Genomic DNA, 278,666 nt, shown 5'->3' with positions numbered 1-278,666 from the left:
TGACTGACATCATGAGCCTCTTGCTATCTAGGAAAATATAACTTTGGGTTTTCTCAACTCCCTCACCCCTGACAGTTACTCCTTCTCCACCTCTTCCCAGCTCCTCGGTGTGTCTGACCCACTGAGTCTGCCTTATGCAGCCCCCTGTGGAGACCATGTCTTCCTTAGAATCCATGGACCCATATCCTTGTCCCCATCAGGGTTCACTCCATGATCTCTATGTGCATGGCCTCCAAGGGTGCCTAATCAGCCAGTGAGTCCCATCTTGAGTCTTCTGGTCTCTAAGCTCAGACACCCCAATCCCTGGTGCTGCTGCATTGGCATCAGAGGATGCTAGGCCCTTTACTCAGCCTAGGACTTTTATCAAAACAAGTGTCCTGAGGTTAGCAATAGTTGATGGAGCAGAGAGGCCAAGTTCCAGGCAGTCACAATTGGTCACACAGGACCAGGGAATGCAGGAGGTGGGAGGGAGTCAGAAGGGTCATCAAGCACGCTGCATCCAGCTGTCCCACAATGGGTGGCCCCTGGGAGGATTTGCTTACAGTGGAGGTCCTGGATTGACTCCCTTGAGAACAGATGGGGTGGAGAACAGGCTTGTGTCATGGTACTGCCCTGGAAAAGTCACTGCTATTCAGACAGGTAGAATGGGAAGAATCCACTCTTGCAGATGCTGCCCAGTGTTTCTGTCAGTTTACATGCCTGCCTATCACAGGCCTTCAGTGTGCAAAGATGCTGTGGTTGGCTGTAAATCAGATCTGGAAAGGATTCACTATTTCCCTAACCCTCGCCTCAGTGTCACTTTGGATTTGGAGATAAAAAGGTGCACAGGACATTCTAGGACCACAGCTTCTGTTTTCCTTCACATCTATCTAGGCTGCCTGCATATGGTCCCAACATATAGCAACATCCACATGCACACAATCAGCCAAGGTACCTGAACATAGATTCTAGGCTATCTCTTGATCCACCACTGCCCAAACCAAATGTTAGGAGAGTCATTGGCCGCTCCACTCCATGGCTGACACCTGTTCCAAGCAAAGGGTCATTGTGTGGTCCTGCCCTCATTTCAGATGGTGCTAATTTCAAACTGGATGATGATGGGTGGCCCCTGTCCAGATGGCCTGGTAGCTGGCTGGATGATGGTGATGTGACCACTAGAGGGCAGCAGAGCCCACAAAAGCACTGACCCACTAGGAGCCAGTGCTGGGGGCCCTGGGAGAGGACCTGGGGGTGTGTGCCTTTCTTGCTTCTTGCTGGGTGACCTGGAGTTCACCTGACCCTCACCTGGTACCTGGGTGGGTTGTCTAAGCCCAGGGAGAAGGATCCAGAGAGGGAGTCAGGGCCAGTTAGTGGCTTTGAGACTGTGGAAATAACCCAACCCCTCTGTGGATGTCTCTGTACTTTAAAAATAGCAATAATGACCCTCCCCTCTGTTCTAGTAATGATATTGGTTAATATGACCAGTGAACATTTACTCTAGGCTAGACATCAGCAGCTTCCAGAACCTTCTTTCCTTTAGTTTTTCTCAGTTGTCCTCCTGAGGAGTCTAAGGTAAGGATGGGGATAGCCAGCACCTAGCAGATGCTCTGCTTCTTGCTCAGTGCACCTAGCTCTTGGCACATCCTGCTCCAAGCCTCCTTGACTGTTTGAGCTAGGCAGAGGAAGGAGCAAACTGCAGAGGCCTCCAGTTCATCCCACACAGTATGGCCACAGAGCTCCTGTGAAGTCACGGAGCAGCACTGGCCAGCCATTATGATAGCCTGAGGCTTGCATACATGTGCTATAGTTCTCAGAACTAGAGAGCTCCTGGTGGGCTCCCTACAGCTCCCTCCACCTCTGTGGTGTGAGGGGAGGAAGACAGAGGCTTCTCAATAGTAGCTTCTTAATAGAGGTCTCAGAAGAATGGAGAGTGGAAAGGGTTCGAGAGGACGGGGGAATCGATGGGTGCTTAGCGCCCCCCCATTCCTGCTGAGTGGGCTTCTCAGACTCTTCAATTTTATTCTTAAAGGGGAAAAAACCCAAAACATTCTGATGCTAAAATTATCATCATCAACAACAAAAAACTCTAAACCACCAGACTAGATAATTCCTAAGGCCCCTCCTCTTCCTAAATATTTTATGAAGACCTTTCTGGAGCTGTTTATATTTTTAGATGTTGCATTCATTTTTTTTCCCTAGTAGGCAAAGTTTTTTTTTTCAACCCTAAACAATTGTATCCAGTTTCAAGTGTTCCCCATACCACCCATTATTTTTAGTTTTGATTTTTTTCTCTCTTCAGATTTTCTATTAAGTTTTAATTCTGCCATGCTTTGGGCTCTGTTTCCAGCTTCACCAGCTGCAAGTGTGTCCCTCAGTTTCCTCTTTCTAATCAGCGTGGAACCTTCTCTCTGGGGTTTTGCTGCACAGCTACCACCATCATCTCCCCAGGCCATGTGTGCACCCAATCTGTGATGTTTCTCAAAGGAATCAGCGTTGGGAAGATCATGGGCATCCCAGGGACAGGTCACTGTAGCTTGGTAGAAGTGACTTTGTTACTAACAAGAGAAAAGAGCTGTTCCTGAGGCAATAAAAGAAATAGAGGGCTTTGTAAATGCACACCTTTTCATCCACCGTGGGTCTACTTGTCCAGCATCTCTTTTGAATGCAGAGATAAAGCCATTTTATTTGAATAAATTCCACATTTTGAGCGTTTTCAAGGTGTGTTGGAAAGGGTGGATTTTGACTCCTGTGTATCGCAAGCATATTAAGCAGCATCTATTCTGCTGGGGTTAAAGCATCATGAGGAGAAACATCACTTTGCTGGGAAATGCACCCCCTTCTGTCCAGCCTGCAGTGGGGCTCCGAAGGCAAGCTCAGAGCTTTCTATAGACATTGCTCCAACCTGTCCCCCTTTCTCTGCTGACTCTGTGCCCACCAGAAGGAAGCCACATGTTTCACTGGATGGGATTGTTAATCAGCCAGCATCAGGGAAGCAAGTAGTCATTAGTCAATCAATAAACAATCCAAGAGCACTGTTATCTCTTAAGTGTTAAGTGTTTGTGCGGGTGAGCATGAGAAAACCAAGTACCGCTCCCACAAACTCTTAATGTAAAAGAAACTCCAGATTATAAGCCTGTTGTGAATGTTGCACACACCTGTGATAGCCCTCCCACAGTGGAGGTAAGAGCATCAGGAGTTCAAGGTCAACCTCCAACACACAGTAGATTTGAGGCTAGACTACTTGAGGTCCTGTCTTTAAAAACTCAAGACAAGGAACTAGGGAGATGGCTCAGCTGCTGATGTTTCTGCTGCATAGGCACAAAGACTGAGTTTGGATCTCTAGCATGCCTATGTAAAATGCATATGTGGTGGTGAATGTATGCATGGTGAATGTATGCGTGGTATGTATGGTGGTGAGTGATCTCAGCACTTGGGAGGCAGAGACAGGTGGACCTTGGGGCTCTCTGGCCAGCCAGCCTTAATGAGCTGGCAGACACCATATTCACCGAGAGACCCCATCTAGGCAAATAAAATGGAGAGCGATTGGGAAAGATGCAGGAAATCTATCTCTGGGTTCCCACACACACTCATACACTAACTCTCACACACACTCACACACTCTCATTCACACACTCACTCTTACACACACTCTCACACAATGTACTCACACACACATACTCACATTCACACACTCTTGCACACACATTCATGCACTCACACACACACTCTTACACACTCACATTTACTCTTACACACATACTCACACACATTCATACTCTTACACACACACACTCTCTCACACACTCATACACATGCACTCACACAGACACACATGCACACGCACATCATGATCGCACATCTACATGAACACAGGCATTTAGATACAACACACATGCATATAGACTCACACCAAAGACCAGTCTCAGCTTTGGGTGTTACACGAATCCCAGCATGAACAGCCAGAAAGAGTTTATTTTTATTTTTACCTTTTTTTATTTTTTTGGTTTTTCAAGACAGGGTTTCTCTATGTAACTTTGGAACCTGTCCTGGAACTCCCTCTGTAGACCAAACCGGCCTTGAATTCACAGAGATCTGCCTGTCTCTGCCTCCTGAGTGCTGGGATTAAAGGTGTGAGCCACCAATGCCTGGCTTATTTTTATTTTTTTTAAAGATGTATTTATTTATTTTATGTATATGAGTGCTCCATCTGCCTGCATGCCCGCACTCAAGAAGAGGACATCAAATGTCATTATAGGTGGTTGTGAGCCACCATGTGGTTGGAGGGAATTGAACTTAGAACCTCTGGAAGAACAGCCAGTGCTCTTAATCGCTGAGCCATGTCTCCAGTCCTTATTTTATTTTTTTGATACAGGGTTTCTCTTCATAGCCCTGGATGTCCTGGAATTCACTATGTAGACTAAGCTGGCCTTGAACTCCCAGAGGTCTACCTGCCTCTATCTTCATTGTGCCTGGCTTAAAAAAGAGTTTAGAATGCTGATCTTGGCCCCAAGGTGTGCCTGTGTTCCATGTCCTCCCCTGGTAACATAACTCTTCTTCAGCCCCTGCACTAGACTCTGGATTCCTTTCAGCCCCCAACCACACCTCTTTTCTATCCCGAGCTCTTAGGTCCTCCTCAGCCCTTGTCTTTGTGGCCCCATCTCTTCACATTACCCCCCCCAAAGCAAGTGTCGACACCACTCAGTCCCTCTTCCATGACCTCTGCCGGCCTAGCAGTTGTTTAGGTATCCCTGGTTAGGTTTTGACCTGCCTAAGTGGTGTCTGCTGGTGGTGGTGGTGGTAGTGGTGTGTGTCCCTGGGGATGGAACCCCAAGTTTGGTACATGCTAATCAAGTGTACTACCACTGGGCCACACCAAGAAACCCTCTCTGAGTCTCTGAATGGCTGCAATCTTAGTACTCAGAGGTAGAGGCAGGAGAACTGGGAGTTCAAGGTCATCCTTGACAACACAGCAAGTTCAAGGCCAGCCTGGGCTTCAAGAGACCCTGTCTAAAACAAAGCAAACAAACAAAACAAACAAAAAAGTAAATAAACCCTCACATACAAGAAGACTTTTACAGGGAGATAGCCCAGTGGATAAAGTTGAAAACCCGAGTCTAGGTCCCCAGAACCCACATAACCCTGGACACAGTAGCACGTACCACTGTAATTCCAGCACTTCTGCATGGAGAAGAACCCCAGGCTCTCAGCCTGTCGTACGCAGCAGACTTCAGGAAAGGCTGCTTCAAATAAGGTGGGAGCTAGGACTGACTCCTTAGGCTGTCCTCTGTCTGCACGTGTGCTCCGTGTGCTCCATGGTGCATGTGCTTCACACCCTCCCCCACTTCATAGTCAGGAAGTCCATGAGGAGTGGGCAGAAGTGGAGGCTTCTCCGGGCACTCCGGGATTTAAGTGAGCTTCAGACCTCACTAACTCACTGTGTTCTTACAGTTCTGCTCTATAGGACAAGAAGGAACACTCCCTTAGCACTCATTTGCATGTTATATTGGAAGGCTAAGCAGAGAAACTCAGAGAAGAATGCTTATCAGATAGAGGCTTCTTGGGAGTCAGTGTAGACAAAGTCAGTGTAGACATTAACTGAGTGCTTACCATGGTGACCAGCCTCATTCTGGGCTGTAAGCACAGTGGATAGAGCCACTGGCTTCCTGATTGGTGGGCTGGATTGAGCCTGAATGTTTGGGGGTATGTGGCTGTGGGGAGTGGGGTGGGTCTGGACGAAGAAGACTGAGGCTCTTTAGTGATGATGGACATCACAAAGGGGTGCTGCATGGTCTGTGAGGTCACCCAAGTGATTGCTTCCAATCCTTTTCCTCCTGGGTCCTGGCTGTGGGGGTGTGATATGGCATTTCTTCTCCCTCCCCAGCCACAGTGGGAGTTATAAAGCAGGATGCTCCCCGTGGGGGGCTTTGGAGGCCTCAATGTCCTCCTGTGAAGGCAATTCTGCAGATTTGGTCGTTCTAGACTTAAATATTAATCTTGTTGATTGTGTTCTTTAGATCAAAACTGGGAGATGTCCATCTCAAGGGAAAAAACTCAATAAATTATAAATTGAAAATATTATTATGAAGGTAATGTCATGGGGAAGGAATTATGAACTACGGCTCAGAGGGGATTGCTTTAAAAAGTCAGAGAGATGTAAAACATGTTTTAGATTTAGAATAGCTTTTTTAAAATTAACATTTGTTGATCTTAAAATATTGATCACCTGGCCTGGGCTTAGGACGGGAGCATCCTTGTTAATTTTTTCCCCAAGTCATGTGATATATATTTTAATCATAGGGGAGCCAGTCAGGGAAGAGGAAGTGGTTGCATTGGGATTCGAATCCTCTTTTAAAAGACCACATTTCCCAGGGAGCACCCTCTCTCGCCTGGAAACCCAGAGCAAGCCAGTCTCATTGCCTATGTCTGGCAAGAGAACCCACATCTCATAGTTTTGACACCTGTCAACCCCTACTTGGTGACGATAATCCTAATGTCCGGAGCCCTCATTTTGTCAAGTGTACTCATGTGCAGTGCAATTCATCCATTCATTCGGACAGTGGATGCTGGAGACACTGAGATGGGCGGGAACCCACCCCCGGGAGCTCGTGTTACAGGAGAGAAAGGAGCACTGGAGCCCAGGGAAGGAGACCTGAGGTTCACGAAGCACAGCCTGGTGCAGGGCTTCCTGGAGGAGGCGACCCTGAGATGCAGGCCTAGAGGCTGGGCAAAGAGGAGGTAAGGGAGAATATGCCAGAGCATGAACACAAGCCTGGAAGACTGAGGATGCACAGAAGCTTCCAGAAGCAGAGGGAAGTGGAATCTTACTAGAGTGCAGAATGCAAGAGTCAGACTGGGGGAGTGGGGATATAGTTTGGCGTTGGAGTGCTTGCCTAGCAGAAGGTCCAGGGCTTAGTACTCAACACCACAAACAACAGGTTGGAGTGTTACCTTAACAGAAGCAGTCCTTGGGCTTTCTCAATGAGTAGGATACATTTATCATCTCATCCCTTCTTCCTGCGGCCCGTTTCTTAGATGGGTAGCTGAGGTGACCAAGAGGGGATATGTGGTCCATAGCTAGAGTGACATGCCCAAGGATTTAACCCAAGTCAACCTGACTCCAGAACACACCATCCCTTTCAGGTGACAGCTTAATGGAGCAGGTGGGGCTTTGCTGGAAGGGCTCTGGACAGTGGCATCTACGATGCTCTGTGATTAGGCTCCCACCCAGACTGTTCCAATCCTCCTCCACAGTTTCAGTGGCCTTTTTGAGATGTACCCAGGTTGTGGTTCTGCTCTCTCAAAGTGGCATTTCCCCGTGTGCCGTCCAATACTTCCTCGCTGCTCACAAGGACACAGCTGTGAAAAGGCAGCTGGGGTCCTCCCCACCTCTGCCTGGCTGGGCACTTTGCTGTTGTGCTGAAAGGAAGGCCCCCAGCAATCGGGGTCCCTCCAGGGTTTTGCCTTTCTTCCCTCCTTACTCTCTGGTCAGGAGACCCCTCTAGCGGGGGGCGGAGGGGGGATGCTGGATGCTGAGTTTACCCCAGGCTCTCTCTGAGAGGACTTATCTAAATAAAAGCTTGAGCAATGAATACACGTGCCTGCAAAGAGAACCGTCTCCCAAAGTCCAGACACAAAGGCTGCTCAGAGATCCACGGAGGCCAGGCTCCCTCTGCTCAGCTGCTGGGGCTTGGGCTGTTCCAGCTCAGGGGATGCTGTTTTCCCGCTTTTAGCGGATGGAGCTAATGTGGGTCGGCAGAACCAGAATTCTGTCCTCTGGTACATGGAGCACCAATTAGTTAGGGAGCCTGGGGGCATGTCTTTACCTCTCTGGACATCAGAAGAGGGGAAAACTGAAGAGATCTGTTAAAAAAAAAAAAAAAAAAACTTTCTGAAATTCTGCATCATTTGCCTCAAGCCTGCCAGTTTGACAGTAGAGGTGCCCAGCTCCTGAGTCCAAGAAGTGTTCCATTGGACAGGCCATGCAAATTCTTTTCCTTAAGCCCTGCCCAGCACTGGCCTGGGGTCCACATACCCAGCCTCTCAGTGGGGAAGAGGAGGCTGGGACTGGAAGCTGTCTGTCTGTCTGTGTGTGTGTACATAGGTATGCACATGTGTGCATGTGTGTGGAGGCATGTTGTTCCTCAGTAGCTCTCCATCTTGTCTTTTTGAGACAGGGTCTCACTATATAGCCTTGAGCTCACAGAGACCTGCTTACCTTTGCCTCCCAAGTGCTGAGGTTAAAGGCTGTGATGCCATGTCAGCCCATCTTGGGTTTTTATTATTGTCATTATTTTTATTTTTTTATTTTTTTAGACAGAGTCCGTCACTGGCCTCAGACTTACAAACAGAGCTAGGCTGTCTAGCTATGAGCTCTAGGGATCTCCCCTGCATTGGGATTACAAATACATGATATGCCAGGTTTTTGTGTGGGTTCTGGGGATTGAACTCGGGCCCTCACACTGGTGTGGCAGGCACTTCGCCCACAGAGTCACCCCTCCAGCTCCTTTTTCCTTCCTTACTCTCTGAGATATTACTGACTGCCCTTAAGCCTTTCAAGACCAGGTACCAGGCAGCTTTTGACAAGGAGCCAAAGGGCAAATGAAATATCCTCATCCAGCCCCCAGAGTCAAGCCCAGTGCCAGGCAGTCTGTCAGAGAAAACTAGCCTCACCTGCTCTTACTGGACTTAAGGTCACTAATTCTGGTATCCACACAGTAGGGCCTTAGTTCTTAGTCCCTATCAGCTCACTGCAGTAGCATGTCCAATGTGTGGGTTATGGGAACAGCTGCCTAAGTTACTTTGAAGAAATACAAAGCCCGCTTTTGAAAACAAAACAAAAAAACACTGACTCTTTATTTGGACCAGATGGTGCTGGAATTGGCCTTGGCATCTCTGCCTCCAGGTTGTATCTGTCTGCCTTTCTGTCTTAACCCTTGGGTCAGAATAGGTCTAGCTCTGCATATACATGATGATCATTTAAAAAATGGTTTGAGGAGGGGCTGGCTCAACAGTTAGGGATGCTCACTGCTCTTGCAAAGGACCTGAGTTTGGTTTCCCATTCCTGCACAGTGGTTCACAACTGCTCATAACTCCAGCTCCAGGGGTTCTGATGCCCTTTTCCAGCTTCTGCATACTCCTGCCCTGACACGGTGCATGTAAACTGATGGAGGTACACACATGTACATACAGATAAAATTAATACTTTAAAATGTTTGGGAAGATGGCTCAGCAGGTGAGAACACTTGCTATACAAGTATGAGGACCTGAATTTGAATATCCAACACTCACATAAAAGAACAAGTTATATTGGTGTGAACCTGTTATCTCAGCACTATGTGGGGTAGAGATAGGAGGATCACTGGGGCTTGCAGGCTGCCAGCCTGGCTCCAGGTTCAGGGAGAGACCCTGTATCAAGAGAATAAATCGGAAAGAGATGGATCAGGACTCCTGAAACTCTTTAGCCTTTGTGTGCACCCATGCATCTCCTTACCTATGCAAACCACATACACATATATATGCACACATTCATACACATATGCACACATACACTTGCATACAAACATATCCAAGACAAAATAATAGATGAAACATTTTGACCAAGACTGTAATGAAGGATGAATTTGGCCTATTGTCCCCTGGAGCTGTGGTGTATTTCTCCTGATCTACCCTATGCCTCTCAGGAGCTCAGCACTTCAGCCTTGTCATGAGGCCCAGAGGAAATGATAAGGCCAGGACATTTAGACAAGCAGATGATGACGGCAGCGACAGGAGGGACTCGGCAGTCTCTGGATTAAGTCACTGCCCATTAGCCTGCCACCCCCAAGGCTAAGATGTTTATGCACAAGAAAGAAAATATCTTTGGCGTCTGTGCCTATAACTAGCAAAAGTGACCAGATTGCCTACCTAGCAGATCAATAAAAGCTTGCTTAGAGGGCAGCCTGGTGACCTCTTTGGTCAGCGCTAGCTCCTTTGCTCTCTGAATGAAGTCTCAATACAGCCTTGCCTGTCTTGTTTTCAGAGTTTGGCTCCATCTCATATCCATTGTTCCTGTGTGGGACTACCCCATCTAAATCACAGAGATCACTGAAGTCATCTGAGCAGGCATGTCCTGCTTCACCTGCCCCTTCCCAGGTGGAACAAAAGGAAGGCTCGCTCATACCTTTTACTGTGGCCCTCTGTGGCCTGCCCTGCCCTGGTTGTTCCCTTAATGGCCCTGCATGAAGAAAGCCCTTCCTCTTAGCATTTCTTCCCCTCCTTCTTGTGCTTCCTCTTCTGCTTCCTCTTCCCTTCTCCCTCCTTCTCTTCTTCCCTCTTCCTCTGTACCTCCTGATTTTTGGTGGGAAGGCTGGAGCCCAGGGCCTCGGGCATGCTAGGCAAGCTCTTCCACTGAGCCTCACATGCAGGGCAACAAGCCATCGTCTCCACACTGACATCTCTGCTGGCCCCACCACCCCAGAACAGTAACGGCTTTCATTTAAATCAGGAGCACCTGGGCCAGCCCCTACCTGGACAGACAGTCTGAGAGAAAGGCCCACTTTTGCTGGGAAGGAGTGGAGTGAGGCAAACTCAGCAAGGGCTGGTGACTCACACACCTCACTGTGAGGAAGACAGGGCAGCAGGGTTGTCAGTATCACCCACTTTGAGTGTTCTGTCCAAGGTACTAACTGGGGCTGGACCACCATTCCTCAACATGCCATGTCCTCGGCTCCTTCATGGCCACGGGCTTTTTGGTTGGGACTCCAGGGCAAGTAGGAGGAGCCTGGGAACCCTCTGCCCTCACTCTTGTAGCTGAGGTCTCTGCCCTCTTGCTGCGGTCCTAGTTGATCGGACAAGATGGACACATGTCCTACCAATCCAATTCTCTCATCCTGGTACTTGAAGGCAGGACCAGGAAGTAGTGATGTTTCTGCATGGGGATGGTGGGGATCTGCTGGAGTTCAGGAGCCTCGGGGCAACTGGGTGCTGTGGAGGAAGAGGCACCAAGGGAGCAGTCAGGGGGACTGAGAGTTAGTGTCTGCTCCTCAGGAGCAGACACAGATTTGCTGAGGCAGCATTCAGGTGGCCGAGTGGCAGAAAGCTGGGGCCATTGGAGAAGTCTCAGGAGATTTCCTGAGGGATAGAGCTGTCTACCCCGGAAGCTCCTTGCCTGGGGCCTAGCCAGTGCTGTCACTCCAGCCACAGCTGCTTCTCCTGGGGAGAGGACACTGACAGAGTGGTAGCCAGGACATTTTTTAGGAAGCAGAAGATCCCCAGTGGCAGCGCTGGGTCACCCCAGCCACAGACTCCCGAGGAGCCAGGCGTCTATATACATCGTGTCACGTGGCAGCCTGCTTGTGACTGCCTTGTGTCTCGCTATTGCAGCTGCATCTTCTTCCACCTTGTTTCTCTTGCCTTTCATGACCTCCCCAACCTTCCCCTGACGCCTCATCAGAGCAAACACCTTTCAAAGCAGGATCAATACAGGGAGAGGAAAAGTTTTTAAAAATAACAGGCTTCTCTAATTAAACTCTCCATAAGCTCTTAAGTCCATGAGCTTTCCTGGCTAATCTGAAAGCAGGGCTCCATCCATCTCTGACTTTGAGAAGGAATGACCTCTGACCTGGGGTGGGGGGGAGATAAAGACCATTGTTTTTGTTTTTCTTTCTTTAGGTCACTTCACTATATTACAAGCCTTCCACAGTGGGTGGCTTCCAGCCCCGCATTGGGTTCTGCTGGCCATGCTTCACAGGGTCAGGGAGGTGCCGGCCTTGCAGAAGGCCACGCTCTACCAAGTGCTAGAAGGAGTGACAGAAAGGTGACAGCTCATGTCAGTATGGAAGGAACTGGAGAGGCCACTATGACTACTTCCCTCAATTCTCTGTGGAAGGGGACTTCTCAAGGTCACTGAGAGAGTGGGTGGCAGTCCAAAGACCAGTGGACACACAAGTCACTTTAATCATTTAGTGCCACAATAACTGTGTGTGTGCCTTCTTTGTGCAAAGGCACTCAGAGGTAACTTACCTACTTGATTAAGGTCACTGGCTAGTGTGAGAGAGAGAGAGCATAATAGAGAAGGAGAGAGAGAGAAGGGGAGGGGGAGGGAGGGAGGGAGAGAGAGAGAGAGAGAGAGAGAGAGAGAGAGAGAGAGAGAGAGAAGTGGCTTGCATGACAAGCTGTTAGAATCTCCAGTGCTCAGTTTCTCTCCTGAGAGAATGGGCCTCTGGCCTCAAGTACTTTGGGAATTGGTGGTGTCAGGCCAAGAAGTCCTGAGGCAGCATCAGCTCCCTCCCTGCCACAGACAAGGACGGAAAGCCTGCAGTCTCCCATGGAGTGGCAGGATGGTGCATCCCTGTGAGGTGCCTGCAGCCTTGGGCCTCAGCCATGGGGTAAGTGCCAGCCCTACCACAGGCACGGTTTGAAAGCATCACATCAGCAAGGCTCTGGATCCTTGCAGCACATCCATAGCTGCTCCAACCAGCCTTCTTGTGGGGTAGCCACTCGGTGCCCAGGCCTACACTTGGTGATGACCCTGTCCCTAAAATGCCCACAGTCCAGTCCAGGAAAAGAGCCCCAGACACACAGGAGCCTTTCCAGAATACCAGGATGCTAACACAGCAGAGTGGCTGAGATTTGGAGACTGTCTGTGCCCACTGGAATTGCCCAGCACCACAGTCCAACATGGCGTCTTGCAGTTCAGCACATTGGAAAGCACCTGGATCTCTTTGGCTCTGAGAGCTTAGCTAAAGGTCCCACTTATCTATTGAGGCCAGTGACAGGGTTGCATCAGTAGAATAATGGAGGCCATATCCCATGTCCAGGTCTTCTTCTCTGGAGAAGTGGTACTCATGACAGACTGAGGGAAGAGAAGGAGGTCTAAGAAATGGAGAGCTCAGAAGGGAACAGGCCAGTCCCTGTCTCAGCAATGCTGAATGGGAGGTTAAGGCTGGACCATAGAGCTGACCCCTTAGAAGAGATGGTCAGTGGTATACTTCAGAGAGATTGCCATGCCTCCTTCTCCATTCACTGTCTCTGCCATCCCCTCTTTTTCTGCCCCTTCAGTATCTTCATTTTATACCTTTAAGAATGTATCTTCTGGAGCTGGGCATTGGTGGTGCATGCCTTTAATCCTGGCACTTGGGTGGCAGAGGCAGAGGCAGACGGATCTCTGTGAGTTCGAGACTAGCCTGGTCTACAGAGCTAGTTCCAGGACAGGCTCCAAAGCTACACAGAGAAACCCTGTCTAGAGAAACAAAAAACAAAAACAAACAAACAAACAAACTATATATATATATATATATATATATATATAATCTTCCATTCCAAAAAAAAAAAAAAAAAAAAAAAAAAAGCACTGTGTGATGTCTCTCATTCCTCAACGTGCCATGTCCTCAGAACACTCTCCATACCGATAGTTAAATGACTGTATATTCAATTCCTGTGTCTTGTGCCAAGCTGAAGGTTCTCCAAGGGCGCAGGCCCCATCTGCCTACCTTCCAGCTGCAGCTGAGTGCCTGTGCTGGGGCTGGGACCAGAGGAGGGTTGTGATCACATCCAGAATGAAGGAGTGGATAGGGAAAAAATGTGGTGTCCTGCTGATGGGCTCTTCCTGCCCTGCCTCCATAGATCTTAGAGCCCTCCAGGACCATGAAACCAGGCAGATAAGGACACCAGCCAGGAGGTGTTGAGTACAATACTCAGGAGGAGGTTTTTATCAGGGTCACCCTGACTCTGGGATGGGACTAGCATGGTTTGGCATCATCATCTCTTTTTCCAGTTTTCCTTGCTGCTCCTGGGGTCACTCAGACTTGCTACTTGCCTGGGCTTCTGGTAGCCTTCTGTCCTCTGTCTCTTTGCCACTTCTTGGCACTCAGTGATGACAAGCATGGTATTTTCGGGGAGTGCTTTGGGAGGAAGAATGTGCCCTAGTTTCTCGAGTGTGTTGCCTAACACAGAAGAAGGCACTCTGCAGAAATGTTAAATCAAGGATGTCAAGTTGTGGGGTGTGGTTTGAAGGTGAAATTTCCCCACAATATTTGTCCCCCCCCCACAATATTGGAGGGTATGAAACTTTGGGGCTTGGACCAAGCTAGTAGACATAGGTCTCTAGGGGAGAGCTTTGAAGGAAGGTTTCTGCTCTTGGTCAGCTACCGGGATGTGACCAGCGGCTGGTGATAGGGACTGAGCCCTTTCTGCCACCTGACTTCTCCTGAAACCCTGAGCCAGTGTGTCTTCGTCCTTCTCAAGTTGCTAATCTCTGGCATTTTGCGGCAGCAACAAGACAGTAGGCAAACACAGAAGAGTTTCCTGGGCTCTTAATTGAGCCCAGTGGAAGACAGAGATCCCTATAAGAGAGTAGCAAAGCAGGGCGCGATGGCCAGTGTCTATGATCCTACTATTTAGGAGGTATAAGCAGGAGGATCAGCTACATAGCAAGTTCCAGGCCAGCCTGGGCTATGTGAAACTCTCTCAAAGTGGGGATGGGGTGGGGTGGCAGGGAGTCAAATTAAAGAAAGAAGCTGGGATGGTAGTGTATGCTTATAACCCTAATACATGGGAAGCTGAGGCAGGAGGATCACAAGTTCCAGGTCACCCTGAGTTTCATGGCAAGACAAATGAACAATGAGAAGAGAGGGAACAGTGGAAACAGAGGTCAGAGGCAGAGGGAAACTGGAGGATACCTTGCTGGTTTTGAGGATAGAAGGAGCAAGGAACGAGGAAGGGTATGGGCAGCTTCCCTGGCCTGCAGCATGGGTGCTGATATTGTGATTTAGGGCCTTCTGATCTCTAGAGCTGTCACACATTGGCTGTTGTCTGAGAAGCAATGTAGGAAGTCAGTTTGGTGATTAGTCCACTCCCTAGCCTCTCTGCCCATTTCCATTCTGTAGCAAGCATTGGGAGTCCAGCTGGGGCTGCCCCACCTTCACACGAGGCTCCTTAGTCCAGCTCTGACTCTAGCTGCTGAGTGACCTAGAAAGATGCTTGACCTCACTGAACCACTGTCGCCTGCTTAACTGAAGGGCAGCACCCTGCTCATAGTGCTCCTGCAGAGTAAGTTAAGGAAAGGTATTCTGTGTGTACATGCATGCATTTGTGTGTGTGTGCATATATGTGTATGTGTGTGTGTTTGTGAATGAGTGTGTGGAGAGAATGTGTGAAAGTATATGTTTGTGAATGAGTGTGTGTGTGTGTGTGTGTGTGTGTGTGTGAGAGAGAGAGAGAGAGAGAGAGAGAGAGAGGGACTAGGTCAGAAGACAATCTCCCGTGTTCACTAGGTGCTGTCCTCTTTGTTTTTGAGGCAGTCTCTCTGAACCTAGAACTCACTCAGGCTAAACTTGCTTGTCCCCTTCGTAGCCCTTGATGTACAAGTGGGTACATGGCTTTAAAAAAGTATTATCATTAAATTAATTAATTTATTTTTGAGGCAGAGTCTTATTCTGTAGACCATGCTGACCTTGAATTCACAGAGATCTACCTGACTCTGCCTGCCTCTGCATCTGAGTGTTGGGATTATAGGTGTGCACTAGCACACTTGTCTTGACCTTTTTCTTTTCCTTCTTCCTTCCTCTCTCTCTCTCTCTCTCTCTCTCTCTCTCTCTCTCTCTCTCTCTCTCTCTCTCTCTCTTCCTTTTTCGGTTTTCTGAGACAGAGTTTCTCTGTGTAGCCTTGGCTGTCCCAGAACTCACTCTGTAGACCAGGCTGGCCTCGAACTCACCATCACATGGCTTCTTTTTCTTTTTTTCTAAAAAAAATAATTTTATGTTCATTGGTGTTTGGCCTGACTGTCTGTATGAGGGAACAGATCCACTGGAATCTGACTTACAGACAGTTGTGAGCTGCCATGTAGGTGCTGGGAATTGAACCCAGGTCCTCTAGAAGAGCAGCCAGTGCTCTTAACCTCTAAGCCATCCTGCAGCCGCCCCCCCCCCCCCGCCTCCCTCGATCCCTCTCCTTCTCTCTCTCTCTGTTATATGAGTTCTGGGTAGCAAACTCAAGCCCTTCTCTCACAAGGCAAACAGTTTCCCAGCTGAATCTTTCTCACATGGAGTTCTGATGATGTGCTCAAGTCCTGACTCTTCTAGATCTGCAAAAGTGCCAATGTGTTTAAGGAAGATGGGGCCAGTCAGTAGGGTCAAGGGCACCATCAAAGCCCCACCCCTCCTCTATGAAGGCCAAGTTGCTTATTATAGCTGTTGGGCAAGGATCAGCCTGCCAACAGGTTTGGCTTGGCCCGATATTGTTTTGTAAAATAAGAATTTACTGGCAATGCATTAAATTTGAGTAATCTTAGGTTAAAATTCGATTTGTGTTTCTCCTTAAAGACTGGAAAGAACCTGAGGCCAAGGGCCCCAATTCCTCCAGTGTGGACTAGTTGTTAGTAGTATTCAGGCATCTGTCCTGGCCTGTCCTTGGGGTTCTGACAGGATACACCCTTACCTGCAACCACTAAGAGCACACCTGTGCATATTCACTATGTTCCCTTTTAAAAGAGCCCTGCTATAGTGGCATCTTGCCTTGCCAGTGAACTTGTAGTAGGGGCCACACCCTTTGGGTGTTGTTTCAATGACCCTTTTAAGGTAGAGGAGCTGCTACAAGTTCACTGGCAAGGCAAGATGCCGCTACACTCTGTCTACCCCCATCCTTCTCTTTCTCTTTCTTTCTCTCCCTCTCTGTCTGTTCCCCTCTCTCTCCTTCTATTTCCTCTCTCTCCCCTTTTCCTTTGTCCTCTCTCCTGCTGCTCCTGTCTCCAGAGGCTGGTCTCCCTCCTTCCCCCTTTTATGATCCCTTTCCCTAATTAAAAAAAAACAAAAACAAAACAAAAACAAAAATGAAAAACCCCTCTGCTTGAACCCTGTGACATGCATCTTTCTTTCTCAAGTGCTGCTTTTCTTAAATTACAACACTGGTGGGGGATCAGGAGCAGCTGCTATTCAGAACTCGCTTTATTATAGTCCTTGCTGCTCCCCAGAGCCTTCCTGTGCCTTTTCCTTAGACGATCTGCATCCCCATCAAGGCCTCCTGCTTTGTGACCCCTACCTTCTGTGCAGGCAGCGAATCTGGAGTCCCCCACTTCCCAAAGACTCTGTTTCCCTTGGGAGCTTTAAACTTGAATATCCAGACTTGCTCCAGTCACCAAACCAGTAGTCCCACAGTGTCATGGCCTGGACACTGCTCCCCAGGTGCCTGCAGCCTCAATTCTTGCAGCTCCCAGCATTTGCCATCTGCCCTCCTGCCCCATTACTACCCATCAGCTGTGCTGGTCACAGACTCCCATTTGTTCCCTATCCTTCTTCCCTTCCAAAATGTCACCAGGGAGCCCTTCTGTGGAAGAGCTCACAATTTAATAAATTAATCATGTCCTTATTTGGCAACACAGACTTGCCTGGAAGCCGCCATGTAGTCCAGGTTGGCCCTGAACCAGAAGCAATCCTTCTGCCTCAGCCTTCAGAGTACTGAAATTATAGGAATACGCTAGTGCACCTTACCTATGAAGATTGTATTTACTTTCTATAAGGTATTAAGGATAAGCTCAATGCTGGGAAAACAATCCACTAAGTGACATTCCTTGCCCTGAGTTCAAAAACTTCATTGTGTCCATTAAAAATAATAATAACAATAATACAAGATTGTACTCTTTAGCCCAGGCTATCCAGAACTGTCTATGTTGCCCAGAATGGCCTTGAACTTTCCACTGTCCTGCCTATCAATCTCCAGACTACCGTGGCTACAGTGACAACATCACACTCAGTTGAAGAGTAAGGGCTTTTAAATAGACTTCCTTTTTATAGAAGTTTTAGGTTGACAGCAGATGGAGAGGAAGGCATAGAGGCTTCCTATGGTCTTTTGAATTCCCAGCTTCCCCTGTGGTCAGTCTCCCCTAGTAAGGCAGTACCTGGTACAGTGTAAACTCACAGGACACATCCCTATCACCCAAGGCCTAGAGGTGGCATTAGGGATCACTCATGGTGTGGAATGTTTTGTGTATCACCCTTGCCCTAAAATCCCCTCTGGATAAACTGAGGCAGGCTCTTTGGTTTTCTTTGAGACTCCTGCCTGACCCCTACTCATCCTGAAATGGCTAGCTTTGAACAGTGTCCCCAAAAGGTAAACTGGGGCAATCTAGGGAAAGCTGGTGAGAGTCAGAAGACCTACCCCTACTCCTGTTCTGTGGTGGCCCTGGGCTCTGAGGACTCACTGGCGGGCAGTAAGGGCTGCAGCTGGTGTCAATGCAGTGTCCTGGGGAGGAGAATGGGAGGCTGTGCCTTTAAACACAGATTAGCAGCCCTCTCCCTCTCCCTCTCTGTGCATCTCCCTTAAAGAGAGAGCTTGTCAAGGTCTGCATCAATAATAGATAATGGGGCTTCACCATGGCAGGTTCCAGCCAGAGGCTGTTTTGATATTTTCTAGAGAATTTGTCAGCAATCGGACAGTGGGGAGAGGATAGAGGTGGGAGAGGAGTGGGAACAGGGGGGAGGCAGGGGGGAGCAGGGGAAGGGAGTGCCTTAATTAATTTGTTCTCATTTGCATTCTTGCTGTTAAATAATGTATCGATTGGTCTCTGAGTCTCAGCCCTGGCCCCTCCTCTGGGTCCTGGAGTGCATGAGAGATGAGATTACACAGGCTTTGGATAGAGCAGCGGCAGGGTGGGGACACCTCAACAAGTCTAGGGAGCCCCACAGAGCCTGTTCTCAGGACAGCCATAGAGGGATGCTTCCTATCATCTCGGCTGTCCTTGACAGAGCTAGTCCTGAACCAAGTGGTGTGCAAGAAAGCTGGTGCAAAGTCTGGAGGGAATCTTTGGATGCCCACATTAAATCTATTTTGTAGCTGGGAAAACAGTTTTAGAGAGGCCAGTACATTTCACAGTCCACACAGCCAGGGAGTGATGGAGCCAGGATTTGCTGTGTAGACTCAGTATCAGGTCAGCCTCAAAATCTGCAAAGCTCCCATCACCTGTAGCCTGGAGAAGCTGTCTCTGATGCTCTGTTTTCTGGTCCAGGCACTGAGAAAGTGGTTGCAGATAGACTTTGGGGTGGAGATGAGGTGGCTGGGGCCAAGGAGCTGATAGTGCACTCTCCTGATGTGGGGAAGTTTAGGAAACACAGGTCAGTCTTGACCTTGGTAAGGATGTCCTAGAGCCTTATGAAAATGGGATGTGACTGCTTGGTGAGCAGTCAGCACCTGTCACCAGGACATTTCATGAAAGCTGTAGTCCACTGCCAAGGTCATCTGCAGCCAGGTGACAGCTCTCTGCTCTAGCTGTGAGTCTGACCAATCAGCGTCCACCCATATGATGGACTATAACACAGCCAGTAAAAGGATGTTGTTCATACGTTTTTAATATAAAAATACTGGGCTAAAATCTAAAGTGGAGCATGAGCCTGTGCACAAAGGCATACCGATCAGCCCAGAAGGAGAGCACTATGCTGTACAACATCTCTCTAGCTTGAGATGTTGGCTTGAGATGGTAGAACTTGGACTAATCGTTCTTTAATCTCTGTTTTTGAATTTTGATTACATTTTATTTATTTTGGTGGTAGGATGTGTGTGCTATGGCATGCACATGGAAGTCAGAGTTCAGCTTTTGGAAGTCAGTTCTGTCTTTTACCACATGGGTCCTGGGGATTGAACTCAGTTTGTAATGCTTTGTAGCAAACCTCTTTATCCACTTAACCATCTTGTCTACTATGAGTGGTCCAGTTTCTTCCATCTCTTGTGTGTCAGCCTCTGGCAGGAAGTCATTGCTGCCAGGTAATGAAGGCTTTAGAGTCAAGGGGAGTAGAAACCCTGAGCCCCTGGTGAGAAACCAACATTGTGTTTTATGAGTGTGTGTTAGTGTATTAGTCACAGTTCCCTAGAGAGACAGAACAGGGTTCTCCAGAGTTTTTCTTCTCTCTCTCTCTTTCTCTCTCTTTATTTCTCTCTCTCTCTCTCTCTCTCTCTCTCTCTCTCTCTCTCTCTCTCTCTCTCTCTGTGTGTGTGTGTGTGTGATTTATTAGAATTGTTTACAGGCTGTGGTCCAGCTAATTCAAGAATCTCTGTCTACCAACAGAAATTCAGAGAATCCAGTAGCTGTTCAGTCCACAAGGCTGGATGCCTCAGTACTCACTGGGGTCCTGAAGTAAGCTCTCATGGCAGTGAAGGAACGGACTTGCTGCCAGGGAAAGGGAGAGCAACCAAGCAAAGGTGAGCTTCCTTCTTCCATGTCTTTATATAGGCTGCCAGCAGAAGGTGTGGCCCAGATGAAAGGTGTACCTTCCCATCTCAAAAGATGCAGATTAAAGGTGGGTCTGCCCACTTCATATGATTTAATTAGGAAGATTCCCTCACAGATGTACCCAACTACTTGGATTTTAGTTAATTCCATATATAATCAAATTAACATCTAAGAATAGCCATCACTGTATGACTGTGTATGCAGGTGTGGGCCATGCCTGTGTACATATATGTAGAGATCGGAGATCAACTTTAAGTGTTGTTATTAGGAACTATTACTGAACACCCCCCCCCGTTTTATATTTTCTTTGAGACAGGGGTCTCTCTATGTAGCTCTGGCTGTCCTGGAACTCACTTTGTAGACTAAGCTGGTTTTGAACTCACTGAGATCCTCTTGCCTCTGCCTCTTGAATGCTGGGATTAGAGGCAAGTGTCACTATGACTGCCACCCCACCCCCTTGTCTTTTGAGACAGGGTCTCTCCCTGGGACCTGCCTCTACCTCCCTGTCTCTACCTCCCTGGCACAGGGGTTACATTTATGCTGTCATGCCTGATATTTTTGCATGTGTTCCAGAATTGAGACTCAGGTCCTCAGGCTGAGACTTCTTCCCAATCTCCCAGTGTTAACTTTGTGCACTGCCTTGGCTGAAGCCACACTAGGTTATCCCTTCATGACTTTCTTTCCCTACCCTCCTTACCAGTACAGAACACGCTGACTGGAATAGTCCTTCCTTCTTTGCCAAGTTTACATCGAAATCCTGAGGGGTGGGGAGGAGGGACTTGTACCTCCCTTTTCCCAGGAAGATGTTCTGTTGGCCACGCCCTCAAGATCACATATTCAGTAAGGGGCCCCTGGAGAGCAACTGCCTGCCCTGGCTTTGTGGGCTGATGTCACCAGCTCTCTTCCTAGCTTTAGCAAGGATGTGCCAGGAGCCCAGTCACGGTGCTATGTGATCTGGTAGAGCTAGGCTTTTGGAGGTGTGGCCTCTGTCCGGCTCAGGGCCATTCTTCTCCCCATGGAGCTGACCAATCTTCTTCCCTGCTCTGAACCCTCCTTTTCAATTCTGGTCCTTCATTCCTACCTCCCTTCCTGTTGCGGCAGCATGGGGGGAGGGGCACTTCTGCAAGCTAATCCGTAGTCCAAGTTCAATGTGTTCCAGTCTGACGTCCATCCGTGGCCCCACATAAACCTCCTTCTCAAGGGGGCCTAGCGCTCTACCCTCCGCAGAGGGTTTTGGGGACTGACCTGCATGGTGGAGCTGGACTCACATAGCCATCGGATCTCCTCTCTGCTTGTAAAACCTCTGACTGGCTGGTCAGTTCGCCTAAAGACACCAAGGTGCTTTATGCATGAGTGAAGCTGGCACAGCACCATCCCATTTCACAGATAAATAAACTGAGGCCTGGAGAGGATAAGTGACCCAACAGAGTTCAGCTGCCTGGGTTTGGAGGGCAGGGGAAGCAGGAAATGAGCCACTCTGTTGGAGACACAAGGTGGAGTTTGCTGTGAGTCACCCTACAAGGACCTGAGCACCTATGAGCTGACTGGGGCTTACATCTTCACAGGCATCCCCAGAGCTCAGGGGATTGGCAGAACCATAGACACTCGTTAGAAATAGAGTTTACAGATCTATACAGATTTAATAGAGGAGGACACCGTGGGAGGCAGAAATGGACTTTATAGATACAGACATGTAGTTACAGCTGTTAAGATGATGACAGAGCAATCATCTCCTCATTTGTCTGTTAGCAACGTCTATGAGCCCCGTGGAGACAACAGGTTGGGCTCTGGGGAAATGCGGATGAAAGAGGTGCAGTTCCCATTTGTGACCACAAGGGAAGCCCTAGGCCCGAAGGCAAAGCAGGTGGCTGCTTCAGTGGCAGGAGATGCCCTGACCACGGTCCAGGTAGGGAGGAGAAGGAAAGGGAGAGGCCTGAGGGGCTCTGGTACACACACACACACACACACACACACACACACACACACACACACGCACGCACACGCACACGCACACGCACACACACGCACACGCACATGTGCATATAATATGGAGGTATAATTAAAGCAATGAAATTTTGTAAACTCCATAGCTCCCTTCCAGCTTCAGTAGAGTCTCTCCAACTGTTTCACACCACAGGCACATTTGTAATCTAAAGTTTACCGTCCTCTTGAGAACTATGTGATTGAGTTACCTAAACAAAGAAACAAACTCTTAACAGAGAGGTACAACTGCTCCTGTGTCAAAAAGGAAGATGGACATCCAAGACCACTTTATGGAGTTTACTTCCAATATGGCAAGACACTAGCCAGTGTTCTTGTATGCATTGTTTGACTTTATGCTGTATGAACTGGACAAGCAGGGCCCACAGGAAAGTGATTGCTGACACAAGATGGACATTGCTACAGAGTTCCTGCTTCATGGAAGAGTCTGCCAGACAGTCTGCAGGACACAGAGAAAAGGACTGACAAACTGCCACTGCAGATGGACAGTTTAAAGTTTCCTGCTTTGCTGAGGAGTGTGCTAGACACACTATGGCCTATGGGCTGAAGATTAAACATTACAGAAGATCTTTGGGTGACTGACCAGGAGAGTTGTCTCTGTCATTTCTAGAGTTTATATATTATCCTTCTGTAGTTTTTGATGGAGTTGAAGACAGTTATGGTTATAGTTTTCCTTAGTTAGGATTAAAGATAAGTTACATATATGACTTTAGACTCACAAAGATAGATGATGGAATATTTTCTTTAAATCTTGCTAAATGTTAATGGACTAAATATTGTTAACAATAGTTCTTATTTGATAACTGTTTTGTTATATATTTTACTATGTTAAAGTTAAAACCCTTTCTTTTATTTTAGACAGAAAAGAGGAGATGATGGGAGATGTCATTCTGTAAATATGTTTCTCTTATTGGTTAATGAATAAAGCACCATTGGCAAATAGGAAAGCAAGATAGGTGGGACTAGGAGACAAGGAAGATTCTGGGAGATGTAGTAGAAGAGTTAAGATGTAGGGACTTGAGAGGAAGAGGTCTGGACCCCCTTTCCGGTAAGACCATGTGTAGACACTTAGATGAATAGACATGGGTTAATATTTAAGACAGAGCTAGTCAATAAGAAATGCTAGTAATAGGCCAACAGCTTTATATCTAATACAGCATCTCTGTGTCTTATTTGGGGCTGACATGGCTCTAAGACCAGGCTGGCAGGAAAACTGCTCCTAACAGCAAAAACATAAAAGTCAGTCTGGAGAGGTGGCTCAGTGCACTTAAGAGCACTGGCTTCTCTTCCAGAAGATGTGGCTTCAATTCCCAGCACCCACATGGCATGTCAGAACTATCCAGCTCCAGGGGATCTGTCTCCTCTTCTGGCCTCCAAGGGCACTTTCACACATGTGATATACACACAGAGACAGATACACATGCACATAAAAAGTTTACAAAAAATCTGATGTTTTAAGTAAGTTTACAGTTTTGTGTTGGGCTGCATACATCGCTATTGTAGGATGTATATGGCCCATGGGCTGCAGGAGGCATACACCTAGGATGTGCCATCCTAGGCAACGTCCCCCTTCATCTTCTGATACCACCATGGACTACTTTGCCTGTTCTGGGGTGCCACTGAGATAAGCCATATCTTTTTCCTCAAGGGTCATTTGTGGTATTGTGTGAATCAGTTACTTTTAATAGTTGGGCCACATCCCATAATAATAGGCTATTGGTTTCTTTGCTGCTTTACTGATGGACAGGGGATTGTTTCTAGGTTCTGGCCATTCTGAACAAAGATCCCATGAACTCCCTGAGAACCCTCCCCAGGAAGGAATATGTGTTCCATATTTCCTGAAGATGTGTTGGGCTGTAGTGTGGGCCAAAGCACCTGGCTTTCATGAAGTTCTTTGTTCACTTCTCATCACCACACAAGACCAGTGGTGGTGGCACACACTCATAAATCCCATACTGAAGATATGGAGGCAGAAAGATCAGAAGTTCAAAGTCATCCTCAGCTAGGGGAGAGTTCAAGGCCAGCTTGGGCTGTGTGAGAGTTTGTCTCAAAAGCAAAACAAAACAAAAGCCCATGCTAAACCATTCTGTGCAGTGGTTGCATCGTTCACACCCCTGGCAGAGTGTGTGCAGTTGAGGATGCTCCACCACCTCATCAACATCTGATGTTGTCAGTCTTGTATTTTAACCAGTACAGAGATTGCTGAGTGGAGTCAGGGAACGCAGGCCCAGAAAGACTCTCTACACATGGAGGTGAGAAGTGTCAGGGCAGGTGTGGGGGCAGCCAGGTCTGTGTGAGCCACCTGTGAGCACCCTAGTGCTTCCCATGGGACTAGGATCCACGGAGGTCACCATGCAGTCCAGGGTTTGGACTCATTTGACAGTTTAGGAGTTTCCTTGATCCTTAGTGTGTCCCCTCTTTAGCCTTCCTGTTCCATCTGATAAAAATCTATGCTCTATATCATACCAAGCTCTCTGGGAAGACAGAAGAGGTCAAGATATGTGTCCTGTCCTCAAGTGGCTTGCATTCAAGCCATCTGGATGAAATCATTACAGAAAGTCAGTGTTACTGGGATCTGGGTGGTGTTGGGTGTTGGCACTCTGCACTGCGTGTAGAGCCAAATTTCAAGAACTAAGAAGAATGAAATCTGGTAATGGTGATGATGGTGGTGATGGTGGTAATGATAATAATGGTTTTGGTGATGATGGTGGAGGTGGTGGTAATGTTAGTGATGATGGTGGTGATGGTTTTGGTGATGATGATAGCAGACCATGATAGTCAGGACCTGGGTTGATATGTAAGCTCTCATGAGGCAGTGGGACTGGGGTTTCATCCAGGAGACACTGGTTCTGTCCCTCTGGAGAAGCAGAGATGGGGAGTTCTGTGATGCAGGACTATTGTGCACACTGAGTCCAGACAGTGGGAGCTTAGCTTGGAGCCCTTCTCACCTGCATCAACCTCATGCTCCCATCAGCAGGGATCCAGGATGCTCAGCTAGCCAGGTCAGACTGAAATCACATCCAGGAAAAACATGATGCTTTTCATTGAACTGTGACCCCAGTAGATATGCCAAAGTTCTATCATATTATCATTCAGAAGTATGATAGCACACACCTTTATTTCTAGCACTCAGGAGGCAGAGGCAGGCAGATCTCTGAGTTCAAGACCAGCCTGGTCTTCAGAGTATGTTCTAGGACGGACAGTCAAGGCTGCACAAAGAGACTCTGTCTAGAAAGACCAAAAGTCCAAACCAAACCAAAATCCCCCAAACAAACAAAACACAACACAAAACAAAAAACAGAAATAGAATCTTTGTAGATGCAGTTAGTTTAACTCAGATGAGGTCATGGTAGGGACTTCGGAGGTGGCACAGACAGGAAAAGGCTGTGCAGGCATGAGGACCTGAGTTCTCAGAACCCAAGTAAGTAAGAGATGTGCATGGCAGCATGTTTATCACCATAGTGCCGGGGTTGGGAGCAAAGATCCCTAGATTGGCCTGCTGGCTTAGTTTAATTGGTGAGTTCTAGAATCAGTGAGAGAACCTGTTTCAAAAATCAGATGGAGAGCAGCTGGAGGGATGGTTCAGTGGTTAAGAGCATTTGCTGCTCTTCCAGAGGACCTGGGTTTGATTCCTAGCCCCCACACGAGTCACAACTGTCTGTAACTCCACATTCAGAGGCTCTGATGCCCTCTTCTGGCATCTTCAGGCACTGCCCACATGTGGTGCACATAATGCATCTGCAGGCAAAAAATTTGAAATGTGAAAAAATAAGATGGAGAGTTGATCAAAGAAGATACCTGATGTCAACCTCTGACCTCTGCCTCCACATACGTGTGTACAGCCGTGAATTCATATATCCATAGAACCGGCCTGCCAGTGCCTTGACTTTGAGCCTCTGGCTTCCTGAGTGGGAAATACGGTTCCTTTGTGTTAAGCGTCTGGTTTATGGAAATTCATCGCCTCACATGGCCTCTGGCCTCACTCCTGACTCACCCTCATCTTTTCAGGTATTTGCTGGAACTAGCGATGCCCTTTTTCTTTAGCCTCTTCAACACTGTAGTATTCCATGCCTCTGGCCTTCTGGCTTAGCATTCCTTCAGTGCCACTAAGGGTTTCTATTGCTGTGAAGAGGCACCATGACCGTGGCAATGCTTATAAAGGAAACATTTAATTGCGGTGGCTTACAGTTTCAGATGTTCGGTCCATTATCATCATGGTGGGAGGCATGGCAGCATGGTGCTGAGAGTCCTACATCTTGCAGGCAACAGGAACTCGACTGAGACACTGGCTGGTATCCTGAGCATAGGAAACCTCAAAGTCCACCCCCACAGTGACACACTTCCTCCAAGAAGGCCATACCACTCCAACAAAGCCACACCTCCTAATAGTGCCACTTCCTATGAACTTTTGGAGGTCAATCCCAATTAAACTACCACAGGCACCAACTCTATTTCAGCATTCTATATGATCTATGCTAGAACAGGACCCTGTGCAGCACTGGGTCTATGTTCCTGCACCTGGTGGAGAAGATAACCCATATCCCCAGTGTTGGATGGATGATTAATTGATGCTGGATGGATGCTTACACACTAACAACTTGGTAGCAGCTGCCCAATCCTTGCACAGTAAACTTTCCTCAGAAGGCATTAGCATGTGAGCAAGGCTTGGGACAGAACTCTCTTCCTGACAATGGAGTTCAGAGATCATTTTGCTTCAGACAGCCTGGCTTTGCTGTCTTCAGGGTCAATGATTAACATGAGGCTTAATTGACCTCATAAAGCCATAATCTAGGTGACCTCTCTTATTACTTCCCTGGCTCACTGAGACCTTTGAGCCCAAGTGCAGCAAGAGTTGTCATCTCTTCAGGGAGAGGACAGAAGCTCCCAGGACATCCAACCCCTGAGAAATAAGGACACTGGCTGGGAAGCCCCAGGGACAGGGCTGTAGGCTTCCTGGACATGAGACTTCTAAGCTTCCTCTGTGGATGTCTGAACTGCATGGTACTTTGCTGTCCTGGGGCCTAGGGACATGTATAGGTCATACAGCCCTTTCCTGGGCTTTTGTGTGAGTGGACCCTCTCTGGCTTGTGTGCCACAATAGCTTTAATACTTGATCCTGCCAACCACTCACCCCCAGCCCTCTATGTAGTCAAGGACAACATTGAACTTCTGGTCCTCTTGCCTTTACCTCCCAAGTGTTAGGATAACAGGCTTGCCAGGTTCTACCTGGTTTATGCAGTCTTGGGGTAAAACCCAGGGCTTCCTGCATGCTAGGCAAGCACTCTACCAATGGAGCCACACCTTCAGCTCCCAGTCCCCTGCTGGGACCTCAGTCAATGTGCTATGCAACAAGGATACCAGCTCAGCCAGCTCTTCCCCCAGTTTCACCATCCTCTCCAGAGCCACTACTAGAGCCTGTGTTTCTGGTGCTTGCTCATGGGGAATGTCCAGGCACTCTAAAGGCAGCCTCGGTGGCAGCTCTGTCATCAAGTCCTGCCAGAACCAGTTCTGTCTCCTTCCTGCCCACTTGTAGACTTTCCCCACCCCACTCCCCACACATTTGTCTTTGTCCTGGTGACAGCTCCAAGACCCTTGGCCCACCTTTGGTTCAGAACTGCCCTCAGCTTGGTTTCAGCCTCAAACACAGTGGGGTGAACTCTGTTGGCTCAGCCTACAGATGACAAAGCTGCAGTCCTGGGAAGTGAAAGTTTGTCTCAAGTCACGCAGTCTGAAAGTAGCAGAGGAAGGGCCCTCTTCCTCTCCATGTAGACTTCTTCCCAGAGCTGCCCTTCTCTTGGGCTGAGCACCATAAAGGATGAGGACTAGATGGACCCCAAGGGTGACTGCAGGCTCTACGTATTGGCCTGGAGCTCCCTGAGAGGGAGCTGGCTGTGTTCTTTGGGCCTGGAGCACAGGGGTCAGGAAGCACTCATCCCCTCAGAATTTGGGGATTGTCTTAGCATTTCTATTACTGTGAAGGGACACCATGACCATGAAACTCTTATAAAGGAAAACATTTAATTGGGTCTGGCTTACAGTTTCAGGGGCTTATTTCTCATCTTCATAGTGGCATGCAGGCAGACATGGTGCTGGAGAAGGAGCTGAGAGTTCTACATCTTAATTTATCTGCTGGCAGCAGAAGTAACTGTGTGCTGGGCATAGCTTGAGCATATGTGACACCTCAAAGCCCACCTTCATAGTGGCACAATTCCTCCAAGGCCACACTACTCCAATAAGGCCACACTTCCTAATAGTGCCACTCCCTATAGACCATACCTGTTCAAACCAGCACAGGGATGAAGCTCCATCTCTGTTCCCATAGTGCTACTTCTCACCTACAGCTCCAAAGACCTTCAGTTCACCACACCTAGCACAGGACCTGGCATGGGGGAGGGCGCGGGACTTCACAAACACTGGCTCAATTCAATCCCATTGGCACCAGCTCAGAAGTGAGAGCAAAGAACGTTCCAGAGGCTAAAAGCACACCTGGCAGCCTCCAGCTTTGGCCTCTCTCTGTAAATCTCAGAATCCTTTGTAGGGTACTCAGAATCTAGCTTCCATCCCTGCTTCTGTAACCACCTTTTCCTACTTTCTGAGGCTGAGCCCACCTGTGTACATGGCTGCCTTTGTTTTACTATGGGGAAAGTAGAGCCCAGAATAAGGTGAAGGTATGGGGGAGAGGCTCTAGGGAGAATTCTGTGCTTCAAAGGAGAAGGGAGAAGGAAGCAGAGGCAGCTGATGGTCTTTGGAGCCCCCCACCAGTCACATTCCTGGTCTATGGGTAGTACCTGAAAGTTCCTAGGGTTGAGGGAGTATCTGTGAAGAGCAGGTGTTCTAGAAACCCCTGCAGTGCCCCCTGGGAGTTTGTGCAGGGTTGGAGATTATGGGCAAGAACTAGGGTGCAGAGGGACACAAAGCAAGAGCCCATATGGTGCCACGGAGAGTGTGGGACCGGGATCCCGGATCCATGCCCCTCTCCTGCCTCCTGCTCCAAGCCAAGCAGCGTCGTACATTCACTGAAGAAGTGGTCCTGGTTCAAGAAGTCCATGTCCTCTGATTGTGAAGGGAAGGGGCTGAGAGAAGGAGGGAGGAATGGCGAGGTGAGTGGCCCTTCAGCTAATGAGTGGAGAGACGGCGATCACAGGAAAGGGCAGTGCAGAAAGAAAGGCTGAGATAAAATGTGTTGAAAGTGTGGAGTTAATGGAACTACTAAGTGGTTCATATTTCCCAGCTAATGAGACCCCTCCATGGGGGGGGTGCAGGACAAAAAGCACTGGGGCTGAATGACTGAAGGCACTGGAGTTAATGAAGTCACCGGAGACTCGGAATTCCTTGGGCAAGTCTGACACGCTCTGTGGCAGTGCTATTTTAATTCAGTCTGAGGTTGACCAAAAGAGAGAAAGCTGCTTGTCTATGAATGTGGAGCTTGGGGGAGGAATGCCGAAGAACTCAGGTTTGGGGGGGATGTCACTTCACACAGACCTAGGACAAATGCAGGGACAGAGAAAAATGAGATTCAGTTATCCAGGGAGGCAGTGAGCACATTCCAGAAGATACTTAGAGCCAGATGCCCTCCGCAGACAGGTGCACATCTGAACCCATCAACTAATATTTATATAGCATGGCGTGTGTGAAGGGCAAAGACCAGTAGGACTCTGGTTCCATGGAGCCGAGGCTTAAGCGTTCCCTGCTGAAGCTGCATCTTAGTCTCTGTGCACAAAGTCCCCCACTGCCCACCTTTTGAGGCCCCTCTGGCACCTCCTCCTCCCCCCACTCCTGCTGTGCCAGCCTTCTGGGCCCTTTCTTCAGGTTCTCCTTGCTTCAGGTGTAGCCTCTCTGAGAATGCTCTCAGATGCCAACCTTTAGGCTTCAGGTCTTTGATCAAATGTCACTTCCTCCCGGGGGCTCTTCCTGATTCCTTAGGCCACAGCAAAACTTTTCACAGTACTCCATTTTCTAGGCTTACTGTTCCAATGACCACTCATGCTGGGTGACTCAAAACAATAGCTTTTTTTTTTTTTTTTTTTTTTTTTTTTTTTTTTTTTGAGACAGGGTTTCTTTGTGCAACAATCCTGGCTGTCCTAGAACTCGCTTTATAGGTCAGGCTGGCCTTGAACTGACAGAGATCCACCTGCCTCTTGAGTGCTAGGATTAAAGGCAAGCACAGCCACCATCTGGCAATAGCAATTTTGAAAAGATTTTCCTTTTTGTGTATGTGAGTGTTTTGTCTGCATGTACATATGTACATTGAGAACCAAACCCAGGTCCTCTGCAAGAGCACCTGGTGCTCTTAACTGCTGAGCCTTCTCTCCAGCCCCAGACAATAGCAATTTATTCGCTTAGTTATAAAGGGAGAAATAAAAATCTAACCAAGATGTTGACAGGGTGATTCAGAGAACCTTCTATGCCTCCTTGCTATCCTCAGGCTCTGCAGCCCCTGGCTTTTGACAGTATCATGCTGCGCTACCCCCCCACTATGTAGCTGTTTCTCTCTCTCTCTCTCTCTCTCTCTCTCTCTCTCTCTCTCTCTGTGTGTGTGTGTGTGTATACAAAACATACAATATTGGTCATGAGTGAGAAAGGTCAGGAGACATAGAAAGAACCCAAGAAGTAGTTTAAGAGGTTCCGACTCTTTGAACTTCAGTTTCTTTGCAGTTCAGTCCTATCCTGTCACTACTGACCACAGCAAGCACCCAGCTTATAAGAGGTTCTCCATAGGCAATGGGCCAGATGGATGAATGGGTGGGTGGGTGGGTGGGTGGATGGATGGATGGATGAATGAATGAATGCAGTAGTTTTTCTTGTCTGCGGCCACAGAGGCTGCTGTGTTGTTAGACCTTGCATTTCCCACTTCACCTTGCATTTCCCAGCCTCCATGTGCAGTTAAATCATTGACATTCACAGGACTCTTTCCAGCATTGATTACTGAGACAGAGCACCCCACCCCCCCAGGCCCCATCACCTTTCCTGCCCCTCCCCACCACCGAGACTCCATCGAGCCTCCTGATTAATTCCCTTCCATGAACGTTCTGATGAAAACTGTGTGTTCATGCCGAGCAGCCTCTGTGTCCTGGATCATTTCAAAGCCATTTTTGCTCTTTGTGGCTTGTATTCATTAGCTGTGGCAGAGGTCATGAGGTCTGGGCTGGCTCGGTGGGGCCACCTTGGAGCAGGCAGTTTCCCTGGAAGGGAAGTTCTCCCAGCCTGCTGAGGATGGTAGGTCACTGCTGGCCAGACCTGGTGTCGTGGGGTCCATGAGAGGGAGCAGATGCCTGGCAGGAGAAAGGGTTGCTCTCAAAGGAGCTGTATGAGATTTCTGAAATACAGGCTTTTGTGAGCCCATGAGAGCCGGAGGCCAGCGGAATAGGGTTTTTTGAAGTAGATTGTGCAGGGAGGGAGAGAAGGAGTGGGTTCTAGAATGCAGGTTGCCACAGGAGTGGTCATTGGCTCCTGGAGGGTGGTTTGGGGGTGCTTCTATAGGGGTGGGGGAAATTGCCAGCATCTGAAGCCCCGGACCCAGAGGCCTGAGCTCTGGAAGCTGTCTGTGGTGCTGGACTGCAACTGTTGGTGGGACCCAGCCTGGAGCTTAGGCGGGCCGCCTTCTCAGAAGGCCAGGCTATGGTGCTGTCCACGGTGCTGAATCTCTGTTGGTGGGGCTCAGATGCGTGGCTCGCTCTTGAGTGCTGTGGAAGAATATCCACCTTCTCTCAGGAGTCCTGACCCAAAGAAGAAAGTGGCAGAGGTCAGGGGTCAGGGTGAGAGTCACTTGCCCCACAGAGGCTGCTGATCAGACGCAGCTGCTATCTGACTCTTGGGGGAAGGGGAATCTTAGTTCTCATTCTATTGCCATTGCTAAACAATTATTGCCTCTGGGACACACACTCTCTTTCCTACTATGTCTCTGATGCTATCCTAAAATCAAAGGTCAAATAAGCCTGGGTCTCCACACTGTCTAGACTGACCCTCCTTTCTCTTGCCTGTAAGCTCTTTGCAGACCCCTTGATTCGTGCTATTGTACTCCTGTGCCCTGCCACCTTATCACCTGAGCCCTGGAGTCCCCTCCTCACCACATCCTTACAGGAAGCCTCTCTTGACTACTTTAGCCCAGCCTGGCCTCTCATTCCTCCGACCTCCTTCTGACCTCAGAGCTAAGTTTAGCAAGCAATTCTTTTCAAGGCATTCTTTCTCAGCTTTCTCTTTCTCCCTACCAGCTGCATGCTCTCAGGGGACCTGGCTCTTGCATTCTCTGTCTTTGCAGCAGAGCCAGGGCTGCTGTGTGCATGAATATCAGCACCAGCCACCATGAGTGAGGGCCACTGCTGCCAGGGAAACTTTTTTGTGCTATATCTCACTGGAGACTCACAGGAAACCTGCAAAGTCGATCCTATTGTGTCATCATCATAATAGGAGGCTCAGGGGGATCCAGTAGCCTGCTCAAGCCACAGAGGCATGAGAACCAGGGTTCAACTAAAGGTCTGTCTGGCCCCAGAGACCAGCTCTGAGTCACCAGCTAGTCTATCTGAGTCATGGCAATGACCCACAACTGAAACTCATTCTGCTGCTTACTTAGGGTGAATTGTGCCACCAAGGGACCTGTGTGTGTGTGTGATGAATTTTTATCAGGAGGGAGCCAAGAGGGCTGAATCACTTTCCTGCCCTGAACAATATTCTCATTTCTCCAGAATGGCATTAAGTCTACAAACACTTATTGAGCACCACTGTATACCCTGCATTATGAACTATGATGAGGACTGCATCAGATAGTCACAAATACAATACAGACTGGCAAGTCAGTCTATGACAGAAACTTAAAGAGAGAGAATTAGAAAATAATGTCACAGCTCAGCTCCAGACCAGGGTCCCCACCAACAGATGGCACTAGCTTCTATGCTTTCCTTTGGAAAGACCCTGGAGCATTCTAAAAGCTGTATGGACTCCCTAGAGACAAAGGGACGTCCAGAGCTATGACTCTGGAATTTTCAGGAGACAGCGAGTCTTAGACCATTTACCTAGGGGTTGCTTGGCATTATGAAGGTGTCAGCTGACATGTTACCAAGAGAACAAGCTAAGCCACACATGATTATATATGTCTGTAAGCATGTATGCATGTGTGTACCAGTGTATGTGCATGCTGGCATGTATATGCATGTGCAAATGTGTGTGCATGTATATATGTATGCATATGTCTGAATGCATGTGTGCATGTACATGTTTGTATGGTGACAGGCACACACACACACACACATTTTTATGTGCCTGCATTTCTTTTCAATTAGAAATATATTGGTGCTGACAGGGAACAGGAACAGCAACATGGTGCAATCATAAGGCTACTGAGGCGTGGATGCCTGATGGGGAAATAAGATAAGCGGAAATCAATTTTTCCCTGGATCTGTGTGTGCAAAACTCCAGCTAGGGAGAAAGCACTGCTTCCTCTGAGTGGCTCTGGAGCAGACTGGGTGGAACACAGGCTCCCTGGACCGATCAACTCCCAGAGTTACAGGACGGGTGGACAGGGTAAGGAGGATGCTCAGCAAAGCTTGCCCTCCCCGCCTCTCTCTCTCTCTCTCTCTCATACACGTGCGCGCACGCGCGCGCGCACACACACACACACACACACACACACACACACACACACACACCACAGCATATTCCCTGAGATGTACCCCCAGGCAGTTTCTTGGGCCAATCAGGCTTCATCTTAGCCCATACTAAGCAGGCAGGCTTCATGTTCTGACACCATGGCCCCAGTTTCCCAAGCCCACCCTGCATCTTTCCCATGGGGGCTGTCACCACATCAGAAGACCTGGTAGTTTCTAAAGAACCATTCTCTACATCCTTTGATGTTGCCCTTGTCTCCCCCAGGTCTTCCAGAGAACAAAGGGATGATTGAGCGGTAACGGGTCCCTGGTGCTTGCCCCAAGTCCAAGCTCCTGTTGCTGGGGAGAAATTTGATTGCTGATTTACTGGCTTCCTTCTCCTCCCTCTCTGGGAAAGTCCATGACTGCGGGCTTCCTGAGAGTGAGAAGGGCCTCTTAGTTGCTGCCATTCAAAAGCAGGGTCCTTCCACCCACTCAACAAATACTGGTGACTACTGCATGTGGATACCATTATAGTTCTGAGATCAAGCAGCTGTCAGATCTTTGATCAAAAGCTTGGCCTGAGCAGAGGCTGGGATCTGATAGACTGCACTAAATAAAGAGGCTTCAGGGCAAATCCAGGTGCTATCATTTACAAGTTATAATACCCTGAGCAAAGCACTTAGCATCTCTTAGCTTAACTTTTTCTATCTCTAAAATGGAGACAACCAGAGTGTAATGGTGACTTATTGCTACACAATAGTGCTACATAACAAACCATTCCCAAATCTTGATGGCCTGTAATAGTGAACATTATTTCTCACACATCTGGAGTCAGCTAAAAATAAGGGTCAGGGTTTGTGCAGCCTTGATGGACCCACTTCCTTGTCTGGGGACAGTAAGGCTGTTGGCAGGGGTAGCTTGAGTGACCTGAATCTGCTTAACACATCTTTCATCCTCCATTAGTCTAGCTCGGTGTGTTCTCAGAGTGAGAGGCCCAAATCCTTCAAATGACTTTCATGTTGGCATTGAGTCAGCCACAGGGAGCTTCTTGGAGGATTCCAGAGTGGGACTGGATGGGACTGCACAGTTGCACAGTAACGGGCTCAGGGTACAGGGCTATGTGAAATGCCAGCTTTCTAATCATTTACTGGGCCTTTCAGTTCTAGGCTGTTAAGGGGTGAGAGGAGAAGGCTCTGAAGTTCTTAGCCACAAAACAGCTCCTAGTAATACTGAACAATGGATACCAAACAAAAAGGATGAAGATTTGGACAAGGACAAGGTCCAGATAGGTTTGCTGTTAAATGAGCTGGGTGACTCTAAGGTGAGCTGTGCTAGGGATACAGCCTCCTGTTTCTAGAAGTCATCATATTTCACCTTCTGGGGCCTTGGCTAGAGTCAAACTGTGTCCACTTTGGTGATCTTCAACTCTTTAGAACCATTGAGTCTAGTAACAGCTCCAGGCATGAGCTGTAAAAGCATTCTTGCTGCCCAAATATCACCGTGCTATCATCCAAGAAGCCAGCTCACCCAGGAATGAGGCTTGTCTCCAGGTTGGGGTCCGGGAAGGAGCCAGACTGAACTGCTTGGTCACTAAGACCTGTGTCCTTGCAGTGTCATCTCAGAGACGCCTCTTGTACAGAGTGGAAAGGCCTTTCTCTCCTCAGAGATGCAAAGCAAGGAGGGTAGAGGGAAGGGACACCCAGGGCAGCCAGCTCTGGTGCCAGCCTGCTGGCATCACAGTCTCCAGGCCCATCAAGCTTGGCAACTTGAGCTCTACTGGGGCTTGTCGATTAGCAGCTGGCGCCATCTAGATAAATCAGGTAGCCATCTCTCCTCAGCTTTAGGTTACTACCTATGAAATGTGATCAGGATTGCCCATGTCTTACAGTTGCTGAAATAGCAGGGCTTTCAACCCTGAGATACACCACTGCCCTCTAGTGCCACCTGTGGACACATAGTCCCCATGCCTGTTCCCAAGAAGTCCTCCAAAGCCTAACCTTGATGGCCTGCTACAGCTGCCTGTGCCTGGGGGCAACCTGCTCATTGCAGATAGGAATAAACTATCTTTCTCTGCCCTTCTGGAAGTTACGGCCTAAACAGGACTGGGGTGGTGGGAGAGCCCAGAAGGGGTGGGGAACCGGCGGCCATAGTAGGCCAATTGCCAGAGCAATATAAAGGAGGACATGGGGGGGGCTGTATTCTCAAGGAGACTCCTGTTTTGGGGAGCCATTGGTCTGATGGAACTTTCTGAATGCTGTGACCCAGAAGCCCGGAGAGTGCAGTAGAGGAGCCTCACCTTCAGCCCACTGTCAGCTGCTCTTCCGCTACTCCGCACTTCATGCCGCTGCTTCTCACCTTGGGTCTTTCTGTCTAGCCCTTCCTTGATGGTCCCACTTCCTTCTCCGTTCTCCGTCAGGACCTCCTTCCCTGCAAAACAGGGCTGCCTCCCTTCCCAACCGCTGCCTCCTTCCTGTCACTCGAGCTGCCCTGAATGGGATTTCCTAGGAAATCTGGACTGTTAGTGCTGAGGTTAGACCAGAGGCTGCCAAAGCTGTGTTTGTGTGCCTGTATGGTCCCTGGTTTTCTGGGTGACCTCAGATAAGTTAGTTAACGTTTCTGGGTTTTAGTTGAGTTACCTGAAGAGGCGGTAGTAAATGAAGTATAGAAAGACCTCAGAAGGCATTGGTACCCTGTGTGTTATCCCATATGCCACTTGAGGAGCTTGAGATAGCAAGCAATTTGCTTTTAATTACATTACCAGTCAAGACAAACATGAATAAAGCTTAACTATCAAAACTGGCTGCTGGGCATTCTTTTAAAATGGAAGAAACTACCAGAGAAAATGTGAAGTCAAAGTTTCAAAGTGGAGCTGTGAGGAGGGAGAGCTGGAGGGGGACAGGGTACCTCAGAATTCCTGGAGAAACCGGCCTCACCAGGACCTTGTAGCTAGAGTTACTACGAAGATTCACATCTCCCTGAGGTACAACCAATTCCTGTGAATTGAAACATTCCATCTAGAAGGGAAACTCCAGAAGTAAACAACAGGTAGATCTCAGGAAATCCCTGAAACTTAGCAGATGGCAAGTTCTCTCACTGTCCAAGGTTGCATAATCAGTAACTCCAGGGAAGGAGAGGACACTGCTCTGTTGAGTAGTGTCTACCAGTCATGCAGAGACTCCAGGGTCCCAGTTCAGTTTTCCATGCTGGGGTGGGCCTTTGAGTGATTTCTGCTTGGTGAGTAACCTCAATAATCTCATTGGTTTATCAAGTTGGGCTTTAGTATATTTAGTGATCACTGGGGTAAGTTTGTTCATATTTCCCAAGGAATAGTGTCACACAACACTTCTACCCTGAGTTGTTGGCAGATTTGTGTCCCTGTTCTCATCTCCATTTTGTCATCTATAACACAGTAACTAGCTAACAGAGGCTGTATGGGAGCATTCTCCACACAGTTAAAGTTTGCATACAGTCAGTGCTAAATAAATAACCTGAACTGTTGTAAAGTTGGGCTCATCAGAAAAAAGGACCTTCAAGGTGTCTGTTTAGTTCTCTTTTACAGTATTCTCTGAGCTGAGAGGAATCAAAGCCCTGGCATCGCCGGAGTGATGACCTTGGGGGAACCTTTTCCTTGGGGGAGTGGTGGGTGCTTTGCTGAGAGTCAGGGGTGAGACCATAGACCTCCAGTCTTCGAGTTCCCAGGAACCACTGAGATCCCACATCCTGCTTGGCTGCTCTGTTCTCCCTGAGCTCTGCAGAGCTGTGAAGTAGAGGAGCTGGACAGAGAGAGAGAGGGGGGGAGGGGGGGAGAAAGAGAGAGGGAGGGAGAGAGAGAGAGAGAGGGAGGGAGGGAGGGAGGGAGGAGGTCTGGCTTCTCACAGATGTGCCCTGGGGTTCCCAAAGACCCATGAATTCATTAGCTGTTGCAGCTTTGAAAGTTGATTAAAAAGATGATCCCCCCCCCCCCAACACGTTTTTTTTCCTTTCTCTTTTCCCTTGGTTCTTTCAATTTTCAGCCAGTTGCCTCTGGGGACACAGCCAGTCTAGGTGAGCAAGGCTGTGCCTAAGGGATAGAGGTGGGGACCAGGGGGCTCCTGTGCTCCCTCCCACTCCCCCCCTCCTTCCCTCCTGGTTCTCCTCTTCCCTTTTGCGCCTCTCCCTCCCTTTCCTTCTCTCTGCTCACCCTCCCCTGTGCTCCCCTCTTTTGCTCATTCCCTAGGCCAGCATTGGACTCACCTGCCAAGCACAGTGGTTGCCTGATTAAGGGCAGATTGATTGGCCTCGACTCTCATTAGCATATGGTTAGCAGTGACCCTCTGCCTGGCCCGCTGCCTGGACTGACCCGAATGGATCCACTGCTGGTGGGAACTCAGCTTGGGGACAGAGGGGGCCTCTTGTGAGGGTGGGGTGTGGGTTGGAGAACGAGCCTGCAGGAAGTTAAACACACCTTTCCCTCCTCTAGAAGGGGGGCTGGGATGCAATGCCTCCTGGGAGCTTGGTCAGTGAGGGAGTAGAGGGGCCCCCCACCCACCCTGGTCAGTGAGGGAGTAGAGGGGGCCCCCACCCACCCAGGGATGGGAGGCTCAGACCTGGAAGCCCCTTTCGACCCTTCAGGTTTTTACTCTGCAACAGAAACAGTTTAGGGCTTGGGACTTTTTTGATGTCTGGACCCTGCTTGGTCTGTCTACAGCCTCGCATGAACAGAGATGGGGCTATATTGGTCCCTCAGCCTCTGGAGGAATACAACCTGAGGCTTCTGTCTGCGACAGGCAAAGTCCTTCTGTTTTCATATAATAAAGGGTACAGTGTCATCATACAAAGCAAAATCCAGATACACCAGTGGGCACCCCCAGAGCCTTGAGTCAGGGAAGGCATCCAGCCTGGCTACTGAGGACAATGGAGTCCTAAGTGTGGGGTAAGAGCCTCTGGGTGGCTCGTAACCTTTCTCCTGTCCCCTGAGTAGACTGAGTGTATGGCCAGGCTGACCTTCACCAGTGGTGATGGTATGTGTGGTCTCTTTGTAGTTAGCTTTCAAAGACCTGCTTCTAAATTATGTGCACATGACTCCAGGTACCCTGGAAGGCCAGACACACCCTATCCTCTGCAGCCGGAGTCACAGGCACTGGGAGGCACTGGCAACTGAACCTGGGTCTTCTGCAAGACGAGTATGCATGCGCTTGCCTGCTGAGTCAACCCCCCTAGTACATAGGCACAGTCTTTGCAAACATGTAACGTTTGTTGGGACCTCATCTGCTGACCCATCCCAGCATCACCACAGTGCCTGGGGTGTGGGTGCTGTGCAGGTGTTGGCTGCATTAATACAGTTTAGACTCCAGTCTGTTTAGGAATCCTGGCTCTTTTCTGGGACTTTGAGCTTTTAGAAGATGATAAGGTGAGCCCAGATAACCATCTGGCAGGGAGATATGAGTGGGGAAGAGGAAAAGCCTGAGAAGCAGTCCTTGGTTAACAGAACAGACTGCCCCACTGGGCTGGCCAGATATCCACATCCCAGGCCATGGTCTGGAGTCCCTGGGATGTGGGACCTCCTGGATCATACCACTTCAAGCTCAGGCCCAGGTAGGACTGTAAAGATGGCCTTGGGAAAGCTGTTGGCTTGAAAAGCCCAGCCTGAGGGTAAGCAAGCAGGAACCCCTCTGCCCCTGCAAGCCCAGACCTTGGAACAAGGTAGGCCTGTGGGCACTCAGCTTCAATACCTGTGCTTGTGGATTCTCTGGCAAAGCCAGACAGTGCCAGTCAAGGAGGTGAGGCAGTCCCAGCTGGCTGGACCGGAGAGGCCTCCTGTGAAGTCCCAGCCCTTTGAGACACTGACTAATAAGATCTCCTTCTCTTTCTAAGCCGAATGAGTCAGTCACTTCATATAGGATCCCATCTGTCTGTTCCATCCCTGCCAGTCGGTTTCTAGGCCTCTGGCCAATTTAAAAAAAAAAAAATCCAACTAGCTTTGTATGAGTCTATTGAACAGCTAGTCCTGGTGAACGGTGTTTTGCCTCCGTGGAAGGAGGCCTCTTGGCTGCCCTTGTAGATCCTGCCTTAGAGAGAATCTCAAGTTGTACGGACAGAAAGCTCCAGTGGTGTCCAACTTCGGACCAGGGGGCAGCAAACTGGAAGGGGATGGACCCCAGATAAATAGGCTAAATAGGCCTCATCGTCAGGGGGCTGAATGGGGCAGAAAGTAGAGACCTTACTGTCCTTGAGTCTATTTGAGTTCTGGTACTTGGCACCCCAGAGGTACTGTGGCCTTCTTTCCTGACATAACTGGATGGGGGGGGGGGGTAGAGCATGTACAGACAGCCTAGCTCATCACCAGGCCTGGGCTGGTCACACACAGGGTTTTCAGTCTCCTCTGTGCCTCTCAGACAGTTGGCCTTGATAATGTCTCTGGGTTGCCTGAGGCTGAAAAGCTGCTGAAGCCAAGGGCATGGGCTGGGGCACCTGAGTGCTGCTGGTGACAGTTGACCTGAGGGTAGCCACCTGAGGTAGATTTGAATGGAGTTAGCAAACCCCTTTAAAGCTGGGAGAACTGTCTATGTGGGTGGCTAGGGCAGAGCAGCTCAGGGGTGAGGATTGGGTAGTGCTTTTGATAGCAAAAGCCGCAGCCCCAGAGGCTCCAGCAGGCTAAGCTCGGCCATTGCCGTAGTACTTCCAGTATGCCAACTAAAGAGGCTAGTGAGGCAAAGACAGAGAGAAACTGTTTCACCATGTCCACACTGTGAAGTGCAGACAAAGGGTCCCAGGTCCACCTTCAAGGCACTAATACGCACTTTAGATTCAAATGGAATTGGGAGAAGACCCGGGCCTGCCTCAGCAGCTTAGTTAATGCTGCTCTTGCAGAGGATGAAAGTTTAGTTCCCAGCACCCAAAATGGGTGGCTTACAACTGTCTGTAACTCCAGCTCCAGAGGATACAATGTTTTCTTTTCATTGCCTCAGATTTCACCCATGCAGCATCCACTCAGTCACATACTTTTTGTTTTGCAAGACAAGTTTCTCCGTGTAACAGCTCTGCCTGTCTTGGAACACTCGCTGTAGACCAGGTTGGCCTCAAACTCAGAGATCTGTCTGTCTCTGCCTGCCAAGTGCTGGGATTAAAGGCATGCACCATCACCGCTTGGCTAGACACATACTCTTGCACATAAATGAAAATAATAAAAATAAATCTTTCATTAAAAGTGTGCCAGGGGCTGGAGAGATGGCTCAGAGGTTAAGAGCACTGGCTGTACTTCCAGAGGACCTGGCTTCAATTCCTAGCACCCACATGGCAGCTCATAACTGTAATTGCAACTCCAAGAGTTTTGACACCTTTATAGAAACACATACACACAGGCAAAAATACCAGTGCACATAAAATAAAAAAATAAAGTGTGCCTGCTTAATCAGTCCTGGACAGGTGTGGTCTTGCTTTTCACTCAGGCCTGCAGGGTGCCCTAAGGAAATCCTTATTGCCTGAGGGGCAAGATGGTTCTCAGGAGGTGGACACTCAGTTCCACAGTGCATCCTCACCCTCGTGGACAATCACCATCATCTGGCAGTGGTCTGTTCTATCAGGCTCTGCTGTTTCTGGTAGCCAAGGTAACTGAATGTTGAGGACAATGGCTGTGGACTATTAGGTACTTTTACAGTGTCTGGGACAGAAAGCTAATAGTAAGATGCCCTGATGTTGGCCTTAAAGGAGAATGAGAAGCTAGTCATCTCCTGGTTCTAGATAGGTGTTCTGTGAGTGACTAACAAGCCTGCAGGCACGTGACCCATGTAAATCGACAGACATGGGGCAAAGGCACAGACAAAGGCTCATCTGGCCTTTGTCTATAATAATTCTTTTGTTTTGTTTTGGTTTGGTTTTTTTGCTTGGTTTTCTGAGACAGGGTTTCTCTGTGTAGCTTTGAAGCCTGTCCTGGAACTAGCTCTTGTAGATCAGAATGGCCTCGAACTCACAGAGATCCACCTGCCTCCGCCTCCTGAGTGCTGGGATTAAAGGTGTGCGCCACCACTGCCTGGTTGAGGAATCAGTCTTTGTAGTGAAAGCTTCTTCTAAGCGCTTTACAAGGAGTGTGAGAGCACTGTGCCCAGCCCACCATGAGCAAAAATCTGCTGGGAATGCTAGTTAGAGGTGACCCTGGGCAGCACACATGAAAGTTGTCCCCAAAGGGAGTGGCGACTGGACCATGCCTCTGGGAACCACTTAGTGCAGGGGAACCCTAGCGGGATGTCAATCAACCTGTTTATCCTGCTGCCCGCTTCTTTCCAAACTTTTTCCATCATTGATGTGTGTGAATGCGCAGGTGAGAGCTGGGGTGTGAGTGTGGAGGGCAAGGATAACTTGTGGTAGCCACGTCCTCCACCATGTGGGCGGTTATTGTCTTTACCAGCTAAGACATCTCAGTGCCCACCTACTCCTCTTTGGGTCCCTGGTGCACACCATTGATTCCTCGGTCTGGCTGGCTTCACTACGAACACAAGAGCCTGGCCTGCTTACCCTTCCATCCTCCAGCCACTCTGGTTGTGTTCCCAGAATCCCCCATGACTCTTACATATCACACCAGGGCCTTTGTACAGGAAGTGCCTTCCGTGCTACTTCCAGTTGCTGGCCATCAGCTAAAGTCTCTGGGGCCGCTCAGGCCTTTTGCTCTGGTTAGAAAAACTCTGTGGATTTCTGCCCTGCTGTGTTGTCAGATGTATCTCAGACAAAGTGACAGGAGGAGGGAAAAGGGGACGCTGGCCCCAGAGTCTGGTTGCGGACCCCACCTGGTACAGGTGCAGTTTGAATGCCACTCAGCTCTGGCTAGGGGTCAGCTGGAGACAGAGTGAAGGGTTTTCTTCGGCTTCCCTAGAACTGTCCAACGCAGCAGCTGCCTCAAGCTGGCAGGGTGGTGAGGTCCTGTGGGGACCTGGACGGCATTCAGGCCACAGGCTTGCAAGGCTCGGCTGGTGGCAGGCTCTGCTCCAGCCGAGTGACCTCTGCCTGTGACCCCCCTTTGGCCATGCTGTGTCCTTAGCCAGCAGATACTGGGGAACACCAAAGGGGATTGCAGTCTCCTCAGGACCTGAAACCTTCCCTGTGTTTCCAGGGCTCAGGGCTTCCCCATATCATCCCCCTTCATCAGATATTGATAAGGTCTTTGCCTGGCACTAATCATTAGCAGGGGCTGAGCATCAGACTTGAGACGGGACACTCAGTTCCCCTATCCGTGCACTGTGCACAGCAGCCCCTGACAGATCCTCAGTTCCCCTATCCGTGCACTGTGCACAGCAGCCCCTGACAGATCCTCAGTTCCCCTATCCGTGCACTGTGCACAGCAGCCCCTGATGGGTGCAATGAGGGTACACCTGGTTCACAGGGCTGCAGTGGCCCAGAGGTTAGTTAAGACATTTACTGCCCAGTTTAGGCACATCAGAGAGCTTACAACCAGCTGTAATTCCTGCTCCGGGTGACCTCACACCCTCTTCTGGCCTCCACCGACACCAACACTCATGTGAGTAAACACACTTACACACAGAAACACACACTTTGCACAATAAGTATTTTTTTTAAAGTGTCTGGCACTGAGCAGGCCAGACATTGTCTCTCCTCTTCTTTGTCCCTGTACTGTGCTGCTTTTCCAAAGCATTGTCCCCATCATTTCCACTCTGCAAGCACACACCTCACTTTCCCCTCATCTTAGAAGTGGGTTCCCGGGCCCTTCTGACAAACTGATGATTTAAGGTACCAGCCAGACACACTCCCCATTAAGAGGTATCTTTGACAAAGGAAGTGGGCAATGATGGTCATCTGGAGCATGGGCATTTGTGGGGAGAACTTTTGAGTCTGAAGATGCTCTGACTGAGAGGAAAAAGCATTGGACAGAGAACAGGATGGTAGGAGGAGGCAGAAACTGGAGGAACTGGGGTCCCCAAAACATGCCACAAGAAGTTCCAGCTTCTGTCGGCCAGGCTGTGTGACATTGTTCACGTCTCTTGACTTCTCTGAGCTTCATGGTCCCTGAAGTGCTGGTAATAATTGGGTAATTCTTGTCTCTGGGTCCTTCAGTAGAGCCCATCTTATCAGAGCGACTCGGCACACTGTGGGCATAAGAACATTGCATTTGTTCTTATGAGAAGGGGGTTGGTGGTCAACAAATTCATCCTGAGATGACTTAGCCAAGGTCTGCGGACATGCACATGTGTCCAGATACCCAGTTTCTCTGAGACTTGCCGAGTTCTCTGCCCTTGCTCAGGCTAACCAAATTTGTAGCTGAATGAGTTTCCAGAGGGAGGTAGGTCCAGTCAGGCCAGTAGACTTGGCCAAGGTCACAAAGACTCATGACCTCCTTTTCTTCCTACGCCAAACCTCCTCCTCCCAAAGCTTCCCCAAATTTCCCAGGGTCTAGCCAGTGGGAACACTACGAGCCCAAGTGAAAGGGACAGGCCAGGGAGGTGGAGAACAGCAAGCAAGGAGTCCTCCGGATGTCCAGAAACTCAGAGCATGAGGCAGCTGGAATTTTCCAGGCCCTGACTGCAGGAGCATTGACCCTGGCCAACCTGCCATTCCACACAGAACACCTGGCAGTCATCCTCAGACAGCTTCCAAAGGCTCTCAGGAGGAGAGAGGATACCTAGAAGCAGGGGCCTCCTTAGCCTGGGCTCTGCAGCCTCCTAGCATCCCAGTCTGAGGCTGTGGGTCACTGGAAAGTGGGGGTTACTAAGCTCAAACTCTACAGCTGCTCAACTTTAGCCTTCTAGTACCCAGCAGGAAGAGCCTGCCATGGGGTTGGGAGGGTAACACAAATAACAGAATACTTCCGTCCCCAGGTCTCATAGCCATAGTGGTGGGGAAGTATGGGGAAGGCTGGAAAACTAAGTGAAGTCATAGTGATGGTGGGGGTGAGGAGTGAAGAGATACTTCATCTCTAGAGAAAAGTTAAATCACACATTTGCAGAAAAATGAGTGAACTTATAATGTATAACATGAAGCGAGGTCATCATATTGGAAAGGAAAAAAACACACTTACGTGCATGTATGTGTGGGTATGGCATAATACACAGAAAGAGAATGAGAGAAACTTAATGTTATGGGATGGAGAGGGACTAAATGCAGATGATGGATGTGAGTTAGAGAGCGTAGAAAGCTAATGTCTTCCTAGAACTAACTCTTCATGGATTTTTTTTTTGTTTTGGATGGCAGATAAGTATATAAAAATATATTCCATAGTCAAAGTGTAAAATTCATCACGAAGCCCCACAGCTACTCTAACTGCAGAGACATTCATTGAGTTGTATAGTCTTTAAGTGTGATTTTTAAATTTGCAACTTTTTTCTATAATAAAGTTTTTGTTGTTGTTGTTGTTGTTTTAAACTGGATGGTGTATATGTGTGCGGTCTTCTCAATTCCTCCAATTTCAGGTCTCAGAGCTCTGGTGCTGAGTCAGGGTTGGGTCCCTGCTAGAGTTAATGTTCTCACTAGACATCAATAATCAATCTGGGTGTTCTTTTCCTTGAAACCACCCTCCTGTGCTTCCAGAACCATTGTTAGAAATCAGGACACATTTGTATGTGGAACTATTGATGGCATGATAGCTGGGATGTGGCTTGTGTGCAGACTATTGTCTGTATCCAATACATTCCACAAGAGGTCTCAGGGCTGAAGTGAAGGGATCCTGGAGTTGCCTAAGTAAGAGAGGTTATAATGTGAGCAAGGACAAAGGCCGACATGGTAAGCTGGACTCATGCCCATCTTCCTGCCAAAATGTTTATACACAGTGCTATCTAAAGGCAACATATGCATTTAGATTTTAGGGGGCCTCAGTCCCTGTTCCTGACATTTGGAGACCCTGGTAGTCTCTGGCCTGGGCAACTGCCTTTGAGGATGCCTCATAGTTTGGCTGGTAGATGACACCCTAATGGCTTCAGAACGGGGCTAGTACTCAAGGAACCATTGTGTGATGAGGGTTGGACCATTTTTTATGATGGGGAACCAGGACTGTTTTACTTGTGGTATGGATGACAGTCAATGAAGCAAGAGTTGGGAAAAAACAAAAAGAGTTGAGAGAGGCACAATGTGGTCAAGACTGTGTCAGCCTCCACAGGGAGGCCCAAGGGATATTTCTGGGAGGTGAGGAGGCAATTGGAGGTTAAAAAAGGTGACATCATCAGTGCTCTGCACATGCAGGGTCCAACAGGCTCTTCTGGACCCAGGTTCAGAATGGTGTCAGCATGTTCTTAAGGTAGAGTGTGGGCCCTCAGGTAAAAATTAATTTCTCTTCAAATCCTTGCTCAGATCCAAGGAAAACATTGGTAGCTTTACCCCAATTGAGTGTTCCTAAAAGCCAGCTGGGGGGTGGGTCAAGAATGTGGCTCAGTTGTCTGTGAGTGTGCACAAGTGTGTGAACAAATGCCTGTGAGTGAATGGATTCTCATAGACTGAACACCAGGGTCCCTGCATACAACACCTTAGAAGCCACCTGGAGCCTGTCTGTCCAACACATGGGTACAGTTGCACAGGGCGAACCCTTCATATGCCTGGCTTCTGTCTCATCCATCTTTCCTTCATGGTCGATGATCTGTTTTCACTGCTGAGTGGTACAATGGGTGAGAAGACCACGCTTCATCTCGTGTACTGTTCCTGGGTTTCTGAGTGATTGTAAACAGAGTTGCTAGGATGTTCTGGCAAAGGAAGGTCCCTTCCTGACACATGTGCTACTAGTTGGAGCAGAGTCCCTGGGGCACTGATGTGTGTTCTACTCTATCAGATATTGTCAAAGCTTTCTAAAGGGCTGTTCCACATCCCTCCAGCTAGTGGAGGCAGCAGGCTGTGATTGGCCTACACCCTTGCCCTCCGTGGGTCCTTTCCATGTCAGGAATCCTGGCAGCTGTGTTTGGTGTCACGCTGTGACTTGTGCCGGTGTCTCCCTGATGACTAGTAGGTCTTGAGCCTGTCTATCCCGGTTATGTCTAACCCTGATCAACGACTTTCTCTGACTTGTCTGTAGGCTTGTTTTACACAAAACTCCTTACTCTGCCCAGTGTCCTCACTACAGGCCTCCTTTTCACTCTGGTGGACAGACCTCACCACAGCCCAATACGCTCATTTTCCCTCCAGTGGCTGGTGCTGTGTGTTCCCACTGCTGACAATGTCACTAAACTTCTCTAAGTTCTTTCCTCCTCATCTTGCACAGACGGCTCTCCAGTCCTTCTAGGCTGGACTTTTTCTTGCCTGTGAGGAATGCTTTGGGATAATGCTGGCCCTATGACAGTGGAGTTGCCCAGCTGCATTCTGAGCAAGGAATACCTGTGTCTGGATTTGTTCTCCGTTTTATGGCTCAGTTTATCTTTCCTTGTGTGGGTCCCTTACCAACCCTGAGTGGGGTCTCTTATAGCCCAGAATATCCTTGGACTCTCTATGTAGTTGAGGTTGACCCTGAACTCCTGATCTATTGCTTCTACCACCCACACACTGGGCTAACTAGCATGTGCCACCAGGCATGGCTTGGTCAAAGGAAGCTTTGACGAAGTGGCCCAGACTCCTGTACACAAGGTGACTTTCCTTCACAAATACAGTGCTGGCATCAATTATTCAGTCTGAGAATTCCTGGACGCACTCAGAAACATGGGCCAGGCTTTTTTTGTTGCCTCTCAGTCCATCAAACCTGCATATGGCGGAGAAACAGAGAGATGGGCATCTGGGAGGGGTGGAGACTGGAGCACCACAGGCTCTGGTGACTCTTACAAAGGGTTCTAGGCTCCACAGAAAGAGCTGCCATTCACACAGGGCCTTTGATTTCTCCCTGACAGCTGCTGATGAATTGATCTGTACTGTGCATAATTCATGAGCCCCCAGTAGCCGTGAATTCTGAGCAGATCTTTGCCACAGTATGGTCGAAACTAGGATGGAGAGAGGGATGTGGTATATGAGGCCTTCAGCTATCCATACCCTGTCCTGTTGCTGCAGTCACAGGAGATGCTTTCAAGAAGGTGTGGGGAAGCTAAGGAGGCTCCAGGGCTTGGAGAATGTGGCCCATGAGAAGGCATGACTACTTGTCTGGGTTCTCAGATGGGTGGAGACACTATCCCATCCTCTCCCTTAAGCCAGAGCACACCCTCCAGAGGACCACCAAGGGGTCCCTCAGGCTGCCTAGCACATACAGGGAGCTGGAATCCCTGGGGCAGGTGGTTGGCTCTGCAGCCTGGGCCCTACTCTCCCCCAATAAGAACAAGATTATAGGTGGGCGAAAAGGTACAGCAAGTAAAGTGCTTGCTGTGCAACATGAAGACATGAGCTTGGATTCCCAGCACTCACAAATGAGCCAGGCTTGGGGGTAAAAATCTGTAGCTCTAGTGCTGGGGGGGAGCAGGATGGGTGGGTGCAGGAGACAGATAGATCCTGAGGCTCAGTGGCCAGCTAGTGAGGGTTAATGAAAGACTTTGTCTCAAAAAACAAGGGCTGGCAAGACAGCTCAGCAGGTGAGAACAGTTGTTACCATGCTTGATGACCCAAGTCCATCCCATGAACCATATGGTGAAAAGAAAGAGCCAGCTCCCACAGTTGTCCCCGACCTCTACAATGCACTGTGGCAACCTCCCCATGTATAAAGTCTGAAGTAAGTTAGAGAATAAATTAGGGAAGGTTCTCAGTGTTAGCCTCTGGCCTTTTCATACTACCTATACAGGTACATGTACATGCATTCATACATGCATGAAACATGCACACACACTCACTCACATGTATGCACATACGCAACACATGCATACACATACACAGTACAAGGTTGAGACCCTCAGCAAAGGTATTTCACTGCATCCACAACTGAGCCCTGGTTTGCCTACCAGAGGTGATAGTCACTTGGATTGAGTGTCCCCATCCTGCTTGGCTTCCTGGGGCTGGGGGTTGTCTGTCTTGGGATGCAACCTTAGGTAGGGCCTTGGAACCAACTGCATACTCCAGCAGAAGCATGGAGCAGGATCCAAACTAAACCAAGAAGCACAAAACACATTTGCCAGCTGGTTGAGATGCTGTTCGCACGCGGTAACTCAGTACCCCAACGTCAGGCTCCCAAGCCCAGCAAATGGCAGAACTGCCACCAACACTATGTGCTCCCCTCCCCCACCCCTTCCACTGGTTTTGTTCTTTTTAATTCTGGAGTCTTGCTATGTTGTCCAGGCTGGCCTTGGACTCTTGGGCTCAAATGATCCCCTTGCCTCAGCCCCAAGTAACTGAAACTGTAGGATGTGGGACAGTATACCCACCCTACAGACTTAAAAGGGAAGATCTACCCCTGAAGGACACAGGTTTGGGGTGGAGATGGACCACAGAATAGCCAGGTGGCCCCTGCCTGCCTAGAGACGGGTGCTGGGGAGACCTGACGCTGCTCCTGGCTTTCTCACTGGAGCCTAGCCAGAGGTGTTTTTCAAATAATTAGGTTGTACCTTTCCCCAATTTCTGTTTTGGTTGACAACATTGATTTTTTTTTCTCTCATAGTGTATAGATTTTTTTTCAAACTGCAAAAGTAATACATATATCAATGTTTTATTGTTTTCCATGCTTTTCTGTGTGTGTGTGTGTGTGTGTGTGTTTCAAGCCCTCTAAAGTGGAAAACAGAGAAGCTGGGAGAGAGACTGCAGGGATGACCCAGGTCAAGAGGGCTTACTGCTCTTGCAGAGGAGTGGAGTTCAGAGTTCTCTCAAGTCAGGTCGCTCACAACTGTCTGCAAACTTAGTTCAAGGGGATCTGATACTCTCTTCTGGCTTCCATGGAGGACTGTATGCATATACCCTCTCTCATCCCACACAAATGAAAATAAAGAAAAAAAAAAAAAGAAGAAGAAGAAGGAAAAGGAGAGAGAAAAGGGTAAAATGTTGTGCATAGTTGTGTACACCCTTAACCCCAGAGCCCAGGAGGTGGGAACAGTGATGTAGAAAGCGAGTCTCTATGTGGCTTTTTGTTTGTTTATTTTGTTCTGGTTTTCGAAACAGGATTTCTCTGTATTGCTTTGGAGCCTGTCCTGAAACTAGCTCTGTAGACCACCAGGCTGGTCTTGAACTCACAGAGATCTGCCTACCTCTGCCTCCTGACTGCTGAGATTAAAGACATGCACCACCAATGCCCAGCTTGGGTCTCTGTGTGTTAAGTCCAGCCTGGTCTACATTGTAAATTTTAGGTCAGCCAAGGCTATATAGTGATTCCCTGTTTCAAACAAACAAACAAACAAACAACACAGAGACAAACAGCCAAAACAAATAAAAAAGCTGCCTCCCCCCAATCCCAGCATTCAGAGATGAACCCACAAGGCCTGTCTCCTAGGATTATGGCAGTATGAGCAGGGACATCCTACCAGAGCTAGATGGTTTTTATATTGTGGTAAAAGCATATAACATAAAATTTGTTTGCTTTTTTGAGATGTGATCTCATATAGCCCAAGCTGGCCTCGAACTCCTGTTTCTCCTGCCTCGATTTCCTAAGTGCTGGCATTATAGGTGTACATCAGCATGCTAGCTTAAAATTAACATGTTAACCTTATTTTAGTGCACATTTCCATGGCCTTAAGTATATACACACTGTTGTCACCGCCATCTATCTTCCTCACCAAGAACATCCTCACCTTCCTGTGGCTCACACCTCCATGTTCCCACCCCTTAGCCCCTAGAGAACATCTGTGTTTCTGGAGCAGTGAGTGGGGTTGGAGACCCCTCATTGTTTCACTCTTGTGGATTAACTGTAGGTAACAACATGGCAGGAGTTAAAAGTAATGTAGATAGGTGAGCATTCTACACACAAGCTACTCAATGTCACTGGGAGAAATGAATGGAGATTAAATCAGAAGTGTCCCGGGCTCATGGACAGGAAGATTGCAGTCCTACAAAGGCGATGCCTCTCCCTAATTACTATTTAAATTCAGCAAATCACAATTGATAGCTTTTTTCTTTTTAACAGAATTTGACAAACTGATGCAGAAAGAAAAGGTCAACCTGTGGGTCATGACTCCTTAAGGAGTCAAATGACCCTTTCCCTGAGTCACCTAAGACCATCAGAAAACACAGATATTTACATTATGACTTATAACTGTAGCAAAATTAGTTATGAAGTAGCAACGAACATAGTTTTATGGTTGGGGGTCACCATGACATTAGGACCTGTATTGAAAGGTTGAAGCGTTGGAAAGGTTGAGACCCACTGGGAGGAAATAGCTCAGGGAAGGTGAAGATGTCTGTAGTGAGACAGACATCACTAATCATGTTAGAGAAAATGGACACATGTGGCTGCAGTAGGAGATGTTTGCGTCAGAGTCTGCTGAGTGATTCCAGGAGAGGTACCAGGGAGATGCTCTTGAGTGTTGGCCTGGAGAAAGGGACCAGGGTGAAGGCACATAGCAATAGAGGGATCACAGCAAGAACCAGGGAATAACCCAGAGAGACAGTCAGAGAACAATACAGGTCATGGGCACAAGGAGGGCTAGGGCTCAGCCATCCTTAGAACCATCCTTAGGGTCTGAAATGTATCTCCCAAGACTGTCACATTGCAAGCAACAGAAAGCAACTGACAGGGATTCTCGGAAGAATGGAGGGCTGGTGGAGCTGGCTGTGATGGTGCCTGCCTGGAGTCTCCTCAGTACTGGAGACATAGGAAGCCTCTGCTTGTCAAGCAATAATTCAAAATGTATGAAATTCTTAACTGATGCAACAAAACGTTGTTTTTTAAAAGTTAGTAAAAAAAAAAAAAAGTTGTGGACAGGAAGGATAGGATCACATTTCACAACCCTTTGGGTGGTCATTATATTAAGAACAAGAGAAAACAATTGTTACAGTTACTGTTGTTACCTTGGCAGCATCTGGATTCACCTCAGAGACAAGCCTCAGGGCATGCCTGTGAGGGATTGTTTAGCCTCTGGGCATGCCTGTGAGGGATATGTTTATTTGGTTAATTGAAGTAGGGAGATGCACCCTAAAAGTGGGTGGTGACATTCCACAACAGGGCCCTAGATAGCACACACAAAAAAAAGGGAAGCCAAGGCCCCTAGGATGGCTCAGTAGGTAAAATTTCTTGCTGCCAAGCCTGGTGACCTGAGTTCCTTTCCCAGAACCAACATCTTGGAAGGAGGCAGGCAACTCCCACAAGTTGTCTTCTGAATCTCTACCCATGTGCTATGGAAGGCATGGTGTGTGTATGTGCGCTTGTGTTCACAATCACTTGCACATGTGTATACACACACACACACACACACACACACACGCACGCACACGCACACTAAACCAACTGGGCAGTGGTGGCACATACCTTTAGTTCCAGCACCCAGAGTCAGATGGATCTCTGTGAGTTCAAGGCCAGCCTGGTCTACAAAATGAGTTTCAGGGCAGCCAAGGCTATTACACAGAGGAACCTTGTCTGAAAAACCAATAAACAAACAATATTTTAAAAAGAAGCTAGTTTAGCACAGCAGTCATTGTCTGTTTCTGATTTTTAGATACATGTTACTCTGACTCCCCCATGGTGATAGGCTGTACACGTAGACTGTAAGCTAGTACAAGCTCTTTCTCCCTTAGTTGTCTTTTTTTTTTTGGTGTTTTATCACAGCAACAGAAAAAAGAAACTAAAACACTGGCAAATGTTGACAGGAATGTGGAGAGAAACTGGAGTTCCTGTGCTCTGTTTGGTGGAGTGAAAATGGAGTGGCTGTTGTAGGACATGGTGTAGTGAGTCCTCAACAGAATAGCCAAGGGCCAGTGAGATGGCTCAGCAGGTAAGGAAGGTTGCCACCCAACCTGGCAGCCTGAGTTTAAGTAGAAGGAGAGAAACAACTCCCAAATGTTGTCTTCTGATCTCCACACACATGCCATAGCATATGGACCCCCCTCCACATATATGTCCACAAATAGGCAAATAGAAAAGAAAACTGAATGCATCCCGGAACTAGATAGGATGAGCAGCTTCTTGGCAGAAAAGCAGGGACTGGAGAAGGATGCAGGGACTTGGATAGCCATTGCCACAGCAGCATCAGTGTAGCCCAGGAGGGAGTGGTCCACACATACCTCAGATCGATGGCTGGGAGAAAAGTGGGTATCTACATGATAGAATGTCATTCACTCTGGAGAAGGAAAGACCTGGTGACATATGCTCCAACACGGATGAGCCTTGTGGACATTCTGCTAAATGAGAAATAGGCAAGCAGTAAAGGTCAAACGTGGATAGGTCCATCCAGGCAAGGGACCTGAGAGAATCAAGTTCAAACACTGAGAGCAGAGCTGAGGTTGGGGCTGGGAGGAGGGGCTGGTGTTTGTGGGGACCATTGGGGAGGATGGAGTGCTTGGAGATGGATGGCAGTGGATACTGCACAGTGATGGCGCCCTGCTTCATGCCACCCAAAGCACACTCTGAAGATGATAAATTTCATGTTATGTATATGTTAACATAACAAAAAAATCAAAGAGGCAATGGAGAAGACTGGTGAAGAGGTTTGGGCAACAGGAATGCCTGGCTCTGCTCTGCTCCTTAAAGAGCACTGTTCTGCAAGAAGGAGCCCAGGAAGCAAGGAGGCTGAGCCCCAGTGGTGGAGCCCCAGGTGGTGTCCTTCATAGGAAGACAGGAAGGCCAAAGGAGTGAGGGACTCAAGCTAAGCGCTTGGAAAAGTGATACAAGAGTAACTTCCTAGGGGGCCCATCTTCATGAGAACAACAGAGGGTGCCTCCAGAAACTAAAGTGGCTACAATGTTGCTAGTCAGTGTTGCCTTTCTAAACTACGACATATAGCCCATGACAGAATAGAGACAGCCTGGGCCTGTCTGTGACCATGTCTACTGCCTAGAGGGCTTTGGAATACAGCTTCAAGCACATTCTGTGACTCAGTTTCCACATCTCCCTAAGTTAAAGAACTTCAGTCTGGGGTTTGAGGCACATGTGTTTTAGGAATCACAGATAGCTTGATGACTGTGGTGGTCTGGAGTACAGAGAAAAATTGTAGGACTGGGGTGTTGTGATGCCCTGGCTGGAAGGATGATTGACAGAAGGCTGATATTGCAGAGAGCCTGGAGGGTGGACTTGGGAGGACTTACTGTGATCGTGGTCTCACGTCTGAAGACTTTGTGATGCTCATGGAAAACTCATGAGACAAGCGATATCCCCTTGTTTGATACCCACTCTGAGGATGTGGGTTGGATAACTCATCCTCTTAAGGAGAACTAAGCAACCCTTGGCTTCTAGACGTGGTGCTGCCTCCTGAACACAGGCTCACACCTCAGCCTGACCTCCTAAAGGCCACATAACGAGAAGAAGATGCCAATAAAATATTTACATTTCTCCCAAGCATCTGCTGAATTGGATTTTTCTCTTATAACCCCCTCCACCCCTCCAGATCCCCTATCACTCTTCATCAACTGTTGGAAGGAGCCTTTTGGGTTTAACTGGGGAAGGATGTTTTTTTCCTTCTTTTAATTTTCTGTATTGGGTTTAATTAAACCAAGGTATGCGTGACCCTGTCGGATCACATCAAAATGGGCCACTTTGCTGCATGAGGAAAAACACCAGCATAAATTATTGATTCATCTTCATTGGAATTAATCTGCCAATGACTTTCCTTGGTTGGGGTTGGGGCAGGGACCTGGAGCACCCTGTGATGTGCTAGTACAAACAGCTTTTGAAAGTTCCATCTCAGAGTGACATGAGATTGAGTCAAAGGCAGCAAGAGGTGTCAAAGACGGGTACATACTAAGATGCCACTTGTGATGGCTCAGATGCAGTTTATGAAGTGGCCCTCCTTCAGTCCCTGAGTCCAGTGCCACCCACAGAGTGCTGAGGTTTTACGATATGGGAGGAGAAAGCAGGCACTTCATGCCCAGCTATTTGAAATTAATTGGGAAAGACAAAGTAACACAAACTCCAAATTTGTCACCCAAAGTAGTATCAAAGAAATGAAATCCCAAACTACAGACTGTGGGACAAAGGTAATTCCAGGCTCAAAGTTCTTTGCTGGAACAATCGAGTCTCTACAAATCTAAGATGACAGACAAAAGTAGACAAAAGGGACGATCTCCAAGGCATTTTGTGAGGCTGGTGTGGCCTTAATGTCCTGACATGAACCTTATAGTCAAGGAAGCAAAGAACATTGTGGGTCCCTGTCCTCCTGAAGATAGATGTGAAAGTCTGTAGGCTCCCCTGCAGGTGAGTGGACTCGATTCAGGAAGGCAAGGCTGGTTTGACATTCAAAAGCCAATTAACACAGTAGAGGAGGGAAGTCGCATGATTATTGCTATAGATGCTAAAGAATTATCCAATACTATTCATGAAGAAAAGCTCTTAGAAAACCAGAGAAAGGGGACTTCTTGCCTTGAGAAATAGTTTTGTGGGAATGTTCTCAACTTCCTGTAGCTCCAGCTGTAGGGGTGTAGTACCCTCTTCTGACCTCTCCAGGAACCTGCACTCATGTACACACCCCAATGCCTCACGTCACATACACATAATTAAGAAATAAAATTCTTTTTTTTTCTAGACAGGGTTTCCCTGTATTGCTTTGGAGCCTGTCCTGGAATTCACTCTGTAGACCAGTCTGGCCTCGAACTCACAGAGATTCACCTGCCTCTACCTCCTGAGTGCTGGGATTAAAGGCATGAGCCAACAATGCCCGGCAAGAAATACATTTTTAAAAATTTAAATTAAGCATTCTAGAGGCAAAAGAATCTCTGTGAGCTTGAGGTCAGCCTGGTTTATATAGAATGTTCAAGGCCAGCCAGAATAGAGTAGTGAGACCCTGACTCAAAAATTAATCAACAAACAAATAAATACCCCTTCTCTCCGCCTAAGTCTGGAAGCACAAGATTTGCTCTCTTCAGCGCTTTTAACAACACACTATCCTCCTTGATGCATTAGAATTAGAAGAGAAAAATAAAATTGTCAACTTTTGAAGGTGATAAAACTGTACATATTCAAAACCTAATAGAATCTGCAGAGTACCAGAATAATAAGCAATTTTAGCAAACTTGTTGCATAGACAATATCCTTATTCCGGAACAAAAGGAGAAATGAAACAAAATAACACTTGCAGCAGCATCAAAGAAAACGAAAACCTTCAAGAAAACAAAATACTAGCCAGGTATGGTGGTACAAACTGATAATCTCAGCCCTTGTGAAGCTGAGGCAGGAGGATCATGAATTCAAAGTCAGCCTGGGCTACATAGTAAGACTCTGTTTCAAAACATTAAATGAAAAGATAAAGAGTAATAAAGCTGAGTGTAGTGGGACACATGCCTGCAACCCCAGCTTTTTAAAGGCAAAGGCAAAGGTTCAGGGTTAGCCACAGCTACATAATGAGTTCAAGGGCAGCCTGTGCTAAATAAGATCTTGTCTTAAAAACCAAAACAGAGTAATAATCGATTAAAAAAAAATTAATTAATTAAAAAAAAAACAAACCTATCCTGGGTCCTCAGCAGCCAGAACTCCTTTGTGGCGCCATCTCTCCAGCCTCAATAATCAGGCTTTGTTTCCTCACTACCTTGTTTGTTTATTTTATTTTATTTTATTTTCACTCATGTGTGCATGCTTGTGCCTCTGTGTATGTTTGTGTGTGTGTGTGAGGGAGGAGGGAGAGAGAGAGAGAGAGAGAGAGGCTGAGGACAGAAGATTGTACTGGTTCTCCTGTATCTGGAGTTACAGGTGGCTGTGAGCTGCCTGGTAAATGCTGGGAACTGAACAGGTCCCTGCAGCAGGGGTACATACTCTTAACCACCGAACCATTTCTTCAGCCCCTCCAATTTTTTTTTTTTTAACAGAATCATAGCCCAGGCTGGCCTTGAACTTCAATATAGCTAAGGGTGACCTTGAATTTTGAATCCTCCTACCTCTCCTCCCTCCCCTCCAGTGCTGGGATTCCAGGCCTGTGCCAACCTGCCTCAGTGTTTATGTGGTGTTGGTATGAAACTCAGGGCTTTGTGTATGTTAGGTAAGCATGCACCTCAACCAACTCCCAGCCTTTTAAATAAAAGGCTCCCCCACATCTGTGCTGAAAGCGTCTGCTGCAAAGCTCTAATCTCTGGGTGTTGTGATTATGAGATATTTTTATTTCTTCTTTGTGTTATTCTTTATCTCTTGCTTTTGAAAATAGTGAACATGTATTATTTATGTGATGATTTTTCAAAAGAACTTATTAAAAGAACTTTGCAGCACATTTTATTGCTTGGGCGTTCCCTAGGGATCACCAGCATTGATGCCAGCAACTGACAGGCTCTTATTTGTAAGCAAAGCAAATTGCTTCCTGTCGGCTTAAGCAGAAAATGAAGTCGCCAGCCAGGTGTTGGGGCTTCTGAGATCTCCAGAGGCCAGAGGACCCAGCTGTGAGTGTGGAGCCTGTGAAGGCAGGAGGAAAGGGCTGTAACAGCAAAGCTGGGTCAGTAAGGATGCTGAGCCATTGTCGAGGCTCGTTCCCATGGCACCGGTCGGTTCTGCCACTCAGGGCATCGTCACTGCTGCCCTTGATCATGCCCCCATGACCAGGCCTACTTCCACTGCCCTTGCTCCTGTCCACTAGCCTCTGGTGAAGGTCTGGACCATGCTGCTGGGGCACCAGCAGGCCAGGAATGTATGTCTGTTCAGACAGTTGTGACAGGGAAGGAGGCTGTGTCTGCAAAGTAAGATCCTAGGTCTAGAATAAAAAACAAAATAGAATCAGAGATGGAGCATGGAGGTGGAGACAAATCTGGACACAGCCCAGTTAGACTAGCCTTTGTCTTCTGGTTCAGTTCTCCCACTGGTGGCCTGGCCATGCCCCCACCCGGCCACCCCCTCCTCTGCCTTCACGTTTTTATCCTCTGCTGCCTTGTCTTTAGGCCAGGATGTAAATGGACCATTCCAGCTGTTTCATTGGCATCTGATTGCTCACAAGGGCTCCAGCATAGCACCACAAAATGTCTACACCCTTCTCTTGTCAGTCTGTGATAGTTTCGATCAAGCATGCAGGAGGTAGAGGGGTGGGGTTGGGCCTCCCTGGTGGATAGGGAGTCCAGACCAGGATGTTCTAGCTCAGAAGCTGTGCCACCACAGCGGTACCTGCTTGCTGCATCTCCTGGGCCTCCTGTTGTTGCAACTTTGTTGTCTCTTCTCTAGAGGACCCTGCCGGTTTCCAGCTTCTTTTCCCAGAAGCTTGCTCAGAGCTGCAAGCCCATCGCCATGCCCCTTTGTGCTTCATCTTCCTCTACTTGGTCTAGACTATAACTGTTCTCAGCAAGGCTTCACACCCAGAGCCTGGAGAGACGACGTGGAGGGGAAGAGCACTGGCTGTTCTTCCAGAGGATCCGAGATTGATTCCCAGTGCCCACATGGGTGCTCACAACCACCTACAACTCCCGTTCCAAGGGATCCAACACCCTCCTCTGTCCTCTGCAGTCAACACGTACATGGTGCGCAAACATCCATGTAGAAAAGCACTCACGCACATAAAAATAAAACAAAGCACACTAAACTTCTGTCTTACAAAGGAAAGCAACATTAATTGGGGATGACTCATGGGTTCAAAGATTTAGTCCATTACCATCATGACGGGAAGCATGGCAGGATGCAGGCAGACATGTTGCTGGAGAAAGCCATGTCTGGATTGACAGACAGCAAGAAGAGAGAGAGCCACTGAGCCTGGCTTGGACATTTGAAATCTCAAAGCCCATCCCCAGTGACACATTTCCTCCAACAAGGCCACTTACTCTAACAAGGCCATAGGTCCTAATCCTTTCAAATAATGCCGCTCCCTATGAGCCTTTGGGAGCCATTTTCATTCAAACCACCTCACCATCATTGTGGCCCTTGAGCATCGTGTTCCTGGGCATCCTTGTCCCCATGAGCATGACCAGTTCAAGTTTGCTGGACACAGAAGTTGGAGCACAGCCCTCAGGTGTTACCCATTCCTAGGTTACCCAAAGTAACTCTCATGTGCCTGAAGCAAGGGAGGGTGCACAGGGCTGCAGGTGGGACTAAGAGGTCTGTCCTTGGTGGACAGAGGGGAGCTGATGGGCTGGGCAAGCTTATCCCTTGTTCCTTTGTTTTAGCACGCAGCTTGGTGTAGCCCTATGCTGGTCTGGCTATGGAAAGACTAGGGGAGCAATGGGTCACTTCTAGCCTGGTCCATAGGAATCTTTGTAACCTCTTTGCTGTCCTACTAATGTGCCCATGGCAGAGCAACTTTGATCCTGAACTTTGAGCACTGTGGGCAGCCCCCTGGTTAGCCTCCAGAAGATGACCCTGAACATGTGATCCTCCATTCTTCATCTCCTAAGGGATGGGATGGCAGGCAGGCATGGGCCACCTCAACAGGCACCAGCTGTGAAATAGCCATGGTCACAGGTTCTAACTTCTGCCTTGGAAAAGAGGGGTCTACATTCCCTCTTTTTCAATCTGAGTGTGCTTGGTTCTGCTTCCTCCAATAGGACCTTGCAGATGCAACCTTCTTCCATGTTTGGCTTCTCAATGTCCTGTCTTAGACTGTGCTGGATGAAGTTTGGCCGTCCTCCCTCTGGCTGGCATGGAACAAGTCTCTTTCTTCTTCCTCACAGCACCCTAGACCCTCTGAGAGGCTCAACAACAAGGGAAGGATGGAGAGGAGGTGTCGCGTCTACCTTGACCAGCAAGGAAAATGCAACACTCAGACTCTTCTTTAAGCAGTTTATTCAGGAACCTTGTACAATCTTCTGACCCTGGGACAGCCCAGCCCACAGCTTAAAAGCCCTTGGGCAGTCAACCCCAGACAGGTCCACATACACGGAAGCAAGCCAGATTCTCAGCCTTAGCTAAATATGGAATTGTTTAATACAGAGAGCACTCACCATCGGGAAGGTGGAAGGCGGAAGCCAGTGCCATCTTTAAGGCGTGGCACTTGGCAGCTCTCCACAAGGAGGCAGCTACCTCAGGGAAGGGAGAAGGATCTGGAGCCCTGATTGCTCCTGCTTTTACCTATATTTCAACTTGTGCATCCTGGCCATGTCTCCAGCTTAGATGTTTTGTTACTGGTCCTTTGACTTGGTAGCTTTGTTATCCTCAGGGGCTACGTGTGAGGGGTAGTCCTCTGCCAGCACCCAAGGCCAGCTACTCAGAGCTGGTTGTTGCCTTCTGAAGCAAAGGCGGGGCTCCTCCCTGGCTGAGTTGGTGGCAATCCACTGTCCCCCAGCTCAGCCCTGTTTCAAAACACCTACTGACTTTCACACCATTGGATGCAACAGGCTAGTGGCCTGATACAGGAATTTCCACCAGAAATCTCCATGCAGGACTCACAGGGGAAGAGAGAGCTTCACCAAGGAGGCCGAGACTTGGGGGGAGGGCAGGTATTTTTAACTGGAAACTTTTACCAGAAGAAAGGCCCAAGAGGGATGGACGTCATCTGGCTGTCATCTCTCGTGCTCCAGGTTCCTCTAAAAGAGGGAGAAAGCCTGGATGGCTTGAAAAGCCACCCTCTGCTCCCGCCCACCTGCTGCAGCTGCACCCAAGCTGTTGGGAGCGTGAGAAAGTCATGGACAGTGGGGGATCTTCAGTTGCCTTAGGTTTGCCCCAGGGTAAAGGGAGTTCTCAACTGGGCTCTCCTGCAGCTGCAAACACCTGAGGTCCAGTGCCGCCTCCATCCTTACTCCAGTCCCCCAGCTTTGGGACTTCCAAAAGGGTGTGGTACCTGTTGGGTCCAGGGCCTCCCATGGGTATTTTCTTCTTCTCTGGTTTTGACAGGCTCTCACTGTGTAGCCCAACCTGGCCTTGGATTTGTTGTGTTGCTCACACTGAACTCTGATCCTTCAGCCCTTTGCCCTGCTGGTTCCCCTGGGCCAGCTGCACCCAGCTCCTCTTGCTTGAGTCCCATCTGGCCTTCCACTCCCATTCCAGAATCACCACCCGGGGAAGTCCTGTTTGATGACTACAGAGCCACGTGTCACTCTTCCACACTCTTTGTGACCCTATAGACTGCTTGTCCCTAGGGTCCTTACTCCCAAAGGGCTGAAGGAAGGACCTTTCAGGATGTGTGCAGCCCTGAAGCAGGTCCCTGTCCTCTACACTAAGGGAAGTCCCTTATCCTCTGTAAAACCTTGACTTCTCTGTGAGCTAAAGGAGAGAAGACAGTCTCATACTCAGTATTTTGTGATGTTTGTTGAGGTAATGGTGGTCCACTGTGAATAGCCCTAACTAGCTAGAGAGCCAGAGTGAGGCCATGGGCAGGGACCTGGGCCTGGGTCACTCTAGACCATGAGAACACCCAACTTCTCTTGGATTCAGGCTTTATTTTCAAACCCTATGTAACTGCACAGCTGGCCTGTACCTGCTTCCCACTGCTTAGAGACAAAGTGGCAAGCCTGGGGAGTTATGGGGTGCTGGTGCTGTCCCAAGCCTGGGGAGTTATGGGGTGCTGATGCTGTCCCAAGCCTGGGGAGTTATGGGGTGCTGATGCTGTCCCGGGGCACCTCCCTGTGCTGGCCCTGCTCTTACGTTCCTGGCTCAGATGTTTTGTTCTTTTTCTCTTCTTTGATTTGGTGGGATCTTGTTACCTAGGGGCCATTCTGAGGACCCAGCACACAGCCCATGCCAGGCTGGCACCTCTCAGATGGCCTGTTGATGGGGTTTTCTGTCCCACGGTTCCACAGCCATTCAGTCCCAAGTAAACATGCACAGGCTTATATTAATTTTAAACTGTTTGGCCGATGGCTCAGGCTCCTTATTGGCTATCTCTCTCTTAACTATTAACCCATTTCTATTAAACTATGCATTGCCATGAGGCTGTGGCTTACCCACAATGCTCTAGCATGGTACTCCTTAGGTGCTACATGATGTCTCTCTCGAAACTCCTTCTCTGCCTTTCCCCTTCCCAGAATTCTTCCAGTCTGGTATCCCTGCCTGTACTGCCTGCCTGGCTACTGGACAATCAGCATGTATTCATCAACCAATAAGAGAAACATATATTCACAGCATAGAGAAGGACATCCCCCATCAATGGCCTTCTTTCACTTTATACCCCCTTGTAGCAGGACTAACACGGTTTTAACTGAGATACTTGACATGGGTTATGCCATTTGCTGGCATTGTGTAGGGAGGCTGGGCCTGTGATGAGCTCGTTCTAGTGTAGCTCATTTCTCAGGAGGGCCATGTTCTGAAATTGAGTGCCGATGAGCTGGGGACACGAGGTTCTGATGGCCAAGGGTGATGTATGCAGCCATGAGCACCACCTGTTCCTTGGGCTAGGGTCAGAGACAGAGACCAGGAGGTGGTAAGGAGCATGGAAGCTCCGCGGTGGCTTTGGGAAAGCTATAGTGACCATGGCCACAGGAAGCAGAGCAGGGAATATGGAGGTGGCCACATGGACCTCCCTAGGGAAGAGGCAGACAGGCCAAGAAAGGCCTGCATTTTGTTCCTCTCCTGGTCCTGTGCCTTTCTTGCCCAGCTGGGGTGCTTAGTCTTCAGCTGGGGCAGAGTACTACCCTGGGCAAGAACTTGCACATCCCAGCCATCGGTTGTTTCCCTGAACCACAGCTGTTATCAGAGTCCCAAGGGATCCCTGGGCACCCTTAGATGCACAGCTCTCTGCTCTATTCTCCAGCTCAGCTGTGTCCTGCTGGAAGCAGCCCTCAGCACCGGCCACCAGCGATGAGCTGGGCTAGGGCATCATATGGGGTAGCACTTGCTTGGCCACCATGTGCACAAAGGGCTGGAGGAGCCCTCAAGATTTCAGAGCAGCTCCTGGAAGTGAAACTGTGATGCTAATGACATCACTGAACAAGCTGCCCTGGGAAGGGGAGAGGAGAGCTTGCAGGACAGTCCCATTGGCCAGACAGACCCAGGGTTGGAGACAGCTGAGCTCATACCAGTCCTAGCCCAGTGAGGCCTCCCTGTGGCATAGGCCCTGCCTGATTCCTCTTATATCCCAAGAGATAAAGCCTGGCCAAGAGGGAGGTGTAACTTCTCCCTGTTCAGAGCAGCTTTGGGTTGGAGGCTTGGCTCCACCTTGAAATGGGAAGCAAACTCCCAACAGCTTCAGGAGCAAAGCCAGCTCTTACAACAGCCAATCATCCATGGCTTCTCTCCTCAGAATCAAATAGCCCCCATATTTCAGAAGTGGCTCCTCTGTAGGTGGCTCTGACCCAGTTCATTTGAACTTACCAGGAGGCATGGCCCCATCATCCCAAAAAACAATAGCTGATTGGACCAAGATTGAGGGCTTCCTTATCATTTTCCTAAAGAGCATCCTAGCTTCCACCCAGACAACACTTGAGGGGCTGAGCTAAGGATGCCTGAGGTTCCTTTTAACCAGGAGAGACTTTTTCCCCTGGGGATGACTCCACCCTTTCATCCCAGCTTCCCAGCCTCCAGAACCACGAGCCAAGTAAACTCCCACCCAGTAAATCTCCTGATTGTGGCCTGTGGCACTACTATAGGTATGAACAAGACAAAAACACCTGCTTTGGGGGAGCCCAGCCAGCAACAGGGCTTCAGTACCCAGGTGCTTGGTACTACCCGGCAGTGCTTATCACCTCCCCATTATTTATTCAGCCCGCCCTACCTAAAGGTCAGGCTGAAAGACCAGAAGATGAATCTGCAATTGGGGGAGGGGATGAGAAACCATAGCAGTGTGAGATAGCCCAAGTCAGACATCTACTCCCATGGCTTAGTGCCAGCAGCCTTGAGACCCATCCATCCACATCCTGAGGCAAGTCAGACAAGGAGACTGAGGCTTAAAGGGGAGGTGACGTCATGGTCGCACGTGTGGTTCCCCATGGTCTATCTCACTTGGGAGATATTTCCGGAGCCAGTCGCTGTGAGCTGAAATGCCAGCTTCTTGCCTGGTGCTCATGTTGATGTCACCACCCATCCAAGTTCATTTGTGGCAGGGTGATGGATGCCTCACACTCCCCATATGCACACCCACATGAACTGAGGCTCGGGGAGTTAGGATGAAAATCAGAATATCTTTGTTATTTGGTGGCAGGAAGTGAGAACGGGAACGGGAAAGGGAAAGGCTTGCACTGAATGCCTAGTGTCAAGGGTGGAGAAGGGCAGAGTGACAGACCGTGAGATGACACTGGAGGGATGGAAGGATGATCAGTGTGTCTCATTTCACCTGTCCTCCCTCCTATTCACTTACTTGGGAGGCACAGAAGGCGTCCTGACACGCCAGGCAAGGGGACAGTGGGTACTTGCTGCCTTTGTCCCGTGCCTGACCTGTGCTGTGAGCTGGTTCTGTGAAGGCTCCAGCACTTGTCCTCAGATGAAAAGGAACTCCCCTCTCCCGGTAGGCCAGAGCATTGACTTCATTGATACTATCACGATGTATATTTTAGGGAGCTGTTGGCAGGAAGGGTGAGTACATTTTGCATGGAGAAGTGCAAAACTTCTGTGGAAGAAAGGGCCCTCTGTGAGGACATGAAATATGTCCGTTAATTGGCATGCGTGTTGGGGCCTCTGCCCTCCCAGGAGGAGGGATTCATGTCTACTGAAGAGGGCAGGAGGACATCGGGGAGGGGCAAGGTCATAGAAGGCCCTAGCTTCCTGCCTGCTCCTTCTCAGTCCTCTGCCTCTGCAGGGAGGTGAAACTAAGCTCTGAGGACAGACACTCCAGGAGCGTGGGGATAGACAGATACTCCAGGAGACAGACAACTCTTTGGTAAAGAGCCCGGGCTTCCTGCCAAGTATGCACGGAGGTGTGTCATCTTGAAAGGGACAGGTCCAAGGTAGCCTGAGTGACTGCTCTGACAAGGGGTAGTGACTTCCTGAGAGACTCTGAGGCAGAACCATCAGCTAAGATGTTCCTGCCTCCAGTGGCATAAGATGTGGTAAGCCATTTTTTGGGTGTCTAGTAATACTCTGACAGAGAATTAATGGCTGAGCCTGGGTTCATGTTGGCTCTTCCAAGAACAAAAATGTTAGTGGTTTGATTAAAAAGCAACGTGGGCCTGGGGAGATGGTTCAGACTTGTTGAGGGAGCCTGATGACCTGAGTTCAACTCCATATAAGAAATCCTGATGAAGCAGCCCTACCTGTAATCCATGCTTCCACAGTGAGGTGGGGTGCTGTGGGGGATGGAGACAGGATCTGCTAAAAGCTTGGTTATGCAGCACAGTGGCAGAAACAAGAGAGACCCTGTGTTAGTATTCAGGCATCTGTCCTGGCCTGTCCTTGGGGTTCTGACAGGATACACCCTCAGCTGTGGCCACTAAGAGCACCACCTGTGCACATTCACTATGTTCCCCTTTAAAGGGCCCTGCTCACCTCTCTCTTTCCTGTATCTGTTCCTCTCTCTTTTTCTCTCCTTTCCTCCCTCCCTCCCTCCCCCCTTCCCCTCTTTCCTTTCTCCTACTGCTCCTGTCTTCTGAGGCTGGTCTACCCCCTTCCCTTTCTCCTTTTTATGAACCCTCCCCCCCAAAAAAAAACAAAAACAAAAAAAAAACAAAAACAAAAACAAACAAACAAAAAAAAAAAAAAACAAAAAACCCTCTGCTTGAACCCTGTCATATGGTGTCTATATGGTGTGCGCCGGGAAAGGCTTTCCTGGATTCTCCTGCCCACAGGCAGTTTGAGGCACGCCAGGGCCCTGGAACCCAGTTCACATATGATACTCGTTTCTCCTGATTGCTGGGTCCTTCCATCTGAAATCATCATGACTGATGAGCAACCCCACCTTCCCCACCTTAGGTATTCCCACGAGTGAGGACTCGTCTGTCTCTCAAGCATTGTTTCTCTCCTTTTGGCCCTGTTAAGTCCTGTGCAGGTAACCCCAGCTCTCTTGGGCTCTGAGCCCTTGGCCCCCACCCTTTGCATGGGTGGACTGTGCCAGTCTTGGACCCTTTGGCCCTTCAGCCTCCCTCCCCTTGATTGACGAATCACCGAGGCCGCTTGTGCTGTTCACACTTGATTCTTGCTTGATAAAAGCCACTGGATCTTACTCTGCTTCATTCATGTGGAATGACCCTACCGAAAATCTGCTTCCCAGCACTTTGTAATGACTTCATGCTGGGACCCTACCCACCTGCTTCACACTCACTAGATCTGCTCTATTCCACCTGCAGCATCTGTTTTCTCGTTCACTGATGGTTTTGTCTTCCATTCAGTACCAACCATTGGGTCTCTGGTAGGGTTACCCACCTCTGACCATTCCCCTAGATGTGAGGATTTCTTTCTCAACACAGTCCTTTCCTTGCTTTCTGGCTTTTCTTAAAGTCCCGGTACCAGATGACTGTGTCTCTCTTGGGCTCAGAACCTTTAAGTGACAACTCACTGCGCAGCCTGGGCCTGTCTCGAAGTCTTCCCTCTCTGAATTTCTGGGATTCTGGGAATTACTTCTCTGCCTCAATCATGGAAGCTGTGTCATCATCTATACCTTCTTGCTCCCTTTGGGATGCTTTTTTTGAGACCCACTGACCCTTACTAATCAGCCACTGTTGCAAGACTACCAGCTGTAGGCCATAGAGCTGGAGAGGAAAGGCTAATAAACATGTCTGAGTGCTGTGGTGCTGGGAAAGGATCAGGTGCTTTAAGTCCTAGGGAACTGATTTGAATCCACCAGGATGGCATTTTGCCAGGTCCAGGAGGCACCTGGTGGTCCAGAAGAGCCTTGGACAGGGAAGTGAAACAGCCAGCTACTCCAGATGTGACTAGCACCCCAGCTTTCCCTGGTCCCCCAAAGATGAACAATGCCCCCAGGTCAACAGGAAGTAGTCTCGAGAACATGGCATCCGCATCCCCCTTGCCTGTTACCCCTTTCTAACTCCTCACCTTTCTATAATAAATATAAAGGGAGGAATCTTAGTATTCAGGCACCTGTACTGGCCTGACCTTGGGGTCTTTTTTTCCAGAGGCTGGTCTCTCCCCTTCTCTTTCCCTGTTTTATGAACCCTTTTCCTAATTAAAGAACAAACAAACAAACAAACAAACAAACAAAAACCCTCTGCTTGAACCCTTTTTGCATGGTGTCTTTCTCTCGTGCACTGCTTTTCTTAAATTATAATACCCTGTCTCAAAACAAGGTAGGAGAGACCAAACTCTTGAACCTCCTGAACTCCTGTAACCTCCAAATGAGCCCATGGCACACACATCCAAAGACAGACACATACACACAAACACACATCCAAAGACAGACACATACACACAAACACACACATCCAAAGACAGACACATACACACACACATACAAAGACAGACACACACAAACACACACATACAAAGACAGACACATACACACACACATACAAAGACAGACACACACAAACACACATACAAAGACAGACACATACACACACATATACAAAGACAGACACATACATACACACATACAAAGACAGACACAAACACTACACATGTATTCATGTACACACAGGCACAATTACATACACCCATTATGCAAAGACACACACACAGACACATGCACACACATACACAAACAGCCATAGCCACACATATATATACACTGAAAGACCTGCAGAGTGTGGACCTTCATGCTCCCACTCAGGAAAGGCGACACCCCAAATCACTCACGAGAAGCAGTCTTGATGTAAAAGCATGAGGTCTTTTATATTCCAAGTGCACTGGGGTCCACAGTCATGTGCCACACAGGGGTAGAGGATTGAGGACCCTGAGTACAGAATTGAGATAGCTTTTATAGGGTTACAACAAAGCCCGCGCATCGTAAACCAATCATCTCATAGAATCCAGAGCCCACGCTGTGTGGACCAATCAATCTAAACCATCCAAGCCCAAGCTTTATAGACCAATCAGTTTCCTATAGCCCTGGAGGTCAGCATTTGTGTGGGCTCCTAGGTGGGGTGACAAATGGCAGTTAGGTTAGGTCATTGGGGTGGTAGTTTCACAAGCAGTTTATTAAGTCAGGTAAGAGGCAAGGAGTGTGACCTTTCGCCTATTTACTGGCTGAGGACAGGGTCTGGAATTTAAGGTATTTAGTATATTTAAGCTTCTAGCTTCCTGGGGTCAGTGGAAAGTTAGGCTGTATTTTTCCATCCTTACAACACATGTATATACACATAACCACACACACATATACGTACACACACATCACACATATACACACACTCACATATACAAACACAAAGATGCACACACAATCACATGCACAGACATGAACACACACAGACAAAGACACACACATACACACAGATTAAAAAAAAAAACAAACCAGGCAATCTTCAAACATGGGTTAAAATGTTCTTTAGGTACAGTGGAGTGGCCTTGTGAACAAGACTTAGCTTCTCAGGTTCTCATTTCCCTATTTTCTAGGCACACTTTGCACACAAGGGTTAGGTGTGGGAAGGATGCTCTGCGCAAGGACAGAACCCTCAAATGCTAGAGAAGAGAGCCTGTGGCCTGGGGCTAAAAAAATTAAAGTTGTTGCCCATGGCTTAATCAGTGATCGATAGTTGTCATGGGCGGGAGTAACAGGCATGGTGAGTCAAGATGAAAAATGGCACAGAGGGACAGGGAGGAGAGAGAGAAAGCCACCCTCTGCTATCCGGCACCAACCCTGGCACAGACAGGAAGCCATGGGCAGACTGCTGCTTAGAGCTTGAGATCACGAAGCTGCTTTCACTCCACAAGGCAGAACTATGCTAATTAATTGCCTTTCTTGACTAAAGATGGATGCAGTAACCTTTAGCTTTGTGAAACAGCAGCAGCAACCAAACTAATGTGGTCTGGACACAGGCTGGCAGAATGGGGGTGTTAGTGAGTGTGGGGGAACCCTGACACAAATCCTGTATCCAAAAACAAAAGGCTGAGTGAGCAAACAGGCAGGTTCAGGATGGCTGCCTGAGCACCAGCCATCACATCCACATTAGCAAAAATGGGAGGAGGGGGCAGAAAAGGCCTCCCTCCAGTAACTGCCCCACTAAGGAGATGTCACAAATTACACTTCAGTCATTCACTCGTGCTATGAAGGAGCAGGGATGAAAAGTCTTCATCCCAGGGTTCTGTGAGAAAGGAAGTGTGGATCCTGGGAAAGGATCCTTTAAGAACCTTCTGCCGGAAGCTGCTACTTCAAAACCTGCCCCTGGTGGGTGACCCTGCCCCGAGGCTGAAGCCTGAGAGGAAATGTAATGACATCGAATGGCAAAAGGACTTTGGGAGCACATTCCCCCTACTCCCTTAGCCTAGAGGCAGGTGGGAGGGAGGGCCTAGTCCCTACTCCAAATAACTTGACAGATTTTGATGATCCCTCCTGGGAGGCATCACTCTCCCTGTAGAGGGGTGGGGGATGGGAAGGGGGTGGGGTGGGGGGCTTGGGAGAGAGGAAGGGAGGGAGGGAGCTGGGATCGATATGTAAAATAAGAACATATATATATTTAAAAAACAAAAAAGAGTAGGAATTAGTCATGTAAATTTCAGCATTTAAGTCATAAGGCTGTGCTACATAAAGCCAGAAAACATGCTCTCCAGACAGAACACAAACTTAACAATGGCTCCATTGGCACCATTGTCTGACTCTCTGGGCTTCCAGTTTGTGTACATCTTACCTGGAGCCTGGGGTCCTAGGAAGGACCATCCACCTCTAGGCAGACACAGCAACCATGGGGACATGCTAAGCTTAGCCAGGCTGTAAGGACAGAAGGCACCCAGCAAGGGTGACTTGATCATGGCTTCTTAGGTTCATGGGTCATGACCTGGGGTTGGAGCTTTGTGAGGAAATGGGATAAACTTGGCATCAGTCAAAGAAAAGGACCAAAAAGTAATAAAAGACCAAACATGTTGTGAGTCTGAGGTTTTGCTGGCAGCATCCACCGTGTTTCGTCTCCCAGTGTACTGTATTGCCACCACAGCCTTGGTGCTGAACACATGAAACATGAGTGTCCTATCACACCACACAGCCCCAACGGCCACTGGCCCAGTCACCTCAGCTCAGATGCCAATCTCTTGTATTTACAAGTTGTATGTTTTATTACACATGCAAAGGCTTTTTCTCTCAGAGAAACATAATAATTTGATTACAAAAAACACAGACTTGTAGTATTTTCCTACTATCATGCCTCAGCATGTGAATTCCAGATTACTATAGATTTGAATTGCATTGTGCTCAGTTTTTTAAATTGCTGTTTGAGTTGCTGACTTCAGCTTCATTAAAAATGACGAAACAGGGGACTGGGAGGGGCAGCTTAGTTGTTCTCAGCACTCATGTCAGGCAGCTTGCAACTGCGTACAACTCCAGCTCCAGGGGATTCAACCCCTAGCCTCACTGGGCACCTATGCTTGCCACTGTGAACTGCGCGTTTGTGTGAAGCAGCATTCTCAGCGCTGACTGTCAGGTAAGCCCCAGATTCTGCTTGAGTGTCCCTCCCTTCACTGATGCGCACACATTCGAGGCATAGCTGATGCTAGGCTGCTCTCCACCTTATTCTTTGAGACAGAGTCTCTCACTAAACCTGTAGCTCACACACACCAGCAATCTCTCCTTCCCCAGTGCTGGGAATACAGGTGCACATGGCTGCACCCTGCTTTTTTACGTGTATGTAGAGGATTGGACCTCATATTCTCATGCTCGTGGGGTGAGCTCTTTATCAACTGAGCCATCCCTCTGGTCCCTCCTCCGTCTTTTCTACAAATGTCTGTTTGAAAATTACAGTCGGGTCTCCGAGCTGCATCCGACTGTGTCCTTACCTTTGTCTCCTTCCTGCCCCACCCCTCCAGCTGAAGAGCACTGCTCAGGAGCTCTGCGGAAGGAGCCCCAGTAAATGGGGTTTCATTCCCATTTGCCTGTGGTTACAGATTTGGAGGCCAAGAGACCTACTAAGCAAGAGGCCTCTTCACCCTCAGCAGCAGGGCCATAGCACCACTGGAATGACCTGGGCCTCTGGGTGAGGAGGCATTTGCCAGGTGTCTGTGTGGTGATGTTATTTCTTCCTTGCATGTCATCATTTATAGGTCACCAAGCTGGCTCCACACTCAGAGGGTGAGGAATTGCTACCAAGCCCTGGGGTAGTAACCTTGTCCTTTGATAACTGAAGCAGATTGAAGTACTCGAAAGCAGGTGTCCCCACATGGACCCTGGGGACAGATTCAGGGACTTGAGGGTCTTTCAGGGACCACTGGGGAAGGCTGAGAGGAAAGGGGGTTTGCTTGTGTGGTGGGAAGTCTGTCCACATGTCACCTAAGGTGGTAAAGGAGATTCACCCCGAGAGGTCCACGTTATCCTTAGACTCCCAGCAAAATGTGAGAAGTCTTTAGCTATCCACCATGCAGCTGTGGGAGGAGATATGCTACAAAGACAAATCTATGCTTAAAGCCAAGCTGAAGGAACTGTTAGTACAAAGAATACATAACTTGATGGGTTTGAAAACAAACCATTCCTTCCTCCATTCCCAGCCTTTCCAGACTGGTGTGTGTGTGTGTGTGTGTGTGGTGTGTGTGTGTGTGTGTGGTGTGTGTGGTGTGTGTGTGTGTGTGGTGTGTGTGTGTGTGGTGTGTGTGGTGTGTGTGTGTGTGTGGTGTGTGTGTGTATGTGTGTGTGGTGTGTGTGTGTATGTGTGTGTGGTGTGTGTGTATGTGTGTATGTATGTGTGTGTGTGGTGTGTGTGTGTATATGTGTGTGTGTATGTGTGTGTGTGGTGTGTGTGTGTGTATGTGTGTGTGTGTGGTGTGTGTGTGTGTATGAGTGTGGTGTGTGGTGTGTGGGTGTGTGTGTGTGTATGTGTGTGTGTGTGTGTGTGTGTGGTATGTGTGTGTGTATGAGTGTGGTGTGTGTGGTGTGTGTGTGTGTGGTGTGTGTGTATGAGTGTGGTGTGTGTGTGTGTGTATTGCCTCCAGGACAGGAGGCATAAGACCAGTGGTGAGATATCAGATTCCCAAAGCTGTTTGTGCTTGAGATCAAGTCAATTTGCTTTTAGCTCCAGACTCACAGTCCGTTGTCTGATCTCTGGAATGGGTCTGGGCCCCTTCACTTCTTCCTTTGCCTGCTGACAGGATACCAAGTTTTATCGTAAGACATTACAGGCAAAGGTTTTTCTCACCCATGCTCCAGCCACACTACACACAGCAGAAATAGGTGGCTGTTTTTCTTGTAGCACCAAGCTAAGTAATGTCTCTGGCTGTGTTATCACAACACCCATTCCTAAATTCATCGCAAGGAGCATGTGTGTGATTGTGTTGGTGTGAGTGTGTATGTGTGTGTGATTTTGTGTATGTGCTTGTGTGTGTGATTTGGTGAGTGTGTGTGTATGAGAGAGAGAGTATGTATGAGAGAAAGAGACAGGGGAGGGGGAGAGAGAGAGAGTACATGTGAGTGTATGGTCTGGCCAGGAGTTCCTTATTCTAGGGTAGAAGAGAAGGCGGATTTTAACCTACCAGATTGAAGCTCGTGATAGATAGAGGCATGGGCAGGTGCTCCCCAAAGACAAAATGAGGTTCCTCATCATGTGGCTCTGCCGTGGCATCTCCATTCTTCTGATCACACACTCCCTCACAAACAGGGCTCAAGGCAGGCAGAACTCCTGAGTGCTCAGCAGACTGTCATGTTCCCCAGAGGTGTCCATGTCCCACTGCAGAGCAGTGACTGAGTGAGGGTGTGTGGTGATGAGTGACGGGTGTGAGGTCACAGACAGGGTCACGACTTCTTGGTTACCTGGCTGAGGACTGTGTCCTGGGGTCATCAGTGGTATGAGAAGGGTGCCAAGGGTGTGGCTCACTTGGAGTCAGAGCCAGAAGGTAGAGGGTTTGGCTCACTGAGGGCGTGGCTCACTGCCCCTGGTTTTGAGAGGGTCAGGAAGCCCTGTGGGCACAAAGCTGAGGATGGCCCTCAAAGCTGATACATCAGGGAAATGGTCTGTCTCTGGAGCGCATAGAAGGGCTGACAGCCCTGATGGTGGCTTACACCAAAACTGAGTTTGCACTCCTGACCTCTGGAACTCTGTACTGTTGTCCATTGATGCCATTCAGACTTTAATTTGTGGGAAAAGGGCTTAGAGAAATCTTTATGCCAACTTAAATCCTCACCACCTGCAGGGGACCCCAATCCCCTTTCCACACCTTGCTGAGCTACATCCAGCCCCTTCAGGGGCATCTGTGTGATTTCTGTCTGCTCTGTTCATTTTGTGGGTCACACCCTAACCCTAACCCTAACCAGTCCTTCCTTTAGCTGAGAGCAAGCATCCTTTTAGATGAACCCACTTCTGCGGAGAGCTGACTGCTCAGAGCACCACACTCAGGCCCACTCAATGATTCTCCCAGCACCTTGTCGGGCTCCTTGCTCGGCCCTGTGATTGACAGAAGCATGCAGGGAACGTGGGATTGCCCCGTGCCTAGCTCCCGGTACTCAGGACCAGTGGCACAGCCACAGACATATCAGCAGGGCGTGGTGTGCAAACAGAGGGAGTATGGGAAGTTTGAGGTCAGCCTGGTCTATGGAGAAAGGGCTACAGATTGAAACCTCGTCTTAGAAAACGAAAACAACAACCAACCAACCAAACAAACAAATCAAAATCCAAAACAATGAAAAGGATGGGGGTCTCATGGATCCCAGGCTGGCCTGGAACTAGAAAAATAGTTGAGGTTGGCCTTGAACTCCTGATCCTCCTGCTTCCAGTTCCAAGTGTTGGTATTAGAGGCATATGCTACCACACCCAGTTCTATGTGGTGCTGGGGATCAAACCCAGGAACCCAGAGGCTTTGTGTGTGTTAGGCTGCACTCTGCCAACTGAACTCCTGATCCTTGGACCTCCACTTCCTTCCTTTCTTTCTTTCTTTCTTTCTTTCTTTCTTCCTTCCTTCCTTCCTTCCTTCCTTTCTCTCTCTCTCTCTCTCCCTTCCTTCCTCCCTCCCTCCCTCATTTTCTTTCTTTCTATTATTATTATTATTATTATTATTATTATTATTATTATTATTGGTTTTGCTTTTTCAAGACAGGATTTCTCTGTGTAGTTCTGGAACTCCCTCTGTAGACCAGGCTGTCCTTGAACTCAGAGATCTGTCTGCCTCTGCCTCTGCCTCTGCCTCTGCCTCTGCCTCTGCCTCCTGAGTGCTGGGGTTAAAGGTGTGCACCATCACTGCCCCGCTCTGCCTCCACCTCTTAAGTGCTGAGATTACAGGCACATGGCACTTTGTTGGGCTTAAGAGAGGGACTTCTCTGTAGTAAACGATAGGCTTATGAAAGCACAGCAATTTTTAACATACAATCCTTCTGGAAGGCACCCAGAATAGAGAAAAGGCGTGCATGGCTGCTCGCTGATGGGGCACAAGATGGTAGCTTCTAAAGTCTCTACTGTGAAAAGTTTGTGCCTAGTTTTCCTGTTGGCCAGGACTAAAAGAGTCCTAATTTGTGCCTCTTTCTAGAATGGTCCTCTCCCCAAACTCTCCATTTGTTTGGTTTAGGACACAAACCTTGTCTAATGAATATTCTGGGCTTGAGACTATCCCCCTTTCCAACTGTGGGCTCAGTCACGTGACACATTGCCCGCACTGAATTCTGAGACTGCCAGCTAGGGGGGAGAGGGGCCTGGTGCCTCCTGCTTCTGTGTCTCTGACACACTCTAGGAACACCTCACTCTGAAAGTGGACCCTAACGATCTATTATTAACATTGTTGATGACATCAGGTGATGTTCAGGTATTAGCAAGCCTCTCTTGGGTGTTAGCAGCAAGTGCTGTTTCTCTGCTAGGAGAGGCTGAGCTACAGTGGTCTAGGCCAATGCTCTAACTCTGCCTGAGATGGACGTGAGGTGGGGGAACTACTATTAGAGAACTGAGGACTGTGTCACACACACACACACACACACTCACACACACTCACACACACACATACACACACACAGGGGCTGAGGATGGTATCACACACACACACATTCACAGGGGTTGAGTACTGTGGCACATACACATACACACCATTCACAGGGGGCTGAGGATGGTGTCACACACCTTAATCACAGGGGTTGAGGACGGTGTCACACAAACACATACACACACACACTCACAGAGGTTGAGGACGGTGTCACACACACACATATACATACATACACACCATTCACAGGGGGCTGAGGACTGTGTCACACATGCACGCACACACACATACACATACACACACACACACCATTCACAGGGGGTTGAGGACTGTGTCACACATACACACACACACACACCATTCACAGGGGGCTGAGGATGGTGTCACACACGCACACACACACATACACATACACACATCATTCACAGGGGGCTGAGGACTGTGTCACACACACACACACCATTTATAGGGGGCTGAGGATGGTGTCACACATGTCACACACCCCACTCACAGGTGGTTAAGGATGATGACACACACAACCCACTCAGGTTTTTCAGGTCATGCCAAGCCATGACCAACAGTCGACTCCATCTCCTCAGTCAACTGGCTTATCTTGCACAACCTTGCCCTGACAATGGCTCTGGAGTTTTCTAAAGCTGAGAGTGGCTGTACCTGAGCTTCTCTGCTTGGAAGTTTTCTTGAACTTTGCTGATTTGCAAACCAATGGAAAGAAACAGGAAAAAGAGGGAATTAACTATGGCCTTTTGGCAATCATTAATTTCACCAGCTACCCTTTGGAAATGAAAGGCTGGTACAGTCAAATATCAAAAGGCTACAGCAAAAAAGAGCTGCCTCTTATCAAGGCAAGAGGTCATGGCAGTGCAGTTATGGCCCGGGGGGTTGTGGCAGTCATGATGCTGTCTGGGGCTTCAGAACACTGCACTGATGAGAGCTGATGATGAAGATGGAATTCAGCACCCAAGGAGAGTAAGCCTGTCTCCTGTGTGAGTGCCATCAGCCTTTCGGGTACTGTTTTCAGAGTGGGCAAGGGGAGGCATCACAAGGCCACTGGGGAAGCTTGGACAGGTGTTCACGATCCACTATGTTTCTCAGTTTCATGCTTACCACAGGGGAAAGACAATGTGGCTTCATTACCTGCAGAGATGTATATGCCTTCTCTTCCATCATGGATGGAAACCTTAGAAATCATGACAGCAGGCTAGCCTTGAACTCATTTCTGCTGCTCTTACCTTCCAAATCCAGGCATGAGTCACTATACCTGGCCTCCTTCATTTTTTTTTAAGGTATTTTGATTAGTGTTTTGTCCGAGCAACAGGACAATAATATAGGAAATTGCATCACAGAAGCAAAGTGTTCCTGTGATAAGCCTGGTATGTGGTCTTTAGGCCTTTAGAACTAGTTTGTGGGAGGAATGCGGAAGAGTTTGAAGCTGTAGCTAGAGTAGTCTTTTAGTGCTGTAAGCAGAGCTCAAAGAAAGATTCCAGTGGGGGCTTGAAAGCCCCAGATGCTGACAGGAGTGTGGATAGTGAAGGCCAAGCTCATGAAGTCTAAGATGGGAAGGAATCTGCCAGAAATTAGTCCGGGTTCTATTCATTTATGTTCTGGTAATGCATTTCTGTGCATTTTGCCATGCCCTGAGACTGTGGTTGGCTCAGTTTAAAGATGATGGGAAAGTAAATTTAGTGGAAGACATCCAAAGCAGCCCAGCATGCAGGCCATGACAAGGTTCTTGTTTGCTGCATTTACCCAAGTTTCTAGTGAGAATGAGGATAGAAGCAGAGTGGAAAGGTTTGGAAAACTTGCAGTTTGCCCAGGAAGTGAGTGTAAAATGGGGCTAAAGAATGAATGTGTGGCTACTGACACTTTTAGGGACGGTAAAAGAAAGAGTGTCTCCTGGTGGGACAGTGGAGAAGACTCCTTGAGGACACCTTAGAGATTGGTTGGACCTACTGAACCCTGCACATCACTAGCATAAAGGTGTAAAGATTTTCATGAGATGGAAGACTTTGCTTTGGGAAGAGAGCTTTGAGACTCCTTCCCCATACAGCGCCCCCTAGGAAGCTGCTTTCTCAGGAGGCATGTTACCATATTCAGCTACTCAAGCACTCATGAGCTGGTGCAGCTGTGGTCCAAAAGGCCCGGCTCCTGAGGAATGATGCCATCTCAGACTGTCCTTGGTCTCCACATGGACACACATGTATACATGCCTAAGCATGTAGAGCCAAACATACACAGGCAATACACACATACACACACTAAAATAGAGACACACTGAATGACCCTGTGCATACGACGACTAGAGATAAAGACACAACAGCGGTGGGGAAAGTTTATTGCTTCGCTAGGGTGATGACACAGTGATATCTCCCATTGTGGCTCCACAAAATAGTTGATGGAATAAAACTGCACTGGGAGTCATACATGCTCATGCATGTGCACAAGCGCACACACACGTGCACGCTTAGCTTGCTTGTATTGTACTGGTGAGAATTTCAATGACTATAGAAAGGTTGAAATGTTGCAAGACCCAAGTTATCTTGGGTCATCTCTTGCACTCTTACTGGCTATGTGTTGCTCTCCTCTGTACCCCCACCTAACATCTTTGTGAGCATTAGGCAAGTCCTTTGGAATGTACAAACATGTCCCTAGTTTCCAGCCAACCAAGAGGTGATGATGTTATCAGTAACACCTCAGGCCTGTAGCAGAGGACACCCTCATCTGCCCCCTGCCTTTGCTGAAACCAGCCTACCTAAAGCTCCCACCAAGGCATTTAGAAAATGCCATGATTTGTGAAAGCTCCATCAAACTGTTGCCACACTAGGACATGGAATTTGAGGTAGCCTAAATCTTAGGCCATTGCCACTTGTATTTGGCTCAGAATAAACTATTCCTTATTCCCTTTGAGGTAAGAGTTGTGAGTTTGTTGTAGGCACACCCACAGCCTCCTGTAGTCGATATATATATATATATATATATATATATCTACATACACACACACGTACATACATACATACATACATATATGGCCTCCCTGTATATTTCTTTGCAACACCCCATTACATAAATCATGGGTACTAAACGGCAGGGATCCCAAAGAAAGAGTGAAACAAATACCCAAACATGAAGCAAGAGTGTCACTGATGTTCACCCAGGACAGGAGGACTCTCCCAGAATCCCTTGCAGGTAGACATAGTGTGGGACTAACTCCTGCTATGGGGCTACAAGAGGATTCTCGGTACCAGGCTGGGTCTGGGGTTTAGGGTGCTAATGTTGGAAATAAGAGCAACAAACTCAAGAGACTAGTGGAAAAAAACAAACAAAAAGCAGCTTTTAATACACAATTCTGCAGGAAATGATACCCAGCATAGAGAAGATGATGATTTGGGACAAGACAGTAGGGTTTTTGGTATTTTTTGTTTTTTGTTGTTTTTGTTTGTTTGGTTTGGTTTGGTTTCTCTGTGTAGCCCTGGCTGCCCTGGAACTCACTCTGTGGACCAGGCTGGCCCCAAACTCAGAGATCCACCTGCCTCTGCCTCCTGAGTGCTGGGATTGAGGGCATGCACCACCACCATCCGGCAAGATAGATTTTAAAGTTCTCAGGTTTTAAGAAATTCCTGTCCTCTGACAGATGTAGATGACCGCTCCTGGAGGGCACCACCCTACATGTGGAGTGGGGGTGGGTGGGAGGGGAGGGTGGGGGGGGGATGAGAGGGTGGGATAGAGGGAAAGAGGGAGGGAGGGAGAGGGAAAAAAATTCCTGTCCTCTCTCATATAAGCTGGAACTCATCTCCCCTGTCAAAGCCCCATCTTACGAGCCTAGGCCAGAGGCTTAGCTAATGAATAACTTGGGGCTGAAAGTGCCCCCTTTTTCTGGTTGTGGGCTCAGTCACACTGCAGGGGCCAGCTGCCAGCCAGGGAGAGCAGGGCTGAGTGCTTGCTGCTTCTCTGTGACACTGATGAAGACATACGGAACACCAACTGTAACAATCAATCTCCAAGTGTTTCTCCCCTTCTGCAGCTGGGAAGGTGTCCGCACCCAGTTTCCACCATGCACACCTGTTCACTGCTGCTGGGGCTTTTGGGGGAGAAGAGTGCATAATCTTGAGACTCCACATTCTGACTTTTGCTGAGGACCAGTGGTTTCATAGCACACAGTGTGACCTCACTTTGTGTGGTCTCGCTTTCCACAGAAGTTATTCATGTACCCAAATGGCTTCAGAACTGCACATCCTTCTGCTCTGGTTTTCCCCAGCTAGCAGAAATGACTGCATTCCTTTCCTTGCTTTGTTTATTTGCATTACCTAATTCCCTCCAAGGGGACCTATGGGTTCCTTTTGTAATTTAAGAAAGAGCCCCTGACTGAGATGGGCATACCAAAGTCCTGAGTCAGTCTAAGTACTTGGTACTACAGGCCCTCTCCTGTCCCGCTCAGCTGTGGTTGGTGTCTCCTGTACCCATCCATCCCAGGAGAGGCAGGCCACTCACGGGAGAAACTTGTGGCCATTGAGGTGCTCCTGACCCTGAACAACACACCTTGTTTACTGCCGTAGTTCCTCCTTGGCCACCGGCCACCTGCTGCAAGGAGGGACCTTGGTTTGCTTGTGAACTTGAAGGTTTAGCTCCTCAAGTCGTGAGTGTGCATAGGAACCGTAACAAATTAAAAAATTTTTCTATTTACTTATTTGTGCACGAGTAGCCTATGTGTACATGTATGTATACATGTGCTCAGATACCTGTGGAACCAGAGGCTGACATGGGTGTCTTTCTCTGTCCCTGTTCTCTTGTTCTCTCTCCATATGTTTGTATGTATAACACTGTATGTGTTTGCGTGCACACGCATGTTTCTGTGTGGGCTATATAACATGCCATAGTATTTGTGTGGAAGTCAGAGGAGAGCTTTGTCTATTTGCCCTGTGGGTCTTGGGGATTGAATTCAGGTCCTTAGAGTTGGTGGCGGGTGTCTTTACCAGCCGAGCCATCTATCCAGCCCTCCACTGTACATTTCTTAAGACAGCATCTCTCACCGAATCTGGAGCACACTACTTTGGTCATGCTGGCTGGCCAGTGAGCTTCAGGGATATGCTTGTTTCTGCTACATTGCTTAGGGGTTATAGACAGGTGTGGCTGTGCTGGCTTTCATGTGGTTTCTACGGGTTGAACTTGGGTTCTCATGCTTACACAGCAAGCACTTGACCCACTGAGCCATCTAGGCACTGTGTCTTGGTTTTACTGAGACCAAGTATCGAGCTTTAGTCTGGCCTTGAACTTCTGGAAGTATTCCTGACCCCCCCCCCCGCCACCCCCCAGTGCTGGGATTACAGGTGTGAGCCAGCATGCCTGGCTGCAAATGAAGATTTGGTTGGGGTTCTCTTACCTTTAGCTTAGGATCTGGGGAAGGTAGGATGGCAGACCTTGGGACAGCCCACTGTGCTAAGTACTGAGCCTAATTAGCTACCAAGTAGAGGACAACTAGTGTCTGGTCCTGGGGACTTGGGTGAATTCTGCATATGTGTAATGGCTGCTGTACCAGTGCTGGCCAAGGTGGGACATGACTGGGCCCAGGCTTCTGCCCAGTGTGGGCCCAGGTGAGCTCCAATCATGTTCAGTGTGCTATTGGATTTGTGAGGCTAGGGCAGTGTAGAAAGGCCAGTTTTCCTTTTCTGTCTCTGCTAGACCTGGGTGATGCCTCCTGTCAGGTTTGCAGGGGGGTCCAGATCTTGTGAGAATTCTGTCTGAAGATGTCCCTCCTCCACCCAACTGGGGTGACCTTAAAAGGCTCTCAATTTAGCATCAGGCCCACTCTCTGACACTCCAAATGTAACACCAACTTTGCACATTAACACTGAAAGATCACCGTTTTGTGATGTCCATAGTGTTAAGTGTGAAAACATCACTCGATATCAAAAGGCCAAATCCTGATTTAGTTCAGGAAAAAAATCTGGACCTTTCACAGGCTGGTTTGCTCCATTCTGTCAGTTGCTAATGGGTGCCAGAGCAACTGGCCAGCAGAAGGCTTGGGGCAGAGGCCTGACTACCCAGACTGAAGCAGGATTCCAGTAGGTGGGCTGGACCCGGTAGGGAGGGAGCTCAGACATCATCTAGCCTCTCGTATCCCCCGGGTTCCTCATCTGGCTAGGATGGAGCCTGACAACACATATGAAACACTTGGTAGAGAAGAGACGTGGAGCTAGAGGGCCACAATGCAGTCTCATAAGATAAATGCCTTGCAAGTCTGGCCAGAGGTCACCCTGAGTCCAAATCATGTGAAGGGTCTGATGTTGCCTAGGCTGGCTTTGAACTTCTGATTCTCCCTTCTGTCTCTATCTGGTAAGTGCTGGGATTATAAGAGTGTATCAGCACACCCAGGTTTATGAGGTGCTAGGGCCATATGTATGCTAGGTAGGCACTCCACCAACTGAGCCACATACAGCTCCAGATCACATGACAGGCAGTCACCCATTGCCTTTCTGCTAGGACCTGGGGACTGCCCCCTGCAGCTGTCTGCTTCTGGCTTCCTTTACAAGCTACCCTCTGGGAACTGACTTTTATTCAACTTGAGGTTTTATGTCAACTTCTGGTCATTGTCTTTTCTGTTTCAACAGCTGACATCCAGGTCATTTTACACTGATCTCCAAGCACCAGGCATTTGGGGATTTCCCATATTCTGGACTCTGTCAAAGGTATTACCACTCCAACTTGCCTTCTCAGGACTGAAGGGTGAGACTGTCAGAGATGGGAGTAGCTTACAGTCCAACTGTGTCATCTCCTCTCCCTCTTCCTTAATTAGGAAACGTCAGAAAATAGAAAATCAGATACCAGATGGTTTAGCAGGTAATGGAACTTGCCCCCAAGTCACACAATTGGAGTGTTTCCCAGAACTCACATAGTAGGAGAGAACTGACACCTACAGGGTGTCTTCTAGACTCATTTGTATAGTAGCACATGTGTACCCTACACTACACACATGTATACCCTACACATATATGTGTACATGAACACACACACACACACACACCACTTGTAAGAAAAAAGGTGAAAAAAAGCAAGAAAATCAGAATAGCAGGCATGACCTGAGACTCTGCTCTCTAGCCTCCATCATGGCTGCCCAACAGCCAAGTTTTGTGGGTAAGGAAGGCTTCCTTCCCTCACGCTGGATCGCCAGCCTTGCACTTCTAACTGGCACAGAGCAAGTCACTTATCCACTGTCACACAACTAGCAGATGGCTGGAACACAGGTCGTGGGCCAGGTGGCCCTGTTTCTTGTTCACCCTCAGCCTGTGCTACTGTTTATGGAATGCTCCTCCTTGGTGGCCACTTTTCCTTCTAAGCAAACCTGATTAGATGAACTCCCGTGACCCCTGGAAGCAGGAAACAACCATTTGTCCTAAGGAAGGTCTTTCTGAAGGTGACAGAGGACACACTTGTTCTGATGGGAACAACAGCCTGTCCAAGGCTGGATACTGGGTCTGCACGTGAAGGGACTGTTGGAAACAGGCTGAAGTGGGTTAGGGAGCTACAGAATAGATGGGGATGGGTACCAGAGACAAATGGTTCGACCCAAATAACTTTCTCACAACATGCCTCGCCCTCACTGAAATCTCCAGTCCTCTGGGATGTTTCCACATTTGCACATCCCTGAAGGTGCTGTCTGCCAGCTGGCAGGCACTCGTCACTCTGCACATGCCCCAACTTGGTCATAGCCGGCTACTGCTGCCATATCACGTGAACAGTGCACACCCTGGCACAACACTGGGCCTGCTTGTCATTAGGTGTCTTTGGAAAGATCTGCAGTCTTGAGGCAGAATCTCAGGGCTAACCCAGTGCTGTTTGTTTTCCTTAAAGCAATAAACAAGGGTCTTAGGAGACCAAGGAGAGGAGGGCAGGACACATCCATGAAGCTGTGTCATAACCTGTGGTGGCGGTGGTCTTTGGGAAGCATCTTCTACTATAAACTGAACAGTCAGACTTAAGGCAGAAGAAATGGATGGCATCTTTGATCTTGATGAACTATGGCATGGAGTGCCAGTGACCCTCTGGCACACTCTGATTGACAAGCACACCTCTCACACCTCCCAAATGGGCAGTAAAGGAAGTAGTGTTCCCAGAGTAGAAGTCCTTTGAGGCCATGTCACTGGGGTGGCTGGAGAGTAGAGACTGCTCATCCTGGATCATGAGGGGAGCAGGGGTGGCCTAAAGGCCTACACTTCTATAAGCTCCCACCTGGCACTGCTAGGTTAGGGGCCCCATGTTGAATGGCACTGTGGTATACAGCCCACACTCAATGATGGCTCAGAGGTAAGAGTAATGAGAGGTTCTTTCAGAATTGTGGTAGCTCACAATTCTGTAACTCCAGTCCCAAGGAGCATGTGGTACACAGATATAAATTCAGGCAAATCATTCATATATAAACCAAACAAAAATGTTAAAAAAAAAAAAAAATCCTGCCTTGGTTCCTCCCAATCAGATGGACAGGTGGGAAAGGGCTGCGTGGTCGGTCCTGGACAAGTCAGGAACTGTGCTACTCTGTTGTACAGGAAGGCTTAGTTTTCTGTTTGATGTGGTGGTGAATGCCTGTGAACCTACTAGCACCTGTGTAAAACGGCTTAAGTTTAAATACCCAGCAAGATAACTCTGCCTCTAAACAAAAAACAAACCCAAAAAAACAACATGGAAGGAAGGAGAGAGGGAAGGAGGGAGGGGAGGGAGAGGAGGGTTTCCTGCAGGCTGGGCTGGGCAGGACAAGCCCTTCACAGGGAGCTCATGAATTGGGGGTGGCTTTGTTAGAAATACAGGATGCAGAGGGCCAACCAGCCTGGTGACTTTGTCTGCATTAGCAGTGTTTTAGCTGCCATCAGGGGAGGCCCCTCTCCAGGTACATGTGGTGCTGACTCAATAGCGCCATCTGCAATTCCTTCCTCAGAAGCAGCCTCCATTTGCCAGCACTGCCCCTGCCTGGAAGGACGAACAGGGGAGGCAACCCCACAAACAACTGGTTTCCCCTCCCCTTTTTGAGACAGGTGCAGGCCGGCCTCTAACCCTGTGCAGCACAAGGCCTTAAACTCGAGATCCTCCAGTCTCCACCTCCCATGGTGCTAGAGCCTGAATGAGAGCTTGTGTTTGCTAGGGAAGCAGCCAAGTGAGCTACAAGCCCAGCCCAAGGACTCTGCCTCAAGTGCAAACTCCTCTGGGTAAACTGAATGAAAGGCAGACATCATGTAAGAAGCAAGAGATTAAGAGCCTTGGCCAGTACAAAATGTTTACTGTTTACAAAAATAAATTACAAAAACCAAGCAAACCCCAACCCAAGAATAAAGAGCTCACTCCAGTAACAGCTCATGGAAATAACATACCCAGGGGGCCAACTCACAGGGTTACCAGCACACAGGGAAGGAGCTGACCATCCTCCCATGATGCCCTGAAATCCAATGGGTGACAGCTCTGCCAGCAGAGGGGCTGAGGGAGAATGGCTGACAGACACCTGTGTGGTGAATGGATTGGGCAGGTCTGGGAAGGTGCTAATGCTACAGGCTGGGCAGTAGCTGGGCTGGGGTCACTGCCGGCAGGTGTCATGGAAGGCTTCCAGGGTTCGGAAGTCCCTCCATGTTGGGGGAAGGCCATCTTGCAGGAACTTGCCACAGCGCTGGCACGGGGCCTGGAACAGCTTTATGTAGCTTCTCAACCAGGTCTGGAAAAAAGAAAGAAGAGAAAGAGGCTAGGGAACTTCAATTGCCCTTCTTGTAGGCCTAGTGCCCCAAAGACATGGCTTCAGCAAGCTTTGACCCTGAAGTAACCCATGGTCCCATAGAAAAGCTGTCTAGCCCACAAGCCTGTCTCCCTGTAACTCAGTTTTGATGTCCCCTGTTCTTAAGATTCCCCCTTTCAGAGCTGGATTGTTCCCCGAGGCTATCTGGTGCCACTGTTGAGTTCCCTGTCATCTGGGCAGCAGGCTCAGGCACAGATGAGGGCTCTGTGAGACTCTGTACCAGGGCAATGTGCTCTGGGCTAATCTCATCTCAGAGGTTGTCCCTCTCTGTCATGGTGGGGCCTAACACAGCGGGGGCAGCCCCAGTGTCACCAAGTAACACAATAAGTGACAGTCACCCACCCTTTGAGGTTGAGAGCTGAGGGCTCCCAGGCATCATGCATAAGGATGAGGCTCAGGTAACTCAATTCTCCACCTCAAGGAGACTCACGGGCGGGCGGGCATGAAGGCCCAGCAAGCAGACACACCGTCACAGACAAGCAGTCCTGAGAGCCAGGCAAGTCCCGTAAGTCACTCCTGAAGGTGTCAGCAGGAGGACACTGCTCTCTGAAGGGGTTGATACAGGCAGCTGCTGAGGGCAGCTTTGGCTCTTCCACAGGTTGGGTTTGGGGTCTTGGAAATAAAACAGGGGGTGATGGGTGATGGCCTATTCATTTCTGAACTCCCCACTTTAGACAAGAGTAAAGGGAAACTTGGTGTCAGGGCATGTCAGGTAGAAGCCAGTCTAGCCTACTGAAGACTGTCCCTTGATCACTCCTCAACACGGGGACTCAATGGGCCTTTGTGGCTGAACAGCCGGCGCCATCCTTCTGGCACCATGCAGTTCTCTAGCCAGGTTTATGTCTTGTGAAAAGTGATCACCATTTCTCTCTAAGAAGCTGAGCTATTGAGCTCATGTGACAGTAACCCCTCTCATAGAGTGGTGTGAGGACGAAAGGAGTTCCCTGGGCAGGGAAGGGGAATGGCTAGTGACTCCCGGGGAAGCTGCCCTCAGAAGTGGACAGGGTCTGTGGAGGCTGCAGCTGGAGATGTGAGCAGCCCTGGGGAGATGCCCTGATGCATGCATGTGAACACTTGCTTGTGCTCATCTGTGTTCTTGGTGACTGGAGAGCCAGCACGCCATGCTGCCCTGAGCTCAATCTCACCTCAGCCTCCAGCTCAGACAATTGCAGGAAGACATGGCTTGGGGAAATACAGAATTGTCCTATTCACTGCTACATGCTTAGAGCCACCCATAGGGCTTGGTGGATTAAGAGAGGATAGAATCACTACTCATCAGTTCTGGAAACTTCTGGAAGGCCACTTCTGTGGGCACTACTTGTTCATCTCTGACAGAAGTCTCAGGGAATACCTGGGGCTGGCTCATCATCTCTCTCCTCAGCTGGAAGGCCTGACCCTCAAATCCACTTACCATGAAGGATCTGACCACAACATCTGGCATCTGGGGTAGCTGATAGTGGAGCAGGGCAGTGGTGGCGTGGTCTGTCACCTGGGGATGAAGGACAGTGACCATTAGCCAGAAGTTGCTAGCTTCATAAGCAACAGCCTTGCTTTGGATCTCCTGCGCCCCTCCTCCTCCTCACATCTCAAATAAAATCTCAGATAGGAAAGTTAGTGGGGTCAGGACAGGGAGGGGGCACTGTAGGCAAGAGGACACAGGCCTGGAAACAAGTAGCGTGTGGAAGGTTCTGGCAACTGAAAATCTACACAGGAAGGACTACAGGAGAGGATGGAGCTCAAGGTCGGTGCGGAGGGGATCAGGGCGTGACAGTTTTTGTCCAAAAGTAACTAACAGCAAGGGTGCCACGATCCCATCCCATCCCGTTTCCATGCTCCTCACCCAGTGTCTGCCCTGTCCGCTCTCCTGCGGGCCTGCCTCTAACTCCCTGAAGGGTCTGTGTTCAGCATCCGTGTGGGCACACCCCAGGCTCCTGACTTTAGAAAAGGTGATGGCAAGGCCTGCAGCCAGATGGCCTGAGGTCCCTAGGAGGCCAGTGACACAGGCACTGTCTCCTGGCCTTGACCCAGCTACTCACTTTGGGCATCAATAGCTCATCTTTGAAACAAAGGGGCTGGCTGAAGACCCCTGCAGGTCTGAACCATCCCCAAATTAGGAGTTGACTAATTTGAGAGTTGCACTCAAATTAATGGTTTATTTGACCGTTTTCCTTAGAAACACTTTTAAAAAATTTAAATATTTTCTTATTTACTTTGTGTGGTGTGTGTGTGCATGTGTGTACAAGAGCATGTGGCGCGGAGTGGGGGGGGGGTCAGAGGACAACCTCCAGGAGTCAGTTCTTTTCACCCACCACGTGAGTCCTGGAGATCAAACTCAGGTTGTCAGGCTTGGCAGCAGGCACCTTTACCTGCTGAGCCATCTCACTGACATTGGAAATTCTTGTCATTACAAATATACTTAAAAAACAAAAGAGAACTTGCCAGATAAAATTGTTAACTTAGAGAACAAGAATCAACACGAGCCTAACGTGCACGGACTTGTCCAGCCTCAGTGGGACACGATGATACACCAGCGGCTGGCAGGCCAAAAGCAACAGTGAAGCAAACTGTCTGGGGCCAGGTCTAGGCCAAGCTGTATCACAGGTACGAGGGCCACTCTGCAGCCAGGCAAGCTGGCCCAGGCTCCCCAGCTTCCAGAAGTCAGTTTAGGCCCAGATGGACTTACACCTGGTACAGGAGGCTGCGGCATCATGCTTCAGCTAGCAGGAGAGAAGACAGGCTGACTAAGTTCTTCTCCTCCAGCCAGGGACCCCCCCCCCCCCAACTCTCCTGTTCAGCATTCAGCATTCTTCCTGTCCTTTTTCTCCACCCCACTCCCACTCTCCAGCTCAATGTGCTCCCTGCCCTTGTTCTATCCCTGCAGCTTTCCTACATGATCACTCTTATTCATGCTGTGTCCCCAGGCCTAGAACCACAAGGCATACACATATACAGCAGGTGCCCAATGCATATTTTAATTAAAGAGAGGAACTTGGAAATGCCCGCTCCTGGGGACACAGCACTGCTCTCCCACAGAGACATCCCTGGTGCCTGTGTTGCACAAGCCCGAGGAATTCTTTCCTCGGGTGACTTTCAAGATAAACGTACTTCCCCCCGGTGCCAGGCCTGCTTTTATTTTAAGCATCCTGACAGACAGCTTTCTAAAATGAGCAGTGCTTTTTCCCCAAGCAATAGTAATAGCTGTGACATGACTGTGGTAACTGCTGGGGAGACAAACGGGCTGTCTCTTTTCTTAAAATGCCCACTGAAGTCCCGCTGTCCTCCCGTCCCAGGGATGATTACTTCCCTGAGGTGGGTGCTGTCCATAGGGCTGACCCTAGGAGGCCCTCGCGAGGGGTCAGACCCATCTGCTCAGCTGCTGGAGCTGGCCTGACCTGAGGCTGCCTCGGATTGGTGATCCAGAAGCAATGTCCAAGCAGGGAGTGCTGCTTTGCTTGGACGTGCAGTTTTGCTTTTTTTCGTCTCAGTTAGTACAAATGGCCACCATTTGAAATTCTGGGAACCTCATAAGCTGTAGGGGCATCCTCATAGGTAACCCCACTCCTAATCTCCAAGTGTCCCCCCACCTCCCCATCTAGGTGGCTGCCTTCAGAGGGAGCAGAGGAAGGTATCTCTGGATGGACATGCCCCGTAGCTGGCCTGAGTGCCCCATGGTTTCACACTACCTGCTTCACTCATGGTACCTGCCTGGCTTGTGTACTTGGAATTTGTCAGCCACTTTGTACGAGACTCCTGAGCTTTACTTGAGCTCCTGTTTCCTGGCCTGAGACACATGAGAGACCTGCACATGTAACTGAGGTGTCTACGCTGGCCAAGAGGATGGGGGGAGTTAGTGAGAAATGATCTTCTCCAGATATGGGGAAGCCAGGTACACTCTGTCTTGGCATCAGATTCATAGGCAGGCACCTAATTAGTCAGCCCGTTCCTGGCTTGCCATATGGCCAGATCTGGCCTTCTTTTCAAAGGGTCCCATTTAAAGACTTCCCTTTAATTGCCAAGTGGTGGCAGTTTTTGCTCTGGCACTGGAGTGATCATTTAGGTTCTCAGTATCCCAATGATTCCAGCAGCATTTTAATAGAAGGAAACAACACCAGCTGACTTCTGATCCTCCCCACTTCTTCCCCAGCCCTAGTCCAGTTTTCTGATTCCCATGGCTGAACTCCAAGCAGAATGGCCATGGGACACTGGTACACCCCACCCACTCTTCCCAATCCTCAAAGCCCTGCTCCACTTTCAGTGACTTTTGTTTTTGTCTTTTCACATCCAACAACAAAGTTGTGTTTTGTTCATCATTGAAGATGTGGAAAAACATGCCAGAGCAACAAAAGATTGCTATTAGCTAATTTTGTGAGGGCCCAGGGTTGGACCCATTGTGCTGTAAGCTAATGATGTTCCTCCGGGAGATAAAAGCAGCCCCCTCGGAGGTGAGGCTCAGGAGGCCAGGGAAGAGCACTAATGCTCCTGAGAGAGAGGCCAAGGAAGATGCACTGCCTGCAGGTTGAGTGCTGGGCTGAAACAAAGCTTGTAAAAAGATCAAAGTGGCTGGAACCTAGGGAAAGGAGGGAGGGAGGGAGGAGAGGATGGAAATAACACTACCCCAGACAGGGACTAGGCTGGGCACCACAAATGGAGGAAGGGGCACTGGAAGGGAGGGGAGAGGACTTATGCCAGGCTCAAGGTCCAGAGGCCTGGCTTCCCCTCACTGCAGGGAACCCCAGAGGCCTGGCCTGGCTCATGGTGGGTCCCCATCTGGAGAGCCAAGGCAGCAGGCTGGGCTGACTGAAGTTTCTTTCCTCTGCCTCAGCTCAAGGCTGTGAAAGTCTTTGTGCACCCAGATGGAGGAGAGCTGAGCGGAGGGAGGGAGGAGGGACTCTTTCACAAGACCTTGAAGCAGCTGCCAGTCAACACTCTAGAGAGGGACTGCCAGTCAAAGCGGTCCCCCCAGTCCTCTGCCATACTGTGTGTGTGCAGAGTGCCCTGAGCCTCCCTTCCAGGCTGGAGCTGTGCTAGCCACAAAGAAAGTGGTGCTGTGGCTAGGACAGCATCTGACTTCACTCAATTCCCACAACAATGGCAGTAGAGGAACTATTCCAAGTGCCATTTGCATGTCAGGGAACCAAGTTACTGGGAGCTCGAGGGTTCGGTGGCTACTGTGTATGGCTTGTCCAGACCACACCTACCTGAACTGAGTCAGTCTCTGACCTATACCTGGTAGGCTCCCACTGCAGGACTTCTGGGGTGGACAAGTGTTCTGAGGGGTGCCAAGTCCCAGATCCTCTCCTCTCCTGAGGGAAAGGGGACATCACTCCTAGGGAGGGTCTGAGATAGGCTCCAAATCCTGGAGGATCCTCCCTCCCTTGCTGAAGCCTCTGCCTATTTAGCTGCTAAGTGAGACTCCCCTTTCCCATTGCCCTGGTCTGAGGGACAACTGAACTTACTTCCTGACAGAGCTACAAGGGAGGGGCGGGGTGAGTAGGGTTGCAGGCCCTGGTGGTGGTGACGCAGAGGCCAATTGTTCAACTGTCCAGTGATGAGTATGAAGGGACATACCCCTTCCCTCCAGCCCAGGTGTCATATCAGGGAAAAAACAAAGGCCACAGTGGTGACTGAGGAAGGGTTCAGAAAAGAGGAGAGAGGGAAGCTTTTAAACTGTCAGTGTCCAGCATGTTTCCCTTAAAGAGAAGGGTCTAGAAGGCCGGAGGATGGTGATGGCAATCAGCAGCCTGGGGTAGGGCACCCACTTGATTTACAGCATGTGCCCTTGGCGGCTGTACAGCTCTGTATTTCCTCCTGACCCATCTCACTCCTACACAACTTTAGTTAGGGGTAGTTGTTTTCTTTTTCTAAAACAAGAGGCCTTTGTTTTAATCCCCATCTGTGACTTGGGGATTAGCCCCGGGGGCTCAGGAAACCTCAGGTGGGAGGTGTCTGTCACTTGCCGGGAACAGTCCCAGTTTCTAGCAGGTAACTTGAGGGGTGCTGCTTAAGCACTCAGGGGATTAGGAAGCCCAGGCCACCAGGGGGCAGGATAGCAGGCCAAGGTGAGCTGGCCTCAACCTCTAGCAACCTTCCATCCAGTGCTCCTCTTAAAAAGCAAGGACTACTGAACACCTTCATTTACCCACAGAGCCAAATGCCCACGGCTATCTCTGCCAAGCTGGGGAGCTGGGCCACTATTAAAAGTAGCCCCTGTAAGGTTCCTAAACAGGGACGCTGGTGGGGACTAGACTCTGGCTTCCACATGCCTGCTGTAAAGGTGGATATGACTTGGCAGGAGGGTGGGGATCTGGAAAGACCTGGTTCTGCAGGTACCCCAGCTAGGTTTCCAGTCTTGCATCAGCAGCACTTACACTCCCTTCCCTGATGAGAAAGAACTAGGAGAAGCTCCCCTCTGGCCCTTCCAGGGTAACTTCAAAGCCTTTTCTTTTTAGAGATGGTCTTCCTATGTAGCCCCAGCTGGCCTGGAACTTACTATGTTCACTATGCTAGTCTCAAACTTACAAGGATCCACCTGCTTCTGCCTCTTGAGTGCTGGGACTAATGGTGTGCACCACTATGCCAGCCAACACAGGTTTTTTGTTTTTGTTTTTTTTAAGACAGCAGATGCTAGATGGCAAGAAGTGCTAGGTTGCTTTGATGTGATGCCATCTTCACAAGGCCCTGGTTCTACTAACCTGTCCCTAGCTCTAGGTTTTACCAAGGTATGGAAGCACCACTGAGTTGGCAGTAAGCTGACTATGTGCTCCTAATGTGCCCATGCTATCACCAATCCAGAGAAGAGAAACAGACCTTAGGAGGGGAGAGATGCTTTAACACTGTGCATGGGTCAGCCTAGGCTCCTGCCAGCCCCACCCCCCAACCCCGACAATCCTAACAATAGCAACCCCAAACAATGCTCAGGAGCCAATGATTTGTGGGCTCTGGAGCCAGATATATGGGAGCTAGGCTTGTTAAGGGCTTAAAGAGATAGAAGCCCCCACTAGCAGTTTTAGGATGAATACTGAAGGCAGCCTTAGAAGACTCCATCCTATAAAAAGAGGACTCGCCATTATTTCAAAACTGGAATGTTCTTAAGTCCTGAAAGTGATGTTGGGGGCCATGGGAGTGCTGCAGACAGAAGCTTCTAAAACACGGTGGGTGGGGTGGGAGGGAAGCAAGGGATTTACCACTTATTATGCAGCCCTAGTCTCTAATCGAAGACAGGATTTGTGTGCCTGGGCTCAGCAGGCCCGGGCCTGAAGAGGAAGCATGGAGGCCCACAGGGACGGGGATTACTCAGGCGAGATCAATACTCTGCTTTGTGTGACGAAGGAGTCATCTGCATGGGCTCTGCAGAGCTTATCATGCTGGCCTGGGATAAGATGAGCAGGCTTGCTGGGTCAAAAGGGAGAGGTGGAGACAGACCCGGCTGCCCCATCGGCCCTCAGGTCCTTGCACACCTTTGGGATCAAGCCCTGCAATCAAGAAGTATGAGGCTGTGGCTGCAATGTGCTTTACAGTTTTTGACAGGCACAAAGTGGCAAGTCCAAAAATGGGCATCTGGGTGGGGAGGGCTACACTGCCCCTTTAGAGTTTCAGGCATGATACCACTAATGTCTGGAAGAAGCCCTCAGTTCCTTGGACCCAGGCACAGACTGGCGGTTGATGGCCTCCACGGTCAGCTGTGTAAACACCCTGGCATAGAATGCAGGGCCTCGATCCCAACCTCTCCTCCTTTCAGCTCACAGTGGACACTGCAGCAGCCTGTGAGCCTGACTAACCCACCACAGCTGTCTGACCCTGTCTGGGATGCTCCTTTCACCAAGTCTTTCCAGTACTGCCATGCAGCATGGTGGCTACCTGTCCTGACTAGTACCTGGCACTTAGCGGTAAGCTCTCTTGGGTATGGGCCTGGCACCCTCCATGCCCGAGACCAGATGTCCCTGTCTCCACTCTCTGGGAATGAGGCTACATGGGCTGCATTCTTGTCCCTGGGCCAGCTTTGGACATTGGAGAGCAGCGTACTCTGCACTGGGCAGCACTGACACAGCAGGACCCAGACTAAAAGAGGTAAGTGAGAAGGCCTCAGGCAGCTGGAGGGGAGGGGAGTGGGATGGGAGGGGAGCTGAGGAGCCAGTGAGAGCAGGGATGCCTCACGCCTTAGAGACCTGGAACTCTCCAGGGCCTGACCACTATGTACTTTCACATAGCAGGACTGAGGAGGCACATGGTGGGTCCTTGACATTTTTTCAGGATTAAGGAATTGAGGCTCTTCATTCGATGAAAAAAGTTTAACGCTTTCCAGATGGTAAAATGCCAGGTTGTCGCTGGCTGCCAGCAAAGTCTTGGCCTAGAGGCACCTGAATTGTTCTGCTTTTACTTGGTTGTTTCTGCAGTTGACAGTCATGCTCACTTTTCTATCAGGTTTGCAGCAATGGCCATTGGGAAGTCAGGACCAGGGCATCCACTTCAGGCCACATAGGTGTGGTGTCACTGATGTCCTATCCTCTTAAGACAGTGGACACTATCCCTGATCCTATCAAGTTGCCCAGTGGGTATAGCTGGGAGCTGGGACTCTTGCATATTTTCACACTGAAGCCACTTCCTTCTTTGGTCAGAGGAAGAGGTAACAGGGCCAGAGAAAGATGGAGGAGGCTTGTTGGGAATGGTTGCCATCATGGCTAGATCTTCAGCTTAGTTTACAGAAATACCTCCCTTAAAATGGGGCCATGCACACAGACAGCTGCAGATGCCAGGTTCTGTGGCCCTTAGCCCCTGGGGTAGCAAGCAGCAGCACAGACCACACACTTGCAAGAAAATAGTGCCAAGCACCTCACCACTGATGAGCTTTACAACATGTACCTCATGAGGAAGGTGTGATCTGTTTTGCCTGTTTGTAGAGAAGGAGCCGAACTTACAGAAGACAAATTCTTGGCCTAAGGTTGGACAGCCCATGTTCTAAATTACAGGGTCCGCTGTGAGGAAGAGCCAGGAGCCCTGTGCAAGGGAAACTGGCCAATAGGGAGCGGAGGGGGTGGAGGTGGCCTTTCTTAGGAGGAAGGAGTCTCTGCAACAGCATTTCAGAGGCATAGTAGGTACCACATGTCCTGCCTATGACAGCAGTTCACCTCACATCATACTCTCTCTACTACAGATGAGTTAACTGGGAAGGTATGGCCAGGATCTGACGACCTGCACACAGCTCTTGCTGAACAGTCACCACAGGGAGCATGAGGGGAAGCAATAAAGCTTGGAGTATATGGACTAGCAGGGCTAGTAGCTTGAGTTGTGGGAGGGGGGTGGAGTGGGAGGAACCAGTCTTCCCAGAAGTGGCTGACAGCTCTGATGGCCTGTCTGTCCCTTCCCTTTAGGAAGAAGGGAGCTATGAAGATAATGAATGGCTGCCCTGTGACTCCTCTAATGGCAGAAAATCATAAGCCACTCCTGGGGTATGTTCAAGCCACTCAGTATGTCAAAGAGGCCAGGGGGCTGGCCAGACATTCCTGGGTCTCTGCTGAACATAGCTGGGTGCATGTGAACATCTGAGCTGTGACTGCCCCATGCCCAGCGGGGAGCCTGAAGGAAAGGGACCTGGGCCTACAAGAGGAGACCTGTTCTGAGAACAGACACTTAACTTGTGGGTGGTGAAGGTGGTGGCAGGGGCTCTCTGGCAGCCAGGTCAGCCTAAACGTTTCTGCCTCTTTTCCTTGTGTCCCAGGCCTGGACTTAGCTAGCATATTCGGTCTAGACCAGCTGGTGGCTGAGGGCATGGCACCCTCTAAGATGACCATGGGGACTACCTGCCTCTCTTTTGGCTAACACAACAGCCTACTCCTAAGCACACACCTCTTTCCTGTTTGGGAGATGGAACCTACCAGCCCACATGAAGCTGCTCATCTGTCCTGGTACTTGTGAAAGCTGTCCCCTTAGCTCTGTCCATTTGGGACATACTTGTGAGGCAGCAACAGGACACACAGACACAGAAGGAAAACAATGCCACACCGAGCTTCTCCTTGTGCTGGTTGAGGATCCCTCTAAGTGTGACAGCCTCTCGGGTACAAGGGCTGGGTAGGGTGTGGCCAGAGAGTCTCACTTCAACCTCTACTTCCCCAGGCCTTCAGGTGTGGTATACTGACCAGGGGGTCTTGGTTATTTATTTATTTATTTGTTTGTTTATTTATTTATTTTCTGAACAGAAATATAGAAGAGATTGGCAGGAAGTAACTCAGACTACTTAGTGAGCCTCCTGGGTGAAGTGAGATGCCATAGCAGGGCCAGTACTCAGGTCACATTTAGCCTGGCTTCACAGGAGGTAGGAGGGCTCTCATCCTCTGGAAGTTTCTTGTGTTGGCATCGTTACCTCCTGAGGACTTGGAGCTAGCATGGATTGGGTATGAGGGGCACTATGGGAAGGTGCCAAGTCACACAAGGCACTCAGTGGACACAGCCTACTGTCAGAGTCTCTTGGGCTGACTCAGCCCATCCTCCAGTAAAGTGCCTGACAGATGCCCAGTGGCATTTCTGAACAGGCTATTCCCAGGAAAGGCCCTGTCTTTCACATCAAAGAATGGCTATGTGAACAAACAAGGGGATGATGGCGATGGCACCCCGTTGGGCAACCCACCTGTCTACTGTGGTGTGGAACTTGATGGGCCATGCACCCTTCTGTTGCCTGCGGAACAATGGCAATGGCTAAGAGTCTTCTGTGGCCACACAGATGTGTTTTGTTACCTACCTCCAGGTGAGACCTCAAGGAGCAGGGGCTGGCCCCCTCAGAGACTCTTCTCCTGTCCCCTGCCTCCTGTCTGGGCACTTAATGTAGTGAGTGGCTGCAGACTGGCTTTTACTCCTCCCAAGTTGCTGGAGGAAAATGCACACTGTTTTGAAATGAGGGGGTTAAAGATCAAAACAGTGAGTGCCCCTGTAGAGTTTAAATGCCAGGAAAATACGAACTTGCTTGAAGCCTTGCTGGCTCTGTGATTCTGGCCTTTCAGAGGGTCCCCTTATTTCTAAGTCTCATTCTCTGAATCCACACTGCTGGAAACTCACTGGCTATAAAAAGCTGTTTCGCCCTAGGATGAAGTGCAAGGCACCTCTGGGGTAGTGCAGTAAATGACAGGCACCTGTTGGCAGCCATAGCCTCACAGCAAGCTGTCCCACAAGCAGCCACTGCCTTGCACTTGGGTACAGAGTCTAATGAGTGAGACAGAAAAAGGCTTGCTGACAGTCAATGTCCACAGACAAAGAGACGCATTTTACTGGTGTGCTGCAGGGCCACGGGGGCTGTGACTCTGACAAAGGGACTTGGGCACAGGCCTCCGGACAATATAACAGTGGCCTGCCCTTGCTCCTGAAGCAAAAAGACGTGGGTAAGCCTGCTTCAGTTTTACAAGGCAGTCAGTCCCCTCCTATCCAGAGGGAAAGAATGCAGGGGCTTCCTGCTTTGCTAACAGCAGCTGAACCAATACAATGGTGCCAGGAAAGGGAGTTCTTGGGTGCCTTCAGAGCAGTGGGGGGAATGGGGGTGGGGCTGCAAGCTGCTTGCAGTGGCCAGGGAGTCTCCACTCAGTAGAGGCGCTACTAATGCATACCCCGAGGTCCAGCTCTTTGGGAAGTGGGTGATTCTGCTGGAGACATCTCTTCACTCAGGGCACAGAACCTCCTTGCCACAGTAAGCTGTCCTCCTGGCACATGGGACACTATTGCACTGGGCAGGGCTTTTCTCAACAATCTGCCATTGAACGCATGCTAGCTGGTCTACTGGGCAGGCATAAGCAGGCTGATGAGGTGCAGAAGAATCACCTCCATGCTCTCAGCTAGCAGCCACTACTAGCAGCATCAATAAACACACCCCACATTAAAGTCGGGGGGGGGGGGACAGGAAGACAGACATGAAAAAGGCTTCCTTCCAATCAACCCTGTTCTCTGGTGCAGACTCTCAACACTAGCCATCACTCCGAGGGCTGTGCCAGACAGAACTGGTCTTCACAGAGTGGCCTCAGCTCTGCCTTCAACGTGGGGCCTGACAGCGGGATAGTATCAGATGCACTTCTTCATGCCACCAGCCTCTTCTGCAAGCATGGAGCACAGGCTCCTTGATGCTACACCATGCCATAGCTACTTGTTCCATGGGACATGATTAGTTGGTGCTTTATTGAGAGCATTAAGCTGGATTCTGTAGTACATTATTTTCCCAGATATCCCTTCATCTGACAGTATAGGCAGTCTCCTCTAGCAGGCTCTTACTTGCCCCTGGGAGGAGAGAGACCTCACCATTACCTGTCTTTACTTATAACAAGAATATGGACACCTGCACAGTGGTCTTTAACTCAGGGCAGGTCAGCACTGGAGGTTAATCACTGAGATACAACAGAGCATGTGACAGGACAAAGAAACCACAGGGTCTGGGCACACGGAGGAAGTACTGCCTGCTTGGGTAAAACATCACCACTTGGGATCAGTCCATTCTTAAAACTTCAATCACACTATGCAAAGTACAGAGGAGACTGGTAAGTACCCATAAATCTCTCTCACTGCCCTCACAGTCCATTTTATACTCTGCCGCCGGGTGTGTCTGTGGGCTCAGACAAAGACTGGCATGTTGTTTCCAGGGAGGGGTAGGTAAAAACATGGTAGCACAGTCTAAATCTGTGCTTCAGAAAATCTCCATTTCACACCCTGCCTGAGTTCCTGATAAGTTTTCTATATGAATTAAAAAAACAAAAAACCAACTTACTTGGCATAGAACAGTTTTTAGGAAAGAGGGCAAAGTGGGGAGGGGGGGAGAGGAGTGAGAAGTCCTGAGGGCCATTGTGAGAAGAAATTCATTGCTGTGCCACAGAGGGCATGAAGGGAAGAACCAGGTTAACGAAAGACAAACACTGGTTTTAATGAGGCTGATTCTTTTGGTAAAACAAGACTGCAATAATGAGTGGTTTTCTTTCTTATTTTTGTAGTCAATGCGGAGGGAAAATTGTCAAGAACAGCACAGAAAATATCATTGTTTATAGCTGAGATGGTGTCTGTGCTGCCTTCCACAGCCATGAGAACACTCTCAACTTGGCAATCTAGCAAGAGTGCAGAGCCTGAACAGGTCCTAGGTACTGAACATGGCATCACAGTTCCTTCCAATTGGCTCTGGACTGGGTTATGTGACATGGGGACACTGGGGTGAAGGAATGCTAGCAGGCCCCGAACAATGATGTCCTCTGTTAAATAATGTTCTTGAAATACTCTGAACCTTATATAAGAACTGGAAAGGTAGTCCAGACAGACCCTGTGGCCAGTTGTACCTTCCTTAGCACTGTGACCAAGTATCCAACAAATGGAGAGAGGCTCTTTTGGGCTTAGTTTGAGGACAGTTCCTCACAGAGGGCAAGGCATGGCAGCAGGAGCTCCCTGGCTGCAGGGGTGTACATCTGGGACTGCACACCCCTTCCCATCTCCCCAGAACAGAATGGAAGCATAAACCTCAGGGCCTGCCTCCTAGCAGCCTACTTCCTCCTGACCTCCCAAGTTTCACAACTTCCTTAAGTAGTGCCACTAGCTGGGGAGTGACAGTTCAAACACATAACCTATGGAGGACAGTTTACATTCAAACTATACTAATTAGTGATCTTATTTAAGTCACCATATTGGGGTACACACTTGGTCAGCTCACCTAACTCTACCTTAAATGCCAACTGCTCCTTTAGACCACTACTGACATATTCTAAAGCCCTGGTACCCATGATAGTTCTAGATTTAGAGTTACCATGGAAGCATACCCATGTGTGTATCTGAGGGTTTTTCCAGAAAGGCTGAACTACAAAGGAAGGGTTCACCCTGGGTGTGGGCAGTGCCATTCCATCTACTGGGTCCTGTACAGAATAAAAGGAAGAGAGCCGAGTGCCAGATTCATCCCTCTGCTTTCTGAATCTGTCTTCCTACTGGATTCTGACTGTGATAGCCTTGGCTCTGGTTTAGGCTCTGCTGGCTTGCCCACTGCGGCCTCCTTGTTATTCAGGTGTGACAAGGTCGTGATCCCTGAATTCCCCAGTGCAAGAGACTCCCTCACAGGTGCTGTTCAGCCTTAGACTGTGCTTAGGGTGGACTGTGGGCAGAGGGAGGAGAGGGTACCCACCATGCTCTTTGCTGATTGCATCCTGGGCAGGGGGCTTCCCTCATAAAGGTTACATGTTGGTGAACTAAACAGAGAAGGCTGCCAAACATATGAAGGCACCAAACACCAAGGAACTGTTCACTTTAAAATGGCTAATTTTTTATTATACAAATTCCACATTAAGGAAAGGAAAAAAAAAAGGGGGGGGGCTATGCATCCTGGCACACCTTGGGCACAACTTAATCTTGGAAAGAACTCATGGGCCAAGTGTCCCAACTTTGAGTGGTTCCTGAGGCATTTCTTACCAGAGAACAGTATCTAAATTCTGTTCCCATCCCAGAGACACTTGCCTACCAGGGCTCTTTGTTTAAGATTCTCCATGAAGTCCTCCTGGCCGCCCCTCCTCTGGTCTTCTTGTGTTATTTCCCTGCCATGCTGGAGCTGGAGGCCAGTGCAGACCACAGTGGGGGGGCTAGCCTGAGTGCTTTAGGGGTATGCAGTGAACCTCCACACACCGTGGGGTCAGGCCAGCTTTACCCTCCTGGAGCTGGATTTTCATATCATTTCTCATTTAAATTTTTAAAGGTTTAGTCTAATTTTTCTGTGTATGGGTGTTTTGCCTGCATGTGTATCTGTGCACCATGTGTGTACAGTGCTCTCTGCCCTCAGAGGCCAGAAGAGGGCGCCTGATACCTGGAACTAGAATAACAGTTGTAAGCTGCTATATGGGTCTGTAAATCATACCCAGGTCCTCTGAAAGAGCAATAAGCACTATTAACTGCTGAGCCATCTGCCCAGCCCCCTTCCTATTTTTTCTTAACAGTTCTTTATAGTTTTAGGAAAAAGGCAAGTGAGCAGTCGTGAGGGCAGGTGGCTGTCAGATGCAGTAGGTTGGGTTCCATGTTGCCTGTTTCTCTCAGCCTGCCTCTAGGTGCCGGGGCAGACTACAGGCTCTGAGAAACTGCATTTCAGAGTGGGGGGGAGCTTGGAACCACCTAAAAATTGCTGCCTTGAGAGAGTCCACACTACACACAGTAAGTAACCCCCCCCCCCCCCCCCGTGAGTACACAGCCCTCTCTCTGGGCTCTGACAGCCTAGCCACCATTGCCATCTCAGAAATAAAGTATGACCACCACTCCAACCACAGGCAAAGACCAACCTGATTTTCATCCCCAAGCTAACTACTTCTCCATGTCATATAAATGGAGCCATACAGTAGGAAGATACACAGGCAGCAGCCTGTGCAGGAGAGGATGACCTTGCTTCTGATCCTCCTGCTTTTGCCTCCCAGTGCTGGGGTTACAGGTGTGTGCCGCCATGTTACCCAGGGTTTGTGCCTTCTAGGCAAGCACTCTGCCTAAGCTGAGAGACAGCCCCGATCTTTCATTTCCTCCTCACTTTAAAAAAAAGCCTCTAAGATGAAGTTTAAACCTAAAAGCATTCATGGTTTCCCCATGCCTCCTGAGTAAGATACAAAGAAAAAAAACTTACCTTCTGAAATACTTGATAGTTGGATTTGGACCATATGTCAAGCTGTTAGGGGGAGAGAGAAGAATCAGCATCAGTTTCAGTCAACCCAAGAGAACAAGACAGTGCCAGAGTGGGACCCAAGTGGCAAAGGCCTTCGACAGCCTACCTAAGTTTCTTCTTCACCAACCTCCAGGTGACTTAAGAAATGAAATAAAGGACATGGGCCACCAAGCCCAGCCACAGCCAAGCTGTAGAACCTGATTCTTCCTGAGGTCTCGAACCCCTTGAAGTGCCAAGTCACCCTGTGCTCTTCATCTGCACTGTCCTCCCCACAAGCTTGCGCAGGCTCCCCTTGGACTGCCCTCAAAGCTCAATGTCACTATAATCAGGTAGGTTTCCCCCAGTTACCTATCAAGATATTAGTTCTGACACCTACTTTCTTTGCTCTTTGAAAAGTGAAAGGTTTTCTAACACCAAGGACTGCTGCTGTTTCTTTGCTTGCTCCTGACTTGACTTGGCCCATACAGAATGTGAGCCCAGTGGCAGAGGTGTGGGCCTGGCACATCTCGGGCATCAGGAGGTCACTGGTGAGTGAAGGAGAACCAGCAGTGTGCAGCTGAGGACGCACGCCAAGCTGGGTAGCACACCACACCCTCCGTACATGTTTTCATTCAGTCTTCAGATGGGCTTGGCTTTCCTGATGAGGGAGTTCAGAGCCATCCCCTGCCAAGGTCAACTGGAGAGGCCTCTCACAGACAGCAGGACGGCATCATCGGCTGCTCAAACCTGCTGGCACCAGCAGCCCCGGGAGGGTTTTTTTTTGTTTTTGTTTTTTAAATTTATTCTTCTCTCATACATTACATCCCTGATAGAATTTCCCTTCCCTTTAGTCCTCCCAGTTCCCCACCCTCACCTCCCCTTCTCTTGTGTTTCCCTTCAGAAGAGTGGGCCTCCCAGAGATAGCAACCAAACATGACATAACAAGTAACGCTAAGACCAGGCACAAACCCTCTTACCAAGGCCAGATGAGGCAACTCAGTAGGAGGAAAAGGGTCCCAAGAGAACCCCACTTCACTGTCAGGGAGTTTTGTTTTTTAAGTTACAAATTCCTTGCTTTCCCCTCTGGAGTGGCTGGGTTAGCTGCTTATGAGCCAGTTCCTGGGTTTTTTCCCCCCAGCACCCCTGCTGGGCTCTGGAACTGGCTGGGTTAGGAGGCCCTGACTAAGGAGACTCCATTGCACAAACAAGGAAAGCGCCAGGCCCCAGATTCGATATGGGCAGAGTTCATGGAATCCAGTCCAGCCCACCCCCACACTGGGGTCTCACATGCAGTACCTCAGTGGCTTAGTCTAGTAGAAATGATTTTGGTTTTTCCAAGCTTGCAGGTAAGCCACACCTTCTCACTTTAGAACAAATGATGAATGGCAAACCCAGAATTACCCCAAGACAGAGACTGCAGGAGCTGCCACTCACAGATAATGACAAGTGAGGAAGCCTCTGTGTGTCCCAGAGGTGCTAGACAGGTGACTTTAATAAATGAGGTCAGGAGCTGAGCAAATGGGAATGCCAAGTGAATGGTCTCCTGGACCTGCCTCTGGGGTTGATTGGTGGTCAGGTGGGAAGTCTGACCCAGGACAGCTCAGGCCTGTGTGCTTTTGCACTGATTTGCAGCACTAGGGCACACAAGAAGTAGCATGTGGAACATGCCTCTGAGCCACAGGAAGTGAGTACTGCACTTGACCTGGCTACTTCAGAGTCCTTTTTGTTCTGAGGAAACACCACAAGGTAGCTTTCTGAAGAGTCCTTGGAAATTAGAAGCTGAGTTGCACCCTGGCACACACCCCTTCTCCCAGCTCCTTCCTATTGGTGACTGGTTCCTCGTTAAGTCTTAGGTGCTGAAGGGCAGAGTGGGTGTGAGGGCTTCCTGCAGGGTGGCTGGGCTCTGCCTGGGAGAGCAGAGGGGGCAGCCCAGCTCCAGAGTTGGTAGACAACTCGGATCTTTGGTGACACATTCATGTATGTCACTGGGAAAATGCACCCCACCGCCCACATCAAATCCCTCCTGGCTCCCCATAACACCCTAAACAGCAAATCCCCAATACCAAATTGTACCTCCTGTACCATAGAGGCAACACCAAATTCCAGTCTCTGTCCCCTTTTAACCAATAGATGGAAAGAAGAATTTGAAACACCTCCAGGCATTAGAGACTGACAGTATGGAGGGGCAGAGTGACCAGAATAACTAACTCTGCCAGAAGCCTCAGATACAAAGGGCCACTGAGTTGGCTCTGTGGAAAAAGGCACCTGCTGATAAGCCTGACGACCCGAGTTCAATCCTCAGCATCTCACTGTTGTTGCCTCCTACCCGTTCACACTACACAACACATTGCGACAAGGATGCCAGTCATAAAGACACGGAGATGGAAGTTGCACACATTCAAAGCTGTAGACTTTACTTAAACAATTATCTTAGGGAAAAAAAAAAAAAAAAAAAAAAAAAAAAAAAAAAAAAACACCTCGAGGGAAAAGCTCAGAGGCTTAATTAAGAGATAGACCCCGTAGCCTAACTGCAGATTCTCAAAACAAGCCTTGCCTATTCACTGTGCTTCCTTTTTGAAAGGTTTAAATATGCCATTCAGAATGCTAGGGGATGATTCTACCATCTGGGACAGCAAGGCCTCAGACAATACAGTCCATTTACCTTGTGCACATGGCCGAGAAAGGGACCTGGTAACAATGGGCTCTCCTTTTGCTGGGAACCTGCGGCAGGTGGCTCATACTTATCTTCCGCTAGGTTTATGCTGGAGAAAGCAGTTTAAATGAGTGCTCTGGAGTTGATGCCCTGTCTCTCCTTAGGGCCAGGGAGAGCTCAGAAATTCATTTCAGGAAACCAAGGCTGAGCTCTGTGAATATTTATTAGCTCTTGCTTATTTGCTGCAAAGGCAGGCATTGTTAACAATTTTTTTTTTTTTTTTGCTAGCTGCAATATTAAAAAAAGGAACATTATGGAAGCTTGGTGAACAAGACATTATACTGAACTGGGGTGTCAGGAAGAGAGTGAAACTTCCCTCAAAACACTGGGCAATGTTTGAAGGATTTGAAAGAGCCAAGTCAGTCTCATGGAGCCTGGTGGATGAAGCTGCAGTCCTAGTGGCAGCCAGGGGACCTGGCATTGCAGTGTATTCAGGAGGGAGTAGGGTCTATTTTCAAGGGAGTGGAATGCAACCCTGTAGATGAGTGGGTGCTCATGTTTGTTCTCAGGATAAATATCAAGAGGTTAAAAAAAAAAAAAAAAAAAACCCTAGAAGCATGACGAGAAGCCTAAGGCAAGGTCACGGTGTCTTTGCTGATCTGGTACCTCCACTGCAGCTGCAGGGCCCCTTCCAGTGCTGACACACAGACATTGTTTCCAACTCACAGATGAGGAAACTGAGGCTCAGAGACCATCACAGCTAACTGATGGAAAATTTGAGAACAGGCCCATGTCTAGAGGCTTACCCTGGGGGGAGACTGCCTCTCAGCTTGAGTTCAGATGGGATATTACTTGAGGGCTCCTCTACAATGTCACTGGCCAACCTCTCTGGGGGTGCTCCTGCAGAGTTCAACCTCACAAATCCATGCCAGGCCTGCTGCTGTGCCAATCATTTCGCTAACATTCATTTAGCAGTATGCGAAAGTGCTGGCAGCTTATCAGAAAGTTATCAATTCTTTATTTCATTTCAAAAGGCGGCACACACAGGGAATTTTAAATGATCTAAAACGGACACTTCCAAATGAAGCTCCTAAACCGCAGCAGGGCCTCAACCTTTAAAGAAAACCTTTAAAGGGAGGCCTGTCTTGCAAGGCCAATGGGTGACAGATGTGTCAGTCTGAGTGAAGAATATAACTGGGCACCACAGAAGGATTTTTCTGCAGCTACCCAAGTTTTCAGAGCCATGGCAACTTCTGTGCGGTCATCTTCTTCAGCCTCCCCGCCCTCCCAGAGGAAGAGAGGAAACAAGACTCACCAGGAATGCAACAATGCGGCTCTATTATTCTTCAACTCTTCACTTTCAATCAGTACATGCATTTGTTACTAAAAAAATTGCTGAAAGCACAACTTCAGGGTACCCTCTGCAAAGGAACCCAGCTGGAGTCATCCCTGTTCCCAGCTCTCACCCTGCTCCCCAGAAGTAACAAGAGGCCATTTTTCTGAAGGTCGTCTGAACAATTTCAAAGGCTATAACAAATCAAAATGTTCCCTGCATCTAATATCAAACGGGGCTGATGCCAACACTTATTAGAGAAATCAGATTCAAACTTCCCCCAACCCCCTCGACCCAAACACACACACACACACATCCAACTTTGAAGTGGGAAGAATGCAGGATCAGAAATTACCCTGGAGACAGCTCTGGCTGTCTTTGAAGGCTCCCTTTGATACGGCCATTTCTTCTCCTCTCTTACGCTCTGAGGCTAAAAGCTGCCTTTTTTTATTGATATGGGGTAATTAATGAAGCTATAGCATTAACATAACCTAAATCCCCTAATAAGATAAATTCAACTGAGACAATTCTATTTTTTCTATCCCTTAAGTCTGACTGATACAAAATCAGGACAATGGCCAGGTGTTTCACCCAGCCTGTTAGCATGCTGAGTCACGGCCCTCACTCCCTGATTACAGTGGTTGGTAAGTCTGAACAGCAGTTTTGTTCTTAGAGGAATGAGGCTACCAGTGCTTGATATCAAAAATATGCATCACAGGTAAAGAGACAGGGTATCACAAAGTGGCTGCTACAGCAAAGCCCCAGGTGCCAGTGTGCTGGTATGGATGCTGATGGGAAAAACTGGCTGGGTCTGGCAGCTGTGTGTGGGGGAAAGGAAAGCCTGGCTACTACCATATCATTAAAGACATTGTGCTGGATATCACACAGGTAGGGCAGAGGTTATGGCCACAGGAGGCTCTCTGAGCCCATCCAGTACACCCCAGGGTGAGCTCCAGAGGAAAGCAGCAGGACAAGCCCGGAACCTGGATACTGGTTCAGCAAACACAGGGTTGCATCTTCTTCACAGCGAAGCTGCAAGGGACACTGTGTCCTTGCAGACCAAGCCTTAAGTCCAATGGTGTTCTCCAAATCTTACATTTTATTGGGGAGTGTGACACAAGTGTGTGCATACTAGGTTCAGCCCTCAGAACCAACACCTGAGGAGTCTTGTCTTTTGTAAAATGCTTGCAGATATGGGACTAGTCAGTGAGGAGCAGTAGCAGGGACAGGTCAGCTGAGGGCTTCTCTACCAACAGGCCTGGCCCTGGCAGTCTTGCTTGGTCTTGAGCCCATGTACATAAGTACAAAAGGGATCAAAGGTTTCTGTCCCACCATGCTCTGATGCCAGCCATCCTCAAACCCAGATTCCCTCAAAATGCCCACTTTCTGCTGTACAGTGAAGAAATAGCCATCTTTCACGAGGAAGGTGTGAATGTGGGCTCATGTGTAACCCTTTAGTCTGATCATTTATGATTCCAGTGCCCACTGTTTCTTGATTCTTTATTTTCCATTTCAGCTAAGCATTTTCACCTCAGTTGGCAATCTCACTAGCGTCTCTCCAATACACTGCAGGGTTTCCAGGCTGTGCAGGCACTAGGGTCTACCCTTAGCACAGCCACAGGACTGAGCCACATAAGCAATTCCCCACCTTTGGCTCCAGCTTCCCTCTCTGCATCAAGAGTCTGACAGTAGTGTCTAAGGCAATGGCCAGGACAGGCTGAGCACTGCAGGTCCAAGACTTATACCCATAAGGCCAGTTATGTTAGCAGATGGGGGCTGGCAGGAAGGAGGGAGAGAGAGGGAAGGGCAAGGATAGAGTAGGAGGGGAGGAGAGAAGGAGGATGGGAGGAAGGGACACACACACACACACACACACAGAGAGACAAGAGAGAGAGAGAGAGAGAGAGAGAGAGAGAGAGAGAGAGATACCCTGGGAGAAATATGTGAAGAATATTAAGAGGTAAAAGTCTGTCAGGTGGACTAGGAGGGCAAGCACCCAGGGAAGGCAGAATGGGCAAATGCATGCAACAGCGTGGCTGTTCTAGGGGCCACATTGGGCATAAGGCTGGAAGTTGACTGGATACATGCAGAGAAGGGGGGCAGGTAGGGTTAGAACTTGCAAAGGTGTCTGGATCCTGTTCTGTAAGCCAGATCTCAGAAGCATGTTATACAAGCTGCTGATAGAACATGCTCGGAGAGCAAAGTTGGGACCACAGAAGAACTTGGTGACCTTGGGAGGAAAATATGTACCTCTTAAACATTCATAAAGCACAGGCATAAGCCAAAGGCTCTAAGAATGTCTAAAGACACTTAACTTCTTTCCTGGGATAGAGGGATGGCTCAGAGGCAGAAGGATCATTTACCTAACTGTGAGAGGCCCTAGGCTTTACCCTTGGAATTGCACAATAAAGACAGAGGGGACCCATCTGTAACCCAGGGTTTCTTAAACTTGGGCATATGGGCTACCCTGTACTTACCTATTAATGCCTACCTCCTACTCTGGGAAGGCTGCTCCAAGTAATACTGGGATGGTGCGAAGCAAGAGAGCCCTATATATGCTGGGTGTTCATGGGTGGGCTGATCTGTAGGCCGAGGGCAGAGCGAACTGTGGAAGGGAAGGAAGACTGGAGCCTGGATGTAAGTTGGCAAGAGCAGGGGTCAGATCAGCAACAGTGAGACAGTGAGATGGAGGAGGCAGAGGGCAGACACTGGGGGTTGGGGTGATCTAAGAGAGGTGATGGCCAGTACCTGTTGACAGCATAGCCCTCAGGGATGGCAGGCAGAAAGGTTTAGGCAGTTGGGTGGAGGAATGGCTAACCAAGGCAAGGCACAGGGGTGCCAAGTTGAGGAGATGAAGAGTTGAGGCCCCTATAGGAAGACTGATCCCTGTGTAGGTAACATAGCTAAGAATGGCTAAGCGGAGTGGGCAGAGGGAGGAGGGGACCGAGGTAGCAGGAGTCATGGAAGAGATGGCCAAGAAGAAAGTGTGGTAGAACCTGCTGCAGCAGGCCACCAGAGAGAGCTTCAAGAGGGACACAGTAAGAACTACATCCCAATTTCCTGTTTTGAGTATAGCACAAAGTAGCAACCATTACTTTCTGAGTGTTCCCCAAGGGCAGAATGCGGGTATCCCTGTTTGTGACTGTGGACAATTTGGGTTTGGTCAGCAGAATTATCACAGGCAGCTTGCCAGCAGCACGCACGGCTGGCAGACTCTCCATTCCTGGTCTGAATTTGGAGGGTGGCTCATTTGTATCCTGACTTGGTAACTTTGCAATCATGGTGCTGCTTACAGCTTTGTTCTCAAACTCCAATCCATGAGGAAGGGAGCAACAGCAGTTTTCCATAGGCGTGATTACAGCATCTTCCAACCAAAGCTGGAAAAGACCCAAGAGGAATGCCCACCATTGGCCAGTCTTCCTAGGAGGCGTGCACTAAGCCTGTCTGGCTTTTGCAGTAGACCAGCAATCAGGAACCCCAGCTCCCTCCATCTAGGCAGAATTCAGAATCCCATCCAGGCCATGCCCATTGGAACATCACCCTCACACTTTACTCTTGCTCCAAGGACAGTTTGATTTTTCCAGAAATAAAAGGTAATCTCTCCTCAAATGATTTGAAACCAACCAGACCTATATAAATCAGGCAGAGAACTTGGAAGAACAATCACTTCTGTGGTAGCCGTGGTCTGTGGAACGTAGGGACTCTGGGTGTGGCACCAGTACACCTGTCACATGCTAAGTCTCATCTACCACCTGCTTTTCACGAACTGTCTATTCTCATTATAATGTGGCCATTGAGTGGCAACAGCTATTACCAAACACATTTACATGTTAATATTTTAAATGAGAAAAGGGAAAGATCCCAAGAGAGGAAGAAGATCTCAGGCTGGAGAGTGACAGGGGAACCTGGGTGTGTCTGTGGGGCAGGTGCTCATCACGCTTGGGAACAGACACAAATGAAGGCTGTCAGGTCTCATTAGTGTCCTCCACTGCTTCCCACAGAGCCAGATGGACAGTGAGAGCGCAAGAAACTGCAGGTCAATGGAGTGAACGCTCCAGAAAAACCCATCACCTGGGGAAGCACCTGCCTTCTCATGGAGGCCCTCAGCGTGCTTGGCCGTGGAGAGTAAGCATTCAGTGAAACAGATGCTGTAGGAAGAAGCAGTCTTCCTGCTGAGGTATTCAGTGTGCAGCTGAGATGGGACTTCCCAAGGGCCACTTGTGAGTGTCAAGGAAAGAGTATCATTGGGTTGTGTCAAACTAACTTTCTCATGGCTCTAGGAAAAGCAGAATGCTGAACCCTGGGCTATTGATGTGCTGGTTGGCTTGGGGAAAAAAAAAATCTATTTCCTCAGAAGACATGTCTAATGAGGCAACTGGGGTCTAAGGTGATCAATTAGAAATTCAAGTGAGGCCATCGGGCTTGGAGTGAGCACCAGAGGCTTGAAACAGCAAGTGGAGAGAATGAAATAGTTTTTGTCAAGGGTTCGTCTTCATGCTGACTAGTCTGTTAGTGGATTGCTTCGGTGCTGACTTGCTGGTTTTTAATATCACTCACTTGGAACTCCATTCTGGGACAGAGAAGAACCCTTTCCCAAGACTCCATGATGCTCACCTTACCATCCTCTGTGTAGACGTTCTCATTGTACCCCTTCACAATTGTGCGGTCGATGAACAGGCTCCTCATGACGACGATCACTTTCAAAACCTTTCCCAAGGTCACCTGTCAAAAAGTATATGAATGTGAAGGCTCACACTCAACATGCAAACCACACAGAGCTGGGTCGGATAGTGGAGGCAGAAACCATCATTTATCTGTCCTACTTCTGATTGAGGCAGCAGAGGACATGGAGGGAAGGCACAGTGTTTAACCTTAACGTACTTGATAGACCCAGCCATGACAAGCTCTTCTGTAATATCTGTGGTGATAGCTTAGCTCACTTCATCAGCACCATAGCTTTGCCTTGGTGGAGCTGCTCATTAATAGCTCATGAAACATGGAGAAACAATGCTAAGTGAACCTGAAGGGAAAGGAAAGTGGCTATGTGTTATCCAGGAGGGAAACATGGTCCTGATAAGTAAGTGCTTTACTCTACCAGAACCTAAGCAATACCATGGATGAAGAAAACACCTAAAAAGCTGAGAGTACTGGCACACGCCTTTAATCTCAGCACTCGGGAGGCAGAGGCAGGTGGATCTCTGAGTTGGAGGTTACCCCGGTCTACAGAGTGAGTTCTAGGACAGACAGAGCTACATAGTGAGACTCTGTCTCAATGCCCCCGCCACCCCTCCAACACACGCACACAAGAAAACACCTAAAAAGGCTCTCACAATGCCAGGGAAGTGTCAGACTCTTCACAGTAATAGAAGTAATGCTGTCTTTCCTCAGGGACTCAGGCAATGCCTGAGATGTATGCCTGCTTTGTTCCCAGGTGAGACCTTGCAGGCAGGCCTAGTCCAGAGCCCACTGGAGGCTTGTGGGCTTGGACGTTCTGCTGGGACTAGAGACCTCAGATTTGCTGAAAGGAAACCCTGCTGATCTAAGACAGTCTAGACGACACAGCAAGCCTGTCTTCCAGGACAATTTGCTGCCAGTGTCTAGAGACTACGTTCAAACATTCCTTTCTTGGCCCCCTGTTCCCTGAAGCTTTCTGCCTGTCTCTGATGACCACCTTCCCATTTTCTTGAGCAGTTCTGGGTGCTGGTGAGCATTCTGACACCTAGTTCCCTTTACCGGGGCTGGGATGATGTTTCCTTCCATTTTATGTGCCTTACCTGTGCAGAACATAAGCACGGTAAGAAAGCGCTAAGATATACTTGTTTATATTTAAGGATGCTAACAAGTACATCTTACTATGTACTTTTAAATAGGTGACTTTCTTTGAGTACCTAAGAATCACTATTTAAGGATGCCAATGCACTACAAGGCAGGATGAGCAAGGGCCTCCTAGAATGGAAGGAGGATAGGGCAGAGCCCAGGCTACAGGGGAGACAGACCTAAAAACTGAGGGCCCATCCCCTACCACACAGATGGTCAGCTTAGAAGCTTCCGTAACTGAGGACCAACTCTAAAACACCTGAATCTAGATGGTTTTAATTAACTGAAAACTGTTTCAGGAACTTAAGGTTCTGGAGATGGGTTTCAGAAATGCACACTCAAGGTATCAGAAGGAAGAGAATGGCTCTTCTGTCTTTCCACCAAAAGATGATCACCATTCACGGTTTTGGGACACTTCCTTTAAATACTTATATTACTCAGTACACACGTTTCTCATATTCCTGACATGGACAGATATATGGAACTGCAAAACAAATTCGAATGTAATTGTGCCAGGGGTCTTCCTCCATATTGCCACAGTCTTCAGAGAAACAGTGCCACGTGGCCTGGCTAGCAGCTCCTCGGTTCCTTTTCATCTCTCCTTCTGCCACATGCTTAAGGTGCTTCCAAGTGTCCCTAGTATAAACATCAGGTACTTCTGGTACAGTACTGCCACTGCATGTGGCATCAACATTATTATTTTAAATTACATTTTATCTACTTATTATGTGTGTGTACAGGTCAGAGGGTAACTAGTGGGTATCTCCTTCCAGCATGTGAATTCCAGGGGTTGAACTCAGCTTGTTAGGTTTGGAGGCAAGAACCTTTACCTGCTGAGCCATCTCGTCACCCTAAGGGGTATTTTCTATTTTAGGATAGATTCACAGAATTCTAATTACTGGGGCAAATACTACAGTCTGCCAAGCTGCTGTCCAGGAGAGCTGTGCCAACCAGAAAGCTGCCCGCACACCTGTTTCACTCCTCTTCATTCCATTCTTGTCACTAAAGGGAGCTATTAAATTGAAAACAACAGGGCTGGAGAGATGGTTAGGGGTTAAGAGCGTTGACTGCTGTTCCAGAGGACCTGGGTTCAACTCCCAGCACCCACATGGCAGCTCACGAGTGTCTGTCACTCTAGTTTCAGAGGAGCAGAACCTTCCCAAGGCAAATCACTAATGCACATAAAATTTAAAATTAAAAACTTTAAATTGAAGACAACAAATAAACTGACTCCTCTTGCCACTCTAATCCATCAATCACAATTTAGGGTACTTTAGGGGTGGGAGGATTATATTTTGTGACGTTTTACTTGGAAACACAGGCTGGCCTTAAACTCTAGAGCAATCTTCCTGCTTTTGCCTCCTAAGTGCTTGGATGACAGGTGTGAATCACCATGCCTGACTTTGAAGTTTGGGTTTTTTAGATTAATTTCTATTTTAAGAAACACATGCATCAGAGGCCCGAGGAGCCAGATGCCCTGGAGCTGGAGATACCAGTAGTTTTGTGCTGTCCAACATGGGTGCTGAGAACCACAGTTCAGGTCCTTTTCAAAAGGCATTCTCAACTGCTGAGCCATTTCTCTAGCCCCACCCCCAACTTGGTTAAAAAAAAAATACATTTAGTACAGTTGGGTGTGATGGTGCATGGTTTTAATCCCAGCACTTGAGGCTGAAGCAGATGAATCTCTTGTGAGTTTGATGTCAGCCTGGTTTATAGAGTTCCAAGTTAGGCAAGGCTACCTAGTGAGACTCTATCTAAAAATAAACTAAGTCAAAACCAAAACCAAACCAAACCAAAACCAAAAACCAAACCAAAACCAAACCAAAAAAACTAAAAAACCCTATGAACCCAACTCCTGGCCACCTAGTGTTACCTCTACTTTCCCCCTTCCTGTACTGTGAATCAAGTAACAAAAAACAGCATCAGAGCTCTATAAAATACTTTAGTATGCATCTTTAAAAGACAAGGGCTTTGCAAACAAAAAAGCTAAACTGCAACAGATCTCATGTCTAGAGAACAGCAACTGTCCAAGACGCTGGTGTATTAGTTATCAGATTTCCAACAGTCCCCTAAATGCTACTTGATAAAGAATAAGAACTTGTTCACATGATGACCCAACTGTGGGCCAGGAGTGACAGCTGGCACACTCTATCAGCCCGAGCTGGGCCTCTCCTGCTTTGCTGGGTGAAGAGGTGGAGGAAGTTACTGTTCACAAGGCTCAGGGCTGCACTCACACAGACGGCTAGGAGATGAGGCCAGGGTTTGGGCTTTTGGCAAGAGCCTACTGTACTCATGAGGACTGGCTGGTGCTGGGCAGACTTGCACTAGTTTACATTATTATCTTTCCATTCCCACAAGACTCTATGAAGTCTGTCAGAGAGGATTCTGGAGTTAAGGCCTTTGAATTTCAGCTTGCTCTTGGTATCCAAACTGAGTTGGGTCTTGATTCTGCTGCTGGGAGGTTTGGACTTCTTGTACCTCTGAACAAAGTACTTTTGTGGAGACGTAGCTGTCTCTGTTGCAGAACTGCAAGGAGCCCAGAAGGCGATGCCAGATACAAGGTATGCCAGGTGCCAGAGGCTGGTGTGGAGGAAAGGCTCAGTAGCAGCTATGGCTCCTCAGCCTGAACATGTTTGGAGTTTGTTGAGGTGTGATGGTTTGAGGCCAGTTAGCAGCAAAGATGGAACCAGAACCACTACCTAGGTCAATAAAGAACCACTCGGGACTCATCCTCCCTCCTGCTGCCACACTCAAGGCTGTAGGGAAGCTGTGGTGCTAAACCTCCAGGATGAATAAAATGGTGGGTCTCATGAATGAATTCTAGGCAGAAAGTACCTGCCAGCCTGCAAGGCAGGGAGGACTGAAGCTGCCACAAGGCTGGCCAACCAGATCTCACTGACCACAGTGATGGCCATTTGCTGGGCAGAACAAGTCAAGGGCCTGTACTTTTGCATGGGCTTCCATCCCGCAGGCATTATGGACAGGAAGTATGACATAGAACAAGTCAGTCTCTTGTGTTTGTCTGCTTAGAAGAGGAATGAAAAGAGGAGGGGCTGGTTGGGGGGGGGAGGATGCAGGTCCTAATGCTCATCATAGGGTGGGGTTGGCCACAAAGCCTCCTTCTGAGTGTGACGTGGTAGAGTGGAAAATACCAGCCATCAGTATGAGATGGGTACACATTCTACAATGTGCTTTCTAGCCCCAGTGTCACTCCAGTAGGCTGGATGCTCCTGGATGTGGAGTGTGCAAGTTTCTAGCGTGTCTGGATGCACCAGGTTGTAGTGACCTTGCCTTTTGACAGACAGATACAATATATTGCAGATGGGTCATGGACAACTTTCTATATCCAGCCAAGGCTGCCATAGTCAGAAGCAAGATGCTCACTGACAGGGGCTATGGGTTGGTTTTTGGCAATGGCTATGGGGTGTCATGGATAAAAGCTAATGCCATCTGGTAATGAAGCATGCTTGCTGTTGCCAAGGTAACACTTTTCTATACTGAACAACACAGCTCTTGAGAGCTCACTCACCACTTTGCGGCAGTTGGTCCAGTGAGTGTAAGCGGCACACTTGTAAAGACAGTCAAGAAAGCAATGCTTCTTGACAGGGGCCATAGAGCACTTGGAAAGGTACCAGGCAGCCTCCCTGCTGGCCTCCTCATTGCAGGGACAGTGTCTGGAAGTGCTGGCATTGCCAGTCTCTGGTGGGTCAGCTGTGCTCTGAGTGGACGGTGGTCCCCAGCAGCTATCTGTCAAGTTGCACTCTCCTGAGAGGATCCTAGCTCACTGTCATCAGGAATGTCACAAACAGGAAAGGAAGTGTGAGGAAAGCCAAAAAGGGAAGAAATGCTTGGTTTAGCTCTGTCACTGACAAAACCCCAACAGACTTGGTAGCTGAAGTGTTGACCTACTGGTGACCATCTCTTGGCAGGGGAGATCGCCACTCACTCACTCTTGCAGCCTGTACAGAGCCAAAGCAGTCTGAGATGAGCAGTGTCTATGTGTAGGATTTGGGGGAGGCAAGCTGACCACATGAGGAGGAACCCAAGCCAGGTGGCCCCTGACCCAGTACAGTGCATGTGGGCTGGAGGTAAAGGGGACATCACAGGATTTGCTATTCTGACAGCATTTCTGAGCCTTGCTTTTGGTAGAGGGTGTCTTATTTTTAAAAAGCTAACCATTCCTATAAAGCCACCCATGAATGCTTTTCCATACAAATAAGGTCGAAGCCTTAAGGGGCCCAGTGCAATGGAAGAAATGTTTTGGGGTGTAGAGGCAGAAAGGCAGGTACCCACACATCTCTAGGGGGGCTTAGTAGTCATTTTTCCTTCACTACAATCCCAAAGAACTTTCTCCACACTAATTCTGAAGGACTAGAATGAAGCAAAGGATCCCGACAGGAGTTTATTTATCATGTGAGATGTGCCCCACTGGCTCCAGACACTGTCCAGAGACTGGAGTAACTGCAGAGCTCCTACCCCCCACCTTTATCTCTGTAAAGATTTATTTGTATTTATGTGTATATGTGCCTGTGTATAAGCCACCTATGTGTAGATGCCCGTGAAGGCCAGAAGAGGGTATCTTTTTCCCTGGGGCTGGAATTACAGGAGGTTGAGAGCTGCCTGATGTGGGTGCTAAACCAAACTTGGGTCAAGAGCTCTTAACTAATGAGTCATCTCTCCAAACCCCACCCTCTCACTGTTAAGGGATAAACTGATGATAAAAGTGTCATGCATCTGCACAGAACTGGAGGTCACCTAGTGCTCCCCACATGCAGCACTCAGTGTACATGCAGAGCATTGAGGGAGGACAGCATGGTGCTGTATCAGAGCCACCTGACACAATTAGAAAGGCTCAGGGTGGAGGCAGCTGTGCCTAGGGGTAGTCCCTGGGTTGCTCCAAGCATACTCTTCCAAGGAAGGTTCTTGGTGTGGAATGAGAAGCTCGAGGGCACCCAGGCTTTGCTGTCTTCTTGGGGTCTTCTCTTTGAATAACACACTAACCTCATTCCCTAAGGATGGGGCATGCTTGCATGGCTGCAGTGAACTCCTCTAAGAGCCCAGGAGGCAGCCCAGGCAGCTGTCTTATTTCCATTTTTAACAGAAGGAAGCTGGAGATTTGAGTCCAAGGTCGCTGTTTTTTTGTGCAAGGCTAGGAGCTACCTCTTGCTGTTTCCCCATATCTTGCCTAGTCCATGAATCCAAATGGCAGCAACAGTGACCACAGAGCCAGGAGTCACTTGACCCTCCAGCCTCCCGGCAATCTTTCCTGGCACTGTGCTAAGTAGCTCTAAACCCCACTCCCTAGGACTCCGGCTTCCCTCACCTATGGCTTTGTGCAGACTTCCAACCCTATGATAAGACGCTAATAATGCGCCTGCTTCGTCTAATTTTAGTGCATTTTAAAAAGCCAGCCTTCTGGATTCCACACAGCTGCTGGAAATGTGCAGCCCTGCTAGAGACATGCTGGGCAGAACTGTCCTCCAAAGAGCAGCCTTGGAAGCTGTAGCAGCGAGGGGCGTGAGGTTGCAGAGTGCTGGTGGCTGCTTCTTTCTAGGAAACAGTGGGGCTAGCTGGAGACACAAACATCTGAGTCAGGCTGACTCTGAGAGGTCCAAGCCCTGGCAAGGATGGGGTCAAGAGCACGGACTGTCTGCTGTACTTTGCAAGATGGGGGTGTGGGATCTGTGAGGACAGGGCAGCAAGTCCAAGGGAATGAGGGGCTGTGACTAGGAAACCACCAGGGCACACTGAGGACCAGCACAGAAAAGGTCTCTCCATATTTCAGGGTGTGTGCAAGAGAAGGACTCAGGTGTGCAGCTGTTGCCAGAGCACCATGTCATAGATGAAGGGCAAACTAAGGAAGAAAAACTCAAAGTGGGAAGAGACTCCCACCTGGAAACTAGGTTTGAGATACAAAGTCAAACAGCTGTAGGGGTGGTGGTGGTGATTTCTATTTCTCCTATTGACAAGGACCACAAAACTTGGTCAGGTAAAATGAATCTGCATAACAACATAGAGCAGTGTTCCCTCAGACTCTTCTGCAGATCCTGGCTCTGCCCCACTGGTAGTGTGTCTGGGCAAGTTACCCTCCTTAGAAAACGTCCTTCTTCTTTAGCCAATAAACAGGAAGAAACAAGGGTGGCCAGTGATTGCTAAGCATAAGGCAACGAGTCAGCTAGCAGTTTTGTAGGGTCATTCCTGCTAGCCCCATGTCACAGGATAAAGACAAGAGCTGTAGTTCAGATTATGTCCTGCCACCAACAGGATGACATGGCCTGGGAGAAGCTAATCAGTGAACCCTGGCCTCCTCTTCAAGGTAGGACCTCAGTGAGGACGCACAGTTGGCACTACTGTCTCCCTGAGCCATGCCTCCAGCTCACTACATGGTGGCAATTGCTATATTACTGTCGTCATTATTTTTAATAATTACTAAACACCCTGCCTAATAAGGTTTATTTCTCATTAGGTGGCTTAGTCCATTGGTAGGTAAATTGGAATCATTTGCTAAGGAGCCATTAACATTAGCAATTTGGGCACTCTAAACTTTCTTTAACTCTTGCCTCTCTAGAAAACCCAAAGCTGCCCTGATTGCAGGGGGATTTTTATCACACGAAACCTAGCTACTTGGCAGGCAAATTTCACAGAAAGGTTCATGGCAAAGAGTTACAAAATCATTTTCCACTTTGTATTACAGACATAAAATTCTTCACAATTCTATTTGTCTTCCTCTGACAAAAATTCAAAGAAAGAAGATGGACTACGCTTCTCATGGGCTCATTGTCCTTCAGGCTTCCCTTATGCTGTTAGGGATCATCAAAATCAAACCCAGTGGACATATATATATATATATATATATATATATAGCATTTCCTGATGAGTGAGGATGGACACAGGCTAGCTGATGAAGAGCAGCCAATGATTGCTGACCATACTAAAAACAATGGGTGCTGTGTACAGACTTGAAAGCAATCCTCCACAGCACATGCCCTGTCTCTGACCTAGCACAGAGCATGACTGTCAGGCATGAGGCCCCTTCCCAAGGTAGTCTGTGAGGAGAACCTGATGGATTGGGTATAGCAATGAGATCAAGGGAACATGAAGTGGCCTGGCAGAGCTGGTTCTGCTGGAGCACATCCTAGTCAGACCTATTATTTTTCCTCTTTGCAGCAAAAGACAGGCCAACATGGAGTTGAAAGGAGAAAGGACAATACTATGAGAAGGACTGAAAGAGAGGAGAGAAGGGATGGGGAAAGGAGGCTGGAGAGACAGGCAGACAGATGACACAGCCCAGAACTACCCTGGAATGCAAATGTCTTGCCCTTTGTGTTCCTTCAGACATCTACCTGTTAATATGTATTATGTGCAGGCCAGGCATTAGCACCTAGAGAGGTAAATGAAACACAGTTCATGGAGTAGTGGTCTAGTAGCAGCAACAGGCAGGTAAGAGATGAGGAGCCACTGCTGTTATGAAGGAAATGAACAAAACAGTGACAGCTTAAAGGGCTGTTCAGGAAAGGATGATGTGTGGAAAATGACATGAGAGGGGACATTAGCAGCTTGCTTCTACACTCAGCTATTCATTGGGCACCCGCAATATGCCAAGAGGGGATGGGAACTCCTGGGATGCCTACTTCTGTGCTTGACATTCTTGGAGGGAAGAGGAAGTGGTGGGAAAAACTTGCCCTGTACTGGGGTCAGAAGGCAAGAAGGCAGGGGAAAGGGTTGGCTCAAGTTTCACTGAAGCTTCCTAAGACCAAGGCAACACTAGCCAAGTGTAGGGTAGAGCAAGAGGGTAGTGGTGCAAAGACTGGGGGAAGGCGGCTTGGACCAGGCAGTCTCTGAGGTTCTCATGGGGGAACCTTTCCTTTCCTTTCCTTTCCTTTCCTTTCCTTTCCTTTCTTTTCCTTTCCTTTCCTTTCCTTTCCTTTCCTTTCCTTTCCTTTCCCTTTCCTTTCCTTTCCTTTCCTTTCCTTTCCTTTCCTTTTTCCCTTCCCTTTCTTCTCCTCTCTTCTCCTTTCTTCTCCTCTCCTCCCCCTTTCCATTCTCCCCCACCTCCCCCAGACAGGGTTTCTCTATGTTAATAGCCTTAGCTGTCCTGGAACTTGCTTTCTAGACCAGGCTGGCCTTGAATTCAGAGATCTGCCTGCCTAAGGGAGTTTACTTCTGAGTGGCAAGGGATGCTTTGAAGGGCTAGGCAAAGGACTGACATGTCTGATGTGTACTGCTAAACAACATCTGCTTCATGGACGGAGAGATCTTGGAAGCAAACGAGGAGACCATGAACAGGGAAGATGGCAGCTCCAAGTAGCACCAATGTAGGGATGGGGTGATGCCATGGCCTGGTATGATTCAGGTCTGGGGTAATGAATGGCTCAATGGGTGGAGTGCCTGCCATGCAAATATGGGGACTGGAGTCTGGATCTCCAGCACCCATGTAAATGCCAACCTGTAATCCCAGCATAAGAGAGGGGGGTCTTTGAGCAAGCTATATATAGACTAGCTAAATTGGGGTACTCTGGAGAGAATTAAGAGACCCTGTTTCTAGATATAAGGTAGGAAGTGATCAACATTAACTTCCACATGTATTTGCACATGTGCAGACATGCAAGATGCACACACCCACCAAATAACTGACATAGTTTGCTGTTGGACCGAATATGAGGGGAAATGAAGAATATGGGATCTTCCAAATCTCCAGGTTGAGCCCAAAACAAATGAATGTCTTGGACATTTACCAAGATGACACGGGAAAGAACAGGGAAGGGATCTCTTCCTCGTAGAAAGTCTGAGCTACTTTTGAAATGGCATGTTGAGGGGCAGTTCGTGACAAAGGGCTAGAGGTAACCCCACACTGCTTAAAGGATCCTAACAGGCCCTCTTTTCTTGCTGCCTTCGTGGAGCTGAAGGCTCACTTTAAAGCTACTTTGGGTAACAGGGATGCTCTTTCTGGATTTAAAGAAGCAGTCCCTGTGATGGTGGGGACCAGGAGATGATGGTTTCCATGTAGACCTGCCAGCCCACTTAGAATGGTATGACGGTGCCCTCTGGGGTAAAATGGGCTTTGTTAAATTTACATTTTTTTTCTGTCAATACTGTGTTAAGCAACACTTGGCGTTTTAATATTTTGTCTGTAGGATGTATGCCAACTTGACCTTCCTGTAGAAAATTTTAATTCAAATCAATACATGGACAAGGTCACTTTAAAATCCAATTAATATGAATGAAAGAAATGCCCCAAAGTTGTGTGAGCTGAAAATGGGAACAGTTGTAAGTTAACAACTACAAAAGAGACATGTCCACACCCCAACCTGGGCCCTTCTGGGTTGGATAATGCAGCAATCTATGCCCTTAAATATATGTGGTAGTTCGAATAAAGACATTATTTAGGGTGGCCTAAAATTAAGGTGAGTTTGTTTGAAGATAAACATAAAATGTACGAAACTGTGAGTTCCTATAACCTGATTGAAAATAAATTAAACCCTGGACTTCAACTCACCCGGAGTCCCTGGAGAAATCTAAGTTCCACTCTAGTTCTGACACTAGCACTTTGCATTTATATAGAATGCAGTTCCAGAACTGTGTGCACCAAGATGGACACAGGGGGAAACTGAGGCATTGCACTTTAGATTTTTGTTTATTTCTATAAACATGCAACCAGGACTCTCTGAGTTGCTATTTCTACACCTGGATTTTGTTTTTTTTTTTTTAAATTTTATTTTTATTTAATTTATTATTTTATATGTCGATACCAGTTCCCTCTCCCTCCATCCCTCCTTCTCTGCCCCCTTACATGCACCCTGACCACCCTCCACTCCCATCCTCCCTATCCCTATTTCACATGTAGGGCAATGCCATCCAGGTGGGGTCATGTAGATCTCTCAGGTTATTTGGAGTAGGGACTAGGACTTCTCTCCTGTCTCTAGATTAAGGCAGTTATCCCTCCATGGGGGATGTGTCCCCAAGGTCCTTTTGTGCACCGGAACACATCCTGGTTCAACTGTCTGAGGTCCCTTAGACTGCTCAGTCCTTCTGGCTGAGACCCATATTCAGGGTCCCCCTCCCCCTTGCTGGATTCCCAGCTATCAGTCTAGTGGCCATTAGCTCCTTCTTGTTCAGGTCAGCTGTCTCTATGTGTTTCTGCAACCTGGTCTTGTCCTCTCTGTCTGCATCTGGATTCTAGTTCGACTCAGTGTTTAGGTATGAGTGTTTGCTTCTGTTTCCAACAGGTATCAGATGAGGGCTCCATGGATAAGTTAGTTGTTGATCTCACTATCTGGGAAGGCCATTTATGGTAGCCTTTCCACGGTTGCTCAAATTGTTAGCAAATTGTGGCAGTGTTGTAGGTCTCTAGGCCTTTCTTTAGGTTTAGTCTTCTCTTCAAACCAATAATGGCTCCCTACACCTGGATTTAAAACCTGGTACTTGTGAGGTTGTTTTCCCCCCTGTAGCTTTGGTGACTGTCTCATAAATGTCTTAGTAGACCAGGTTGGCCTCGAACTCATAGAAATCTGCCTGCCTCTGCCTCCAGAGTGCTGGTATTAAAGGCGTGTGCACCACCATCCGGCTGGTTCTTGGTTTTATGTTTGTCAGTGCTGGGCATCAAACCCAGATGTTCACAAGTGCTAGGCAAGTATTCTGGAATGAGCCACATTCCCAGTCCTGGAGACTGGTTAATGGGAAATATTTACTTATTTTTGTGCTGGGGTTTAAAGCCAGGTCCTAACACGCACCTCACTACTGAGTTATACCTCAGGCCCGAGAATAAAATGGATACCAAGAAACAAGAATTAGAGACTTGATGTAGCTGGTGGATCATCACTGGGCTCTGCTGTTTACATCTGTTTCTTTCTTTTCCATTTGGAGCTTCAGCTTTTCCACACTTATGTCAGGTGGGGGCAGAACACAAGTGACTAAGCATCCACCTAGGGGAGACAGAGCTGTGTCTGCCTCCAAGAACAACTAAGTTATGTAAGATTGAGATGTGATATTAAAGGTGCCAAGGAAACACCAGAAGCTTATTTCTCACTTTCCTGCACATTTGGATTTTCTGAAAGGCTGCTAAAGGGCCCAGAGCGGTGTAATGTGAGGAAAGTCCCACACCTTGTATGGCTTTTCCAGTCCCCAGGTACTTCTGTGGCTTGAAGGGCAGATGTCCCACACTGCAGGCCCAGTGGCAGAGGCAGGCTGTGTGTGTGTGTGTGGGGAGGGTGGTGATGGAGGGGGATGCTTCCACCTGGCATGGTTGGCTAAGGATGCAGATGACTGTGCGAGGTGTCTGTTTCCTTCTACAGACTACACTGCTGCAACAAATTAAAAGCAGCCAGTCCCCAGCATCGAAGGACAAGCTGCTGCTGCCGCCTTGCATAATGCCTGCTCTGCCCTCCCCTCCCTGGCCAGCATCACTCTGCATTCTCCTTCATTTGAAAATCATACCCACCAGCAGACTTCCAACACCCCCCCCCAATCTGCCACTAGTATTAATGCTCTTCACACACTCATTACTCTTTAATGATGCCTGTTTGTAAATAGCAAGACGGATGCAATTAAAGCACGAGAGGCTAAATAAACACACACTCTAATTAGGATCTTTACAAGAGTTTTTTTTTTTTTTTTTTTCATGTATAGACTGGAATTTACCTTTCATTAATCTAACTTAATTGCAATAGTGCACCGATAAAGAGTCAGGCCAAATTAAGTTCTCTAAATGATTTCCCCGTATTATGGGTTAGCCAGGGATCCTTCCTTCGGGTAACAAACCTCAGTTTGTGGGAAGAGGGACAAACTGGGGAATATAGCTGTGGTGTACTCTCTGGAGGGAGGTTCTCAGCAAGAAGACACAGGCCTTCTGCAACTATCAGAACACAGATGCTTCATATGCCTGAGGCTGATGAAGTCAAGGACAGAGGTTCCAGGCAGGCTTGGCCTTTGTGCATCAACTAGCTTTGCTCAGTTCTGTGCAGCCACCCTCACTCCTAACACCTGTCAACTTTCTAAAACACAGAGAAGAGAGTAAGAGTTTGGAGCTGCTGGCTCAAATCCTTCCCTGCTCCTGAACACTAACTCCCAGAAGTATTTACTTTGCAAACAGGGGAGCAGGTAGCCATACAAGAGGACGATCAGGAAAAAGAAACAACTTGTGTTTAACCCTTGATTCTAGGAGTGAGAAAAATTCATACACACCAGGGGACTAACTAGAACCCCATGGTACACAGTATTAGAATCATCCAGCAAGGGCTTCTGAGCAAATGACAACTGTGCCTTCCTAGGCACAGGCATTGTGGCAGGGTCATTCATTCACTATCTCCCTGACTTTGTTACACACAGGAGCATGAGAGGCTTAGTTCTGGCTTCTCCCTGAAACTGGCAGCTAAAAAGACCAACCCAAAAATCCAAAACCAAACCAAAACAACAAAACCAACCAACCAACCAACCAACCAAAAAACAGTCCAGAAGAACAAAGGTATGTATTTGGGGAGCAAGTTCAAAACCAAGTACTTTCAGTTATTTTCTGATCCAGGACTATTAAATGCTTTAGTTATTAATGTTAAAGCAAGTTCTCCAAGACAACAATGCAGGAAACACACTCTATAGGGAGGGGTCTGTTGTGAGACTGGCTCAGAGTCTGTGCTTTAAGTCAGGCTGGCCCAGTAAGTGTCTGCTCTGTAGTTAGAAGTGGTCTCAAAACTTTCTTCTTATGAAGAGTTAGTGTGTGCAGACCAGTTCAGTAAAGGCTCTGAATAGAACTGCAGCTAAACAAAGGGTCGAGCCGTTTAGCTGGTGAGTGCCTCAGTGTACAGTACTGTGCACACTGGCTTCCTTAGAGAGTGTGCTGAGAGATCCACTGTGGGCATTGCCCACAGTAAGAAGTAACTTGCCTGTTTAGTGAGTCTTGGGTCCCACCAGGCCTCATTCACACCCACCTCATGCTCTGCAGGTAGAACTGGGCAGTGCACTACCACTCTTCCTCCGGGTTCAGGGACCCATAACCTTGGCTTCTGAGTTGCTGACTAATGGAGGCTCCAAGGACAGAAGACAGCTTCCTAACAGACTGTGGATAAAAAACTATCAACTCTCAGATGTCTAATCGCTCCCGGTTCAAGATCTTTCAGAGACTTGCTCTTAAATTCATTTTTTATGGGTACATTCTAAGCCTCTGAGAACCTAGCTTTCTAACAGCACCAGCAGTAGCTCTTGCCTAATCACTATGGTAGATCGTATATAAAAACAAACGGGGCTTAAAAATGCCCTCCATGTTAGCAAGCAGATGTCGAGCCCATTTGCAATTAATACGACCCACTTCCACACAATCAGACTGCTTAAAATTCCTGGAACTAGATGTAAAAGTGAAGATGCAAATGTTTCTGATTTTAATGAGAATGAATGGAAACTATAAAATCCTCTTCCCCTTTGAGGGTAGGTACAGTCTACATGTAAGTCCCAATTGAACAATAAATTTATCAACAAAACAATCATTTGATAAAGCCTGTGTGCAGGGAGAAAATAGAGCTGGGAACATCTTAAGTATTTTCAGAAAGCATTTTCTACCAAAATTAAATTTTATCAAAACCATCATTCTTTTAAAGAGCTTTAAAAAACTCAACCCACTTCAACACATTTCCCCTAGTCATCCACATGTTGTAGGAGATTTTTGTATGTCTTTGAATCCATGTAACTTTTTATGGAAAATGGTAGAGGGTAACAGAAGAGCCCAGGGCCCTATCATTTCAAGGAGCTCGCTGTAAGTTTGGGACGTACTGGACCTTGCATCTGTTGTGGAACCTCTTCACTTGCAGTTTCTCATCTAAAACTGTGCGACATCTTCTGTTGAGGGGCTGGCATTAAAGGGCCAGACGGGGTGCAGCCTTGTTGCCTTAGGGACCATCAGAAGATACTCAGGGCGGGGCCATCTTCCCTGCTAGCCCTCTTGTTTCAGCTTCCACGGTCTGTCCACTTACCTCTTCCCAGATGGTATGGCTAGGAGGTCTCTGAGGACCTGTGTTCACTACAGGGCAGTGGGTGGCTTAGGGCTCTAGATCCTTTTACCTCAGTACTTCTGGGGTGAAGCTGATTTTTTAACTAGTACCTATGGAAGAGGCCTATAATGCCAGTGGGGAGTACTTGCCTAGGGTGTGTGATATCAGGCTCTATCCTTATACTGCAGAAATAAAAACAAACAAACAACAACAACAAAAAAAAAAAAAAACCCACCAAAGACAATCCCAGCAGCACCCAAGGCAATGTGAGGGTCCTCCTGGAGAGTGGGGTGGAGCCAGCCCAGAGTTCCATCTCTGGCACTACCAAGAATCAAGTAGGGCTCTGTGAACCATGGCATGGTGCCCACATCAGCTGCTGCTGAACTGAACAGCAGATGAACTTTATATGTGTAGTAATTGCCTTCCTTTGTCCATTCAGAGACTCACCTGCAGCTCTTCCACAAGCATGCAGAGTTCTGAACTTGTAAATACAACAAGAACAAGACAGAATGGGTGCACTCATCCTTTCCTAGGTGGGAGGGGGTGATGAGCATGATCAATGTATACCACATATATGCCTGAAAATGTCAGAATGAAATGCACTCCTTTCTACAATTAGTATCTGACAATACAACTGAAAATAACAAAAGATTTCTCTTCTTAGGGTGGGCTTCCAGCTGGGGGGTGTTGTGGGAAGATGTATTCAGGGATGAGAGTAGAAAGGCAGGGACCAAAACGCTGGCCCTCCCTAATCTCTTAGTGACTGCTATGTGCCCCATGGATCCAACCATTCAGAAATTGAGAATAAAGAACAAAACCAACATGGTATAACTTCAAAGACACTGAGATTCTTGGATCTTAGTCTCAGGAGCATCACAAAGGTGAGAGCCACATAGCATGGCAGATAGCACTTGCTGGCAGTCAGGGGGACCCAGGCTTGTATTTTGGGAGGTGCTGAGGCAAGTTCTCCCCCTTCTAGGAAGTGTACACCTCTTAGGTCTGGTGTGGGACCCCACTGTAAAAGAGCACATTCTTTCACTTCAGATATGCTCAGAGGGTATCCTGCGGTGACAGACTCTGTGCGCTAGATGGAACCATTACTACCCCCTCAGAGGTTGCATTCAAGAATAAGCTGAGGAGCCGGCAACACTGGGCGGGACAAATCAGGTGGGTTTGGAAGGAGACTCCCTCTTCCTCATACAGTAGGAAGTCAATGGTGTCTCTGGGCAGAAAAGCAAGGGTTCACAAGTAGCACGCCAGTTACAGCGCAGAAGACCAACAGGGCAGAGGCAAGAATCCAGGAGGAATGGGACTGCATAAGACAGGGAAGAAGAGATGGCAGCTGGCACTAGGCTACGGTTGGATGTCCATGCAGCATCTGGCAAGGTGTACTGTTTACAAAGGAAATGTCTCTGAACTGTGTTTAGCATCATAGTGATGTGGTAAATATGCACAGAAACAAGGAATATGGAATGCCAAGATCTTCAGTGGGTACCTAGCAAAACTCTTGCCATCCCAGCCCTGAGAGGCAGGACTACCCTCAGCTCCAACTTAGAGAAGTACTAATGGGAACATAGTCAGTGAATAGGTACCAGGCGCATATCTAGAGAGGACCAAGCAAGCACCTACACCCAGGTGGATTTGTTCTCCAGAGCCTGTGTGTATCACAGTCCCTACCATCCGGGCTGTGGTGCAACTGCTGTTCTGACTGTAGACAGAAAAATTAGTGCATAATATTCTAATTAAAGTCCCACACAATATAGCTAACAAGGCCATGGGCCATCCTGGTGCAGACTCATGCTCATCCTTTAATCTGGCTGTCAACAGCTAGACTATGCACATCCCTAGGGTTGAAACCGAGCAAATGCTATCTCATTCTGTGGATCCAATGAGAAGATTAATGGGAGGAAAAGTCACATGTGTAGTCTGGGATTAAGGAACAAAGTAAACTGCCAAGATGTACTACTTCAAAATGGGCTGAAGATTTAGTACCACCCTGGAAGGTCTCAACTGTTTACATGCTTGGTCTATGCAGTGTGATTGTGAGCTAATGAGATTCACCAGCTGTGTATAAATCTGAATCAAGACAACCCGCTCATCTAAAGAGCAGCCTGGACTCCCATGCTAACAGCTCTTTCGAAAAAGCTCTGTCTCTGAAAGCATGAGGCATTCTTGCAGCGTATTATAGACTGCAGTGGGTGTTGAATGACAGGGCTCCTTTGGGCCAAATACAAACTGAGGGTCCAGACTACCCACCACTCAATACAGTTGTTTTCTAACAAAACCAACAACAATAGTTCAGGTTGCTTCTCTATGCTGTAGAAGGATGTCCCATGAGAACTCTTCTTTGTAAAGGTTCCAGGTTCAGTAGCAAGGGCTATTATGGAAGGCTAACTACAGTTAAGGAACACCACAGATGCTCACAGGCACATCTCACCCTTCTTTCCCCTTTAGGACTGCCGTAAAGGCTGTGCACAGTGGTACCTCAGACTGCAGATACTGTCAAATGGTGCTTTAAGGCAGGACAACTCTTTAAGATCAGTTTGTGCCTCTTCTGTACATAGTACGTTCTGTCAATGCAGGTATATGAATGAAGGGCTAGAGGAGCACAGAGGAAGGAGGGGCCACTCAAGCAAAAGGTACACGTTAGCATCATGAAAGATGGTAGGTAGTATCTTAAGGAACGCACAGTGGCTCTGCCAGGAGGGCAGGTGGGGAAGGAGGCCATAGGCCGAGGAAACAGCAGGCACAAAGCACAGAAGCAAGCAGGTATGGAGTTCCCAAGAAGTCAGTGGAGAAGAATGCTGCTTGTTGCAGTCTCTTGGCATTCAGCAGGTTGGAGCAAGGATGCTGAACCTCCTACAAGACACTGGCCTGCTTTCATACAAGGAAGAATTGTGTCATTCAAGATGGCAATGAGCAACAGCTCTGAGCACGGCTAGGCAGGAGGGAGAAGAGAAGGAGTTGAGCTTGAAAGATTAAACTGAGGCCAAGCTATCATAACAATACCAGCACCTCTAAGGAGGAGGCTTTCTCTTTCTCTTGCATACCACTGGGGCCAAGGGGACAGAGAGAGAGAGAGAGAGAGAGAGAGAGAGAGAGAGAGAGAGAGAGAGAGAGAGAGAGAGAGGCCTCTATGGAGTGAGTACTCCAGTGGAAGATGGAGAGCAGTGTCTAGAGTAAAGTAGACCAGGAGACTAAGGAAAAAGCAGAGGCAAGAGTCTGGGGACAGAAGCAAGCATGGGGGAGACAGACAGAGTGCTGAGGAGATGCCCAAGGAGGGACAGGCAGTTCATGGGGAGCAGTGTGCACGAGACACCTGGCCAGGGACTGTGCTGCTGGAGAGGAGGGGCTGGGCCATCTTTCAGAGACTGATCAATAAACATTTGTTACAGAACAAGGGGACACGCTGGAACAGAACAAGGCCAAATTGGGGGCAGAGTGTAAGATAAGTAATCTGGCCTGAAAACTGGCCCAACATTTACTACAGAATAAATCAAACTAGACAGCCTGAGACAAACATACACAGTTAAGGACGGAAGGGCACTTTTCTGAATGGTGAACACACAGCTTCACCTTGCCTCAAAAAGGCCAACGCTAGCTGTTTCCACCACACATCAATTTCACATAATATACACAAACACTTAGAGAGTAACATCTACCACTATTCCCTGGGTATTGGAATTGCCTTCTCTAACATTTCAATTCACTGCTACAAACGCCAGCCTAGAGAGGCAGACCTGTTGGGGAGGTGGAGTCAGAGTTCCAGCTCCTTGGGACACAGCAACTGAAACACAGAGATGGAGCTGTGGGGTTTTAAGGGCATCACTGGGAACATTGAGGATGAAGACTACTGGCAAAGGGGTCAGCCTTTGGAGTAAAGGAGACTGTCTAACTTGGCTGTCATCAATTCAGTCAGCATTTTGAGGGGGTGTTAGGATGCACTCAGTTACTGCTAATCTGTAAATGGATACAGGTACACACCACATCTGTGGAGGGCTGTCCTGTAACTAATTAATGACGCTAGAGATGCAATGGATGGTACTTAGCATCAAGAAAAAGCATAGAGTACTCAAAGAAATTAGAAGACAAACCCAAACCATTTGACTTGGTGTCAGAGTCAGAAGCTTCAAGATGCACCACCTTCTCCTCCAGAAAGACCCACAGGACATCATCTCATAGTGAAGTCCTCACCCCTTAGTCGCTCATGGCTCAAGTGAGAGTTCTGAGGTTGGAACAGCCATTTCAGAGCAGGCAATGGCCATGAAACACCTCACAGAGTGCTGCATTCTCCACAGAACCCAAAGTCACCGGCCTTCAAAACAGTTAACTACGGTATGAGTGCAAGTCCCCACAGAAGCATGGAACAGACTTTAGCTCAGAGACTTCAGAACTACAGGCATCCACAAAGCCTCCTGAGGCCATGGTCCCTTTTTAAACACCCCCCTCCACCCCAAATTGGTCAGCCCTCAGTTCCACTCTGGCTAAAGGTGGTAGATCGGTAAGAAGCCTGCACTCACAGCAATGACATATGTCTAAAGACTTACTGAGGTGTAGCCCAACTTCCCATTTCCCCCTAAATTTGAGCTTTCTTCACAGTTCCTGTGAAGCTGCACTGGTGCTTCTCAATACTTTACTTCATCAGGAGGATTCACGATGAGGACTGCACTCTGTGGGTTATGATGAATGATGTCATATAATCTGCAGTCTCAGGTATGGATATCAAAATGATATCTATGCTGCTGACGCCCTATACCCATCATTCTCTGGGCATTTCCCCTACTTACTGGCATAGCAAGATGCCCCATGCTCATCCTGTACTGTCCTCAGCTGCTCACTCAAAGGAATCCTGCTAGCAAAACTGGCATTTAGAGACCAAGATGTGCACAAGAGAGGTGCTCACTGTCTTTGGGCTCTAGCTTAGACCTTCTTAGCAGACAGCGCTGGGGCACACCTGTAAGTATGCATGCAAGGCACACCAGCATTTCTGTTTATGTTAACACTCCCAGTTGCCATGAGACACCAAGCACTTATTGTGGCTTTCTTTCCACATTGGCGGCGTCCCTCTCTATAGGAGCTTGGCTTTTATGGTCTCCTATTTCTATAGGTACTCCATCCTACACACACAGAGCTCTAGACATACCAATTTTGACTTCTGTAAAGCCGCCCCACAAACTACACTGTGTGATTTAGTTCACAGCCATTACTCGACCAAAAGGCTGGGTCAAAACCCCACATTCAAAGGTTCTAGAATTCCTTCTCTACTTTCTTCTCTGTTCTTCAAGGAGTGAATACATTATTTGACTAAAATATCTTTAGCTTTCTTTAATTCTGTTTGCTTTCTTTCTGGTTAAAAACAAAAGTAAAAAAAAGATAAACAGCCCAGTCTGGACTTAATCCCAGAAGCTCCAGTCACTCTGCCCGACTCATTGTGCATCTGTCGCATCCACTTTCAGCCCTCACACTTAACACACCGCTCAACTGTCTCCTAAACAGTCTGCTTCGTTTCAGGTCTAACCCTCCATGTGTGTCTTCCCCTTAAAAATGGACAGGTAATGGATGTCTTCTTTCTCCTCACAAAGAGGGGCCGTACTGAAAAAAGCATTTGCTTTTCTCTTTAAATAGCAGTATGCCTGGAAGTCACTTCACAGAGGTCACAGGTCTTTCTCTCATCTCTCAAAGATGAAAACAGAAGTAGTGTAGCTCTATTGTGGGGCTGTTTCATGATCTTCTCAGGCGTCGTCCTCTAAGTGTGCGGGTTATCCTAAGGTTTTGCAGTCACAAACAAGTCGTTAATGAACAGCTGTACACGCATGCTTCCATATTGTTGCAAGGGGTCTTCAGAGCCACCTCCTAGTATAAGTCCTGCTGGTCAAAGGCAAATGCAGACACAGTTTTGCAGACACTGTAGACACCATGAAGGGTGCTGCCTCTAGATGGCCCCTGTCACCATCAGCAGTGACACAAGAGGCCCATTCCTTTGTTTCAGCAGCAGACCATAGGGTGAATTTTTCAGTTCCCCTAATCTGGCAGATAGGTGACAGCCCTGAATGTTGTTTTAATCCACAGCTTTCTGGGCATGAGATTGGACATCTTTTCATCTATTTAAATACTGGGGGGTGTTAATTGTTTCCCCATTTTTACTATTTTCTGCCTTGTTTTTAAAATTAACAAAATGATTTCTCTGCACCAAGGACACACTTGCCAGCTATCTTGATTTGCTAGGATTTTTTTCTTTTTTTTTTTTTTTTTAAATCAGAAGCTACTCCCCTTTCTGTGGCTGTGGCCCACTGACTAGAGATGTCACCTGTACCATTTGCTCTGTCAGTTTCCATATCAGTTCTGGTCTATTTTAATCTTCTAGTCTGGGGCCATATTTTTGACTCCTAGAGACTTCTAGGTGTGTTTTAAGGAACACAGGCCTTATTCTCCAAGCATCTTCCCTTTTTAGTTGTTTATATTCTTTTATGTGTACTTCTTTTCCCCTATGAGCTTTAGACTTTGGAAAAGTCTTTTAGTATGTACTAATTCACATTAAAATAGCCTTTTAGAATAGTATTAATTCCCATTTATCGATGTGACTATACATGTGTTCACAATTTGATTCTATAATTATATTACGTTTAGTATTTCTTAGTATTCCTTCCCAATTTCCCCCTTTCGCTCCTTTATTCCTGTGTGTGCGTGCATGCGCACACGCGTGTGCACGCACTTTGTGATAGCTCAGACCAATCTTAAAATTTGCAGGCCTGCCCACCTCATCCTCAATGCTAAGATTGCATGTATATACCACATGTACTTTTCTTTTCTCTGGCGCTGGTGATGGAACCCAGGACCTCATTCATGCTAGGCAAATGCTCTATCATTAAGCTATACCCCTTTATTAGGTCTATAGTTCTCATACTTACCTTTGTATCTCTATATGCTAAAGCCTTCAGACCCCATTTTCTTATGCATCACTTTAGCTTTTTTCCTTTTTTTATTGAAAATAGACTTTTTTCTTACATAATATGTCCTGATTATTGTTTCCCCTCTACTCCTCCCAGTTCCTCCCCACATCCCCTCCCATCCAGATCTACTCCCTTTCTGTCTCATTAGAAAACAAGCAGGCTTCTAAGGGATTAAGATATGTTAAAACAAAAATTACATCAAAGTTGGACAAAACAAAAAAAACAAAAACAAAAAAAAAAAAAAAAAAAAGAGCCCAGGAGAGGGCAAAAGAAACAGAGACCTCTTTTGCACACTCAGGAATCTCATAAAAACACTAAACTGGAAGCCATGATTTGCCTTTTCTTAGAATCTAATAGTATCCTTAATTCTCACTGACTGCATACATACACACACACACACACACACACACACACACACACACACACACACAATCAATACACTTATTCCATCTGCATCTTTTTAAACTCCTCACTGTGCAATTGAACACAATGTTTATAGGGTCTCTCTCTACCCTGTGGCTACCTTGTTAGTGCCTTACTCAGCATGCCCTGGGGCTGATCAGCCTACTTTTTCTTGGCTGGGGAAGCTCAATCTCCCAAAAGATGCTCCAGATAGGCTCACAGGTACAGAATCCTGATGATGCTTGAAAGGATACACATGTCCTTGACTTTTCTTTGAAAACTGTCTTGCCTGTTTTTGAATTTTACATGTACGAATGTTTATCTGTACATATGCATGTGCACCACATTCATACAGGTGCCATGGGGAGGCCAGAAGATGGCACTGGAACTGGAACTAGAGTTATGTGCAATTGTAAGGTGCCCAGCATAGGTTCTGAGAACCGAACTCAACTCCTCTACAAGAGCAGCAACCACTGTAAACTGATGGGCTCCTTTGTTTCATAGCAATGAGGTCCTGACCTCACTAAGCAGACTACCAACATTTGGCAGGAAGTTCATGTGCCTGAGTCCAAATTTGGGCAAGGTTATCCATTCCCCATTTTGCTCAATCTCCCAGGTATCTGACTTTCTCTACTTATCTCCTGGGTACAGAATTAACTGGTTGAAGGAACTGTCTGATGGTTGTCTCAAGTTCTTGTGTTTTTAGTTCACATCAAAGGTTTTTAGTCACTGACAAATTTCCAATCAAGAGTACCATTATAACAAACATTTTAGAGTGTCTCTTTTGAGATATATTATTTGATGTATCTTGTTGAAGAAGGTTCTTCTTCCTCCACCCCCCCCCCCTTTAGATCTTTGTGGTCTTCAATGTTCTGCAGGCTTGTGATCCTCTGGTTGCCTCCTCATCAGCAGTGCACAGACCACAGCACTCAGCTGTTCTGATATTTGTAATTAATTTCTTCTTAAAGGAGTGGTTCTCATAATTTTGGTCTCCGAACCTCTTTCTACTGAAAATGGCTGAGAATATCTAAGAGCTGTTGTATCTATGGGATGCAGCTGTTGGTACTTACTGCAACAGAAATGGGAATGAACGGAGGTGAGTCTGAAGCACCAGAACACATGGCCTGAGAGTTCAGCATGCCACTGTCCCCCAGCATTAAGGAGCTTGAAGAACTCCATTGTGGACTGGGGGATGGCATACTGTGTAAAGTGCTTACTGTGCAACCCTAAATACCTCAGATCCCAACACCTGAATCCAGGTTTGGCCATGTGCATCTACAACCCCGGAACTGTGAGGTGGGAATAGTTGGATTCTGAGGGCTTGCTGGCCAAGACGTCTAGCTGAAATGAAATCTAGCTCCAGATTCACTCAGAGAACCTGTTTTTAAAAAGAAGGTAGAAGCTGGGCATGGTATTGTATACCTTTAATCCCAGGCCCCAGGAGGCAGAGGCAGGCAGATCTGTGTGAGCTGGAGGATAGCCAGGTTTATATAGTAAGATCCTATCTCAAATAAAGTAGAGAATTAAGGAAGACAACTCTATGCCACTTCTGGTTTCTACAACTGCACATGTGTGCATTTCCCACACATTCAAAATACACGCACACAAAGATTGGAGAAATACAAAGACCATTTCTTCTTATAAGGCTTATAAAATGGGATCTTAGTGATAAAAGCATTAACACAGAATTCCCATAATATTCAGTGTGGTAAAAAAGAATGTGCTAGAACTCAGGTTTTGATTGCTCCAGCAACCACTGCTGGTGCATCACAAAAATACGGCAGCGTGGCTTTCCGGAGTGTCTGATGGGCAGGTAAAGTGAAAGGCCTCCAGTCTTTAGAGGTCTGGGGAAAATCCAGTATTCAGAGTTGCTGGTGGGTATAAATTAGTGTAACTATCTAGAAAACACATCGGCAACAGGAAGGTGAACATCTGCATGCCTAAGCCAGGCTTCCCGACCTTCACCTTGTGGTCTGCTGGGCTGCACATGCTCACTGCAGAAAAGCATATGTAGGAGAATCTCTGGTCTCCACCCACTCAGATGCCAGCATAAAGTCTCTTAAAAACACCACCAGGCATTGCCATATACCTCTTGGGAGACAACAATTCAGTCAAGAACAACTGACCTAAAGGAGAACACACACACACACACACACACACCCATAAAAGAGACCATGAATTTGAAAGAGAAAAGTCGGTGGGTGGTATATTGGAGAGTTTGGAGGGAAGAATGGAAAGCAGAAATGATGTGATTATAGTATAATCTCAAAAATTATTTATGCCAAAAAAATAAATACTGTCCTAAAGCAAGTTAGCCCATGGTAAGTAGTACAGCAGATACCAGGTGAGAGGAAAACAAGGTAACCCTGTATCCCACAGGACCAAAATTCAAGGGCCAAGAATGCTCTGAGCTGAATTGTTTAAAAAAATTCAGAAACAAATCAAATGACCACTGACAGAAAAATAACAGAATATTTCCTATCAGAAAAATAAATAAACCAATAATTTGAATAAAATTTACTAAACAAAAAAGGCTGAGTAAAAAATTAGTCCTTAAAGACAACATATAATAGCTTTCAAACACACTGAATTAAAAATGAGAAAATGAAAAATTGTACTTAGCAATATAAATAAAGCCCCTTGAGGAGTGATGAGCAAAGGGAGGGGGTATGGTTTCTATGGATTGATGTGAGGGAGAACTCACACATGCCACACACTGCAGATAATTTGCTAGCTCTTATCTGTGGCAGGTTTTATATTACTACAGATTTTAAGACATTATCTTTAATGTACGTGTGTACATGTGCACATGAGTGCAGGTAGCAGAGGAGTCCAGAAGACGGTGTTAGAGCACCTGGAGCTACAGGCGGCTGTGAGCTCTCCAATGTGGGTGCTAGGCACTGAACTCTCATACTTTTGAAGAACAGCAAGCATTAAGCAGTGAGTCATCTCTCCAGCACCTCAATATTAATAAATAGATATGAAAGGGTCATACCTAGATTAACAACAGCAGGTGTCACTAAAGATTAGGAAAAAACAAAACAAAACAAAAAAAAAAAAAAAAAAAAAAAAAAAAAACAAAGTACAAAAAGTTTACAACCTTCTGAGCTCTATCCCAGCCAGGGAGGCCAAGCATGGTCCCTGGACTTGGGTGGTTTCCTGACTTCCTGCATTCCAGCCTGATAAGTCTATTTACCCAAGTTGCCTCCCTTGGACCTTGCTTCACTACACTTCCTGTGGGTCTGGTCTTAGTTCCCAACACGCTGCCCACTACCCTCAGCACCACTCTCTCCCGTGTTCCCTGCCTGCTTCTGCCCCACAACAGTGGCTGGTCTCTGGCCCTACTTTCTACATTGCAGTGGCAGCCCTACAAGTGTGGGGACTAAAACACTCAGGTCTGTCCCCCGCCTTGCTTGGTGCTTTACCAAGAATTCACCGAATGGTAGGATGAGTTTATGTATCAGTCTGACACCATGGCAGGGGCGCACCTAAGGGCTGGGCTTCCAGGGATCTCTGATGGTTGTCTGATTTGTTTCTGTGGTTTTCTCTCACAAACAAGCCTGGAAAAGTTTCTCTTAGACCCACTTGCAGAAGCAGAACTGCTGGGTGCAGGGCATGGTTCTCATGGTATATGTGGGTGAGTTGTCATCTCCGCAGGAGTCCAACATATTTTTCAAAATGTACTCCACAGCTCCAGCTGCTCTTAGGGTACATGAACATGGAGATCTACGGCTCTGCCAAGAGCTACCAACTCAGGAATTCTGAGCAGCCTGCAAGGAATGTGCATTTGTGGGAAACTACCCAGGGATTCTGAGGACCACTCAGGTATGAGAGCTATTGAATTCAGTGAAGAAATCCATGTGTTAGCGGGGCAACAGTTTAGTTGCTAGTGAGTTTCCTAAGGCCTCAAACAACTAGGGCAGAGTGAGATGGGATAATGTGGCCAATGGCTCAAGGAAGGCTGTATCATCAAGGTGGGGGGAAGGGGGGCTAATATGCAGTTTTGGAGAGATGTAGACACAAACCTAAGGTTTTTGCAAATCAAATTAACATCTAAATAAAGATTATAAACTACTAGGGTATATTTCAAACATCACAGTGAAAGCTTCATTTTCTTATACCTAGCTCATCAGTCAAAAACCTGGAGATGATAATGTTTTAAGTGATGCGAGAAGCCAGCAGCTTGCTTCAGTCTGACTCAGTTAAGCTCTTACAATATTTTGACTGTTGGAGGAAAATTAATAATGGGATGTTAGGCAGTAGATTAGCTGAAACTAAATATCAACACAGCTAGATTTATTTTTGGATGACTGAGCTCATCCCTTCAGAGAACAGAAACAGCCCTCATTATACCACGAGCCACTAACTCACACAGCAGCAGGATAACTCCCAACGAGAAGAGCGCTGTGCGCTACACACAAGAGGCTGAGAATTTACATGGCACATTTGCTACGGTTTGGAATGTACAGATAGGACACAGGTGATGACCTAAGGCTCACAAAGACACTCGAGGAGACTTCACCAGGAATTGTCTGACTGGTCAGGAGCAAGCTAGTTCAATCCCCTACAAGGAGCAGGAGTAGAAGTAGAGAGCAAAGCTCCACCCTAGCCAGTGAACCAAGGCACACCACTGACGTCAACCAAGCTTTCCTATCCGTCCTGTATTCAGCTAGTATTTACTAGGTACTTACTCATCCCAGCTTGCACGCACATGTTACCCAGCTTACTCAGTGTGTTTTCACAGGTTAAATGCCCTGGCTGGATGGTGATGGCTCCTGTTTCTGAGGGGCCTGAAGCCCTGGTCTTTCCAGAACAACAGCAAAGAACTGCTTTGGCTTTGGTGTGTGTGTGTGTGTGTGTGTGTTTGTGTGTGTGTGAGTGTGTGTGTGTGTGCACGCGCGCGTGCGCACATGCATGTGTGATATATAAAATACAAAACTGGAAAGAATCCCAGCATACTTTGGCCACCAAGGAGGAAACTGCTTAAATGGACTTCAGAAATTATATACATATTATAGTTACAAATGAAATATTTATTGCAAACTTAGGAAGCTCACATCCTTTCCACTCACTGGACAAAAATGAGCATGCACACACAATCAGATTTTCCAGGATGAAGGGGCTGGGTAAAGAATGGCTCACCTGGGTGACTGGTGATCCATAAGGTTATACACAGGAAAATGCCACAGCAGGGGGAGTTCACATGAGACCCAAGGCAGCAAGATCACATGCAGAGCCTTGCCCCGCAATGCTCACCAAGGCCTATCCTTTGTACAACACATAGACATAAAACATGTGTCCCAGGAGGTGTTCCTCAGGCATCTATTACATAGACATCAGAAACCACCTCATGGACACCACAACATATCCCTAGGCCACTAGTCTTCAAAGCACGCTGTCTTTGGTCAATTTATGAAAAGACAAATGTCAGTGGACAATGAGGCCAGAATGCTCAGTACAAACCCAAAAAGAAACAACAGAATCAGAAATCATTGGTGACAAAGGTCCAGACGCTTTCTCCTATACTGTGAGGATGGAAAATGACTTTCATAGTCTAGTCTACAAAGCCCTGGGGCAACATCGTGTTTGTTCTCTTTAGCAAGGTACCATAGCTGAGAACAGCTAAGTCTAATCCCTTAGGGAAAATATAAAATTTACCCAATGTTGCTGAGGTCTTCACATGAACTGACTCAAGGTCAAATAGCTTACAGTGCCTTCACACTATTGGTAACTCTTACCAGGGCTACAATTTGCTCCAAAGCAAGGTTTCAGAGGGTAATGTTCATCGTAAAGCAGTGGTTCTCAACCTGTGGGTCGAGACATCTTTGGGGGGGGGGGTCTAATGACCATTTCATAGGGGACACTTAAATCCACCAGAAAACACAGATATTTACATTACGATTCATAACAAGTAACGATGAAAATAATTTTATGGTTGGGGAGTCACCAAAACCTGAGGGACTGAGGTAAAGGGTTGCAGTGTTAGGAATGCTGCGAACCACTACCCTAAAGGATGCCAAGAAAGAAAGCTGGGATTTCATCTCCAGTGTGTCTAGAGCTTATGTAACAAAGCATTGTGGGGTGTGTGTGTGTTTGTGTGTGTGTGTCTAGAAGCCAGAGGTGGGTGTTTTTTTCAGACAAGATCTGGCATTGAACCTAGTGCTCACACTCAGTTGGGCCACCATGTTAGCATGCTGCAGGCCCCTCTTGCCTCTACCCTCCAGCACTAGGCTTACAGTACATGTTCCCATACACAGCTTTTGGCACTTTACTGAGTCATCTCAGCCTCACGGGGAGCTGAGCTTCAAGACAGGTTTTTCTTCCACGAGTCCCCATACATAGGCAAGCAGATCTTACCAGAAGCATTGCTGAAGTCCCATTGGGTCTGGATAAATGAATGGACATTTCTGGAAACATCCTGTCAATACGGCTGATCACATCATCGACGTACCTGGGTGTGGAAGAAGTACATAAGTATGAACTGGAGTCCTGTTGGGGGTTGGGAATCCATAGGCATGAAGACTTCATTTCATACTTATAGTTGCTGTGATACTTTTTGCAGAAGACAGTATTACAAGGCTCCCTATGAGAACATCTCTTTTTTTCCTCCCATGACCCTTTGCAAAGGGTCTCTGAATGCACCTTAACTTTCCATTGGGATATGTATGTGCCCCCCCCACTCCAAATAGGACTCCACTGTAAGCACAGCCCTGTGCTTTAGCCATATCTTCTTTAGTCAGACCTAAGAGCTGTGCTTTCAGTTTTCTTGGATTTCTGCTTGGCTTTTATTTGCTCAGTGTTCTATGTCCCTATTATCACTTTATTCCTAACTTTACTCCTAAACTCCCCAACTCTTAAACCTTTCTTAGCAACAGTCAAATATACCAGGCGAGCTAGAAGCTCCATTTTCACCTCTCTGCTGGCCTGCCTGCATCTCCCAGGGTTTAATACTTACTGAGACCACTGGCATTAAGCAATTGGCATGGTGCCGGGTACCTATTAAGAGCTCACACATGACAAGTGTGCTGGCGGGTGGTCCCAAGAGCCCTCCTGCCCTGTAGTGGAGGCTCACTGGGAACATACCGACCCACAGCACACACAGGGCTGGCTCTGCTCCCCATATAGGAAACCATGCCAGCTCACTATCTCATCACACCGACTCAAAGGATGTATACAATTCACCAGCCAAGACCCAAAACTTCCCATTAAGGGGTCTTGGGATGGGTTTCACATCCACTGGATGTAGCAAATTAAATTACATGTCCAGCCATCAGGGACAGGCTAAGGTATACTTTCTGGGGGAAGGCAGAGATAAACTCCTTGATCTCATGATACAAAATTTCAGTTAGGAACCTGGGGCTCATGAGAGACAGCACACAGAAGAATACCATCTGTTAAAAAGTGAACACCAACATTTCTGCTAATGAAGTCAGAAAGCAGTTCTCAGATCAACCTGTCAGGCTCTCATGCAGAAGGAGGACAGGAGAGGGAGGCTGCAGAAGGCCTTGCAACTACTAACGAGGCCAGTGGGCAGGGGGGTGCAGAGACTAGGAGAAGAGGTATGCTGTCTGGGGTGCTCCTGGAGAAAGTGGCAGCCCTCAAGTAGCCCACAGATTCTGTGTCATCACACCAGCAGCTACTCCCCCCACCCCACACACAAAGGACCACCACATGAGTGAGGCGGCTTGCTATTAAAAGCTGAACTTGCTCCAAGCATTCCTTGCAGGTGAGGCCTCACTCTATTAAGATGTAGCAGCTTTGGAAATGTCATTCCTGAGTGACTAAGAAACACTGTGGTCTTCTGTGATCCCCTTGACTCACAGCCTCATAGTACATCCAGGCATCAGTGTGGCACTGCCTGGTGTCCTTTGGGCAAGCAGAAGATGTGTGATAAAACCATGTCAACTCAGGTGCTGGCAATACTTATCTACAGATACTTTTCCAAATCTCTATGTGTGGTTTCAACCCATTTCTTCAGACTCAGCGGAAGCAAACAGCCTCTGTCCTATGTGAATGGAGGTCACTGCTAAGTATATGCTAATGTGAGGGGGCAGGCAGTGTCTTCTCTATAGTCCTCAATCAATAGCCATCATAGTTCTGGAAGGAAACTCAATGAATATGCACTAGTTCAGCCAAAAGACACATCATAACCTACTCTGCCTTCTATCTTTCACCTTGAAACCTTCAACATACCATTTGGAACATCAGACTCCTGAGCAAGCTGGGAAACCTGAACAGTGGGTTATGTGGTGATCCTGGGCCACACATGAAGTTACAGCCAACCTCACCTTGCACTTTCCTAGAATTCCAAACCAGCCACCTGGTCTGGATTTCTTTTGTAGCATCCAGAGTTGCAGTGGACAAATAGTAAGCACCCCTAGCCATTTCTGGGCCCTATGGCTAATGGAAATCTTTCTTTGGAAGAGAAGGTGGTGGCAGAAGAAAGATAGTTTAGGAAAGATACTTCCACTGGCACAGGGAAGTTAAGAGTCCTAGGGTGGGTTTTCTGTGGTTTCCTTCTGCCCACCTGCCTGCCTGTGATCTTAGATAAGGCTCAGCAAACTCATTTGAAAATTCCATTGAGCAGAAATGAATTTTAAGGAGACTGTTTTTCTTTGCAGGCCTAACATAAAGGGGATGCAGATTCCTTTGTTACAGGTGACATTATGCATTTGCCAAAAAGAGACCAAAGAAAGTCAGCTGCACCTTTAGCTGAGGAAAACAGTGTCTAGATTTTAGATGCAGAAATCAAAACACTTCATTTTTAAATAGACCCAGCCTTAGAGATACAAATGAGCCACTAGTTACTTGACAGAAACCAGGGAGGCGTGCCACGCCAGATTAAAAGTCTGGAGGCAAAACTGGCTTTCTTTCTGCTGAAGGTGGGGGCTGGTGTGTGTGTGGGGGGGTGGTCTTTGGCAGTGCTTGTAGGATGCTGCCTCCCAAGACAGTGGGCGCTGCTTGCACCAGCATGGAGCTCAGAGTGCACCGCTGGCACCCTGCTTCTAGAGCAGGGCTAAGGACAGGTAGAACGGCTTGCTCTCCTCCCACACTGCCACCATCCATATGTTACACTCCACTTTGTGGCAGAATCAAATTACTTTAATTTTTACCTTTAGAGTGAAGGCAAACAAGCAGCCACACCGCAGTGGTGACGAGTCCACACTTGAGCAGACGCGGCTGCACAGAAAGACATTAATTTGGAGCCAAATTGAGCAGTGAGTCACAATTTGCACATATCTGTCAACCTGTTAACAGGGTAATAACTTGGAAGGATTGCTGTTCCTATTTACATTACAGGAGGCTTTTAAAAACGGAGAAGCTGCTGGGTTCTCTTTCCTCTAACACTCAGCTACAAGGCCTAAGAACTCTGGAAACACAAAACTCTAGAAGCTGCAGGTTCAGATCAAGGTAGGAATCTTAATGTCAGTATTTTCAGGCAGAAAGTTTTAGAGCAACTGGTGTGTCCTGTTTCTCTGCCCTGCTTGTAATGAAGGGTAGGTACTCAGTGGTTTCTGAGATAAGATTGTCGGGAGCAAACAGCAACTCCTCCTCATGTCCCCCATGGATTCCCTCACTAATCAGTGTGTCTTCAGAAGCAGAAAACACCAGACTCAACACTCAAACCTAGGCCCCAAGCCTTGTTTTGTGTTTCTTTAAATGGCCTTCATGGGAGAACTGAAGAACACTGGGGTCCCCAGCAAACCACCTACTGACAGCATCTCCAAGAGGTGGTCTATAGATAATACCACCTCACACCCACACAAGGCAGCTCTTGTCCTGTAGGATGGCCAACATCTCCATGTAGCCACACCACATCAACTTGGCAGAATGCTACTCAGATATTTCTTCCAAAAGCTAATGCTACTCAGATATTTCTTCCAAAAGCTAAAGACCTTTTGTAAATATGTAAGACTGCTGGGACTTCAAACTCCTTCACTGGTACTTTTAGTCATATATATATATATATATATATATATATATATATATATATATATATATATATATATATATCACAGATCCTAGAGAAGGTACTGAAAACTAAAACTGATGTCTACATGGCATTTTACATACAACTTTCTGCAGTTCACAATTTTTTTTTAAAATTATGCTTATAAAGCAAGTTTATTTCTGCAGAGGAGGTGTGTTACGTTTATGGCCAGCAAAGAGGTAGACACTCCCCTTCTTGGAACTGGGTCCCTGAGTCCCCAGCAGCAGTATGTTGTGTTCCACCATCTTTACTGGGGACCAGAGATATTGGGGTCATGAAGAGTCAAACTAGTTACCAGTTGTTCAAAGTTATCCAGGCTCCAAAGTGGGCATGATAGATTTTCAGGGCCAAGAGACTTGCTGGTAGAGGGGGGCTGATTGAAGGTGAGCAAGAGATCAGTCCGATACTGGGGCAGCCGGAGCAAAGCCTGATGTAGTATGACATCCTTTGCTGGTTTTCTTTAGCTACTTGCTGCTTGCCAGAAAGGAACCAGGCTTCTTGACAGCAGCCCCTCAGGGATAAGTTCTCCAAACAGAGAGGCAGCACAGATAACACGTGCATGGACCTAACCCCCTGCACTCTGCCAAAGTCCTCAAAATGGTACCGCGCAGCCGCTTCGCCCCGCACTTGGGCCTGCAACTCCAGAAGTTCCACGATCAGACTCTGGTTGGTAATGGGATGGCAGAAAACTTCTTGGTTGTCCGGGACTGGTCGGAGGTCGCTCACGTCAATGGCCCCAGGGGGGAGGATGGTGGAGAGGGCGTCTCCAAATAGTGGAAAGTTTCTGGTGGGCTCCATAGATCTAAGACATTAGCGGAGTTTGTAAAGAAACCCACATGTGCCTTTGAGGCATCACTTCCTCTGGGGTCCCTGGAGCACGTGCTGCAGTTCACAATTCCTAGCAACTACTTGTGGACCCTGATTGAAGTGTCCCTGTCTAGACCCTTCCAGAATTAAGGTCTCTGGTTTTCTTTATTACCTTCTGAATGGGAAATTTTCAGAAAAGATATTTTCATGAAGTGGGCATTCTGCCTGCCTGCCTGTATGTATCTTTGTATCAGCTTTGATATAAGCACAATTACAGCAATGTGTATGACATCTAACAGTTGTGTGGATCTTCTATAATAGAACTGTTAGGTGAGCTTCTTTAATTTTTAACTGAAATATTAAGTATTGCACATATTTACCCTGTATGTGTTCTGAAATAAGCACATATTATTGAGTGGCTAATATCAAACTAATGAACACATGCTTTACTTAATATACCACTTTTTATGTCAGCAATTTTTTTTTTTTCAAGACAGGGTTTCTCTGTGTAATAGTTCTGGCTGTTAGACCAGGCTGGCCTCGAACTCAGAGATCCGCCTGCCTCTGCCTTCTACCTGCTGGGATTAAAGATGTGTACTATCACACTCAGCCTGTCAGCAAAACTTTAAGACTGTGATAAACTATCACTAACTCTAGCTGCTATGCTCTATAATGGATTTTTTGAATTTATTCCTGAAATTATATCCTTTAGAAAACATCTCCCCTAGTTACTCCTCCATTCAAAGCCCTTGGTAACCACCATTTTACTGTCTTCCTCTATGAATTAAACTCTTTCAGATTTGACACAAGTGACATCTTGTAACATTTCGCCTGTCTGTGCCTGACTTATTTAATTTTACACAACAACTTCCATGTTTCTCCAGATCAACAGAGTTTCCTTCTAGTTAAAGTATCCGTTGTACCCACACCATGTTTTCTTTATTGGCTAATATGCTGATGGACACTTCTGATGATCCCCGATCTTGACTACTGTGATTAACACTGCAGTGAGCATGTCAGTGTTTTGATCTTACAGCTTATAAACAGACATCCAGAAGTGGGACTGCCAAGTCACATGCTTCTTCTATCTTTAACTTCTGAGGAACTTCTATGCTATTTCCCGGCACTCACTCACATTCCCTCCATCAATGTGCAAGCATCCCTTTCCCCAAAATCCTTTCAGCACCAATTTCTTGCAACAATTCTCTCTCTGCAACAAGGTCATAGACCTCTAGTTACAGGACCTTAGAGGTGATCTGACTATGGGTGACCAGCTCTGCAGGCCAAAGCCATACCACCTGCACCTTCTAGAGGAAAGTGTGCCCTTCTTTCTGAATCACTTCTGAGATTTAATTCTAAAGTCCTCAGAGGTCAAGGAGACCCTCAATGCAGCAGTTGTTACCTTCTAGCCTCAGCTGACACCATCTTCCCTACATTAGGCAGTTCTTCCTGGAACACTCTTTGCTCAGATGGGCCTACCACAAATCCCTGGTCACTCTTCCTTAGACTAACTTTCCATGAAAGCCTTCCCTGGCCCTGTTCTTGTTCCCATTCATCAATCAGTACACCCTATCTCATACAACACTTTCAAATTCTTTCACCTATCCACATTTGCAATTACACAATCTGTGAGTGATTATTTCTTTAAATCCCCACATCCCTACAGGATTCTCTAATATCATGTGACGGCCTTCTTCCTTGCACTATCCCAGCATCTTGTCACATTGTCTGGTGGTGTTCCTTAAATACTCGTTGAATGGGTAGACAGTACATTAGAGTTTGCTACATGGACCCAGGCTAGGTCATTATGCAATGAGATGTACAGTTCTCTGTAGCTGATGAAGAGGCGAGGCGTGGCAGAGGTCACTACATTAGCCACAGAAAGTCATGCACAATGGCAGCTAGAGCTCATTGCAAAACATACCTCAAAGAAAGCAGCAGAGATCCTTTCAAGTCTTGAGGCTTAATGTGTGCTTGTGGAACCCCTGCATCTGTTCTTGCAGAAGCTTAACGCCTCTTAGAAGCAAGAGCCTTCTAAAGAAGCACACTGTACCAACACACCGGTTTTAAAATGCCACTTTTAATGAACTAATTAATTCTGCAAAACAGTAGTACAAAGATGTGCACTATCAAATCGAGGCAACAACACCAAGATGATAACAACAGGGAATGGGGAAGACGTTTCTAAAGATAACATTTCTGCAAATTATTCGTTTTCTACTCTACATGGTAAGACACATTGCAAATGATTTGTTATTAAAGACTTACTGGACAGATGGCTTAGCTCTCTAAGTTTGACCCCTCCTCAAAAGGACACACACACACACACACACACACACACACACACACACACGCACACGCACACGCGCGCGCGCACACACACACACACACACACACACGCACACACGCACGCACCAAAACTTCAACCCATAAACACAACAAACCTGGCCTCAAGCCAGTGATCTCACATTAGTGTGATGCTTAGCTGCTCCATCCAGATTTAAATAGCATTTACCACACACAGTGTGTAAGATCCATGCTGTTCATTTCCTCCACCCATACACACCCTCAGAGTTATGGCATGTATTAATAACAAACCACGTTTCCAGAAAGTATAAAGCTAGGAGTGACCATGAACAGGGACATTTGCAAGATCTGGAAGTGATCTTTTCTTCCATACCTGTCCATACCCATGAGCCTGTGTGGCCTCTGACAGTGGGAGGAGCAGATGGGGGCTTGTCTAATGACTCCATGGGAGTAAGACTGGCTGAAACAACCACTAGCCATTGATACTGAAGGAGACTGGAGATGCAGGTCAATGTTGCTCATCCACATTTGTAAAATGTCAACACTGAGGCTTGCAAGATATCTGGTTGTTCTCTCAAGAATGAAAAGTAATCCATCCATCCATCTATCTGTTTTTTCAAAACCGGTTTCTCTGTAGCTTTGGCGGCTGTCCCAGAACTTGCTTAGCAGAACAGGCTGGCCTTGAACTCTCGAGTGCTGGGATTAAAGGTGTGCACCACCACAACCACCCACCAAAAAGTAATTTCTAAACTGTGTGCTGGAAAGCAGGAAGAGGTGTACAGAAAGAGGGGTGCTTGCTTTCTTCCCATTCCCATCCCAGTACAGATAACTATTAGCTGACCCTTCCAAGGAAAGATGCTCACAAGCTTAAAGTCTCCTTGTGAAACTCCATACCTACATGGGAGGGTTGGTAACTCTAGGGACAGTGGCTTCATAGGAATGAGAGTGGCCAGGAAAGGGTGACCAACCCTGTTCTCTACTTTGTAGCTCATGCAGTATGCTCCCTGAAGGTTAACACCCAGGCAAGCCAAGAACTCACCACTCCATCTCCAGAAGTTGACCAGTACAAAACCCCGGCACACACTGAAGCCAGACAAGCCTGGCTGCTGTCTGTCCAGCAGCCTCGAAGGTTCCTGTGCATTTTATGAACTAAACCAGGCAAACAACGTTAGGAAAGGAGACCTTTTACAGACCTTTTATAGACTGGTTAGTTTTATGCTAACTTGACACAAGTTAGAGTCACCTGCCAAGAGTAACCTCACTAAGCAAATGCCTTTTTAAGACTGGCCTACAGGTAAGTCTGTAGGGCATTTTCTTGACTAATGGCTGGTGCGGAGCCTGGGCAGGTAGTCCTAAGTTGTATACAAAAGCAGGCTAAGCAAGCCATGAGGAACGGGACAGTATGCAGTGTGCCGCCATGGCCTCTGCTTCAGTTCTGGCTCTGACTTCCCTCAGTGATGGAGTGTGACCTGAGAGTTACAAGATGAAATAAACCCTTTCCTCCCCAAGTTGCTTTTTAATCACAGAAGGAAGGGCCTCTGTAAACCATCCTATCTATCTCTGTATCAACAGTATTTACAGAAGGCCTACAGTTGTCAATAAGAACATGTTCCCGGAGGAGTGATGCTGTGCACTGAGGTGGAAAGCCACCCAGAAGGTTTTGAGGGAACTGGACAGCTGAACTGGCTCTCCCAGGTGTCCAAGAACAGCCTGATTCTGTTTTCAATGCACTCTCTGGTCTTTGACTCACTCACCCTTCCCCAACTCTGGGAAGTAAACAAGGCAAGGGAGGAAAAAAAAACCAGGATCAGTGGCTTGCCCAAGATGAGCATGAGGCTAAGGGGTGAGATGAACCCAGACCTCATGAGCAGAGATTTCTTACACATGACAGCCTGCCCCATAGCTCAGTGAGGACCCTGCAATTGGTTGTAAAGCAAGTTGAGAAAGTTTTCATATGCACAGTAACAAAATGCAATCACCTGAGAATTCCACCCTTCCTGTTCCTTCAGTAAATGTCCATCCAGTCTAAGGGAGTGGAGAGACTTGAGAGAAGCCATGGCAGAAACTGGGTTAACAGTGATTTTACTACTTTCTCTGTAAACCCTTAAGAGAGAGAGGGGAAGGCCCATCCACACCACAAAACCATGCAGGCTCCACTTCCCCAAATACTAAGTAACAGCAGCTACCTTGTTACTTGTCACTCATCTCCTCAGGACATGGTTAAAGACACAGTTCAGATGGACTCAGTGTGGTGAATGCATATGAGACAGGAGAAGGCCACTCCTGGCAAGCCTTTGGCATCCTGATCACAGGTGAACAATGGTCACACATGCACACTAGCCTGCTCATCTCCAGCTCATTTTTGGCAGTACTCTGAGAATGGTGACTAGCTTTGTTAGGTCAGTTGGCTTCCTGTATACAGAGTGAGATTTCATTCTTGTGTGGTATTTTACTGCCCAAAGAATGTAAGTGATCACCATCCCTGTACACATATTTGGCTCTGTCAGAACAAAACCTTAAGCAAACGTGTCCTGGTTGTCCCAATGGGTCAATATACTCTAGGGAACCACACAACAATCCAGGGCCAAGCATGCTTTTGTATTACAGTTGTTCACTCATCAGAGAACCCCTTGATGAGAGAGTTCTAGGCTCCACTTCCAGGCCCTGGGATGCCACTACACAAAGCACACTCAATAAACACGTGGTTTTATTTATACTGGAGATTTAATCATACTGGATCAAAGCAAAAGAGATCACAAGAATGAACCAAACCTTCTCACACATCTGTTTCTTCTGCAAGTCATGCTCTAAACCAGAAAGGGCCACCTAACACAAGTGTGGCCCTGTGAGGCTGGCCCTTCTTGACAGCAGCAACATGGGGCAACTGGGCTGGGAAGAAGCAGAAGTGGAGTGAAGGTGGACAGGCAGAACTTGGCCAATTCCCTACTGGTGCCCCTAAGCCAACCCCCGACAAGACTTTGCTGAGTGGAACTTTCTCTGGGTCCCTACATGAAAACCACTCACCCTTCACATCACTTACCACAACCTGTCCCACACATCTACCTGCCTGATGCTACCTGGACCACTAGAACAGAGCACCACGAATGCCTAAGTCCACTCTGTTCCTGCTGACACAGCAGTCTCCAATCAGACAATGACATATGGCCCTCAGACATCTGACAAATGAAAGCTTTGGGAATCAAAGGGACCCAGGTATTCAGTCATCTTCTGCCCTCAACTCAGTCCTCTCTAGCTTGGCTTTGGAGATCACAAATACAAACATCACCTACTCCATCCAGTCTCAAGAACCATGGGAAGAACGTAACATCTAAGCTTTCAGCTCCAGATAAGCAGTTAACCTTAGCTTCTTACTTTGCAAAAAAAAAAAAAAAAAAAATTACTGTCTTTCTTCCCAACAAAAGGTGAGACCTGTGCCTGAGTATGGAGGAATGCAAAGCCTCCATGAATCACTGCAGCCTGAAGACCCCTGAGAAAGGATCGACAGCAGGAAGTTCCTTCAAGCTTTCTTCTTTCTAACATCTCACTCCCATTTTTATTAGAAAGAACTCTTTTCCTAGCATGGTGCTTAGGAGAGAAGGCAGGCGCTTGCTTAAGCAAGATTCTGAAATATAAGTTAGTATGAGGTAGGCTAGAGCAAGCAGGTCAGGCTCCAGGCCAGATGTGTGCTGGGTGTCTTCATTTGACTCCGTCTGTACTGCATTGTACTGAGGAAGCTAGCCCACAAAAACAGAACATCAACTAGACTTCTGGCCCTATGGTCAACAGCAAGTGCTGGCTGGGGAGCACTGAGGTCTGGCTAAAAGGCTACAGACCTGCAGGGTTGAGTGTTTGCTAAACCCACCATCCAGTAGAAACAAGGTGTTAAGTTTCAAACCCCAGACAAATGTCTGAGGTGCCCATTTAACATATCAAAGCAAACCTAGCCACCAGTCCTTACCTGTTACAGGGTAACTTACCCTGTACACTACCATTCCCCCACAGGCTCTTCCTTACATAATCCCGACATTCTGGTTACCCACCCCTTTAGTATCCTGGCTGCTGCACCTGGTTCCCCTCTCTCCCCTCTCCCTCTGTCAGCCTGCTTATGTCCACTCTTGGACTGTCCTAGATGACCCAGCCTCTGCCTATGTGCTCCCTTTATTTATCAGCAATAAACTTTCTCCTCCCCCATACCTAGGTGCAGTCATGTCCTTTCCTTTTTTGTTTCTTTTTTCATTCACAGGGCAGCATGTTAAGGGCACATGGACTGGGTGGCTTTATCTCCCAGAAAGGCAGAAAGGTGGCAGAAGCCACACCCCCATCTCCCACCTCTGCAAATCCTCCTCAGCTTACATACAAAACCCTGGGTGGAGGTTTCCTCTGGACCCTGACTAGCTTTGCCATGTGGTCTACACTCACAGGCTTCTCTGCTCTCCATCTTCTGTCTGTGTTTGGCCAGAGAGACCTCCTGGTTATTATTATTATGGCTTTCTTTTCTTGATCAACTTGACATAGGCCAGAGCCATCTGGGAACAGGGAACCTCAACTGAGGGAATGCCTCCATCAAATTGGTCTGTAGGCAAATCTGTAGGGTGTTGTTCTATAAATGGCTGATATGGGAGGGCCTAGTGCACGAAGCAAGCCAAGGAGGGCAAGCCAGTGAGCAATGTTCCTCCATGGCCTGGCTTTCCTGCCTTGAATACCTGCCCTTTCCCCAGTGATGGAGTGTGAGAGTTGGAAACTGAAATGAACCATTTTCTCCCCAACTTTTTGGTTATGGTGAACTCAACTAAGACAGGAGGCCTGAACAGGACGTGGGAGGTGGGAAAGGTGGCCAGCAGTAGTGCTACCAACCTGTGATGTCACCAGCAGCCAGTTACACTGGGCCATCAAAGCTAGAAGCCTTCTTCACGTTTGATTGTCCATTCTATCTATCTCCTCCCAGGCCTCTTCTCACACTGGAGGAAACACAGCATTGTCTCTGCCCATTGAATGCAGCACATGGAACTGCCCCAACCCATCAACAACTAACCCAAGCAACTAACAACTTCTTCATTAGTGGAAACACTCCCTCCCTCAAGTCCCTTCCAGAAGAGGGAAAAGTTCTTCTTAAGTCAAACACAACACCAAACAAAACAAACTGAAATTCTACATGCTAGAGTACGAAATACAGTGACCTGGATATTGAAGCAATGTGCATGTTCTTGACTAATGATGAAATGACACTTTATATATTCTGTTCCTTAATGAAACAACATTCTATTAGCAGGATTTCTCTAGCCTATTTAGCTGTGGATGTGGCTTTGTTTAGAAATCCACATCACTCAAACAGAACCAGCAGGTGAGAAACAGGTACAAGGTCTGGTCTTCACCTTTATTTTCCCCTCACACCCTTCGTCATCCTGGGGATGGAACCTTACGGCCTTGCACAGGATAAAAACATGCCCTACCACTGAGTCTCAGCCTCAACTCCATCCTTACCTTTTCCATATTCTGGTACCTCCTAGCTTCAGGTGAAGAACATTCTCAGACCACTGCCAAGTGCTAACTAGCTTCCCTCTAAGTTCAGTGTCAAATTCACACGGGCTCTAAAATGTGACAAACATATCCATAGTGGTACATGAATTGGCTGTAGATGACACATGGATGAACATTTTCTCATGTCAGCATCTACATAGGTAGAAAAACATATAACCAATAAATAAAAACCAGTGACTTCATAAATACCATTTGGTTCAACCATGTAGCTACAGAGGCTTAGTCTAAAAAGTGAATTCATTTGAAGAAAGCTATGCAGACAGTGGATTAATTGGAGAAGGTTCTGACAAAAATCTTATATGCAACTAAGCTTAGAAACACCCACCAATGCAGATAGTTTAACAACAGCAAGATTGCAAAAGAGTTTGCCTCTTTGTAAATTGTTATGCCTCTTTCTCTATTTTAGGTAATTCTTTCCTTCTATACTTTACAAAAGAAATTTCCATGCCTCCACTTGGAGATATTGAAGGAGGAGAAATGGACAGGAATCCCAGAAGAGGCCAGGATGTTTAGCCCAACCAGAAGCAAGGGCTGTGGTGATTGATCACAGGAAAGTTGACCCTGATGGACCATATGTCTGAGAATGCGGCATGAATGTATGAAGTGTTCAGTGAGAGGAAGGAAAGTGGCCCCAGCACAAGCATTCTGCCATATTCTGCCAGAAGACTCCTTTCAGTGGAGTCATACTTAGGATTCTCCCATACAGGTACTAACCAAGACAGATCCGTTTAGCTTCCAAGATCAGATGAGGCTGGGTGTGTTCAGGGCGGTATGGCTGTTGATCAAACCTAGGATTGCACTTGAGATAGAATGGTGGTTTATAGTACTTGAAACAAACTGTGACATAGCACCCTTGTGGTGGTTTAAATAACAATAGTCTCTGTCTTAATTAGGGTTTCTATTGCTGTGAAGAGACACCATGACCATGGCAATCCTTATAAAAAGAAAACATTTAATTGGGGCTGGCTTACAATTCAGAGGTTTTGTCCTATGTTACCATGGCGGGAAGCATGCCAATATACAGGCACACAATGGGGGAGGGTGGGAGGAGAAACTGAACCTGGCTCAAGTATTTGAAACCTGCTCCAACAAGGTCATACCTTTCAATACCACTCCCTAAGCATTTAAATGAGTCTACGTGGACCATTCTCATACAAACCACCACAGCTCCCCTTGGTACATATATTTGAATGCTTAAGTCATCAGGCAGGAGCACTTCTTGAGAAGGATTAGGAGGTGTGGCCTTGTTGGAGGAAGTGTGTCACTGGGGGTGGGCTCAATCGAGGCCCAGTGTCTCTCTCTTCCTGCTGCCTGCCAATCCAGATGTACAACTCCTTCTCCAGCACAGTATCTGCCTGCGCACCACCAAGCTTCCCAGCACGTTGATAATGGACTAAATCTGTGAACTTGTAAGCCAGCCCCAATGAAACTGTTTTCTTTATAAGAGCTGTTGTCGTCGAGGGGCTCTGGGAGACACAGACATCTACTAAACAGAAGACTGAGAGAGCCTTCATCCAGTAACCGATGGAACCAGATGCTGGGTGTGTAGCCGCTGACTGAAACTCCAGCTCTAGCTCTGAGGCATGGAGGCAGCTACTGGGCTTCAACTTTCATGGGATGAGAACAGTAGCATAACAGCATCTTTGTCCACAGGGCAGTTCTGAAGACCACATGAAATAACACGACCAAAGCCCAGAATGCTGAGCACACATGTGCATCCCTCCACACACACCCAGGGAATAAATGCCACATTATATGTGAACATAGCATGAATGCTATCCCACCTACTCTTGCTGCTTTGTAACCTCTCAGTCACCTCATATTGATAAATCAGTGAAAAATTCCCTATGACCTTTAAGATTAGTTAGTGGGAAAGGAATGCTATTGTTGTAATGGAGATGATGATGATGGTGATTATGATACTTTCTCCCTTCCATAATCTACATAATATGAGCTTAGACAGTAGGGGATGTAATATATTATAACCCTATAAAAATGTCCTTCATAAAATAGATCACTAAACCATAACTCTACACAAAGATGTGTGTGTGTGTGTGTGTGTGTGTGTGTATACATGTATGCATGTAATAACAATTAATGAAAAGAGATCATGAATTTGTACAAAAGAAAGAAGAAATAAATCAGAGGGTTTCAATGGAGTAAAGGGAAGAGAAAAGAGAGAAATAGTGTAGTTACAATCTCAAGAGAAAATATTAAAGAGAAAGGTAATACAAAAAGGAACTTTCCTGATAGCAATACTGAGTCTATATCTGGTTGATCATCATGGATTTTAGGCAAAATAAACCTAAGGAAAGATATACAAAAATTAATGAATGTAATTTTGTTGTTGTTTTTGGACAGTTGAAATTAACAAGAATAGCCTAACCACATGGAACCAAGCAGCATGGTCCTTCTACCCGTGCTTCAACCAGAACACACAGGACAACATGTCCACTAAGAAAAGCCCAGATGATGAGGGAAGACATCCTGGCTTTCCATACTCACTTTCTCATCAGGCAAGTCACTTGTTCCTCCTGGTGTCAGTTTCCTGTTGTTTGGGCCAAATAGTCTCTATGGTTCATTTTAGCTCTAGCTAATTCAACACAAATTTTCTTAGAGATTACTATATGCACAAAGAAGCAGTTACACAGCTTTCAAGACTCATCTGCAGACAGCCACAGCTAAACACTGAGCCAAACTCCTGGAATCCAGTTGCAGAGAGGTAGGAGTGATGAGCAAAGGGGCCAAGACCAGGCTGGAGAAACCCATAGAAACTGATGACCTGAACAAGGGGGAGCTCATGGACCCCAGTCTGATAACTGGGAAACCAGCATAGGACCAATCCAGACCCCCTGAATGTGGGCGTTAGTTAAGAGGACTGGGAAGTCTATGGGTCCTCTGTATTTATCCCTAGTATACGAATGGACTTTGGGAGCCCATTCCACATAGAGGGATACTCTCTCAGCCTAGACACAATGGGGGAGGGCCTGGGCCCTGCTCTAAATGATATGACAGACTTTGAAGACTCCACATGGAAGGCCTCATCCTCCCTGGGAGTTGGGGGGTGGGGTGGGGAGGATGTGAGGGAGAGGGAACTGGGATTGACATGTAAAACAAGCTTGTTTCAAATTTAAATTAAAAAAAAATTATCAAAAAAAAAAAAAAAAAAAAAAAAAAAAAAAGACCCGCCCATCTCTGAATGGTAATTACTGTAGAGAATTCAGGTAACTGAACACCGTATTCCCCAACCTTTAGGAGCAACTGGAATCTACTAGAAAGACTATCAGTATTTCTAACACAGGATATATCCCAAGGATAGCACTAACATAAAACATACTGACTTCGCTAATCTCTTGAAACTTCTTTAAGATCCATGGTAGGAGGGAGCCAGCAGCTCCATCTGTGGGCTGAGGGTGAGTGTCTAAGAACCCCAGGAAGAAGGTTTTCAATCAAAGAATTTACAGGAGGCAACTGCCCACTAGAGCTCACAGACCAGCATTCACTGCAACTGTGTGGGCTGCCCTAATGTGGCCAAGTAGGATGTGCAGAATGCAGAGGCAATCAGAGTCCAATGGAGAAAACAACTATTCACTTAAATGGCAACAGCTTTAGAAGTGGAAGCCAAGAGACTAAGCACCAGGTCCCTTTCCTCTAAAATTTCAGATGCACACATCCATAGCCAGAAGCCCTGCTCTGTTCCACTGAGGTATATCCATCTCCTAACACCATCACAGGCACATGAGGTGTTTGAGAGTCCCACATGTGGGACTCTCCAATGGGCAAGACAGACTGCTCCAGAGTCAGAGCCATGGCTCTCTCTCTCTTAGTCAGGTTCCTGGGTCTTATTTGATGAGGACAGCAGTGACTCATACTATAGTGAGTTAATGAGACAATGCATTCAAGCTGACGACTTGGAATTGTGCTAACATGTACAATTACGTGTGCAGGAGAGTTTCCCATGATGAAAACAGCAGTGTTAGTGATGTGACTGATGAGGAGGGGGTAACAAGTGGGGGATGAGAGGAACTCGACCACTCATGTCTTGGGAACAAGTTATTCAAAGCTTCTGTTCCTAACTGGCAAGAGAGGCAGCCCATAACAACAGGCACCTCAAGCATGGAAACAGGAGGCTCTGAGTGAGGGTGGCTCAATTACGGCCTGTAAAATAGTGAAAAGACACACTGAGGTTAGACATCAGGGAAAACTTCTGTAAGTGTGCTGTAAGTGTGGAAGGGTTGCTAGGAGAAGATGTGGGGGTGCAAACTCACAGCCAGCTAATCACGCACAGTTACTCCTGCAAGGTTTGAGGGGACTGGGGCAGGGAATGTACCCTGGAAAAGTTCCTTTCCATCTAAATAATGAATACCACGGCAAGGAGATTAAACTCATTAACAACACTGTTAGCCCATCAGCTCAAGGCAGGCTTTGCCCGCCAGGTCAGGCTTAACCCCACTATATGCCAGGCAGACGGCTCAGGTTAGCACACTGGAGACCTTTAGCCAGGGAGCGAAACAGCCTGGGCATTGCCTCTGAACAACACAGTGTTTCTGTCCCGCTTGAAAATGCTCTGGTAGTTTCCAACCCTAATTCAAAGGGTTCTTTCTTTGTGGTTTTCAAAGCAGCTGGCAGATTGCTTACCATTAAACAATGTAAAGCATTTGCTTATGATTAGAGTGGAGGACTTTTCATCATTTCCATGAAGGTCTAAGACCCGCTGACAGCTCTGGGAAATGGCTTTTTCCAGACTTGTACAGTAAATAACGATTGGCCACTGGCCTCTGTGTGTCAGGGCCTAATGAATGCATCAGGGCACACGGCAGAATTGAGCCCTCACTAACCAGCTGCCACTGCACTCTGCAGCCCCTTAACACCAGAAACAGTAGGTCAGGTTGACACCACTAGGATCCACACACGCTGGAAAAGATGACTACATGTGGCTCACCACCTCTCCAGCAATTCTCTCTCCTTGTGGAAGGTAGCAAGACTTGAGTGAACCACGTTTGGAAACATGCTCCTGGAGTTTGACAGCTTTCACATTATAATAATAGGCCCCAGAAGACTAACATGAGTCTGGAGCTGGAAGGCAGCTGCAGCGCTTTCTACCTCAAACCTTTCCCTCTGTGAAGAAGCTGTGATGGCTGGCTCCTCACTATCAGCCTGACTGGGTTTGGAATCACTTAGGAGACACACCATTGGCCACGTCTCCAGAGAGGAGAGAAGAGTCACTTTGAATGTGGATGACACCATCCCAGGGGTTGGGGTCTTGAATTGAATTAAAAGAAAAGAGCCGAATACCAGCATCCAATCCTCTCTGTTTCTCCAAATGCATTTACGATGTGACCAGCTGCCTCACACTGCCACTCTGCAGTGATGGACTGTCCCTTCCTCTCCCTGAAGGCACATCTGGTCACAGAACAAGTACCTGAGACAAAATGTTGAAGGCAATATGGGACTAGAACTCTGACCTTTCTGAGGGAATTTCTTCTAGATCTGAGATGCTCACAGAGCTCACACTCTCCCATGAGGCAGGGTTTGGAGCCTCTTTGAGTACACCTGAACAGTCCCATGGCACCTCCCACAGCAGCAGGTACTCTTACTTGCTTTGCTTTCTCAGCAGGGAACTTTGGCCAGTGTTTAAATGTCATTGAAACCATGCTAAAGAGGTTTTGAAAAATGTCAGTCTATTTTCTTGTATATACTTTGGGGAAATAAGTGTATTTAAAGTGTGTGCTTAGACACACTCAGATGAACCCAAGTAAGGGGCTAGCCCATGCTCCATTAATGTCTGCTTTGGAATCTTTCTGACAAATTTTTGGAATAAAACAGTAATTGTGTTCAATCTCCTTTCCTTCTATGTGAGGGAAGAGCTGGGTCAAGTCCTCATCAAGACACCTCATCTCACCTGATCTCAGGTAACTAACACTTGTTAGGCTTCAGATGTAAGTGACATTTTAGCGCCGATGCAAACACACTTGATTCATCTTTGTTTTATAAGAAAAAAGAATTCCCAAATTAAACTACAAAAAGCCAAATGTGTATTTCTGAAACCTGAGACACAATGACCAGTGAAATATCAAGTCATAATAATGTCCATTCAGCCACTTCCAAGCCGTGCATGATTCCTGTTTGGTCCGACCCAACTGTTTCAAAGTTCATTTCTACAGTGTTCAGGGATAATAGCAACCGTATCATTCACAGGAACCATGGTCGGTCCATTTCTACAGAAAGTAAATGGAATTTTTCAAATAGATTAAATTTTAGTGTTGAGAACAAAGACCCCCAGGGGTTAGTATTTCTGAAACAAAATGGCTAGAAATTAAGTCCACGTAATTTCAAGGGTTATTTTTCAAGTATGAATGTCTCAAAATGGGAGGCCCCTATCTTAAACATGAAATTGTTTAGAGCCCCTAGAAGCAGCGAACAGAAACAGAAGATGGGACCCATCAAGATTACTGCATCACGGTAAAATATTTACTCCAGGATGGTTGTGTGTATGGGGGGTGGGGGGGGACTCAATGCCAGCTGCCTCCCTTCGGCTGTCCACCTCCACCTCTGCTGGAGAATGCCGCTTCTCATTAGCTAAGGGCTCAGACACTTAATTCACTCCCCAACCATGAGTGGGGGTCTTTTCAAAACAAAGACTTCCGTTTCTTGTTATTCTTAACAAGAAAACAATTTAATTTTTGTGTTAGTGTAATGAACATCAACCCAAGGTCCGTGCTTTTTATAGTCTCCCCCCCCCCCCCCCCATCTTGCTCTTGTTATATAAGCACAGGCGCTTGGCTGTTGTGGGTATCTGTGCTACATACTTCCAACCACGTTACCCTGACAACCTGGAGAAAACAGGCTTTGTGAGAGGGGCTTTTACAGACAGAAAATCTGATATCAGGGATGGTGGCTAGGCCTGTTAGCATTCTTCTTGGATCATCACTGTGTTCTAACTTTGTTGTGAGATTAAAAAAGGGTTGTGAATAACCAGTCTACCCTTGCATGGTATGGACTATTTGTCCAGGCCAAGTACTTCAGGTCTAAGGTGAGGATGGCCAAGAAGTTGCCATATGGATGCTGGAAGGGTTAAGAACATCAGCTCAGAGATTTCAGATAACTAAGTACCCCAGCCTCAGTTTCTCACCTCAGTTTCTCACAGCTGTAGCCAGTTCAGGGCACAGCCAGTATTCAATGGGTTGATCTGTGTTAAGTGCTGATAGTAACGCTAGACAGCGTAGCTATTCAATAAACAGCAGCCACTGTCGATGCTGGTGTGAAGACCACCACCAGGTATCACTCAAGATGACTGCGCTTGTGTTAACTCCTCCAAGATGGCCAATGAGATTCCACCCATGAGGGCAAATCACCATAGCCACATGTCAGACAGTACCACAAAAACAAAATTGTGAGTTTTCGATGGTATACACTTGGGAGTGGGGAGGGGGGCTTTTGATGCTGTGATATAGACCTGCACATCACCAAACTCTCTTCTTAAACCTTGAAGCAAGGACATACTGTTTGCAAGATGGTGGTCTATTTAGAAAGTGGGAAGTGTAATGTTTAAGCACAAGGGATCAAACTGATCTGCTTTGATAAAGTCCTTTTAGACACAAGGACGTACTACCCGCACTTCAAGCTTTCCCATGGCACTATGCTAATGTATGTTCAATGTTACATCTAAAATCCTGCACCCCTTAGAGCAATTCCATACCCAGCTCTTATTTTAAACTCTTGTTTACATGCCTACACCTTTCTCCACAAAGAGTTTAAGGAATGCAATGTATAGGCTTGTCCACATCTTCTCTCTATTCTGACATCCATTGGTCTGCATCTTAGCATTTGGTGGTATTTATTTCCACTCTAATCAGAAGGTTTGGAAGATGAATTAAGTTCAGATCCCTCAATATTTTCTTTCAAAAATAAATTATTCATGAAGCTTTCTCCCTTGTTCCCAAATGGTTAGGTTTAAACAATTGCTTAAAGTGCTGTTTTTAACTGAAGAACATATTCAAAAGCCTCTGGCCCAGGAAACACTTGCTAACTGGTCACTTTCATCGGATCAATGGCTTCACCACACTGAAACACACCATGGTGGGATATGGTTCCAGCACAGGGCCAGTGGCATTAAGTGCCTGCTCTCCTCATAAACAAAGCAAGTTGGTTAACAGTCACTTTATAGTCCACATATCACCCTGAAAATCTATTATAGTCTGCCTTAGTACTCTCATCTAAGGTGATCTGGGGTACTAAGCTCAGAGGAAACTTTCCCGTAACAGGTTAATGGATCAATTTATTTATTTCAAATGTGTTCTTTTCAAGTTGGAAAAACCACTGAAGACTGTCTAAGCAATCCATTCAATAACCATAGGGCAGGCAGTCATGCTGGTGCTGATACCCTGGCACCATTGTCCAGGTATCTATAGAGTGACCAGAGTCTTGGGCTATCATATGTTCAAAGGCATTGCTTCACTTTCTCTAGAAACAAATCTGCAGTAGGAAATAGTTTAAACAACCAAAAACACAGGACTCTGTTGAAAGGACAGCCCTCAACCACTCTGTCAGCAGTATTACTTCAAAACCTTCATGAGCACACACACTAAGGGGTCTGGAGGATGGCTCAGCAGTTAAAAGCACGCGGAGCTCTTCCAGAGGACTCTTGATCACAACTTCTTATAACTCCAGCTTCAGAGGACCCTACCAACCCTCTTGGACTCCACAGGCGCGCGCGCACGTACACACGTACACACGTACACACACACACACACACACACACACACACACACACACACACAACTCCTTGGTGACCATGGTCTTCCTAGAGAGGACATGTCCTTTGCAATATGCTTCTGATACCTGTAACTGAGAGTATGTTACAAATGGCTCCAAAACTCAGGATTTCAGGGGTGGAGCATGAGTGTCAGGTCACATGCAGCATGGCTAGAGATCTCAATATGCTCCTCAATGTAAAGAACCAGTTAAAAGTCCTCCTCTTGGGCCCTTTCCACACCGAACATTTGCAGAAATGGCTGAGAGAGCCTTGAAAGCCTGTGCAGTTACTTTGTGACACTAGATCTCAGTGTTAACCTGGGCTGTGGGCACTTCTCAAACCCACATTCTTTGATGAGAAAATCTGAATTAGCATTGTGACTACAGCCAAGCCATACAGTCTCTGTGCCCAGTCTCCTCATCTGTGAAAGATACAACAGCAGCCTCCAAATGGGGTGTTGGATGACTTAACAGATGCAAAGTGCTCAGAGCAGATCCAGTGCCAGAAGAACATCTGAGTGCTCATTCACTGCGGCCATGGCCACCTTCACTCCGCACTAGCTTTCTGGCATTGGTTAGCTTTCTTACATCTCAGCTTTTACCTAGTAAATGAGAACGATGCCACAGCATGGTCAAGTAACACTTCGTTAAATGTTCTGGCACATGGCACATGCTCAATGAGGTTGCTATTGTCATTAGCTCAGTACTTCATCACAGGCCTTCACTTTGTGTAAGAGCCACTGTGTCTGAATAAACAATATGCTGTAAGCTTATTCAAAACACAAACCCCAGGCCATACCAATCTGTGGGTGTTAATTCAAAATTTCCAGGAATGCCTGCTCTATTTTCAGAACTGTATTGCTCCAAGAAATCTCTCTCAAACGCATCCCCCATGACACCACCACTGTGAATCAACAACAAGAAATATTCAGTGGCTACTTGTAAATGGGTAATTGCAAAATGAAACTGAAATGTTCAGGCTTTGGGTGTGCTGCTACTCACAGCGATCTATTTACAGCAGAGACACCACTCAGAAAACACTCATCCTCTGACTCCTGCGCTTGGGAGTAAGAGCTTGTCGCCAGCTAACAGCAACTCAGGCTTACAAGAATTCTAGTGCTCAGAGCCAAGAAGGACGAAAGCTCCTTTATTTATGAATGGGACAAAGCCTAGTGCCACTAAGGGGTAGGCCCAAGCTCATATGATACTAGAGGGCAGGGAAAGAGAGTCTGGCTTTGTTTCTGGCTCCATGTTACTCTTTGTTCCCATTTCACCACAGGTCTCACTAATGTAAGTGTCATGCTTGGGAATGAATCTAGAGACCACACCATCTCAGATACCACTCACTTCTGTCTTTATACATAGTGTGGAACAGGTACACACCATACCCTTACAACAGACTCTACCACAGAAAGATATCTGTCCTCTTTGCTGGAAGAAGGAATGCTAGGACCTTTATGTCTGGGAGATATTAATTTCAGAATATATTTCATTATTAATTTAGTTTCTTAAATGGAGTTTTTTTTTTTTTTCCCTTGTATTTTGTAATTTAAGTACCTTTTAGAGAAAGATTTTCTTTTATTTTCTGGGTACTACAATCATAGTAAAAAAAAAAAAAAAAGGTTTAGAGTTTTTTGGGGGAAGTCTCGCAATCTGCAGAATGGGTAGGAAGTGGTGCTGCAGACTAGGCTGGTGCTCACCCCAAGGGATATTCAGAGGGAGCATGATGGTCTTGACACATGACAAGAGAAGTCCTGGGTGAAGACAAAGGAGCAATGCATACCACACAGAGAGCTCGAAGGGGGCAATGGCATATGAGATGAGGCTACCTTCAATTTAATGGAGCATCATTCTGGAATTTTCTTAAGTTTCTCCTGGAAACTGAACTAAGCAAGTAAAGCCTTGAGAGATGGTGAAAGCCTCAGGGAAACTAGAGAAGTCTTTGATAACACATGAGGCAGGGCCATAGATGTCCAGCAGACCTCAAAGTCACCAGGGAATCTACACCATGTACACAGGAACCAATGACTTCAAACTGGGCTGGAAGAAATTAAGGAAAACTTAACCAATGCAACAGATAGACCCAAATCAAAAACAAGAAAACAAAGCCAAGGGCATAGAGCAGAAATCCTCAGAAGAGAGATGGCTGAAAAGGAGCACAGGCAATGACAGCTAAGACTCAAGGACAGTCGGAGAAATTAGGAAGAAAGAAGAATCAGATAGAGAAATAGAGCCAAGAGATCAGAGAAGCAGAGCTAGAGAAACTGGGATGGAGGAGCCAATCAGAGACCACCGATACCAATATAGTCATGTGGAGTCTGTCTGGACCACAGACACCTAGTAAAGGGCATTTGTTTCCAGGAGAGTCAATTGCGAGCAGGACTGAGGAGACAAGCTGGGGGAGTCACCCTTACTTCTGTCAACCGAGCTAATGGGAGTATGATTGATTACAAAAGCAAGCTTTTCTGTTTTGTAGAAACAAGTATTCAGAAGAGAAATGACAAGACATCAGGGGTTTGCTTTAAAATACTATTGTACCTCTAACAAAAAAGCAAACACTGGAAGAAAAAACAAAGGGCTAGGAAAAAACATGACCAAACATGACCAATGGTGCTAACCTGGGACCTAGAGCACTGTCCGGGTGAATTCCAGTCTACTTCTATGTCTGTCTGAACTCAAATGATATAATGGAGTGAGGTGGGGGAGCACTTGCCACGTGGAAATGGGAGGACACTGCAGGCATGCAGAAGGCCACTCAGCCTCTACTCCAAGGAAGAACAGGTAGAGCTCCAGGAGCAGGCAAAAAACTGGTGGCTAGGGCAAGTTGGCCCAGATGGAGGGTTTGGGTGGTTAGAATGTGATGAGAAGCATCTAGATGGATGGGACACAAGTATGACTTGATGCTCTGACTGATGTGGATAAGGCAGAAGAAGCTGAGCCTAGGAGGCCAGTGTGTAGGTGGACAGGAGGGCAATTAGGCTTGACAACTCAGTTGAGACAGGTGGAGACCTGGGGCTCCCATAGGTAAGGCTGCACTGGGGGCCATGTCACAATTTAACCCCCTTTTCCCAGAATGAAGAGGGGAACTTGGTTCTTGATACACTCTTGGGTCTTCACAAGCGCACTTCAAAAGCTTCACCAGATTTATACCAAGGACAGAACCAGGCCACCGAGCCACACCCCACACAGACAACAAAGCCACCAGGCAAATAACCACCAGGACAAAGTTTATTCAACTATTTTGTCACTTAAAAAACAGGCAGCAAATTAACACTAGTGTCTTCTATTTGCCTCCCAAATACCCCTAATTCTAGAACAGGCATCTTCTAGTTCGGTAGTTCTCAAATTGTAGGTTGCAACCCCTTTGGGAGTCAAATAACTCTTTCACAGGGGGTTGCATATCAGATATTTATATTATGATTCATACCAACAGCAAAACTGCAGATATGAAGTAGCAACAAAAATAATTCTGTGTTTGGGGTCACCACACCATGAGGAACTGTGTTAAAGGGTCTCAGCATTAGGAAGGTTGAGGACCACTGTACTAGTTGCATCTGTTCCCTCACAGACACACACGCTTCAGGCAGGACATGGTTGAAGCAATGAGTACTTCAGATACTTTTTAGGAAGGATGTGTACTAAAATCATCCACCCTGTCTCCCCATATGGAAAGTGAGGTCGCTATTGTATTCCGCTACAGGGATGGCTTGGCTTACTTTTGACAGTCAGCTCTTTGTGACCAGAGCATATGGGAGCATGTACATATTCATGTTCATATGTGTGTGTGTGGGGGAAGCGGGTGGGTGCATTTGGAGGTCAGAGGCCCAAGAGTGTCTTCGTTGATTACTCTCCATTTTAATTTTTGAGACAATGTCTCTCACTGAGCCTGGGATTTATTATTTCAGTAAGACTGGCTGAACCACTTCCCCAACCCCAGTTCTGTGTTCCAGACACGTGCTTCCATGCCTGTCTTTTACATGGATGCTGGGGATCTTTCCAGCTGAGCCATCCACCCAGCTCCACTCTACTGATCCACCCCACAGTTCATCACCACATCCAACAGTGGGAAGAAGCCAGGCCAGGAGTGGTATTGCTATCGTCACAAACCTGGTAGAGACACCATGGAAAGGAGACACATGCTACAGGGAAGCAAAGTGATAAACTTCCCAATGCTAAGCAAGTAAGGTTCATAAAGTCTGCGGAAATGCTAGCTTCTTCCTTGATTTAAACTAAAAGCTGGGGTGGGGGGCAGCAGTGGGTACATGATGAGGGGCTGGGTTAGCAAAGTCTAGGACACACCCTGGCCTTCAAATGCTCACTCAGCACAAGGAGGAAATTCTACTCATTCAACTGCTTCTAAATAAAAAGTAATAAAAGGGGTGGAGATGGGAACTCACGAATCCAAGTCAGGTGAACTGGAATGAACTGGGCTTTGTCTCACTCCATCTAGGGACCCAAGCACACACCAGCTCTAAAGGCCACCATGCTGGTCTGTGTCACTCTGCACATCCTTACCATTTGACAGTAAGGTGTGCTCTCAAGAGCAAAGGCCAAGAAAAGATAAGCCAGGCTTAAAGGTTATTGCTGTCTGACTTGAGGTTAACTCCCGGGCTGAGCACCAATCCCATAATCAGATGTGAAGAACTGATACTAGTTCCCAAACCCCATCCTCTACCAAACACAAGGCTTGCCAGGGAACCAAAAGCAAGACTGCTAGCAAAGACAGGTGACTCAGGGAAGTTAGCAAAGAAATGTCTTCAAAACCTCTGTGCTTTCTTGAGAAGCTAAACTTATGACCAATTTGTTTCATTATTTACTTTTTAAAAAAAAAGAATCTGTAAATATCAACTGTTTGTAGTGATTATAGAAATAGCCACCAAAAGAACCCGACCCAGTAACAAGCAAACACAGCAGTGAACCTCACTGGTTCTATCTCTAACCCACAGCTCTATTATCTAATCAGAAAAGCCCCCAAACTGCATCATTATGCCTTAAGAATACTGCAATTAGGAAGGGGCCTTCCTCCTTTCTGCTCTCCCAACACTGAGCACAACAGCCTTGCAAGACTCAGCACAGGAGCCCATTTAAACAGGAGAAGCACTAATTGGGCGCTAGTTACAGCTATACCACTTTGATGTCAGTTCCAAGGATGAACTTGACTGGATTTTTTATTTTTTGTTTTTTTGGTCCTGCTATTCAGGCAGGCCCCAAGGTTAACCCTTTATTACTGGTAATACAGGCCCCAAGGTTAAGCCTTGACTGCTGGTCACCTCAGGCCCCATGGTTAACCACTCTTAACTGCTGGTCATCTCAGGTTCCAAGGTTAACCCTTAACTGCTGATCATCCCAGGCTCTGAGGTTAACTCCTCACTGTTGGTCATCCTAGGCTCTAAGTTAACCCTTTGGCTGCTGGTCATGCAAGTTATGCTTTTGGAACCTTGTTTAAGAGTTGCTTTTGCTAGAACATTCTCCATGGAACAAATTTCCTGACCATCTCAAGGCCATCCAGGACAGCCAGTCAGATCACGAATGGAGAGACAGCTCTAGCTCCAAGTGCAGCAGGGTCACACAGTCTTACTGCGAATGGCACCATCCTGCAAGCTACAGAATTTAGGTGCTCGCTGCCATGTGCCACTATGATGTGGCCTCAGACCAGCTTTCTGGACCCCCTTTCTTGCTCTGGACAAGGAATCCAGTCTGGATCCTTGGCCAAGCAGGGCTTCTTGAAAACAAAGACTGACCATCCAGCCATGGTTCCCACCAGCTCTCAGGGCACATGGGCCACTCTTATTAGCTGCTGGTCCCAGAAGTCAAATTCTCTTCATGGGGTTTTGAAACGCAGTGAACACAGTTCCCCATAGAAATTGGTGTTTCCACCTAGGTTATAATCATGTTTATAACAAACTAGGGGAAAGCACGGTAGTTATTACTGAAAGGTGCTAGAGGGCCAACCCAACTTTGAAAACTGGGACCCAAAAGGCACTATCAAGCATCTCTTCTGCTCACCTGTCTGGGTGGTACCACAGCTGACAAGGGAAAGCCCCTCTTTGGAAATGGCTCTGAGAAAACATACAAGCATGTCACTGCGGCTCTGGAGGAAGGTCTGGCATTTAAAATGTGGCTACATCAGTTCGACAGCCCTTGCCCTTCCTCTTTACTACAGAAGATGGCACATGGCACTGGATCACCAGGACAATTTTATATGCATGTGGCAATGGAACACAACTTCCCGGTGATGCTTGTAACAGGGATGAGGGTTTGGAGAATCAGCTGAGCAGGAGGAATTTGGGCTGTAAATGACCTTGAGCCTTGCCATGGGTTGGATGAAAACAGGAGTTCTTGTTTTATACATTGTTTTTGAGGTGAACAATATGTGCTAATCTCAATTATTTAAAAGTCTATTTGGAACATTTATTAGCACAAATGAATTCAATTATTTCAAATATAGAAGCAAAATATTGTATGGGATGAAAATATATAATATAATTAGACTATTAATGAAGACACTTACATACCTTTGCGTGATTGAAAATGGAAGCTTAACAGTCTTGAAAGGATGGTGCTAAATATTTACTTATCTGTCTGAGATTCACATTTTTAGATGCTAAAAATACTCATTGTTAATGACGGGGCGGGAGAGGTTTAATGATGTAATAAATTATTTCATATTTGTCTCACACCAAAGTTAAAGCCACTTCTATAAAGTCTCCTGGGCAGTCTTTGAAATAGGAACTATAAGAGGGGACTCTCCCCAAGCAGTCACCATATCTGGTCCGAGAGAAGAGTCTGTAGGAAGACTGATCATGATGGGAAAGTCTGCCTGGAAAGGTGAGCCACTATTGTCTATGCTGTAAAATTCCTCCTGCTCAGCTGATTCAGATGAGTCAGGGCCAATGTCAGGCTTACAGTCTCAAGAGAAAGTCCAAACTTGGTATGCAAGGCCCCAACTGACCTTATTAATACCCCTTGTCCTTGGTGTGCCTGTCTGAAACACCTTCTCCCAGAGGGCTGCATGGCTAGCACCCCATCTGCTCCTCCATCACCACCTCAAGGCATTTTCCCTGGCCCAGGTCTCTGGGCCCTTACTGCCAGCTCTACTCTCCCTGAGGCACTACCCTCCTCCCAGACTGCTGCATGCTACCTACTGATTATACACTTGCTCTGCTGGAAGGTAGGCACCTGGAGCAGGGGTCTGTGTTTGGACTGCATTGAATTCAAGAGTTCCCACAACACCCTGCAGGTGTTTCTTAAGCCAGCAGTGTTTTAGAAGGCATGTTCCAGGCTCTGAGGGCTATAGCAATGAAAAGGACAAACAATTCCCTCTTTCAAACCGAACTTTGTCATCTGACAGAACATGGGATAATGAGCCAGTGGGATCAGAGAAGAGAATAGGTCTATAGAGGACCTGGAGAAACTTCTTCTGACCCATAGGGATGACATCTCTGTGGAAGTAGCAGCTCACTAATGATGGGGACAAGGAGACATTATGTAAATCATGCACATGCTTGTTGGAATCTCTGTCACCCTGATCTGCCATGGGCTACTCAAGTGAGTCTTGGTCTCTCCCTTGGCACTTTCTGTCCCTCACACAGCCAGTAATCTGGCCCATTAGGCCTTCCTGTGGATGTCACCCTCTTGCTGGAGTGAGACTGATGACCACCAACACTGTGTCTTGAACTTAATGGGGTCTCTCATGGGTCTTCTTCAGGAGCACAGGATCTGTCTCTATGTCTATTTTTGGCACGTGATCCATGGCAGAGTCTTACTGGGGACATCTTCTTTTTCCTTTGGTGGGAATTTTTCCCATTGTTGTCGACTGGCATCAGATTAGAGCCAGTCTGACATCTGAACCTGGTGCTTCCTTTGTCTTTTGTTGGCTTGTGGGTGGGGGTCACATTGTATCATCTTTCTTAAACTTTGAGGGATCCCCCCCAGTTTTATACAATATGCCAAAAACTTAATTTCTTTGTATATGTGTGTTTGTATGTGTATCCATGTGTAGAGGCCAAGGGTTGATATCGGGCCTCTACCTTGATAGCTTTGCCCATTATCTTTGCCCAGGGTCTTTTAGTGACCCTGGAACTCACCTATTCAGTTAGGCTACCTGGCCAGCAAGCCTGGCATAGGAACTTTAAGTGTGCACACTGCACCTAACATTTTACATGGGTGCTGGGGATCTGGACTCAAGTGCTTATTAAGCTTGCATACAGAGGCACCACAGGCCCTAAAATCTTGGTTTCTTGTTAGATATAATCACTTACTCCTAAATAACATGAGAAAGTTCACTAACCCCAAATTCTGGTTGCATATTGAGGACTTTGATAATGTGACCTCAGACCAACATTTGGCCTTGGTTGTGCATTTAAAACAGATGGGCTTGCCATTCCCCACCAAAACCATCAACTAGCGCACTGTTATATTCCCAATGCCTCCTGCAGGAATCATTCGTGGCAGGCAGTCACTAAACACATGTTCAACTATGGAGCAGCTTAGCTAGTCCCTCCACTTGCTACACTTTGTGACTTAGTAGTCTTTTCAAGGAAGACTCATGACCCTTTCCCAGAGGTTATGCATCTTTAAAAAAAAAAAAAATACACAATACAATTGAGCTGAGACTAAAACTCTTGGGTTGAACTTTCCCCTATATACTGTCCTGCTGCTGGCCTGAATGGATATCATGGACAGGACTCAGATGACAATTCTATAATCTTCTGTACCACCTGTCCTGGCTGCCAGCTCCTCCTGTGCATGCATCATGGGTTTGGGCATTTTCTTGTTTAATTAGGTTTGCAAGCAGGGAGAATGTAAGGCCTTCAGGGTATCTGTATGTTCAAAAGCACCTTGGGGGCAAGCTTATAACATGTCAGTAGTGAGGACTGGATGATGGGTCAAAAACCAATATTTTAATGAGGCTTTACTGAACTAGGACAATAAGTTAAAGGACAAGGTGAGCCTATGCAGAGAGTAGTAGGGATGCACTGCAATCAGAAGACTCCTGCGGTGAGTAGGTATATGGTGAGGAAGCATGGACAGGCAGGACCCAGCTCGCTTTAAGGCTGCTCCAGGTTCAGGAACTACATCCAAAGCAGGTCCTGTCTAGAGAAATCACAGCCTCCCCAAACTCCATGCCCAAAAGGGCCAGTGAGCAAGTGTCTTTCTGATGCTAGGGAGTCAGTCTTTTAGGTATTTCAAAGGCATTCTTATTTTCTTGCAGATTTACTCAATTTTCTACTTCCTCTTGCTTTCCATTTATTTTGTTCCAACTGTCAGGAGGACAATATTTTGACACAATAGCAAACAATTAAAATGCTATGAGCACTCATGACGAATTATGCATGAAATTGGGTCTCTCCCCACTAGACCGGGTGTAAGGAAACCTCATTAATCTGGAGCCCACGGAGGCAGTGGGAAAGCAGTCCGGCGGGAACTGGGATGCTGGGGATTCTATTTTGCCTGGTGACCAGGCACCACGAAGGTGACAGTTCTCCTGTCAGATCTCCAGGTTCCCAGTCACACAAGAACACAATAGAGGGGCCTGAAGCCAAAGGCTGACAAGGACAGAGGCCATGCCCACGAAGACCTGGGTAGGGCTTGGGATTTGGAGGTTGCAAGTTTTAAACATAAACTAGGAGGAGCAAGCACTATAAGCCAGCACTCAGGAGGTTAAAGCAGGACTGCCATGAGTTTGAGTCCAGCCTCAAAAAACAAAATGAAAAATGAGCTAGGAAAATTATTTCTTTAAACACAATAATCAAAAGATAAAATAAAATCACATTAAGGATGTTAAATAATGTCAGGCATGGTGGCATATACCTATAACCCTAATACACAGAAAACTAAGGTAGAAGAAGTTCAAGGCCAACCTGGGCTACATAGTGAGTTTGAAGTCAGCTTGGGTTATACAGGGAGATCCTATCTCCAAAAAGGGGGTAGAAGGAAAAAGTCCAATTATGAGTTTCTTTTGTTTTTCTTTTAGAATTCCTTAACACTATGACTATACCTTTTAATTTTAGAAAATAAGTATAGAGAAACAGTCTTTGTTAGCTACCACCTAAGAATAATGAATACATCAATGACACTTATACACTAAAGCCATTCACTACACATGTTCTCTGAATGAGGTCTGGGGTGGGGGGAGGTTAGGAAAATAGCCATCATCACATTTAAAGTTCACAATGATCTCCATTGTGTGAGTGATGGTGCCAGAAACAAGAAGCTGATGAAGGCTGAAAGTGCAGATTTACAGGGAGTGCTGAGTTTGCAGATGGAGAATGAGTTTGCTCTTGCAATACCTCAAGGCAAAGGAAGGGGTCTGGGTCATCACTGTACCTGGACCCCCCCCCCCCAAACCTGGCAGCAGGAAACCCTGTTGCTGGTCAACTGGATAGTATTGCTCAATAGGTAAAATATACATAATGTGGAGTTTAACATCTTAACCATCTTTTTAAAATTCTTTAAATCAACCACATAAAACCATGACAGTTTTTGTTTTGTTTTGTTTTTAAATGTATGGCCCCATGGCACTAAGTGCACTCACACTTTTGTGAGACTTGCTGTTTGTAGCTCTCTGCTATGGAAACGCTCAACCACTCCTGCAGTAAGGACAAGTCATAATGGACTACTGTCAGGCAACTCTGGCTGACACATATCTTGACATCCTGCTTCATTGCTCCTTCCCACTGTATAAATGCTCTTTACCTAAACTTCAAAGAAAAACGCAAATCCCAGACATTGTTACCAAGCCCCCATTACCTACTTTAGCAAGACACAGTTGGTCCTCAGAGCTGTCAATAGTAATTATATTAACAGAACTTTGCATAGTTTACCATCAAGAAATGCTGAATACAGCCTCTAGCCCCCACAGCCACCATCACACAATGGTCTGCTCATCATTTTTCCAACCTGTATGGAACAAGGTCCACCTCAGATCTCCCTCAGCTTTCCCCCACATTTCCTCCCTACACCCTGTGACAGGGAGTCTGTTTCCTCTGAAGTCCAACTCCACTCTTGTCTAAAAGGGGTCAGAGCTCTTAAAGTTTCCTCTACCCATGTGGAACCCATAGAGACTCCACAGAACATCTCCAGCTATGCAGTAATGCTCAGAAGTGAACCCTGGTGGGACCCTCCTCTAGCTGCTTTGTGTGGAAGACTCTACCTGGATTTCTTCTTTGATCTTCCACGAGAGTTTTGGCCTGGGCTCCTGAGGGTGAGTGAGTGAGTGAGTGAGTGAGTGAGTGTGTGTGTGTGTGTGTGTGTGTGTGTGTGTGTGTGTGTGTGTTGCTTATGTGACCTCTATAACAGCAGGGAGGTCACCTTGCTAGGTCCCTATCACTTCACAGCACAGAACAGGCTCAAAGGGCAGACAGAGGTCAAATCTGCTGCCTTGTCCTTTCAGATCTATGCCTGTATCCTATAGCACACTTGGCCATCAATTTCCGTGTCATCTACAAGAGGGCAGCATCTTCACCCTTGACTCCACACACTGCAGCCTGAAAGCCTGTCTTGCCTAGGAAATGCAAGTACTGTCCACATCTAGGGTTTCCATTAATGCAGAAAAGCTGGCCACCGACACTCTCCCAGGACCTCGGCTCACAATGCTCTCATGACAGACAGTCTATACAAATCACAAGGAATTGATGTTCTCTTACCTGCATCTGAAAACAATCTCGTCCTTCAATCGGATTATAAGTTCTTCATAGTCAAGGGCACATAACTCTGTGCACTAATCAGACATGGGTGGGAAATCCATAAACACTTGTGATCAATTCATTAATCAGTGTAATTGGCATTGCAGCCACAGGGTACAACAGGAAACTTGAGGATGTGCTAAATCACAGAGCTTTACAATCATAACCCAGAACATAGCAAGAGGAGCCTATTTTCTTTTCTAAGACAACTTTTGACAGTTTCTCCTAACTGCTACTTGTACCCAAATATCTTGGAGGAAGCCATACAAAACAACAGACGCTTGCTAAGTTAAAGTACAGCTGTGTTCCAAAAATGCAGGTGCCACCAGAGACCCAAGCTTGCACCTGTTGAGGGAGACATACCCTCAGTCACCACCATTCAGAAAGTGACATTTTATAGCAGAGCTGTTCCTTCCATATCCTCAAACCCAGCAGGAACTCCTTAGAGTCTGGGCAGAAGCATGCTAATTTCATTGGCTGCTGTGGAGATTCAAAACGGACTAATTTCCAACTGACTGCCAGAAACAAACACACCTTTATGCAGACTTCCTACCCACACTGGGGTTAAACTCCAGGGTGACAGGTGAGTCTTCACTTGACTCTGGAAATGATCTGTCCTTGAACCAACTATCTCACAAGGTATTACATGTAACATATGAATCAACAATTTTCTAAAATTAAGACATTATAACACATACTTTGAATAAAAATATATAAAGTAGGATTTAATTTTCCTTTGAAGACTTGGAAAAGAGCACATATATTTCTCAGTGTCATGATTCATTAATTATAAACAACCAAGGCATTTACTCCAACTATCTGTTAGGAGAGCTTTTATAAGTTCATCTAGTGACTGCTGTAATGACATTACTCCTAATTATTATTTGGGAGGAAAACTGTGTGCTCTGCATATACACTGAGTAAACCCATACATGTGCAGAGAGAAAGACATAGCTTGACCTGGGTATGCATGGAAGAGACAGAACAGTCTTGTTACTTTCCACACCAGCAGGTGTCTTTCTACAGGTTATGGGTATGGAAAGTATATGTGTGCAGACAGTGACTGAAGGTCTGAAAAGTTCTAATGAACATTTCAAGCCACACTGTATCTCTTTATGTACCCTGCTTTGAAAAGGGAATGCACTATTAATGAAATGCACAAACGAAAGCCATTAGAGCCTGGCTCTACTGTGAGCCCTTCCTCACAGTTTCCTGCTAGAACCTTGAGACATTTAGTACCCACAAAACTCATTTGGGACATACTACTGCCACCATATATAATAGTTGCCATGACATATGAATAGCTAACACGTAGTGACTGGAACATGATATGAACTAAGCTTCCATTATTATTACCCTTCTTGACAAAGGAGAAGAGGAATGTAAGGGGAACATGGCACGCAGATAAACAGGAACCCCAGGTTCAGACTCACACAGTTTGGGCCTATCCTTCTTCATTTTCACCCACCTCATAGCCTAAGTTCTAAGAACAAAGTTTCTCTCTAGTCCTAGGGGCTGACCCAAATCCACTGAAAAATAGCAGTTTCCTGCATTGCTTTTCATGGTCAAGTTTCTTTCTGTTACAAACCCTGTCTGCCATGTTGAAAGATAGAGACAAGCAAAACACAAATCCTAGTCCTGGGGACAGAGGGGAATGGATCCCTGCACTCCAGTATTGAAGTTGGGACTCCTGGAGGAGGACTGGAGACTATCATAAGCCCACAGGTGGAGGTCCTCAAAGTATACTACTATGTCTGATGAGGAGGCATCTTTGTGAAGGTCATCACTGAAGGCAGCAAAGCCATTTCAGAGTGAATGCATTTTCTTATCTCAATCAAAAAATAGAACCAAGCTCAGTTCATAGTCTACGGAATGGACAAAGCTTAGATTCTCTTCTTTGGGAGTGTTTTCCTGTCCTTTGGCCCATTATGGCTGTGCCAGCTCCCTCTCAAGGTTCACACTTATAGCTGAGCAGATGGTCCCACATAGTCAACAGAAAGAGAAAGAAAGTCCCAAGTTTGGTTTACAGATGGGTCAACTTGGTAAGTGGGCATCAGCCAAAATGACTGGCTTAAGACCCAGCAATGAGGGGAAAGTCACCCAATGAGTGGCACTTCAGTGGATTTCTGTAGAGCAAAGATGTACTTCCCACATAAAGAGTAGCAAAGGTTAGATGACACATGGTCTCATGGGCAGAGGTGACTGGCTGGCCCACTTAGATTGGGAGTCAGAACAAGGAGGACAGAAGTAGACATGTGCATGGGTACATGGGAAAGGAAAAGGCACTGAGCAACCATGAGGACAAAATGTCAGCCCACTGTCTATCTAGTACATCCATGCAAGGGTAGCCATGGTAGCAGAAATGGGCCAAACAGCACGAACATACCCTTCTTGAAGTGATCTGGTTACTGATGCCATTAAAAATGGGTCAGCAAGAGAGACCGATACTGAGACAGGCTATTCCTCAAGGATGCCTGCCTGGTGAAGTTGATGATGATCTGATATTCTCTATCCTGGAGGACTAGCAATTTGTTCTCACAGGAGTGATGTCTATGATGCCAGAACATCACTATGCAAAGATGAGGTACCATCTCCTAAGACACAGTCTAGCATTGAATCAGGGAGCTCGGTAGGATGCTGTGTCTCTGGGGGAAGAATACACAGGGGAGCAGAGAGAAATATCCTCTACACTCCTAAGAGACTTGGAACATCCCTTTCCTGAGACTCTGACCTCTGTGATGAGAACTCTTTGCCCCTAAAAGGAACACACATCTTGACCAGAGGATGCAGTGAGAGTTCCACTATATTATTGCACAGTTGCCTCCTGGGTACTCTTGCAATCCTAGTCTAAGAGTGTATGTCATAAAAAATGCCGCAACATTGGCTCTGACAAGAATGCAGTGGAATGAAGAGGAATTCAGGTGGCATTTGGCCTCCCGCATGATGTCCCTAGTATACTCACTCATTGTGACTCTAGGTACCTTGTTTTAGAGGGGCCTGGTGACTGTGGCCTCAGGTGTGGTAGAATGCAACTCTGTACTTCCCTGGGCTAGCACTGCAGCTAAGGGTGAACAGAATCCAGAATGAATATTAAAGGAGACAGTGACTACCAGGGACAGCTCCAAGGGCAACTGCAGTTAGGAGTCTGCAGTGAGCCCCACTAAGCTTCCAAATCCTCCCTCAGCAGGAGAAGCTCACAGAGAGGAACAGATTTCTAAATGCATATGGAAGTAGCACAGGACCCTGCAGGTAGACTGAGGCATGTGCTGCATCCATATGATAGCTGACACTCAACAGCAGCATTCACTATTGGTGTTGGGAGGTTGTGCAAGCACCCACTTCTGGGGGTGCGCAGATGGGGGTGGAATTAAAGACTAGCATTCTGAAACACCACTATGTGGTAACAGTATTGAGGCTGAGAAAGACCAGAGTTGGTGAGGTTCGGCCAGAGTCCTCTTCTAGAAAGCTCCTGTGGCCAGCTGTGGGAGCAGTCGGCTTCTGGCAGTCAGCTCCTTCAGAGCCTTACCCAGCTGCAAGCTGGAGCCTTACTGCAGTGTAACCTTCCTAGAGCCCCTGAGTCTGCTGACAGAGAGTGGTGCATACAGAGGGGCACCTCCTGCTGAGCACCAGGCTGCACTGGCTCCAGGCATTTCCCTGGAGGCCAAGGCCCTTTTGGATGCAGGCAAACTGTTTTCCCCTGGCCTTGGCCTGTTCCTCCCCTTCCTTTCCCAGGCACTGACCCCTAATAAACACACTACACCCCAGCAGCAACTACACCCCAGCAGCCATGCTTTGTACAACTAACAAGTGGAGCTGCTGGAATCTGCGGACTGGACAAAGTATGAGCTCCAGTGTCAACACATGTAGAGCTGAGGAAAGTGACAGCACCTCCCAGAATGACTCACGTACCCTATGTGGTCACATCCAGTTTTCCTTCTATGGCTGCTCTGGCGCTGGCCAGTAAGCTGTTATCTCATTCCTTGGACTCTGAGGTTGTAAATCTGGACTCATTTGTAGCACAGAAGTGTCTGTCCATCCTGGCTGATAAAGTACTATCTCTGCCAAAAAGCAGTGTGCACCGGGCAAAGCTCCAGGGCCACCAGACACATTGAAGCATAAAGCTCTGCAACTAAGGGAACCACACCCTTCCACCTACAATGAATCCATTAGAAGCCTTGGGCCTGGGGCTAGGTTCACAGGCAAGTCTCCAGTAAGTGAAGACAGCATCTTCAGGAACAGCAAAGCAGAGGAAGGGTTCAGAGACCATGCAAAATCCTAAAGAAAGACAGCTATAAATATGATCTATAGCCTGGATTTGTCTGCCTTTGCTCATGGCCTACCCAAGATAAGAAGGGGGTATGATGAAGTTATCAGCACTGCTACCCTGATAAAACCTCAGGAACTCAGGGAAGTTAGTTATCTACAGCCAGAGTTTCCCTAACACAGCATGAGGGTGGAAGAGATACCTCCTGGCTCTTCCAGTCTGGGTTTCATGGTGCCCCAAATATGCTTCCTCAACAATACAGAAGTTCCTCTGGGGTGAGGACAGTTCTGTGTAGTGTCTGCATGTCTGCTGAACAAACTGCATTGAATTAATTGGTCATAGGGGACCTCTAAATTCTAAGTGCTCCTTTGTTAAAAATAAAAATCTGCCAGAACCCCAGTTATTTTGTGAAAACCATTCCAATCTGCATGTGATGTGGGAAAGTCAGGTTTATGCACAGCCTATTTTTGGGCGGGGGGGGGGGGGGAGAAGGTCCACTTTAACTGACAGAAAGAGGGAGGAGGAGGGAGGAAATATAATTGGTAACTTTAATTTACTTAATGTATTACATAATTTCATTGTTATATATTTTTTTCCTCCAACATGCCCAAGTCTAACGCCCTTCCCCAATCCAAATCAACTGTTTTGTTATGTGCCAAATGGGGAGAAGAGCTTTCTAGTGGAACCCATGCTCATAGTATTGCTAAGAATGAAGTCAATGTTACCGTAAGCCTGTGAGAGAATCAGGGTTATTTTCTTTATAACACTGTGATGTCCTGCGATTCTCTCTGATGACAAGAAGTCCTCAGATCTAACTACCACATGGGGAGCAGGAAAAGCTGCAAGGGAGAAAGTCCCTAGAGCCAAGAGTCACAGTCCTTCAAAGATGTACCTGAGCACCTGAGAACATGCATGCCACTCACTTGAGGACTCTCTCTGAAGCCTGGGTACAAAGGAAAATCTAGGGGAAGCCTGTACTATGACAATGCATCCTCCACAGTTCAAGATTAAGCTACTTTTTATTTGATCTAAGTCCCAAATATAGTTACGGAAGGTTAAGGATGAGGTTAGTTTACTGGGCAACAGGGTGAGATAAAATAAGCAGTATCTGCATAGCTGGCCTTCTTCTGGATTGCAGGGAAGTTGGGAAGTTTACTTGTTCCCTACAGCTTATTTAGCACCCAGCACCCAGCCTGTTGGAGCCACAGGGAAACCCCACTGCACACCTACTCACACAGAGCGTGGGCCACCTGCACTCGTAAACCCTGCTGCTGGGGACATGAAGTCGTGCAACTTTGGAAAATCATTCACCAATGTCTTAAAAAGATAAACATACATCTACCATGTGACCAAAATACTGTACTTCAAAGTCTTTATATAGGAAAAATGGATGCACATGTCTACACAAAGACATGTTGCAGCCAATCAACCCAAATGCCATCATAGACAAAGGGACACACTGTGGAATATTCAGTAGAATACTATACAGCAGCAAAAAGAAATAACCTATGCAACAACAAGACTGAACCTCAATGGCAATGCCAAGTAATAAAGACAGATTTTTAAAAAGAGGGTATATGTTACAAGACTTCATCAGTATAAAGTTCTAGAAAATACAAACTAATCTACAGAAAAAATGGTAAAGGGGCATGGGACAATATTTGAGGTGAGTGAGAAATAATGTCCACTTTCTTACTCATTATAAAGTGATTCTTATACGTGTTTGTACATATTTCAAAATGTAAATACATACGACTTAATCATAAGATAAATCTATTCAATAGTGGCTCTAAAGAAAAATATACATCATATCTAAAATAAACCAGTCACATGTATACAAATACACACATACACACAAAATTTTTTCAAAAACTAAATTGTGTATGTGTGGTTTTTATGAATACATTAATTCTCAAGTACCCATAGGGCACTACAGCATGCCTAGTTTGGACTAACTACATGAATATAATATGAAATGGGAAGTGAAGAATGAATGAAAGTGGAGCCAGCCTCTCTGTAGTCACAGGCTAAAGTGAACAAAGGAGGTATCAGTATCGATGCTGGAAGTACTTCGTGGGGATGTGAGGCTCCATGATCTCCTGAGATGACACCAGTAGGCCCCATCCACTGTCTCAGTGCAGTCTGCAAACCTTTTCCTCACAGTGAATACAGCCTCTGACAGTTTTTCCAGGTGACTATCCCTGAAGAGCTCCTTACATACATTTCAGTGGAGATGGAGCTCTGAATCTCAGGAATCAGCAGGAATCCGGGGAGCTGTTAACCCTGGAATGCCTAGGTCGGTCAGTCTCTCTCTCTCTCAAGCATTCCATGTGGGGTCAATGGGCAGCTATGGCTATCTCTGGCTGGCTGGGTCCCTTTACTTGGGAGCCTGTTCTGCACTGACCCAGCTGTCTGTCTGCCCACTCCACCTGCTTCTATATTCAACAACACTGCCTTCACCATGCCTCCAAATTGAAGGAAAATAACCAATTCTTTCTACAAATTGGAGAGATTTATGTTCCAGCAAGCTAGAAGTCAATACAACACAGACAGCCTCTCAGTTTTACTGCTGAGAACTCCTGTGTGTCCATCTACTGGCAGTGAGTGCTGGACTGACTGGTAGGTAGGTATCACAAGTCAATTCTACTCTAAGCAACTCCAGCCAAGGCACAGCCACTTCTCAGACCCAGGCTCATGGTGGTCACTGGACCTGTGAGTTTCTGGATTCTTCAGTAGAAGTGAACAGAAAACTTGGCTCACTATTTCTACATCACCTATATGCTATGTGGAGACTTTTAGGCTGAAGCCCATGACTTCCTAATGGCCAGTGTGGCAGAGGGAAAAACACACCAGGAGATCACAGGAATTACTTTTCAGCTCAGGCAGAACAGAAGGATTTCAAAGAGTCTCACTCGCACCCAGCTTTAGTTGGGAACCCTATGGTGTGAAAAGATAATAAATAATCCCAGGCTCCAGAGCTTCGTTATGCAAAAGAATTAAACAAATACCCTTTACTTTCAATTACTTTGTCATGTCTGCTGTTTGGAAGACTATTCTAAGCAAAATCCAACAACATATAATGAAGCCATAGCTTTGCTTACTGTGATCCAAACTTGATGTGATGCTTTAAAATAAACGATTTTAGAAATCAAAATAAAAAAGGACCAGCTCCTATCTGATGAGCCTTGGGGAACCACCCATTCTTTTCTTCCTTTGTCCTGTAATGGCCAGTGATGTAATAGCCACAGCAGACAGCTGTCTTCCTGGATAAAATCACCTTGTAAAGGAGAAATGCAATTAGAGGGCGCAATGAAATATCATTTTAAACTGATTCTGCAGGCTGCCACGTTCCACTCAGGGCTTAATGGCCAGGTTCTTTATTACTGTTTTCTAGTTTATGTGACTGCTCCATGATTCGGTATCTACAGAAGACACTGGGGTTCTCAGTTCTCTGTGCCACATGCTGTCTGAGACAAATACATGACAGGGCAGCTCAGAGCAAGGCTGGGACCAGAGACACTGAGGACTGCAAGTGCCCGAGGTGTCCACAGCTGGGCACTAAAGGCTGCAGGTGTCTATGAGGTCAACAGGGCAGGATGTGACAGAGTTGTCACCATGACTCTGGTCTCCCTTGCCATCCCTTGCTTGGCTTGTGTATTCCCCTAGGCTTTGCCTAACACTACACTGCTGGTAGTCACAGTCCTGTTTCTCCAGAGTTGGTGGTGGTTGTTGCTTTTGGGGGACACAATAGTTTCAGATACAGTAGCCCCCATCATCCATGACTTTGCAGTCTGCTCTTTTAGGTACCAGCACAACTGCAGTCTGAAACAACAGATAAACCATTGAGCATCCCAGAATTTGCATTCCAAGAACCTTTATTCAACTCATGGCTGCCAGCAGTCTGGACTTGCCAAAGAGAAGCTGGAAAGGGGTCCCTGTAAGTGAAAAAGCAAAGTTTCCAACTTGATTTTCAAAAACAAAAATAAAAAGCTGCTGAGGTCCCTAAGATCTGTGGCCACAAAAATCTGTCTATGAAACTGGGAAGAAAATGCACTGCTCCCCTGCTGTGTGGAACACATGGATTAGGCTTCATCACACATGGGCTCTTGTGGAAAATGTACTTGTACTCATGAGATTCAGTACTCATAGTTTCTGTTATCTGTGAACATGTTCTGTAAATAAGGGGCATGAATGCATACATAAATACAGGCAAGAGTGCAGTGAGCCTGACGGCCAGCAACACCAATCCACAGCAAAGACAGTCTCAAGATCCCACTCAAAGAGCAGCAGTATGCTGACCACAATACTTGGCAACAGGATGCTGGTGAATTTAAAGTAAATGTGGCTCATCCATCACTCTGCCCAAGACGTATGAGCACCTAATGCTGTGCATGCCTTGAAAGGAATACTTCATCTCTCCCTCTGTTTACAAGAAGTCCTTTCTGTGCCATGATGTTCTTGGCCTGGCCATCTATACACCTAACCTGCTCTGAGTGAAAAGGACACATGGGTGCATGGAAAATGGGAGGCTGGGTGAAGATCAAAGGTCCAGGTGGAGACTGGATGGGAACTGTGTTAGGGACATCAGGCACCCTGCCACAGGCAGTAGTACCTCTGAGTGCAGGAGACCAGAACCCCCCTGGCTGAAACAGGGAGCAAAGTTCTGCCATATGTCTCAAGTATTACAGTCCCGACAAGCTACAGATTTTCGTCTGTGGCTATTAGTTGAACAGAACACAGTTCTCTCAAGGGAAGAGAAGAGACTTTTACAACATATATGCTAATGAATCGCCACGATATAGAGCATTTAAAACAAAATGTCCCTATATTTATTCTCCATGGACAGATTTTTGCATTAATATTTATGAGGGATTCCTCGTTTATTTCTCCCAGAGACTTTTCTCCTGCCCAAAGAGAGGGGATAAAAGATAAGTAACATGAACCAATTATCTTTTAAACGGCTACAAAGGACTAGCTTATTCATCTGCAACCTGCCACTTGATTCATCTTCCTAATATACCATTTTCCACACTGGGCCCTGCTTGCCAGTCCTAGGGTCCTGATATTCCACAGTGTGCTAAGTCTGGCTTCTGGACCCTGTCCTTTGTGAAAGGCTCCAAGCCCACCTCTACACCTGCCCCCCCCCCAATTCCTTTCTGTCTGACTAAATAGCACTTGGTTCCTGGCCACTTAAACATCCAGCCCTTACAAAGACAGCTCACTATGAGTTCTGGGTACTGTGAACACATCTGCAATGTTTTGTAGAAGTTCTTGGGCAGCTAGAAGATGGCTTAGTAGTTAAAGTAGCTACCACATAAGCATGAAGACCCAAGTTCAATCCTTATCATCTATATAAAAAGCTGGGCATGATGCTGTATATTTATGATCATACCACCGGGAAGAAAGAGACAGGAGGATGCCAAAAGCTAACTAACCAGCCACCCAAGGAGAATCATGAACACCTCGGGTCCTTATGAAAAACCCTGACTCAAAAAAGCAAGGTGGAGCTAGCATTCGGGAGGCAGACAGATCTCTGTGAGTTTGAGGCCAGCCTGGTCTACAGAGCTAGTTTCAGGATAGGCTCCAAAGCAATACAGAGAAACCCCATCTCGAAAACCGGGGTGGGGGGGTGGACACTAGGTAGACAGCTCCTGAGGAGCACTACGTGGGGGGGGGCACGGGACTCTGCTGTCCATAAGCATGGGCAAACATTCACACACAAGGGGGGGAGAGGGAAATGAGAGAGAGGGAGAGAAGGGGGAGTGGCTCTCAACCTTATCAGCCAGGGAAGCCACATATTGGTGCTTGAGTACCTGGGTAAGGTGCCATTGAGAAGCCTGGGCTTGAAGCCTTACTGAGTGAGGAGTGAGGGAGCACTCCTTCTACACAGGAGTGTAGACCACATCACACTTTTCCTCCCCTTTAGCAAAAGACTCAGACTCTTTCCTTCTCTACCTGCCAATAACATGAGGACATAAGCATAACAATGATTATGGGCTTGTCTCTCCTCAAATAGAGACTCCAAAGAGCAGCAAAGACATAGAGCCAAGAGGAAGTCTATCCCACAGCCTTGACTTCAAAATGCTTTCCAAGTTGATTTCAAAACCAGTGGGAAAACAAGCAGGGGCAAACAGCAGCATAAATGGGGAGTGAAATGGTGTCTAGGCTGTCGGGCTTTTACAAGCCAGTGAGCAAGGCTGAATGGAGAACGGTTCTGGCCTTGTCCTAGCCTTGGAGAGGCTGAGTGTCTAGACTGGCCTCAAGAAGCTCTGGAGACCTGCCTGGGTTGAGGTGACCCTTCAGTCACAGTTAGAAACACACGTGGCTATAGCAGAGTTACTACTCACTTTTGCATGCAAACTAGCTAAAAGAAATAGACTGGAAACTGTGTCCACAAGAGAGGGCAGCAATAGGCTGCAGGGTTTGAGATTCCTGTAAAAGGCAACTCTGGCTATCTCAATGTCACTCTTCACACTCAGCATCAAACAGATGTGGGTACAGCAGGCTTTTCTTACATGGGTGCTGGAGACCTGAACTCAGTTCCTCAAACTTATGCAGCATCACCTGGTCCTCTGGGAGCCTTCCCAGGCCATGTAAACTGTTTCAGAGGGAGGCTGGTGCTCCTATCAGTCTTGGGGAGAAAGGCAGAAGTCCCGAGTCAGAAGCACGGGCGTGACAGGCTGAGCTAATAACTGAGCTCAGCGGCAACAGTTATTGGAAACTGATCTCCTCCTTATTAATATGGTCCCACAATGGAGAGAAAAGATTTCTCCATGTTCTAGAATGCAAACAATGTTTTAATCTTTAATTATATTCTCAATTTCAGCTCTTCTGGAGAACTGTAGTCACCTAGGCCTAGGATTATTTCTTTATTACACAGCCTCTCTATGGTATTTAATGAATATTGTTACTTAATGCTTGCCAATGGGGGAAAGAAGGACTTAGTGAATTTCACCTAAGTTTTGAAGACTTTTCCCCAAACTCAGAAACTTTCAACTGCGTGCTTCCCTCCTCTGTGGGACATCAGTACAGGCCAAACACTCATTCTACCCCAGCCCCAGCTCAGGCTGAGCCAGCTGCATGCTGGGAAAAGCCTCCCTGACAGCATCTATACTTAACTCAGTCCAAACTGCACTAAGCTCCAATGAAAGGAGATACAGAGTACTATTCGGGGTCCTCCTGTCAATGAATTTAATATAGATTAATCACCACATAACCACAGTCTGCCCTCAACAAAATAGTAAAAAGAGTCCAAGATTACACCACCTCCACAAGGATGCAAGCTCCTGGTCACCACAGAGATGACTTTTCCAGTAGAGCTACAAAATGTTCGATGTCATGCCTGCTGCAGGGAACAAAGATGGAAAACAAAACAAAACCTCCTTATTAAAAAGGTCCTAAAATCAGACAGAAAGCCATGCGACAGGTCACACACAAGCACTGCCTTGCTGGAGATACCCAAAAACTCCTATCCTTTGCTTCCCTGATCCCTGGTGTTTTTATATCAAAGAAAACACAATGTGAGCCTTTTGAGAATAAAGCATCGTGGAACTGCAAGTGGATGATGTTGGGAGCCAGACACGTAGTGGTAGCAGGAAATGTGCCTCATTTGATTCGACTCCCAGAGCAAAACCATTGGCACACAGAAGGCAGTGTGTTCAAGAACAGGGATGAGTATGGTACCTTTATCCCCCTGCCCTGAGCATCCTTCCAACAACTGCATAGCACATGTTTGCCAATGGGGATGATATTACTCAGACACACATGGTGTGAGAATGGCTTCCTTGAGGGTCTCAGATAATACTGAAAACACACAACATATTGAAGAAGGGTGGCCAGGAGCCCTAAAGGACATCAAAGAACATCATTAAGAAACAAAATGGGATGAGGCACTGTTACACACAATGTGAATGAATCTCAAAAGCTATACGTTGAGGAAATGGGAAACTGTCACCACGTTCTGCACTCTATTTGTGTGATGTTCTAGAGACAGCAACTGGAGGGACACCAGAGACTACACAGGGGTTGCAGAGATAAGATATGACTTCTGGGAGTTTGTCTGTAATGTGGTTGGTAGGAGGGAAAGGAGGTTCAGAGACAGGGTTCCTCCAGGAGATGGTTTTGAACAAGCATGCTTTGTCTAACAGGAACAAGCTGAGGAAAGGAAACACTATTGTACAGGCTGGGAAAGGAAGACGTGTGGGGAAACAGTGCAGGGCAGGCAACAAGTGGAGAATGGCTTGTTCCTCTTCAAGGAAGGCCCTAATGGAATGGTGCTAGGATTCAGCAGGAGAGATCTTTTCACGGAAGCAAACATGGTGAGAAGATGCTACTGGCCCAGCTTGCAGGAGATAGTGGTAGTAACCTTCAGGGGAATTAGTTTTCCCTCAAATCTAAATGAGGCCAAGGCATCCTGAGTCAGAGCAGAAAGGACTCTGGCCCCTGAAAGCCAGCACATCATTAGCTGTTGAGGCCACAGTGTTGTGGACCCTTGAGCCTGACCATATGGATTCAAACTAGCATCCCATGTTAACAGAGAAGGATACCCAAATTGCTACTGAGACAGCACAACATAGCTACACCTGACATATTAAATACAGGTGTCCAAAACAATTCACAAACCAACCAAATAAGAAGCTAACTTCAATCCAATAGAGATCAAAAGCCTGGCAATGTTTTCCCAGCATTCCCTCCCTTGAAAGAGGGAGACAGCCTCTTTCAAGAGGGACAGCACCCCTTCTACCAGAGACATCACTGAGGAGGACTCCGGACAGCTTGAGGGAGGGTGCTTAGCAGCACACTGTGAGCACTCGATACTGTGGGTGGGAACATTTTTATCTCTTCATATGAGTCTTTAATCCCAGCACTCATTCATCCTACAGAACACAGGAGCAATCAAGTGTGCAGATGACTACTGTTCAAGCCACCTCATGTGAAACACACTCTACAACTGTCCCGCATGCCAGTTCATGGTACTGCACAGCTCAACAGGGCCAGTGCAGCGGGTGTAAGAAGTACTTTCTAGTTAAAACCCATCCTACCCTTAGAAACCTGGAAGTCTGGAAAAGCTGGTAGGAGAGAAATCTGGTGAGATTACATGGAATCCAAAAGTGGATCTCTCCCAGTACCTGACATGGGGACTCTCGCTCAGGAACCTGTCTATAAACACCTACCCTCTCCTTACAGAGTACCAAGAACAAGTCAAAGTCCAATTCCACAAAAACACCAACCTGGGGAACCATTGAGTTTAGTAGGCTTCAGAGTACAGATGATGGCTTCCCTAACACAGTTACCTTCCATACTCAGTACACTCTAGCAACTCTATACCATGAGGTCAAGTGCAATTAGTGCAGAATTAAATGCAAAATGTCAGTAGGTAGAGAAGAGAACCTCCAGAATCTTGGGTGAGGGGTCAGTGACTCTCATCCCCTTCTTCTATGAGGGAATGTCAACAGCCAACAAACCAAATCTTGAGTCTCGTGCAAGGTGATGAAGGGGACAGTCACTATGCTGAGAGGAGAGACCTCTACAAACAGCACCCTGAGCAGGACCACAGATCTTGTTCATCACAGGACTTAGCATATGCTCTTATGATGTCTGTGACTTATTTGTTCCCCTGTATCCTGAAAGTCAAGAGTGCACCCCAGTCTTCCCTGAAGCTCCTGCTCGATGCAGACTGGGATCTTGTGGGGCTAAGTAAACAGACCTGGCTGGGACCTGCTCTTAGTCACCCTTCCCTGTGGTGTTTCCATGTTCCTTGTTTTCATGTCATCTTTTTTCTTTTTTTAAAGACAGGGTTTCTCTGTGTAGCTTTGTAGACCAGGCTGGCCTTGAACTCACAGAGGTCCATGTGCCTCAGCCTCCTCTGAAGCTAACTTGGAAAAGGGCCATCTTCTAGCTTCCCAAGAACTTCTACAAAACATTTGTGAAAGGCTCCAAGCCCACCTCTACATCTGCCCCCCTACATTGCAGATGTGGTCACAGTACCCAGGACTCGGTGAGCTGTATTTGTTAAGGGCTGGATGTTTAAGTGGCCAGGAACCAAGTGCTATTTAGTCAGACATCATGTACCATCTCTCATCAGCTACCTTCACAGGGAAGAGGATAATATCTCAATCTGATCCTTTATGGATAGTTTTATTTGCAAAAATGACTGTGTATGTTAAAATAAAAAGTTTGAACAACATCCAGCAAACCTTAAAAGGAGCTTCCTTGGGACAGTATTTGTTACCTTTAGTTTTTCTTTCTACATTACACATCTATTAATTATGCTTTTAGTTTAAAAAAAAAAATGTTCGTAACTCCAGTAGGCCACCAGCTATGCTGTGTTCTATTTCTTGCCAACATCAAACACAGTGAAGAGCTGTGTGGAAGTCTGGATATAGATACTGCCTACGAGGCAATAGTTCTATGAAGGGATTCCAGGAGGCTGAGAGCCCCAGAGCTTAGAGATGTGAAAGAGGAGTAGTCGATCTTTGCAGGAAATGGCTCCTGCAGATAGGAAATCATTCCACTGTTGTATTCTTAGGATGCTGCAACCACTTCTTACTTTGAAACCAAGTATTTTGAGTGATCTATTATAAATGTATGATGACAGTTGTGAATACTCCTCTCTCTCTCTTTCCCTTTGGCATCTGAACAGTGTCTGTTGATTGCCTTGGTGCTTAAAATAGCTTCTAAGTGTCCTCATAATAGCATGTCACCTGTAAACAGGTTTCAAGCCAATGCAAATTAACAAATGGTGAACAGATGGACCAAGAACTGACTTTTGTCAGGAGAGAGTTAGCAACAAACACTTTTTGGCTTCGGTCTTATGGGACCATTAGAAAGTCTTTCACTTCTTGCCAAACATCTTGCCTCAGTAGACAATCCATGCAGGGAAAATGACAGATTACAAGGCCCATCAGGCTTTGGGGAGCTGCGTGCTGAGATACGCAGAGTCACCGAGTCAACACGATGCAACAACAGAGTAACACTCCACAAGAAGCTTTCTGCTTCCCAAAGACCACAGCACATGTATATGCATGCAGCATGCAAAACGGCTGGGGAGACTGCTGCTTGTTTGTGCTCATCTTGTCTGGCAGATGCAGCAGATGCAGACTGAAAGGGTCTGCAGAACATGGAGACAGCTATGGGCGGGTGCCTGCTGCTGGAGAGAGCCCCAGCCAACCTTCCCCAGACCTTCTCTTTCCTCAAATCTGTGCCATAAGCCATCAGCGGTTGAGTCCTTGTTTGACCACTCTATTTAAGCAGGCCTCTCCTTTCCACTTTATTCCCAGCATAAATTATAACTAAGTAATTATAATTAATTATAACTAATTATAACTAGTTATAATTAATTATGGTGTTTGGGGGCCATCAAGCTCATAATTTCAGCCTCAAGAACTGGAACTTGCCTGGCACATAGTAGGCACAAGTATCTGCTAACCAGACAAAATCAGTGCGCTCTTGAGTAAAGGCAAACATGCACACCTTGTATGTAAACAATCCTTCAGAGTAGCCAATGTAAAGATGCAGCTCATAGCCAAGGACAGGAACAAAGAAGAGGGTAAAAAATTATGCCCTGGGGAACATCTGAAGGCCACACACAGTCTCTGGGAGTGTGACCCCTCCAAAGAGTGTACACACTGGGAGAGAACCTTCCAGCAAGGCCAGCATGCAACTTGCCAGCCAAGATGATGAACCAACTGAAATAACAAATATTATACTGTGTAGAAAAAAGATATTCATTCATGCTTCTGGTTTTTGTTTTTTTTTGTTTTTTTTTTTTTTTGTTTTTTTTTTTTTTTTTTTTTTTGTTTTTGTTTTTGTTTTTTTCCCCTTGCCTCAGTGGGAAAGCACATTCTTAGCAGACACAGGACTTTGTGTCCCCTTGTACAACTGTGTTCATGTGTACGTACACACACACACACACACACACACACACACACACACACACACAAATAGTACAAATGACAGCATATGATTTAATTTATATAAAGTTCAAGGACCAGCAAATTGTGATTTTTTTTGGTCTTAGAGGTTTTTGCTTTTGTTTTACTTGGATTTTTAGGCAGGATCATACTATTTAGCCCAAGGTAACCTTAAACAGCTGCTTCAGCTTCCCAAGTGCTGGTACTCACAGATACATGCCACCATACCAGGCAAAAATGAACTATTTGAAGAAATGGGAACAACACTGGGCACAGGGTTAAAGGCAGCTTGGGTACATACAAACTGAGAGCCTAAGGACTCTCCTAGGGTTTTGGAATTGGAGCTACAGGGATAGGAGAGGAAATGCACCATGTGGTCTGCTGTGCCTATCATCCCTGCTAGTGAGGGCACAAGAACACACAGGTTACTAGGTGAAGGCAGTAGCCAGCCAGCTCTAATGCTGCCCCAGCTTAAGCATGTCCTCTACCTATGCTTACCAGAATGTTCTCAGCCTAGCTCTACTACTGTTCTGCCAGGTTCAGGACTGGGTTGAGGAAAGATATAAGGCATTTAAAACTCCCAGCTAGAAAGTCATACACTAGACACATAAAGTAGGAACTGTGTCACAGCTGCTCCAGAAAACCTTAGTCAAGTTATGCTTTCTAGTCCTGTGCTAGTGTACTTTTAAAAAGGAAAACACTATTTGGAAGGAAAACAAAACCTTCCTACCAACTCCAAAAGAGCACAAAGCAATGTTCACCCAGGTGGAAATCCAGCCCTCCGAAAACCTTTCACTCACTGTGGCGGTAGAACCAGAGTGGTTGGCTGGGCCTTTGGTCTCCGCTTGGCAGACACACCCATCTGATTTGCAGAACGCTTCAAGGATTGTTGGTTCAAAAGGCCAGACGCTAGACCTGCGTGGTACTGCAGCTGCAAAGACAAGAGGAAAGAATATTCTGTGTAAGCGCAGGACAGCAGGCATTAAACGATCAATCTCAGGCTATCCTGTAGCTGCTCACATTTTAAGTTATTTCAGATACTGCTAACATTCTGCTGCAAGGCATTCATTCCTAAGGTGATAATTAGATGAAGACAAAAAGCAGCAAAGTTGTTCATCATGGCAGTAATGCATGAATGAAAACTGCACACAATTGAAAGTGGTTAAAAATATATATATATATCAAAGGGCTTCACAGCACCACTGCACTGATTTAGAAACACAGCATGTTACACTGTGAACCAAGAAACACTGCATTGTGCATTTCTAAATACTAGCAAAACTTCAGAGATGGGGCTGTGGAAAGCTGCCCAGGTGTTTGTGGGGTAGTGTGTCGTGTTGCTAGTAAGATCTGAACAATCTTCTCAGGGACAAAGTTAGTTCCAGGAACTCTTGCTTGTAATGAAAACTGTAAAACTGATCCTAGACTGTAGTAAACCAGGACCTTAACTTGGCTGATCACACAGGCTCAAGCTGGAAGGAAACTTTCTCTAGAGTCACTTTTTCCATTGGTAAAGGTGTCAGCTTCAGGTTAAAAGACAGCTGGAGACTCAATCTGATAACAACCTATACAAACAGACCCTGGCACTGGAGGTAATGGCAGAGACAGTAACTACATTTCCACTCACATGCTACTGAACAGTGAGGCAGAGAGGAAGCTGCATATATGGTGTGGGCTCAGGGCCAGCATCCTTTGCTTTATTGCTGACAAACTGCTACGCCTGAGGTTACCTAAGAGATTATTTTATTCACTATAGTATTTTGACTTCTCTGGAAGAGAGAAATAGCACCGCCCAGTATTAACACAAACAACTTAAACAGAAACCATCTTCTAAATTAAGTTTGTGTAAAGCAGGATGCACATATTTTAAGTGTACCATTTGATGGGTTTAGACCAGCAGTTCTCCACCTGGCAATTAAATGACCCTTTCACAAGAGTTGCTTAAGACCATCAGAAAACACAGATATTTACATTATATTTCATAACAGTAGCAAAATTACAGTTATGAATATAGCAATGAAAATAATTTTATGGTTGGGGTCACCACAACATGAGGAACTGTATTAAAGGGTTGCAGGAAAGGTTGAGAACCATTCTCTAGACAAATGCATAGGATCTTGCCACTCAAGACAAAAAATTCCCAACACTGCAGAAAGCAAGTTGGTGTCCCAGTCAGACCCCCCCCCAAATTTGGCCATCCCAACAACTGGATTAAAAAGTTTCCCAAGTCTCACATACTGCAAATGAAGTACAGCTCTGTGACATGTGACAGTAACCTCCCTCTGCTTTTATAGTTTAGATCCTAAGAAGTGCTATCAATCTCTTTACAATAAAATTAGCCTTGACAGGTATCCCAATATGAACAGACATAAACAAATGCTCAGATGTGCAAATGCTAAGCTAAAAATCTGGACCCAGATAATTTCTAGCAAACAATATGCTTTCTTGTCTCCTCCCAAATGAAGCAAGGTCTTTCAAATGTATATTTAGAATAACTAAACACACAAATAGTAACTCATTCTGAATCAATTTCTTTCCGATTGCTTTTCCAAGGCATGGATTTTCTTTGCTGAGTCGGCGGCATTACAGCTTGTGGTAATGAAATGGTGACCACCATATATAAAGGGCTAGACCAGGATGCAAAGGGCAGTAATGCTCTGAAAAAACAAATAGCCTCACCTAAGGCCACTGGGCTGCGCACAGAGAAAAAAATAAAGATGACTGAAATGATCTCCTTGCAAGTGGCTATGAAAGAGAAGCTAGTGACCCAGTAAGGTGGAGATGGCTGTTTGGAGCATCCATATTGCTTCATAACAGACACTTGATTTACCTGGTGCATCTGCTGGGAAGCCTATGGTCATCGCACACAAGACAGAGACAGATGGCCTCCGTAATAAAACAGGACCAATTTTCAGGGTGGAGAGGGGCATGGTTTGACTCTAACAACTCATCTTCGGCCAATGAATTTTGTTCAGATTTGGGTTTCTCCTACAGATACTTTAAATGGGAAATCAATGGGAGCAAGGGACAGTACAAGTTTGAAAGACAATGTTTCAAAATGTCAGCTGCTTGGGCTTCGATCTTCCCCACCAGAATCTGCAGTGAGAGCAATAAGCATGGGCCTCTCTCGAATGAAGGGACAGACAGCTTGGCAGGGCCCCTCCTGGCCAAAGGAACCCTCTCTGCCTTTGTCTCTCCGTCTTCTTTGTCCATGCAAGCTCAGCCAATCCAGCCCTACCGACTTTTCAGGGTAGAGTCCTGCTAACTATGCAGAGTGGCATGGAGATTCTGCCCACCTGGCATCATTTGGATCATTTGCTCTACAAACAAAAACCAAAACAGCAGAGCTGCACACAGACTGCTGTCTGTCTTTCAAAGGGTCCCTTCGAAGCCTCCCCATCTTGGTGGCCCTCAGCATGCAGGGCAGCTCCACAAGGCTTTCCTTCTTCCAAAACAAAACCTGCCCTTGCAAGCTGACTCATAATGATTAAGTGACATTTGTTAATCATATATAAGATCCCAGTTTCCAGGAACACGGCTCCAACTGTCAAGATCTATAAGGGGCCATTAAATATTAACTGGACCACCTTTATAATGGGCGAAAAGGTCAAAGTTAATAAAACTGACAGGCAGCTCCCGTCCAACTGGATTTATACATTATTTAAGCACCAAACACTTCATCCCATGGAACACACTTTAGATCTGAAAAGATCTCTTGGAAAATGTCTACCCAATGGTTCTGAAGAAGGGGCTTCAGAGCAAATACACATAGATTAGGAACATATTCTGCCACAAAATGCTGCCATAAATTTCAGTTATAGGTTCTGTAATGTTTTCCATAAAAATATATTTCAATAAACATACTCCCTTCCAAATATATGTGACATGTTAACAGCTCCATCTCAGATAAGTCACTTGTCAAAGTTCTAATATGATGTCTTCATGCAGGGCCATTTTTCCACCAACAAGGAGGAGCAGGAAAGAAGCAAGAGATGAAAGGGCCTCACCTCATAATCTCACACCCTACACCAGTGCTGAGAGAGCTATGCCACATGTGGGGCATGGAGCTGCCAGGGCCACACACATGGCAGCTGGGTTTGTTCTCTGAGGTACTCCAGCCACAACTTCACTGTGTTAATTTCAGCCTTCTACCTTCTATCAGTGACCTATGATTGTTCTCAACCTGCTAATCTGCTAATTGCCTCTATAACTAGGAAAATTTCAACAACTCATCAATACCCGAGGGAAGACCAAACAGAATTAGGGAAACCTTGAATGACAACTAATTGTAAATACTGCTGAAACCCACTGCCTGTGGGAGAAGCTCAGGAGGGGTTCATGAGACTGAGAGCCTGCACAGGCATCCTCTGGAGAGACTGCTCCTGGGCTTTACTACCAGGAGAGCTTGTGGCTGGACATCCCACGCCCTCTCCAGGACACACTCAGCTCCCTAGAGGAGCTGGGAGGATATCTGACTCCAGCATAAAGATGGTGAAGCAACACCACTTCCCCTAACATCCATACAACAGGTGCTCCATGAGGAGACAGAAGCACCCCCTCTGCTGGAAACCACAACCCCACCAGAGTCCAACCTGAGAGCCAAAAAGTTTATTGGGCTTACAGAGCCTAGGTGAGGGGTTACTTACAGGAGCGTATGTGACCCCAAAGCAGCTGTACCTCTAAAGACTCTCACCCCAGCAGGGATGGTGACAGGCCTATGGCTGTATAGGTAGGTGGAAGATCCCTTTCAGTTTACCTTCTAGACTGCTTCTGCTCCCTAGATCACAAGGCCATATGCGATTAGGGCAGAATTACACACAGTGGGCTGAGGAGTACAGGAGAGAGCAGCCAGAATCCCAGGTGAGGATCCAATGACTCTCCCCACCCTCCTTCTATGAAATAATATGAACAGCCACTTGCAAGCACTCACAGCAGCTCTGGTAAAATCGAAGGCTGTTATACTCGGAGGGCAGCACTGTGTGAGACTTCCTCTGGGTAGTCTAGGTGTCACAGAACTTTCTTTAGCAAACCTAGACCATTGGAGTCCAAATTCTGTGGGCTTGAGTAGGCTCCAAATTACAAATAGTAACACATATTAAAAGGATATTATAACAAAGAAAAATGATTAAGGCAGGATTCAATGCCAAGTTTCGGGCCGATATTCAAGTGTTTAGAAAACTCAATGAGCCTGGACCCTTCAGGTTAGTTTTCTGTTTGCTTGAATATTTCCTGCTGTTCTGATGGCTTCTCCCTTCTCCAAAATAAAGAAAATGCATTGCAATGGACCCAGAATGAGAAGAAAATAACTTGGTCTGCTCAAGTTCAATGTACTAATTAAGCCAATGCCTCTGGGATCCAAGGCCAAAGCATTTCTCCATGTGCAACATCTTTCTACCCATGCCATATGGCCTGGAGCCCATATTAAGAAAATGTGACATTCAAAAAAAAAAAAAAAAAAAAAAAAAAAAAAAAAAAATCTGAAAACTTAAAAACCAGATCAATCAAGCCTTGATTTTATTTCCTTCTCAAAGATTCACCCAATCCTTAAACAGAGAGACCATCTCTTGGGAGACCTGTAGGGAAGATTCATTTATTTTACAAATCATTTACCTATACATGTTTAAGAAGACCAGCAAACATATCAGTACTGTCGGTAACCAAACCCTGCAGAATGAGCTAGGACTAAGCTCTAACAGTCTAGCTAGCCTAGCCAAGAGGCCCTGAAGGACAGGCAGAGAGATGGGAGGGCAGGAAGCCCCAGAGTCCCTTCTACCTGTCACTCTGGCCCTTCTCCGAGCACACAACTGTTACTATCCTAGGATTAGGAAAGGCAGCCTTGTGTTGTTTCTTGGTTCAAGAGCACAGTTCTCATCCAGGAAACTTCTCGAAGGAATACTACATATGCTGTTAGTTCCTCCACATTACCCATGTCCAGGACTATGGCCTGGCCTAGCATTGTTTCTAATCTGGAGAACAGACACTGATCTTACTGAAAGACTTTGAGACCTGATGAGAAAGCCAAGAGTCCCTGACATACTTTGTAGACATCACTGGCCCAAAGGTGCACCGACGAAGGAAGGAAGGAAGGAAGGAAGGAAGGAAGGAAGGAAGGAAGGAAGGAAGGAAGGAAGGAAGGAAGGAAGGAAGGAATCTCTCCAAGGTAGCCATGGGTATATCAAAACCCAGGGTGGAAATCTAAGTACATACTTTATAGACTCACCGTTCACCTGAATCAACTGTCATCTCACAAAGCTGGGACACATGCCTGCAGAATGGGTGAACACAGACAGACCCACTGTACACCTGAGTCCACTACCATCTCACACAGCTGAGACACATGCCTGCAACATGGGTGAACAGAGCTTATCTGAGATTTTCAGACAGTCCTATTTCCCCAAACCATTTAATACCAACTGGAACGGAAAGCCAGAGACACTTCATCACAGCTTTGAGTTGCAAAGACCTTTGGCCCTCATTACTGCAGCAGCTTAGCTTCCTGCTAATGAGACAGCGCAGCATCACTGTGAAGCTCAGCTCCTCCTGAGCCCAACTCTAAGCAGAGAGCAGGGAAGCTTGCCTGGCATTGTCTGGGCCAAAGAAAACAACCACAGAAAAATACCATAAATCTAATTGTTCTGCTTGAGTTTCAATCTAAATATCAGACAATGGCATTAGCGTCAGCCGCCCTTTTATCTCATAGCACTCCTTTCAAACAGCCACTTTTTTTTTTAAAGCTGTTGAGTTGAGCTTTTATAGGTAAATAATCTTTTTACTTGGTCAAAACAGCATCAATAAACCATAAGAAGGAGGCCTCCAATTTACTTGCCTATTTGTTCTCTACCGGGCAGCTGGGACTCAGACCCTCCAATTACTCTGAAAGCAAGCCCTGAAGCAGGGCTGTGCTTCCTGCTCAACTGTGGCATTGTGTCTGATGTGCTAACTGCCATTTGGGTTCCTTTCTGATGTATTAATGCATGGACCTACTCTACTAGTGCTTCCTAGAGTTCATGCCTTTATTAACAGTCCATTCTCCCCACCTGCTCCTATTTACACCACAGCTGTATGCACACAATCACACTTCAAAATGCCAATCAGCAAGGGGAAAAATCACTCATGGAGTTGAACATTCAGGAACAAAACAAACTGAACACAGCTAAAACTGAAGGCAGAGCTATCGAGGGGATAGCACTTGAACAGGAAGGCAGTCAGTCAGGTAGGCAAAAACGGGGGAATGAGTAGATCTCTGAAGAAAATGAACAAGGGGAGGTAGGACAAGGTGTCTGTCTGAGTGTCACAACAGGCTTTTATCCCAGGTGCCAAACCGGGGTCATGGTGAATGGATTGATGTTTTTGTATCCCTAATCTTCGAAGGCCCCCACTTCAGTACTTGGAAGTAATGTACTTGGAAGTAATGGCATTAGATAGAAGAATGACATTAGATGAAGTCACCAAAGTGAAACCCTGTGAAAAGAACTATTGCTTGGACAAGAATACATCAAGAAGCAGGCCAGCAGCACACATGGGAGATCATCCTCACTGACACCCAATCTGCGGGGACCTTGATCTTGGACTCTGCAGCCTCTAAAATTGTAACAAACATATGTTGTCTAGGCCCTTCATTGTATTATAATTTATGACAGCAGTCTGAACTACAATGACACATCGCTATTTAAAAGGCAACCAGGAAATATAGATATGACCAAAACAGCATTGACAGTACAGTATCAAGAATATTACACAAGTGACTGAAGGGCAATAACAGAAGTGAGATGGTACCTTCCAAAAAGCAGCATGGTGGACGTGTGTCTGTGATCCTTTTGGAGAGGCAGCATGATGGCCCTGTGTGCCTGTGACCCTCTTGGAGGGGCAGCATGGTGGGCATGTGTGTTCATGGTCCTTGGGGGAGGGCATGGTGGGCCTGTGTACACGTAGTCCTCTTGGAGGAGGAAGTCCATTATGCTTTTATCAGTAGCTATGCTTACGCTCTCCCAGAATAGCTACCTGTTTACATCTGACAATAAAGCACAATGTGCACTTCCCCTTTCTTTTTATTGACCAATGATAGAAGCAGCTGGGAAGAATGAAGCACTTAGAATTACTTCTATGCTTCCAGAAATGGAAAATACTGGTTTTTGATCAACAGTCTGCAAAGAAAGGCTAGAATTATTCCCACAGTTCCTTTAACCTAAGAAGCTAGGATATTATAAAGATTTCTCTGGCTGACAAGCTGGTTTGGCAAGTAAAGGTGCCTTCCACCAAGCCTGATGACCTGAGATGATCCCTGAGACCCACATGGTGAAAGGAAAGAAGTGACTTCTGCAACTTGTTCTCTGACCTTCACACACACACAAATAAATAAAATAATAAAATAAATAGTCCTCTATGATAAACCAATCTGAGTCTAGCTTAGCTTTCTACTGCAAAAATTCCACACTGTGAATTTAACTCCACTTGTGACAGAACCATTTCAGTACTCTTCAAGTCTCCAGTTACAGCTAGATGGAGGGCTGGGGCTATCTGACAAGTTCTATAAACTAGGAAAAAAGAGCTGGAAAAGATTACCAATCTAATGAAAATAAGAATGTAATTAGATCATAAGTTTTTTTTTTTTTTTTTTTTTCCTCTCACAGGTAGTCAGAGAATGGATAGCTCCTTGGGAAAGAAAAATGAGTCTTATATGGCTGCTGCTGTGTTTAGATTTAACCTAGGAAATAATCAAACTCTTCTTGCTTCCCAGTCATGAAACACTTGCTTCTAAGGTTAAGCGCCAATTCTCTCCTTCCCCATTAACCAGTAGTCTGCTTGAGTGGCAAATGGCTGCCAGCCAGGGGGTTTGAGCTACCTTTCCCCAGCCTTTGCTTACCAGAGGAAGAATATGGGGAAGAGGTCAGAGCAGTGAAGGGAAAACACACATGAGCTGGGGAGCAGCACAGCGGTACAGCATGTGCTTACCAGGCATGATGCCCTGATTCAACCACAGCACATGGGGGTATAAGGATGTAAGTGGAAAAAGGAGAGAGCCATATAACCAGATTTGCAAAGATCTATGTCAGAAGAGGCACCGAGCACAAAGTGGAAGGAGAGCTAGACGGCCCCTTAGTTTGGAGACCTGCAAGATCTCCAAAAGCACCTTTTTATTGATCCTTTTGATGGCTGCATCATCTCTTCAAGGAATCATGAGGATGGTGGCTGAGATTATGAGGCGGCACTGGTCCAAGGTCTGTCAAGCAACAGCAAAGGCAAAGCTTGGCGGTGTTAGCCCAATGGGCAGGAGACAGAGCCCTACAAATGGATGGCTGGCTAGCTCCACAGGAAAGATCCTGAGTTTCTTCTTCTTCAGAGCCTGCATTGATAACTGTGAACAACACTGTTTATCTAGAGGGACCAAGAGTTGCCTTCATGTCGACTGAACCACTCACTCCCTGTGTAGACTTGACAGTTTCTTACTTTACAATTCTGTGGAAGTGTCAATTCAGAGGAAGAAGGCCAAAAACATCTAAGAATGAAGTGGTACGATGTGGACAGGGTCTCAAACCCGGCACTCTGCAAACAGAGCGGCTCTCCATGTCTGCAGAGGGGTCTACTCTTAGGCTCAAGCATAGAACCCATGGAGAGAGAGAGAGAGAGAGAGAGAGAGAGAGAGAGAGAGAGAGAGAGAGAGAGAGAGAGACCTGTTGAAGGGTTGCAGAAAGGTCTATATCAGAAATGCCTCATCCCACTAGCAAGCTGGTCATTTTTTATCAAGTGCTGTCACCCTAACCATAGTGGAGAAGAAACCAGGAGAATGGAAGAAAGAAAAAGATGCACCTTCTAGCGGCATTGAGAAAGAAACACAATTTAGGATTCTCCTCACACTGTGGAGGAAGACAGTCTGGTGGGCAGAGATGCCTCCTGGCCCATCTTGGGTGATGCTCTCACTAACAAGAAGGATGACTATGTGGGGCCTCAGACACCCTGGAGCAAACTAAATGAAAGGCAACCTGAGGATCAGTTGGGAAGTGCCTTCTAATAGACTGTCCAGATTGTTCTCTTTAATCTGCCTTCAACCTAAATGCCTGTTTTGTTAGCTCAGCATAGATGCATTAAGCCATCAAGCTAGGAGCACAAAGACCTCAGTCAGGCAAGACCAGAGTCTCCTTCCACCCACCCACCCCCACAGGACCACTATCTTTCTTTGTGGGACTGCTAAAGGGTCTTCTCTAGCTTCTGTTTTAGTCTAGTTTAATGGTGCCAGTGATTGAACTAAGGACCTTGTGCATGCTAGACAAGTCAGTGCTGTAGCACTGAGTGGTGGGCCAAGAGCATTGCTGTCTAGCTGTCTACACAGAAAGAACGGGAAGAGGCAGACAGCTGTCAACCGAGGTGCTAGAACCTTCCCACACAAAATACAGGGCTGTGATTTTTTTTTTCCCCCACCCTTGGAAGCAAAAATAAGTCAACCAGTAGGGATGCTTTTGGTTCAAAACAAGTAACAGACCAGAGTGAATGTCCTATTGACCAGTCAACAGGATTCAGGCAGAGAACAATTTTAGATTCTGAGAACATGGGCAGGTAGTCATCTGTCCGGATACATGCCAGAGGCCCTCTATAGCCTGTGCCTTGTGACCACAGGTTCATCGTCCACTCCCCAAAGTCTCTTCTCTTGTTGGGGTAGTGCTGCTTCTCAATACTATTCTGCTGCTCTAGAGGAAACCTGGGCCTCATCCTCAGGTCCTCAGAGTTGGTGAGTGGTAAGCACATACAGAGGGCCAAGCAAAGGGGCTGGCATCGAGCGTATATCTGAAATAGGTTAGCCATGATTGCTATTGTCTGGCTGAAGTTGCTGGGCTACCAGAAACTACCAACAGGACTTCTGTAACGAGCTGAAGACTGGAAGGCTTGCTTCAGACAAAAGAATTAGAGAGCACAGATGAGTTCTGGGCCTTGGTGAAGCCAAGCACACAGAACAGCTAGATTGGGGCCCAGGCCAGCCTCTAAAGCAAGCCCCCCCCCTCCTGCTTTTTCTTCTCCCTCTCTCCTTGTTTTCCCTTTTCCTTCCCTTTCCATTCCCTTATTCCTCACTCTCCTCCAATTTCCTCCTCCTCTCCCTCCCTACTATAGAGGACTTGATGCATACTAGTAAAGACTTTATGCATGCTAGACAAGCCCCCCCAGCCCAAGAAGAGCCGATTGGATGAATGACCACTTCCTCTGAAGATGTGGTGCAGCATATTCAAACCATCCAATCCAATCTGCTGTGAGGAAAACAACCAAGCAACTGAACCACACAAGGGCAGCAGCCTGGCAGGAGTGGGTATCCATGAGGGAAGACCAATACCATGACTACCATCACCTGTGCCCACCCAGAGGCAGCACTCAGTATGGACAGGAGCCATCCTTGGGCCAGGGCTGAGAAGATAAGGACAGGCAGCTGGGGCTATATCACTAGTGCCCTTCACTCTCCATACTCAAATGGGTAGGCTGCCGTTCGCATGGGCAGCTGAGCAGAGTCAGGGCTTGCTCAAGCCAGTCCAGACAACCTACTTTGCCCTTCAGAAACATCGATTCTATTATTATTATGCATTACAGCATGGAGAATTCCAACCGTATCCCACTGGCTCTGCACAGGGGCCCATGTAAATAATAACTTGTTGAGGATAGGCTGGTGTGACAGACGCAGAACAAGGGCTAGCTGTGTCTAGAAAACAAGAGTAACATCTCTGCTTTTGGGTCAAGATCTGCCTCTAGTGCAAGCCCCTTAAAGCAGAGGTTTCCCTAGCCTAGAACAGTGGCTAGTCTGTGGTAAAAACGCTAACATTAGCGGCACACAGATTTGTTAGTTAGACTTCACCACCCTGGGAAGACCCCTGAGAAAGCAAGGCCAGGGAGGAAAGGCTGACTTCTGCCCACAGGGAACCAGCCACACACAGTGGAGTGAGGCAGAGTACTGAGCTGGCAGGAGCATGTGGAGGAGACCCATTCCTTCAAGGCCGCAAGGAAGCAAAGTACAAGAGGGAAGAGTCAGGGAACAAGATACATGGTTCTTAGCAATGTCCCCAGTGACCCACCTCCTCTAAGTAGGCCAAACCTGCTGTCCCCCACCCCCACCCCAGCAATGCCATCATACTATGAATCCACCACAGGATTAATCCATTGATTAATGCAATCACCTGGCAACCAAGCTCAAATACATGAACCTTTGGGGGCACTTCATACCCAGAGGATAACAAGCACTCACTATGAATGAGGGGCTCGTCTAATCTGGTTAACTCAGGTGATCTGCATTGTAACCTTTGCAAAGCAGCCACTGATGTTACCTCTATTTCGATGATGGGGAAACTGAGGAGGCACAGAAAATGAAAGGGTGAAGCCTGGAATCTGGACAGTCTGGCTCCAGGCCACCTCTTCTAGAACCACTACATGCACTCTGCCATCAAGAACTCAGTATGCCCTCTCCAGGTATTTATAAAGAAGTGAGTGATCAAGGGCTCAGGTAGTGGGAGAAAGCCAGAACAGGTGTGAAATAAACTTCAGACTGCTGAAAACCACCTTGGCATGTGAGTGAGGGCCTCATGAGGGTGGGGGTGGGGTTGAATACAACGATCCTTGGATCTAACGTTACTTAGATAGGTCAGTTAAGGTTATAAGGAGCAGCCACTCTCAGGCTGCCTGGCTATAAGGGCAACAGAGGGAAATAGAGACAGCAGGAGAAGCACCTATAGCCAGGTCTCTTAGAAGATGGAATCAGGCTCACCACAGCCTAGCAAACTGTCCCTGCTGGCCCCAGAGTCCCAATCCATTGGCTGCTTTTCCAGCTCTAGAACAGCCAACCAGACTTGCAGTCGCTTTTCCAGTGCTCTCCCTGCTGCTGCTGAAGGAATGTTCAAGCTGGTATATACACACCTTTCACCCACTCACTGCCTTCTGCTGTCTCACACCCAGAACAGAGGACAGGACAAGAAGCTGCCAGCACCAAACAAGGATTCCTTCTCACAATATGAAAATACATGAAAGTCCTCAAAGTCAAAAGCTTTCTCATCAATGTAGGCGCAGAACTCGTGTAGCAGCAAAACCTGCCATGAACTGCTGTGAGTCTATTTAAATCTTAATCTATCTCACTTACTGTGAAGAGGCAGACATTTCTACAGCACAATATCTGATTACAAGGTATTATCCTGGATCCCGCTGGAGAAATTAGTGTAATGTGTGGTCTATCAACACGCTACCTTTCTATAACATAAAATTCTAAGATCCAAACACATTCAGACTCCCAAGCCTTAGAGAAGGAGCTAGAACTAGTGCCATGCTGTGGGAATTGAGTGTGCTACACACAGTACCCCTGCCAGCCTGTTTCATTGGCATCAAGACCATCCCCAGGGTGCTGGCCTCCAGTGCAGATTCCAGGGCCCCACCTTAAATCTGCTGGATGAGAATTTCTATGAAATGCCCATGAATTCAAATCAATACCCATGAGCCCACATGGCTCTCAGGCACACTAAAACCTGAGTGCCATCATGAACAATTAAGAAATATTTATGGACTGATTGGTTCAGCATCTCCCTGGAAGTCATCAAAAATATGCAACTGAGCTGGGGACTTGCTCCTCAGCCAGTAAAGGTGCTTGCTGTCAAGCCTGATGACTAGAATGTGATCATTGGAACCCACACAGTGGAAGGAGAGACCTGACTCCCATAAGTTGTCCTCTGACCTCCACCTGTGTACCAGGATGTATGCACACATGTACACATCCAAATTTAATGTGTGAAAGTTTCCCTTAGACAAATTTCAATGACCTCTCTTGAGCTACAGCTCCTCCTGAGGCACCTCAAGGATCCAGGGGTACAGACTTGGGTGTGACATGCTTCCAACATGAAGAGGCATCTACGCTTCCAGTCAGCATCCCCTGTTTCCATGTTGCCATTAGGGACAAATGGAGACAGTTTTGGAAATACTGACCCCCTCCCTACCCAGGGCTCAGCTACATGTGACTAAGCAAATACAGATGTGCAATGCAGGGGTCTTCAAATAGTTAAATTTTCAATCTTATAAAAAAGAAAATCCATCAGACATGATTGATAAGTGTACTTTTTAAAACTAAAGGTAAAAAAAAAAAGTGAAGATTGGCAACATTTTCCCCCATATAATTTGCTTTCTTTGCCTTTTTCCACAGCACTGCACATAAATCAAAGAAATGTTAAAGAGGCCCATATATCACCAACTGGCATTTCAAAACTATTTACAAAGTCTTTAACAGACACAGGACAGAGTCCAGAAAACCAGGACCAGGGAGGCTGAAATTCAGAAGAAAATTAACTCAAATACTGACAGAGTTAATTAAGTTTACAAATAATTCTCCAACGAGCAAATTATGATATTTAATAAGCCCTGCCTTGGTACAGCAGGGTTACAAAATGCAGAGGGGGTGGGGAGGCAGACAAGCTGACAAGAGTTTTCCAAACAAGAATAATGTATATTTGAGCAAGCTGCCTTTCAATGATTAAGCACAGAAATCCGGGAACAAGGCAGGGGAAATGATGTTTTAATAAGGTCTGAGATAGGTTTGTGAGCTGCATTTTACATTCCCTTGCAACAGGGGTAGAGATACAGCAAGAGCAAGGTGCAAACAGGCCAATGCCCATGAGCTGGCTGAGGCAGGGAGAGGAGGGGGCAGAGAAAGGTGGGCTGCCATGGCCATATCCCACACAGACAGTACATCATTTCCCAAAGGCACGTGACAGATCAAATCAGTGGTTTGAGTTCTGGTTTCCTAAGACAGGGACAGGTATGCAAAGAAATTTATCTTCCAATTTATTGGAAACAGCACAAGTGACTTGGGGGATGGTGTCAGGTGGATACCATATGAAGAAGCAGACCAAACTGCACAAGCATAAGTCACACTGTCCCTAGTCCCACACAGGAGAGTGGCTCTAATATTAATGAAGTCTGCTGACTTTGTAATGCTCAGCTTCCAGGACTGCCATTACCAACCATGTGCCTCTGTCCTAAACTACTACAGTCCAAGAAGACTGAACTGCTGAAAACCAAGGCAGCAAGACAGGCTACCGTGAGATGTGGCTTGCCCTTGGGGAAAGGCAGAAGAGGCGGCCTTCTTCCTCTGGGTCACCCTTAAGCTCTCTCTCCCTCCTGCTATAACAACGACCTAGGATCTTTGTATTGTCTCAGCTAGAGAGCCCAAAGATAATAACCTGTCTGTCAAGAGTGCTGAGAAGAAGTGACAGTTGAGTGCTCAGCCCTAAACAGAATATCTGTATCACCCCCTTTGATGGTCCAGGGCACACTGCACAAAAGGGGATAGAGAGACATGACACTCACTGCTGCAATCATGAACACACAGCAGCTGTGGCTACCTACACACACATACACACACACACACACACACACACACACACACACACAAAGGGGATTGGCTGGGAAGAAGGGGTTCATTAGGAGTGAGAGGTCAATCGGTGAATACAATCATAATGCATTGTATACATACATGAAAATTGCCAAAAGTAAAGAGGAAGGCCAGAAAGGGCCAGAGACAAGACAAGCCTCCAAGGCCATACCAGCAAGGACCAAGTCCCTTCATCTGGACCCCACATCCTGTTTCTATCAACTCTCAATAGTCCATTAAATCATAAATGTATCAGTAGATTAACCTGTCAATGAGGTTCGAACCTTCAGACCCACGTCTGTACATGGCTGCACTGGGGACCAAGCCTTCAACACATGAGCCCCCCAGAGGACAGACAGTCCAGCAAAAAGAAAGCAGATGCACAGCCAACAATTGGCAGAGAGAAGCTCACTGCAATCCGGCATAGTGGGGCGAGCTGGTAGAGGGCGGAAGAAGTGAAAGCCAGCAAGCTGAACAGCACACAGAATCTCTAAACACTGAGATGAGAAAGGGGTCTGGAAGGCGGGTTTAGGGGAGGGATAGAACAGGTGGTTGCTTAAGTCTCTACTGAATACCCAAATCCTACTCCCAGACACTAATCTGAAGAGGCAAATCCAGAGGGAAAGAGGAGTAAAGTGAGATACACCTCTAACCTTCACAGAGAAACAGCAATCACAGCACACTAACATGGCTCAGCCATCAATAGCACTCCATGTAGCACGTAAACTGACGTCCATCAAGCCATGAGGGGATGTGCTATGTAGGGGTCAATCCCTCATTTTACACAGTGGAGCCTACAGAGCATCTGAGGTAGTCTAGGTGAATTATTCAGAGAAGCACAGGCAAAAATCAAAAGAAAAGGGCGTTAAAACTGAGTTTCCTCTGAAAAGTAACATGGACAAGGGACCTGTGCTTCTGTGAAAAGCCTTGCAGTAATATTTGCATTTTAAACTGTGTGCACAATAGTATTTGATGAAAACAAAAATTATATTGGCGGGAGAGAACCCAGAGCAGCAAAATGGATCCTAAACATGCATGTCCTCCCCCCCAACACTACAAAATAAGCTCCATCACCTGGGGACTATTAGTTTACTATAGTAACACTTAATTTTATTTCAAGCTTTACTGCCTCAGTTTGAAGGTTTTTACAATAGCAGATGCCTTCCCTCCCACACATCAATTAATTTGCAAATCCACTCAGGTTGTGAGATAATGAGGCACTGAGAGCCTTCTCTAGCATGGGGGGAGAGCTGGGTGTTCCATCAGATGTGGATGGGGCGGATACAGCACTGAGCTTCCAGGTGCTTGAAGGAACTGGGCACAATCAAAGAGCTCTCTCAGGGTCTCTACCCCAAGGCCCACCCCTGGCTGCAAATAAAGATGAAAAATGATGGGGAAATTCTTGAGACACATGAGATGTCTTACGTGCCACAGAAAAACGTCAGGTTTTTAGGCTTCTTTTTATAGGTTCATTTTTGATGTTTGTTGAGAAAGTAAACTTTTTTAAAAGAAAGAACGTGGTCTCGGAATTCAGCTTGGGTGAAATTTGGCAAGTTGCTGATCAAGCCCACACATCTGAGGTTTTTCTTCATTCTGAAAGAGCTGAACCAAAGGAACCAATGTTGTTTCAAAACACAGCAGTCAAGAGTCATGCCATGTGTGCCCTGCCAAAGTTCTGTCTATCTTTCTTTTCACGGATCTTTTTTTACCACCAAAATGAGAAGATGAACATAAGACAGGCTTTCCTGCCTCAATATGCCTGTGCCATTTTGTGATAAAACATGCTAGCAACTGTAAGTCTTCCTTTATTAGATGAGTGCATGGTCTCTGGAGGCAATGGCCCCCTCCAAGAACCAAGGTCCATCTTATGGGACCCCCAACCCCTAGGAAGGAGGGCTCTTCTCCACTTCACCTCCTTCCTGGCTCTACTGTCCTCTCTCCCAGGACCCTGTGGTCAAGCTGTCCTCTGTCCTCCTGAGGAATGCCTGCTCTACACTCCCTGGCTGTAATAAAGTGTCTGTCTGTGAGTAAGTGCTTTAGAAGGCCTCCTGCTTGGAGAATCTGCCTTCCCAACAAATCACAGGCACCTACAACAGCCTGCCAGTGAACAACAACATACTTTCTTCTTCAAAACTGGTTGGGGCCAGAAGTAAAATCTCACTCAAATATTTTTCATTCCCCACTGCCAAAGGCAGCCTCGTGTATAGCCCTGTTTGGCTCCCAAACACGCCGTCTATTAAGGATGCCTACCATGGGCTCTGGATCTTGAAGACAACAATTTTCTTTACACAATTATGAAAGCAATCCGAAATTCCCCTGACATTTTCTGACCCGCCATTGTCTGTAAAGGGCACAGGTTAACAATGTTTAAGAAAAGATCACATACAATATATAAATCATGAAGGTCCCCAAGACACTGTGGTCTGGGACTTCTCCTTCAATACCACACCAGCAAGGAAAGCGATGGCTTTTCTTTTCACTTGTACTCCACACATCCATGGACTCATAAAGCCATTCAAATGCCAACAAAGACAGTTTAGGATCTACAATCATTTGACATTTTTTTTCCCCTAAGGAAATTTAAACCCAAAAAGTTGGGTAAATTTAGAGTCTTGTGAAGTACCACCCGCCTCCTCTTCTCCTCCCCTAAAAAGGGCAAGAAAATTCATCATCAAAGGTTGCCCCCTGTAGAATGTCATCAGAGCGTGGTATTTCCACGCATGTATTTGTGTCCACAAATCTCCAACTGTGCCAAGCTTTCCACCATTGCCCTCACAGGCAGGAGCGGGAGACTGGGCAAGGAAACAGCTGCTTTCCCTAGCAGTCTTGTGGCAGTTCTTCCTCCAGTTTTGTCATTATAGCCCAAGTCCCTGGTGTTCTGGGTAATCCTCTGGCTCTACTAGGTACACAAGGAAAAGAAAGGGAACATTTTCTTTCCTTGCTCAACTATCCTAACTCAAGAACCCAAGGACATTCATATCTGCTGATTAAAAATGCACTATTTTTATTTCAAAACTTAAACCACAGCACATTTCCTCCTTTAAAATTTTTATGGCATCCACACTTTCAATTTGAGACTTTTCATTCATGGTAGGTGAGCCTCTTATGTCCTATATTAAATGCAAGGCATGTGTGATCAGTACTATTAATAATATAACAGTGCCAATCTCAGAAGCAGCATACGGCACCAGCATACAGCCCCATGTGAATAGACATGAAATCATGAGTACTACAGTAACCTTTATTAAATATATGGGGATAGGGGATGCAGCTTACTGCCCTACCCACCCCAAGCTCGAAATCAGGAGGAATTTTTTTTTCCTTTCTTCTCCCAAGGTACAATATGTCATTAGCTCTCATAAATATAAACAGATCTGAGGCAGAAAACAAGTGATTACCTTTATTAGAATCAAGAGGAAAACACAGAAGAGCTTAAGTATTCGTGAACACAGGAAGATTGCAAATTCATCAAAGCACATCGGACACATGGATTTAAAGTCACCAAAGTTACTTGTGATGGCAGAAAACAAACTGCCCTTGACTTTGATGCCACCCAGTGTTCTCACCCAAGGACAAAGGGCAACTTGGAAAATGTTCTCTAAATATGTGTGCAGGAAAGTCACAAGGGCCACCTCACTGCTAGAAAGAAAGCTCAAAACAGGCATGTGATAGGGAACTGAATCTTAGAATGACAGCTTGGATTTTTAGACATGTTATATAAAGACACTTAATTATACCTCATGTATCCCCAACAATATCATGTACTAAACTTAGAAACAGTCCCTGTCAAATTTGACCAGGCACTGGCTATGGCTTCTCCTCTCCTGCTAGACTCAGGTCAATGAGATGAAGGCTCAAGGTAAGAGGATGTAACAAAGGCCTCTGTTAGAAGAGCAAACACATCAAACTGTCATAGGTAGGAAGTGGGCTCTGTTTGTGCTGAGAGGTCAACTCTTGAAGTGACCTGTGATGGTGGCCCAGTTCATCCACAGTGTAATACATCGTGACGGGCATGTACACACACAGTTACACACTCACCTCAGCAGAGAAGTCTATGAACAAAAATGGTGCATCAAGACTGCTGGCTTAGCAATGCAGATGTCCTCAGAAGTGAGATAGTGTCACTGACACCTTGAGGTAAGCAACAGCTGTCTAATTGGACATAAGACTTACTCAAAGGAGGGAATCTATGACTGGCACTGTAAATCTAGCCAACTACCTGGGACTAGTGAGGTCATGGAATGTAGAGGAGAATCTACTGCTGCCACTTTTCCTAAAGCAGTATAATCCCTCTAAGTGCTTACCCCATAATTCATCAAAGAAGCTTGTCTTTGCAACAGATGGAGGCTGTTCTTAAAGACCACTACTGGTGAAAATGCAGAGAGAACAACTGCCCATAGGGTCTTCGGGCCCAGCTGATACATCTATAACACAACTCATATACCTAAGACTCAGGGAAGACTATGCAAGAGGGGATAGAAAGATTTTAAGAACTAGAGGACCAGGGCATCTGCTATGAAATTGTGTCTTATGAAGAGGACATAGAGCTTCACCCATGAAATCTTAACAATATAGCTGCCTCTAAAAGACCTGCACGATGACAACACCAGGGGGCATGTCAACATGGATGGGTAATCTCGTTAAGCTCAAGCCCTACATGAAGTGTTATAGGCACTGTTCTGAGGGCAGTGCTGAGAACAAGCTCCATGGGCAAGCAGGACTCCCACCGCATGGCGAGCACATTACTGAACAGGAAAGAGGCTGGCAGCGAATAAAAGGAATAAGTAAACCATGGAGCTGGTAGCAAGGCGCACGAGAAAATATAGCAGGGACACCAATGGGGGGAGACAGCAAGACAACCACTGCCAGTTGGAGGAGTTTCTACTGAGTTGCCAATGATCACAAAGTTGAAGGATACAGGCAGGGTTATCACAGAGGAAACCAAGGAACAAGGGACAGAGGGAGAAGTGAGGAGGAAATACGGGGAATTTCATCACACCTGCAATATACCTCAATGGCAAAATCTCCCAAAACCCAAAAGAATGAGCCCTCATTAGGGCATCTGCATATTATCCCAACCAGACTTCTCTTCCTTTGAACCTTGCTGAGTGGGGGGGGGGGGCTGGGTGTAAATATGACTAATGGATCCCAAGCATGGAGCTCAGCCTTCTTCAGTCCAGTTTATACATCCATCCATCACATGAGAGGAATGCTCCCTTGCACGCTTCTCACTACATATAGGTCCCTCACTGGTTACAAGTCACAATCATATGTGCTTATACTCATCCTTTAGATAACCTAAGACCCAAGAAGCAAACTGTAAGGAACATAAGGTGAAGAAAGACAGGCCTCTGTGGACAGGCAACATCTGAAAGGACAGAGGGAAATAGCCACCACACAGTAAGTGCAGTGGCCCTTGGTTTGAAATCCTTCCTCTAAATGTGTCTGGGTCTGAGCAACGGCTTTCATCCCAGTGTCTTCAATGAAGCAGGTCTGCAAACATGAAAGGTGGAAGTGAGCTTGAACTCTCTCCATGGAGAACTGATTGTGGTCTGCCCAAAAGTGGACCCCAAGCAGCTGCTGGAAAATGAACCAGCTGGATTGAGGGTGTGGCTTGGCTTCCTTGCCTTGCATGCCCAAAGCCCAAGATTTGATTACCAGCACAGCAAAGCAAAAGAAAATCCAAACAAGAATGAGTCAGAAGGAAGGATAAAATGCTGGCCTTCCCAGAGCCTACTTGGTAACAGTAGCAAGAGATGAGAACACCTTTGTTCTCTAGCAGCAAAGGGCAATGGGCTATGGATGATCTAATTGCTTTGCACAAATCCTAACCCAGACAATACCAAAGACAGGCAACAGGAGGCAGAGGGATGCAAGTGAAGAGTCCACAGGGCTCTACATGGACTGATGGGGATATTTCTAGAAGCTGAAAACAAATCCAAAATAAGTTTAAGAAAACTGTGAAGGTGGCAGGTCCTTACTAGGGGAACACTTCACCACACCAGCTAACCTGAAGCTCCCAGAATTCTACAGGGCCCGTGCTGGAACCCAACTAAGCAGGGGTGTGGCAGAAGCCCTGGCCTCTCCTTGAGCAATAAGGCCAAAGCTTCAGTGAGTTGGAGTCAGAGTTACTATCCCTTGACCAACCACTGAGGCAGCAAAGCCAGTTCTATTATGGGCCCCAAAACAAAGCCTATTCCTGCAATCCTCCCAGATGCCCAGCCCAGACTCCTCGAGCTGACATTTTGAGTGACAACTGCAGATTCCTCAAAAGAAAAAGACTAAAAAACTGCATTTGTGTGGGGGATTGTTTAAAGTAGAAAAACAGACATTTTGGAAACATCAGAAAAGAGAGCTGAAAAACAAAAATATTCTCTGGCTAACACTTAATAAATAGGAATGTCAACTCTCCCTGAGCATGTGGATGCACTCAAAAGACAGCTCTTTTGGATGGTACATGGCTGCTGGTTAAATGTCTTAGCAATCAGTATATTGTTAACACCGGTTATGTCTGATTTTTGAAGAAAGAACACTATGAAAGAGTTTACCCACCACCTTCCACCCAGGCACTCTAGGGCAGGTACCCTTCTGTTCCAGATCCTTGACTGTGCAATAGAAGCCACATTGTGCAAACACTTTCCAAGCTGTCTGTGCAAACTCTTTTACTCTTGTTCCAGGATCTTGATGCTCAGTGGCGCTGTGAACCTCACAGGGCTACAATCTTATTAAACAGATCACTCCAAAACCAAAAATGACCTCTGTGACAGATGCCATAGAAGAAAGGCCCAATGCTAGAAGCAAGCACTCACCAGAAGTTCACAGCAGGCAGAGGGAGTGGCATGGGAAGAAGCAGGGGCAGCATGACAGCTGTGTGCTAGGGAAAGAGGAAGAGGGCCAAGGTGAGCCAGCAAGCTTAGGGACGGGAGCAGGGCCAGCATCTGAACAGAGATGATGAGGCAGGAGATGCTACAGGATGAAGCACGCAGCCCACATCTGCTCTACCAAGGAGTGGGTAGAGCTGGAGCTGCATGGCATTAAAAACTAAGATACGTGAAATCTTTATCTATGAACTTAGAGCAGTAGGATTAATATACACTGGGGCTTTCTCAAACAGCTCTGATCTGGAGTCCCTGATGGATAAAGGCATGAAGGAAACAGCAGTGTGAGATCTCAAGACACCTGGGGGCTACTTAGTTCAGTCCCAATTACTGCCCACAATGCCTCCCTAAGTAAAAGTAAGCAAGGCTTCTGCAATGGTGTTTCTAACAGTTGAAAGACTAGTTACTGGCATACAAAACAAAAAGCGACTGAAATTCTTGGAGCAGTTGGCAATTCATATTTCAAAATCTAAAGCTTGGATGGTAAAGGGAGCAGATGGCTGTGCAATATGCAAACAAATCCACAGCAACAATGGGCTTGGGCTTTGGTGACATCGAGGAGAGTGGAGCTGCCATGCTGGCACAGAAAAATGACAGCGGCATGGCAGAGTCCCCAGGAAACATCACCAAATGAAAATGGGCAAAACATGTGGGGCTTCCGCTGTGGGACAGAAGTGGGGCGTGTCTTCCAAGCATGCTCAAGCTGCCACAGCTCGAGTTCCCTTCCCAGAAACAGCACTACCATGACACCTGCCTCCTCAACACCAGCTAGATCCTGCCTGCCCCAGGAAGCCCACATCCTGGGGTGGGGGAAGGTGGCGAGTGACGCATCAACACCAGTAGATGCAAAGAATCGACAGAAGTCACAGTTGGGAGGATATGACATTTCATCTAGTACAAGCTGATATTTTACTTCAAAAATCTTAAAGACCCAAAGAGAAAAGTGGCTTTTTCAAGGCTATACCTCATCCATCCACCCATACCTCATCCATCCACCCATCTGACAAATGTTTATGAGCCACTCCCTAAATGTAACAGGTACTTTTCTAAATGCTTAGAATGTAACAGTCAAAGAGACAAAAAACACCTCTAGAAGAGGAGCAGGGACCCAAAGCTACACTTTTCAGGAAGAAAAAGATGTCACATAGAAAAATGAGGCACATTTTGACTTTTACAAGGCCGGGGGGGGGGGGGGTACGCTATAATGTTAAACATGGTGTTCGCAGAGAAGAAAAGATTGGAAACAAGGAGATAGACATGTGGGTTCTGTGTGGAAAGAACAGTCTGCCCAGAGGCCCTGGGTGGCCAGGGAGTGGAGATGGAAGCCAATCAGAACAGACTTCACTCAAGCAAGATGGGAGCTGTTGCAGAGTTGAAGGTAGATAGGAGACGGGAATTGACTGTCCGTGCTGAAGGACACTGTGCCTGCTGGTCAACAAGCACTAGCAGAGAGAGCAGTAAGTCCATGTCAGGACCACAACAAGAATATGGAGGTCAACCTGTTTAGTAAAGACTGTGATTGCAATTAAACAGCATTATTTGGGCCCCTTGACCTTCAATTTGACTTCTAAATTGGAAGGAATGCAGTTTGTTAAAACAACTCCCATCAAAATGTAGAGTACATCTAGGTGAAAAAGAACATTCTAGGCTTCAACACCAAAAAGCAGCAAAGAGCAAAGTAAGGTCAGCACACACGCATTCTAACTTCAGTCTCTTCCAGCTCGCCATTTACCAGGTAGCACTGTGTCGGGTTCCGATAGAAGGCAAGAGCATGGGACACAAGGAAGGTGCTAAAAGTGAGCTGCACTATGAGCTGCTCACCTGCAGAGGTGTGTGTGTGTGGGGGGGGGGCTAACAGAACATGTGCCTCCACACTGTCATCATGCAGAGCACTCAGTTTCAGTCCCTAGGACACAGCAAGTACTCAGTAAATATCAGCACTGTCGGCGCTAGCTGCAGCTGTGGAATCCTGTGTCTATACCATCCTAACACACACAGAGGGAGGAAGGTATGGGGAGGTCTGAGTGAGTACTGACAAAATCTCTATGGACTGTGATGACAAAGACTCTGTGAACCTCGTAAGAATTTTAAGGAAAGTAGTGTCACTTCAAACGATTGTGCACAGAGAATGAACACACGGATGTCTCAACAAGAAATGGACTATGAGCAGGAGGCAGATGTGCCCTGCTCATTGATGCCTGTCATGCCCAGTGCTAGCCTTAGGAAAGGGCACTCATGACTTCCTGCCTCTCTAAGCTACTACTAGAGAGGATGCACCTCTTACCTCTATTACCCAGGGCTTCCCTCCATGGCTTCTCTCTTGCTCTGAAATTTGAAGGTTTCATTTCTTGTTTCTTCTGTGTTGTAAAACCATGGGAAGATGAGGAGTGTCAATAAAAAGGGCATTGTGATATAGAACACACACAATGTCCCCTTCATACAACAGTATGTCATGGTAAATCTCAGACCACTCACACATTGCATTTCAAATGTTGTTGAATAGATTGATGGCAGGTGAAACTCACCAGGTCTGCTCAATGCCCCTCCCAGAGCAGGGCCCAAGCAACACCAAACAAAGTCCTGGCCTCTCAAGCCACTGTGAGCTTCAACCTCTTCCCCATGATGGGAAAATGAATTATTAAAAGGTGAAAACACAAATGACGGCACCTTTTTGCTTTCTTTCCCTGTGGAAGAACCATTTAAACCACACTAGATAGAGACCAAGTGGCAGGCTCCTTCTGAACAGCTGCTTAGGAAACCACCCAGACCAAGAGGTGGGCCAGAGAAGGAGCTGGCTGAGCCCAGGTAGCCCTTCCCCAGAGGCCAGCACCGGAGGAAAGGCTGCCAATACAAAGGTCAGGAGAAAGTTCTAGAAATAGGACTTTGATGCATATACCAGGCAAAGTGTGGGACAGAAAACAAATATGAAAGGAGACATTAGCTTTCAGCTGGGAGTAGAGGGGGGTAGGTAGGGGAGGGGGGGAGCTGATGCCAGGTAGATCTTCCAGCCTGTCAGGCTAGAACCTGCATCAGGGACACCAAGGTCTCAATAAGGTACACTAAAGAGGTCAAAGATTCAGGGTACTACACTCGGTCTGGTTCTTTGGTCAGCACACCCAACATGTGTGCACTCCACTCCTGCTTCCTGCCCATGAGCAGACTTTTCCAGAGAGGCAGTAAAACCATTTTACTTGTCCCTTGAGTAGCCAATGTCAGGCCCTGAATGCTTCAGTCAAGCTGAGTTTAGGGAAGAGAGCATTCACAGCCTGGCTCCCAAGAGCTAAACTATATCACCAACCACAAGACTAAAAGAGGCAACAAAGGCAAGTAAAGAGGGCTACTGCCTGACTGCCCTCTTGGTCCTCAGAGCCTAGGATGGGCTGCTTGCAAAGAGGAGCATGGGGGCAGCCAAAGAAGAGGGGCAGCCAAAGAAGAACAGCAGAAGGTCATCCCAAGAGCTAGGATCTGAGTAAATGACCTGAGCTACTACTGATGAGGTTTTGCCTATGTCCCCGGGGTTCATGCTTGGTCCTTGGTGTGGAGATTGGAGGCTGGTGGGACCAGTAAAAGGCAGAGTAGTGGGATGGCACTGGTGGTAATGCATACAGGAGCAAGCTGGTTTCCAGGAGAGTGGTTATAATAAAAGAACAAACCTGGTCACACCGTGGGTTCCTTCTCTGCCTAGCTGCCCACGAGCTCTCTTCCCCCCCACACACACATGTCCCTGTCATTGCAGTGCCGTCTATCAGGAGGTGCTAGGGCCAAGAGGGTCCTTCCCAGAGCAATTTTGACTTTGAACATCTGAAAGTAGCTGACCTCAGGTATTTCACTGCAATAACAAAAACTGGCCTAACACCCTTTCTGCCCAGCACTACAAACACAACCTCGCCACATGCTGTGTCCACATGCACTACCAAAGCTTTACCAAAAGATTTAGGTACAAAAGCAAGAGATTACTTTTTGAATGTTTAAATATTCAAATATTCAGCATAGCTTTAAAAGTTGTTCTTTAGGATTCATGTCCAAATTAGTGCTGTGTGGCAGACAAGGAAATGGGGGTGTGGACACAGAGAGTTTGAAGCAATCACAAGCAGGCATAGTCACAGGCCTGGCCTGTGGTGGCAGCTGCCACTGACTTTCTTCTCCTAAGAATGCAAATGATTAAGATAGATTAAATACCTACTTTGCTTAAATACTCTTGATAATGAGTTTCTTTCCTTCTTTTAAGGGTGTTTGATGTTGGCAGTTGATGGATCTTGAGTTAAATTGTTTTAATTCAAAACAGCACCATCTGTTGTCAGGATCTGCCGGCTCTGCAGAGAGCCGAGGAGGTGACAAGTACGTGATCTGGAGCTGCGTGGAGATGGGCAGGTGGCAGGGTACAAAGAGCGCTGGGAGGGAAGGAAGGCCAGCCTGGCTGCTGAGTGGTACACATGGTCATAAGACCTGGGACTCAGTTTCTTCCTCTACAAAATGACAAGGCTAGCTGAAGGATGATGACAATGGTGACAATGGCAGTTATTACTGACAGCTATTAACACAGATCATGCACCAAGCTCTGAGATTAGGACTCTATAGAAACATCTCACAGTCTCTTTTTGCCTTGGTGGAATGCATGATGGGAAGGAGGCCAAGGCTCAGAGAAGGAAAGTCACTTGCCCCAGGTCATATCAATTAAGGCCTGAATGACTTCAGAGTACACCCAGATGACCAAATACTACACAGGCCAGTGGTCTCTGGGACTGAAGATCCCAGTCTCTGCCCCTCTAGGATCCACAATCCAGCAGCTGCAACCGACCTTCATTGTATCTTCATAGGAGTAAAAGCCAAACTGAGCTCTTGAACTTCTGGGCTGGTAGCCTAGGTCTGAGTGGGCTCCCTGGCACCAGGCACTAGTATAACAGGGGTTTTCTTCACTGGACTCCACTTATAAACCATCTGTATCCCAATGTCCACCTGCATTGTAAACCTTCTCAAAACTTGTGGCAGAAAGCACACCACTTGAACTTCTAAGAGGCCAGCTGTCTTCGGAGACAAGATGACTCATAGGGACCCATGGTGACAACTATAAAGGGAATGGTTCTGCTCCCATTCGCCATGCACGTGATGCTCTCAAAAGTCTGTGAGGCCCAAACACAGACTTTTTGTACACCCCAGCCACTTTACCCTTGAGGGGCAAGGTAAGCTCTCTGATGATAGCCAGGGAAGCAAATGGAAATCTCAACAAAGAAAGCAATGTTTCCTCTTCAGGAATGGTCAAGGTCTGAATTAGAGCTGAGGGTCACAGAAAACACCTACTGCCCATAGTGGGAGGAAGCCACTCGAGACATGGTTGCCAGTGCCAAAGGTATCCAAATTGCCAGACTCAGATGCCTCAGCCTTCAGAAAAAGAAATAGTCACTCAGACTGGAGAGATGGCTTGGGAGTTAAGAGCACTGGCTATTCTTCCAGAGGATCTGGGTTCAATTCCCAGCACCCAGGCAGCTCACAACTGTCTGTAACTCCAGTGTCGGGGATGACAGACCCTCTTATGGGCACCAGGTAGGTATGTGCTCCATAGATATACATGTGGACAAAACATTCATATACATAAAAAATAAAATTTAAAAAGAATACAGATGTCTATTTTCCATAACTAAGAAACCCAAATTTCAGACTATGTCTGTTGGTGTGCCTGGAAAGAGTCAGAGAAGATGTTCTGGTGACAGCGATGAGGCAGAAATGGCTCCTCATGGAGAAGTACAGACTTGGTCACTTTGTTGACTCATATTTCTCACATATACAGTTCTCTATACAATTCTCTTCATCTAAGAAAAAAGCATTATTGAGGAAAATTGACAGAACGTGGGGAGTTGGGTTATAACTAAATGGTGCAGATCCAGGCAGCAAATTCACTATCCAAAAGAAACTTGCACCTAGAGTCATCTGGCCCACTGGTCCAAACCCACCCACCTTGTTATCTCCAGAATATGAGGCCCCTAAGGTGATAAACTCTCAAACTCCAATTTCCCCAGTAATTCCTTTGCCCCTCAGTGTTTGGGATGCTAGAAAGAGTGTATCAGTTCCTTAGCCATTCTCAACTGGCTATGCCTGAACCCCAATACTATGTTGGGATTAGAACAAATCAAATAAGTTTCATTCTCAACCCTAACAGCTATAAATGAAACCAACTTAAGCTCACCCTGGGGAACCTCCAAGGGAAGGGTGCCTGTTTAATGTCACCAAGATACCACTTAGAGAGTTCCCCCTATGCAAGTTAATTCCAGGAATGGCATTTGAATATGTTTCCAAGCTCCAGAGACTACTTGGTTCACTTGCACTATTAATGGCTTAACCAAGTTTGCATCTTCTGAATTGTTTGCACTGGAGGACGTCCTTGTGCATGTTCACACAGGTGTTCATCTATGATGGAAAAGGGGCAGGCCCCACCTAAATCTGGATTCTGGGCTTCCCCATGTGTAGTAAGTAGTCCCATTCTCATTGCCCTATTGGTGAGGGCAGACATCGTGGGCAGACATCCGGCTGCAGCAGGAACTTCAGCCCTGGTGATGGGGGATAAACATGTCAAGGAACATGGTGCTCAAATACACATAGACCTGGGACATCTACAAAATTCTGGCTTCCAGATAGGAAGCTAGACTCCTTTGTCGAAGTTGTTCTTCAAAATTGAAGAGGATTATACCTCATCTTTATGAGACAAGGAGGCATCTGAGTGGCACTGGGAGAAAACTGGCTGCTTCTGTGCCAATCAGTCAAAGGTGATTAGAGAAAAGTGTTGCCATGGTCAGAAACAACTTTCAGGATAGAGAAAAAGGCATCAACAATCTAACACCTGATACCAATATCTGTTCTCCTGGCCCCCTCGTTGTTAACTACTCTACTTGTGGTCATGGCTGGGCCATTAATTCTTTTTTGCTCCTAGCTCTTACTATTGGACCTTGCTTACTGCCTACTTAACTATGTAAAAACAATAAATTCTGTTAAACTACTAGTGCTAAGGAGATGATAGAATTCCCTGCCTCCAAATAACTCGATTTGCCTCATGCCCACAGAACAAGTAGGGAATATAATCGGACGCCAGACCTTGATAGGCCCCAGACCTTAGCACAACTGACACCACGATGGTAGTACCACTCAGGCCTTGGAGCCCACCATGTAGGCAGCCATACCTTCTAAGATGAGAACAAAGACCTAACTTAATCTATCAAAATCCACAGACCTGGAAAAGTTCTTAAATGCACTAACCTTGATTTTTGGCTTCTGTAGTTCTGCTTCTGGCTGTTTTTGTTAATTGTGGTTATGTCAACCCATGACGCTTTTGTGCTTAAAAGCTCATCCTGAAAAAAGCCTGGGACTCAGGTCCCAAAAACCCAGTGTACTTGTCAACTGGCTAAGAAAGACTTTCTGTTAATTTGAATCCATGCCAGAGCAGTCTCTGGTGGACACCTCACAACAGAAGTGATTAAGGAAGGAACTCAGTATCAGCCTTAAGCCTCCAAACATACCCACACCCACAAAATGATGATGATGGTGGATGTGTAATTTTGTTCTGTTACAATTATGTAGCATGTACGTGTGTGTGTGTGTGTGTGTGTGTGTGTGTGTGTGTGTGTAGCATGTGTGGAGATCAATGGACATTTTGAGGGAGTTGGTTCTCTCCCTCCACCATATGGGTCACGGGGATCAAACTCAGGTCATCAGATTTGGAAGCAAGTCCCTTACCACCAGGGGCATCTTACTGGACCAAAACTACAATCAATTTTAAAAGGAATTCTCCTGGACCTTAGCACAATTTATGATTCAGGAAAAGAGTTATAGGAATGAAGAAACCAACATTCTACAATCCAGTACTGGGCCAGGACATAGACATCTATAAGAACAATGATAAGCTACATACCAAAAGATGAGGCAAAAGAAGCCTTGCAAATATCATATTCCTCCAAGCTAGCTACAAGAGCACACTGGCATGCAACACTTTGGAACATGAGCATAAAGGAACTCACCCACAGTGGATTCCACAGGCCCAATCTTTTGACATGGAGACAACACTGTCGTCTACAAAGTTCACACTTGAGAACCATATAACTGAGTTTGTAGTCTCTCTCTCTCTCACACACACACATACACACACACAGAGAGAGAGAGAGAGAGAGAGAGAGAGAGAGAGAGAGAGAGAGAAAGAGAGAGAGAGATAGAGTGTGTGTGTGTGTGTCTCACAGTGTTTTAAGTAAGACTACACTTTTGTGTTGGGTTTTATTCATAGCTATCCTCCGCATCATGTGCTTTGAGGCCACAGGTTAGCTCCTTGTGTGGAGTGTCAAACTCCTTGTAGTTGCTCCAATATTTCTACAGAGAGCTTTGATAACCAATTAGTTATCTTTACAGCTCATGAAATAACTGAAAGGAAGAAAACTAAGCAAACAAGGCAGGAAGAGAGGAGGAAAACATAAGGTCAGAACTAATGAGACCCTGCTTCCCTGGCTGGAGGTGGCAAGACCTGGCATAGGGCACTAGACCCAGGTTTGGTTTCTCCTGTTAAAAAACAACTACAGGCCTCATAGAACTGCTTTCGATGACACTGCAGGCATCACAGAACTGCTTTTAGACTTCCTTCGCAGAAACCTTTCCCCCCTGTCCCTCCCCTTAGGCAGGGTTTCATGTGGCCCAGGCTAGCCTTAAACATGCTACATGGCCAAGGATCACTGTAAATTTCTTCTCCTTTCCTCCTCCCCTCACTGATAGGACCACAGGAATCAGCACCAACCCCAGGTCACAAATGCTCCATCTAAAACTTATTCTTCATACTTCTCTCTTACACACACCACTTTTTCAGTGGCCTGGCACCAAAAGCTATCAAGGACAAGAGAGAGGAAGGGGGTAGATTGTCCATGAAACAGTCTATCCTAGCGGCCACAGGGAAGGAAGGCGAGGGTAACACGGGTGCTGCTGCAGCAGCCACCAGCCTTCCTGGCAGCCTTTCTCCCCACTACATTACTCTCTGTGTCCACAGCTAACTTTGTTTCTCATAAGCACAGAGCTGCTGCCTGCTGCCCTCAAGTCTTAAGGACAACCATGAACCTGCTAAGACAGTCAAAAGTAGCTCCCCAGCAAATTTTATGGCTTGGAAATCTTGTGAACTCCACCACCATACCCACCCAATGTCTTTTTTCACTGTTAGTCAGTTTTATTTCATGAGAAGCTTGCCATTACCAGACAAAAATTAAAATTCACTTAACTCCATGAAAATGCAGAAAAGACGAAAAATTCTAGCCTGGAATGCTGCTTCACATCAGACACCTAAAACAATTCTCTGTATCTGAGAGTTCAGAGTATGAGATCAAGTCACAGGGGATGACATGGCAAGGAAGCAATTGTGATGTCTCCCATCTATTTCTAAAAATTAAAAGAAAACAGAGGAAGGATCAATAAATCCCAACAATAAAAACTTAAACCTTGTAGACAATTGTGGAAAAAAGAAAGTATCATAAAACTTAAAGCAGCCAACAACTTACAAAGATGCATGGAAAACATGAGCCTAACATTAAGCTTTCCAGAAAACAATGACAAATATGTATGCCACAGGTGCCAGGAGATATGCTTGAGACACCCTGAAGCAAATCTTTAACAGAAAATATACTAGGCAGCCCATCCATCAATAACAGACAAACAACCCACAGTGATCCATGATTGACTATCAGATGTTCAGCATACATGTGAGCTATACACATGATGTATGAGAAAATCAAAGAAGGTTGTATGTCTGGCAAGAGCCCACATTTGTTTTTCTAGAACACACACACACACACACACAGACACACACACACTCCTTTTCAGCCTTTTCTTCTCTCTACTCTCTCATGTCCCAGCTTCTAAGTGATGGAAGCAGAGTGAAGACAGCACTGGCTGCAGCAAAGACAGCCCCAAGAAGTGTATGAAGGAGCCTCACATTTGAAATTAAGGAGACTGCCTGTCCAATCAGGAGCTGTGAGTGGAGGAACAGTCCCCTTCCCCCCCACCCACAGCTCTGCCTTTGTGTTCCCTGGGCCTTTCTACTGTGTCATCACCGTTTCCCAGACAAGGAAACAAGTAAGAAAGCCTCAAGGCAAGGGTGGGAAATCACAGAAAAGAAACACTTGGCACAGTGACAGCACCTGAGGATGAGCACTTGCATCTCTCAAGTCTCTGAAACACAATAACTAAACTTCTGTTACAAAGATGAAATAATGAATGGAGCTGATCAAATTCAAAGGACCAGATTAACAAAAACAATTTGTATGAAGAGGAACTCTTGTTAAAGAACTTAACTTACCCATTTCTAAGCATCCCATCAAGCTACAATAATCAGGATGTGTGCGACCAGCATGAGGCAGACACGAGGTCAGTGAGAGACCTAGATGGAATGAGGCAGAGAATTTGGAAGTGCACACACTCATGCACAACTGAGTCTGACAAGACAGCAAGTCAAACCAATGAGGGAAGGGAATCTCAACCAACAATGCAGGGATAGCTGGACAGTCTTACCACCATAAACTTTAACTCAAAATGAATCACAGATCTAAATATTAAATGAATACTATGAAACTTTTGGAAGAAAAGATAAAGCCCTTGTGAATCGGGACTACAGGAGCTTCCTTGGATATGACACAGAAAGGAAATGACAGAACCCATGCAAATGTCAACAGCACCACTTAACAGGCAAAGACTCAAAAAACCAAATGTTGGTCAATCTGTGATATGTCCATACAATGCAGACATGAAAAGTAATGGGACCACCTGCAACCTGGGAACTCAGAGGCACCATACTCAGTGAAGAAGTGGAGTGGAAGCCCAGATGAGGCTGTAGTCTGAGGAACATGTCACACGTTTGGGAATTACCAATGATAGATTTGTTGACACAACTTCTCTGGATGCTTCTGCTGGTGTTCAGTCCATGAATCGACACGAGTGCAAATTCACAAAAAAGTCATCGTCAGCTTTTTTTTAACGGGGTTTTCTTAAAGCCTTATTAAAGCCCAGGTGATCAGTGGCCCTGTGGTGATGAGACAAGGAGAGCACGGGTGTCTGGTCTAGAGTGGCAGCAGCTCTCTTGAGCAACCTAAATGCCTTTGTCATACCAACCACCACAGCCCTGACAGTTTCCTTACTACCCACAAATGCTTGGAAACTGAAGGGCAAGGTCCAGTTTCCATGCAACACCTTCCAAGATGCCCTTCTGGCTCTGACCATGCTTATCTAACTCCATCACCCACCTCCCAAGCACCGTTCAGAGTATTCAGTTGTTGTTCTTGATTTTATTTCTAGTTTGTATCTGTGGGGCTTGGAACACGCGCATGCAGTGCCTGGGGAGGCCAGAGGTGTTGTAACCCCTGAAGCTGGAGTTGAGACACTTGATACAGGTGCTGGGAATAGAACCTAGTACATACATACTCTTAACCATTGAGTCATCTCTCCAGCTCCTATTTTATTGTTGGCTGGTTGATTAGTTTTGAGACAGTCTGACTAGACGGCCCTGGCTGGATTGGAACTAGCTATATAGAAACTAGGCTGGTCGGAAATTCCAGAGCAATCTTTAGAAAGTATCAGATTAAAGATTCAAATTTGCCATGATAAAGTGAATGTGTGCTCATGAAGAGCTCAGTGCCTTTAGGTTTTGCTCCTCACTCCAGTAACCCCTCAGAAAATGAGGGGAACAGACTACTTCAGTCTGTTCAGTAGTGTGCTAAGCTAACAAGAGGCAGAACACAGGGTGTAGAGAGCAGCAGCTACAGTCAGGGGACATTACAGTGAGCATCAGGAGAAAGAGTACCAAACAGGGAGAGGGGGATAGCACAGATGACAGTCAACACAGCTGGAAAGGGGCTTGGCCAGAATGCTTGAAAATCTTAAAGACCTGATTATATTTTGCAAACACCTACTCATACCAAACACAGAGACAGGGATACAAGGACACAGGGACACCGGGAAACCACAGGGACACACAGACACAACTCTCAATCCAGTTGACACCTTTGCCGTGAGTTAGGTAGCTATCTGCTAAAGCGTGGCCTTGCAAAAATATCTTGTTTAAACCCTGGAAGAGAGACAACAAGACTTTTGACTAGCAATCATTCTGGGTCTGGGTCCTTAGGCAATCCTAAACAAGGTGCTGATCCCATTCATTTTATAACAACTGGGAAATCTCAGTATATGTCCTGAATGGAATATTAGGTCATTTTTTTTAAAATATCTAATTTTCTAATGCTATGCAACACTGTCATATAATATCAAACACAATTCTTAAAAGTCCAGTGAAAAATAGGACAAGGCAAAACAAAGCTAAGCACAAATATATTTCCCTAGGGGGGAAAAAAGGCCAGAAGAAAAGAGAAGATATGAACTGTATTTAAGTGGTGAGATTAGAAATGACCTTTTTCTTTTTTTACACTTTCGAGTTGGGATAATGAGCACACACCTCTTTGAAACTGTAATTACCCACTACACACACATTAATTTTGTCTCTAAAATGTTGCAAACATTCTCAACATTCACTCTCAGAACATTAGATAATATTATAGATTCTACACCCTAACTTTTTCCCTCCAGATCAGGGGGGCCCCTCAGGCATTGGGGGGACTTGTTTTGTGAATGGAGGAACCTGGTGGCTTGTTTCTGGTCCTTTAGTCAACCACCATGACAAGAAACAAGCATTCCTGCAGCTGATGAGCAATAAATAATGTGAAATTATTCAGAACTACTCAAATCAAACCATTCCTCCTTATTAGGGGGAAGTTAATAGGACACATATTGCCATAGTGTCATTCCAATGCAGCCTGGTCACTGTGGACAGATACGGAATGTCAGGCTGTCACCCAGAACGCAGCTAATAACTAAACTGTTCTCTTGAGTCCTCATAACTTAAAGGTCCCACCCTCCCGAACTGTCAAGGAGGCCTCTTCCATCTGTTCTACAACACCACACTTAACATGCAGCCAGCAGCAGAGCCCTGAGCACCTGTCAGCTTGCTTCATCAACTGCTCAGAGGAGCTGGCCCACTCAGTGGTCACTGGCTGTCCTTCCTCTGTCTGTGTCACAGGCATGGAGAGCAGCCTGCTGGGGTGTCAGCCCATTTACATCAGGATTTCCAGAAGTGAACCCTATCACTCCTAAAACACAGCAAAATGGCTGTGACTAATTTTCAGTATAAAAATGCATACAGAGTTTTTGCCCTTTAAGTGCAGGCCTACCTGCTTGGTGAATTAGAGATGTGCTGTTAAAGGCAAATATCAGCAGAGGATAGCACAAAGTCAACTGCAGAACCCAGGCACGCTGGAATCTTCTCCTGGCTGCCTGCAGTGTGATTAAGCATGACCTTTAAGAGTAGTGGATCAGCTGATCGATGTTAGTGCAACAGCCTTGCATGTGATGCAGGTGTGCTATGTAGACGGACGAGCCTACAATAGCAGCTGGGTAGACAGAGGGCCCAACCACCTCACCATGCAGGAAAAGTTACTGAGATTTATCTCCATTGATTTTACTTGCAAGAAAAACACATCAGCAAACTGCAGCCTCAGCAGGACACTAAAGGTCGGACTCGGCTTCTTGAGGGATGAACTTGATATCAATAGTTATTAGGACACATTCATACAAGATACACAAGAGAGACAGAGGAAAGATGCTGGTAATCCCACTTAATCCTGGTGCAGCCCTAAATCAGGCTCTGCAGACTGTGGGAAAAATCAAGGAGAAGCCCTTGCCAGTCCCGAGATGAGATTCTGTGTGCATGTGCTTCTAGCCAATTACTTGTACAGTAACAGCAACATGGTAGCCCCCAACACCTGGGGGTAGATTGGGGTGGGGAGGCAACAAGCAAGGAGGGAAAAGACTGGCATAACCAAGGCCCAACTGTCCCCACAGATCTAAGGGACAATCGGTGTGTCTAGGTCCAACAACTTAGCAGAGTCCTAGATGGTCCCTAGCAAGGCAGCACCAAAGAGGGACCAGGAATGCTTGGACCTGGGCAGGGGCCTTCCAACCAGAAAAAGCTGAGAAAAAAAAAAAAAAAAAAAAAAAAAAAAAACACCAGCAAAGCAACTGTCTGCAGCTGTGTCTCTGACCCACCAGGAATGAACCAGAAGCCCCTAGGGCCTCACTTCACCATAAGCACACATTCAGTTCTCAGCAAAACCAGAAGACTGAAAGACAACCCACCAAGGAAAGGTGGAGGGGATTGAAAGGGAACAAAAAGGTGAACTCTTTATACCTCTACATTTTAAAATAAATTTATTGTTTCATAATGCAAACATTAGAGTCCTTAAGCCTGAGCTCAAGCCCAAGCCACTAGAATCTAGTGATTCTCAACCTTTCTAATGCTCCAACGTTTAATACAGTACCTCATGTAGTGCTGACCCCAAACAAAACTATTTCCTTACTACTTCATAACTAATTTTGCTACCGTTATGAATCATAATGTAAATATCTGATATGCAACCCCCAGGGGGGTCATGACCCACAGGTTGAGAACTGTTGCTAGAGCGTTTTTTGCTTTTTGTTTGTTTGGTTTTTTTTTTCCACGCACTGTAATTATCCCAAGCACACTTACCACCAACTCAACAATACCAGAGCATCGTGGGAGACATAATACAAACACACTGAACTTGAATCAGAAAATATAAGAAAGTGTCCAAGAATCAACAAAGATAAGAGAACCTTCAAGGGTGGAAGGGTCAGGAAAGGGTGTTTTTAAAGAGGCCTGATACAGGCAAGAGAACATTTGCAAAATACAAATTGTGGTCCCTGGACAGAAACAAGAACATCTGGACTAGAAAGGCTCTCCATGAGAGTGCCTGGCTAAGAGGAGCAGCTGCCAATGAGATCACCATTGAGGACACTCGGGCAGGAAGAAGGCCAGCTACAGGTAGCAACTGGACACCTGGTTTTGATGAAAATGCCCACTGAGTAAAACCACTCTGTGTAATAGGTCAGGGCCTATTACGTTGACAGGGACAGTGGGAGCAGGTATGAAATGGAACACAGCTCATCTTTTCTAACAGCTATAAGCCTAGTATAAAGGTTTCAAAAGACTTCAAAGCCAAACTTCTTGCTGTTTGCTGTCCCCAGAGCATTGCTGACTGGCCCCTCTCCTCCCCAGTAGGCCTGTCCCCAACTGAATCTAAGGAGTCCTACCCAGTCTCTCTTTCTACTTTCAATCTGTAAGCTTATGTCCTTAGAATGCTCGCCACTGCTTAATGCTGGTCTCTGCCCCTTCGTCTTCCCCAGATGAAGAGAATGTCTGGATGCCAAGCCTTTGGTTTTCACTCCTACCTTGTCAACATCTGAGCATCTTGTTGGTACTTGAGCACATAAAGGACAGGTGAAATGCCTCAGTGATGGCCTGAAGTTGTATTTTATTGGCCATTACCTGTCCAGGAAACCCCAGGCTTAGCGTGCGCGCGCAAGACACACACACCATGCACACACAACAGGTGCTGCAGATGCTGTCATCAATCTTTGCAACAGAAGTGTCAAGGCATGGTGGCTTTTGTAATCAATTACGAAGCCCTTCACAAGTAACATGTTCCCAATAACACAAGCTTGTCAATGATTTACTAATAAATTAGATCAGATTCAAGGTTATCCCTAATAACACACCCACCACTCATCTGCATCTCAGTAAGCTTTCCTGTGTGGGAAAGGAGAAAAGCACATCTGGCTAGCAAATGGATTTCTGAAAGGATTAACATACAAGCCCAGCATACTTTATTCTAGAATCTAACCACGCCGGTAGAAAAAGAGTTCAGGATGCCACCATTGGAGGGTCTGCTTTCTTTTGCATCTCACCGCTACAGCAGATGCTTTCCAAATACCTGACTCACTCTCCTCCAATCCAAGCTGTGGAGGCTAGGTGCATAGTCCTTGAAGGGAACTTACCTAGACTGCAGGAGACCCTGGGTTTGATTCCCAGCCCTGGGGGGGGGGGGGCAGGTGAGAGGGACTATGTGGAAAGGGAGGTTGGTTCTGGTCTATATGGCCCAGGAGTCCTTCCAGTCTCCAGATCTATGTTCTCTAATTTGGTGGCTACAACCTATACATGGCTACTTAACTAAAATTGAAAATTTCTCTCCTCAGTAACAATGGGCACATTCCAAGAGCTAACCATATTGCTAAAGGGCACCGTATTGGAAAATGGTCACTGAGCACTCCCCATTCTAGAAAATGTCTTCATTATGTGCCATACTCTGTGGACAGAAAGATCCCCATGGAGGAGGCAAAGGTGCCTAAGTAGGTCTCTGTCCCATTTTAATTACACCAAGAGCCTAATTGCACAAAAGGTAACAGTAAAACAAAACAAACTATGGTCCAGAAAAGGGATAACAGGAGAAGATGGCCCAGCCACAATTCAGACAGGTCCTACTTATTCTTCACAGCACAAACATGAGGGAAAAGGGGAACTGGCTGCAGTGTAGCCTTACAAGTGGCTGGCTACACACAAAAGGGAACAGCGAGGAGAAGCAGCCTTAGCTGAGAGTCCCCTACCCCACACATAATTCTATTGTTACCTTTCTTTTTTAAAGGGTCTGTTATTTACTATGAACTTCTGCCTAAAATGTAATCAGTACCCATTTTTAGGGTGTGTGAGTGTGGGTGGGTGGGTATGTGGGTATGGGTGTGTGGGTGGGTGTGTGGGTGTAGGTGTGTGTGTACACATTCGAATGTATGCAGAGGCCATAGGCTAACTTTGGGTATCATTCCTTAAGAGTCATCCACCTTTTTGTGAGACAGGGTCTTTCACTGACTGAAGCTCCTGACTAGGCTAGGCTGGCTACCAGTGAGTCCTAGGGATCCACCTGTCTCTGCCTCCCCATCACTGGGATTACAGGCAGGCATCACCCATGCCTCCCTTTTTATGTGGATGCTGGGAATCAAACTAAGGTCCTCATTCCTGTGCAGCAAACATTACTAACTGCGCCATCTCCCCCAGGGCCCCTATTTTGAAGCCTAATAATAAAAGTTTAATTGTACTATTTGGTAGCAACTGAATGTTTCCAAATCTAGACTAGAAGTCACATTTCAAAGGTAAGACTCCTATACACACTCGGGGAAAATGGCTCCATAATGAAGCCCAGACAAGTACAGCTACAGCAGCTACTACCCAAACTCCAGGTGGGTACACCCCACTCTTCCTGAGCATGCACCTCACTCAGCCATGCTGGGATGCTCAGTAATCTATCAGCTGGTGTGGCTATGAAAAGGCCCAAAAAGGGGATTTGGGTATAATGGTGCTGCTTTCTTTAGGATAAGCTCCACAGAGCTGAACATAGTGTTCAGAAGAAACAGCAGAGCATCATGGGGGAAATGTTACCTCCAAAGTCAGGGAGAGAAATCTAAATGAAGGCTCCCTCAACTCTCCCTGTTTTTCAATCTTGGAAACTACAGTTTACATGAACACAGGGTCAGAAACACAGCTAGGAAACGGCAGAAGCAGGCTAGATTCAGATCCAGGCTTGTAGAGGCTGTGTTCCCTGCTTCTCACTGCTCTGTATCATGGACTCTTCTCTTTCAAAGAAAACTAGCCAAGTCTCACTAGCTAAATATCCAATTGGCCAAAGCATGTTAGACATAGCAGGGGTCTGCCAGCCAGCTACTGGGTAATGCCCAGCACACTGTCTTTTATTTTAGTATATATGCATAATTTATTAGCAAATATATGTTTATAGAATTAATAAGTGGCAGTATTTCCTTTTTAAAGCAAACATACTCAAAAAAGCTAATTTAAACAGGTATCCAGTAATCAAAAATAAAGACACAGAAATACAGTAAAAAACCAAGAAGGAAACACATGAATGTAATGTCTTAGACTGTATAGGAATCTGGGGGAGGGGGTTGTGAATCTTTGCTCAAAATGTTCTTCCTACCTGGAATACTCTCCCCTACTCTCAACATGGCCTGCCAAACACATACAACCTAGGGGTGGCCAACCCCTCGCTTGTCTTCTTTTGGGTGCATACAGCACTGTCTTCCCCGTAAGACTCTGTAGAGCCCCTCCTTTAACCTTCAGTCCTGCACCACTGGACTTGCCTTTCTCTCACTGTCCTGGGAGTGCTGTGAGAAGACCTGGTTTCCCCAGAGTTCAGGAAGCAGCTATGTAGTCCAAATGACCACATCAGGGCTCCCCAGCATTCTTAAGGAACACTTCAGCCATGAAATGGGAGAAGGGATAAAACAAGTATGCCTATGTTGTGTGTGTGTGTGTGTGTGTGTGTGTGTGTGTGTGTGTGTGTGTGTGTGTGTGTGTGAGCGCACTCACGCTCGCACATGTGGAAGCCAAAGGCTGACATCAGGATATCTTCCTCAATTACTTTCCTACCTTGTCTTCTAGAGAGCATCATTTACTCAACCCAGGGCTCATCATACTGGCTACACTCAGCAAGTCCCTGAGTTCCTCCTGTGGCCACCCACTGCTGCTGCACCTGGCATTATATAGATGCTGAGGATCTGAACTCTGGTCCTCATGTTTGCACAGCACCATCTCCTGAGACCTGCCCACATATTTCTTAAAACAAAAGACTAGAGCAGGAATCATTCACCAAAGCTATTAGAACTGGGAATTCTCACTTTGATGCTCATCAGGTTTTACTGAAGTCTATATAGACCTAAATGGTGATAGAGTTTTCCTAAGTCCTCCACAATATGCCCAGCCTCCTGTGAGCACTTTATAAACAAAATACAGTAATTAACCTTGGGACCATTGGAAACCACATGTACAAACAGACTAAATTAATATTTACAAGATCAAACAGGATAGCAGAGACGATTAGATCAAGAAGGATTTAGATGTGGGTCAACGCATACTGCCAACCACAAATAAAATCTGCTATTAAGATGCCGTAGACTCTCTAAAGCACTGATAAGCTGTTTCCAAGACAGAGCATTAGGAAGAAGAACGCCATTTGGACTAATATCAGCGCAGAGGTGACGCCCCACTACAATCCCCTTGCTGGAGCCAACAGAGCAGCCAAGGCCATTAAATCTGCAGACACTGCAAAACCTCCTGTTAGTCAAACTTCAGCACAGCCCACTCATGCTGAATGATGGTGCTGAGAACAGCAGCTGTTTACTGAGCCCTTACTATGTTCCAAGTGGCCTCCACAGTTCTGTGAAGCAGCAAGGTGGTTAGCTCCATTTTTCAGATAAGGAAGCAGAAGGGAGGAAGTCATGTGGAGCAGGATACCTAGGAAGGGAACAGGAAAACCAGTCTAAGCCTAGAAACTGAGTTATAAGCGCTTGATCATCATGTCTGCGCTGTGCGGTACTGTCCTTTCAGCTCTAACTGACATTTCCTCACATTACCACCACAATAACGAGGGCATATTGTTTACTTCATGTCTTTGATAAGGTAACCTCATTAGGGAGGACAAGTGCCGGCATTTTTCACACCTCGTTATTTGCTCTCTAACAAACATTGCTCAGGTAGGATGTGAAGATAAATCTTCCTGCAGTGGCATGGATCTCCAGTTGGTGCTATCCTAACAGGAAAATGGAAGATTTGAGCTCTAAAACAAAAGGTTGGCACCTGGCTAATAATTATGTTACAGCCAATGTCCCGTTCCAATAAGAAATCAGAGTGCTGGGTCAGACGACCTCCAACCCTCACTTTAGAACTAGAATCCAAAGACCCTTCTTCACTGGGCCTGTAGTGCTCAGCTCAGATGAGGAGGTGACCTCAAAAGCACAGGGCCACCTTGTTCCACCACTATAGACAGAAAACCCAATAGAGACACAAGGAAGCCAGGGACAAGGGACATGAGACCCAGAAGAACCAAGACCCACATAGGAGTTGCCATTAAAAGGAGTCCTACGTGGCCTGCCCTTCAGTTCCATAAATACCCAATAAATGTAACCTAGACCTAAAAGAACCTAGACCTACGTAAAAGTGAGCCATAGACTGCACACCTGATGTAATCTTCAGCCAGCCCAACCAAGCAGGATTAGAGGGCTGGTGCCTGTCAGAAACAGAGGAGGGCAGGTGTGCACAATCCAGGCCTCCATCACAGTCCAGCCTGCTTTTAGGCAAAGAAGGCCTTTGCCTTCTCTGACCCTTTACATACTCAGCTGGCAAACCAACAGATACTCAAAGGTAAGAGACAAGAGTGAGAAAGTTGCTTTACTGTGAGCAATTACTTCCCTAGAAACATGCTCGATGAGTTACCACAAAGGTGTGAAAATGTTGATGAGCCTCCTGGAGAGACCACAGTTGGCACAGGGACCACACCCACAATGTTTGTGGGGTTCAACTGTTCTCCCACACCTGTAGTCAGTTTCCCCCTGCCTGAAATAACAGGAGTAACTTAGATGGGTCCTCATCCACCCTTATTTATGCTTGGATAAATATAAGCCAATGAGAAGGCTGGATTTCGTTTCCTAGATACCAAATCAGCAAGTGACCAACAAATGAAGCCAGAACCTGGGCATTTCCAGCAGGTGGTCCCAAGTCAACAGACTTCCCAAGATTCTTTCCTCAGAGACTTAAATTGTCACCTCCTCCCTTTTCTTAGCTCCTTCTTGATGACAGCAATGGAGACTGGGCTCAAGGTGAATTTAATAAGCAAGTAGAATGTGCCCTTGGGAGAAAAACAGCAGCAATGACAAGCTTCTCTTATGTGCGTGTGTGCATGCCTGTGTCTTTATATGAATTCTAGAAGCTGAACTTGGGGCTTCTGGATCAAAACAAGTGTTCCTGATTGCTGAGCCATCTCTCAAGTCCCAATAATTTTTTTAATATCAGGAATTTAAAGTCTTGCATAGAAATGTTAAAACCTTCTATTAAGCCAAGTGAAAAAGCTGAATGCGTTCATTTCTAAGTTAGACATGAAAACATGGCAACAGGCATTGCCCATCTCGGTTTTCTCAAGCAGTGTGGGCACTGGTCTCCCTCTTCCTACCTCAGAAAAGCAAGGTTCAATGCTCTTTTTTTTCTGTAATCTAGGAGTTCATGTGAAGGTCACTGAAACAATAGCAAAACAATCCCCATCTTCACAGCTTCAGTGAAACTGCCTGAAAAGCTAAGATTGCATAGCCAAACCCCATCATCACCAAGTCATAATTCACTTATCCTAAAAACCGACATCGAAATGTCTCCCGCCATTGTGGGATCCTAGGATTATCTGACAGTGTATTGCTTTCCCTATAGTTTCCCAGCAGCACAAAAAAGAATGGCATGTCTTACAACCAACAGCAGTAAGGGTCAATAAAACAAGATCAGCTTTGTGAGTGTGACCCACACACATGTATGCTACTCACAACCCCTCCCCATGCTCAACAAAGAACACAGGAACCTGCTCTAGCCCCATTCTGAAAATCCCACTTGGGTCAAAGAATAAAGCAGCAGCAGCCAACTACTAAACCTTACTGCTGAGAGAAAATGGAATTGAACTCACAGGCAAAGATAAAAGGGCCAGTTCTCTGCCCATGAGATGTGACATACGGGATCAGAATCCAAACCAGTGCTTTGCCTTTCTCAGAAGCTTTAACTCAAACTACAGTGTTCAGTTTGGAGAGTCTGGAATCTTGGGGAGGGCAAGAGAATAAGAAATGCTCTCGCAAAGACTCCAGTGAAGAGCTGTGGACCAGCATGGGGCTTGGGAGGGGAGACAAGTCTCCAGTTTAAACAGTAATTTGTGCATAATTATCCTTGCAGGTTGATACAAGATAGTTAGATTAAATAAATTAATCAAAGAACAAATTGTGCTGGCAAGCTCCAGTGACTAGGTTCTCCTAAGGCCAATCTTCCAAGGGCTCCACACTATGTCTCAGTCACCAAATCAGACCTGACAGATGATGGGCTGTACCTCTGGAACCCAAGAGGAAATCTGAGGGAGAGGCCCAGGGAGGGCTCTGCTGAGCCATCACAATGGAAGCCTTAAACACAAGATCCATTACCTCAGCCATTTGCTCATAACAGATGGAAGTAAATCCTCAGCAAAGCAGCCATTAATATGCCTTGCCCAACAGAGCTGGAGAACCCTGTCTGCTGGGACACATGACTTCTCACACCCTACGTGAACATTCAGAAACACACCTCATCGCCACACTGCTAACATGCTCATTCTTTACCAGTGTTAGCTCCTGGAATTGTCACAAGAACCCAACACTCTAAGAACTATGATGTCCCTACTTAAAGATGTGGAAAGTGAGACTCAAAGACAGACCATACAGCCTGCCCAGGGTCATAAGTCGATCTCCTTGCCGACCTACCTGAGGAAATGGAAAGGAAGTCTGTTTCAAGATGGAGAAACATTAACAAAAGCACTTAAAATGTTGATTTCCACTTTTTTTTTGGGGGGGGACAAGCCTTGATTAGTGTAAGTGTACATACATGGTACAAGGACTGCAGGAATATGATCTTGTGGCACTACAAGGTCATTCGCATAGCTGGAAGAAGCTGGGTTAGGGAACAAAAGAAAAGGGTTGGCAGAAAAAGACAGGTACCTGCAGCTGGCACCCACAAACACAAATGGCCCCTCTGGAACCATCTTGGGCATGGCAGCTCAGAAAGGCTTTCTCTGATTCCAGCCAGGAATCATGTGGGAAAGTTACTGCACACTGCCAGGAGGTGCTGGTTCACCCTCAAGGCAGTGGCCATGCTTCTGTGGAACCTTCAGTACATGCTGTCTGGCTTCTACAGCACCCTCATTCAATGCTCCACACCCCCACACCCCTGAGTGCCATAGCTCTGCCATTCTTCTGTTGCTCAAGATGCCATTTTCAGTATTCTGAAACATTCCCTCTTTTTTTCTAGAGAAAAGTATCCTGAAGTTTTATGTCTCCTGCAGCTGTTGATATTGTAGTCATCTTCATGAACTAAATGGCCAACACCAGACCCTTTCTGATACACCATTCCTGTAGCATTAAGGGGCATTTTAGAAAAGAAACGTGGATGAAGCCTTGAGGGACATAGGATGAGCTTCAACTTTGGAAAGGGATTTTCTAATACAGAGAGGAAATACAGAGAGGGCCATCTTACCGCAGCACACTCCTGTTGTCCCTGTCCTTAGGCTACAGTAGGGACTTAGCCGGCCCTGTTAGAACTAGAAGGGATGCACTGATGATAGGAACGGTGTCTACACCTACAGATTTTGGATGGAAGATTTTTCTTTTTATACTTATGCCAATAACAGTTTGCAAATTAAGTTGATTTGTCACTGTGTGTGTGTGTGTGTGTGTGTGTGTGTGTGTGTGTGTGTGTGTGTACACCTGTGGAAGCCAAAGGACAACTTTGGATGTCATTCCTCAGGTACCATTCACTTTGTTTATTGAGATGGGAATCTCTCACTAACCTGGGCTCTCTGGCCAGCAAGTCTTGGAGACCCTATTGCTTCTTCCTCCCCATCACTGAGATTTACAGGTATGTACCACCATGCTTGACATTTTTTTACAAGGGTTCTAGGGGAATTGAATTCAGGTTCTCAAGCCTGTAAATCAAGTCTTCTGCTGACTAAGTTATTCCCCAGACATAATCTGCCATAGTTTTAAGTTATATTGTTAATGGTTTGAACAGTCTGATAAATAGAGTATACCATGTTAATCACCGTAAAAGCTACGCATAGCTCCTGGCACATTAGCTACTTATCCTAAGTTCCAGGCTCAAAACAACCCTGAGGTGGAGACTCTTCTCAGGCCCAGTTTATACATCAGGAGATAGGAAACTGTACAAGGTCACAGACCAGTGAAGAAGTAAACCATGAACCCAGACAGCATGGCCCCAAGGCCAATGCTTTAGCCCCATCTGGACATCACCTCTCCCAGGTCTGAAATAATGATGACCAGGCCCACACTTCACAGCTGCACATGCTATGAGGTGTCTCTCTAAGTTTCACTTCATTCTATCCTGTCCCTTTCCTTCTGTCTCAAAATAATCAAGACCATTTACCTTCTGTTTATATCCCCTAACTAGTTTAAAAACAACAACTAAGTAGAGTGCATGAGTCAAAGACAGATCTTCTGCAGCTATGTCAGAGAATCCAACCCACCAACAAATGGGGGCACATCTCCGCTCCCCATCTCTGTCTCTCAAAAATGTGGGTATGACAGTGCCACTTTCCTAGCTGGAGTTGTTCTTGTCAGCTTACTTCCTTCTGATGAAGCTTGGTGGATACTGGAAATACAAGTATGAACAGGCTGACATGGTCCCTGGCTCTGGTTCAGTACCTCTAGTTCAACTGAGTTTATGATGACAGCATCATGGAGAGAGCAGGTAGCAAAAACTCAGAGGGGTATCTCACCCAAGCTTGGGGGTCAGAACTCTCCCAGTGTATGACTCTAAACAAACACATAAAACAGGGACCATGACAAGCAAAAAAAAAAAAAAAAAAAAAAAAAAAAAAAGGAGTTGAGTCCACTGTATGACCAAATTTGTGTTCTGAAAGGTAATATGATGCTGTGTGGAGCAGACAAGATGATGCAGATTGCTCACTCACGGCAGCAAACACTTCCTGTGCCATCTGAACATCTCTGGGAAGCAAACTGGAGGTGCTACCACTATTCCCCTAGAACCACATGGAAGGGGAGATTTACCAGAGAAGCTTCTGCTCCCCAGAGACATGCCCAAGGCTTTAACACTGTTCTGGAAAAGCAGGAATGCCCGCTACGGCTGAGTAACTGAAAGACACTTCTCAGCTTGGAGAGGTAGTAACAGGAAAGGCAATATGCCCCACAAGTCATCTAGCTAGGAAATTACTACATTCAGGCTTCATCAGCAGAGTACAATATTTTGGTCAAGGATTCCTGTGAACTGCCAGCAAGATAATGTGGTTACTCTGTCTGAGGATGAGAAAACACATTACAGTCTCAACGTCTGAGTGCACCCAGGCAATCAGAGTCAACACACTGCTCTGTTTAAGCAAGGGGCAGAGAGTGGTAGTCTCCACAATCCACTGCTGGCTCTTTAGGTTGCTTTTCTTTTTTGTTATCCCACTGAGGTGATTTAGATGAAATGTCCCCCATAAATCTCAGGCATTTTAATACTTGGTCCCCAGTTGGTGGCTGTCTGAGGAGGATTAGATGTGTCCTTGCTACAAGTATTTCATGGGGCAGGCTTTAGAGTTTCAATAGACTTGAGCCATTCCAAAATGGCACTCTCTGTTTCCTGTTTGCAAATCTAGATGGCAGCTCTTGGCTGCTGCTTCGCTGCCTACGTCCATGAATTCACACCATCATACTGTACCATAACCCCTGGAAACCGCAAACAAACCCTTCCTTCTGTAAGTTGCCTTGGTCATGTATTTCACCACAGCAACAGAAAAGTAACAAAGACACCACCTGAGCCTCAGGGTCACCTAAGGGATATGACACAGGGAAGGGAGCTCAAGGCAGTGAAAGAAAACAGACCTACTGAGTGCCTATAGCATGCCTGTCCAGTGCTAGGTGCACTTCCTCCCGGAAAGAAGTGTCTTTCGACCTACTCTGTGTGTGAAGATAGTGAAACTATCAGAATGGTTTAAACAGGAAAATACACGCCTCCCCTGTCACACAAAGCCCTTTGATGGAGGCCTACGAGCTTTCTGTTCACTGGAGAATCTGAGACTATGGTTTCTTTGGATGCTCAGGTGGTTCTAGCTCAGCACAGAAGCTATGAATGACAAACTGGCTTGAACTGACTCAATTCAGGGAAGATGGCTGAATAAAACATGATTTTAACCGGGAAGGCAGGGCAGAGACAATGGCTCAGTTAAGTAAAGTGCTTGCCTTGCAGCATGAAAACCTGTTCATTCCTAGAATTCACACTTTAAAAGCCAGAATGGTGGCCCACACATGTATTTCCAGTGCTGGAGAGGATCTCTGGGGCTTACTGGCCAATTAGTGGGAGAACCTGAGAATTGATTCCCAAGGTGTGCTCTGGCCTCCACACAGAGGCATACGTGTACACATACAACATACCACATAAATGGTGAGGCATAGAAATCTCCCATGGCTGGATGACTGGATGGAGGGACAGGTGGTTGATCAGGCAGTAATGGACACCCCGGGTGGGGTGCTGAAGTAGGGAGGGAAGGCCAATGTACACATTAGCAAAATTACCCTTCAGGACTCAGTATCTGAAGGAGATCTGAACAGACTCAAGTGAAAATACAATCAACCCCACAACTACAGCTCAGCTTTCCAGTCTCAGTTATCCAAAATCAGCTGTAGCAGTCTGGAAATGTTAAATAGAAAATTCTAGAAATAAGTAAGTCTTAAGACTTAATTACATGTTATTCTCAGTAAAATGGTTGTGGTGGTATGGATAAGAATGGCCTCATATGTTTGAATATTTGGTCCCCAGTAGGTGGAACTATTCGGGGAGGATTTGGAGGGGTGGCATTGTTGGAGAAGTGTCACTGAATGTGGGAATTGGGGTTTCAAAAGGCTCCCACCATCCCCAGTGTGTTCTTTCTTCTTCCTTACAGATGAAGATGTGAGCTCTCAGCCGTTTCTGCCTCCATTTCTTCACTTTGCCATCAATGACTTCATCCCTCTAAAACCAGAAGCCAATTAAATACTTTCGTAAGTTGCCTGGGTCATGGTGTGTTGTTACAGCAACAGAAACACAACTGATACAGAACTATGGTAAAACCTTGGCCACTCCACTCAGGATGGAAATCATCCCTTTAACCAGTGTCCTCACTGTATATGCTACCTGCCAATGAACACCTCAGCATCTGTCTTGGTTATGGAGTGACTGAATAACAGAGCAAAGCATAAAATCAGTGATGCTGCTAACTCGGACATGCCAAAGAAAAGCTGTAAAGGCTTCAAGTAAAAAAAGGCAAAAAGCTTTTAGGTTAATAAAGAGAGAGCAAAAAAAGCAGAGCTGAGGTTTCTAAGATCTACTACAAAGAATGAATCTCCCACCAAGAAATTTACCAAGGAACCTGAACTCCACACTAGTCTGGCTGCGCCACCTCCAAGTACAAGAAAGGTAGTAGCCACAGGCATGGCAAGCACTTCCTTAGGGTAGCACATGCATTCAATTCTATGATTCAGTTCTACTAGGCTCTTGGAAGGCCTCTCCTGCAGACATGGAGCTACTACTGTACAGGAAATGAGAAATGGGTAGCACTGTCTGCTATAGTGTCACCAGCCCCTGTCATTAAGTTTCAGGGAGTTATGACAACAGCAGACCAACTCAGGCAAGTTTAAGGTTGTTCTGTATGACAGTTTATCATCACTGTCAACTTGACCAAGCTTGACTCATCTAGTGTCTGAGTGCTTTCCCAGAGAGCTCTGAATGTGAATGGCACTGTCCCTGCAGGCATGGAGGGAGGGAGGGAGGGAGGGTGTGTGTGTGTGTGTGTGTGTGTGTGTGTGTCTGTGTGTGTGTGTGTGTGTGTGTGTGTGTGTGTGTGTGTGTTCTGAATGGAGATGTGCTGAGCACAGGACATCTGCTGCAGGTACTATGAGAGCAGCTCCATCGCTGCCACCTTCTCCAGTTCGGATTATATCCGAACTGTGAACCAAGATAAACTCATCCTTGAGTTGTCTTTTTCAGGTATTTTATCACAGTAGAAAAGCAACTATAGTGGACCATGTAACTGTTTCTCCTTCTGGACACAGATGGAAGACATAGATTTGGTACTCTCTTGAAATCAATGAGAACCCCTCAAAATAAGCACAGTCTGGGCTGGTACAGGCTAAGAACAAACTAGTCATATGCCAAGGACCAATAAGCCAGTGTACAGGACAGCACTAGAGAGCTGTATCTATATTATTCAGGGGCAGAATTAAAATACAGCCAGCTATAAGAACAAGGTAATATGTGCGATACCCAGACAGCAAGACAAAACTGTCTTTGTGTTCAAAGACTCTTTAGCTTCCCTCTGTGAGTTATGATCTTCTATGACAATAGGGAACAGTATGCTGTGAAATCAGGGGCTTCAGGAACTGCATTCTTCTTAGAGCTCAGCCCCAGGTGAGGGTATTTCTCACCTTCATTCACCACATCTAGAACAGTGCCCATACAGCAGGTGCCTGAACAGTAGTGTTCAATTCAGCTGCAATGGGCAGGCTAGGTATGTCCTAGCAAAGAGTGTCCTGCCCTCAGGTAGGAACTGATTACAACTTAGTATCTTACAAATGCAGGTTCTTTCTCACACAGACACACTCTTACCATACTGGCTCTAACAGTACACTGGCAGTGGAGAGAGCAGAGCTCAGAACATTCCAGGTGACTGGGAGTGGCAACTGACAGAGAACCAATGTCTAAGAAGCCTACTGACTGAAAACAGCAAATAAGGCGATGTCACTCTCTAACCTAGAACACACAGGTAGGCGTCAATGGGGAGAAGAGCAACTGGCAGTTCGTCAGCTCAGAGTACTGTGACTCTTGTTGAAAAGGAACACAAGGGGGTTAGGCACTTTCCCGGCACAGCCATTCACTGGTGCTCCCTCTTATGTTGGGAGGCTAGTACTAGACATCCTGTTCTCTTTCATGAAGAGTCCCAGCACAAGTCAGCTACTTGCTAAAACCCCCAACTTAACAACATATCTGCAGCTGCTTCTCTACTGAGGAGGGGCCTGTGGCTGTTCTACCCACAATAGTCAAGCAAATCCCAGACCACACCCACACCTGGGCTGAGCCTGTGCCTGGCTGTCAATGGATCACAACTGTCACTGACGATTCCCTCTATTTCATTATTCATCTAGACCACTGCTCCCACCTTACTAACAGCAGCCTTGAAGAAATGACTCTGCTCTTCCCAACACCAGGCAATACCCCATGCCAGCCTCACTAAGGGGCTAGCCACATGGCCACAAGCAAGTTATTCCCTGTAATAGGAGGTACCTGATTGCTGAGCCCATGAAGTCTCATGCTCAGATGAAAAAGGCAGTCCGAATTTTCTTGAAAATACAGCAGTGTGAGGCTCAGTCATCAAGTGTCTACCAGATACTAGGTATCCAAAAGGAGTCTACAATTCCAACGCTGGAGAAAGGGGGACACAACTGGACATCCCTTGATACAGTGCATCAAAGAAGCCACCCAAAGGGCAATGGCAGATAAGACTATCTCTGCTTGTCCTTCATAGGACAGAGGGAGGGTTATACGTATGAAGTCGCGAGGCATCCCAGGCAAAGGGCTGGTGGGCACCACAGCACAGTCATGGCTCTAGCTTCCTTACAGGGCAACAAACAATGCAGGACATTTGAGAAAGCACCTCCAGTTCACAGGGCTGGAACACTGTGGCTACACAACCAAGTTTGGAGACAGGAGTTACTGGTTTGCCAGAACCTGCTAGTCAGGCCAAGAGATCCAGGCATTCCACTCACTGTCAAGTCTTCAAGAAGCCCAGCCCAGCCCTGGCCAGCAGAAGCTGACCCCAGCACCAAGCTTTCCCAGCCCAAGGAACTGCAGTGAGCTGCATCTCCCAGACAAGAGTGACTGCAGCAAGGGAACACCCGCACTGGGAGAAAGGCCTAGAGCAAGTTCCAGAGCCAAAGGACAGTGCAGCAAGCAGAAGGCAAAACAGACACACACTTCACCTCCCCAGTCCGGCAGAACCCTGACCTCAGGCCCGAAAAGCCCTGAGAACAGGGGATGGCCATGAGAGAGGTAGAGAAAGCTCTTGCTTCCACACCCATGCCTTCTCCCACAGTCCTCTAATGAGCACAAGGAAATCTGCAAAAGGTCAAGGTGAGGGAAAGACACAATCTAAAGGGGAGAGAGGAGGAGGGTGGGGCTTAAGTTCCCTTGGTTCAAACACAAAAAGCAAGCCAAAAGCAATAACTACTTTGAAATGCCACTGTGAGCCCTGCCCTGCATTGGAGACACCACGCACAGTTCTCATGAGGCACTGGAAATCTGCACAATAGGCAGAGATTGGAACCACTCTGGGAGATCAGTCTTGTGTCCACTTCAGAGTTTGATACACTAAAACCCTATAGGCTTCAGTAACTGCCCAAAGTAGGGCCAAGCTTGGGACAGACAGGTGGCTAAGCAGGCAGAGTGGGATAAAAGCAAGAATGGGAACAAAACAAGGGACGCCTAACTGGATACACACCAGGCTTTCAGAGAAGAAGGAAGAGCATGATGAGCAGTAAATGACTAAGACTTTTCCACAAAAAGAAATGAGACATGATTTGGAAGAACACATGCAAAGGCCCTTGGGAGACTACAATTCATTCTGTAAGATCAAACTGGCCAAAGAGGAGCAGGGGAGTGGGAACCCAGAGCTGGACAGTGAAGAACGCATACACTGGATGACACTTTGTCCGGTCTTGCTTTAAAATAATCCAGTCCTGCTGGGAGCAGGGTGCATGCTACTAATTCTAACACTCAGAAGGCAAAAGCAGGGAAATTATAAAATTGTGTCACCCAGGCCTGTCCAGCTCTACCCCTTCACCAAAAAGGAAACTGTTCACTGCAGGGTGAATGAAACAAGACTGTAAAATATTATGACTTATCAAGCTAAGTTACCGAATATTCTGTTTGCTTTTCTACTGCTGTGCCAAAACACCGACTAAAAGGAGCTTGGGGAGGAAAAGGTTTCTTTGATTTACATGTTACATCCATCATCTAGGGAAGCTGGGGCAGGAGCTTGAAGCAGCAACCACAGAGAAAGGCAGCTCCCTGGCTTGCTCCCTCTGGCCTGCTCAATTATCTTTCTTTGTTGCTGTTGTTGTTGTTTGTTTGTTTTTTCAAAACAAGATTTCTCTGTGTAATTCTAGCTGTCCTCTGGAACTTACTTCGTAGACCAAGGTAACCTCGAACTCAGATCTCCATCTGTCTCTGCCTTCCAAGCACTGGGGTTAAAGACATAAGCCACCATGCCCAGCTTCAACTACCCTTCTTATATAGTCCAGGCCTACCTGCCCAGGAATAACAGTGCCCACAGCAGGCTAGGCCCTCCTACATCAATTATTAACCCAAAAAAAAAAAAAAAAAAAAAAAGTACCACAGACATACCCACAGCCCAACCTGATGGAGGCTATCTTTGGTTAAGTTTTCTCTTCCCTTCCAGGTATGTCAAGTTGTCAACTGAAGCTCCTTAGACAAGAGTTATGTAATTCTTATTTCTGTGTATACTTGAAATTTCCCATAATAAAACCTTTTGTCTTGTTTCTGCAGGAAGAAGAGAAGATAGGAAAGACTGAGGAGGGCATTGGGGAAGCACTGTGTATCACCTGAGGACCACAGATGGAAGTAGACCCACCCTGTACCATACACCACAAGGCACCATCACAGCAACTCTAACAGGCAGGACTGCCAGTACCATTTCACAGAAACTAAGGTTGAGTAACAGATTCAGCTTCGTGCACACTGTTGCTAGAATGTGCTGCATACCAGTGATGGGTCTGGAATCATTCCCCAGAGAGATGGGGATCACTAGAGAGTGACAGATACCATGCCTTGAAATCTGGAAAGCACATTTCACTAGGAAGGAGATGCCAGTGATATGGCTGACCCTAAGAAGCAGCAGCCTGAGGAGAGGGTGAACAGGATGGGGTAAGAAGGCCAAAAGAGCTATTGATGGTTGTGAAGGCTTAGCCAGCATTCATAGGTGACATCAGGGCCTGGGCATAACACTAGATTCCACTGAGACAGCAGGGCTGACAGTGAGGCAAGACTTTCGATGTGGATTGCTTGTCTATGAGATCCATGACTAGCAAAGGACAAGTGTATTTCTTGTGGACACTGGGATCGGAGAGCTCTCAAGAGATCTAGGCTGGTAGAGGTAGTATGGTGGCTGGGGGATACGTGAACTGCAAAGCTGATATGATAGATGGCCCAGAAAGAGCTGAACGATGAGAAGATGCTCTAACTAATCTTCCAGCTCTTTTCCAGCCTGCCCACCAGGAAAAGACAAAATGACAAGAGACAACTACAAGCAATGATATGCTTCCTTCCCACCCTAGCAGAGGGGGAATGACATGGGCAGTTCAGGAAAGGAATATGCCCTTTTAAGTCTCTGGTTATCATCTACAAAAGGTTCTGTGCCTATATATAAACCACACACACCTTTTCAGTCCTGAAAAGACTGGAAGAGTACTTGGCAGAGTACTTGGGCAGCAGGAGTAAGGCCCAGCTTCCATCTCCAGCACAGCAAAAACAAAGGTATGGAGCGTGACTAAATGGAAGAAAGCCACAGGCCTGTTAAACAGCTGCAGCTGTCTATGGATAGGCCAGCTCTCTGTGTCACAGCAACAATAAGGTGATCATTTTCAGAAACCATAGCTAACAAGAACATTGAGATGTGGATCAGCCTGAAGCCTTGGGCTAGAAACCACTTCTGTTATGGGGCATGGCCTGATACTCATTAGCATTTATATGGACACATGGTAAGAGCCAAAGCACTGGAGAAGCTAGCTCTTTGAGGTAATTTTCCACTGAGCCCTCAAGGCGGCCTTGCTCTCCACTCAGATGCATAGAACATGGACAGCAGCTCTGCATGCTCCAGGAGGGGAGAGCAGGAGAGGTCCTCTCCAGCCCCCAGGAGGCATTCCCTCCCTACCTACAGGCATGCATCAATATTACTACTGGGCCTTTCCAGGTCAGAGGAGAAAGGACCTTGAGAGCACATCCATCCTGCCCAACCCTTTCGTCAGCCAAGGAAGACCAAGCAGCAGCATCAGATGGCACATGAGCCACCTGACTGCTCACCATCTAGTCATTGCAGATGAGTTACTCTTACCCTGGTGACAACTCTGAACCAGCAGCTGCCCAGAAGTGACACACTGGGAGTAATCCAAATGTTTCTTTTCAAATTGGCCTTTCTGTGTTCAACCTGTTCCTAAAGCAGCAGGCAGGCACACAGCATCCCCTGCAGCAGAGGAGCATGGGAGCAGTCACAATTCTAAACTCTGTGACAGACATCTTACTGAATCTCCAGGTGAATCCTCTATGGTTTGGACACTCCCTTCCAATCTCCTGCTCTGTGGTCTTCTCATCCCTCCCTGTGGCTTCTAAGGAAGCTCTCCTTGCTAGTGTGCCTCACAATTAACAACCCTCTTTGCCAAACTCCCAACCCCTCACTGCGCACCCCAGGTTTTAGAAGAACTGACCCTCATACTATCTTGCACTCATGTGTGATGATGGGTTGCTGTCCTTGCTCAGGCACATTGAAGAACTTCCAGAGACAATACAGATGCAATGGTAGGAGGCCTTGTGACAGAGTGGGAGCTATGACAGAAGGTCAGAGCATCCTGGAGTCTCTCCTCATTGCTGTTTGTGAATTTGGCACCACCAGCCTACTCAGATCTCCTAATTACCTATCAGAAACATGCCCAACTTAGAAAGCTGAGGAGAAAACGAGGAAGTTAGTCTCACACTCTGAGGAAATGGGATGTGAACCAAGGTGCTCAGGCCCTGGAGCTTACACAGGAAAGCACACGGCAGCGCTGCTGCACACCACAGGTGCACATGCACTACCATGTGCTGAGGACTTGCCCAGATCAAACTGTTATATGGGTAGGTCTGGAGGACTGCCCTGATTGTTAACTGATGTAAGAGTGTTGAGAGCACAAACCGACCATGGAAACCAAGTTTTCCTCCTCAAATCACCCATGGTTGCCTCCTCAAAGGAGGAAATGAATTCTTACTTTCCACCCAGAAGGCCAGAAGTGGATAGTGTTAATGACCTGATGACCTTTGCTATCTATAGAGCCAGATCAGACACAAACCCCCAGAATGTTTATCTCAGACTCTCCCTCCCTCCCTAGACACTTATTTTTAGCTTTGTTTATCATATGTACTTTATATTTATAGCTTTCTGACCTCTATGCTATAGAGACCACAACAGATCCTAGCCCCTTAAGCTATAGAATCCATCTTCATAGTCACATGTACTTTGTACTTTGAGTTGAGTTTAGATATAAGTATGCCTCCTTGTGCATTGGGGATTGTATTACATCAGGAAGGCTTTTTCCAAAATTGTACTGTGTTTAAATATGCTCACAGTAAACCACCTGGTGTCAGACTCTCTAGAAGTTTAAACTAGCACCAACTAAGTTTCCCTTCTTAACTCTCATGGTTTATTTCCCTACTAGCCTTGATGCTTGCAGGGACCCCCACATAGGAAGGCCCAGTCCACTGTGGGTGGTACAATCCCTAGCTAGGTAATCCTGAATTGTATAAGGAAGCTAGCTGAGTATAAGCCAGGCTGAGAGCCTACCAGGAAGCAACATCCTCCACTGTACTTTGCTGGCTACAAAGTGAGTTCCTTGGTCAGAGGAACTGCTATGTGGAACAGTAAGCAGGTCAGCCTTCAAGTTCCTGCATCAGCTTTCCTCAGTGATAGTGTGACTGGAGTGCTAAGCAGAGGAAAGCCTTTCCTGCCCTAAGCTGCTTCTGGTCAGTGTTCTATCATAGTAACAGATTCCTGGAGCTCCCTGGCCAACCAGCCTAGACCAGTCAGCAAGCTCCAGGTGCCATGAGAAACCCAACTCAAAAAACAATGGGGAGAGCAACTGAAGAAAACCCCCAGTGTCAGCCTCTGGCTTCCATGAGCACCTGTATGGACATGGACGGACACACACACACACACACACACACACACACACACACACACACACACACATGCACACACAAGAAATCACTGAAAATTCACAAAGGAGGCTGGTGGCTGGAAAAGTGACAGCTCCCACAGAAAACCTGCATCAGGTTCAGCAGCTCAAATCAGCCTGACTCAGTTCACTCCAGGATGCTTCCACCAAACTGTGACCCCTCCTAAGCACTGGCTGTGGGCCTGGTCCACCAAGAAAGGCATCCTGGATGACAACACTCACAGATGAAACTGCTAAACTCAGTCTCAAAGATCTTACCATCACCTACTAACTGACCTCTGCCTGACCTTCCCAAATTACCTTCCTGGATGTTAGTCCAGGCCCTCAAAGGCCCTAAAATGTTCTCTCTTCTAACAGTACAACTGGACTTCACAGGAGTGGCTGAAAATGAAGATACCCTACCACACTTCATCAAAAATACAAGCAAGCAAGCCACAAAGGGATCCTCAATTTAAATTCATCACAAAAGACTTTTATTCTTTCATTCCTTCAGAGGTTGTTTGTTTGTTTTGCTTATGCTCTGCTAAGCAAGCACTCCTCATTAGGCTGCATCCCCAACCCCTTCCATGGGTGAATTTGTATTGCATGTTCATTCTGCTTGTCTATCAGACTCCTTGCATGGTTTGGGGGAGACCCAACAAAGAACAGGATGGATGTGGTGTCTCCCCTCTGATATTTACAGCTGACCCTCAAAACAAGTCAGGGTTCCCACAGGAAAGGCTTAGTGTTATATATACCGTAAAACAACCCGAGACCTGTCAGCCCCAGAATGCAAAATCAGAAAGCACACTTGCAAAAAGGTAAAACTAGGAGGATCACACATTCAAGGCCATCCTGAACTGAAGGCCAGCCTAGGTCCCATGAGACCCTGTCTCAAATGCACACACACAAGATGCATGTGACAGACAACCATCCCAGTAATTTAAAGCTATGGAGTAATGAATACTTGGGGGGGGGGGGAATGTTTTTTTTTTTTTTTTTTTAATTTTATACCTAGACAGGATCTCTCCACATAGCCCTAGTTAGCCTAGAACTCTTAGAAATCAGCCTGCTTCTGCCTCTCAAATGCTGGAGTTAAAGGTATGCACCACCATATCAAGCCTAAAAACTTTCTTTTAAAATAAATCATTACCCAAATGATGTGACAGACTTTGATGATCCCCCATGGGAGGCCTCACTGCCTCCTGAAGAGTAGATGGGTGGTGGGATAAGGGGGTTGTTGAGGGGTATGGGTGGACTGAGGGAGAGGGAACTGGGATTGGTATGTAAAATAATTGGTATGTAAAAATTTTTTTTTAAACTTAAATTTTTAAAAAAGAGAGAAAAAAATTAAAACATTAGATCAGGTAGTGGTGGCACTGGGGAGGCAGAGGATCTCTGAGTTCAAGGCCAGATGAGTCTTACAAAGCAAGTTCCAGGACAACCAGGGCTATTACACTGAGAAACTGTCTCCAAAAAATAGATAGATAGATAGATAGATAGATATATAGATAGATAGATAGATAGATAGATAGATAGATAGATAGATGAGCATGAAAGATATTAGGAAAGTAGGAAGAAGTGAGGGAGAGAGGGAGGGGAGGAGGAATGAAGGCAGCAACAGCATCTTGCTCTGCTGCCTTTCCCAACTCAAACAGTTGGAGTCTATTACTCCCAGTAACACCAAGAAAAAGCAGAATCACTGTTGGCTCTTCTATGCAGATACCATGAGCTCTCCCCTAGTTCTTGTCTTAGAATCTGCAGATTCAATCAGCTTCTAATGGAAAATACCTCTCTTGTACTGAACATATACAAACTCTTCCTTGTCATTATCACCTGGGCAAGACAGTGCAGCAGCCATCCGTATAGCAAATACATGGTACTAGATATTATGTCACCCAGTGAAGGTGTGATGCACAGGGGAGAAGGTGGGCACCGTAGCACATGCTTCCATCCCAGCCACTCAAGAGGCTGAGGGAGGAGGATCACTTGGCAGATGCCTGGGCAACACAGCAAGAACCCATCTCCAAAAAGCACAGGAAAAAAGGAGAAGGTGATGTATATAGATAAATGCAAATACAGCATCAATTTATGTGAGGAACTTGAGCATCTGTGACCCCCTAACTTCAGGCACAGGAGTTCCTGGGATCAAACTCCTACTGGGACCACAGAGGACTTTAAACAAAGCAGCCTTCTGCCACAAACAAGTAGAAATCATCAATGTCTCAAATTAAAAGCCTGATGACAGGAGGCTGGAACCCTCAGAAAGGGACCTTCAGGACAAGTTCAGTCTCTCATGTCTGAGCATAACAAGTGACAAAGTCTACACTGACTTCTTTACAGCAGGGACAGCGCTGATGCCAATTATTTTCTGCCCAAGTGGAGAGAGCTTGTCACCCTTCTGCAAAACAATTATCTATAGGTGCGTCAGAGTCAGAAGCTCAGCTCTTTCCCCGAATCAGCATGGGGAAAGTGCTGCTCACAGCGATTTGACACCATTTCACTAAATTAGATTAATCTTTGAATGTGTTATTCTAACAATTATGCCAACTACCATGTAATTAATACTCCAACTGACTTTACAAAAATTAGGAAAACTCCCCCAAAGAAAATGAGTAGTCATTAGACATGCAGAAGACCTTTCTATGGCCAACAGCCCATCAAGTGGTGGTGTTAAAGCCTTTTCCCATGTCCTTCTATTCTCAGCTACAGCACAGAAAGCTGACATGGGCAAGATAACCAACTCCCCTTCACACATTACTGCACGAACTGCTTTACATTTCTTGAATAAAATGATGAATGGTGGGTGCTTTAGCAATTAAAGTCTCTTTTCAGTTATAGAAGCAAGAAAAACACATAATTAATGATTGGCCTCTTGCATGTCAACAGCTGGAAATGAGAATACTGGTTTTGTTTTCTTAAGGCTATTTCTTTAGTTTATTGGAGAAATATACATAAAGCACCCTCACCCAGGCTTTCTTCTTCTCTTCCAAGTTTTATGGATCTCATAATCCTAAGTCTTTCCCTAAGTAAGGTGTGGAAGAAATAAGTAACAGCCAGATTAGATGCCATGTTCTACTGTGGAAGTCAAGTCTCTTGCAGCCTAGCCATAGAACATTTGTACAGTTCAAAGCCAATCCACAAACAGCCTGCGCAGGAAAAAGTAAAACAGCTGATTAGCAATGTCTGCCCTGGAAGGAGCAAAAATGTATTTGTCTTCCCCACCTTTTGATAAACCATGGAAATGCATGTACACTAAATGAGAAAATAAATAAATAAATGTGTGTGTGTAAGATGTGGCCAAAGGGGAGAAATGTTTTCTAAATTGAAAACTTAACCAAATTTCAAGAAAACAAAAGCAAAGCAACCAAACCAAACTCAAACTGTAGTCCAGCTAGGAGCTATGACAAGTCAGTTCCCAGGGCTTCAGCTTGCTTGGCTTTAACACAAGAAGCTGAGTTCTTTTGCTGGTGACACAGGGGCCCAGTGAGAGTACACTGTGGCTTTACAAGCATATCACCACATATCAGGGCCATTCCTAAGACCTCCAAAGCTCCCCAACACTGGCTATAGGAGTTAGTCTATGAGAAGCTTCCATAAATATTTTAACCTGTAGCATTTTGAGGCAAGAGTTCCAAACACACATATTTATTTTCCTTTATATAATTTCCCCCTCCCTGGGACAAAGGCAAGGGCCAGAACTTGATTCCACAGCCAAACAATCTGATTTTTTTAAATTATGAAAGTAGCGTTGTTCAAACATAAATTGCCATCACTTCAATGAAAGGCCAGCCGAAATCGTCCCACTGAGAAGCTCTCATCACCTGGGCTCACTGCCCAATTGACACAGCAACAGGATTTCCTCATCCAAACACAGGATTTTCTGGAAGTCGAGTCCAGCCATGCATCTGCTGACCAGCTTCCACCCAAACTCATGTTCAGATCCCAGGCACACCCCCAGGAAAATAAGAAGCTTCCACAGGGCAGTCTAGAAAGCAGGGGGCTCTGGCCCCAGCAACTGCCACTGTTCCTGCCTAGTGCCTTCTACTCTGGGTGGGTATGTTAAAGTGGGTGTTGTCCCCTCCCACCAAGCTTCATTGGTAAGAGGGTTTGTCCTCAGCATGATGATGATCCGTTAAGAGGTGAAACCTATAAGAGGTCATTAGGTCAATGTCCTCAGAAGGGACTGGAGGATACCAGCCTCTCTGGCCTCCTGCCTGACAATGAGATCTGTACCACCTACTGTTATACTCTCTGCCACGAAGTCCTCACCAGAATCAAGCCAATGCAACACCTTGACCTGACGTCTCCCAAAACTAACTAAACCTCTGTTCTTTATAAAGTTAGTCTACCTCTAGTACTTCATTACAGTAGCAAAAACATACTAATACACTCTTCTTTTAGGAAATGGCCCTCTAGCACCAAGGAGAATCATTCCAATGAGCCAAGCTCAGACTCTCACACATTGATCCAATTAACCTTCTCCAATGACACCTACTACACAGGACGTGGCAGTCATTAGGAGCTCTCTAGGCATCACAATTCAGAAATCTGCAACTGGTAGGCCATCCTCTCTCCACCAGGAGAGTCTTAGAGCAACAAAAGCAAGCAAGCCCTGAGAAGCACCTGAGTGACACAACCATGCACATGTTGACCCTCATGAGCTCAGCTTTGAACCAGGGAGTCCCCTGACCATTTTATTGATCACTTTTGACACACTGAAGTTTCCTCCAACAGCAGGGTGCGTTTCTACACCTGGCACCACAGAATTTGGAGGAAAGGCCTTAAAGACAAATCATTATATTCGGAGTCCAAGTTCTTTTAGTCCCTGCTGACAACCATCTTTGTGAATCTCCAACTCTCACTTCAAACCAAATACTAAGATAAACCCACCAAAAAAAAAAAAAAAAAAAAAAACCACATAGCAGAAAAATTATCAAAACTCATCTGTCACCAAGACCCAAGAGGAAGAGGACAGGAGGGAAGGGAAAGGGTGAAGGGTGGACCTAGAGGAGCACAGCCATCCACAGGTCTCAGGAGCTATCCAAGTGTACTGAGGAGGGCTTCAAAATTTGTCCCTAAAAAATCTGCCAGTTTCCCATCAGCAGGAAACACATTGCATACAGCAGACAAGCAAACTGCTTCTGGGTTTGTGAGCCCAGTGTGATTCCTGCTATTTCAGATTATTGCTAGGTTCTCCTCTTCCAACTTTCCTGAGAGCCACGCCATGGACCTGCCCGTTCAATGATATCACAAAAGTCACACTCTGTAGCACATGCTAAGATGGGTGAAGGAAAAAGTGTAGCATAATCCAATCCACAGCATCCTCCAGATATTCCTCCACCACGACAGAAAAAAGACAATGCAATACCATAAAATAAAAAAATGTGAGTGGCCAAGCCTTCCCATTACTAGTCTTTAAACTTGTAACTGTCAGAACCTCCTGGTAAACTGAGGAAAGCTAAAACAGATGCACCTTCCTCAGGCAAAACTGCATACAGCACAGCACACTTGTGTATGCAACACACCATAGCACATTTCATATACTACCACAACACACTGTATGTGAACACTACATGTAACACAACACACTGTGCATGTACCATTCAGGGTTCTATAATTTGCTCTCCACACCCAATCTTCAGGATAAGACCATCTGATCTAGGATTCCTTTTCAAATGTAATTACTTGCGCATCATCATTAACTCCAAAGGCCTTACAGGGATGAAATATCACTTATAGGAAACCCTAAAATTCCAACTCTACAGCCCATGCAGACTCTCAATGCAAAAGAGAAGCTGGTCTCGTGCTCTGCTTTTCTGGGAGAAACACTGGGTTTTGTTCTATCAGCTACCCCTTACCTTGTTGGACCATTTGTATGCTTGCAGAAGTTGGCTATAGAGTGGTGTTTTATCCTGCACAGGGTCCAGGCTTAACAGTCCGCTGTTGTGAAGAGGATGGTTTTCGGACGGCTTGCCTACCAAGTTGCTCAGACGCTCCAGCTCACTAAAAGCAAAAAGAGACAATACATAAACCTGAATCCACTTCACTCCTTATGGCCAAGCACACTGCTCAAGGCTAGATGCCATCAAAAGTCTCTTAAGATGAGTTCTGGAAAAAGACTAGGGGCTAACAAGAGAATGCCTAAGAGTTTTCATTTAAAACATACCTGCCAAAACCAGGCATGGTGGCGAATGTCTTTAACCCCAGTACTGGGGAGGCAGAGGCAGATGGATCTCTGATAATATGAGGCCATCCTGGTCTACATATGGAGTTCCAGGCCAATCAGAGCCACACAGTGAAACAAACAAAACAAAACAAAATATAGCTGTCTCGTGCCATTCCGGGGGGGGGGGGGGGACAAAGCTAAGAACACAGAGAAGCAGTACGTTTCCCAGAAATTAGGATTTAACAACTCAGATCCATCCACAGCAGGGAGAAGTTCTGGGATCTTGCAGTGTTGGTATAACACTGCCTCTCATTCAGGATTTTCAGACCCACGTGCAGATCACTCCATTTGGCAAAGCAGCAAGTACCTGAATAAATCATTAGTTATCATTTCACATCGGGATAGATTTGTATGTGATGCTTCACAGATGGTAAAGCTTTAGGAAAACAAAGAAGAGATAAAGTAAACAAATGGAATGGGAAGACACCATCAAGGGGCTGTACCAAACAAACACACTACAGTCAGGCAGGGAAACTAGGGAGAAGCTTAGGAAAGTGAGCCAACAATGAAACCACACACTCCACTGAGGAAGTGGATTCTGAGGAAAATGTCCCAGCTGCCAACAAGACTCTGTGAACCACACCCAGGCTGCATCCAATCTAGAAACTTCAACCACCATCTTCCTGGCACTACTATACATTTAATAAATCAAAGTAATATCAACATGGCTAAAGTTTCTCAAGTAAAACAGGACTGTAACATCCCATTAGAAAACCAGAGGGGAAAAAAACTGAAGTGTGTGTGTGTGTGTGTGTGTGAGAGAGAGAGAGAGAGAAAGAGACGGTGGTGGTGGGTGGGTGGGGTCATGTACCCTCAAACAGGGCAAGTATTAACTGTTGCTGACACTGCAATCAAAAATGTGTACAAGTGTAATTTAAGGAGTGATACGGACTATAGGGGAGGAAAGGTACCCATGAATCCACAACATTTGTTCTTCCATCCTACCAGACCAAACTGGGGGGATGTGGGGAATCTTAGGGGTTAGCTGAGTAGTGAAGAACTTGCCTGACATGTGCAAGGCCCTGAGTTGGAACTAGGTACTGTGATGGGACATGAGATGGGAGAAAGGAACCCCAATCTATACAGAAATTCTAAGTGACTAGTTCACCAAATGCTGTTACTGTTAAGGTCAATTTCAGAAGTGAAAGGCCAAATTCCCTAAATTCTAAGACAAGAGAATATAAATTCAGGCAAACATGAAGTACCTACTAAGCTGGGTGTGGTGGCTCACACCTTTAATCCCAGCACTCAGCAGGCAGAGGCTGGCAGATCTCTGTAAATTTGAGGCCACCCTGGTCTACAAATCCAGTTCAAGAATAGCTAAGGATATACAAAGAAATCCTGTCTTGGGGAGTGTGTGTGTGGGGGGGGGAGAGAAGTAATGCCTACCAGGCATCTGACAAATGTCTTCTCTGTTAATTCTTTTCTCTGTGTATCCCTGGCTGTCCTGGAACTTCTCTGTAGACCAGGCTGGCATCAAATTCACAGAGATCTGCCCGCCTCTGCTTCCTGAGTGCTGGGATTAAAGGTGTGTGCCAGCACCACCCGGCTCAGTTAATTCTTAACACATTAATGAAGTTAAAAAAAAAAAAGAGTCTAGTAAGAACTAAAGTAAGTAAATATGTAATCCCAGGACCACAAATTAAGAATCATTAGGGACTAAACTACTCCTACATGCCTTTTCCATTGAGTCCTCTGAAACTGTGAACATAAATAAATTTCCCCTCAAAAGAAAAAGGATAGGAATGAGGAATTTGCCTAGTTAACAGACGTGAAATCAGGTCTCTATTGAGAAAGAGCTGAACAAAAGTCCAATGCTGAGAAGAAATGGAAAGAGGCAAAAGGTAATGGAGGCAGTGTGTGAGAGTGTGGTGAAGTGGATCTGATGAATTCCGGGATGTAAGGATGGGGACTGGAGCTCGTCGGATCAACCGGTACTCAGTTGGGCCAAGGACAGCGATAATGGGTAGTCTGGCCAGATGTGATGGTGCCCAAAGGCCTACAGGTGAGAAACCTGGTAAGATCAGCAAAGTGGAAGTTCCTGAAAAGAGCTCGTTTCCTCGTCAGAATAAGAGCGCCACAGCTGGGACCAAGGACCGCAGAGGACAACCAGGACCAAATGGCCAAGAGAACGAATGCTAGGTAACGGGACGGGGGTGACAAGGTGTCCCTATGGGGCTGGTAGGAAGCTAGGGGGGAACGAAAGAGACAACAGACTGAGGACAAGGAAGAGCGGCGTGACTGGGAAAACTGGCGTGGGATCCCGGCGGGTTAGGGGCCAAGACGGTCTTCTACCCGGATTCCTTCAGCCAGTACCTACTTGAGGTCCCGGTTGACCGAATGCAAGTTGTCCTGGAAGTGCGCGATGAAGGCTTTCTCGCGGCCCTCTAGCGTCTCCTTGTTGCGCATGCCATCCTTGAGGCAGTCGAACACCCTACTCACGCTAGACCGCAGTGCCTGGATGGCATTGATGGCCTGTGAGAAGGCCTCCAGGTTCACCCCAACACTCAGCACGTCCGCCATGTTGCAGCCGCCACAGCCGGCTTTCGGAAGCCTGCAGCCTGAGTGGCGCGCGGTACTTTCTGATGACGTCGTCATGGGAGACTTCTGGGATGTGTAGTTTGAGATGTGACCGGCCTCGAGGGTTAGCCGCGAAGTGTGGTCTCCATGTTGGGAAGTCAGGTTACCCTCGCCTTTTGCTTGATGGTGAATGACAAAGAAATACAAAAATTCATCCGAGCGGTGGTGGCGCACGCCTTTAATCCCAGCACTTGGGAAGCAGAGGCAGGCGGATCTCTGTGAGTTCAAGGCCAGCCTGGCCTACGAAGTGAGTTCCAGGACAGCTAAGACTGTTTACAGAGAGAAAACCTGCCTTTCAAGGTCACAGCACACATGTGGTGCTATAACATATATGCAAGCAAAAATGCCTGTACACATAAAATAATATGGAAAAAGGGGCACATTTTGCCAGTGATAATTTCACAGATGAAGCCAAAACAATGAGCTATATGAAGCAAAGACAAATATAAGATTCTGTTTCTATGAAATATTGAAGCAGTCAAAAATCATATAGAGAAAAAGCAAAATTGGAGCTTCAGGGGCTGGTTTCCAGTGATGTCCACACACCTAAAGAAAAGGCACTTAGTATAGATAGACAAGGTAGGAAGAAGAAACAATTTGGGATATAAACAAAATATTATCCAAATCTGGCACAGCAGTTTAAGTCATTGTACTCATTTTTCTGTCCTGTCTACTGTGGACAGGTTCTGTCCTGAGATGTGCCAAGTCACAGAGTTTGGCATAGAGAAGATGAGTGGAAAGGAGTTCATAATGCTGACCCTTGATGCATCTTTGTGTCAGTAAAGAAGAAGAGCCCTTCTGGGATTTCTAAGAACAACAAAAGAACCATTGGTGGCCAGGGATGTAGCTCAGTGGTTGAGTGCTTGTCTGATATGTGTGAGGCTCTGGACTCAGCCTTCCAGTTCCAGGAACAGAATAAAACAGGGAAGCAGCAGGGAGGAAGGCTTTGGCCTGCTGTGTCAGGAACAATGAAGAAAACATTTTTGGAACAGTCTCCATGGATGGAGGATGGGGATGCTTGTATAGCACTGTAAATGGACTGAATGCCACAGACCAGACTTGTAAGACAAGAAAGTATCTCAGGAGCTGGAGAGGTGGTTTGGCAGTTAAGGGCATGTTTTGCTCTTGCAAAGGACCTGGGTTTGATTCCTAACATCCACTTAGCCCTACCTAGTTCCTGAGGTTCTGATCTCTTTGGGCACCCAACACACCACAATGCACACATATATATATATGCAGACAAACCAGACATAATTTTTAAAATAAATAAATAAAATTGTAAAGCTTTGAAAAACATCTCAGAACATTTTTTTTAAACTCAGTAATGTAAAAGATGGCTCAGCAGATGAAAACAACTTGAATTCAGTCTCCAGGCCTCACATAGTAGAAAAGGAGAACCAATTCCAACAAGTTGTCCTCTGACCTACACACACTTACAAAAACACAATAATAAGAATGTGCTCATAATAACAATAATACATTTTCATATGGGGAGAAAACTGGCTAGACTTCACAGACAGCAGCTTTACCAGGGGGTCAAGATCAGCATCAACAGGGGCAAAACACATTATGAACTTCCTGAAACCATGTACTAAAAAGAGACACTGAGACTTCTGAGCTGTCCCTACCCACCAGAATGCAAACCCTGAATGTAACAAGGATTCAGATCAAAAACCAACCTCAAATTGAAAGAATTACAACAGAATAATTGACCTATCAGAGTTTTTAAAAGAATAATAATATTATGCTAATGAGAACTAAAGGCGGAGAACTGTTCCAGGCCATGGATTGCTTCCAGGACTAGACAACCAAATGCAATGCTTTATTTTTTGCTCATCTGATTGACACAGCTAAAGAAATCTGAATAAGCTCTACAGATTAGTTTTCAGTGTTTTGTGCATGATAATTTCATGACATTGTTTATCATATTGTAGTTACAGAAGATACCCTTGTTTGAGGGGAATACATCAACACAGAAATGATAAAAAAAAAAAAAAAAAAGATCACCACGGAGTCTACATGAAAATACATGAAAAGGGGAATGTTTGCTTGGAGGGAGAAAGATAAGCAAGTATGGCCAAAATGTCAGCAGTCATGCCACATGAAGTTTCTTTGTAACATTTTTTTCTAAGTTTGAAACAATGTTACTATCTGTTGTTTTAAGTGACTTCGTGGTTGTTTTTTGTTTGTTTGTTTTATGGCTTTTTAAATTTATTTTTTATTGAGCTATACATTTTCCCCTCTCCCCTTCCACAACCCCTCCTGCCCCCCCATGCTCCCAATTTACTTAGGAAATCTTGTCTGGTTCCCTTTCCTAGGTGGATCCATGTATGTCTCTCTTAATGATCCTCTTTGTTACCTAGATTCTCTGGGGTTGTGGTCTGTAAGCTGGTTGTCCTTTGTTTTGTGTTTATTCACTCACTTGTGAGTGAGTGAATATTATATTTGTCATTCTGTGTCTGGGTTACCTCACTCAGATGGCTTTTTTTTTCCCTAGTTCTGTCCATTTATTTGTCTGAAAATTTCAAGGATATCATTGTTTAAAAAAAAAAAATGAGTAGTACTCCATTGTGTAAATGTACCCCATTTTCCTTATCTCTTCTTATGTTGAGGGGCACCTAGGTTGCTTCCAGGTTCTGGCTATTACAAATCAAGCTGCTATGAACATAGCTGAGCAAATATCCTTGTGGTGTGAGTATGTATCCTTTGGGTATATAACCAAAAGTGGTATTGCTGGTTCTTGAGTTAGGTTGATTCCTAATTTTCTGAGAAACCGCCATACTGATTTCCAAAGTGGCTGTACAAGTTTACACTCCTACCAGCAAAATGGGAGAGTGTTCTCCTTATGCAACATCCTCTCCAGTACAGGCTGTTATCAGAGTTTTTGATCTTGACCATTCTGCCTGGTGTAAGATGGTATCTCAGAGTTGTCTTGATTTGCATTTCTCTGATGATTAAGGATGTTGAGGTTTCCTTACGTGTCCTTCACCATTTGAGATTCCTCTGTTGAGAGTTCTCTGTTTAGATCTGTATACCATTTTAGTTTTACTGGATTACTTGGCATTTTGATGTCTAGTTTCTTGAGTTATTTGTATATTTTAGAGATCAGCCCTCTGTCAGATGTGGGGTTGGTAAAGATCTTTTCCCAATCTATAGGAAGCTGCTTTGTCTCATTGATCATGTTCTTTGCCTTACAGCTTCTCAGTTTTAGGAGATCCCATTTATTAATTGTTGCTCTCAGTGTCTGTGCTACTGGTATTATATTTAGGAAGTGGTCTCCTGTGCCTATGCATTCAAAGCTATTTCCCATTTTCTCTTCTATAAGGTTAAGTGTGTGGTAGGGCATGTCCTTCTATATACTGTGAATATGTTTCTCTTATTGGTTGGTGGATAACTGCTGATTGGCCAGAAGCCAGGCAGGAAGTGTAGGCGGGGCTACCAGACCAAAGGATAAAGGAAAGAAGAGAGGCAGATAAGAGTTGCCAGAACTGTTGTAGCTGCTGAGAAAGCAAGAGGCTCCAGCATTTCTGGAAAGCCAAGACAACTTGAAGACACACAGATTAATAGAGATGAGTTAATAATTAAATAAGAGCTAGCCAATAAGAAGCCTGAGTCATGCCAGGCGTTGGTGGCACAAGCCTTTAGTCCCAGCAGAAGTAGGCAAATCTCTGAGTTCAAGGCCAGCCTGTTCTACAGAGCTTGTTCTAGGATAGGTTCCAAAACAATACAGAGAAACCCTGTCTTGAACCACCCCCCCCCCAAAAAAAAGCCTGAGTCATAGGCCAAACAGTTTATAAATAATATAAGCCTCTGTGTGTTTATTTAGGACTAAACAGCTTCAGGACCAGGTACATAAAATTCCATCAACAAATGGTACCCAAATGATTGACAAGAGTTTCCATGTAAAACCTGACAAAAACTTAAAAAGGGTTTTGAACACACAGAAACTGAGCCACAGTGAGCTTCCTAGTCTCACATTCTCATGCAGGCCATGGTGCAGAGACACTGTGGCAGTCGAGCTTGAACACAGCATGGTGGATTCTCGCCTTGATACACAGAGGCTGCATCTCCAAGCCACAGAGCATTCTGCATGGCAGATTTAGCTTTTACTTATACAGACAAAAAGGGTTTATGGGCAATGTGCTACAAGCTGCTTGACGGCAGCCTAGACAAGAGTCAAGGCGAAGAGCACAGTTCCCAGAGCTGGCAGTAGACATACCACTGCCATTTAATCTTAGCCATGCTACTTAGCAGATTAAAGATGGGAGATATCATTCTGTAAATATGTTTCTCATACCGGTTAATGAATAAAGCACTGTTGGCCAATAGGAAAGCAAGATAGATGGGACTAGGAGACAAGGAGGATTTGAGGAAGTAGTAAGGAGGAGTCAGCATGTAGAGACTGAGGAGAGTACAATGCCAGCCCCTCTCTGGTAAGATGAGACCACGTGGAAATACTTAGATTACTAGAAATGGGTTAATACTTAAGACAGAGCTAGCCGGTAAGAAACAAGTAACTAGCTGACTTTCGTGGCACACGCCTTTAATGCCTGTGCTCTGGAGGCAAAGACAAGCAGATATCTATAATTTCAAGGCCAGACTGGTTTATAGAGTGAATTCCAGGACAGCAAAAAATACACAGAGAAACCCTGTCTCAAAACACCAAAAAATAAAAAATAAAAGTAAAAGAAATAGAGGCTTTTTTTTTTTGAGGCTTTTTTTTTCTAAAAAGACAAAAAAAGAAAGAAAAGAAAGCCACATAAAGATGGAAAATGCACAGAGAGTCTGGATACTGTATGTTATTTTATTGTCTTTGAATTGTTTGATTACTGAGGAAGGAGCAGCAGCTGCCAAAAGATATTTAATTATGAATGCTGCTGGATTAATCCAGCCTAAATATTTTGAAAATGCCTTGACTTCAAATTTTAAGTCTAAGGATGTGTTACTTTGGAAAAGAGGTTCTCCATTTGTTTCCACAGAAGGTGAAAAACTGTGGATTCCTTCCAGACTAATATGATTTAATCAAGAAAGATCCCCTGAAGCAGTGGCCCAGGTAATTCAATATGCAAAACAGCTGAGATGATGCAGCCTACTACAGCCAGGATTTGGCCACAGTTCTGGGTTTTCTCAGGATCCCCATGGGATTGACAGCGCCTCCAAACAGCAGGAAGCAGTTTGGAGAGAACTACGCCCAAATACCCAAATATTGTTTATAAATGTTTGTTTTCATTTAAACAGGGTTGGTTATAAAAGGCTAATGATCACAGCCAATCTCTTTTTAAAGAAAAATATATAAATATAAAAATGAATACTTTGCATTGGTATGTGTTACCAGTTTTCCCGCCAGCCTGGTCCCACAGTCTCATCAGCCCCAAATAACACAGAGACGCTGTAATAGATTATAAAGCTGTTGGTCTGTTACTAGTGTTTCTTATTGACTAGTTCTGTCTTAAATATTAAGACATCTATCAATCTAAGTATTTCCACATTGTTTTATCTTATCAGAGCGAGGGTCTGGACCTCTTCTCTCTCAAGTCTCTACATCTTGAATCTTCTCTACTACATCTCCCAGAATCCTCCTTGTCTCCTAGTCCTACCTATCTTGCCTTCCTATTTGCCAACAGGGCTTTATTCATTAACCAATAAGAGAAACATATTTACAGAATGACATCTCCCATCAGGTATGGATTTTTGTTTAATGATACAAATTTAAGGTCAATTTTATTATATGTATATTGCTGCTCTTGTTTGCATATTGTGTTTAAAATTGTAATGTATAATTAAATATAGATTATAAATAGTTAACTATAATAGTCAAAACAAAATATGTTAGTTTTTCTAGATATACAGAGATATATTTCAAATGGATAGATATTCTTCAAAACCTTTCAAAGACCTACAGAATATGGCATTTAAAATGGTTTATTAGGGTTTTTCATGACTATGAAACATGACTGCTCCTGGCAACACCAACTACATCAGAGAGAAAGATGGGCACTGAAGAAACTCCTTGTGGAGTTGACCTCCAACATGGCAAAAATAGCCATTCAGACAAGAAGCTGCTCTTGAACTGCTTGATGCTGTCCAAACTGGACAAGCAGAACCCACAGGAAAGTGACTACTGAACGTGCCAAAACAAGATGGGACAGTCCTTCCTTCGAGGTTCCTTCTTCATGGAATAGTCAGCCAGACATTCTGCAGGACACAGAGAAAAATGACCAACAAACTGCCAATACAGGTAGTACAGTTTAAAATTTTCTGCTTCGCCAAGAAGTCTGCCAGACACTCCAGGCCTATAGGCTGAAAATGGATGTCCCAACATTACAGAAGAAGTTTGAGTGACTTTCCAGACAGCTAGATATCTCTGTCATTTCTAGAGTTTGGGAAGTTGCTTTACAATGTACTTCCTGTTTTCTTAGGTAGTATTATATCCATCTGAGGTCTTTAATGGAGTTGAAGACAGATAGCTATGGTTTTCCTTAGTTATGATAAAAGAAAGTTACATATAAAACTTGAGACTCATAAAGATAGGATAGATGATAGAATATCTTCTTTAAATTTTGTCAAATGTTAGTGAACAAAATATTGTTAACTATAGTTCTTGCTTGATAACTGTTTTGTTATATATAATTTTACCGTATGTTATAGTTAAAACCCTCCTTTTTTTTTTAAGACAGAAAAGAAGAATGTGGTTGGTTTTATGTTGAGGTCTTTGATCCATTTGGACTTGAGTTTTGGCATGGTGATAGATATGGATGTATTTGCATTCTTCTGCATGTCAACATCCAGTTATGCCAGCACCATTTGTTGAAGACACTTTCTTTTTCCCATTTTATAATTTTAGCGTCTTTGTCAAAAATCGGGTGTTCATAGATGTGTTGATTGATATCAGGGTCTTCATTTGATTCCATTGGTCCACCTGTCTGTTTTTTGTGCCAAGCTGTTTTCATTACTGTAGCTCTATGGTAGAACTTGAAGACGGGGATGGTGATGCCTCCAGAGCTTCCTTTATTGTACAGGGTTGTTTTGGCTTCCTGGGTTGTTTTGCTTTTCCATATGAAGTTTAGTATTGTCTTTTGAGGTCTGTGAAGAATTTTTCTGGGAATTGCATTGAATCTGCAGATTGTTTTTTGTAAGATTGCCATTTTTACTATATTGATCCTACCTATCCAAGAACATGGGAGAGCTTTCCATTTTCTGATGTCTTCCTTAGTTTCTTTCATCAAAGACTTAAAGTTCTTGTCATACAGGTCTTTTACTTGTTAGGTTAGAGTTACCCCAAGATATTTTATGTTATTTATGGCTATTATAAAAGGTCATGTTTCTCTGATTTCTTTCTCATCCCATTTATCTTCTGTATATAGGAGGGCTACTGATTTTTTGGAGTTAATAAATCGTGTATCCTACTACATTGCTAAAGATGTTTATCAGTTCCCTGGTACAATTTTTGGGGTCATTTATATATACTGTCATATCATCAGCAAATAATGAAAGTTTGACTTCTTCTTTTCCAATTTGTATCCCCTTGATCTTCTTTTGTTGTCTTATTGTTCTAGTTAGAACTTCAAGTGCTATATTGACTAGATATGGAGAGAGTGAACAGCTTTATCTTATTCCTGATTTCAGTGGCATCGATTTGAATTTCTCTGTATTTAGTCTGATGTTGGCTGTTAGCTTGCTGTATATTGCCTTTATTATGTTTAGGTATGTTCCTTGTATCCCAGCTTTCTCCAAGACCTTTATCATGAAGAGTATTAAATTGTGTCAAAGGCTTTTTCAGCATCTAATGAGACAATCATGTGGGGTTTTTTTCTTTCAGTTTGTTTATATGGTAGATTACATTGATGAATTTTTGTATGTTGAACCATCCCTGTATCTCTGGGATGAAGCCTTCTTGGTCATGGTGAACAATTTTTCTGATGTGTTCTTGGATTCAGTTTGTCATTATTTTATTGACATTTTGCATCAATGTTCATGAGGGAGATTGGTCTGTAATTCTCTTAGTTATGTCTTTGAGTGGTTTGTGTATCAGGGTCATTGTAGCCTCATAAAAAGAGTTTGGCAATGTTCCTTCTGTTTCTATTGTGTGGAACAATTTGAGGAGTATTGGCATTAGCTCTTCTTTCAAATTCTGTGCTAAAACTATCTGGCCCCAGGTTTTTTTTGTTGGGAGACTATTGATGACTGTTTCTATTTCCATAGGGGTTATAGGTCTATTTAATTCATTTATCTGGTCTTGATTTAATTTTGGTATGTGGTACTTATCCAGAAAATTGTTCATTGCCTTTAAGTTTTCCAATTTTGTGGAGTTCAGATTTTTGAAGTATGCCCTGATGATTCTCTGGATTTCCTCAGTATCTGTTGTTATGTCCCCCAATTTCATGATTTTAAGAGCAGGAGAAACAAGAACACAGTTCAGATGGTAAGAAAATTCTTCTGTTCTGCCAGGCTATAGTGACAGATAGGGTTGTGTGTCACCCGTCCTTCCTCATTACCTAGTAATTCCTGACTTCTCCTTAGTCTGATTGCAGCGCCTTAACTTTAATCCACTGGTTCTAAAATTTTAAAGATAAATTCTGGGGCCTGGAGGGATGGCTATGATGTTAAGAGCACTGGCTGCTCTTACAGAGGATCGAGTTTTGGTTCCCAGCACCCATGTGACAGCTCACAACCACCAGTAACTCCGATCTCAATTGATCCAACACTCTCTTTGTCCTCCATGGCACCAGGCACACAGGATGTGCATACATAAAGCACTTATACACAGAAAATAAACATAAACAATTTAAAAAAGATAAATTCTGCATAAAAATCTGGTTCCCAGTGTTGCTTTGTTAAAGACAAACAACTTTTAAAGCACTATTTAAATGAATTCACAGAGCCTCGTGAAGGTGAGTGGTCTGATGACTTGGGTCTCTACAACAGCCCTTTTCTGGCATTAACAGCTAATTATAGTTTTTCTTAAGGCTAGAGGGGTGTGAGGACATCAGCTGGGGAGACGGCTCAATAGGTAAGAGTGCTTGCTGTGCAGCTGTGAGGACCTGAGTTTGAATACTTAGTACCCGTGTAAAAAATCAGGCACAGACACAGACAAACCTAACCCCAGGGCTGTAGGGTGGGAGATAGGGAAATGACGGAGGCTTGCTGGCTACCGGCCTATGAGCAGATGCATAGGTGCACACCCTCACACATATTCATTTATATACAACACACACATGCATATGCCACATACACATAAATAACAAATATTGAATTTCAAACTGTAGAATTTTACCTTAGTTATATCTTCTTCCTAACCTTGATTAGTTGGTTTGTAGTTTGTTGTTTTTTTTTATTTTATTGGCTTATTTGACACATGAACTCACCATGACCCTAGCTGGCCTTGAACTCACAGAGATCTATCTCCCTGCCTCCCCACCCCCCTCCCGCCTCCCAAGTGCTGAGATTGATTGGTTATCTTAAAACAGGTAATAAAACTGATTTTCATAAAAATACCCATGAGCTTTAATAACTACGTAGACAGGTAAAAATTTTCAGATCTGGGAGACTGAGAAAGGGGTATCTCCTTAAGTTTGAGGCCAACCTGGACTAGAATGTGAAACTTTGTCTCAAAAAAAAAAAAAATGAAAAGTTTTGAAGTAACTTGGTATATAATAAACACACTGAAAACCAACCATAACCATTAGGAGAAGGTACCTGTGACTTACCACAAGGGGATTTTTTAATGAAGAGCCACGAAAGGGTTAACAATTGGTCTGTTTGTTCTCAAGATTTCTAATGACATGACCCTGTTGCTACTACATTGTCATTTAACTGTGTCCCACAGTTCTCTATTGGAGTAGACTTTTCATCAATTTTGGGATATAGGATTTTTTATGGTGTTTGTACAATATGCTTTAGAAATGTAAAAGGAAAGGAAAGTATCAAAGTCCCTGGGCTTGTCTGGGTTTGACAAGGCTGGAGACCCTAAATTCTAGATTTGTATACTTATTTTTTAGGGGACTCTGGAGGGCTAGGAGATGTGGCTGGCCATGGTGGTTTCTGCCTGTAATCCTAAAACAGGGGATGCTCTGGCAAAAGAATTGTTGTGAATTCAAGGCCAGCCTTGAGTTAGTTCCAGGGCTACTGAGCAAGATACTAATCAAAACAAGAAGAGATGGGAGGCAGAGGCCGGTCTGTGAGTTCAAGGCCAGCCTGGTCTACATAGCAAGTTCTAGGACAGACAGGACATAGAGAAGAGAGATCTTATCTCAAAACAAAAAACAACAAAAACAGGACAAGAGGGGAGAGGGGAGAGCAGGAGGAGGCAACCAAAGCTGTGTTCCTTGTACCTAGGCAGGAGGTACCAGGATTTTTCTGCTCTGATTCATACTTACCCATGTGAGATTCTGTGGCATATGCCACATCTGTGGGGGTCATGATCCCCATAAAGCCTCACCCTGTTCCTCTGTTTAAGGCTCTCCTACAGTAACCACTGTGTCTCCAGCACCTCAGACACAGAGGCTCAGGGTCTGTACATGGAAGAAATGAGTTGATGCAGTGTAGTATGCCTGTTTTGGCTTCTCTTTCCAAACAACTCCATCTCTCTTGTATTCAGTCTGTCTCTTCATTTTGCTCAGCCCCTCCCCACAGCTCCCACACATCTTCCTTTGTCTTCTCCTGTGATTCGGTGGTTTCCACCCTGATTGGAGCAATAAAGTACAAATAGACTTTGCTCTTGCAGTCATTAGTTTTCTGAATTTCTCCATGGCTCCCCTTTTCTGGGAAACTGAGAAATTGATCAGTGAAAATACACATTTCCCCTGAACCTAGTAAGGAGTCTTTTATCACGTCAACAGAAAACTGTTCATTTCAGAAAGAAATGGACAGGGGTTCTCTGAGGTGTTGTAAATTCTCAAGGATGTTGGCATGTACATGCCCACATCTGTGTGTGTTGGCGGGATAGAAATTATTTTAAAGAAGTTCATTTTGAGCAATATCAGATTTTAATTATTATGATCTTCTGTTTGGATAAAAGGCAGCACCCCACTGCTAACATCTTCCAAAATGAGCAAGCCATTAGCTGGATGCTACAAGCTCGGGAGTACAAAAACAAGCAATTGAAATTATAGTTGTCAGTATTTAATTAAAATATGCTTGTGACTCTCATCGTATTCTGAGAGCATGCGGTTGAAGCATTCAGAGAAGACATCCTCATCAATTTATAATTATTAAGGAAACCCTAGATGCAAAGCTATGCATGTGAAAGTTGGGCAGAATGTCACCAGAAGGACTTCACCAGACCTTTACTGGATCAACCATGAACCACCTATTGTAATCATAAAATACAATGCTTAAGACATTGTGGCGTGGGGCTGAGGACTAAGTGGAGGCAGCATAGAATCCTAAGGACACAACACATACTCATGTTAGTCATTCAGTATATATGCACACAGGATGTATGCAGTATTTTTCAGCTGCTGGAAGTAGGGGGCAATGGTCTGAGATAATCCAATAACCAGCATGAAAATATCTGAGGTGGATTATATACTCCTTTGTGTTTATCTGGTCAAGGCTCAGACATCAATCATGTTTAAAGGGCTGAGTATCAGGCCTATTACAGTCCATCTAAAGTGAAAGTGGTACAGGCCTCACATGCTCCGTTGCTTTAGACCCACTATGACTCTGATGTGATGCCGAAGACCACAGGATGGTGACAACAATGATCAGGCTGACTCCAAAGTCAGAGAGGCCCCTGGAAATGAGCCAGACAGGTGCCTCTTTCTCAACCCTTCCACACCTGTGTTTTTGCATTTAAAAAAAATATTTATTTTTATTATTTTTACATGTGTGTCTCTGTGTGTGTGTGTGCCACATGTAAGTGGAAGCTGGTAGAAGCCAGATGAGGCTGTCTGATCTCCGTGGACCTGAAGTTGTAAGTGGTTGTGAGTCTCTGGATATGGGTGCTGGGAACCAAACTTGGGTCCTCTGGAAGAGCAGCAAGCACTCTTAACCACTGAGTCTTCTCTCCAATCTGACAAACACATGGGCCTGCATCTAGGAGACAAGGAAGCAGGGACTGGGGAGACAGCTTAGTCAGTAAAGTGCCTGCTACACACACATGAATAAGTGAATTCAGATCCCCAGCCAGGCATGGCGGTGAGTATACGCATACACAGCCTGGTGGAAGAGGTGGCAAAGACAGACCAGTCCCCTGGAGATAACTGGCCAGGTAGCACAGCCAATCACTGAGCACCAGGCTCATTGAGAGAACCTGTCTCGCAAACTAAGATGGAGAGCAGGAAAGGAAGACACCCCATGTCAACCTTTGTTGACATGTGTGCTTCCACATGTATGCACACAAAAGTGCATGAACAACCACACATATGTTCACTCAGAGAGGCAAGCATACACAAAAGACAGGCCAAGGAAGTGGGCTCTTCCCAGAGCTCAGTATAGTGAAGTATGATAACAGGAGGGATTGAATTCAAGGAGAGAAAGGGGCTGAGCAGACATCTTGGTGGATAAAATATACTACTTTTATAGGAGACATGATTTTCTTTCTTTTTTTGGGGGGGGGGCCTGGCAATAAATATTTTAATTTTTTTGCTTTATTTTATGATGACAAATAATTTTCAAGTTTATTTCCTTTTTTTTTTTTTTGCTATTTAAATACAAAGCTAAGCCACAAACAGGTACAACCAAGACATTTTATCTCACAGTTACAACCTCCTTTCGGATCCTCCTCCAAGTCTGACCACTGACCAGGCAGGCTAGCAAGGGGTGTGGGGAAGACTTTCTTAGGCAGCACCATCATGAGGCTGAGGGGTAGGGGGGGAGGTGTTGGGGACAAGGGTAGGTTCTCATACCTGGCTCCAAATCCCCAGCCCCTAGACTGAAGGTGAATGGCGAGAATTTAGTCCTTCCCAGGAAGAAAGCCACCTAACTCTATCACAGGTAAGAACTATCATCCTGGTCCTCTGGCTGCCAGCATCTTCACGTGATACACAGCAGGTAGAGAACTTTTCACGCAACAGATTCAGGGATGTGGGTGGGGTAGGTGGTGGGGTATGGGTTTAGTAATTTCTGGTCCCATTAAAAAATCTTACTTTTGATTAGAATAAAGTACCATCTCAAAAACCTCTACACAAATCAGCCAGACAAGCCAAAAACATAAAAAAGATAAAAATAAAGGAACCCCAGAAAGAAAAAACAAACAAAACAAAACAAAACAAAAAACAAACAAACAAAAAAAAAAAAACCAATCATTTCACTCCCTTCAAAACCTATATACATATAAGTTGTTTTCTGTGGGTTTTTTTTCCATTTTTTTCTTTTTCTTTTCTTTTTTTTTAAATGTTTTGTATTTTTATTATTTTTTTTTTAAATAAATTCAGTGTTCACATTTCTATAAAGAATTAATGCAGTTTCAGGAGACCTGCCCCACTGGGGCAGGAGAACAGTGCTTTTCCCGGCCTGCCTCTAGTCTGACTGCCCACCCTGAAGCTTCGAGGTGCCTGGAAAAGCCAAAAGCCTGTGAAGAGGTCTGTTCCCGGCAGGGCCTCCAAGCCCCGGGCTCAGTGAGCTTTGGAGAAAGCAGAGGGGAAGAATAGCTTACTGCGAAACCTTTGTAAAAAATATTCATACACGTCAATGTGTATGCCTGTCAAGATGCTGAGGAGAGCAAGAGCTTGGAGACATCCCGTCCAGGCTGTGTGTGTGTGTGGGGGGGGTGGCAGCACCCTCACACCTGCCTGTCCTTGGACGTGGGGTGTGGGGGAGTCCTGGTTTTCATCCTGGGCAGAGCCCAGCTTCCTAGTTCATGTTCGACTCCATTCTCTAAAACCTGAGCCAAGTCCTAGACTGCGCGGGAAGCACAAACGTTCAGCTTGTATGCAAAAAGGTACAAAAACAACTAGAATATATAAAAGTTTTGGTAATATAAGGCCATCTGTTCAAGTCCACCTTGGAAACCTGTAACAGAAATTTAAATACTACATGAAAAGGCATCTTTAATATACTTTTTAAAAACATTTGAAGTAATTAGCTAAGAGTGTGTAAAAAAAAAAAAATCATTTCCCTTTGAGGGCACTTTGTCCTTTGAAGGAGGCAGTGTGGCAGGGAGGCCACATGGTTAATGCTTCAGCCAAGGGTAGGCTTCGATGGAGGCCTTGCTGCGGTCGCCATAGTCATACAGGAGCTCCTCCCCAGCTGCAAAAGAGACATGATTTTCATTCCAGCACTAATATGTAACTCACAAACACTTGTAACTCCAGCTCCAGGGGGATCCAATGCCCTCTTCTGGCTTCTGCGTTCACACACACACACACACACACACACACACACACACACACTTAAAATAAAACTTTTGTAATACCAGGCATGATAGCATAAATCTTTAAACCTAGCACTCAGAAGGCAGAGGCAAGTGGATCTCTGTGAGTCCAAGCACAGCCTGATTTACATAGGGAGCTCCAGGCCAGCCAGGGCTACATAATGAGACTCTTGTCTCAAATAAATAGATACATCTTTTTATATTTTTATATTTTATATTTTTTAAAAAGATGTATTTATTTATTTTTATTTTTATGTGCATTGGGGTTTTGTCTGCATGTTTGTCTGTGTGAAAGTGTTGGATCCCCTGGAACTGGAGTTCCAGACAGTTGTGAGCTGCCATGAGGGTGCTGGGAACTGAACCCAGGCCTTCTGGAACAACAGCCAATGCTCTTAACCACTGAGCTATCATCTCTCCAGCCCCACATCTTTTTATCTTTAAGAAGAGAAATGACAAACACTGATCCTCAATAAGGGTTCAAATGGATCATGATTCCCTGTGGCTTAGGAGACATGAAGTGTGTATTAATTGGGTTCAATAGAGGAACAGAGCTGGTAGAATATATAGAAAGGGAATTTATTAGGATGGCTTACAGGCTGTGGTTCAGCTAGTGCAACAATGGCTGTGTACGAACAGAAGGTCCAAGGGTCCAGTAGTTGTTCAGTCCACAGTCTAGATGTCTCAGCTGGTCTTCAGTATACACCAGAATCCCAAAGAAGTGGGTTTTAATGAGTGAAGGAGTGGACTTGCCAGGGAGAGCGAGGGCAAGCAGGCAAAGCGAGCGGGCTTCCTTCTTCCATGTCTTTATATAGGCTGCCAGCAGAAAGTGTGGCCCAGATTCAATATGGATCTTCCCATCTCAAAGATATGGATTAGAAGTAGGTTTAATTATGAAAAAAAATAGATCCCTCACAGGTGTGCCCAGCCATTTGGGTTTCAGTTAATTCCAGATGTTGTCAAGTTGACAACCAAGAGCAGCCATCACAAGGTGCAAGTGCAAAGGTGCTGTGCATAAGAATTATGGAGTGACTGCAGAGGTGGCCAGCACATCCCAGCTGAGTCTTGTCTGATAAGGAGAACAAGGACTTAGCAGCTGATGTGGGGAGCAATGGGAAGGGAGACCCAAGCCAGGCCTGGACCGGCCTGGATCATGAAAAGCAATATGGCTTGCAGAGGCTGTGGGAAAATCCCATAAAGGCTTTTGGCTTGCATTTGTTTTAGTCAGGGTTTTTTGTTTGCTTGTTTGTTTGTTTGTTTTTGTGGCTAGGACAAAATACCTGAGCAAATCAAGTTTAGGAGAAGAAAGGTTTGTTTGGGCTCATATGTTTAGAAGTTTCAAACCATGCTAACCTGGCTCTGCTGCTGTAGGACATGTAGCAAGGCTGAATTAAGTTGGTACATTAGTTACCTTTCAATTGCTATGATAAGACACCATGATCAAGGCAACTTATAAAAGAAAGCATTTAGTTTGAGGGTCACAGTTCCACGGGGTTAGATTCCATGGCCACCATGGTGCTAGAGGAGTAGTTGAGAGCCTACATCTGATCCACAGGCAAGAGCAAGAGAGCTAACTGGTAATGTGAACTTTTGAAACCTCCAAGCCCACCATCCAATGACACACCTCCTGAATAAGGCCACACCTCCTAATCTTTCCCAAATAGTTCCACCAAATGGGGAGCACACATTCACATATCTGAGCCGATGGGTCCACACTCCTTCAAACAATAGGAAGCAGAGTGAGCATGGCCGAACAAAGGAGACAAAAGGAGAAAGCTGAGAGGCTGGGTCTGAAATCTCCTTCAGGAGCACATCCTCAGTGACCTCACTTCCTCCCACCAGGCCCCACTGGCACACAGACTGGGAGCCCAGACTTCACCACACTGGAACTTTCCTGGTGTAGACTAAAGCAGAACTTAACAAATCAAAGCAATAACTGTCATTTGGAGCCTGTGTCATGGGAAGGGGGACAAGTACAGTGGATGATTTTAAGTAGAGATGTCCTGTGATTAGATTTGCATTTCTGAAAGACTCCTTGCTATGGAGCAAATGAGCAAAAGGATCCAGTGTAGAAGCAGAGAAACCAGAGACTGTAGAACACACACACACACACACACACACACACACACACACACACACACACACACTGCTGAGTGGCCAACAGAGGACCATGGGTGAGCTAGATGCTTCCCATCATGGGAATCCAAGAGGTGTTTTAAATATCTTAATAAATTATTGATCACCCACTTAATCAACCACTGGGCATGTAGCGAGGGCCCCATTCTTTCCCATATTCATCTGTAATAGAGTACAGTGCATTTCAGGAACAGACCCTTTTACCAACACATTAAGTCTGGTCAGACCAGAATGAGGTGCAAGTTGTTTGTTCACCTCATTTAAGGAGGAAACTACCCTCTAATCCTGTTACTAAGTTCTGTGGATGATGTATTTTTAACCAAGAGGGACCACAGGCTGCCCACAGTGGATGTTTCCAACCCTAGAACCCTCAGCAGAATCTAGGGTCCCTGGGTCCCAGGCTCCTGGGGGAACCAAAGTACTTAGGGTGGTGGCATCCCTAGAATCTTTTCTTTTAAAAGATTTGTGTAGCCAGGTGGTGATGACACACACCTTTAATCCCAGCACTCAGAAGCATCTCTGAGTTTGAGGCCAGCCTGATCCACAGAGCGAGTTCCAGGACCGTCAGGGCTACACAGAAAAGTCCTGCCTCAGAAAACAAACAAAAAGTTATATATTTTTGTTGTATGTGTATGAGCATTTTGCCTGGATGCATGCCTGTGCAATACATGTGTGTGGTGCCCACAAAGACCAAAAAGGGGCACCACACACATGAATTGGAATTACCAACAGTTGATAGCCACTGCGTGGATGCTAGAAACTAAACTTGGGTCCTATGCAAGAACAGCCAATCTTTCCAGCCCCAGTCATGGGATCTCTATCTCAGAGGGTCAAATCCCTGTTTAGCCGCCAGATTCTCCCCAAATTTCTGGTAAGATGGCGAAAGAAAACTGGTGAGAACCCTGGCTAAGAAGAGAACTGTTTCCTTGAAGCTGGGATACCCTCCCCCTCCCCACCTCTGCAGCTTTGTTGCTGTTTTTTTCCTAATTAGAAAATACATCATTATCCTGAAATCCTGGAAACTATAGAAAACGCTTACATAAGGAGATAAAGTTGCACACAATTATACCACTCAACATTTTGGAAATTCACACAAACACAGTTTTCCACAAAATGGAAATCACGGAATTTTGAACTTCCGTTTTCCATGTGGGTCCTGGGAATCAAATTCAAATAACCAGGCGTGGTGGAAAGAACTTTCACCTCTGAACCATCTTATTGGTCCTCGCTTTGTCTTATGAGACAGGGTCTTTCACTGGATATACTGGCTGACTAGCTAACCACCAGGGATCCTCTGTCTCCACTCTCCATGGGAATCACGGTGTAATGGACATAGCAGGAAGTCTGTCTTCTTATGTGTTCTTACCTGCTCAGACCCTGGCTCTGTCAATGATACTGTGATTCCCAGGCCAGAAGTGTTTGGCTGCAGTCAACAGAAAAGTTACAGGTGGGCTAAAGAGAGAAGACTGTGCTGCTCTTCATAAGTGGCTCGGAGTGTGTATTAGTTACTTTGCTATTGCTGTGAGGAAACACGATGACCAAGGCAACTCATAGAAGAAAAGAGACTATTTGTGATTATGGTTCCAGAAGATTAGAGCCCATGATGCAGAGGGAAGCAGCAGCTACAGGCACAGTGACTGGAACTGAGCTCTAACATCGCAAACCAGAACACAAAACAGAAGTTGAACTAGGAGGGAATGGAGGATTTCAAACCTCAGTCCCACACCTAGCAACATACTTCCTGCTGTGTGGACACACTTCCCAACTCTCCTTAAATGGCAGACCAATTGCCAGAGCCTAGGGGGCACATTTTCATTCAAACCATCACAGGGTACATCTTAAGAAATTGATGGAATTATTCATTGGGAACCCCACCTTCTCATCAGTCTAGCCTACCAACCTGAGACTCATCCTTGTTTCTTTTATTTACATGACATTTTCTGTCACTTCTGTGGTCACAGGATGGCTAAACCTAACTAAGATTAGAAAGAAAGAAGGAAAGCCAGCAAACTTCTGTTCATCTCTCATCAGCCAAAGCAATGTTACATGGCCACCTCTGTCCACAAAGTTTCTTCTCTAACTTCTAAAACTACCACTAATAAATATAACCTATGCACTTCCTAATTGTGATGTATCAGTGAGTAATAATACCCTTAAGTCCACCAGGATGGTTGCAATAAAAATGATAACCATCTGTCTGGGAAGGTGGCTCAGTTGGTAAAGCATTGGCCATGTAAACACCAAGAACCTGAGCTTGGTCCCCAGAAACCAACATTTTAAAAGCTATTTGGAAGTAGGCATGATGGCACATGGCTTTAATCCCAGCACTTGGAGGCAGAGGCAAGAGGATCTCTAAATTCAAGGCCAGTCTGGTCTACAAAGCAAGTTGCAGGCCAGCCAAGAACTCTGGCTGTGAGGCCCTGACTCAAAACAAACAAACAAACAAACAAGAAAAGAAAGCTATACAGGCTGACAAGATGGCTCACTGGGTAAAAGCACTTTCGGCCTAGCCTGGTAAAGGAAAGGATCACAGTGGCGAGGAAGGAAGGACATTCTAGAGCAGGCACACAATGGAAAAACTATGAGCAAGGAAATAAGACAATTACAAAAGGTTAATGGCAGATCCCATGCACGTAAGGGACCTGCAGCAGTCATACCCATAGAGGCACAAAGTAGAATGGAGGCCTCCAGGGCTGGTTCTCAGTGAGCTCCCCACCAAGAACACAGCACACAGGCTATGGGACAGAAAGACGTCTCCACATTTAAACAAAACTAATGAAATTTGGCCAATTCTGGCTTCACAGAATTTCTTGAGGTGTCTACAAGTCAGTTCCTAGTGATAGAAAGTACAATGGGGCTGCAAGGGCCTAGAGAAGGGAGGAACAGCCGGCTGCTGAGTGCAGGCAGAGATTCAGGTCTGCAACATTAAAGGGCTCTGGAAGTGAATGGATGGCAGTAGTGATGGGTACACAACAATGGCCTGCACCAGTGAGATCACAAGTTTAAAGGGGTCAAGGACTGTGGGTGCTGGTCAGTGGAAGAGGGTTTGCCATCCATGTGCAAGGCTCTGGGCTTAACCCTTAGCATTAGACCCCCTCACAAAAAAATAGGAAACAAGTTTTCATCCTTTTTGACAGTCCACTAATTTTGCCTTGAACATCGGTGCAATAGAAAAGTGCTAACAAGTCAGGTGACATCCAGAACTCATGGTGCTCACATGTCAGGTGACATCCAGAACTCATGATGCTCACATGTCAGATGACATCCAGAACTCATGGTGCTCACATGTCAGGTGACATCCAGAACTCATGGTGCTCACATGTCAGGTGACATCCAGAACTCATGGTGCTCACATGTCAGGTGTCATCCAGAACTCATGGTGCTCACATGTCAGGTGTCATCCAGAACTCATGGTGCTCACATGTCAGGTGTCATCCAGAACTCATGGTGCTCACATGTCAGGTGTCATCCAGAACTCATTGTGCTCACATGTCAGGTGACATCCAGAACTCATGGTGCTCACATGTCAGATGACATCCAGAATTCATGGAGAAGACCTCCAGGAGAGGCGTGATGATTCACGTTTGAGTTTGCAATCCTAGCACTCAGAAGGTGGATGCAGGAGAATATCGAGTTCAGCCAGCTTGGGTGAGACCTTGACACAGAAAAACACATACATTTGAAACTTAGAAAAGATAAGCTGCTTTAGTCATGTTGTTTTGTCACAGCAATATTAGTTTATAGGGTGTAAGAGTTAGACTGTTGACTGCCAACCAGCACCATGATCCAACACATTCAGGGAAGATTCATTTGTCTTGCAGGTGGGCCCATCTTCCCTGCCTTTAGCTGGGCAGGAAATAGAAAGACATTTGTTGTCTTGGGTACTACATTTTCTTACTAATACTTGTTATGCTTCAGTAGGATGCCATCTATTAAACCTGCATGAGTCCCCCTGGATGTTTATGAATTGTACTATGCATATGTGTGTGTGTGACAGCTCAGACAGCTCCTTAGACAATTACTTAGCACATAGTTTTGCTGTTTCAGACACACAGTAATGTGCATCCATAGTTTATCTAAAAGAAATAAATGCATTACATATTTGTTGTTCCATACAATAATTAATGGACATTTAGGTTGTTTCTTACTTATAGGTGACTATCATGAATAACATTGCTATGATGGTGTGTGTACAAGTTCTTGAGTGGAGAAATTTTATATACACACACACACACACACACACACACGTATTCTACTGGATATTTATCTAAAAGTAGAATTGCTGAGTCATATGTTAACTCTTTGAGATGGTTGAGAAATTGCCAAACTAGTTTCCACAGTGACTGACACACCCACCAGCAATGGTAAGGATTCTTTTCCTTTGCTTGCCAACACATCATACTGTATGTCTTTGATTCTAACCATCCTAGGGAAGACTAGGAACTGAAATCTCACCCAAGTTGGCCTTGAATAGAAGACCCTTCTGCTTCTGCCCCCTGAATGCTAGGATTGCAGGTGAAGGATGCACCAGTGGGCAGCACCACACCCACCTGGACCTCTCCATGAGTGCTGCATGACATCTGACACTATAGTTAGTATTGTGGGAGAGAATCAAACCCTCGGAGCTTTTCACCAGTCCCAACCTTACCACCCCCCAACCTCCAGGATAACTAGGCCACTAAATTACATTAGAACGGATGGGTTTCCATCATTAAAAACAAAACAAAACAAACAAACAAACAAACAAACAAAAACCCCTCTCAAGCTGAACCTCTGAAACCCTCTCCATTTTAGGTGCAGCTGGAGGAGGGGACATCACTCCTTCTCATGTCTTGTGCTTCCTGGGTACCTGCTGGCATCTAACATGAAAAGCAGAAGCACAAGTCAACTTACACTCATTGCAATGGTGCAGTGGGCCTGGAACCAGGTAGAAGGAGACAGTCCACTGACATGAGACAGACCACACTAAGACAAATTCAATCACCCTCGGGTCTGTCTGTAGCACATTCTTAGGCTGTGTAGATGGGCCCTTGAACATCCATGCCACGTGCATTCATTTATCAGCTACTCAATGTCAGTCATGATCTGGGCCCAGAGGATATCAGAGGATACATCACTCAGCAAAGACATCCCTCTGCAAAGCCCTCATCCTGCAGAGGGAAAACAGATTATCTGAAAGAATGGGAGCTTCTATGATAGGTCCCTATGATAGGGGACAATAAAGCAGAATAATGGACAGAATGACAAGGAGGTGGCTATTTACATACTTACTATTGTGTGTGTGCCATGGCATGCATGTGGAAGTCAGAAGACACCTTTGTGGTGTCAGTTCTCTCCTTCCACCCTTATAGGGGTTGTGGGGGTTAACCTCAGCTCATCAGGCTAGAACAGTAAGAAGTTTGTCCTCTGAGCCATCTAGTCAGCCCATGATGGCTATTTGCATATGTTGTTCCAAAGAGATCTTTTGGGTGTCCTGGTGCCAAGCTGTGAGGACATTGCTGGGAAGGGCATTCCAAGTAGAGGGAATAGCAAGAACAGTGCAGAAAGCAGTTGTTGGGAACACAGAAAGGACAACAAGAGGAAGATGGGAGATGATGTCAGAGTGCAGGGTGAGACCACATGGAAGCTATCATCATACCGGCATCTATTGGGGGTGGGATAACCCCAGAACTCCATGTCCACAACATGCTTACGCAATTCATTAAGTAGCTATCAGATACAGTGCAAGCTGGTTGGTGAGCTTGTTTTTCTCCTTGAGTAGAAGAGGATAAATTGGTTGGAGGGATGGGCTAGTGTGGGGTCTCCAGGTCACTCCCTCTGAGAACCTCTCCACTAATTAGAATCTGGTTTCCAGCCAAGCTGTATCTTCTGAGAGGGCACACAGAGAAGGAACAGGAGGATTGGCAACCAAACAGAACCAACAGACTGTTGGGTGAGTCTGGCTTTATGGGAGTTCAGACAGGTCTCCTGCTACCATATTGATTTTTTAATATTACCATTCCTACAGAGTGCCTACCCAAGCCCTCAGTGGAACTAAGGGTGCACTGCTTGGAAGAGAGATGGTGGGCAGGAGGTAGATCAGACTGGTGACCTTCAATCCACCTTTGCATCAATCATGGAGAAGTGACCTTCTGGATTATGTAGGGAAATAACAAGATTCTATTGTAGAGAAACTGTTGGTGGGAAGGCTCTAGTCTGATATTGTTAAGGACTTCCTATAGTCAGAAGGTGGTACAGAGACTGTTCAGGAAGGAATCACAGGAACGTTTATCTGGGGTACTCTAGCTGACATCAGGCCACTCTTAGGAGAAGTAAGATTCTCTAATTATGTTGGGGTTATCATTACTCTAGGTAAGAATCGGACCATTTTGAAGAGAAGCTGCAGAACAAGTTGAAGGTCACTTACAGTACACCCAGAGTCTTTCCTCGAGTCTTGAGCTGCTGAGGGCTTTTAATTAAGCTTTCCCCTCTGGGCACAACCAGCTTGTTTTTGGTGAGTGCAATATGCCATCCCAGAATATGTCAAACTTCATTTGCAAAATATCAGACTGCTGTTCCCCCCGCCCCAGAGCCAATCTGCAGAGTAATGCGTTCAATATCTTTGCTCTTTTTTGCTCCCAAAGATAGGTCTCTTTCTGGAGTCAATAGCGCAATAAATACGGAATCTGGTGCAAAAGCCAATGGAAAGAAAAGATATTGTTATTTAAAGGCCAAATAACGGCTTAAAATTAGAGTCGTGAAGGCATTGAAAAACACCAGACTTCCCAGATGGCTTGGAGATAATTCACTTTGCACTGGGTCCACTCGCACGCTAAAAAAAAAATCCTTTTGACTCCGTTTCTCCCCAGATTGAAAGTTGGTGCCTGCGTTAAACATATGTGCTTCTCTCTTTAAATTTAGCTCTGAGTCATGTTGTATTACATTAGGAATCCAGCAGGCAGGCTCTTGGAAAATGTACAGCCATGCGTTTATTTTTAAAATGATACAAAAATAAAAATATATATGTTTAAATATATTAGGCAGTATTTTTGCCCAATTTCAAAATGGCTGTTCTTCAGAACGATTAGATAAAACAATAATAAGGATGATGACACTCAATTCTGGACCGCAGCCCATTCCTGAGAATCCCGGAGTGACTTGGCAGCTCTCAGGGCTCCTAGCCCCCTGCATAGCTAAGTGCCGCCTGGTTTCGTCACTGAAGCCTCCGCCTCCACCAGGGACCAAGCAGCTCCCTTAACAGATGCAGGGTGGCCTAATTAAGATGCTCCTGCCTCCAGAGTGGCAGGTCTCTGGGCAGAAGTCAGCAAAGGGTGGGAACAGTCAGGTGGGTAGAGGCCAGAGGAAGACAGTGCAGAGGGACAATTTTGGCTTAGTGGCTGTCGTAATGTTTTATGTTTCTGTATCAGAATACCCAAGGATGGGGATTTTATGAAGGACAAAGATTCATTGGTCTGAGTTCTGGAGTGGGGGAAAGTTCAATATCAAATATCCTGTGACATCCCATGGTGGAAGTCAGAAGTGCCAGTGCATGTATGTTTGTGTGTGCCTGTGTTTGTGTTTGGGCGCATGTGTGTGTGCTCTTTTGTGTGTATAGGTATATGAGTGAATGTGCATGGATGCACCTGTGTGTGAGAGAGAGTGTGCTTTCCTTTGTGTGTACAGGTATGTGAGTGATATGCATGTGTGCACCTCTGTGTATATGTGTGTTCCTTTGTGTGTATAGGTATGTGAGTGAATGTACATATGTGCACCTTTGTGTGTCTAAGACAAAAAGATAGATAGAGAGAAAGTGTATGTGTGTGTGTGTTCTTTTGTGTAAACAGGTGTGTGTGTCCAGGCAAGATGGAGTTGAACTCACATTCTGTAAGTGTGTGCATGCTCCTATGTGCTTTTGCATATGTTTCTGCCTGTGTATAGAGGCCAGAGTTCAATGTCAAGTGTCTTCCTCAGTCACTCTCCATCCACTTTTTGTTTTGTTTTTGTTTGTTTGTTGAGACACGATCTCTTTATGTAGCCCTAGCTGGCCTGGAACTCACCATACAGACAAAGCTGGCCTGCTTCTGCCTGTCCCTCACTGCATCTTCCTAGTCCTGGAATTACAAGGGTATGCTGCCTTGTCTATCTCTTTTTGTACATGCTGGGACTGGCATTCTTCATGCTCCCCCAGCAAGCACTTTACTGACCGAGCCAACTCCCCATCACCAAACTTCTACAGTAATCCACTCCATTGCTAACAGCATCAACCCTTCATGAAAACCAACCCTCAAGAGCATACCTCTCATTAGGCCCTGCCTCCCAAAGCTTTTGGACTGAGGACTGAGGTTACAGCACACAGACTTTGAGGGACATATCCTGGCCATAGAGGGGCTGAATATATAGGCTTTGGGGCTGTCCAGTCAGACAATACTGACTTCAAATCATGGCTTTGCTCCTGCATTCCTGGAAACTGAGAGGGCCTTTCTTGTGTCTCATTTCTGGGAAATGGCTGATAGCTCCCATGGCCTTTTGTTACTACAGCCAGCTCTGTCTTGGGCAGTTTATTCAATTCATTTCATCATTCACCCGACATACCTTATTAAAACCTCAGGACAGACCCAGGACCAGACACCCACAACATCCAGCCCTAGTGGATGGAGATATAAAGAAATGACACAGCACAGTGACTTGATGAGAATGAGCATGAGGAGGAGCCCCAGCATCTGAAGGCTTGGGACAGCCACAGCCAAGACACTAAGCATCAGCCACTTAGTGGGTGCTTGCTGGTTCCTGCCTGTGTTTTCTGTGGCTGCTGTCATAAATGGCTGCAAACTTAGTAACTTTAAATAACACATTTATTATCTTCAACTTCTGGGAGTCCTGAGTCTGAAATGAGTCTCACTGGGCTTGAATTCAGCAAGATGTTGGCAGGGCTGTGTTCCTTTTGGAGGCTTGAGGAGAGAATCTATTTCCCTGCCTCTTCCAGTTTCTATTTTGTGTGTGTATATATGCATGTGTGGGTGTGTGTGTAGGTGTATATGTGGGTGTGTGCTTGTGAGTGTGTGTGCATGTGTGTGGAGGCTAGAGTGTGTTCATCAACTGCTCTCCGCCTTATTTTCCGAGGCAAGGCTTCTCACTGAACTTGGATCTAGACTGGCTGGTCACCAGTTCCCAGGACTCTTCCTTTCTCCACCTCCTCCATGCCTGGATTGCAGGCATGCACTACCATTTGTAGCTTTTTATGTAGGTGCTGGCAATCCACACCCAGGTCCTCACACTTGCATGTACTTGACCAACTAAGCCATCTCCCCAGTCTCCTTTTCCAGTTTCTAAAGGCCACCTTCATTCCTTGGCCCTTGGCCTCTTCCTCCAAGGTACACCTCTCCGCTCTGCTTCCACTGTCATGGTTTTTCTAGCTTTAACATCCCTAACTTGTGCTTGTAAGGATCGCCATGATTCCCCCGGCCAAATGAAACAATTCATGATAATCTCTCATCTCAGACCCTTCCTTGTGATCTCCCCAGCCAAATCCATAGTCAGACAAGCAAGCTACTCAACAGGCTTCAGGGATTTGGACACAGGTACTGTGAGAGCCATTATTCTGCTCACACAACTCAGAAGGTCAACAGTCAAAAACAGAAGCTCTGTTAAAGAACATACAAAAAGAGTAAAAGAAATTATCCAAGAAGTAATCTGTGGCCATCCATCTGAAGGGCGTTTATCTCAGGACTTAAAGAGTTCTGTGTGCCCAGGGCTGAATCACATCATAGGCTTCCAGGGAGGTTGGGGAAGATGGCTCAGTTGGTCATCCATGCCACAAAAATACAAGAGCCTGAGTTTGATTCCCAATACCCACATTAAAAAAAAACAAAACAAAACAAAAACCCCAAAAACCTTATAATCTTAGAACCGGGGAGGTGAAGGCAAGAGGATCTTTGGATCTCACTATGCACCCAGCCTTGCCAAATTGAATCAGTACACTCTGGGTTAATTAGAAACTCTTGTTTCAAAATAAGACACAGAAGGGTGTGGTTGGCACACGCCTATAATCATAGCACTCAGGAAGCAGAAGCAGGTGAGTTCCAGACGAGCCATCCAGAGCTACATTGTGAGACCCTGTGTTGATGCAAAACAAATCAAAATAAACAAAAATAAGGAGGAGAGCAAGGCATATCCCCAGTGTCAACCGATGGTCTCCACACCACACACACATGCACACAAGTATACACACACAAAAGCTTTCTGAGAACTCATAAATGGTCCAGGATCACGACTGGAGTTTCCAGCCCCATTATTGGTCACTGAAAGACATGGTGAGAATCTTCATAGTTCCCAGGGAAAGTATCTCACCCGTTGTTGTAATGCCTAACCAAGTCTGCCTCCATTGCATCCTTTCTCAAGAAACCCTTGGAAGATGTGCTACCTCAGAATGAGAGAGGAAGCTAAGAAGCAAGAAACAGAGAATCCAGGAAA

General features: G+C 46.3%; 1 protein-coding gene and 1 pseudogene across 2 annotated transcripts; both read right to left on the bottom strand.

The window, feature by feature from the left end:
- Window positions 1-83,700: 83,700 nt before the first annotated feature.
- Med27 (mediator complex subunit 27) lies at window positions 83,701-251,734 on the bottom strand. Of its 2 annotated transcripts, XM_051185031.1 has the most exons (8): window positions 251,511-251,734; window positions 248,823-248,967; window positions 187,020-187,150; window positions 137,317-137,410; window positions 108,432-108,539; window positions 99,814-99,855; window positions 85,636-85,713; window positions 83,701-84,146 (listed from the first exon to the last, which is right to left on the bottom strand). In XM_051185031.1, the coding sequence occupies exons 1-8, from the start codon at window positions 251,711-251,713 to the stop codon at window positions 84,012-84,014; spliced, it is 936 nt and encodes a 311-aa protein (XP_051040988.1). In that variant the 5' UTR covers window positions 251,714-251,734; the 3' UTR covers window positions 83,701-84,011. The 2 variants fall into 2 exon arrangements, with proteins under 2 accessions (XP_051040988.1, XP_051040989.1); XM_051185032.1 differs by lacking the exon at window positions 108,432-108,539.
- LOC127222692 (ran guanine nucleotide release factor-like) lies at window positions 141,157-141,748 on the bottom strand (annotated as a pseudogene).
- Window positions 251,735-278,666: the final 26,932 nt, after the last annotated feature.

This window comes from Phodopus roborovskii, unplaced genomic scaffold (assembly GCF_943737965.1).
Source record: "Phodopus roborovskii unplaced genomic scaffold, PHOROB, whole genome shotgun sequence".
NCBI lineage: Eukaryota > Metazoa > Chordata > Mammalia > Rodentia > Cricetidae > Phodopus > Phodopus roborovskii.
This window is presented reverse-complemented; position numbering and strand designations above follow the sequence as displayed.

Excerpts from the sequence above, each read along its gene's own strand:
- Med27 (XM_051185031.1), bottom strand. The coding sequence starts at position 251,713 with ATGGCGGACGTGCTGAGTGTTGGGGTGAACCTGGAGGCCTTCTCACAG. Across the intron at positions 248,968-251,510 it reads TCGGTCAACCGGGACCTCAA|TGAGCTGGAGCGTCTGAGCA; the intron begins GTAGGTACTGGC and ends TTTTGCTTTTAG. Across the intron at positions 99,856-108,431 it reads TCTACACAGAGGATGGTAAG|CTTGACATATGGTCCAAATC; the intron begins GTGAGCATCATG and ends TCCCCCTAACAG.